This window comes from Aedes aegypti, chromosome 1, assembly GCF_002204515.2.
Source record: "Aedes aegypti strain LVP_AGWG chromosome 1, AaegL5.0 Primary Assembly, whole genome shotgun sequence".
NCBI classification, from domain to species: Eukaryota; Metazoa; Arthropoda; class Insecta; order Diptera; family Culicidae; genus Aedes; species Aedes aegypti.
The window spans coordinates 159,118,914-159,407,271 of record NC_035107.1 but is presented as its reverse complement, the minus strand read 5'-3'; the positions used below and the strand labels follow the sequence as shown (position 1 = coordinate 159,407,271).

Below are 288,358 nucleotides of genomic sequence, written 5' to 3'. Positions count from 1 at the left end.
TTTTAACAACAATTCTCGAAAACTTATTCAAATAGTCTCAAGTCAGAAAAGTGAATAAACTTACTCTATTGATCCTACGTGTTTCGCAGACGAAATTCCATATGTTCCGCTCCTACCCAACTAGATTTTTCGCTTTTAGAACGTTTAATATCCGGATTTACAAAACGACGAAAGTAAGATTTTCAACTTTTGCAACCTAACCACTACTTTCGCCGCCCGCTGTATAGAGAGACAAAATGACTTAACCACGAATCAAAACAAAACACTACTTGAGCCGATTTTACACTGGTAGAAAAACGTCGAAAGTAACTGTATGAAACGGCTAATCATTTTGTTATAATTATTTTTGTTGAAAATATTAGAAACTACCTAGATTTTGAACGCGATCTGATTGTATGCAAAATTTGAGCGATGTACACGGCAAAAAAGTTTTAAAAAGGTGATTCATTTTAAAACAGTTTTAGAAGACAGGTTGTGATTCTTCTCAATTAGTTTTCTCAAAACCGTATGAAAGTTACTTACGTCGATTTGAAAAAGTAATCGAGAATTTTTAATTTTTTTCATCAATTTCGAAAATTTCCATAAAATAAAGTCTCAGCCGTCGCCTCTCAATTTCCCAATTGAGGGTCAATTTGAGGTCTATACTAAAGATCTGAGAGGGTTTCGTCAAAATTTTATCGTGCAGTTTTTGCCAAACGACGAATAAAGATGGCAATTTTTAACAACCATATTTAATTTTTTTCATCAATTTTGAAAATTTCCATAAAATAAAGTCTCAGCCGTCGCCTCTCAATTTCCCAATTGAGGGTCAATTTGAGGTCTATACTAAAGATCTGAGAGGGTTTCGTCAAAATTTTATCGTGCAATTTTTGCCAAACGACGAATAAAGATGGTTATTATTAACAACCATTTTTAATTTTTTTCATCAATTTCGAAAATTTCCATAAAATAAAGTCTCAGCCGTCGCCTCTTAATTTCCCAATTGAGGGTCAATTTGAGGTCTATACTAAAGATCTGAGAGGGTTTCGTCAAAATTTTATCGTGCAATTTTTGCCAAACGACGAATAAAGATGGCAATTTTTAACAACAATTTTTATTTTTTTTCATCAATTTCGAAAATTTCCATAAAATAAAGTCTCAGCCGTCGCCTCTCAATTTCCCAATTGAGGGTCAATATACTAAAGATCTGAGAGGGTTTCGTCAAAATTTTATCGTGCAATTTTTGCCAAACGACGAATAAAGATGGCAATTTTTAACAACAATTTTTATTTTTTTTCATCAATTTCGAAAATTTCCATAAAATAAAGTCTCAACCGTCGCCTCTCAATTTCCCAATTGAGGGTCAATTTGAGGTCTATACTAAAGATCTGAGAGGGTTTCGTCAAAATTTTATCGTGCAGTTTTTGCCAAACGACGAATAAAGATGGTTATTTCAGATACTCCGGATTGAAAACGACAATCCGAAATGGCTATACTGTTTTACCCTTATGCTATCTTTTCCATGTATCGCGCCTAATCTTACCTGTTCGCCAATAAAAATAACTTTATAACATTTTTTCCCATTGGAAAATGTTATTCTGTACAAAGTCACTCCATTTTTTAGCACCGGTACAAAAACTGGGTGTTAGATTCCCACCAACACGGAAAATAAAAAAAAGGTGATGTAAAATGGGTGTTAGATTCACTGAACGGAATCCCCCGCCTTGAACTGAATGATTTTCGACTCATCCGAGCCCCATGCCTATTTTCAGACACATTCAGGATGATTTTCATCTCTGTTGGAATCATCTGTTTACAAATCACGCCGAATGAAAATCATCCGATTTTGGAACTATTTTCTCCTTTCAAAAAGATGTTCGAATTTGAATGATAATCATTCATGGATGTAAACAAACCACATTGCATGCTTGGTAATAAAACATCACAATAATTCCAATGGGATAAAAAATAACCAGACGTTGATAGTTCAATGCACTTCATTATTTATTTCCATTATTCACAAATATGAGTTTATCTCATGTCCACAGGCCCGTTGTGACTCCACCAAATCCTCGTCCAAAAACCTTAATTGCACAAAAATACATTATTGCACGAACTGTGTATAAACGGTCTCGATATATCCCTGAAAGTAAAACAGACGGTACTAGTTGCAACCTTGGTTGATGCCAATAAAGATTATTTAGGAGAATTCATTTTAAAATAACAATTACCTACAAAATCCATGATGGAAAAGTCAATACACCATGCTGCTGCCACCATATTTTTACAATGTTTTCAAGCATGATTTGACAGTTGGGATCATTAATTTGCTGTATGATATTTTAGATGGTAATTGAATGATTTTCGAATTAGGACATGGAAGGAAATAAAATCCTTCAGAAACTGTAGGTTATTCATTTGTGTTGACTTCATTCAATTATCTACTTATTGTCATACGGCTATATACAGCAAATCATTACTAAAATGGATGATTTTCGTTCTGTAGTCGGTGGAAGCATCATCTTCTTTCGTAGTCATTCAAAATAAGGAAAATGAAGTTTTGCGGCCATGTGAATTACGAATCATTCAATATAAAGAAGGTGCTTTCGTTCAGTGTTCACAGTAGTCAGAAAACATCGCATCTGAAAGTTTTTCAATGTTTTGCTAGATTTACTAGCTAATCCATATATTTTTCATTGGGTAAGGGTTCCACACGGAGAATCTTACATAACAAATGTTGCGGTTGAAATTACTATAGGGTCCTAAAGCCCTGTCCTAATTTTAGTGCCAAAAGCCTGATTCGCTGCTGACAAGTAATTTCTTGGCCTATCTTGATGCATGGGAAATTCCTGCAAGGAATCGATCAAGGAAGCGCTTTTTTCTTATCGCAGTACGCAGTTGAAAAAAGATGTCAGTTCAAACGGGAGTCGCTGTAGAAAATTTCTGCAAGGAATCGGCGAGAAATTTCTTTAGCGCGTCCTGTTCAGCAGCAAATCAGGCTAAACGCTTTAGTTTAGGCCAAAAACCAGGCCCATGTCACGGGACGAATTCTAGCGTAGTCAACATCTCCATGTGTTTACCCATTTTCTGGTAAATTGAATTGAGAGTGCAATCAGGATGCGAAGTTTTGTTTAATGTTTATGATCCGTAATCGAGCAAGTGTCGCAATAAAATAACTGATTGCTTGCTTGGAGGCTTGCAGGATGCCTTTCAATGTTTTCTCTCCTTCCAAAGCCATCGAAATGTTGAATGTGCTTCAACTTTTTGGCACATTATTAGCTGATTTAACAATTTCAAAAATTGATAATCAAACCATAACAAACAATTAAACAAAACAATGGTCTTTATTTTCACAGTTCTTACAACTGACAGTGGGCGATATTCACTTATCGCCCGGGACATTCTGGCTACGAAGAACACTGTGTATCGATATATGGTTGTCAGGGGCCTGCCAAAAACACATGTTTACTCAATTTTTCAATGTTTTTCGTTTGTTAAAACTATTGACTTCGCAGCACCAATCTGGAGTTCGCCGGTTGGACTTCCGAAGCGAAGTTTTGAACGAACTAACTGTCATTGCTCTGCCGGCTCGGCTTTTATCTCGACTGTTTTAAAAAACTGTCCAACATCACGTCGACGGAAGAAGTTTCACCACAACGGAGGATTTGTCAGTTCGAGCGCGCCAAAATATCCTTCCGATTGAAAATGTGTTGGCGGTGCTTAAGGTGCAACTGTTTGCTATCCATAAATGATGATCGATTTTGTAGTTTTGGGGATGTGATATCGGTTCTACCGGACATAGATGAACTGAAAGTGTATCAACATGCCTGTTGTTAGCAAGCATATGATCCGGATAGATCACCGAATGATCGATATGATATACACCAGAAATATTTTCTTTTCAACGATAGTTTGAACATAGATTGTTCATGGATGCCACGATGAGTCTATCGTGTGTTACCTTAAGTTCGTTGATAAAGAAGAGGAAAATGAGCGAAGTTCTTTTTCTGAATTTTATCGGGATGCACAATAAAAGCCCTGTGGTGCTTTTGTCGACTAAGCGAACGTCAAACATGATCAAAAGTGTCAAGGTTCATTAATGGACCAAAATTTTAAATTAAAGTTCAAATATGATATAACCGATATTTGAGCGGGAAAAATTGCTAAAGTAGTTGCAGTAACATGCTCTTTCGAGTTATTAAATATAAACAAGATTTTATTAAACATTTTAAGACCCTATTGTAGGGTAAATTATGTATTTTGAACAGGCTAAGGATATGTCTGGAAACGACGATTGATTAGCTGCATTAGATACTAATAATTTATTACGTAATGTTATTGCGCAGTTCCCACCTTATTGGACCCCGCACTTCAGAAGTGCGGGCGGGTTCATAAGTGCGGAAACGTCAAACCCTTTGTTTTCGCCGTTGGCGGGCAAGAAAAGGCAGTGAATCGGTTTCGCGCCAACTAAAATTGTTTATGTTTTATCAAAAGCATGTGCTCTCAGCAGGGTTGCTAGTTTGTTTGTTTCATTTGTTTCACGAAAACTTGCTTGTAAAACATTTGTGAAAGCATGTCTGCCATTTGAAATAGGCTTGTTCGATTATAATTAATTGTGACAATGATGCAGTCAAGTGCAAATCTGCATTTGGATAAAAAAAACCGTCGCGTAAATGTACATTTGAAGAACTTTGGGTATGGATCCATTTGCTAAAAAACATATTGGAACCACTGCTTGGTGACCTTCGAAGTGCGATACACAACTTTCCCAATAATCCATTTATCAAAGCAAAGCACAATACTTATATGGGCTTATTCACAAATTTCATAACGCTCAAGGGGGTGGGTGGATGTCCTCACGATGTTACGGCTCATACAAAATTTGTAGAATATTCATACAAAAAGCGTTACGAAGGGGTGGGTGGGTGTCTAAAATGGCCATTTTCAGCGTTATGAAATAAATGAATGAGCCCTATGCTTAATGTCACACTTTACTTTGAGTTTCTGGGAAGAAAAAGCTTACAAACTGTGGTATCAGTTTCCAAAATAGCGTTTTTTGGTGGCGTGTCTGTTATACATTTCGGACACCATTTATACATTTTGGACACCCTCATGTGAATACAATTTGGACAGGGGCGTTATCTCAAAATCCATACAATGGTTTCTTAAAGAGACGATCATATCATAAAACTTTAAGAGTTTGCATGTGCCTTATGCATTTTTTCGTTTATTGGATGTGTACATTAGTGATAATCAATAATTTCATTGAATGCAAGCAAATATCATCAGATCCACGAAAAACGCCTGCAAGTATGCATGCATGCGACATTCCAGTGTGTTTCATCAGATGGCCAAATTATATCAACTGGACAAAAACCATAATCTATTTTGGACATCACCTGATTTATGCCTAATATACTCTTGTTAAGATTTTAAATGAACTTAGCTGAAATTTTAGACATATTTTATCGTGTTGCCACTTTTAAACTTTTTATGAATATCAATTCTGAGCGCTATTATTGCATGTAATGTATGATCTTGAAATGCACATCCTCTTGCATTCGTAGGTTTCACAGATGTTCTGTTGATACAATTTACAATTTTGATATTTTTGAAGCCAATTTGTAATTGTTATGAAATTGGTCATCAATAATAAATAGCTTAGTGTATTAATAATGCAATACATAATTCCCCGTACATATATTCCTCACCATCTCATTGGAAATGAGCATAGAACTACCAGCCTGTCCAAATTATATGCATGTCCAAATTATATACGTTACCCTAGTCCTCTCCATCCGACATCTCACGCCCGTTCTCGTCGACTATATTCGAAAGACTACCACGAGTTTTCCGTCTGCTTTTGTCAAGACCCTTTTACCTCTCACTCGAGAGAAACTCTCCACAACGAGCATTTTTTTTTCTAAAATTTCGCTTCCCTAATATTCCGTTATAAAACCTATCATTTCAAAAGGTACTATTTATAAATGATGACATTATTAACGCTCCGTTAATATTGTGATTTTCACGAATGATTAGACTTTCATGACGAAATTGAGAAGCTTCCAATAATGTACTCATAGTACATTTTCAAACACCATTTACCTTTCGTCGTTGATTTCAGTCGCTACCAGCTGGATTTGACACGAGAACACAACCAGCTGGTTCATGAGAACAATGACGATGACTGTAAACATCGGAGGACCAGCTGGTTTTGTTGTGTAAACAAAGAGAAAATGGTGAACACTGAGCCGGCCGGAGAAAACTGTCATGAACATCAGGATAATTGCATGGGTGGCGGTGATCGAAAAGGGGCAACGAAATCGAAGGCGAAATCTGAGAAAGACGAAATTCAGATCACTAAAGTCTAAAGCCTGATTCGCTGCTGACAAGTAATTTCTCGGCCTATCGGCATGGGAAATTTCTGCAAGGAATCGATCAAGAATGCGCTTTTTTCTGATCGCAGTACGCAGTTGAAGAGAACTGTCACTTCAAATGGGAGTCGCTGTAGAAAATTTCTGCAAGGAATCGGCGAGAAATTTCTTTAGCGATTCCTTTTCAGTAGCAAATCAGGCTTAAAGCCTGATTCGCTGCTGACAAGTAATTTCTTGGCCTATCTTGATGCATGGGAAATTCCTGCAAAGAATCGTTCAAGGAAGCGCTTTTTTCTGATCGCAGTACGCAATTGAAAAGAGATGTCAGTTCAAACGAGAGTCGCTGTAGAAAATTTCTGCAAGGAATCGGCGAGAAATTTCCTTAGCGCTTCCTGTTCAGCAGCAAATCAGGCTTAAGTGGTGAAAAAAATCGCAACATACACACTCAGTTTTGATTAACGAAGTCGGTAATTTTTTACTGGGTTTTTGAACAGCAGAGTTAACTCGGTAATCTCTTTTAATACCGAACACTCCGCAAATGCAAAAGCTCCTGTCAATTTCAAAATGCCGATTTAGTCAGTAATCCTTATTTTCTCGTTTACTCGGTAATTTAAGTTTTTGTTTACTTTCGATTTACTGATCTTTTCAGTACTAGTAAAGATTCGGTTACTCCCTTATTATTGTTTCATAACCCCTACATATTCATACATATCTATCATTTTCCTTCAGTCCTTTTCCCATATCCATCATTTTCGATAATTGCATTTTGAATGTTTGGTGTGTTGTTGTCTTTAAAGGAAAGTTGAATATCTTTGACGCATTTTCTGTTCTCAGCCTTTTCAACTTGCACAGTAGGATCGGTCACCAATGTTGTTGTACTTGCTGTAGCTCCCCGAAAATCCGCAACATCAAGTGCATTTCCAACCTCCATCTGCTGTAGAAACCGCATCTCAACACAAAACAGCAGGTCGATCAAATTCCACAATATCTAAACCAGGAATTGTTCGTCGGAGGAAATACTTACTTATCAGCAACCGAAACGCAATTATTGAAAATGAAAAACGGATATTTTCTTCCAAATCACCATCTTTATGAAGGTCGAATGAAGAATATTTTCGTTTGACAGTTGACTCAATGCTTCTATCATGTTTTCTGGAAATCTCAGTAAAATATATTTATTACCGAAGATTCGGTGCTTAAGCGAAGTATGCACTTCTACAGAAAAGTAATCGCCTATCTCGATGCGTGGAAAATTTCTTGCAAGAAATGCTCAAGAAAAGCATTTTTCTTTGATCGCAGTACGCAGTTGAAAAGAAATGTCAATTCGAATGGAGCTCACTGTAGAAAATTTCTTGAAAATTTCTTCAGCAGAAATTTTTACTTTTCTTGAGCTGAACAGCATACTAAGCTTTACTCTTTACTGACTTTTAATTATTACTGAACTTTTAACGTAAATTTCAAATTTTGCAGTAAATCAGTACTTTCAATTACCGACTTCAGTTCAAACAAGACAACCATAATTGAACATCAGTAGTTTCGAATAAGTTAACTGAAATATCGGTATTTTTTGTTAGTTTGCGGTGTGAACTCCGTAATAAAAATTACCGAACAGAGAAACCGCGATTAAGTGTGTAGCTCAACATATTATAATGTTTTATTCATAATATAAGATAGGTATCTTTATTTGAAATATTTGCAGCTCGGGACTGGCTCATCTATCTTTAATTGATCATAATGCTGATTACTTTGCTTCTATACCACGCAGTAGAAAATTTCTGCAAGGAATCGGCAAAAATTTGTCTTTTGCAATTCCTTTCCAGCAGCAAATAGTGCTTAAAAATGCAGCGCCACACTAAAAAAACTGATTTCAAAATACGGCGAGTTGAAGAGCGGTGCGACAATATGGGCCTGTTCACAAATTTCATAACGCTTAATGGGAAGTATGCACTTCAACAGTAAAGTGAACGCCTCTCTCGATGCGTGGAAAATTTCTTTCAAGAAATGCTAAAAAAAAAGCATTTTTCTTTGATCGCATTACGCAGTTGAAAATAAATGTCAATTCAAATGGAGCTCACCCTAGAGGGCTCATTCATTTATTTCATAACGCTAAAATTGACCATTTTGGACACCCACCCACCCCCTTGTAACGCTTTTTGTATGAACATTATTCAGTTTTTGTATGGGCCGTAACATCCTTGGGACACCCACCCACCCCCTATAGCGTTATAAAATTTGTGAATGGGCCCTAGAAAATTTCTTGACCACTTCTTCCGCAGAATATTTTACTTTTTTTAAGCGGAACAGCATACTTATCTTAAGGGCTTATTCACAAATTTCATAACGCTGAAGGGGGTGGGTGGGTGTTCTGCTGGAGTTACGGCTCATACAAAATTTGTAGAATATTCATACAAAAAGCGTTACTAGCGGGGTGGGTGGGTATCAAAAATGTCAAATTCTAGCGTTATGAAATATGAGAATGAACCCTAAGGGCACAGACAAACAGACGTAACACTGACGAAATTTCCATCGACCACTCATTTAACGATCATTTCGAATTAGCTATGTTACAAATCTCACAACCAGAGGCGCGCGCATCGTTTTACTTCGCGTTTGACGTTTCACACTACCACCATCTGTCGGTCTTGTTGCACGAAACATCTTTTCGTGCAACATGCTCACCAGATGTTGATGGTGTAAACTGGGCGATGGATTTTGAAGATATTTGTTCAAAGTGTTACGTCTGTTTGTCTGTGCTAAGGGGGTGGGTGGGTGTCCTTAAAATGTTACAACTCATACAAAATTTATAAAACACTCGCACAAAAAGCGTTACAAGGGGGTGGGTGGGTATCAAAAATGCCCATTTTTGGTGTTATGAAATTTGTGAATGAACCCTACACGGTCGTTTGCGTTTACCCTTTAATGGGTAAAAATTCACCCATTTCCGCTAGAAGTTCCTCTCCACATTTAATGAGTAAATACGGTTTACTCTTTAAAGAGTAAAAGCGGTTTCTGTCAATGGATGGGTATTTTTTTACCCCTTGTAAAGATGTCGAAAGTTTTACAAAATGGGTAAAAATTTACCCTTTTTATCAAAAATATTTTGCTGGGCGTTTCAGTATAATGCAAACAAGGGAATTTCATCGTGTAAATTAAAAATATCAATAATAAACATTAATTCATTCCATTTTTATTATCATCTACCTTTGGTTACACATTTATTATTGTGAATGCTGCGTCCTGCTTTTTTTCAAGTTCGTAATTTTTTTTCGGTCGTAGATCTGGAAAAATGAAAGAAATTAGAAGTAATAAACATACAATTTCAATGTTTCTATATGAATATGGTATTCTCCAACAATATTGTACTTACTTGCGGGTACTTGGCGTCCTGAAAGATGATGATATTAATAATAATTTCAACTGATCAACAAGCGGCTCTTCCGTCAACTGATGGTGGTCGCGCAGGATTGATTTTTCGATTGCAACTAATTTTTCACCCATTAATGAGTAAAAATTTACCCGTTTTTACACTGTGTGCAAGTTTAAAAAAAGAGTATATTTTTACTCTTTTCATGATTGTGAAATTACCCATTTTATGACAGAAATGGTTGGTATTTGAAAATGGGTATTTTTTTACCCAAAGGGTATTCGCAAACCACCGTGTATGTAAATTAAAAGGCAGTTTTTACCGCACAACTTTTCAGCAAATAATTTAGAACCCTATTCATGAATGGATTCCGTTCAGAAACGAGCGAGAATCGAATCGTTTTTGCTCTGGGCCCATTTATTACCAACATGAGAAAACGAGAAATGCTGTCACACCGATGACAGTGCTTATTTCGCTGAAAAGTTTTGCAAACACGGCAGAGGCACAAGCTGAAATTGCAGTTATCAATTTTCGGTAAAATCCCAATTCTTATTTCTATTGTGTGCAAAATTGACATATTTCATCAAATTTTTCTAGATAAATAAGTTGCTTACCACAGTGTGAAAATGCCGATCGAAAACCTTGAGGAGCAGGGCTTGGAGAAGAACCCAAAATTGGAACTGGCACAAATCAAATTTTTGCTGAGTCTTCCGGAACATAACCAGGATAAAGCCCTATCGGAGAAGCTGATGACGGCTATCAAGGCGGACAATATGGCATCCTGGTACGAGATTGTGTGCAAGGATTTGAACTGGATGGTCGATCAGAAACTGCTGGCCGATATGAAGGAGGTCAATCAGAAAAAGCTACAGGAATTGGATGACGTGATTGACGATGCGGAGAAAAATCTTGGCGAAATGGAAGTAAGAGAGGCCAATTTGAAGAAGTCGGAGTTTTTGTGCCGCATTGGTGATAAGGAGGGAGCGATTTCCGCTTTCCGGAAGACGTACGATAAGACTGTTTCGTTGGGACATCGGCTCGATATTGTGTTCCACAACATTCGGATTGGGTTGTTCTATTTGGACCACGATTTGATTACCCGGAACATCGAAAAGGCCAAGACCCTAATTGAGGAAGGCGGAGATTGGGACCGGCGCAATCGGCTTAAGGTATATCAAGGAGCCTATTGTGTGGCGATTCGCGATTTCAAGGCTGCCGCAAACTTCTTTCTGGATACTGTAAGCACCTTCACAAGCTACGAATTGATGGATTACGCGTCTTTTGTTCGCTACACCGTTTATGTGAGCATGATAAGCCTTCCTCGGAACGAGCTTCGCGACAAAGTGGTCAAAGGCTCAGAAATTCAGGAAGTTTTGCATCAACTACCGGATGTTAAAGATTATCTATTTTCCCTATACAATTGTCATTATTCGGATTTCTTCAAAAATCTCGCACAAGTTGAATCTTTCCTCCGGCAAGATGTTCTGTTCCATCCTCATTACCGTTTCTACGTTCGAGAGATGAGAATTCAGGCCTATACTCAGTTGCTGGAGTCGTACCGCTCCCTCACCCTGCAGTACATGGCGGACGCTTTCGGAGTCTCTGTGGATTACATCGATTCCGAACTGTCCAGATTCATTGCCGCTGGTCGTCTCCATTGCAAGGTGGATCGCGTGGGAGGAATCGTGGAAACCAACCGTCCGGATAGCAAGAACTGGCAGTATCAAGCCACCATCAAACAGGGAGACATCCTGCTGAATCGTGTGCAGAAACTAAGCAGAGTCATCAACATTTAGAGTTGGCTACCATACATACATAGTAACAGATTGATTTGCGTATGCTTCACATTCAACAACATTTGAAATAAATATCATGTATTTGTCAGAAAAGGCTTTCATTTGTAGTGCTGCTAGCAGGTTTCTTCTTATAGACTTGGTCACTATATTAACGCATGTCTATGATGTCTGTGAGATTTTTTTTAGAGAAACAATACAAAAATCCATACGCCTGTTTTTCGATTAATATTCTTTCAGAATTTTCCGAGTGTTTGATACGTTGAACCCTGGGAGGGAGGCACCGATATTACATACGAAATATGACACAAAGTTATTTTGAATTGCAAGAAAACTCCAGCTTGCCAACGACAATCAAGGCAGACTTGATGAAAATCGCTAGTTTTCTTTTGTTGTGTTCCTTCGATCGTTCTGGACAAACATGGAAAAAGGGCCAAAGTTTTCTGAGCATTTAATTTTCGTTTTTATTGGAAAAAGTAAAATAATGCGTATTTGAACACTTTATATTCAATCAGGATAAAAGGTGCTATTGTGACATTACTTTTGAATAAGCATGAATAGCTTTTCAATCGATTTTTTGTCACATTTGATAAAATGCAAAAATTAGTTTTAATCAATTACGCGCTTTTATCATGTTTGTCCATTGTTTTAGATCTGGGCTCACAGTGACAGTTCGTGACAGCAGAATCTCGGCTCACCTTGACGTACATAAATTTCGTATTGGTTTCTCCCTCCCAGGTTGAACCTATTGTATGATCCTTTCGAGCGAGCATCAGTATCGTGTCCGGTTTGCGTAGTAAACGCACTATCAGTGTCGGTCATTCATGTATATGCTCACGTATTCATTTCGAATTATATATTTATCGTTTACCAAAACGAATCCTTTCCCATATCCAAACTCCCAGTGTTCTCTTGTGGAAGTGCAGAGGACTCCTCGGCTTCTGTAAAGCAAGTAACACGTCAACATTTCCCTCCCATTCCCAAATTGACATGCATTCGGACGCAGCCGGCGCCGGTATTGTTTATTATAATAATGAGAGCACCAGTACTTACACATTGATGATGCTACTGATCCCGAGTAGTGTCTGTTGGTTCCCTGTGTAAGTACAGCTGTTCTTGCAATAACGGAGTACCTAGCAACTGCGGGCGGTCAATCATGCTCATGCTCATATTCTTTCAGAATTTTCCATATGGATTACTTCAATTTTTCCGTGGTTTTTCCCAGGAATTGCTTCAAAAAATCTTCCAATAAATATTCGAAGGAAATCTATTATGATCTCCTTCAAGAATTATCGATTCATTTCATTCAAAACTTCCCACTATTTCATCCATGAATAACTTCTGCAGATTTTCCGAACGTTTCTCTAGTAGTTCCCCAAGCAACATCTTCATTGTTTCCAGTGCATTCAAGGTTTTAAACTGGTTTCTGTTCGATGTTCTTCAAAGAATTGCTTTAAAAAGTTTTGATTTAAATACATTTGACATTATGCAACGTGTTTGGCGTTCACTTAGTCGACATAAACGCGACAGGGGCTTTACTTTCCAACACTGGACTTAAATCAACGAAGAACATTTAAAAATTGAGTAAACATGTGTTTCTGACGGGTTTGGGGCATTTGGCATAACGCCGTTTAGTAGAAAGGACATTTGGCATAGACAAATTTCATCAAGAACAGGCATCCTGAGAAAGCCCTGGAGGTAAATGATGAAATAACTGGGTGATGTCTTGGAGAGGCTCTTTATGGAAGTCCTTGAAAAATCGAAGCATCATGACATGAATGCCTGGAGCTCTTAGGACTTTCATGCAAAAACAAATCTGAAAGAATCTTTGGAGGTGGAATCTCTGAGGCGATTATACTTGCAGGTTGAATTCTTGAAGATATCGGGAGCAACATTCTTGGAGTAATCAATCAATAAACTAAAGAAATCTTGGAGGCATATCTGATGTAGTTTCTGTTCAAGGCGAGAGAGATATTTTTTGCAATAAATTGAAAAAAAAAACAAATTATGTTTTGCAAGCTTAGCTTTTGAGAAATAAACAGAAAAATTAGAAGTTAAAGCATCTCCTACGTATTTTCCAACCATTTGAAAATTACTTCTTGCATTGCACCGTAAGTATATCACATGTTTCAGTTCTGGAATGAGTTATGGACACATGAGTAAAACTCTTGTCAGAATGGCCTGCAATTGATATTGAATAATCGCAATTAAATGCGCGAGCAACTGCGCGAGCAAGTTGTGCCGCTGCATTGCGCGAGCAAAATATTTATTTACAGCGCAAAATAGTTTCCTAAAATACCGTGCCGCTGGATTGTGTGAGCAAAACATGTAGTAGTCACGCTAAAAACTATATGTTCAGGCAATTAATAATGTCTTATTGAATTAATATGAATATTATTGATATTATGAAATAAGGTCGTTCATTATTAACGTCACGCATTAAAGCTTTTAGATGGACTCTAAAAGCAAGTTTTAAAAATATATAAATCATATTTTATGCGTTATTTCATGCAGAACATTCCACTTGTGATTTTTTCGATGATTATTTCAACTGGTTAGTTGAGAATTCACAATAAAAACGTCTTTCTACGACATTAACATCGTGACATCGAATGCGCACGGACGGTCATGTCACCTCTTTCAAACTACGAAGAAGTTAATATAAAAACAAATTTTGTGTTTCAAAAATTTAACATTTTAAATATGTAATATGTGAGAAAACCATTTTTTTTTATTTGTGTTACATATTGTGTTGAATATGTGATATATAAGAAAACCATTATTTTTTCTTAAATTGGTTCGTTTACACTAGGTAACTGTTTCATGGAATTTTGTTAGCGTACACGGGAGTGTATAGAAGCACTCACTTTGTACCGCTGTAATAGCATATTGAATGAGCATTAGCATAGCATACATTTCGGCGAAAATCCTTTTATTTCCTAATTATCTCAAATCTGCGCTAGCAAAAGCATTTTTTGCTCGGCAATAAAGATTTTTCAAAACTGGTTGTATGTTATGTAGTTTTAATTAATTTAGTAATCAAATATTGAAAAATGTTTAATAATTCGAATAATTTTAGGTCTAAAAAACGCCTACCACTGTCGCGACTTAGTTTTGCTCCAATATATGGGAATTTTCCCTACTATTGCTATTTCGAAAAAAAAAATGTTCGGCGAGTGAAAACTTACTATCGTCAAATTTTTCATAATGCTTCATTAGACATTGGGAAAGTACCCTGCGTACTTGGTTTTCCCCCTAGGCCGGCAATGTTTCTCGCTTCAATGTGTTAATTTTGATATTATGAATGATTAAAAATTATGTCAATCCGCCCACTCAGTGACATTCCAATTTACAGCTCGTCTCGAAGTAAAATTTGCCGAGGGTTGATTCAAAATTGACTTCCATACTAATTTTGAACATAAATTAAAAATAGTCACAGGTAACGGAAAATTGTAAAAATTTTTATTCTAATTCAATTTTAAACGTAGATTCAGAACATGTAAGAAACTGGATACTTCTAAAGAAGCCAATTGTAGGAGCCTATTAATAATATAGATATATAATAAACTTAATTATTAAAAGCGTAAGTTTCAACTCATTCTCATTTACAGTGCATTTTGAAAGATGGTTTGTTGAGCTCTAAGTAGACAGTAGACTCAAGCGTTACGGCTCTTACAAAAAAAAAAATACATTTTTAGTACAAAAAGCGTTACGGACGGGGAAGGGGGTCAACAAATTTAAATTTAAGCGTTGCGTAAATAATGGACGCTGCCTAACTGCAACATTCTAAAAAAAGGGTTTTGATCTTCTGCTCGAAAATATTGCATTTAAAGTACGATAATTTTCCGTTCTAAAAAAGGAAAGGTCACCCAATGCTATGATTATATTTTTGAGATCCTTCGTAAGTGCTTAGGAACTCACTTAGACCGAGAGAATTGCGCCAAAACAGAAAATTGTCAGGTCTAGTGCCACTGTGTAGGTTTGTGAATAACCTTTAAAGGGTAAGAAAGTACCCGTTTTAATAAAGCATGAAGCTCTGTCAGAAAACGGGTAAATTCAAAAATTTAAAATGAGTAAATAAATACCCATTTTAGTAAAGCAATTAAAGATCAAAAATGGGTACACCTCAACCTCTTTTTACGACCGTTATCGGGGGGTCGGAAAATAAATCGGCCGTAAAAAAATCAGGGTTATAAATATGTTTTTAAAAAATGCAACTTCTAGATGCGGGAATACTGATCCGAGATATTCGGCAAAGTTGAAGCATGGATTAAGAACTTTCCAAAATGGCCGTTCAAGTTTTCATATTTTGGTAAAAGATGGCAACAGTGCTCGATTGGTATCAAAAGAGACAATTTTATGGGGGTGTGATATGCAAATACCAAAAAATTTTAAAGATAACGATACCGAATGTTCACCAAAGTTGAAGGAAGTATTGCGTGCCATACAATCGGCCGAATCAAAAATGTTCATGTGGCTGGCAACACTGTTTAAGGAGAATACAGGGTGATTACTAATTCCTGTCAGTAAAGTAACTGATCGTAGATTAAAGATGTATGTATGAATTTTAATTTCCAGTGTACATCCTGTTTTGTACATCTATAAAGTTTGTATTGACAAATTAAAGATTAAATCATTTTTCATTTACCTTTGTTTTCAGTCATATGTGTTGTTTTAAAGGCATTTTACCTGGCACGCACGTCTTCCACAGACATGTATTTTTGACTAAATCCCGCTGAAAATTTGCCTGATTAAAACAGTATGTAACCGCAATCTTTCAGACTTACTAGGGAATAGAATAAGACTGATTATGGAAAATCTTAGAGAAAAAGATATATATTTTTTGGTTAAAATATCTGCTTTGTATAATGTGCGTGTTAACTGTAATGCTTCTGAAACAACGCATGTGGCTGGAAATTAAGGTAAAAAAATAAATATGTTATCTATGTACAGTGAAGACAAATGTTAAAGATGTCCAAAACTGGGTATGCACTGAGAATTGAAATTCATACAATCATCTTTTTTCTATGATTCCTTATTTTACTGACAGGAAATAGTAATCACCCTGTAAAGAAAAGATCAAAACCATAAAACTTGAGCGGAACAGAAAAATAGAATGCTTAGCAACATAGCAATACTCTTCAACTGTAATCCAGTTTTTCGTGAAGGGTTCAAAATTTTGTCGTAGCTGGCAACACTGTTTAAGTGAAATTGCGCCACCAGGCAGTACAAGTGTGCATGCAACTTTTGTTTTTTGGATATCTCAGGATCCTGATCACTTAGAAAGATGGCGTCTTCGGCAAAGTTGTTCAGTAGCTCAAGGACTATCATTATTCTAGCCAAGAGATTCGAGATTTTGCCACCAGGCGGTGCTAGTGAGCATGGAATTTTTGTTTTGCGAATAGCTCAGGCTCCTGACCACTTAGAAAAATAACGCCTTCGGCAAAGTTGTTCGGTAACTCAAGGGCTTTCATTATTCTAGTCAAGAGATACAAGGTTTTTCCACCAGGCAGCGCTAGTGAGCACGCTTTTTTTGTTTTGCGGATAGCTCAGGATCCTGACCACTTAGAAAGATGGGGTCTTCGGCGAAGCTGTTCGGTAGCTCAAGGGTTATTATTATTGTAATCAAAAGAATCGAGGTTTTTCCACCAGGCGGCGCTAGTGAACATGAAACTTTTGTTTTACGTATATCTTAGGATCCTGGCCACTTAGAAAGATGGCGTCCTCAGCAAAGTTGTTCAGTAGCTCAAGCGCTATCACTATAAAAGCTATGCGATTCAAAAATTTTCCACCAGGCGGCGCTAGTGAGAATGAAACTTTTGTTTTGCGGATATCTCAGGATTCTGACTACATAGAGATGGCGTCTTGGGCAAAGTTGAGCTACTCAACAAGTTTACCGAAGACGCCATCTTTCTTAGTGGTCAGGATCCGAAGCTAACCGCAAAACAAAAGTCCTATGCTCACTAACGCCGCCTGATGACAAAATAGTCGAATCTCATAGCTTTTATAATGATAGCGCTTGAGCTACCGAACAACTTTGCCGCAGGCGCCATCTTTCTAAGTGGCCAGAATCCTAAGATAACCGCAAATCAAATGTTTCATGCTCACTAGCGCCGCCTAGTGGCAACATTTTGAATCTCATAGCTTTTATAATGATAGCGCTTGAGCTAATGAACAACTTTGCCGAAGACGCCACATTCTAAACATCATTCTAAGTGGTCAGGATCCTGAGATATCCACAAAACAAAATTTCGATGCTGAAAATATAGTTTGCAATCATTTCGTAATCATCGAGTGCAGCTGTGCGCAGTTCTCAAGTCTTAACATTAATTAAAAATATTTCTATAGGTTTAACGCCTTTTTTGTTCAATTTATAGTCAAGTACATAGAAGCGGTGAATTGGCAACTCCAATACCATTATTCACATAAACTGATAATAATGGCAAAATATTTGGAATTTCCAGGTTGTCTTGTTCCTGCCACAGACATCTTTAGTGCCAACGACAGTCAAAATAAAGAAGCGATTTGTTGTAGGAAAAATATAAAAGTGAGCATAAAATATCTTTTTGCAATTCCGTTATATATTGGCCTACTTTTCATCAAGAAGATAGACTACATAACGGCTTACTTTTCTTAATCAAAGAAACAGTGCTGAAAAGTGCTACTTTTCAGCACTGTTATCGGTGCTGAAAAGTAGCACTTTTCAGTACTGTTTTGGTAATCCTCAACTAAATATCTAAGTGTCCGTGAAAACCATTCATCGAATTGCTCTGTTTTGTTCAACGATTGACATTTTATTTTACATCCGTTGAACGATCCAAATCCAACTCAAGTGACCGTTTCTGATTCGGAATAGGATCGTCTAGCAAAAGTAGATGAGGCAATTAATTAAGCTATTTTACCCCTAAAAAGTCCGGCGCTTATTGCGTCTAAACCAAAGCTTCCCAAACACGGTTTTCGTGGTGCACCAGTCGTTCGGAGGATCGCTTTTTCGCGCCGCAAAAACCGAGTTTGGGAAGCGCGGGTCTACATGGTTCAGGATACAGGTGTAAGCAATTTGGCAAATTAAGAATAACTTTATAATTTATCCGATATCTTACCTGGCTTCTCTCGAAGTTTTGGTCATTTTAGCTTCGATGGTGAAAATTTGTGACAGTCATGTAGAATGCATGAATCACAGCCTACCTGATTGGAAAATATTGAGTCTATACTATGCATGTACGTCCACATGGGTTTTCTTGAAGCATGTTTGTGATCCTATATTCAATCCGAATGAAACGGTATTTTTTCGTAATAGCAAAAAATGTTGTATGCAACTCGTTGCAAAACTCGATTTTTTCAGCACTCGTCGTATTTATCCAACTCGGCGAGCCTCGTTGGATAAATGTACAACTCGTGCTGAAAAAATCATCCTTTTGCACCTTGTTGCATAAATAACTATTATAGTGCATATGAGTCAATAAAACAATAAATGTCTGACTATAAACGTTTTTCATTCGTAACTTTCATTTTAAAGTTATGATTTGTTTTAAGGTTATAATTATCGATAAAAACCATTCGAAAAATGGGTAAATTTTTACCCTTTTATGTCGCGAGCGAGATTTACGAAATGGGTAAAAAATACCCATTTATTGACAGAAACCGCTTTTACCCTTTAAAGAGAAAACAGTGTTTACTTATTGAATGTGGAGAGGCACATTGATTCAGATAGAACTCCGTATCACACTTATTAATCTTGGTGGTTTTGTGTTTCAAAAATTTAACATTTTAAATATGTAATATGTGAGAAAACCATTTTTTTTTATTTGTGTTACATATTGTGTTGAATATGTGATATATAAGAAAACCATTATTTTTTCTTAAATTGGTTCGTTTACACTAGGTAACTGTTTCATGGAATTTTGTTAGCGTACACGGGAGTGTATAGAAGCACTCACTTTGTACCGCTGTAATAGCATATTGAATGAGCATTAGCATAGCATACATTTCGGCGAAAATCCTTTTATTTCCTAATTATCTCAAATCTGCGCTAGCAAAAGCATTTTTTGCTCGGCAATAAAGATTTTTCAAAACTGGTTGTATGTTATGTAGTTTTAATTAATTTAGTAATCAAATATTGAAAAATGTTTAATAATTCGAATAATTTTAGGTCTAAAAAACGCCTACCACTGTCGCGACTTAGTTTTGCTCCAATATATGGGAATTTTCCCTACTATTGCTATTTCGAAAAAAAAAATGTTCGGCGAGTGAAAACTTACTATCGTCAAATTTTTCATAATGCTTCATTAGACATTGGGAAAGTACCCTGCGTACTTGGTTTTCCCCCTAGGCCGGCAATGTTTCTCGCTTCAATGTGTTAATTTTGATATTATGAATGATTAAAAATTATGTCAATCCGCCCACTCAGTGACATTCCAATTTACAGCTCGTCTCGAAGTAAAATTTGCCGAGGGTTGATTCAAAATTGACTTCCATACTAATTTTGAACATAAATTAAAAATAGTCACAGGTAACGGAAAATTGTAAAAATTTTTATTCTAATTCAATTTTAAACGTAGATTCAGAACATGTAAGAAACTGGATACTTCTAAAGAAGCCAATTGTAGGAGCCTATTAATAATATAGATATATAATAAACTTAATTATTAAAAGCGTAAGTTTCAACTCATTCTCATTTACAGTGCATTTTGAAAGATGGTTTGTTGAGCTCTAAGTAGACAGTAGACTCAAGCGTTACGGCTCTTACAAAAAAAAAAATACATTTTTAGTACAAAAAGCGTTACGGACGGGGAAGGGGGTCAACAAATTTAAATTTAAGCGTTGCGTAAATAATGGACGCTGCCTAACTGCAACATTCTAAAAAAAGGGTTTTGATCTTCTGCTCGAAAATATTGCATTTAAAGTACGATAATTTTCCGTTCTAAAAAAGGAAAGGTCACCCAATGCTATGATTATATTTTTGAGATCCTTCGTAAGTGCTTAGGAACTCACTTAGACCGAGAGAATTGCGCCAAAACAGAAAATTGTCAGGTCTAGTGCCACTGTGTAGGTTTGTGAATAACCTTTAAAGGGTAAGAAAGTACCCGTTTTAATAAAGCATGAAGCTCTGTCAGAAAACGGGTAAATTCAAAAATTTAAAATGAGTAAATAAATACCCATTTTAGTAAAGCAATTAAAGATCAAAAATGGGTACACCTCAACCTCTTTTTACGACCGTTATCGGGGGGTCGGAAAATAAATCGGCCGTAAAAAAATCAGGGTTATAAATATGTTTTTAAAAAATGCAACTTCTAGATGCGGGAATACTGATCCGAGATATTCGGCAAAGTTGAAGCATGGATTAAGAACTTTCCAAAATGGCCGTTCAAGTTTTCATATTTTGGTAAAAGATGGCAACAGTGCTCGATTGGTATCAAAAGAGACAATTTTATGGGGGTGTGATATGCAAATACCAAAAAATTTTAAAGATAACGATACCGAATGTTCACCAAAGTTGAAGGAAGTATTGCGTGCCATACAATCGGCCGAATCAAAAATGTTCATGTGGCTGGCAACACTGTTTAAGGAGAATACAGGGTGATTACTAATTCCTGTCAGTAAAGTAACTGATCGTAGATTAAAGATGTATGTATGAATTTTAATTTCCAGTGTACATCCTGTTTTGTACATCTATAAAGTTTGTATTGACAAATTAAAGATTAAATCATTTTTCATTTACCTTTGTTTTCAGTCATATGTGTTGTTTTAAAGGCATTTTACCTGGCACGCACGTCTTCCACAGACATGTATTTTTGACTAAATCCCGCTGAAAATTTGCCTGATTAAAACAGTATGTAACCGCAATCTTTCAGACTTACTAGGGAATAGAATAAGACTGATTATGGAAAATCTTAGAGAAAAAGATATATATTTTTTGGTTAAAATATCTGCTTTGTATAATGTGCGTGTTAACTGTAATGCTTCTGAAACAACGCATGTGGCTGGAAATTAAGGTAAAAAAATAAATATGTTATCTATGTACAGTGAAGACAAATGTTAAAGATGTCCAAAACTGGGTATGCACTGAGAATTGAAATTCATACAATCATCTTTTTTCTATGATTCCTTATTTTACTGACAGGAAATAGTAATCACCCTGTAAAGAAAAGATCAAAACCATAAAACTTGAGCGGAACAGAAAAATAGAATGCTTAGCAACATAGCAATACTCTTCAACTGTAATCCAGTTTTTCGTGAAGGGTTCAAAATTTTGTCGTAGCTGGCAACACTGTTTAAGTGAAATTGCGCCACCAGGCAGTACAAGTGTGCATGCAACTTTTGTTTTTTGGATATCTCAGGATCCTGATCACTTAGAAAGATGGCGTCTTCGGCAAAGTTGTTCAGTAGCTCAAGGACTATCATTATTCTAGCCAAGAGATTCGAGATTTTGCCACCAGGCGGTGCTAGTGAGCATGGAATTTTTGTTTTGCGAATAGCTCAGGCTCCTGACCACTTAGAAAAATAACGCCTTCGGCAAAGTTGTTCGGTAACTCAAGGGCTTTCATTATTCTAGTCAAGAGATACAAGGTTTTTCCACCAGGCAGCGCTAGTGAGCACGCTTTTTTTGTTTTGCGGATAGCTCAGGATCCTGACCACTTAGAAAGATGGGGTCTTCGGCGAAGCTGTTCGGTAGCTCAAGGGTTATTATTATTGTAATCAAAAGAATCGAGGTTTTTCCACCAGGCGGCGCTAGTGAACATGAAACTTTTGTTTTACGTATATCTTAGGATCCTGGCCACTTAGAAAGATGGCGTCCTCAGCAAAGTTGTTCAGTAGCTCAAGCGCTATCACTATAAAAGCTATGCGATTCAAAAATTTTCCACCAGGCGGCGCTAGTGAGAATGAAACTTTTGTTTTGCGGATATCTCAGGATTCTGACTACATAGAGATGGCGTCTTGGGCAAAGTTGAGCTACTCAACAAGTTTACCGAAGACGCCATCTTTCTTAGTGGTCAGGATCCGAAGCTAACCGCAAAACAAAAGTCCTATGCTCACTAACGCCGCCTGATGACAAAATAGTCGAATCTCATAGCTTTTATAATGATAGCGCTTGAGCTACCGAACAACTTTGCCGCAGGCGCCATCTTTCTAAGTGGCCAGAATCCTAAGATAACCGCAAATCAAATGTTTCATGCTCACTAGCGCCGCCTAGTGGCAACATTTTGAATCTCATAGCTTTTATAATGATAGCGCTTGAGCTAATGAACAACTTTGCCGAAGACGCCACATTCTAAACATCATTCTAAGTGGTCAGGATCCTGAGATATCCACAAAACAAAATTTCGATGCTGAAAATATAGTTTGCAATCATTTCGTAATCATCGAGTGCAGCTGTGCGCAGTTCTCAAGTCTTAACATTAATTAAAAATATTTCTATAGGTTTAACGCCTTTTTTGTTCAATTTATAGTCAAGTACATAGAAGCGGTGAATTGGCAACTCCAATACCATTATTCACATAAACTGATAATAATGGCAAAATATTTGGAATTTCCAGGTTGTCTTGTTCCTGCCACAGACATCTTTAGTGCCAACGACAGTCAAAATAAAGAAGCGATTTGTTGTAGGAAAAATATAAAAGTGAGCATAAAATATCTTTTTGCAATTCCGTTATATATTGGCCTACTTTTCATCAAGAAGATAGACTACATAACGGCTTACTTTTCTTAATCAAAGAAACAGTGCTGAAAAGTGCTACTTTTCAGCACTGTTATCGGTGCTGAAAAGTAGCACTTTTCAGTACTGTTTTGGTAATCCTCAACTAAATATCTAAGTGTCCGTGAAAACCATTCATCGAATTGCTCTGTTTTGTTCAACGATTGACATTTTATTTTACATCCGTTGAACGATCCAAATCCAACTCAAGTGACCGTTTCTGATTCGGAATAGGATCGTCTAGCAAAAGTAGATGAGGCAATTAATTAAGCTATTTTACCCCTAAAAAGTCCGGCGCTTATTGCGTCTAAACCAAAGCTTCCCAAACACGGTTTTCGTGGTGCACCAGTCGTTCGGAGGATCGCTTTTTCGCGCCGCAAAAACCGAGTTTGGGAAGCGCGGGTCTACATGGTTCAGGATACAGGTGTAAGCAATTTGGCAAATTAAGAATAACTTTATAATTTATCCGATATCTTACCTGGCTTCTCTCGAAGTTTTGGTCATTTTAGCTTCGATGGTGAAAATTTGTGACAGTCATGTAGAATGCATGAATCACAGCCTACCTGATTGGAAAATATTGAGTCTATACTATGCATGTACGTCCACATGGGTTTTCTTGAAGCATGTTTGTGATCCTATATTCAATCCGAATGAAACGGTATTTTTTCGTAATAGCAAAAAATGTTGTATGCAACTCGTTGCAAAACTCGATTTTTTCAGCACTCGTCGTATTTATCCAACTCGGCGAGCCTCGTTGGATAAATGTACAACTCGTGCTGAAAAAATCATCCTTTTGCACCTTGTTGCATAAATAACTATTATAGTGCATATGAGTCAATAAAACAATAAATGTCTGACTATAAACGTTTTTCATTCGTAACTTTCATTTTAAAGTTATGATTTGTTTTAAGGTTATAATTATCGATAAAAACCATTCGAAAAATGGGTAAATTTTTACCCTTTTATGTCGCGAGCGAGATTTACGAAATGGGTAAAAAATACCCATTTATTGACAGAAACCGCTTTTACCCTTTAAAGAGAAAACAGTGTTTACTTATTGAATGTGGAGAGGCACATTGATTCAGATAGAACTCCGTATCACACTTATTAATCTTGGTGGTTTTCATCCTTTTGGGGACTTGCAGTTGCCACATTTTGATCCTCGTTTTATGTTGATGAAATTCCTCATTTTGCGTCCCGAACCTGCGACACCCGTATTGTTGAGTTGTTGAAATCCTGATCCTTTGCACCTTCGGCCACATAAGATCAATAGTATTGGAACGAAAAGTGACCAATTTAAACCATCACTTTTCCCCGTCATAAAAACTGCAAATGTAGTAGTGCGAAGATTTATGTTTGACTATCTCTTACCACTGTATGCAAACACAAAGCACGTGGTATATCTGTCAAAACACTGGATGGCATTTGAACATGCCCTGTATGCGAATTAAGAGCCAGTGCTTATTTAATGTCTGTATGTATCAGGCTTAGGGGCTGTCCATTAATTACGTAAGGGTTGACGGGGGGAGGGGGGTTTCAGATTTCTTACGCGTCATACAATTATTTTTTTATTTTCATACAAAAAATCTTACCATGGGGGGAGGGGGGGTTGAAAAATCGCGAAAATTGTCTTACGTAATTAATGGATCGCCCCTTAGAAGCATTAATGATGTAGTAATAGGGTTTCTATGCAGCGGAAGTGCATTTGTAGTGCTATTATAATGCATGTGCGCATCTATGATGCTGATTAAGGGCTTATTATTAGTGCTTATGGTTACTTGGGTAAAACAGGTGCGGCAAAATAAAATATTAATTTTTGAACATGATGACAATAAGTGTTAGTAGGTTTTTCGTTCCATAAAGTTTGTTTCATTTGTAAGCACAATGTTTCTGTAGTAAAATTTTTGATTTTTACGAAATTTTATATTTAATGTAACCCCAACTTGCCCGAAATTTAATTGAAAAACTGTTTTGAGAATTGCTCCGAATAGATAAATCCTTCTAAATACGGATCGACGTGCACGATGGAATTCTTCTAAAATTTAATAGAACTAATCCAATTTTAGAAGCATAAAGATGGGGTTCATGGCTTAGTAAATTGTTTTCTTTATTTTTTTTTCAAATCAAAATGAATTTCAGTATATTATTAGTATAACTTCGTTGAACCTATGTCCTACATTTACAATTCTGAAACTAATCCCTCCCTCTCCCATTTTTTCATGGTTTCCATAGTGGAAATGAAAAAAAACACACATAGAACTGACGCATCTATGCAGAACATACATAAACCCTTAACTATTTAGAAAATTTATGTTTTGTTTCCCTAATTTCTGGAGAATAATTTGATCAAATTTCCATTGTGGGGAATAAATTGAAGAATTTGTAAAACAATTTGTAGTTATCAGAACCACTACTATAAATGTTTTTGCAATTTCTCATCGTAATAGGCTGTTTTTCATCACGCCAATCTGTCAAGAAACGATGGTATTTTGGAGATTTATTTTTTGCATTTTTCGTGACATTACCACAAGTGTTACTTTTCGTATTACTGTATGCATTTTGTCATGATTTTCACTAGGAATTTCATCTGAATATAAATAAAATTTCCCAGTCCTTCTTCAGAGGATGTCGAGGAGTAACCGTAGGAGTGATTTTAAAGTAAACTTTGATAAAACTTTTGTTAATTCTAAGTAAACGTTATAATATTTGTATAAAGATTACTGAAAGTACTCCCATTTTATTATATTTATTGCTGGAGACATTCCAATTTTGTGGAGAAATTTCTGTAGACAAGATTCAAAAAGTTTTTTTTTTAATAATCTTTGGTGAAATTTATGGAGCAATCCCTAGGATTGTTTTTTTTTTCAGAAATTCGAATCAGGGTGCCTCGAAAAATAACAGAAATATTTGTAGTCGTAAAAATTTGTTCGAATTCCTTAACGAAATATTTGACATTTTACATCGTCCCTAGCTAAAGCAGGCTGCACAAACTGAACCATCGCTAACATGATGATTTTTTCGTTTGACGATATGTCTAAACGATTGATGATGCTAACCGAATGGCCACGAAGCCTCCTGTTTTTAACCCTACGGTATGAACCTTTGTGGATTTTCTTAGAAAAGTTCCTACAAGAGTTGGGATTTAGAAAGTAACTACTAGGAAATCCAGTGGAATAATTAGTGAAATCGTTTCTGAGAAAATTTTCAGAGCAATATTCATGGACATTCCTGGAGGTACATACTAGCATCGAGGTCAATGTTGGAGAGCTCAAAGCTTGGAGCAAATTTACAAGAAATTCATCTAAGTATTTTCAATATATCATTGAAAGAGTTTCTGGGAGAATTTGTAGATAAATGTCTTGAATATTTTTTGTTTTAGAGCAGGTACATCACACACCCTGCAGTGGAGATGGCTATGGTTAAGAATTGTAGGAGTAACGCTTAGCGAGTAAGATTGTAAATAATATTGTGATTGTAATAATATTGTTAGAGCAGAAGCCTTGTTGTTGTGTAGTTTTTATTTCCATTTTTTTTTTGCAAGAATCTCTATTGTTCCAGTTGAAATATTTGGAGATATTACAAGTATAATAACTGAAGAAAATCATCTGAATGATTTTTTTAAGTCTTTTAAATTTTTTCCACAGGCTCACAGTAAGCAAACTAAACTTAAAAGGGACAAAGAGATCATTTGCAGATCATTAAACTAAAGACTTTGTGACCTTCCATTAAAGACTATTTGGAGAACTGAATTAACATAAGGACTAAGTCTCTAAAAATAGAACAGCTGCCAGCCTTGCGTGACATACACACACCATTCCATTTTTGTGCATATGGAATACATTATATTATATATATATATAATATACGTACATGGAATACATTGTATCTATAATACAATGATATCTATAATACCAAGAGAATTTTAAAGGAATGTTTGTAAAACAATTAAGAAAAGCAAACATTTTGCCAGAATTTCCAGATGAATTTATTTTAAGTATTTATATCATTTGTAACACAAGAAATTCTTGAGTATCAACAGGACTAGTGCTGACTGATTTGGCAAGACAGCTGGAGAAATCTGCAAGGAAAATCCCTAAGGAAATGTTGGATAAATTTATAGAATTGAGTCCTTTAAGAATTCGTTTAAAGAATATCAATAAAAAAAATAGGGAACATGGATATTTTTTCAAAGGGCCTTCGTTAATGTTATGTATTACGCATTCCTTTCATCACAGGACTATCGTAGAAGTTTTTACAAGTGTGGTAACGTTAATAAAAGTGCGCAACTGCATCAAATCGGGTAGGTGTCTTCGGGGGACTTATTCTTCGCAAATCCAAGAAAAAGTGCTCTGAAACACCATTCCTATGCAATCCCGCATCTTTATTGACACTTTCGCAATTACGAGACCGCACTTTGCAGTACGATGGTGAAATAAATTCACAATATTACTCAAAAATTTCACATCATGCATTGACGACTTTAAAACAATTGCAGGAGGAATTCCACCAGGGACTCTTTTAAGAATTCTACCAGAGATGCTACCAACAGGATTTTTTTTTGGGATTTCTCCCATAATTTCACCATTATTCATTCACAAAGATTCCTTCTAAACCTATTTTTTAATTATATTAAGAACGCTTTCAGAGATTCCTCCATGCATTGTAAAAGGATTTGTTCCAGATATTTCTTTAGGATTTATTTAGGAATTTTCTCTCAGCCTCCTTCAGGATTTATTACAGAAATATTCCTCACGGAATTCCTTTGAAAGAATTCTCACATGGTTTCCTTCAGAGGATTCTCTAGAAATTCCCATGAGATTGTGTGAAACTTCGAAGGAGTCCTCATAAAACCTCTCCAGAGATGCCTTCATGAATTCTTCAAGAAATTTCTTTTGGAAATATTCCAGGGATTTTTCCAGATTTTGCTTCAGATATTCTTAGAAGATTTTTTTTTTTCAATTATTTCCTTTCCGATATTTATTCAGAAAGTCTGCCAAAGATTCCTCTGTTCTTTTAGGACGTACTCCAACAATTTCTTCAAGAAATCCTTGGATTATTACCCTGGTTGAAATCGGAGAAGAACTGAAGGAATTCTTCCAGGAATCCTAATAGGATTTTGGGGGAATCCCTTGAACAATTCCTAAAAAAATCAGGAGGAATCTGTAGACAACTCCTGGTAGAATTCTTGAAGAATTTTATGGCAAATACTGCAGGTGCACATATAGGACGTCATGTACGGATTCATGAGGGTTTTCTAGTAGAGTGATCCACATGAATCCTAGAAGGAAGTGATAGAGAAATATTTGGATTTTTTTTTAAATCGCTGGAGATTTATTCGACAATATTTTTTGTTTTGTTTTTTTTTTTTACTTTTTGAAAAATACCTGCAGGAGTCATGGAATTTATAAAAGTGGTATTACTGTAGAAACTCCTGGAGGAATCCCCACGAAAATTCCTAATTGATTGCCTGAAATGAAATTCAGGGCAATCTCTACCAACTTCCTGGATGAATTCCAAGATTCCTTTGAAGAAATGTTTGGATGAATCAATTTCGGAAGGAATCCATGAAGGAGTTTCTGAAGCAACCCCAAAAAAAAATGCTGGAATCTTAAATTTTCGTTTCATATTAAATTTCTAGAGACATCTACAGGGATAACACAGCTATAAATATTCCTGGATATCTCTATGGAAAAATCTTCGCAGTTTGATTCTGGAGCAGTTTTTGGATTTATCCATGGAGAAATCCATACAAGTATAATAAGCTAGGAATTCGTGTATAAATTGACGGGAGAATCATAAAATATTGGTTAAAAATTCTGGAGCAATTTCTGTAGCTCTATCTGTACGGATTCCATGAAACTAGTTATTAGTCGCAGGTTTTACGTATTTTTACTATTGGATAAAAAAATATAAATTTCGTTCTATCTTTGTGTTTTGTCATAAAATGAATGATTCGGATATAACCTATTTAATATTTGCTCTATGGTATGATGACCTTCTGAATGTGGATAAAAATCATAGATTTTGAGCTGTCGAATGATGGAACAAGAATATGATGCTCAGAAAATGTCCACACAAAGATCTATCAGAACCGATATCCCATGGTCAAAACCAATCGTCCATGACTTGATGCTCTTGTGAATCCGAATGAAAATATGAGCCATACACGCTTATGAAATTCTGACCATAGGTGTATACTTGCTTGTGTACAACATGACCAATTTTACAAAAAACTGTTCAGAACTCCATTCTAGAATCTCATACCTTTTCATTGGAGCGAAAAAAACTAAATTCGATTCAAAAATGGATTTTTGAGAGCGTTTAGAAGCATTTAGACCAGAGCAATCGAAGTTGCACAGGGATTTAGTGAATGGGGCTTGGGATTAGCTTACCATTCTTCAATGTGCACAAATCGAGAGCTCAAACTTTAGAAGTCAATAAGGGCGCCGGCCACGGACTTTTGCAGCATGGATTTGTTCATTCCTAAAGTAAGGAAATTTCAGAACTATCTCTTTTCAGTGGCAATGGCCAAAAATTAGCCTGAACTACAAAGGAAGCAAAAAAAATCTATCAGAATTTTTGATAAATTCATTGTGGGAGAATTTCAAAAAAGACCAAGAAAACGCTATAAGTGGAGGTAGGAATCTTTCCAGAGGTGAATAAAGAAAATTCAGCAGAACATTTTACGCTTCCCGCTGTCTAGTACAAAACATGGAAAGGTAATAAAAATTTGTAGCGTAGGCAATGAGATAATGACCACGGCCAATTAATTGAAAGTTTTTCAATTTGCTTATCATTCTGATACCTTTTTGAGATAAATAGTAAGATGATCAAAACATCGTTAATTTTTGTATAACACGTTACAAAACTATGCAGCGTGACTGTAATGAGGTTACATTTCATTACGAAACAATTCGACGTGGTGTTGTTTTTTTTTAATTTAACCGAACACATTATGTCTCGTCTCGTTAATGTAGCTGAAAGATCATAGGTATATGAAAAATCGTATAAACTGAAATTTGATATAAAAAAGCAGATGGAACTGACTTGCGATTCACGGTAGTAGAGGCCTATAGGACTGAGTTTATCACCGATGATCTTGGAAAACGACAAATGTAAATGTGTAAATGCACAGATAATATCAAAATGAATAACTGCTAGATCTATGAGCATATCCGTGATTTTATGATTGTTTGTGCAATAAAACAGTGTTTTTACAGGAAAACATCACCCGTAGTTTGAATTAGACTTTTTTTTTTGTCAAAAATCGACAAATAATCGAGTTTAGTTAATCGATTATCTCGATTACTGATTGAGCCAGGTATCGATGAAAAATTAATCGATTGATGAGTCGATTAATTTATTAATCGAAATAATCGATTAGTTTTGCGACAACCCTAGTACCACCAACTTACAAGGTAGCCGTGTTATTTTAGTGTTGCTGTTCATTGTCTTAACTATTTCGTTTAAATTGATTATTTATTTATTTTTTCTTGAATTTGGTGATCAGCTTATTGACCGATACCCAAGGGTAAGTACATTATTGTGTAAAATATAAAATCCAAAAACTTATTAAACTTATCCGAAAAATTGAAAAAACATGTTCGAGTAATTTTTTAGAACGTCTAATTATTCAAATTTTGTAAATGGCGTATCCAACGATGCACATTGTTAACGGAACGAAATTAAGTGGAAAAATTGAAAATACAAAAGACATTGTTTTGGTGTTTTCTGAATATTTGGTCGTCTGGTTAAGACACGTTATGTGCAAAAGTGTCCTAAGCGCCAAATTTCTTAGTTTTCGCAATTCATCATAAAACTTTTTTATTTTCAAAAGATAGCACAAATAAATGTTCTACAATATTGTAGATGATTGAAATGTTGAAAACTTTTTACAACATCATTTGTTTTCTATATCTAATAGTTTGGGAAATAAAGGTCACTTAAGAGTTTGATGGTCAAGAATCGTTTTCTATGCAAAATCTTAGTAAAAATTATGAAAAAAAAAATTTTAAACAAGTTTTTTCATACAATTTTGTGTACATTCTATTTAAAAATTGGTAACTCTTACAAGATTTTTTAAAAATTTCTTCTACGAAGTTGTTTAAACATCTTTAAAACGCGTGTTTTTTGCTGAACATCGTACCTCTTTTTCTATTAGAGGAAAATAATTATCGGTCGAAGTAGTTTTAAAAAGGCTTATAAGAGTTGCCTGCGCCATTTTGCGCCGAAGGCAGTTATGGAGACCCAAACTACCCCTCGAGAAAAGAGTAATTCAAAAATAACTTTGTTACTTCAAAAGATAGCGTGATGATAGGTTCAGCTAAAACATGGGGTTTCCATGACACTCAACTTTGTAGAAAACATTAAAAAATGTTAAAAAATCTTGGTAGAGAGTTATAAGATATGTCATAATATCTGGAAATGATATCTAAAATTAACAAAATTGTCATGCCATATCCAGCTTTTTACGCTAGCATGCTATAGATTTTGAATCACCCCTTTCTGGCATTTCTTGCTCACACTATATTTTTTTTATATCTGAATCAAAGTAAGCTTTGTTGAAAAAAAAAACCGTTATGTTGACATTGAAACGTGGAAAGTTTTCACTTTTTTGTTTTGGAAACGATCACAATTGAAAACCTATTTCCTATTTCATTCTAATTATTTGCTCTTCTAGGGTGATCAAAGTATTTTGGACAGACCGCTACGCGAATATAACTTGGCCATTTACGGCAAAATCAAATGGAGGTGGCCAAATAATATACGCGTAACGCTCTGTCCAAAATACATAAAACACCCTATATAGATGATATGCGAATATCAACGGAATAAAGGATCGGCATTGGATACGAATTAATAGGAATTATATTCAGTGCGCATCGTACCTTCGTGCTGTGCGTACACGAATTCTCTCTGCTCTTGGAAGTTTTCTTAAAAACTACCTAAAGCAATAAATCAGTACTTTTCAGTGCTACATAAACAGTACTTTTCAGTGCTAAAATTAAAAACGGTACTTTTCAGTGCTACTAAAACAGTACTTTTCAGTACTATTTTTTCTACTATTGATCCCTTTACGATCCTTGTTTGGACCCGTGCCTTCGATTTTTCGTTGGACCCGTTGGCGAAAGCTAGCGGTGGTAATCCTTCTTGGACACCGTCTTGGGAAAAAACCTTTCGTAGGTCACGTCTTCTTTCGTTTATTAATTAAACATGGTATCAACAACAAACAAACGGAAGGGTGAATCTCTGAATTCACTACTTCCTTCCAAAAAAGTGGGTTTTAAAACTGTCACTACACGTGGCAAGAATGGAAGAAAGGTCGCTTCCCCGGAATGCGAACTTTCTTCCAAGGGTGAAATGAATAATTGTATCGAAATGAGCAATCAGTTCGATGCTCTAGACAAATTTTCCGAACACCAAATCGAAGCAGCCTCTAGCCCAGGCTCTTTGATTCAAGTGAGGAAGCAAAGAGTGCCGCCTATCGTGGTCAGTTGTTCCGAATTTGGGGGATTTAGGCAGGAGATCTTGAACTCCATTAGGGGAATCAAGGTTTCCTTCCAAATCGCAAAGAAAGGAGACTGTCGCGTTTTGCCGGAAACTCTTAAAGATCGTGAGCTTCTTCTCAAACATCTTGAAGAGAAGAAGCACAAATTTTTTACTTATGACGACAAAACTGAACGTTTGTTCAAAGTTGTCTTGAAAGGTCTCTCAAGTGACTATAAATCACCTGAAGAGATCAAAAATGGAATAAATGATTTACTTGGATTTTCCCCAGTCCAAGTAATCATTATGAAAAAGAGAACCCAATCTGGCATTGTTCGGAAAGGGCTTTCTCAAGAATTTTATTTAGTTCACTTTAACAAAAAAGAACTAAATAATATTAAAGCTTTAGAAAAAGCAAAACTTTTGTTTGATGTCCGTGTGACATGGGAACATTTCCAGAAATCTGGAGGAAATTACCAGAACCCCACTCAGTGCCGTCGGTGCCAAAAGTGGGGTCATGGTACAAAAAATTGTCGCATGGATGCTAAATGCATGATTTGCGTAGGTTCTTCTCACGCCAAAGACGTCTGTCCAGTGAAGGAAGATACCACCAAATTCATATGTTGTAATTGCGGGGCTAACCATAAGTCCAATTTTTGGAATTGTCCTTCACGCAAAAAGGTCATTGAGGCTCGTGCCAGGCAGATGAAAGATAATATCCGTTACGACAACGGTCGTTTCCGGAATTTGCCTGGTAGAGTATCGAACAATGCTCATTTTTCAGTTAACGATCGCTTGATCATGAATCATACCCATCAGGAAGATCATAATCATGCTCATTCACAAACTAATTTTAATCCGTCGGGTAGCCATTCGAATCTTTCAATTTCGAATGTATCTACCCACGGTAAATCCTTTGCCGATATCGTAGCAGGAAATTTTAACTCCTCCCCTGTTCGATCCATGGGTACCCATTCTACTTGTTTCAAATCAAATGGAAAAAACCCTACCGCCACAGGTAACTCCGCTTCTTCGTCTACCGGAAATTCCAATGGGAAATCACATGACATGTCTGCCTCTGATTTCAATTTTCTAACTGAACAATTGAATCTAATGATTGATGCAATGTTCAAAGCCACCACTATGACTGAAGCAGTCCAAGTAGGTGTAAAATTTACAAATCAAATTGTTATTGGATTACGTTTTTCTAATGGATCCAAATAATAATTTAAATATTTTAAATTGGAATGCTCGTTCTTGAATGGTAAAGAGGACGAGCTGTTTAATTTTCTTACGGTTAATAACGTGCATATAGCAGTTATTACCGAAACGTATTTAAAACCTGGATCTAAACTCAAAAGAGATCCTAACTTTTTTGTTTATCGTAATGATCGACTTGATGGGGCATGTGGGGGAGTTGCAATCATCATTCATAGGCGTATAAAACATCAACTGTTTTCATCATTTGAAACTAAAGTTTTTGAAACTTTAGGTGTTTCTGTTGAAACACAGTTTGGTAAATATACTTTCATAGCTGCCTATTTGCCTTTTCAATGCTCTGGGCAGCAAGTTAATTTGCTCCAAACTGACTTGCGTAAATTGACTCGCAATAAGTCAAAATTTTTTGTCATTGGTGACTTTAATGCCAAACATCGGTCATGGAATAATTCTCAAAGTAATTCCAACGGCAGAATTTTATTTGATGAGTGCTCTTCAGGATATTTCTCAATTCAATACCCTGATAGCCCCACATGTTTTTCCTCTTCTAGAAATCCATCTACGATTGATTTGGTCTTAACCGACTCTAGTCATCTTTGTAGCCAACTGATTACTCATGCTGATTTTGATTCTGATCATGTCCCTGTTACATTTCAAATATCCCAAGAAGCGATTCTCAATCCTATCAGCTCCACTTTCAATTATTTACGAGCCGACTGGAATATATATAAAACGTATGTTGACTCCAATCTTGATGTTAACATTTCTTTAGAAACTAAACTTGATATTGACAATGCTCTTGAAACTTTAACAAATTCCATTGTTGAAGCCCGGAGCATTGCAATTCCAAAATGTGAAGTAAAATTTGAATCCGTGATTATAGACGATGATCTTAAACTCTTGATCCGTCTTAAAAACGTGAGGAGAAGGCAATTTCAACGCACTCGCGATCCTGCTATGAAAATTATATGGCAGGATTTGCAGAAAGAAATCAAGAAACGTTTTGCTCAATTAAGAAACAAAAATTTTGAAAATAAAATTTCTCAATTGGACCCTGGCTCTAAGCCCTTTTGGAAATTATCGAAAATCTTGAAAAAACCTCAGAAGCCAATACCGGCATTGAAAGAGGAAAACAAATTATTACTAACTAATTGCGAAAAAGCTCAAAAACTTGCTATGCAGTTTGAAAGTGCGCACAATTTTAATTTAGGACTTACTAGTCCAATTGAAAATGAAGTTACTCAGGAGTTCGAAAATATTCTCAATCAAGAGAACGTTTTCGAAAATGCCTGGGAGACTGATTTGGAAGAAGTGAGAACTATTATTAAAAAATTCAAAAATATGAAAGCTCCTGGCGATGATGGAATTTTCTACATCCTCATCAAGAAACTTCCAGAAAGTAGCTTATCATTTTTAGTTGATATATTTAACAAATGTTTTCAATTAGCATATTTTCCTGACAAATGGAAAAATGCTAAGGTTGTTCCAATTTTAAAACCAGACAAAAATCCTGCAGAAGCTTCTAGCTATCGTCCAATCAGTTTGCTTTCCTCCATCAGTAAACTTTTTGAAAAGGTTATTTTGAACAGAATGATGGCCCACATCAACGAAAATTCAATTTTTGCCAATGAACAGTTCGGATTCCGCCATGGACATTCGACCACTCATCAACTTTTACGTGTAACAAATTTGATCCGTTCCAACAAATCTGAAGGCTATTCTACTGGTCTTGCTCTTCTAGACATAGAAAAAGCATTCGACAGTGTTTGGCATGAAGGTTTGATTGTAAAATTAAAAAACTTTAATTTTCCAACATACATTGTTAGAATAATTCAAAGTTATCTGTCAAATCGTACACTTCAGGTTAATTATCAGAACTCCAGATCTGAAAGACTTCCTGTAAGAGCTGGTGTTCCTCAAGGCAGCATTTTGGGTCCAATATTATACAATATTTTCACATCTGACTTACCTGAGCTACCTCAGAGATGTCAAAAATCTTTGTTTGCGGATGACACAGGCCTCTCCGCCAAAGGACGAAGCCTGCGTGTCATCTGTAGTCGATTGCAAAAAAGTTTAGATATTTTTTCTTCATACTTGCAAAAATGGAAGATTTCTCCTAATGCTTCCAAAACTCAACTAATAATATTCCCACATAAACCAAAAGCTCTTTATTTGAAACCTTCAAGTAGACATGTTGTCACGATGAGAGGGGTTCCAATAAATTGGTCAGATGAAGTTAAGTATCTAGGGCTCATGCTAGATAAGAATTTAACTTTCAAAAATCACATTGAGGGTATTCAAGCCAAATGTAATAAATATGTAAAATGTCTCTATCCCCTTATTAATCGAAAATCGAAACTTTGTCTTAAGAACAAACTTTTGATATTCAAACAAATTTTCAGGCCAGCCATGTTGTATGCTGTACCAATATGGACTAGCTGTTGTAATACCAGGAAGAAAGCTCTGCAGAGAATTCAAAATAAAATTTTGAAAATGATTCTGAGGCTTTCTCCCTGGTATAGTACCAATGAGTTACATAGAATATCCAATGTTGAAACATTGGAACAAATGTCAAATACAATCATTAATAATTTCAGGCAAAAATCGTTACAATCTTCTATTGCCACGATTAATGCGTTATATGTTTAGGTTAAGTTAGGTTAAGTATATTAAAAACATTTTTTTTTCTCTTATAAGCAGGTGAAATCAACTCACCTGTAAAAAAACTGAACTGCTACGGCAAATGAAATGTAATATGTTGTTAACAAAATGTTAATAAAATCTTAAATTTGTTTTACCAAATTAGGATGATAGTGTTGTCAAATAACACAGAACACCTATCATGGTTGGAGACATACAAACATAATCCTGAAAAAATTGAATAGCAGAAGGAGGTGAACTTTTTCCGAGTGGTAGATTGTATTCAGAAATCTTATGTTGCCTGTGAGCTGCTATTTCCAATATATTTCCCGCTTGAATCCCTACTATATGGCTATTTTTGATAACTTCTTGTTAAATTGAACATGTGAACCAATCGTTTACCAATGGTTGCGCATTTTCTCTGTACTCAACATATGCACAGCACCATTTCTGTGCAACGCAACTAAAGGAAAAGCCCATGCCCGAAAACCCCCTAATTTGACATGGTAAAAGACACGTCGTATGAGGATAACCAATATGTGTCGCTGCTTACATTATAGGTGTGAATTGAACTGGACCAGCTTTGACCACACAATTGTGTATTTAGTGATTTTTCTATAGATTTTTTTACAATTCAATAACCTAATCTTCTTAATAATGCAATGGTTCCACCTGAGCCAATATTCTGGTTTGTATGCGACTTTTCAAAATTTATCGAGACAGCTGTCCGTTGAAGCAAATACTGTTGTTTAGTGGGGTTTTCTTTTGGTAAAATATTGTGCTTTTGCCTCTGCCATATTGATTCTTTCCACGAGCTTCGGGATGTTCTATGATGCCTAAAATTGTATAATAAAAGTAATTAATAAATATAAGGTGAATTTTTATGATTTTAAGTTCGAAGAAAACTGCTGCAAAACAAATGCTGTGGAAACACGAGTGAAAATTATTGACAGTTGAATCAACAGTCTGAATTTACAGTCTACTTTGATCAAACTATAAAATCAGAAGGCAGCAAATGTCAAACTCGATTAACCCCCTGTCGTTTTATAGCTATCGTAAAAAGCTGGATATAAGATATGACCAATGCGAGCTATTTATTAGATCTGCGAACATCAAATTTTTCATAGGTCCAGAAGTTCCAGGAACAATATTTTGATATTGTATTCAGATCTTATATCTCTTATGCCAATCAAGTCAATAACACGCTTTGTTTGTAAGTTTTTCGCTCCTACTTCGAATACTTGGCTGATTTTTTTTCCAAAATAATCCGATATTTCTGAAGGCTGACTATGTTTATTTTCTGAACAGCTATTTAAAAAGTTTTGAGAAAGCATAAGTTATGAGCTTTGGAATGCATACGGAACTCAACAAGAAGTTTGGATATTTTGTCCATTTTATGAAATTTAGCTATAGTGTGATCTCTTTTGCAAGGCTTATTTATTGCTGAACAATGTGTTTGTTAGTCGTTATTTTGGCCTCAATTGGATCAACTGTTCTTATAATATACTGAAGCTGAATTAGGGTTTCATAAAATACTTATTCAGCTCTTAATCATGTTTATGTTCAACATGAGGAAATAGCTGAAGTGCGAAGCAAATAAAACGTTAGTTCGTCTTCTGAATATCCCTTTATACGTATACATTTGTTTGGTGGAATACTGGCTTTTTAATTGGGGAAAACATGTCTTGTTCAGCTCATTAGTAAAAAAATCTTGACTAGTCGAATGAGAATCTTTGGAAACGTTTAATAAGTGGTGATTCAACTTTTGTTCCTTTCAATGCATAACGCTGAACAATGACCTAAGTTTGTATTTGAAAAGCATCTTCTCAGCTTGCTATAGGGCAACATTTTTATTCAACTGTCATTACCATTATTAAACAATAATTAAACATGCATACTTATTTGTGGCACTGAATTGTTAGTTGGGTATGGGCCCATTCACAAATTTCATAACGCTAGAGGGGGTGAGTGGGTGTCCTAGCGATGTTACGGCCCATACAAAAATTGAATAACATTCATACAAGGAAATCTGATGTTTAGTAGGTCAACTTGCTTGGATTTTACTTAAAATACCGATTTATCCACCTATTTAGTAGGATTGCGTCGGCCCACCCTATTAAATCGGGTGATATTCGGTTGATCCATGTGTTAATCTTCCATAAGCGTCGGTGCAACAATCTACCGTTTTTTCAACCAATTTAGTCGGCTATTGAACTGTCAAATGTTTAATGGGGCGGCTACAAAGCAAAGCCATGCTGTAGGTGTCTGTGTTCGATTCTCGGTCGATCCAGGATCTTTTCGTAATGGAAATTTCCTTGACTTCCCTGGGCATAGAGTATCATCGTACCTGCCACACGATATACGAATGCGAAAAATGGCAACTTTGGCAAAGGAAGCTTTCAGGTAATAACTATGGAAGTGCACAGAAGAACACTTAACTGAGAAGCAGGCTCTGTCCCAGTGAGGACGTCATACCAAAGAAGAAGAAGAATCCAGCTTTTTAAAAACGCGAACGGCTGCCGCTAATTAAGGGGCCTTCCTTAGCCGAGTGGTTAGAGTCCGCGACTACAAAGCAAAGCTATGCTGAAGGTGTCTGGGTTCGAATCCCAGTTGTTCCAGGATCTTTTCGTAATGGAAATAGGGTCCCAAAATGTTTAATGAAATCTTGTTTTCATTTCATAACACCAAAGAGCATGTTACTGCAACTAATTTAGCATTTTTCCCGCTCATATAACGGATATATCATATTAAAACTTTAATTTAAAAATTGGATACATAAATGAACCTTGACACTTGAGATCATGTTTGACGTTCGCTTAGTCGACAAAAATACCACAGGGGTTTTAGTTTTAACACTGGGGTTGTTCCTATCTGACATTTTGGAAGGGACATGGAAAACAAAATACACCCAAAATTTGAGTTTAAACCAAGGGGTGTGACAAAATCTATAAAAACTTTAAAAATTGTTTTTTTGTACTTAAACAAATGAAAAGCATTAAAAAATTGAGTAAACATGGGTTTTTGGCCAAAACTTAAGCGTTTGGTACTTAAATTGGGACAGGGCTTTAGGACCCTATGGGTTTATTCACATATTTCATAACGCTAAAAATGGTCATTTTTGACACCCACCCACCCCCTCGTAACACTTTTTGTATGGATGTTCTAAAAAATTTGTATGAGCCGTAACATCATGAGGACACCCACCCACCCCCTTCAGCGTTATGAAATTTGTGAATGAACCCTATTTCCTTGACTTCCCTGGGCATAGAGTATCATCGTACCTGCCACACGATATACGAAAGCGAAAATGGCAACTTTGGCAAAGAAAGCTCTCAGTTAATAATTCTCGAAAACTTGTTCATATAGACTCAAGTCAAAAAGTATACAAACTTACTTCATCGATCCTACGTGTTTCGCAGACGAAATTCTACACGTTTCGCTCTGAACCAACTCGATTTTCCACTCTTAGTACGTTTAATTTCCGAATTCACAAAACGACGAAAGTAAGATTTTCCACTTTTGCAACCTAAGGGCATATTCACAAATTTCATAACGCTAAAGGGGGTGGGTGGGTATCCTGAAAATGTTACAGCTCATACAAAATTTGAAAAATATTCATACAAAATGCGTTACGAGGGGGTGGGTGGATGTCGAAAATTACCATTTTTGGCGTTGTGAATTTGATGAATAAACCCTAACCACTACTTTCGCCGCCCCGCTGTATGGAGAGACAAAGTGACTTAACCACAAATCAAAACAAAACACAACTTGAGTCGATTTTACACTGGTGGAAAAACGTCGCAAGTAACTGAATAAAACGGCTTATCATTTTGTCATAAAATTCTTGTGTGAAATAATAGGAACTCCATAGGGTTCATTCATATATTTCATAACGCTAAAATGGTCATTTTTGATACCCACCCACCCCACGTTTTGTATGGATATTTTTAAAATTTTGTATGAGCTGTAACATCTCAAGGACACCCACCCACCCCTTTCAGCGTTATGAAATTTGTGAATGGGCCCATAGTTTTTGAACGCGAGCTCATTGTATGCAAAATTTAAGCAAAGTACACGTCGAAAACATGTTAAACAGGTGATTCATTTTAAAGCAGTTTTAGAAGACAGGTTGAGATTCTTCTGAATTAATTTTCTCAAAACCGTATGGAAGTTACTTACGTCTTTTTGAAAAAGTAATCGAGAATTGTGGAAGTGGTCATAAGAACACTACGCTGAGTAGCCGACTCTGTCCCAGTGGGGACGTTAATGCCAAGAAGAAGAAGAAGATGAGCGTATGGGCATTTTTATCTCGCAGAGGAAGTTTTTCTCTACAATAGGGTCCTAAAGCCCTGTCCTAATTTTAGTACCAAACGCTTAAGTTTAGGCCAAAAACACATGTTTACTCAATTTTTTAATGCTTTTCATTTGTTGAAGTACAAAAAAAAATTAAAGTTTTTATAGATTTTGTCACACCCCTCGGTTTAAACTCAAATGTTGGGTGTATTTTGATTTCCGTGTCCCTTCCGAAATGTCAGATAGGAACAACCCCAGTGTTAAAACTAAAACCCCTGTGGTATTTTTGTCGACTAAGCGAACGTCAAACATGATCTCAAGTGTCAAGGTTCATTTATGTATCCAATTTTTAAATTAAAGTTTTAATATGATATATCCGTTATTTGAGCGGGAAAAAATGCTAAAGTAGTTGCAGTAACATGCTCTTTGGTGTTATGAAATGAAAACAAGATTTCATTAAACATTTTAGGACCCTATTTTGCATGTTCCTTGACTTCCAAACTAACATTTAGTGCAAATATAAACATTCTCTTAGCTATCTTTATACGGTTTTATGCTGAGTAAAGGCGCTGTACATACGAACGAAAGCTTCTATGGGCCCATTCACAAATTTCATAACGCTAGAGGGGGTGAGTGGGTGTCCTAGCGATGTTACGGCCCATACAAAAATTGAATAACATTCATACAAAAAGCGTTACAAGGGGGTGGGTGGATGCCCGAAATGAGCAATTTCAGCGTTATGAAATAAATTAATGAACCCTATGCAATTTGGCGAATCTACTCAGCGGTGCGACAATTATGAGCCTGTTCAAAAATTTCATAACGCTTAATGGGAAGTATGCATCAGTAAAGTGAACGCCTCTCTCGATGCGTGGAAAATTTCTTTCAAGAAATGCTTAAGAAAAGCATTTTTCTTTGATCGCAGTACGCAGTTGAAAAGAAATGTCAATTCAAATGGAGCTCACTCTAGAAAATTTCTTGATCACTTCTTCCGCAGAATTTTTTACTTGTTTTGAGCGGAACAGCGGTTGGTTGGTGTCCTTAAAATGTTACAGCTCATACAAAATTTATAAAACATTCCCACAAAAAGCGTTACAAGGGGATGAGTGGGTATCAAAAATGCCCATTTTTGGCGTTAAGCCAAGTACGGACCTGAAACGTAAATCACTCAAGTAAAATTTCTCCTTTTTACCAAAGTAATTTTGACAACTGATTCAATATGAGCGAAATGTCACTTTTACTTGCGGAATAATTGAGCGGCACATTTTTCCGTTCGGAAAAGTGACAGCTCCCTTTGATTTGTACGGCAGGCGTTACCGACGTTATGAAATCAGCTCTACTTCTCAGCTGCGTACAGCTCAAGTAATTTCGGTAGCGGAATCATTCCTTGACCGTTTCTTGTCCTATCCTTTTGCACAGTACTTATGATCAGCGTACCGGCCATTATGAAATTTGTGAATGAATCCTTATGTAAATTAAATGGTAGTTTTTACCGCACAAATTTTCATCAGATAATTTAGGACCCTATTCATGGATGGATTCCGTTCAGAACCGAGAGAGAATCGAATCGTTTTTGCTCTGGGCCCATTTGTTACCAACATGAGAAAACGAGAAATGCTGTCACACCGATGACAGTGCTTATTTCGCTGAAAAGTTTTGCAAACACGGCAGAGGCACAAGCTGAAATTGCAGTTATCAATTTTCGGTAAAATACCAATTCTTATTTCTATTGTGTGCAAAATTGACATATTTCATCAAATTTTTCTAGATAAATAAGTTGCTTACCACAGTGTGAAAATGCCGATCGAAAACCTTGAGGAGCAGGGCTTGGAGAAGAACCCAAAATTGGAACTGGCACAAATCAAATTTTTGCTGAGTCTTCCGGAACATAACCAGGATAAAGCCCTATCGGAGAAGCTGATGACGGCTATCAAGGCGGACAATATGGCATCCTGGTACGAGATTGTGTGCAAGGATTTGAACTGGATGGTCGATCAGAAACTGCTGGCCGATATGAAGGAGGTCAATCAGAAAAAGCTACAGGAATTGGATGACGTGATTGACGATGCGGAGAAAAATCTTGGCGAAATGGAAGTAAGAGAGGCCAATTTGAAGAAGTCGGAGTTTTTGTGCCGCATTGGTGATAAGGAGGGAGCGATTTCCGCTTTCCGGAAGACGTACGATAAGACTGTTTCGTTGGGACATCGGCTCGATATTGTGTTCCACAACATTCGGATTGGGTTGTTCTATTTGGACCACGATTTGATTACCCGGAACATCGAAAAGGCCAAGACCCTAATTGAGGAAGGCGGAGATTGGGACCGGCGCAATCGGCTTAAGGTATATCAAGGAGCCTATTGTGTGGCGATTCGCGATTTCAAGGCTGCCGCAAACTTCTTTCTGGATACTGTAAGCACCTTCACAAGCTACGAATTGATGGATTACGCGTCTTTTGTTCGCTACACCGTTTATGTGAGCATGATAAGCCTTCCTCGGAACGAGCTTCGCGACAAAGTGGTCAAAGGCTCAGAAATTCAGGAAGTTTTGCATCAACTACCGGATGTTAAAGATTATCTATTTTCCCTATACAATTGTCATTATTCGGATTTCTTCAAAAATCTCGCACAAGTTGAATCTTTCCTCCGGCAAGATGTTCTGTTCCATCCTCATTACCGTTTCTACGTTCGAGAGATGAGAATTCAGGCCTATACTCAGTTGCTGGAGTCGTACCGCTCCCTCACCCTGCAGTACATGGCGGACGCTTTCGGAGTCTCTGTGGATTACATCGATTCCGAACTGTCCAGATTCATTGCCGCTGGTCGTCTCCATTGCAAGGTGGATCGCGTGGGAGGAATCGTGGAAACCAACCGTCCGGATAGCAAGAACTGGCAGTATCAAGCCACCATCAAACAGGGAGACATCCTGCTGAATCGTGTGCAGAAACTAAGCAGAGTCATCAACATTTAGAGTTGGCTACCATACATACTTAGTAACAGATTGATTTGCGTATGCTTCACATTCAACAACATTTGAAATAAATATCATGTATTTGTCAGAAAAGGCTTTCATTTGTAGTGCTGCTAGCAGGTTTCTTCTTATAGACTTGGTCACTATATTAACGCATGTCTATGATGTCTGTGAGATTTTTTTTAGAGAAACAATACAAAAATCCATACGCCTGTTTTTCGATTAATATTCTTTCAGAATTTTCCGAGTGTTTGATACGTTGAACCTATTGTATGATCCTTTCGAGCGAGCATCAGTATCGTGTCCGGTTTGCGTAGTAAACGCACTATCAGTGTCGGTCATTCATGTATATGCTCACGTATTCATTTCGAATTATATATTTATCGTTTACCAAAACGAATCCTTTCCCATATCCAAACTCCCAGTGTTCTCTTGTGGAAGTGCAGAGGACTCCTCGGCTTCTGTAAAGCAAGTAACACGTCAACATTTCCCTCTCATTCCCAAATTGACATGCATTCGGACGCAGCCGGCGCCGGTATTGTTTATTATAATAATGAGAGCACCAGTACTTACACATTGAGGATGCTACTGATCCCGAGTAGTGTCTGTTGGTTCCCTGTGTAAGTACAGCTGTTCTTGCAATAACGGAGTACCTAGCAACTGCGGGCGGTCAATCATGCTCATGCTCATATTCTTTCAGAATTTTCCATATGGATTACTTCAATTTTTCCGTGGTTTTTCCCAGGAATTGCTTCAAAAAATCTTCCAATAAATATTCGAAGGAAATCTATTATGATCTCCTTCAAGAATTATCGATTCATTTCATTCAAAACTTCCCACTATTTCATCCATGAATAACTTCTGCAGATTTTCCGAACGTTTCTCTAGTAGTTCCCCAAGCAACATCTTCATTGTTTCCAGTGCATTCAAGGTTTTAAACTGGTTTCTGTTCGATGTTCTTCAAAGAATTGCTTTAAAAAGTTTTGATTTAAATACATTTGACATTATGCAACGTGTTTTAGTTCCCCAAGCAACATCTTCATTGTTTCCAGTTCATTCAAGGTTTCAAACTGGTTTCCGTTCGATGTCCTTCGAATAATTGCTTTAAAAAGTTTCGGTTTAGATACATTTGACACTATGCAATGTGTTTGGCGTTCACTTAGTCGACATAAACGCGTCAGGGGCTTTACTTTTCAACACTGGACTTAAATCAACGAAGAACATTTAAAAATTTAGTAAACATGTGTTTCTGACGGGTCTGGGGCATTTGGCATAACGCCGTTTGGTAGAAAGGACATTTGGCATAGACAAATTTCATCAAGAACAGGCATCCTGAGAAAGCCCTGGGGGTAAATGATGAAATAACTGGGTGATGTCTTGGAGAGGCTCTTTATGGAAGTCCTTGAAAAATCGAAGCATCATGACATGAATGCCTGGAGCTCTTAGGACTTTCATGCAAAAACAAATCTGAAAGAATCTTTGGAGGTGGAATCTCTGAGGCGATTATAATTGCAGGTTGAATTCTTGAAGATATCGGGAGCAACATTCTTGGAGTAATCAATCAATAAACTAAAGAAATCTTGGAGGCATATCTGATGTAGTTTCTGTTCAAGGTGAGAGAGATATTTTTTGCAATAAATTGAAAAAAAAAAACAAATTATGTTTTGCAAGCTTAGCTTTTGAGAAATGAGAAACAGAAAGTTTAGAAGTTAAAGCATCTCCTACGTATTTTCCAACCCTTTGAAAATTACTTCTTGCATTGCACCGTAAGTATATCACATTTTTCAGTTCTGGAATGAGTTTAGACACATGAGAAATTGTCAGAATGGCCTGTACATTTTTTGCTGCAATTGATGATTGAATAGCAATTGCTGGTTTGCAACAACTAAGATTGATTTGATATTATTTGCCATCCAAGCTGTCCATATGTCGCTCGCAGACTGAAAACTCGGCAGTATTAAATTGATGCCAAGAATGATTTGTATAAAAACCACCAGGATATCGATGTGTAATAAATTAGTATAAATATTCGGTTATATTTTATTAGATTTCAACTTTACATGCTAATTTACTTCTTGCACTTGTCCTTAATAGTATATTTATCATAGACTTTTGTGGGATCGTATGGTTCCCAGCGAGATGCAGGGAAAATGTGCTTATTTCTTTCGTACCATGAACGCAACAACACCTTTCCGGCATGGGTTTCTTCTTTCTCGACACTGGCATCGCTGATCATACGAATGTCATCTTTGCTGCAAATTAAAAAAAGACCAGAGTAACAGCATCATTAGTGTTAGAATAATATAAACATTTTACACAAGAATCATAATTTTCTCTTAATATTACTTGAAACATCAATGATTGATCAATGCGAGACGTTTTCCGGGATCTAGTGGGGTAGTTTGACAACCATTAGGAGAAAAATGATAAAAATGCTGAAAATATTATGGAATGTTCCATTTTTTGCATTACTTCCAACAATACTCAGAATAAAACACTAGAAACACATGATTTCAGTTGTGTTAGGGGTCGTCCATAAATGACGTAGCTTTCTAGGGGGGAGGGGGGTCTTCACAAATTTGTGACGATGTGTGACGAGGGGAAGGGAGGACTCCTAGCTAGTGGACGTAGCATTTTGAATCACGTCGGTAAAATAAGAGGCGCTGAAAAAATGACGTGCAATTATTTTTTTTATCAAATTCTTTTTTCTTTGTTTGACTTATAAAGTTGGGTTCTAAAATGATGATTCAGCTTCAAAACATTTATGTGACAAGATTGAAAAAAATCTTAGAAATTTTTAATTTTCTGTAGTGCAATCAAACAGATTTTTTCAATGCTTTAAATAATTATGTGTACAATATATTCATGTATTAATCAATTATTTATAAATATATAAATTGAAAGATAAATAAATTAATTAAAAATCAAGGCTTTAACGACATGGAAAACATTGTTTCAGTTTTATATATATTTTCTGTTAGAGCTTATTTCTTTAAAAAACATATGGTCGCTATGGCAAATATTACATTAAAACAAGATATTCATTCCGTGAATTATGCTCTCAATGTTGCAGAAGATCTCCACCCAATCAACTCATCGATTTTTTTGTATATATCAATGCTCTTGATGGAATAGCCTGCATAAAACTTGATGAAAAGCCTGGACAACAGATTGAGTGTTATCGGAATTGTTCTATCGTTCAATTTTCTCAATAACTCGGTAATTTGAAGAAAGATTATTTTTAGTATTTAAATGTTTCGTTATAGGTTGTGTAAGATTACTTCAGTATGGGGAACGATAATGAAATTAAGCTGAAATATTAAAGAAGTTGAATAACTTGAATAATAATCGATAAGATTTTCTGAACATTCCAAATATTACATGTGTAATCTTTTATACATCTGGCACCTGATTGCTAAATGGATTTGAATTTGGATAATAATGACGAATAAATTTTCATTGAAATCTGTTTCCTAACAACCAATAATTAAAAAACAATCCTCTAACATAACTAAATGCCTTATCAACATATTATAAAATCTATTGTACCCTAACTCGTTACTGTTCGCTTCATCAATCCAATCAAAGATTTTTCCTTTTTTCTATATTTCCAGCTGTAAACTATTTTTCCATGGTAACAACAGCAAAAGTAATACAATTTAGCCAACAACTTAAACAGGAAAAAGTTAATTTAAATTGTTTTCCAAATTACTATTGAGCGCTACTGCAAATCAAACATTTATTCGTTTGATTTGCGTACGGTTCAGTCAGCAAATTATATATCAAAATCTGTATTGAACTTCTGAATTCCAATTTTTTGTTTCAACCCAATTGTTAAGGAAAACAAATAAAAAATTGAAGAGGGGGGGGGGGGGGGGTTGCTTGATATGCTACGTATTTTCCAAGGGGGGGGGGGGGGGTATCAGCATTTGTGACGAAATGCTACGAGGGGGGAGGGGGGTGTAAAAAATCAGTGAAAAAATGCTACGTCATTTATGGACGGTCCCTTATATAAGTGCTAATTGTGCGCGATAGGGTAATGGCTGTTCACATCGTTCTTAACCCACCGACAGTCAGCCGAAAAACACGTTGAAAATCTCTTCAAATTGATCCGGGTGTTGGTCCTATTCCAAGAACTACTCTTCTTTTTGCTTGTACAGAAGATATTTTTTTTAAATCAACGAAAAGTATCCGAAAACATCGTCATTACGCGTGTACTCAGTACACCAGTGCGACCGCTCGTGTAACTTTTTTTACCGGGCCCGTCGCAGAGCATTTTGATTATGGCTATAAGCCTGATTTGCTACTGAAAAGGAATAGCTAAAGAAATTTCTCGCCGATTCCTTGCAAAAATTTTCTACAGCGACTCCCATTTGAACTGACATTTCTTTTCAACTGCGTACTGCGATCAGAAAAAAGCGCATTCTTGATCGATACCTTGCAGAAATTTTCCATGCATCAAGATAGGCCGAGAAATTACTTGTCAGCTGCGAATCAGGCTTATAAATCTAAAACTAGGCAAGATAGAATATTGATGCCATTAGGAAAATTCCTTGGGTTCAACGGTACCAATTGGTCAGTGGACAAATGAAACTTTGAAAGCATCCTCACCTTCCAGTGGCCATCGGATTGTTCCCCGGAGGAACCGATGGAGTGGACATTTCGCAATGCAACATCTCGAACACAAATATCTCAGGATCTAGATGTTTTAGCAAAATGGTGTCTTCGGCAAAGTTGTTCAGTAGGTCAAGGACTAACATGTGATAGACCGCTTGTTTCGGAATTTCGCCACCAGTTGGCGCTAGCGAGCCTGTAATTTTTCAAACACAGATATCTCAGGATTCTGATTACCTAGAAAGATGACGTCTTCAACAAAGTTGTTTAGTAGATCAAGGACTAACATATTATAGGCCACCTAACTTGAAATTCTTCCATCAGATGGCGCTAGTGAGTTGAGTTGTTCTCTTACAATCCCGAATATCTCAGGATCCCGATTTTTTAGAAAGATGGTGTTTTCGGCAAAGTTGTTTAGTAGTTCAAGGACTAATATGTGATGATCTATTTAATACGGAATTCTTTCACCAGATGGCGCTAGTGAGCATGCTGCATTCTGATCGCGACAATCTCAGAATAGCGATATCATAGCAAGATGGTGTTTTCAGCAAAGCTGTTTAGTAGATCAAGCACTAAACATGTGATGTGTCGTTTGATTAGAAATTCTTCCACAACACGGTTTATGCATTTTTTTCGAAAGCAAATATTCCAGCATCCTGATTAGGAAAATAAAAATAGATTAGAAAGATGATGTCTTTGATGAAGTTGTCCTGTATATCACGGGCCAACGTGTGACGGGTAAAATATGCTGCTGCAAGATGAAAAAAAAAATAAAAGAGGGTAAATTAGGGTAAAATAGATGCTGCTAGATTTCAAATACTTCCATCAGGCTACACTATATGTCCTGATTTAAATTTTTCTAGTACAGTTCCTGATTATTTTAAAACTTGACGTCTTCGCCAAAGTTATTCGGTAAGTTTGCTGTTCTTTGGAGCTGACATGTTGTGGGCAATTATATTTGGAATTATGTAGGTATCATTTGGGCTATCAGTGCACGTTTTGTCAAATATTTAAATATTTCGCCAGTGAATTAATAGGTAAGCACAACATAAAATGAGAGATATAAGGTTCATTTTCGTTCAAATTGATCAATGTTTTTTTTTATATTTAGCCCATTAAACGAACTTCTGATGATTACATTGATTATGTATGAGTGAACAGACTTCGTAGAACCTCCCTCTGGGTTTTCTGGGTACGCCACATCGCCCTATTATCGACTCGCTCCCATTGGATTAACATCAAAAGTAATCATAAACGGTTAATAAACAACTTAAGTCGATTAAAAGTGGGAATAGGCCTACGTAGAGCCGTATTGAAGTTATAATTTATACCATTATCTCAAAATTTGTGGGACCTTTTCTAACTTTGAATGTGCTCATACAAGCTACTTATACACCGTATATAGGTATGTCTGATACGATTTACCCAGGTTTTCCCCGATGAGTTTGAATTCCCGTCTTTTTCCCTGGTTCGGTGGTCACCCTGATAGAAGAAAACTGTAAATTACTCACACATCAAAACTGAACAGCGGACCACTTTTTCCGCGGGCCTTCGTAACGATGAAATCGTAGAACGTGTAATGATGGGGAAGGATCAAATCTTCCTTCACGTACATCAGTTGGTCCGCCATCACCGTCTTTAGTTCGCTGAATTCTTTCCGAAGCATTTCCAGACATTTCTGCAAAAACTGATAAATGGAATTGCCTTTCTTCATCGTAACGCACTTTCTGTGTCCGGATCCGTCCCAGTAACTGAATGTGATGGGAATTTCTTGATCCTTAAGCGTGGCCTGTTTCATGGCCCATTCTTGGCGCAGTTCCTCCCTTAGCTTATTGTCCATTTCTTCGCGCTCCCTGTCCGGTAAGAAAGAAGTGTCTACGTCTGGATTTTTCTTAATCTTCTTAATTCTTGGCTCTGTGCATTCTTCCGTTTGCCATTTATGAGGTTTAATCTCCAACGGTTCCTCTTCATCTTCGTCATCGAAAGATTCCTCGTCCTCTTCTGGATTGAATGAAAGTGCTTGGATCTGCTTCCGCTGTCTATCCTTTTCCGCCTGTTTGGCTTCTAGTGCTTTAAGCTTCTCCCGATCCTTTTCCTCTTTCTTCTGAGCCAATTTCTTCTCGCGTTCCCGGACAATGTCCTCTTGCTTTTGTTTCATCTCATCCAGAGTGACCAAACCGATGGTCGAGGTTTTGAGCTGTTGTTCTACGGCATCGTAATGAGTGGCAAACTTACTTTCGATGTTGCTTACTTTTAAGTCCTCCTCGATCTTTTTCTTGCGGAATTCGATTTCCTGCTGGGCAATTTCTCGCTTTTTCATCAATTGCATGGCCCTTCCGCCTTCGCTTGCAGCTCCTTTGTAGTAAGCCATCGTGAGTTATTCTAGGGAAATGTTCTGCACTGCAGGCGTATAAAGTTACAAGCTATTAGGCACATTATGATTATCATAAAGAAGTAATGACTTACCCAATCAAATTTAGTAAAAATGGATGAGTATCTTGAAGAACAAACTATTTTTGATTTTGGTTCACACTCAAAATATCTAGCCTGTGAGTAACCAAGACTAACAATTCAAAAGGCATCATCTCCAAAAAGTAAACAATGAGAAAAATGCAATGTTGTTTTGTCAAACAATAAATCAAATTTAAATTATGAATTTAAGCATTTTATGTTATTTTATCGTCCAGAAAGTCGATGGATAAACTGATTTATAGCTATGAATATTCATTACTATCATTTTAGCAAAAAATCCTGCTAAAAAAAACGAGTCAAAGGAAATGAGGCTTTTATTTCACCAAAAGCTGTGCAGCCCTTTTCATTTGTGGCCATAGACGCCGGCCGATGCTGATGAGGCCTGTGAGTTCACGCCTTTGTTTACTCTAAAATGTGTTGAGGCCTTCTAGATGTGGCTTGTTTTTTCAACATCTTCAGATGTGGCCTTTTGAAAATCATTCAAAATTCATGATAAAATACGATAATTGAAGTGTAGAAGAGTGTTACGTGGTAAAGCAAGGTACATGGGATCTCTGCAGCAAGAGGAGATTCGTGCGGTCGATTGAATATGTGATTTATTCAATCATCGTCATCGATAAACATAATGGATGTGCTGAGCGAGAGTGTCGCCGAGCAATTATATGGAAATATTTGTTCAAATGAAGTAATATTTCAATTGAACGTTATGTTTCATGCAATTGTAACGAAATCGTGTTGTTATCAATAAGTCGTGAAGTACAGACATGCTGACACAGGTTGTTGTTGTTGTTGTTGTTTGAGAGGGACTTTAACCCGAAGGTCATTCGTCCCTAGCTGACACAGGTATTATTAGGTAGTATGATACAAAATACATCACTCCACAGGAACCCGACGGAAAATTTGATTATGTTCGCCGTTGAGACTATCGCTGTGTAAAATAATACATGGAGCGGAGCGGCTGAAGTATAACTTGTATCTGCTTAGTAAATTTGAAACATTTTTTCGTAATTTTAGTTGCAATTTTGATGTTTGTTTAACAGGCCTCAACTCGGTTTCAAGTAAATATAGAAATGGGGCCTTTTTGGGAAAAGGCCGCATTTGCGATTAATATCCTAATTATCGGGAAATGAGATGGGGCCTTTTGGAAAAATGATATTTTTTCAGCTTTCATGCATATTTTTGCATGACTATTGTATGTTACAGTAAGAATAGGCTCTTATACACTGAAATCAGCAGAAACCCGATTTGTTTACATTTTGGACTTGAGGCCTTTTCAATTGTTGGTCTTGAAATAGCAAACAAAATAGCTGTGATGTTAAAGTCACCAAAATAGCTTTGGTGAGCGAATTTGACGGATAGCGCCAACAATTTTTGTCGCATAGGATTCATCGAATGTAGCGCGGTTGTTGCACCATGGCCAGATTCATTTCCCGAGCGCGTGCACGGAAAGAAATAACAATTGTGATTAAAAAAAACAGAAGCGGAAAATCAACTGATGATCATTGTCGTTCTACTATTATCAAACATTTTAATAAAAATAAAATGCTTTTAGAAGTGCGCAGCAATGCTAAATCGGTCTGATGTATTCTGCGCAGTTCATATGTATTTCCCACACGTTCTCCTATAATTGTTTTTAATCCACTTCGATACCGTCTATCCGCCCCCAAACTGGATGGCGTACACTCAGCTTAAGGTGATTATTAAACGAAGCCAAACAAGGGCACAAGACTGGAGAATCTGACAACAGTTTGCGTTGAAAACCAATCAATCTGCTTGCTTGCTGGTGGTGACTAATGGGATAAATTTTCAACGGTGAGAGCTGTTTGGTTCTCAAGTCTTGTGCTTTTGAAAATTTGAGGTGTGGCTTTGTTCTATAATCACCTTAACGCAATTTATAATTAAGTATTGAGTTGTAAATATTGGTATATATTAGTTGTGTTGCTAGAGGACATCTTGAAAATTCACTGAGATTCTTTCAGAAACCCTTCTAAAATTATTATATGTAGTTATTTCTTTGATCGCTCTGATTTTTCCAATAACCTCCTTGGGACTTACTATTGGACTATCCCAGAAACCCATCTTGGGTTATTATGGAAATCCTTTCAGGATTCTGCTGTAAAATTCTGGAATTCTGCCGTAAAATTCTGGAATTCTGCCGAAAATGATTTAATGATTGTTTTCCAGTGTAATGGAATCTATTTTAAAAATCTGGGTTCGGGGATTCTCACAAAATTTCTCGGGATTTTTTCTGGAAATCCAATCGAAATTATTATTTAAATTCTGATATTTTCCTCGTAATTCTTCAGTATTTCTTCCGTGAAACTCTTTGAAAGTTCTTCAAAATCCCTTTGAGATTCTTTCCGAAAAATGTCTTAGATTATACCTATTATTCTAGAATACTCTCGGAAAGACGCCTGAGACAAAATCAAATAAATCTATTATTTCACTTCACTTTCTTCCGTGCAAATTCTTGGGATTCTTTCGGAAATTCCTCTGGAATTCTTTTGTAAATCCCAATGGAATTCTCCCAGAAATCCCTGTGGAATACTTCCGAAAATCCTGCTAAGAATCTTCCAGATGACAGGGATTTTTTAAAATCTTTATTTATGGCAATCATCCGAAAATTCCTCTGTAATTGTTTGTAAATCCTCCATATATTCTTACAGAAATCCTTCTTATATTCTTACAGATTTATTGCTATTGATTTTATTGTTTCTACCTGAGATAATTTTGTATATCCAGGATTGTTCCGAAAATTCCTTCGTGATTCTTTAGAATTTTTTTCTAAGATTTTTTGAGAAAAAAAAAACTGTGATTCTTCTGGAAATTCATAAGGAAGTGTTTTTGATTTTTTTCGTGATTTATCATTGATTTTCCTTGAAAATTTTCTTAAATCCTTGGCAGAATTTTCTGAAAATCCCTCTTGACTTCAAATGGAAATCCTCCAAGAAAACTACCGGACAGTCACTGGGACTTTAAAAAAAATACCTATGAGATTCTTTGATTACTGATTTCTTTTTCTGAGCATCTTTTGAAAGTGACTTTTAAATGGTTCTGGAAATTCCATTTGGAATTATTCCGTAAATCTTTCTGGAGCTCTTCTGGACATCGTAATTATTCTGGAAAATATTCATGAAATCGTCTGGATGTCTGTGACTTTTCATTGAATCTTCAGGGGTTCTTGCGAAATAACTTCTGGGATTCTTTTGGATATCACTGTAAAAAAAACATTCAAAATCCATTCGAAATTCTCCTGAGATTGTTTCAGGAATTTACGAGAATCCTTAAAATAATTCCTTTAGAAATCTCCCTGATAATATTTTAGTGATTTCTCTGTGGTTCTTCTGTAAATCGACCTGGGATTCTTCCGGAAATCCTCCTTTAATTCCAAAGCAATTTCCAGAAGAATTTTCAGAAGGATATTTTTAAGAATCCTGTATATTTTTCCCTAAGAATCTCAATGTATTTAAATAAAATACCAGGACAATTTACGGTTGAATCCCACAAAAACTTCCGGTGGAATTCTTGAATGCTTATCATTCAAGCAGAATTCCAGTCGTATTTCCGGATGAATTTCGGCAGGTTTTACGGAAGAATCCCAGCCGAATTTCTTGAAAAATTCCAGTAAAATTTCTGGAAGAATCTTTGAAAGATGTTTTGAAGTCCTCCAGCAGGATAACAGAAAGAAATCTGGGGGTATTATAGAAGAATTTCCGAAAGAATCCTAGAGAGATAGTCGAAATAATAACAGTTTTCTTGAAAAATTCAGGAAAGTCCTAGAGTCTAGAGGTAATTCGGGAAGAATTTCTGCAAGAATCCTTAACAGAAGGATTTGAAGGATCCTCAGAAAGATTTTCGAAAGTATCCCAGAAGGCTTCCCGAAATAATGCTAGAAAGATATCTGGAAGATTTCCTACAGGATTTTTGGAAGAGTCCCAGACAAATTTCAAGAATATGGACGTAAAAATCTCAGTGGCATTTCTAGAATAATTTCAGAAAGATTTTCGGAAGCATCCTCGAAAGTATTCTAAAGGGATTCCGAAAGCATCTCAGGTGATTTCCGGAAGAATACCAGAGGTATTCTCATAATAATCCCAGAAGTATTTCCGGAAAAAGGCCAGAGTTATTTTCGGAGGAATTCTAGACGAATTTGTAGTAGAGTCGTAGTACATTTTTTGGCAAAATCCTCTAAAAATATCCAGAAGAATTGCATCAGGATTTTTGTTAGAATCTTCCATTGAATTTCCGAAAGAATCTTCGAGAATTTCGATTCGAATTTGATTTCCAGGATTTCAAAAGTAATCCTTAAGGAGATAAACGCAAACTCACATACAGATTTATGCAAATATTCCAATAAGATGTCCAGAAGAATCACAAAGGATATCCGAAAGAATCTCAGATATAGTACCGGAATGCTAACGATGTTTTTTAGATGAGTTCAAAAGCGATATCTGTAAGTATTCTGTGATTTCCAGAGGAACTTAGAGAAAAATCAGAAATAATCTTTAGATTTCCAGAACAATCCCAGAGAGGTTTTGAAGGATTCATAAGTGATTTAAGGAAGAATCCCAGGAGGGAAATTCCATAGAATTCTGGAGTGATTTCTGGACCAATGTCTTTTTATATGCTGTATCAATATTTACAAGTAATTATAATAAACAAGTATTTATGGAACAATAACAATTTTAATTTATCGCCATAATTGAACGACAATTTTAATTAGAATGTGCATCCACCACATCATCCCTCTCAGAAGGAATGTGATTCTAAATATTTTTTTTTTTGCGGTGATTCAGGATTGTAATTACATACTGGTTTAATTGTATGTGGTGTCATTCAATATTTAAAATAAGATTCGTTAAGCCGAACATGTTGATCCTTCGACATGAACCAACGAGCATTGCTTGAAATAATGAGATTTTTTCGATTACTTTGATGACTGATTTCTTTTTCTGAGGATCTTCTAAAAGTTACTTTCAAATGATTCCGAAAATCCCGTTTGAAATTATTCCATGAATCTTTCTGCAGTTCATCTGGACATCGGAATTATTCTGGAAAATATTCATGAAATCTTCTGGATGTCTGTGAATATCCTTTAAATCTTTCAGGGATTCTGGCGAAATAACTTCTGGGATTCTTTTGAATACCACTGTAATTTGGATTTAGAATTCTCATGGAATTATTTCAGATATTAACGATAATCCTTCATACAGAAGTGATGTTTCTGTGAATCGCCTTGGAATTCTTCTGGAAATCCTTCTATAATCCCAAAACAATTCTCAGAAAATTTTTCAGAAGGATATTTTTAAGAATCTCAATGGAATTTCTGAAAAATACCAGAACGATTTACGGTTGAATCTCACGAAAACTTCCGGTGGAATTCTTGAATGATATCCGGAAGAATGACAGTCGTATTTTTGGATGAATCTTAGCAGGTTTTACAGCACAATCCCAGCAAAATTTATTGAAAAATTTAGAATAGAAAGATATCCGAAAAAAAAACTCCAACAGGATTTTTGTAAGAGTCCCAGGAGTATTTCAAAGATATTGTCGTAAAAATCTCAGTGGAATTTCTTGAAGAATTTCAGAAAGATTTCCGAAAGCATCTCAAGTCATTTTTGGAAGAATACCAGAGGCATTCTCATAAGAATACCAGAAGTATTTCCGGATAAAAATCTAGAGTTATTTTCGGAGGAATTCTCGAAGAATTTCTAGTAGAGTCGTACATTTTTTGATAAAATCCTCTTTAAATATCCAAATGGATTGCATCAGGATTTATGGTAAAATCTTCCATAGTATTTCGAAAACAATTTTCAAGAATTTCAAAGAATTTAATTTCCTGGATTTCAAAAGTAGGATACACGCAAAATCACATACAGAGTTCTGCAAAAAAATCCAAAAAGATGTCCAGAATAATCGCAATGGGATATCCGAAAGAATCTCAGAAGTAATACCGGAATGGTAACGTTATTTTTGGATGAATCCCAAAGCGATATCTGGAAGAAAATTCAGAAATAATCTCAAGATTTTCAGCAGAACAATCCCAGAGAGGATTTGAAGGATTCATGAATGATTTAAGGAAGAATCCCGGGAGACGCTCCCAAAGAATTCTAGAGTACTTTCTGGAACATTTTTTTTTCATATGATTTATGTATAAAAATACTTTGATTCAAATATATTTCTTGTGTAGCATTAAGTTTAACTACAGACATAGCTCGTAACATCAATAACAAATTAAATTTATAAATCTTTTAAACACATCCAAATTAAATAACAGTTCAAAGAGTAAAATACCATTCTCATGAGTTTTTGAGAATCATATGGTCGGTGTTTAGACAGACCAGACTAGATGAATTTTGGAGCTCTAAGGATACGTAAAGAACTCCATCAATTTTAAATCTTCCATGTTATTTTGATACAAATGTATCATCAAATAGATAAGTTCCATTATTACAGTAAATATCTATAATATTTTGATGTTTCACATGTTTGGGGTACATTTTTCTTACTCGATTGAAAAAAACACTTGGTTCAGTCTGTCTGAACACCGACCATATCTATGTTTGCTATTTGATATTTAAATACTTGAATTGTGCTGTATCAATATTTACAGGTAATTATAATAAATAAGTATGTATAGAACAATAACAATTTTAATTTATCCCCATAATTGAACGACAATATTAATTAGAATGAGCCTCCCCCACATCATCCCTCTCAGGAGAATTTTGATTCCCAATATTTTTTTTTGCGGTGGTTCAGAATTGAAAATATCAAAAGTCTATTGTAATCACATCCTTTTTGTTCAATTGCATGTGGTGTTATTCGATATTTAAAATAAGATTCGTTAAGCCGAACATGTTGATCCTTCCACAAGAACCAACAACAAGCATTGCTTATGTTAAGAGATTTTATCGTAATGCACAACCAGCCTAAACGTTCTTCCCCTTTTGTATATGTACTAATTATAATTTCAAATTATTTTAATTAAATCAGTTGTGTTGTCTACTATTGTACACGGCAATATGTTTCAAAATAAGTGGAGCTGCTTTTAAAACAAACTTTAACATCGATCAACCAAACCATAGAATATCCAATAGCGAAAAAATAATAATAATAACCGATCATTGCAAATCGAGCCGAACTGGCGCTCTTTCCGTGCGCACGCGCTCTTTCCGTGCGCACGCGCTCTGTCCGTGCGCACGCGCTTTCTGCAGAGCTGTCAAACAGACTTTTGTGCCTTCCTTCTTTCGCTCTCCTTCAACTCAACAACTCAGCACGATCCACCTCGCGGTGGATTGGTGAGCTGTCTGGTTGTTGCAGATGAACACTTATCGTGTAGCGTGACATCATCATTGACAGTAAGCGTGCAACTCACCAGACAAACGATAGGTGTAATTAACAACTGGACTAATGTTTGCATGTCAAAAATCGTGCGCGATCGCGAAACGTCTTACACGCTCGTTCAGATCTACTCAAAAGTGAGTAGATTTCGACTCACTTCGGAACAAAGTGGAACTGCTCAAAAGTGAGTAACACCATCGTTAAGCTATCAGTACACACTTTGCCAAATGTGCAAATATTTGCCAAATTTTGACAAATTTATTTGTCATATGTGTACTGACCAAATATATTTGCACAAACATTGATGTGCAAATATTTGTCTAACTTTGTAATAGCCAATACTTGAAGATATGAGGAAATATATATTGCAAAAGTATGCCAAAACAAGTTTTATTTGGTTAACTTTGCAACTCCGTTCAGTTCTCGAGTGGCAAACATGGACAAATAAGAGTTTGTCAAATGTTTGTCCACCGTGTACTGACCTTTGGCAAACAATAGGCAAACGGCAAACGTTAGGCAAACGTCTGAAACGTCAAATAGCCAAATATTTGCACACTTGACAAAGTGTGTACTGATCAACGTATTTTGACAGCTACTAAAGGTACGCTGCATTTTTGTTTATCTTACACGAAAATACTCACACAGATAAAATAGTTATGAAAATCCGCAAGATTTGTACTGAAATCGAAATATAAATTCAATTTATTCAATTGGCTTGTTTAGGGGTATCAAGTTTTTTACATATCATGATTTTACGTTAAAAGTTGAGCCAGAATCTAAAGTTTCATAGTTTTCCGTGCCCTGGAACTATTTTTAAAACACATTTGAAGTTAGTATGGGAATCGCTTTTGAAACATTGCTCGGCAAATGTTACTACGGGACGAGCTGTCATTATATAAATTGAAATGTCATTGAGTCTAAAGATTTAAATCTTCATTAATCATTTAATTATAATATTAAATTTATAACAAAATTAAGATATTGCAGCGCTATCAAATTGTATTATACTTAGAAAAATGTACTCTATCGATCAAGTAACGTAAACTTCTTCAGTGCCAGTTTTCACCGATTTGGAACTAGAAGAGTGCTTAAATTTCACCATCAGAATGTCGTGTCATGTTCCGACATGCTGGAGCAAATTATTTTCGAAGAAACCCTAAAACAGAAACATGTGAACCGGTTACGTTCCATAGTTTCCCAACGATCAATGTGCAGAGAAACCGATGGCTAACATTTTTGGTCTAAAACTTGAAAACAAATACCACGAATCTCCTAAGCACTTCCGAGAATCAGATAGCAGGACCATAGCGGAAGAAAATATAGAAAATCCTAATGTAAGTTTTGAACTGAACAATAAACAACAAGCAAATGCACCTTGTGTTATTTATTTTATTATACATACCTATCTAAAATATCGAAAGAGTCGATCGAAAATCTTCCAAAAACACTGTTGAAAAGCTTCAACATTATACTTAACTCAAAACCGACCTAATTGTCACTCTCACTCCTTGGTATGTGGGCCCCTCATGTGATCTAGACATTCAGTCAAATTTCCTGAATTATATCAGGTTCAATTCCTGCATTCCATACAATAAGGCTTTTTTATGTGCATATAGTGAATATATTCCTGTATATAAAATAAAACACAACTTGCACGGCTAGTTATTTCTGAGGGAGGTAATGCGTTGTGATGAGAAACATGAAAAATACTCCTCATAAATGCAACAAATGCATTAAATGACCTCCCAATCGGATACGTAACAAATTATTCTGCTAAAATATCGATATTTTGTTATCCTAAACACCTAAATTTACTTGAATTGCATTAAAATATAGCAAATGCCATATAAATCCGGAAAAAGTTCATAACTATCTACTAATACTAATGCACAGTCGTGAATAGCATACCTTCTATAGCTGTCAATATACTTAGTGTACTGATAGCTTTACTCACTTTAGAGTAACATTGTCAAATGTCAACATGGGAGTAACACTTACTCACTTCGTTTAATCTGAAATTTGCGAAAGTGAGTAGATGTCACTCACTTCAGGAAATAATATTTTTGGAAATAAATGTATTATGTTATTCATAAAATCAGAAGAAATATACAAAGAGCATAACATTTATTCATGATCTCTTACATAACTATATGAATATTACATGATAACAAGTAAAAAAAATGATAATTGTGTTGAAATTTTCGCTGCTCTGGAATGGATCCCCGGATGTTATAAATCTCTGGGGGATTGATGAAAGTCATGGAGGATGTAGTTTGACCGAGCCTTCCCACCCGCATAGAAAAATACATTTTGGCTTACATTGAAAACAGTACATTTCTTCTAACTGGTAAGGTTACTGTATCTCAAACCGTCACTTATATGTTGCACAATATAAAGCAAAAAGCTTTAGACTATGAAAAACGGTTTCACCAACTCATGTCAAATAGTGACAGTATGCCGTAATACTTAAATACTGTTTAATGATACAGGGATGAAAACCTGGAAGAAATGGTGGAAATATAACGCCACATTTTGTCAAATTGTTTGATAGTTGACATTTTTGCTACCTAACACACACATTGACATTTTACTATATGTTACATTTAATGAACTGTTCGGCAAAATGTTGAATGCATTGGTAGTTGTAAGCTATTTGCTTACCCATCGTATTCATGCACACGCATGAAAAAAGTGAAAAACTAGCTGTGCAAGTTCGATTTAAAAATCGATAATATCGCTCAATCGTTATTTTCCTCGTAGACTTGTACTCATGCATTTCATCAAAAAAGTAGACAAAACAAAACCAAAACCTCAAAAAAGTAGACAAAACAAAACCAAAAACCTCGATTTTCTTTGACCGATATGTGACTATACCAGGAAATAAACAAAAAAAAGTTTGTCTACCGCTGACTTTAAGCCCTGCAAAACCATGGTATTTTTTTTTAGTGTGCATATTGTTTATTTTGTGATAGCTCCTCTTGTGGAAAAATGTAGACGCAGTGCAAAACGAAAAAAAAAACCGTGCATCTGCCGCTGATTCTCAGTGGATCCCCCGGATGTATCTTCGAGGCATCGGTTGGAATCTTCGAGCATCGGCAACGCTGAAACTTCCCCCCAAGAATTCATCCATAGTACCCGAACGACAGATTTTGACCACCGATCAGATTTCAATTCAACCTGATGATGTCATCCGCGGGATAGTGCTGCTGTTGCTCGCGGTACAGCGGTACCAGACAAGGCAGGCATAGGAGGAGATTGCCTAACGGTGAGTGCATCAGGATCAGGATACATCGCTCTGGAAAAAGTGTTTTCCCGGAATGAATATCGCGTCTCCAGTTCAATGCTGGAATGATCGACACGCGAAAACCGATGTTTTTCTAATTCTATGCGTCCAACCTAACGTCGGTCATACTGCGCTGGACAGCTGATTTGGTGTGCTACACCGCGCACGTTGCCCGACATAACTCCAACGCATGGATTTGAGGATAATTTGTGTTTCGCGGGTCGAAAATTGCGAGTTTCAACTGTGTGACTGAAAATCTTTTGTATTATTCGAAAGTTATGCAACTAATTTTTAATGTATTTTTAATGATAACTAAAAATGTTGAAGTTTATGCGATTCATATAATAAAAGTGTTTTAGTGCATTAAAAAATAAATGTTTGTTCTGGATTTATCGTGTTTGAAAGAAAAACATGGAATCATTTTTGGGTCTATTTAAAAAAAAAAATCATATGGTATGAACACAACAAAACAATAAAGCAAAGCGTTAAAATACCATTAGGCAAAATAAAACAATAGTTCTACATACAGTGGACATTTTTATTTCTCAGTTATTGTTAAACAGTTTTTGAACTGTTCGCATTATAGTGAATTGGGAGAAAAATGGATAGTATATTGACCAAATAGCAAATTGTAAGTCGCAGAATTTGTTCGGGAAAATCGCCAAATTTGAATGGTTACATAACTTAACCGCCTATTCCCCACATTGTAATTTGTTCAATTAACGTTTACCAAACTGTAAAAACAGTTTGTGGTACAGCAGACATATTGTTATTTTTTACGTTGCACGAAATCATTTCAATATTGTCATAAATGGTTGTGGATGGTATATGGAACAGTACTAGTATGGTTCGTATTTATGCGGGCAGTTAGACTGTAAAGAATTGATAATTAGTCCAATAAAAAGTACGGCGGTAAAACTTACTGTTTATATTTTATTTTTGCGGTTGTTCGATCAAAACCAGGACTTGGTCATTTTCACTCCAACCTCACTTCACTTGATATCAGGATTATTGACTTCGCAGCACTAATCTGGAATTCGCCGGTTGGACTTGCGAACAATGTTGCCACATTTATATCTGTACCGAAGGCTCAAAAATCTTTTTTATCTGTTCCAGAGATTCTGTAAATCTGTAACCAAAATCTGTACCACATCCAACATAAATTGATGAAAAAACCCTTCAAATCCTAATTAATATGGATATTTACCATGGTTTTTATTGTAATAATTTCTTTTATAACATAAAAAATATTATTAAATTCTATGAAAACAGTATTTTTCAATAATAATTTTGTATGGTTAAAGCGTCTATAATTAAAAAATATATATATAATTTTGTGGGAATTTTCCGCATCCTTTAGATTTTGTGTTACAAAAATCGCCATTTCCAAAAATCTGTACCAATCTGTACTTTTTCGTGAAAATCTGTAATCTGTACCGTACAGAATCTGTACCAAAATTTATCAGAAAATCTGTACCTTTTCAGATAAATCTGTACTTGTGGCAACACTGCTTGCGAAGCGAAGTTTCAAGCAAACTAACTGTCATTGCTCTGCCGGCTAGGCTTTCGTCTCGATTGTTTTTGAAAACAGACCGACATCACCGACGGAAGAAATTTCACCACAACGGAGGATTTGTCAGTTCGAGCGCGCGAAATTTTCACACACGCTCGTTCAGATCTACTCAAAAGTGAGTAGATTTCGACTCACTTCGGAACAAAGTGGAACTGCTCAAATGTGAGTAACACCATCGTTACTCACTTTAGAGTAACATTGTCAAATGTCAATTTGCGAGTAACACTTACTCACTTCGTTTAATCTGAAATTTGCGAAAGTGAGTAGATGTCACTCACTTCAGGAAATAATATATTTGGAAATAAATGTATTATGTTATTCATAAAATCAGAAGAAATATACAAAGAGCATAACATTTATTCATTATCTCTTACATAACTATATGAATAATACATGATAACAAGTAAAAAAAATGATGTTTATTTGTGTTGAAATTTCCGCTGCTCTGGAATGGATCCCCGGATGTTATAAATCTCTGGGGGATTGATGAAAGTCATGGAGGATGTAGTTTGACCGGGCCAGTAGCCTTCCCAGTTAAGCCTGATTCGCTGCTGACAAGTAATTTCTTGGCCTATCTTGATGCATGGAAAATTCCTGCAAGGAATCGATCAAGGAAGCGTTTTTTTCTGATCGCAGTACGCAGTTGAAAAGAGATGTCAGTTCAAACGGGAGTCGCTGTAGAAAATTTCTGCAAGGAATCGGTGAGAAATTTCTTTAGAGATTTCCTGTTCAGCAGCAAATCAGGCTTTAGACTGTAAAGAATTGATAATTAGTCCAATGAAAAGTACGACGGTAAAACCTAGGGTAAAACTTACTGTTTATATTTTTTTTCTTGCGTTTGTTCGATCAAAACCAGGACTTGGTCATTTTCACTCCGACTTCGCTTCACTTGATATCAGGATTATTGACTTCGCAGCACTAATCTGGAATCCGCCGGTTGGGCTTCCGAAGTGAAGTTTCAAGCAAACTAACTGTCATTACTCTGCCGGCTCGGCTTTTGTCTCGACTGTTTTTGAAAACAGTCCGACATCACGTCGACGGAAGAAATTTCACCACAACGGAGGATTTGTCAGTTCGAGCGCGCGAAATTTTCACATGTCTTTGACGTTTACAAAGTGAGTCAAATATGTTTGTGTTTACTCAAAAGTGAGTAAGGTCGTTTTCTTTCATGGTTGAGTAAAAAGTTACTCACTTTGATAAAAAAAAGTTACTCACTTTTGACAGCTAACTTGAAACTTCGAAAGTGAGTCAAAGTTACTCTCTTTTGAGTAGATTTGAACGAGCGTGCAAGTCTTTGACGTTTACAAAGTGAGTCAAATATGTTTGTGTTTACTCAAAAGTGAGTAAGGTCGTTTTCTTTCATGGTTGAGTAAAAAGTACCTCACTTTGACAAAATGAAGTTACTCACTTTTGACAGCTAACTTGAAAGTTCATAAGTGAGTCAAAGTTACTCTCTTTTGAGTAGATTTGAACGAGCGTGTTCATCCCAGTGGGTTTGTAAGTAGTCGATTGAACCTTGAACTACGTATACACAGAAAACATATTCCAGTCAACATTTGAGTTTTAATTTTTAAAGGTGTAACAACGATGATTATTGTAATAAATAAATATCAATGGATCATTAAAATAACCAAAACGGCCGCTATGAAAAGCATAGATAGCGCTACCGTAGCCTTGTGTGTTTGACAGAACAGCAATGCTGTCACAATGTTAAATCCCATATACAGTGGCGCCTTTGTTTTGATGCGGTGAGCACTGGCAAAAACTACCTTTAATGATCCATTAATATATTGCGGGGAAATTTAAAAATTTGGATTGCTTCACTCAAAATAATCCAAACGTCATTGTTACGTGGAAACATACGTGGTTTTTTTCCATCGCACTTTCCACGTAGCTATTACGGGGATCGTAGGTGACGATGAATGAATCATGAATGAATGAATGAACCAAAGAACTTGTTTCACTTCATCGGAGAACCGCGTAATAGCTACGTGTTTTTGTTCGTATATTTCACCAAATAGCTTGATGGAACTCAAGGTGCATTTCCAGTGAATTTTACTAGGATTCGGTATAGCTGCAAATAGTTTTGCTTGTATTTTTGGTATTCTTTTCAATTTAATGATATAAAATAAATAATGACTTTTGTTCAACCGTCATTGTCATTGTATTTATTCAACATTAGATACCGACACAATTTAATTTAAGTTGTTAACGAAATCGCCTGGTTCTAATATAATTCGGGCTCGAATCTTCCGCCAAGTGGTCGCAGACGATGCTCCTGTGCCAGAGGGAGAATGTCACAAATATGACTATTTTTTCACCATATAATAAGTTTACTTACGCTCAATTTTCATTAAAAGAAGAACAGTTTGGCCAGCACCGTCTCTTCCGGAACCGTTTGCAAATCTGATTCACATTGCAAACTCTATTTGATGCCCCGTTTGACGCCTTCCAAAAATATGGTCCAATGATTGTTTTAATAATAGAATTCAAATTAATATGAGAAAAACTTAATAAAAATATACTTTTGAATTTAGCAGATAAACGAACAAAATCAATCTACTAACTCTTAAAGTTTATTTACAACCGACGCCATCTTTGAATTGATCACAACACAAAATGAATCATGAAGTGAACACGGTCGAAATGAAGTGGAGCGTGTACGTTGTTTTCACGTAAGAGCGATAGGTTGATACTGTGAAAATGACCAGAGCAACATATTGTGTTTATCTATGGCTCGGTAACTGTTACCTTAGTCAGGTAAAGTCAGAAAAAGTTCATTATTTAGGATCTACGTGATTTTTCACGTAGTAATGACGTTGGGATTATTTTGAGTGTTCGCGGAAATTACGCGCAGCGAGCAATCTCCGCATAGAACAAATGAAGGTGAAGATGAATCGAAGCCAAACCTCAAATTTTCAAGAGCACGGATCTGGAGAACCGAACACCCGTTTGAGCTGAAAACTTTATCGATTGGTCACCACCAGCGAGTGACCAATCGATTAAGTTTTCAGCTTAAACGTATGTTTGGTTCTACAGATCCGTGCTCTTGAAAATTTGAGGTTTGGCGTCGATTAATCTTCACCTTAAACGAAAGATAAGAATAACGCAGCGGCATTAAAAAACTATTGTCATGCTGCTTACTGTCATCAAATTCAATCCACTCTCCTATTACTGAGTTGCAGTTCTTGCTTTGGTTCAGGTAAAGATGAATCGAAGCCAAACCTCAAATTTTCAAGAGCACGGATCTGGAGAACCAAACATACGTTTAAGCTGAAAACTTAATCGATTGGTCACTCGCTGGTGGTGACCAATCGATTAAGTTTTCAGCTCAAACGGGTGTTCGGTTCTCCAGATCCGTGCTCTTGAAAATTTGTGGTTTGGCTTCGATTCATCTTCACCTTGTTACTGTTTCTTAAATGGGGTATGATGTGACAATCAGCAGATAAACCTAATCAGTCCATGACTTTTCAAAGCCAAAGACTTAGAAAATAGACCTTGCAATCCGACGATGTGGTCACGAACCGTTTAATTGATACATCATTGAAGTGCATAAGCGACCCGGGCTCTTTTGCTAGCTATCGAGAAACGGAACACTCATTGAGCATTTTCTTCTACGATTCAGAGAGGAATACATAAATTGCTCCTTCCCTAACCTATCAATGATGGGCCACTTGATTCATTCAAAAGCTCCGGATTAGAGAATCTAAATACACAGGTTCTCTAACTCAGAACACTGGCTATCTCTAATCAGAATTATCATATAAAAATCAACATAATCCATTTGGTGTAGCGGTTCATAGCTCAATATTTGAGGTCGCGGGTGACTATGATTAATATGGTAGAAAATTTTCCAACAGATTTTTCTTGCAACGCGTAATAGTAGGAAATTAAAATATAATAAATAAATAAATAAATAAATAAATAAATAAATAAATAAATAAATAAATAAATAAATAAATAAATAAATAAATAAATAAATAAATAAATAAATAAATAAATAAATAAATAAATAAATAAATAAATAAATAAATAAATAAATAAATAAATAAATAAATAAATAAATAAATAAATAAATAAATAAATAAATAAATAAATAAATAAATAAATAAATAAATAAATAAATAAATAAATAAATAAATAAATAAATAAATAAATAAATAAATAAATAAATAAATAAATAAATAAATAAATAAATAAATAAATAAATAAATAAATAAATAAATAAATAAATAAATAAATAAATAAATAAATAAATAAATAAATAAATAAATAAATAAATAAATAAATAAATAAATAAATAAATAAATAAATAAATAAATAAATAAATAAATAAATAAATAAATAAATAAATAAATAAATAAATAAATAAATAAATAAATAAATAAATAAATAAATAAATAAATAAATAAATAAATAAATAAATAAATAAATAAATAAATAAATAAATAAATAAATAAATAAATAAATAAATAAATAAATAAATAAATAAATAAATAAATAAATAAATAAATAAATAAATAATAAATAAATAAATAAATAAATAAATAAATAAATAAATAAATAAATAAATAAATAAATAAATAAATAAATAAATAATAAATAAATAAATAAATAAATAAATAAATAAATAAATTAATAAATTAATAAATTAATAAATTAATAAATAAATAAATAAATAAATAAATAAATAAATAAATAAATAAATAAATAAAAGTCATACCTTCTCTCTCACACCTTCATAAAATTAGTAAACAACAAGACCAGTAAACGATAAACTGCCATACTAAATCATATCAGTGCAGAGCCCCATTAGTATCTTTTCAAACATTACATTCATTTCTTATATCTAGGTGTTCTGTGTTATTAAACAACACTATCATCCTAATTTGGTAAAACAAATCTAAGATTTTATTAACATTTAGTTAACAACATATTACATTTCATTTGCCGTAGCAGTTCAGATTTTTTACATGTGAGTTGATTCCACCTGCTTATTAGAGAAAAAAACGCTTTGGATGTACTTAACCTAACTTAACCTAAACATATAACGCATTAATCGTGGCAATAGAAGATTGTAACGATTTTTGCCTGAAATTATTAATTATTTTATTTGACATTTGTTCCAATGTTTCAATGTTGGATATTCTATGTAACTCATTGGTACTATACCAGAGAGGAGCCTTCAGAATCATTTTCAAAATTTTATTTTGAATTCTCTGCAGAGCTTTCTTCCTGGTATTACAACAGCTAGTCCATATTGGTACAGAATACAACATGACTGGCCTGAAAATTTGTTTGAATATCAAAAGCTTGTTCTTAAGACAAAGTTTTGATTTTCTATTAATAAGGGGATAGAGACATTTTACATATTTATTACATTTGGCTTGAATGCCCTAAATGTGATTCTTGAAAGTTAAATTCTTATCTAGCATGAGCCCTAGATACTTAACTTCATCTGACCAATTTATTGGAACCCCTTTCATCGTGACAACATGTCTACTTGAAGGTTTCAAATGAAGAGCGTTTGGTTTATGTGGGAATATTATTAGTTGAGTTTTGGAAGCATTAGGAGAAATCTTCCATTTTTGCAAGTATGAAAAAAAAAAATATCCAAACTTTTTTGCAATCGACTACAGATGACACGCAGGCTTCGTCCTTTGGCGGAGAGGCCTGTGTCATCCGCAAACAAGGATTTTTGACATCCCTGAGGTAACTCAGGTAAGTCAGATGTGAAAATATTGTATAATATTGGTCCCAAAATGCTGCCTTGAGGAACACCAGCTCTTACAGGAAGTCTTTCAGATCTGGAGTTCTGATAATTAACCTGAAGTGTACGATTTGACAGATAACTTTGAATTATTCTAACAATGTATGTTTCAAAATTAAAGTTTTTTAATTTTACGATCAAACCTTTATGCTAAACACTGTCGAATGCTTTTTCTATGTCTAGAAGAGCAAGACCAGTAGAATAGCCTTCAGATTTGTTGGAACGGATCAAATTTGTTACACGTAAAAGTTGAGGAGTGGCACGCTATGTCTGAACCAGACGATTATAAAAATCGAATGTACATCGGATTTTTTCTCGCTAGAGATCAGTATTTGGTCTATATTTTCATAATCGGAAGGTTTTAAAATACTCTATCGGTGAAATTTTTTCCATACATTTTGTATGGGCTGAAATGCGTCGAAAAACGGGATTTTCATGGGTTTTCGTATGAAAAATAGCTAAAAAGTGGAAAAAAATCAAAATTTCACCGATGGAATATTATTAAACTTTACGATTTTGAAAATAAAACCTAAATACTTAACCCTAGTGAGAAAAAACCCGATGTACATTCAATTTTTATAATCATCTGGTCCAGACATAGCGTGAGTGGTCGAATGGCGAAGTCCATGGCGAAATCCGAATTGTTCATTGGTAAAAATTGAATTTTCGTTGATGTGGGCCATCATTCTGTTCAAAATGACCTTTTCAAACTTTTCAAAAAGTTTACTGATGAAGGAAAGCAAACTGATTGGACGATAGCTAGAAGCTTCTGCAGGATTTTTGTCTGGTTTTAATATTGAAACAACATTAGCATTTTTCCATTTGTCAGGAAAATATGCTAATTGAAAACATTTGTTAAATATATCAACTAAAAAGATAAGCTACTTTCTGGAAGTTTCTTGATGAGGATGTAGAAAATTCCATCATCGCCAGGAGCTTTCATATTTTTGATTTTTTTTAATAATAGTTCTCACTTCTTCCAAATCAGTCTCACAGCCATTTTCGAAAACATTCTCTTAATTTAGAATATTTTCGAAGTCCTGAGTAACTTCATTTTCAATTGGACTAGTAAGTCGTAAATTAAAATTGTGCGAACTTTCAAACTGCATAGCAAGTTTTTGAGCTTTTTCACAATTAGTAATAATTTGTTTTCCTCTTTCAATGCCGGTATTGGCTTCTGAGGTTTTTTCAAAATTTTAGATAATTTCCAAAAGGGCTTAGAGCCAGGGTCCAATTGAGAAATCTTATATTCAAAATTTTTGTTTCTTAATTGTGCAAAACGTTTCTTGATTTCTTTTTGCAAATCCTGCCATATAATTTCAAGAATGTAAATTTCCCTTAGGAAATTGCCTACCTTTAGGCGTATTCCGTGGTTTGAGGTGTTTTTAATTTTAAAATAACTCAAAAAGTAACTGACTTGTAAATGTTTGGAGTTCATATTCGGCTTCAGGGGCCATGATTCAAGTAAGTAACGACATTTTCAATATTACCGAACGTTGTTTACATAAGTGATCAATGTTACCCCATATCAGTTAAATAAAAAAATCACTTAAAACATTTGTTTAAATATGCTTAAATCTTCCATAAAACAAAATACAGTATATAGTCACGAGCTATGGGTGGCAGTACTAGTTTTAAAAATAAAAAAATTGCAACATTTTCATTTGCAAACGAAATATTTAAGAAATTTTCAAAAAAAAAAAAAGATCAATGTTACCCCGGATTACGGTACCCTGGAAAATTGTCATATTATCAACAATAGGTCCCTTGAGGGGCCTTCCTTAGCCGAGTGGTTAGAGTCCGCGGTTACAAAGCAAAGCCATGCTGAAGGTGTCTGGGTTCGATTCCCGGTCGGTCCAGGATCTTTTCGTAACGGAAATTTCTTTGACTTCCCTGGACATAGAGTATCATCGTACCTGCCACACGATATACGAATGCGAAAATGGCAACTTTGGCAAAGAATGCTCTCAGTTAATAACTGTGGTAGTGCTAATGAGAACACTAAGCTGAGAAGTAGGCTCTGTACCAGTGAGGACGTAAATGCCAAGCAAGAAGAAGAAGGTCCCTTGAGCCTATGCTTAACTTGGCAGAAGGGGTGATTCCCTTATCGTTGCAGCAAAGTTATGCACCATTCATATAAAAAAGAAAAAAAATGTGATTCACTGTAGAATTTATAAATACTGGTAATTTTGATTACGGACATGCCAATCGCAAGAATCGGCCAATGGCCAATGTAACAAAAAATATGCTGGTGATGATAGACCAAATAATCACAAATTCAGATAGACAGCTTCTGCAAGCTTCCCACTACTGCGAGCATTTCCTTTTCTTTTCGGCCATGGAATTCCTATAGATTTTGACTTAATGATTATGATTGGACATCTGGTGAATATTACACGAATCATTCTTTCACCAACTGTATCGGAGGATATGCTTTTGTGGCTTGACGAAGATTGCGCGCCTTTCGTTAGACTATTTTGGTAGAAGAATAAATAAAATTCATAACCTTCAACATTATGCTGAATGCATAAGGCAAAACGGTAGTGCAAAGCAGTTTAATTACCTGCCATTTGAGCAAAAAAAAAACTAACCTGGAAATAAATCAAGCTTCAGTATGTCGAAATTTTAAAAACATGGCCAAGTAAAAGGTAGGCTAGACGGCAATACTTTGCAATGGAAATTGATTTGCTGGAGATAAATAAAACCGAATTGAGCACTAAACTATTTAATTCTACTATAGTTTGTATCCTTTGACAGCTACGCGTATCTCGACCTCAAGCCGTCTTCATTGTCATGTTGGGTGCTTTATGTATTTTGGACAGAGCATTACGCGTATTCAACCCAAGATCGGTCGCATGCGTGTACTGAGTACACATGATGATTGTCATTGTGCTGTGAGAGGTCTTCTGAAAATGAAGCATTTGTTTTTTTTTTACTGTGCTTATAATACGACGTGAAGACTTAAAAAGCAAATCTATGAAGGCGTAGGTTATTTTTCATATTAATACTATATTATTATTTCCATTAGGATGTACTTTATGTCTTAAAATTCTACTCATATAAATTCCATTTAAATTCAAAATATTTTTCTCTAAAAAAATCAATAAAAATGATTTTTGCCCCTGAGGGCAGTTTTCATGTCCATGGAAGCGAAAATTTGTAAAACTGAATTTGGGGGGCGAAAAAGCCAGAAACGGGGGTGAAAGTGCTAATATATGAGAAATTGAAAACAATAACTCAAAACATTTGAAGAAGACACTTATTTTAATGGATGATTATACTCCTATGCATTTGAAGAAATAAAAATTACACACCTGTCTTTGCTTATACCTCTCAGCATGTCCTTTTTCAAATCATTTTAGACAAAACTTGACGATTGCCACAAAAAAAATATCTGTGTAATGCATTCATTTTATTTTTAGTACCTAATATGAATTTTAAAGCATGAATCAGCAACTCAATCTAAACCTTAAGGCAAAGAAGAGCTGAATATGTTTTTGTCACAGAAATTTTTGCAATGTTAAAATTATATGCTGAACAAAACGAAATATTATATATTTCCTTGACTTCCCTCGGCATTGAGTATCATTTTACCTGCCACACGATACACGAATGCGAAAATGGCAACTTTGGAAAAGACAGCTCTAAGTGTGGGAATGCTCATAAGAACAATACGCTGAGAAGCAGGCACTGTCCCAGTGAGGACGCAAATGCCAAGAAGAAGAGGAAAATAAATATTTCGATGAATTTCTTGTAGGGACATTTTAGGATTATGCAACTGATGCTTTTATTATTAGAATACGGTTTTTCGTACAATTTTATCAACAGTACTGATTTTGTTTTTTTTTTTTTAAGGTGAAGATGAATCGAAGCCAAACCTCAAATTTTCAAGAGCACAAATCTAGAGAACCGACCATCCGTTTAAGCTGAAAATTTAATCGATTGGTCACCACCAGCTAGTGACAAATCGATTAACTTTTTAGCTTGAACGAATGTTTGGTTATCCAGATTCGTGCTCTTGAAAATTTTGGGTTTGGCTTCGATTCATCTTCACTTTAAGGAAGGAAAAATATTAGTTCTTCTGAATTTTTGAAAAGTATTAGCTTTGCAATGTTGCAGTGAAATAGAAGTGAAAAATAAGTTTTGGAATAGATGAAAAAACGTCTTCAGGATCGTCAAACGTATATTCAAAATTTGTGGATTTTTTCTATCAACGATTTCAGAAATAACAAGTGTTTTAAAATGAAACTTGAACGAATCAATATAAGGAACAAAAGTCAGTTAAGACATGGGCACAGTTGTGTAAAAACTGATACAGAAACCATAAATGAACACAATTCAATTGAACATTTGCAATTATAAGTTATTAACCAGTTTATCATTTTAATAATGATCGATTATTGTCATTTGAAAAGATATAAAGATAATAAAGTTTTCTTGATGATAGGAAACAAATAAAAACGATTTTTGGTAATACTGAGAAGTTATTCCATGACTGTTTTATGGACGCTAGACCGGACTAAGTGTTTCTTGATGATTTCAGGAAAACGTACTCTAGGCATTCATAACCAGAAGATAATTGCATTACTTCCTGTTGAATTCGAACTCACCTATTTGATAACACATCTGTATCACATAAGCCTCAAAAGATCAGAATTTATGGAGTACTTACCTTATTTTTACAAGGCCAAAATACCACCTAGTCTAATCTGTCTGAACACTGACCATATATGCTTGACAAACAACAAAAATTTCTGTGACAAAAACATATTCAGCTCTTCTTTGCCTTGAGGTTTAGATTGAGTTGCTGATTCATACTTTAAAATTCACATTAGGTGGGGTCGATGTACCAATAGCCGCATAGTTAGTAAACACATATTGATTTCTCATTGAATTATATAATTATATGACAAATTATCACTTTTTAAATGATTTTTCTCACTACGTTATCTTTCATTACAAATCGGAAAATTTAAAACTCCGTGCAAAATTTCATTAAAAATATTGATATCGTCACGTGTCTTTGTGCCTACAGTAGCACTAATGTTCCTATAGTCGCACTAATGTGTTCCTATAGTAGCACTAGTCGACGTACTTCAAATTTATTTAAATTACCGTCAATAAAATATTAAGGTACAAGTGATATTCGATTCTTCTTCTTCTTTTTAGCATTACGTCCTCACTGGGACAGAGCATGCTTCTCAACTTAGTGTGCACTGCCACAATGCAATGAGCATTTCCACAGTTCTTCTTCTTCTTTTTTCTGGCGTTACGTCCCCACTGGGACAGAGCCGAGAAGCAGTTTAGTGTTCTAATGAGCACTTCCACAGTTATTAACTGAGAGCTTACTATGCCAATGACCATTTTTGCATGTGTATATCGTGTGGCAGGTACGAAGATACTCTATGCCCTGGGAAGTCGAGAAAATTTCCAACCCGAAAAGATCCTCGACCGGTGGGATTCGAACCCACGACCCTCAGCTTGGTCTTGCTGAATAGCTGCGCGTTTACCGCTGCGGCTATCTGGGCCCCAACGGACCTGGGGAGACCCTTATTATGGATATGGATCAATTCGACTCATATTGTGGATCAGAACACTATAACAGCAATTTATCTGCGAGGTGAATGAAAGGTGTGTTAATGAAAGCATGCGTTTTGGCGTTTTTTTTTCGGAATAGTCTTACATACCGTAAAACGGGGTAACTTTGATAGTTTTTTCGAAGAAAACTTGAATAGTTGCGCATGCTGTTTCGAAGATTTTTGATTTTTATTTTTAAAACAAGTACTGGCATCCTAGCTATCGATTGCAGTTGATAGATTGCCGAAAGATTTATTTTGAATGGATGTATAATTTTTCATAAAATCGAAAGTCGGTTTTCTGTTTTGGGGTAACTTTGATAATGGAGCATAAATCAAACAAAATTGAATGAATTACGAACATTTATAGGGCGTTGCATACCTCTAGGCGTTTAACGTTATATGGAAATTTCTGGCTTAGAATACAAAAATGGTCCCAGTTTGTAAAAATGCTATTCGCTAAGAGATATGATACCATATTCAAGTTCTATGATAACTAGGCTGTCAAAGATAAGTGACCAACTATTCAAAACTACATCAAATAGTGATCGTAGAACAGATTGTTTGTAGGCATTTCGAAAATGCTAAAATCGTAGTAATTTTGAATATTCATATAAAAAGCCTCAAATATTCTCGATACAAATGAAAACAGCTCTTACATGTAGTGTCATAATAATATTTTTTAGTTTTGCATTCGTTTTGCTTAACCGATTAACAGAATTTATGATATTTCGTTAAGTATGTGGTGGGTAACGCACTATCAAAGTTACCCGCATTATCAAAGTTACCCCGTTTTACGGTACCTTTGATTCTTAACTGTGGTATGGTTTTCAACGCGCCACAATAATGAATCAAGGATGATGTTTTATTTCCTAAGCCTAATGTTTTCTGCACATTCTGATGAAATATTCTCGATCAATCCAAATCTGGTCCATATCTGTGTGCTATCCGTAACTGTGGGGCGAATGTATTTATCGATTTATGTGACTAATGTACATGACGAAAAGTTCAACAATTAGCATTTATTGTAACACAAAATAATCGAAATAATTTCCTCTAATAGTCACGGCGAATGAAACCCCTTTCGTATAGCTTTGATTTCCTTTGAATTTGTGGATTTATACCATCAAAAGATCGTAACTTCAAAAATGACTTAACGATTTTTTTTAAATTGTTGTAGCTTAACCGAAGAAAACGATTGGTGAGCACAGATTTAATGGAGATTTTTTTCTGATAATAATATGCATATTGTAAACCTAATATTTTCCAGATGCATATTGAATATTTCAGCCGACAGTGTAACACAGTGACAAAATTCTGTCTGTGGGCATACGCTATTGCTCACTAGAGACAAAAATATAGCCAAAAGCCAAAGTACACTAAGGCAGCTCAGTAATAGGCTATGGCTCTGTGGTTATTATTGCCTGTAAAGGTGTTCAGCATCAGGCCACAACTTCTCAGACTCAGTCTCACCGCTGCGTTCGTTACAATCAGGTGTGCTTTTCCCATCAGCTCGCGTTTCAGTTGCCTTTGGTTGCATTTGTTGCTTAGTTACACGTTCCTTGCAAAGCGCGCGTGCTACGCTTACTTGGATTCGTTGGCGTAAGGCTGCAGTTTGAATCTTGTGTGCTGCCATCATCATTTTGTGGGTGCCAGTACTGGACTGTGGACCGTAAGAAGAAAAATATTACTAACGGTCGCGATTGGTGGTATTTATTGACGAAATCAAACAGTTTTCAAAATATTTTTATTAGTGATTGCAAAACGTGGTGAAGAGTAGCAATCTTGAAAAATGTGCACATGAACGGTTTATGTTGAGCGGATTATTATGAAGAAAAAAAGTGTTGATCGTAAAACTCATTATTTTTGAACCAACGAGCCCAACGTGCTAAATTGATATTTTATTTTATCGTAAGATCAATTACATAATAATTGTTCAATTTATAAGAAATTGTGTTAGTGGTGTGAAACTGCAAAAGTGAGAAAACGTATTTGTCAATCAAGCTTTAGTTTCTGTGACTTGATTAGATACCTTTTAGACAGGCACACATACTGAAAATTTGAAGAGCTAGTGTTGGTTGCACAGCATTTTGGATACACCCATTTAGCACCTTGGTTTACACCATCACCGTTGTCGCCGTTAGGGAATTTGTTCCACTCAGCACATTTGGTTCCTTTTGTGAATTGCACTCGACGACAGGCCTCATAAAGTAGAACCACCGCCAATTAGTAAGTTATTATATTACAATTCTTGATATCTACCATATGGTTGGGGTCTTGTTGAGATGACTAATCTAGCAATAAGTAGATATGCGTGTGAAAGGTGAATGAATCCAATCATGTTGCCCCAACTCTTTTACATGTTCTCGGAGTCTACTATGACTGTGGCCTGCTATGACTGCTGATCCGAAACTGGACGGCCTTGCGATGTGATGCAACAGCAGTCAGCAGCCAAGCAGACACACCGCAGTAGGCGAATAAGGTTGGAAGATAAAATGAAGTTTTCTGAAAGTGTTGTTCAAGGTGGAATTTCGAAGATGTAAGAGAGACAATCGAGAAGGAATAGAGAAAAAACGGTTTTGCTTTTGTTTGATGGCCCAAGGAGTAAACTTCGTAGATTGCAGCAAACAAAAACTAGTTTTGGCGAGAGTCTTTGGCGATTTGGAGACAAACGAAAATATTGCGCTCCGCGTTGCGAAAAGGAAAAGGGGGGCACATTCTTTATGCTCTGTGTTGCAGTTGAGTTGTGTAAAGGTCAGCCAACTGTTTTTGTGTTCTGCAAAGTTGTACTTGTTAAAGCTCTTTTTTAATTTGCGCTACCGTGACAAATTGCCTGGCACGAGTTTTGAATGCGCTTTGGTAGATGTCTGGTTCTACAAACTTTTTTTTTTACTCGGTGGGCTACCAGGTTTTAATAGTAGCAATTATTTTATTTAGGGTAACATGTATTTTCGATGACTATGTTCTGTTCATCATGGGAGGTTTTCTGAAATGTAGTAGATAGATGTAATAATGCATAACAGTCAGCTTTAATCTTATACGAACATTTCAAAGCTCAATCTAATGGAGTACTAATAATCAACAAAAGATTATTTTTTTAAGTATAGGTGCTTACTAGCAAGAGATCGGCTTCGTTGAGTTAAATAACTTTTTTTCATATTAGTGTCCTTGAAAATTTATGTTGGTGTACACGTTTGCCTTTGTAGCTCTTTTTCACGATGTCTTCATTGTTTAGCACTGTTTCATGTAGTTTATTTTATTTGCCATTTTTCGTGCCTACATGTAGCAATGCAAAAGTTTATTGCAGTTTAAAATCTTACTTTTCACTGACATATGTGTACATGGGCGTAAATAGAATGCAGACTTTGTGAGGACTAAAACCCTGGCCTAATGGAGATACAGTTGACTCTCCACATCTCGATGTTCTACATCTCGATTTATCTCCCTATGTCGATGATTTCCTCGGTCCCTTCATTCTGCATACATTTTCACTTTCCACATCTCGATATCCTCGTTAGGGATAGTACACAAATTATGTCACGCTAAATTTCGATTTTTTAGACCCCCTTCCCCCCCTTTGTCACGTTTTTTTTGTATAAGTCCTTCGAAAATTTTGTAAGGCTTGTCACGCTTGGCTTGACCCCCTCCCCCCCTTGGAGCGTGACGTAGTTTGTGCATGACCCCTTATCTCAATATCTCTCTATCTCGATGTGATTTACGTTCTTGATTTTCTTTCGTGGGCCTTCCTTAGCCGAGTGGTTAGAGTCCGCGGCTACAAAGCAAATCCATGCTGAAGGTGTCTGGGTTCGAATCCCGGTCGGTCCAGGATCTTTTCGTAAAGGAATTTTCCTTGACTTCACTGGGCATAATCGTACCTGCCACACGATATACGAATGCGAAAATGGCAACTTTGGAAAAGAAAGCTCTCAGTTAATAACTGTGGAAGTGCTCATAGGAACACTAAGCTGAGAAGCAGGCTCTGTCCCAGTGAGGACGTTAATGCCAAGTAGAAGAAGAAGATTTACTCTCCGTATGTCATTATCAAAAGTTACTAGACTCGAGTCCATGGATTCAGAACAGTAAGGTAACTCGAATTGACGTCTGTTTGTTTATTATTTTCCTGGCAACAGAGTGGTTTTCAATCTAGTATTCAATAAGAATGTGTTCTTTCTCTCGATCTCTCCCTATCTCGATAGTCCCTTCAATACCGAGATGTGGAGAGTCAACACTCTTATAGGACTAACATAAGTTTTCTGCAAGGACGGGATGTTGCTTTTATTTGTGACATGTATCAAATAATGATATTGATTATAATATTATAATATTAGTTGATCCATTAATGTTAGTTTTCAAAAATATATTATATTTTTATCCAGTGAAGTTGAGCAGTTGTGAGTTGAAAGACTATCACATCAAAGATGTTCATTACTCCCTGATAGTTTTTTTGTCTCAGTACTGCGGCTACAAGATACTCGCCCAGCTTTTGACAGCAAAATTGTATTTTTGTTACCCTTGATCATAACTTTGATATTTGTGAACTCGCCTAAGGTGAAAAGCTACTAGAATAACAATATTCATTATATTTTGAACTCCCAACATCTGCTCGGACATGGTTCAAGTTCAAAGAAAATCAAAACTCCAAAACTTCTCTATAAATACACTCGGAAAAACATTTCTTTGAGAGTTTCGAGGAACCTTTTTTGGCCTTTTTTTTTTAATTTCTAGACAAGAACTCAAGGAAAGCCTTGTTTTTTCAATAAGAATAGATTCAAAGTTAAATATAGTCTATAGATATCTTGTTCTTGAGTTTTCGTTAGGGTAGAGTAAAATAGCTGAAAAGCTTCTGAACAAACTTCAATTGCATTTTACTACCATTTCTTTACAAAAAAAAAACGGAAAAATAAATGTGAAATGTTTACAAAGCAGCCACAATCATATGCTACTTTTAAGGTAGCTTATACTTTGAAATACAAGTTTGTTGAATATTAACTTTGAATGATATTGCCATGAAAAATAGGTAAATTATGATAAGCAGTGAAAGTTCGTAATTTTCGTTACCATTATCTAAACAATTCCTACTTGAGAATCACATGAGGTTCAATAATAAAAACTACAACGTTTATTAAACTTTTGAAGAAGATTTTCAAGACAGATATTTGCACGTCTGTTGCAAATCGAATTGCAGTTCAACGAACTGTGTTTCATTTTAAACCGTCAAAGAACAATATTTGGAAGCAAAATGATGGATTTTTGGATTTAACAGTTTGCGAAAAATGTATAACAAGCTGAACCATTTCAACGAAAAGTCTGAATCTAATTACTTCTTCCTTCATAGACTAAAACATGCATGAATTACCGTTTATCCGATATTCAAAATTTAAGCTCATTTCGATGACAGGCCCTTGAAGGGCTTGAAGTTTGCATGGGAATTACTACGTTATAACCAAGTAATTCATTTAATCTGTCATAATTTTTGCCCATTGATATTGCTGATACTGTTAGGATTCATTAATCAGCAACAACGCTGTCGAAGACCATTTTCACATCGTTTGGCTCAGTAATTAGATATTAATTCTTATCTGAATTGAACATCTTTGGCTAGAATAATTAAGCTACTTGACTAGCTTCATTAGATATATGCAGAGAAACGTAGTGTGTAATATTTTTCGCTCCAGATGTAACAATGTTGCATGTTTGGAGAATGAATTAACACTGTTGAAAGTTTTCCGTCCTGGTAGAATCGTTAACTAATTAAGTAAATGTCCGATTTGAAAACCGTCTTTGGCAGAGTTTTATCTGATAAGTGTATCTAATAGTACCAGCATAGTATTACCTATGCCCGGTTGTATTTATAACTTGAATTTTCTATATTTATTTAATATTCATATAAACCAGTTTCCATACAAAATGAACTCAAATATAGGGAGTACACTGAGAATCTAATTTAGAACTGAATTAGCGGTGTGGAGCGAAAACAGTTTTTCGAACCACCTTATGTAATACAGCAATCGTTTATATCTTCCAAGGCATTGTGCTTGTTACAATATACTCTTCTGGAGAAATGATTAGTTTACAAAGAAAACTCCCAGTTAATAGCTGTGGAAGTGCTCACAGAATACTAAGCTGTGAAGTAGGCTGAATGTTGTAGAAATATTTCTTGAAGTATTATTTTTGTGAATGACGTCTGTGGTGGAAAACATTATTCAAAAATATGTCCTTTTTGGCATAAAGATTTCATCCTGGAGTATCAGAGGAAATAGGACAGACCTAGGGGTTCATTCAAATACTACGTAACTCAAAATTTGTCAATTTTAGACCCCCTCCCACCCCCACATAACAGCTTTTGTATGGATAATTTTGAATTTTTGTATGGACCGTAACACTATGTAAGACCCCCTCCCTCCCCCTGTTGCGTTACGTAATATTTGAACGGCCCCTAGGGGGTGCGGAATAGAACATTTAGATTTTCAAATTGAACACAAACTTTTCCACGAGTGCTAACCATTGTTTGTTTGGTTGTCTAGCAGGAAACGACAGTTAAAGGGCACCCTTAAATACTTCACACAAATCTTCAACATTTCGGTGTAGGCAATTAATCCAATAAATATACTAAATCAGAAAGTTGCCAGCCGTATGTTAGTTAGAAACATATTTTAGAAAAGTTGGAAAATACTCATGCATAATTTAGACCAAGTACAACTTTTCTTAACAGTTGGTGGTATTTGTGTTATATATATTAGGTATATAACATTTTTTAGCATGACGAAATCATGACCGTGCATTTCTAGGCACACTCAGATCATTTTTACGAAAATTTAAGATTGACAGCAGCCTGGCTGCTTGTTGATTTCCAATTTGCATCCCCCAGGGACAGACAAAAACATAATACTGTAGCCTTCGAATGCACGATCTTATCTTAGATATTTAATAATAATTAATCTATGATCATATGTAACACAGTCCGTAAACGTCACGTGAATTATTGATATATAATGTACATATAAGAGCAGTTTGTTTCATGAATTATAAGAATCATAACGTCTTTTGGGTAATACTAAACCAGGTTTCACTTTTAGATCAACACATAGTGGTAATATTTTGATTAATATCTCATTTTGACATAAGCTCTATATTTGCACTCCCGTACACAAGTTTGAATTCTCCCCATAAAACATATGGGAACTGGGGGTAATTTGCCCATAGGGGACAAAACGCGCCATCCTCGATTTGGAAGAACGATGTGTTTTAGAATGTTTTTTTTTCATCCTAGGGTACAGAAATTGCATAAAAATGCGTCTCTTAATATATGTTTATGTTTTTTTCTCAAGAAAATCGTAAAAAACGTATGATAACGTTTTCCGCTGTTTTCGTTGCAATTTTGTGCGATTTTCAAGGCCATTTAAAATATGGGTGCTAAATATGTAAGTAATGCTTTGTCCTTGAAACCTTGTCAAAACTTAGAAAAATGAATTTATAATTAGTATGTTTCCCTTTCTTTGGAAAATTTCCGTTTATAGACAATGGTTATGTTCTCAAAAATTTGAAATTCAATTCAATTTCTTCCTTTCTTGCTAAAAACCTGCTATATCCCAATGATCCCGATTTCACATTCTACCTTATCTGAGCTATAGCCTATATATTTTTACGATAGGCCAGAGGGATTAGCTCCAAATTTGATTGTGAAGTAATTTGCGCAAAAAAAAAATCACAGACGTTCAATGCTTTCTAGTAGTTTTCAAAAAAGTTACCTTTGCCAATAATGTTTGTAAGCTTGCGTACTAACTATGAGGATTTTTTTTTTCTATCTTTATTAACGAGATTTTTAGCCCTGGGCTAGTTCATCTCGGGACCAACGGCTTTACTTCCCTTCCGAAGGAAGTCGTCACTGAAATTTTCAGTGACTATCTCGGGGATGGGATTCGATCCCAGGTCCTCGGCGTGAGAGGCGTGTGTTCTAACCCCTACACCAGGTCCGTCCCCAACTATGAGGATTTCAAATTTAAAAGTTGAAGCTTAAGAAACATCGATTTTTGTGTTCATCACTTGCGTCCATAGATGTTGAATTACATTGCGGTAATAATGTGATTATGTGGTTATTATGTGATCGATCGTTGTTTCATATATCATTACAATTGTTTGAACGTAATTTTACACCTCATTCACAGCGTGAGTGATATACAATACGCAACATATGGGATTGTCACAGGAAGTGGCATATTTCAAGAAATATCGTGCAGCGTTGTGCGATATTAGGTAAAATTGCATTCCAACTTTTGTATTAATATATATGAAACGACACAAACCAACCAAACACTTAATAATTATTATTTGCACAGGTTTAATAGAGGCTTTCACACACAAAAAATGTTGCGGCTAAAATTTTCATATCAAGGCATTAAATTAACTACGGTATACGTAGTATATCCGTAGAATATGAAACGAGATAACTGTAGTACAAAATATGTGTTTATTTTGTCGGTCTGGAAACCAATCACAGAAAACAATCAACCGAACGAAAGTCTGGAAATACTTCCCGAATAAAATACTGGGAATCTCTTATATAGTGTAGGAAAACTATAAACACATTATATACCTACGAAATCGATTTTTATACATGTACTTGTTCAAACATCGTGAAAAAAGTTGCTTATTTTTTTTTGTGCGCTGAGAACGAACAACAATTGCCAGAACCGCCATGTTTGATAGCAACACGCTCTATGGCATGAACATTAGTACTGCCAGCAATGTTACATAATGTCACAGTTCATGCAAATAATCCCAAGTAACCAAATAGCACTATAATTCGCCCTGCGTGACAATATAGGGCTAATACAGCAAGCATGCCCTATATTAGCCGTATAATGGCCCTATAAGGCCAAAAAGGCGAATTAGTGGGCTAGTGGTTACTTGGGATATTTCTCTCCATGTGGTAATATCTCAACAAATTTCATCGTTTTAAACAGAATGATACGTCTGAAAGAGCGTAATTTGATGTGTATTCTTTGAAATTGATTTTGATTCAATTGAATGTGTGTTGGCATGTAATAAAACATGTGCTAACGCATCAAGTTGATGTTATTTTGCGATAGTATTACAAGGAAATATTGAGCATCTTTCGAAAAAAATCGTTAGGGCATATTAAGTTGTTTTTTTTTGCTGTGTGATTTAAAATTTTTTGTTTTGTATTTTTTAAACAAGCACTGATATCTTAGTTATCAATTTCAATTGAAAGATTGCGTAATGATTCATTTTGAATTCACCTACAATTTTTCATACATCGAAATAGTTGTTTATACAACAAGTTGCAAAATGATGATTTTTTCAGCAGGATTCTTACATTTATCCAACGAGGCTCGCCGACAAGTGCTGACAAAACGAGTTTTACAACGAGTTGCATACAACATTTTTTGCAATAATGAAGAAAAGTTGGATTAGTTTTTGGAGATATTTCAAGAAATCCACATGGACATCCATGCGTAGCAGCAACACAGTATTTCTCAATCAAGTAGGCTGTGGAAAGACTGTCACAAATTTTCACACAGTCATTGCTGATTATTCTTTCAAAGACAGACCAAGTAAGACGCCATAAACGATAGGAAATTGCTAGTTTCTACCATATTGTAAGTTATTCATGTACTAAATTGCCTACACATAAGTAAGCACTAATAGACTGATGCTCCCGTTTTTTTTATGTTAGTGAACTCACAAATTCTACTGCTGCCTCTACATCCGCACGACTCAGAATCCGGTCGGTAAACTAGTTTCTGATTCTCCGATCCGAATCCGACTTGATTCGGTTCGTCAAATAAATGTAGAATCAGAATTACGTTAACTAACTCATTGAGAAATTCTGAGCACTTCAATAAATGACGTACGGAGGTAATCTGACGTCGATTCGATAGCTCCCAAAACAGAACTGAAAAGTGCTACTTTTCGATACTGTTATTAGTGCTGAAAAGTAACACTAGAAGTATCGGTAGAAAAAGTAGGCCTTTATGTTGGTCATTTCCCTAATTAAAAGTAGGCCGACACTTGGAAATTCACCGTCTATGGAAATATGTATTTAATTTTTGTATAGACATCGATTGATTATCATGTTAGTACAATAGTTACAGTACAATCACCTAAACAAATGTTTTAAGTTGAAACAAATATAGCCAATACCGGCTATAAAAATATTGTATTTCTGTAAAGAAATAAAAATGTAAAAATGCTCTTCGCTTAGAGATTTAAGACTGAATTTAAGTTCTACTATAACTAGACTGTCAAAGGTAAGTGACGAACTCTTTAAAACATCTTCAAATTGTGATCGTAGAACAGATTGTTTGTAAGCGTTTCCAAATTGCTGAAGACTTATCGAAGTTCTCATTTCATCGAATATAGCTCTGAAATGAAGTGCGATAATAATACTCTTTACCTTTGCATTAGTTTTGCTGAACTGATTAACAGAAATTATGTTATTTTGTTATTATGTTATTTATTTTCGTTAAGTTCCTTGTTGATCCTACAGTATCAAAGTTACCCGCAGTGAATTCGATTTCAGCTCAATAATCACGTGGTCTTTTTTCGCAAAGTGCACCTCTTTCGGAAGAATTAGATGCCCATCCAAACACAACGCTTTCTATTCATATCCAATGCCTAGCCCGAGAGCGCATTATTTTTTAGGTATGGAAATAGCACACTACACTAGCCAGCAACTGTGCTGGCCGAGGTTTTTATTGTGTGTGCTTCCAATGGGTCGCGACGTTCTCAAACGCCCGGTTACGGAATATAAGTCCGTTGCTCGATAAATACTTGTTTTTAGTTATGAATCGTAGGTTACGGCTAACCAGCCGAGTGGAAGTTTAACAACTACCGAAAAGCTAAACATTACATATAAATCAGGTTAACTTCTGCGTTCATGAGTCCTCTCATGGCGTAACGCGCCCCAACTAGAGATCAGGGAGTCGTGAGTTCGATTTTCACTGAGAAGACGTGTAACTTTTTCGCAAATCTTCACATCAATTTGTCCATCTGATCCAATTGCAAATTATATGTAATGTTTAGCTTTTCGGAAGTTGTTAAACTTCCACTCGGCTGGTTAGCCGTAAACTACGATTCATAATTAAAAACAAGTAGCAATATAATTTAATAAATTTTATTTTCCTAGCTTATATTGTTTGCTGAACTCATGTGAAACATGAATCCATAACCCATAATTATCGAAATCATTGTTTCAAAAAGTTGACAAATATTCTCATGAACTAAACGCAATTTTTGTAAAAACATTATGAACTCAAAACTCATGAATATGAGAAAAAGAAGTACCATTCATGCTTTGAAAATAATCCATCTATAAATGCTGATTCGATCTTTTTACGAAATAAAAAGAAAAAATATATAAATAATTCCGATCAATGTTACCCCCGCTGATCAATGCTTCACCGGATTACGGTACTGTACTAAACTTCTGAACAAAAATAGTCAGTTAAAATTTGCCAGTATAACACGCTTGGGATTACCGTAAACATGATAAGGAGAGCGTTAAAATTAATTTAAGACATATTGACAGTAACGCTAGTAATGTTACTAGAAAAATGTTGTTTTTACGGAACAAAACCACCATTTACAGCACTGCAAAAATTTGTGAATATTAAGCAGCACGCAATTTGGACATTGACGGACAATTGTGGCAGACATTTGAAAATTACAAGCGTTAGCCAACAGCTGAAGCAAATATGACCATCTGTCAACCAATCAGGGCCCTTCCAACTATATTTCAGTTAAATCCGCTAGAAATTTACATGAATCTGCCACAAAACAAACCCAGCCACGCTCAACAATCACGCGACCGTGAGAATGCTCCGCATTGTTGACTGCTCTTTCAATCACTTCTCGATAAAACCGCCAACCGTCGAAGCGATTCTGTAACTCATTTTACGCAGAAGCTGTTCAACTTTCGTCAACCACCTTCTAAGAAGGTGAGACAGCCGAGAAAGCTCCGGCGTGTAGCTGTCGCTCCAGAGGTCGCGAGTTCAGATCCCGTTTAGGACTTTTTTTTTGTATATACTACTAGTTTGGTAGCTAATTATAGCTCATTTTCAAACCAGCAGCAATGTAATTTTAAGATCGCACATAAATATCTATCATATATGATGGAGTCCTTTTGTTACATCCGACTCGCTATAATTTTACAGGTTTCGTTCGTACTGTGAGGGGATAGGCAAAATGATTGAGCTAGGCAGAATTTTGCCCAAATTCAAATGCTTATAACTTTATGAAAAATGGATGAAATTGGATGCATCTGGAAGCAGTCGACGGCAAATTTGGTCCAGTTTTGAGAACTTCCTTGGCCATGCATATTGGCCACTGGACACCGGAGATGTTCCGGATTTTCTGAGGTCATGTCCAAATGTCATTTTTTCTGTCGCTTGTATTTTTGTGCGGTGTAAAGTTAGATAGATGTTTGCAATTTTCTTAGAAACTAGAACTAATAGGAAGTTGAATGCCACCGGACGCATTAAGATTGGTTGGAAATCTTCAGAAATATGACCATTTCCGTAAAACTGGTTCCGAAAAGCATTATCAGTCATGTTTGTATTTCCAATCATGTAAATATTATCCGGAGCTATATCCAAGTGGACATCAACCTTAAAAATGATGTTTCCTGCAGCGTATTCAAAACTATTAGATGCACAGACCAGTCTATAGAAGGTTCCAGGTGCCCTGGGGGAAGTGGTCAATTAGGAACATATCCGGAACCATATCAATATGGGCATGAAACTTCATAATTTTCAAAGGTTATGTTTTCCGAAGCATTTCCAGCATCACCGGCTGCCATGACCACTTTATAGTAGATTCCAGGTGCCCCGGCCAATATGCATGGCCAAGGATGTTCCTAAAACTGGACCAAATTTGCCGTCGACTGCTTCCAGATGCATCCAATTTCATCCATTTTTCATAAAGTTATAAGCATTTGAATTTGGGCAAAATTTTGCCTATCTCAATCATTTTGCCTATCCCCTGTATATAACTACAAAATACAGTAAGAATTTGAAAGGGAGCATATTATTCATATCTACAATTTGTTTCATCTGAATAAATATATTTTTATTCTTAGCATAATGAAGCAAAGTAAATTTGAACACTGTTTTCCATCCATATGCACCTTTCGATCAATTTCTGTGTAGATATTCATATACGATTTCCAGCAAATATGGCTACCTCAGTTGGCACCAAGATAAGGGTTCGTTCAAATATTACGTAACGCAGCAGAGGGAGGGAGGGGGTCTGCCATAGTGTTACGGTCCATACAAAATTTTTAAATTTGCCATACAAAAGCTGTTACGTGGGGGAGGGAGGGGGTCTTAAAATGACAAAATTTGCGTTACGTAATATTTGAATAATTCCTAACACCCCTACTTTTGATAGTGGAAGTGTACTCTAATAATAACTAATTAGGCGCTAATTTTTCCCTAACCCATTGGCGATCATATTGTTCGTTTTCTCGCTTCTACAGGCAAGTAGGTATACTAATTTATTATTGCAAATCAACATCACCAGAAGTAAGAGAAAACATTCCTTTGTATGAGAATGTCTTATCTACATTCACATCTATGGATGTGACGAATCTTGCCTTAAATTACCATGACCATTACCAAGTAACTTTCCGCGAGAGTTAGAGAGAAAGATCGATTAAGGCTAAGTTCGCCGTAGTCCAACTAAACGTTCCAAAACGAGCTTAAATTTCGTCAATCCCATGCGTCTGCGTGGTTGGTTCACATACCCTCGGGGGTTGAGAAAAAAAAATGCGCCAGTACTGACGAATAATTGCCGGGGGAGTTGTCGCGAGCACTGGACCACCATGATGATGACTTTGGAAAGATCATTTGAGTCTGATCTCGATTGCGTCTCCGGTACGCAGAGCAAGTTTTGCAGTTGCGACCTTGGCGATTCGAATGATTGGAATAATTTGTGAAACACATCTATGTACAAATAAAACTAGTTTTATTTCTGTCTGATGCCGCTTTTTTTCTTTTTCGTCATGTTTGTCTAATGATTATCCGATGGAATTAAATTGATGTTCGGTCAGCTTCATGTGCGAAGTTTTTTTTTAAGTAGGTACGTTGCTAATGGTTGGTGGCGCATATGCGTATCACGCATATAGGCGTGCACATACATCATTATCTGAGGGACAAGAGACTTGATCTGTTTCCCAGATATTTAGCATTAATAATCAGATCTAGTATGTATCTAAATATCTAGTATCTAGAATGCGTTCAATAAAAGCAAACCAACAATTTATTTCCCCATAGAGATAAAATATATTAATACTGACACAGACAAACAGATGTAGCTCTCAGTGGAAATCCATAGGAAGTATATACACATATTATAACTTTAAGTGAAACACTGTAATCAGTGCAGTGTGCAATATCATCTAGTTGCAGAAATGTGCGAAACACTATCGCCCACTATGAATTTTGAGCAAACGTTAAGGTGAAACAGTTTGGAATCAACTTATAACATTGCACTTAAACTTCAAAGGCACAAATCTCACGAAGATAGCATCCAACAACAGTGTACTTTTTATTTTGGCTTTGTGCACTAGCAGGAAGCCTAAAGTAAGAAGATCAGAAACGTTTGCCAACCATTTCTCCAGTTTACTGCCTTTTAAAAACGCGAATAGGGTCACAAGTCGCCCATTTTTGGATTTAGATATGTTTCACCTTAAGGGGCCTCTGCAATGCATTTACAAACCCCAGACGGACCCATACCCGATTTATTTAATTCTTTCAACCCTGGACCCGACAAAAACCCGCAAAAATTTTGATGTTCAAACCCGAACATTATATGTAACAAAAAACCGAGTTTCTGATAAATAAAGAAGCTTTCAGATTGTTGCTCTGATCACAATATTTACGAAACTCGACCCAAGCCTAATTGAACCCGGCTTTTTTCAAACCCGAACCTGTCGGAGCTTGTCATTGATCATTAACCCGAGATATCTAGGAACCGCTTGGATTCTATGGAGCAACCACCTACTGAGAGCGCTCTTGGCTCAGACATGAGGTTATTGGCCATAGACCACTGATTTCATCGACGAAGCCAACAATATTACCACCCATCAGAACGGACAGCCGTAGTATCGAACATCTCATTCCGTAACACCGGGCCCAGGATTGATCCTTGAGAGACTTCTGCGGCAATTCGAATGCTTTTCTGCATTTCCTAGATGTCTTGTAAAAATAGAGCTAGAAAACTATAGAGGACGAATGTCGCTGGTGTTCCCTTTGTTCTCGCTCAGTGTCAAACTGCATACATTTTCGCGTTGACATTATATCCCCGCCTATCTCCGTCAGCGAAACATGTTTCAACAGCGACGCCAGCGACATTCTTCTTCTATGGTTTATTATTTCTATTCTTGTAAATAATAGAATCCTATTATGAAGAAGCCAGTGCTGTAAACATTCGACACTTTTCGCGACGTTCGTCTCGTTGCCATGGTCAGCAGCCACAACACGAGCGTTAGAATGAACGTCGACAAACCCAAAAAAGTGACAATTGAATGTCGTCCGACACAATGACATTTTCATAAGTCATAAGATTTGCATAGAATTCAGACATCCGATCATAAACAACATGAATAGTTTGATCTTGTCTGTTATGTTGAATGTGACGCACATACAGTGAAAGCAGAACAGAAACAAATAAAACCGTAACGTTTCCTAGCAAAGCTATCGTGGTCAGTGGCATTCAATTGACATTTTTCTTTCCGACATCCGTTTGATCGCTCGTGTTGTGAATGTTTAAGGGAAGCGTTGCTGAATATCAGCGAAAACGTGTCGACTACCATGAATGCTTACAACACTGGAAGAAGCTTTTTATAAGCTAACACTACTGTAACGGAGAGGAGTGTGTCGCATATCGCCCCCAGCTTGCGGTGTTGTACACATTCTTGACATCCAGTATGACAATCGTTTCTTTTATGCTAGATTGCCTCCTCGGCTGCTTGAACGACAGACTGAATGATCTTTACTGTCCACACTTTCTGTATACGCAAATGTTGTATATTAATATAGACAAATAGATTGGTGTTTTCTTCCGCCTTGGGTAACAGCACCAATTTCTGCCGCTTCCATATATCTGACCAGATTTCCCAATCTACTGCATCGTAATTCTTAAAAAAAAATCAGACACCATTCGGAATACCATCGAGCCCCGGTGCGTTATTTAACGTGAATAATCTTACCACCTCGTAGGCTTCATCTCACAAACTCGTATTGATACTCTGGCATAGGCTGTCGAAGAATGCTCGATTGATTGATTTCCTTTTCGAGAGCTAGCTTTGTATATTATGTTCTTTTTTTGTACTTCAGTGCTTGCCCTTTGCAATTTACGCAAAGCACTGAGGCGGCAAATCACTCATAGATTTAAGACTTAGACTTATTTGACACCACCAGCACTTCCCATGACCGATAACAATGTTTCTGATATCTAACCGTATGTTAACCTATAGGTAACATATACACAGTTAAACCAAATCACCAAATTCGGTAATCTCATTAGCGAAATCTCAATAACTGAACGATTGGTAATCAATTCGGTAAACGATTAGATTACTGACCTTTCGGTAATTTGCGTATCGCACCTCAGCTATCAAAACTACAAACCAAATTTTCAGTTTGTCTTCCAGCAATTTCGTTTGCTGAAACCAATTCAGCAATACATCATTTTAATGATTTGCAGCACTTCTGAAATTGTTTAGTGAAATTCAGCAATCTGACTTGCTCAATAGTTAATTAGTGTTAATCAACACAATCAGATTTACTGATTTTCAGTAACTTGTCATGACAGATAACCAGCAATAGATTTGAAATTTTGCCGTAAACCAGTAAACATAATTACTGAACTCCAGCAAAAGTTGTACTTGTCAACCGAGAAACTTAAAACGAGAAAAATTTTCTCCCACCATTTTCCAGCTTGGAGGTTTATGGGAAATGTAACCTGTTAGTCGTACTATATGAGTCGAATATATGAGTAAGTACTGTATTAAGTGGAATACCTAATATTAAAACATAATTCTAGTGTTTATTTCTAGGATGGTAACAAATCCACAACGGCAAATGGTGCTTTCCCCTACAAGTGCAGAAAACATTGTTTGATTTGTTATTATGAAAATAAATGTTTATGTCATGAAATGGAGTAGCATTTTTATAATTTTCTTGACGACTTTTACCTAAACTTTTCATCAACCAGGACCTGGTGACCCAATATTGCTGAAAAGCAGCAAAAAATCCCATTAGAGGAATAAATAACCAAGTAATGATTATTCAGCAAGTGGAAATGTACTTTGCTGCATGGTCAATAAATCAGCTGTCATTTATATGCGAATTTGCTATGCTGAATGATCCAGCAAATTTCATATTGCTGGATCCATTGCTGAATTTACAGCACAAAAAAAAATCATCAAAAATTTGCTGGTTTACAACAATAAAATTTTGGTGTGACCGAGTTTTCGGTAAACGTTTACCGAAGATCTGTAAATACGGCACACGGGTTTGTTCTTCCGGATAACTAAATTCTTATTAGTAAATAGTAAAACGTAAACGTATACTTCACATTTTCCACCTATACTTTACACATGATTGGATAACCAAATATCTACCTGCATAAATCTATCCATGAATCAATTTTGCGAAGACCGGAGAATAGCGGAAAAGCAGCGGTCGTTGCAATCCTGCCATAAATAATACCATATGTCTATATAAAACCATGTGTAAGCTATTTTTACTCACCTCTATCGTATTTCAGTATTGAATAACTCTTTAGAATAAACTTTAAATTGATAGATCTTGGGCAAGCAAAAAATTTCACCACGACGTGACGACGAAAAATTTGCCGAATTACCGATTTCGGTGATCTATCCCTTAGTCTACCGAAACTTCAGTAAAATATTTTACCGGTGGTTCGGTGATTTTTTTGACAGCTCAACAGTAGATTACCGGAGATCGTTAATTTCACTTCTGACATACTGTCAAAAACTCACCGATTACCGAAGCTTCGGTATTTCGGTGAATTATAGATATGTTTCGGTAAATTTATTTACCGAACTCTCAAACTCTATTCACACTAACCTCAAATCACCGAAGTCGGTAATTCGTTTACCGAAATCTCAACAGCTGAACGGTCGGTAATCAGTTCGGAAAATGAACCGATTACCGAAATTTCGGTAATTTGTTTTTTCAGCGCAGCTGTTAAAACTACCGAATGTTCGGTATTTTTTACCGAAAAAATCTAGTAAAAAGTAATCCACGACCGCCAGTTGTTTTTTACCCCCGGAAGCTCACCAGCAACATAAAAATAGATAAAAAAAAACACATAATCATTTTCATATTTTTTATTTCATCGTCATGGTTTTTCAATTGTATATGTTCGTTCGGGTTTAAGCTTCATTACGACACGGATAAGTAAAGAAACAAGCCAGTCTGAAGATGTGGCCGTCGTTGTTTTTAAGGAAAGCTACCTGCGTTGATACCAATATGAGACGAACAAAACGGCTAGAAGCCGTACTGCAAATAATTTTGATTGTTACTTTATAAAACATTTGAAAACTATTATGCCTCCCTTCATCGTAATAGTTTTTACACGAAATGTTTACAGCTTCCAAAGACTCACCAGAAAAAAACAAACAAACATGACAGCATAGCGTCGATTTCGGTAAACTAACAAATTGATTACCGAAACATCGGTTGAACATTTCACCGTTATCGGTAATGCTGGCAAATTACAGACGCCTCAGTAAAAATGATGATAGATTCACGTCAATGTATCGAAACTTAGTAGTTTTGTTGTCAAAAACTGCTTGATTACCGAAACATCTGTAGTTTAGTAAGTTATAAATCAGATTCGGTGATTTTATTTACCGAACTCTCACACTCTATTTGAGTGTGTATACAGGTATCCATCCAGCACACAAACAAAACTCAAAATGATGAGTTTTCACCATTTTTGGCACATTGCTTCTGTTTTAAATCCACTGGAATCGTATGGATGGCTAGTTGCATTGGATTGGAGATTCATGCCAATTAGTTTGGTAAATGTGACAAAAAAGAGGTTAGGATAATTTACTTGATCTGTTCCAATTACCCAATGGAATAAATGTGACCGGAACCATTTTCAAAAATCCCAAAAAAGGTCCTAATCATAGATATCCACAGGATTGCACGGAGCTGAAAAAGGCAGAAAATTATCAAAATATCGGCATTTTGAATTTTTGTTTGTTTGTTGGGTGCATATCTACGGCTTAGTGGTAACATCCGTGACTACCAAACCGGTCAAAGATGCATTTTTAATCGCCAATATCTTAATAGCCTGACGTGGTATGTTAGTACTTCAGACAAAAAAATGTTCCGCGGTTTTTTAGACGAAAGCTCTAGAAACATACGATAGACGGGGTTGGTGGTCTAATGGCTACCAATTCTGCTTCAATCCCAGGCCCGTCCCTTCCCACGAACTTTGTAGTTGTATCTTTCACTTGCTTCTATCTACCTCTCTTAATATATCACAGTTGATGTATCTATCACAGTTCATAGCATTTGTTAGAACCCGAGACGGACAGAAATAAACCGTTTCCCTACGCTTCCATTCGTTCATCATTATTGCCTTCCTTTACGCCTGATGCATAGGCAGTCTGCTAACCAAACCAGCAAGCCTCTCTGCCATAAAAATTACCCCACCCTTTCACCCTTCCTGCATGAACTGGCGTTGACGCAGTGGTATATACGGCCAATGCATCATCAATTCCTTCCCCTTCCTCTCATTGGTCTGCATTCTGACGTGGCAGGCACCATTGTTGCCTAAAAATAGAAGATCACCAGCACTTATACACTGAGGGTGCCTGTTAATCCCAAGCAGTCATCTGGTTGTTTCCTTGTGTAAGTGTAGCTGATCTGGCAATACTGGAGTAGCAACCACGGGCGGCCAATCAAGCTCAAGCTCAAGAGAGCTCTAGAAACATGCGATAATTTATTAATCTTCAACATCAGTCGTGCCCCTCCTCATGCACGCCAATGCTAAAACAAACTACAAAGCGAAGCAGCATCAAAAGACGGTTCGATGACAAGAGAGCGTAGCAGCATGGGAGCTGGCCGTACCTTTACCAGCTACCATATGGGAACAACCAATCAAAAGCCCAAACCAAACCACTTGGCGCGAGGAGAGCATTGGAAAACCGGCTGCATCGGCGTCGTGTTGAAGTTTGAATCCAATGTTGTTAACCTACTTTTACTGTGTCATGAACTAGCGACTAAAATCGAGTCACTTGACCTTCAAAAAATGCATAGCAAATTATTCCGTGAGGAATGCGTTAAAGGAACAGCGGCGCTCGTTCGCCAGTTATATTAGGAGCATGAAAACGGAGAGGAAATCTTGGTTAGCTTGTTTCTATTACTTCTGAGCAAAATCCATATAAAAATTTTAAATGCAAAATCAGACTGGCTCTATTTTATTCCATAAATGAATTTTAAAACAATTAAACAATCTGTCTTCAATTCCAGATCATAGTTTAGAGCATCATCTTTCATTTGATCCTTCTGTAAATGACTGATTTTTTTTCTGGATGTAAAGTACTATCATTGATAAAGTAAGCTTTTAATTAATAATGCGAGGCTGTTGCTCCATTTCTGACTTCTCCAAATTGTTCCTCTCTTTTTCTAATAACTTCGCCAAAACAAATCGATCAGCGATGTTTCTTACTTTCGAAACCAGATTTGATGATCCTTTGTTGTGCAACACTAAAATAAGTTTCGAAAAGTGTATCAGTAGTGTGTATTAATGCTAAAATAGCAATGGTGGAGAAAAATCGATCATTATAAAATATCATTGTCGAATTGTAAAAGTGTTCCTAGAATACTTACTGAGATACAAGATTTGTGCCATTGGGGATCCCGCATAAAAAATTACAGTTAGTTTAATAGTAGAACTTATTCAAACTCCAAACGACCTATGATGTACAATAGAGGTATGATTTATTTATTATTAAGTGTTTCAGCAAGGTTGAAAGATTTATTGTTTTTGTTTATAATTCAAAATAGTTTTCATTGTATAAATGTATTATATTATAATAACCTATAAGTAGATTTGGTGTAGTACTAAATTCGGTTTTTTCATCTACGTATTTTATTATGTTTATAATGTTTTTCAGAACTTTTCATTTTTTCGGTGGAACTACAGTTAACTTAGAATATAATACAATATAGGTAATTGCGTTTACTCCATACATCGCGATGTGTCCATCCATAAAAAAGTGTTTCTAACAAAAACCTTTCCTTGTCTTAAATATGTTTTTAAGCGTTTCATTTTCAAACAAATCTAAACAAGCGAAAATCACAATCATCTCAGAATTCAACGAAGCTCTATAAGCGAGTCAATTTAGTCTAATTAGTTGACTTTAAATTATGGAGAATTTCATATGAAATGGTCTTATTCGTGGCCTACACTAAAAAAAATATTTTAAAAATTTCAAAGAAATCGAAAACAAACATTCAAACAAAGTCTATTTAAAACATATATTTTTTTATTTGGATGAAATTTTGTCTCAAGATAAGTACCGTAATCCGGGAACAAATTGATCACTTTTTCAAAACTTTTTGTTATGTCATCCTTTGGTATTCAAATATTATTAAATTACTTTCGACATTGATGAAATTTTTTTTTTCTCCCACATATTATAACATTTTCTATCGGTACTAGACAAAATAATGAAGAAATAATATTTTCGATAAGGTCTCGTATCCAGTTTTGTTTTGTATTTATTCTAAGAGTGTGCTGCCTATTCGGAATATGGCTATCCATTAATCAAGTAAGAGAATATTGATATTTTTGGACCCTTTTATTTTGTATATTTTGTATGAAAATTTCAAATAATTGGTGCGTAATAAACCACAAACCCCTACTTCCCCTAACCCTTACGTGATTAATGGACAATGTGGTGAGAACGCGCCATGAGCCCTTTTTATATAGAATTCTTGATAATTTAAAGTTAACTCATTAGACAAAGTTGACTTGCATATTGAGCTTCATTAAATTCAGAGATTATTGTGACTTTCACTTGTTTAGTTTTGTTTGCAAATGACACGTTAAAAATTTTATTAAAGGCAAGAAACAGTTGTTGTTGGATTTTTTTTTGCATATCTCGCAATGTATCGTCGGTTGGTAGTAAACACAATTACCTATCTTGCAAAAAATTTCATCCAAATAAATCGACTTAAAATTTTGAAAACCATTTTTGCCGGTGTAGACCACAGGTAAGATTTTGTCAGTATGTTTATTATAAAATTTAGACAATTATCTACAACTCATCCGAACAACACTTGTTTGTAGGAGTTGCCATTTTTCGATTACATTATTTAAAAAAACGGATTGAAAAAGTTTGGCCAGATGGGTCTATGGAATTGTTGGAATAAAGCGTATTGTATTTGATAGTGTTGTAATAAACGATATGATCTATTGAGTACAAAAAGTCACTGTTTGGTAATTGGTTCATATACCAGAAAAATATATGAAAAATGAAATATGTGTATAACGTTTAGCTTACACATTTTAGAATGTTTCAGAACATTTGAATGCTACTACACGCCCTGCTGATTTTTATTATCACATTCTCATCGTAGTGAATCCATTAGATGGAACGATCACGATAAAGGCAATGAGCCGGCCCAATGGTCCCAAATTCTGCACATGAACCATGAAGTCAGTATCAACGAAGCCCGTCGGGAGTTGATTACTTAATTATAGCTAATGGTGATGCGAGGGCCGGGTTAAGCCGCAGTTTTTGGTGACAGCGACCAAAGCAAAGTCTAGTTAATTGGCCATAGACCGCATTGCGTGGTTCCTCGATTGCGATGGCCCTGAAAATGAAACTTCAATTGCGTATACGTGCATCTTATATAAGGTGTCGTGATTGCAAACAACAAATCTCAAACGATTGGATTCGAAAGATATACGTGAGTATGCGGGATAGCAAATGCGATTCATAGGCTATCAGATACTTGAGACGTTAATTGAAAGATGTGCGACCATGTAATGTCAATGGTTTCAGAATAGGAAGCACACATAGCCGCTAGACGAAAAAAACGAATGTCTTCTATGATCATGTTAAATATAGAATGATCTCGTATTGGAGATGAGAACTGTCGTGTCCCTGAAATTTATTGAGGTTTTTTGTGCGAATAAATGGAAAATTAATTATTTCACATAAATTAAAAACATGTTAACTTTATGCTGTTGTTGTATAAGTCCTCCAATTACTTAATATGTACCCGGAATTCCTCAATTGCTCCATCCGATCCATACTAGTTGTCCTATGAAGCAACCTTTTTCAACTAGATACGTGTAATGGTGGAACATCTAGCTTGAAAGATTACGAAAATTCACTCGTAAGCTTTTCAATAAAGCGAAACATTGCTCAGATTGTGCTAAATACAGGTAAGTTGTTACTGAATATAACAAAGAAAAAAGAAATGCTAAAAGAAGATTGATTCCGTCTTTTATAAAATGTTTTGTATGTATTGCGAATATTTTCCAAAGTTTTATTTTCGTCGAGTTAATTGCACGCCGGTCAGTTACGCGCAGCCTGGTTCCATTGTGTGTGGTCAATGAAAATTTGGACAAATGTCAAAACTGGTCTACCAGTTGGTTGTAGTTTGTATGCTACCGTTAAAGGCAGATTTGCTCTGTCCATGACAAAAGATTCATCCTGACGCATAACTGATTGACAGTCACAGAAAAGTGAAAAACTAAAATATATCTCAAAAAGCGTAATAATAGACGATCTTCTTAAAAGCGGAAGAAAATGGTTTCAAGTTTGTAAATTTTGCGGTTAATATACAATCCCGCGCAAAAGTTGGAATCACCCCCTAAATAACGAACAAAGGTTTTGCTCGTATCTCAGTGATTATACGTCCAATTAAAACTGTATATGTCTCATTTTTAATAGTTTTCGTAATTTTTCCGTCATATTGTTGCAATTGTTCAACAATGACCATTAGATTACGGTTCTAATGCCGTACTGGTTTGAAATTTTGATCGATTAAATTCTGAGAAAATTAGCCATGGTTTAATAGTGAAATTTTGAAAAATGTTACAACTTCTAGTAAAAATCTGTTAAAAAACTAAAATATTGTCAAAATATTTACGAAGTAAGTTTAAGTCATTGACTTTCGAATGATCGATAGAAAGTTTCAATATAGGCAAACAATTTTGTATATTTTTAGAGGTAGATCCCACACTTTTGCACGGGAGTGTAGTCATTATTGTGAGAAAAAAGCTTGACACTATTATTTAAGAATGAATGCAACTGCTCCTAAATTTTACCAAAAAAAGGTCTTAAAATAAATCCTTCAGAAGTTTTTCCATTAGAAAACGAAAACTTTTAAGCTTGAAGTGGTCAAAAGCAAAACAATCCGCAGCAAACCGTAAATATCAGAACTAGTTGCCATTCATTTACTAAGCTTTATGAATTTGCACATTTAGAAGCAAAGAAGAGCCTAACCCAGGCCTGCCCAACCTTTTTGACTCTTTTTCGACATAAATTGTTGGTGCGTTCGCAAGAATAGACCGATATGAACAAAATTAGTCTCAAATGAAAGCTTGGTAGTATATCTGTCTAATCCATACTGAAAATTTAAAATTTATATCATACTCTTCGTTAGTCATGCAAGCAAAGGTAAAAATCAGTCCGGCCCGCGGGCCGGATCATTTTTTGTACTTGATTGCGTCGGTAGCGAAGAGGTTGATACAAATTTTAAATTTTCAGCATGGATTACTCAAATATACTTGCTTTCATTTGAGACTAATTTTGTTCATATCGGTCTATTCTTGCGAACACACCAACCATTTATGTCCAAAAAGAGCCAAAAAGGTTGGGCAGGCCTGGCCTGGCCTGATCAAATGAGATGACCTTCTTGGACACTTGAATACAACACATTCTATGTTGGCCAGTTATGACTATGCATGAGGATTGAATGAAAACTTCGGACAACTGCTTCTTGTAACCCTTACCATATATGCAACACGACACGTGCGGATTGGAATTTCGCAGGTCCCAATGTTTCGGGGCCTGTGTTCGGAATATGATCCTATTTGGGTTTCGCGATAAAACGGTATGTTTATTATGTTTGCCCCAATCAGAGATATTTATTCACTATCAAAGTATGCTTGTTTTTCAAGTAAAACATCTCTGCACAAAAATCTCCCTTTGTCTTTCACTCTTAAGCTCTCAGTACCGTAATCCGGGGTAACATTGATCATGTTTTGGGGTATTTCTAAAAATTTTCATTTGAAAATGCAAATGTCGCAATTTTTATATTTTTAAAACAAGTACTGGCACCCACCGCTCGTGACTATATACTGTATTTTGGTTTTCAACAAATTTAAGTATGTTTAAACAAATGTTTCAAGTGATTTTTTGATTTAGCTGATATGGGGTAACATTGATCACCCATGTAAACAATGTTCGATAATACAAGCCATTTTACGAGACAGTCGGTTGACGTTTTCTGGCGGGCCGCTCATTGTTATTGTTTCAAAAACTAGCATGATATGTGAATGGCGCTGGTAACGTTTTTGTTGGTGATGACATTTTCGTCTTTTTCTGGCTATTTTTCTACGCGGTTAGGGATCGTTCAAATATTACTTAACGCAACAGGGGGAGGGAGGGAGTCTCACATAGTGTTACGGTCCATACAAAAAATTTAAATTTTCCATACAAAAGCTGTTACGTAGGGGAGGGAGGGGGTCTAAAATTGCCAAATTTTGCGTTACGTAATATTTGAATGAACCCTTACATGTCTGATGTTACCAGTAAGGGTTCATTCAAATATTACGTAACGAAAAATTTGTCAATTTTAAACCCCCTCCCACCCCCACGTAACAGCTTTTGTATGCACAATTTTAATCTTTTGTATGGACCGTATCACTACGTAAGACCCCCTCCCTCCCCCTGTTGCGTTATGTAATATTTGAACGGTCGCTAAATAAAATAAATTCTTCCCTGCCTGCTGATTTAAATTTTACTGGGGAAGATTGAAAAGCTCGTTTCGCGCCATTAATGAATGAGCTCCTCCCAAATGTGGCGCTAGAAGAAACGTAAATAAATGGGCCCGCCAGCAAGTTTCAAAGCTGGTAAACAAGCAAAAAACATATGATTCGAAACGTCTCATAAAATGGCTTACTGTAAATGTCGTTACTAACTTAATTCATGACTCCTGAAGCCGAATATGAAGACCAAAGTCTTGCAAGTCATTTACTTTTCGAGTTATTTGAAAAATAAAAACCCGAATTTAGTACTATACCATTTAATTCCACTAGAGTTTGTATCCTTTGACAGATACGCGTATTTCGACCTCAACTGTAAGGCCGTCTTCAGTGTCGACTTGTTGTCGAGTCTAGTACACGACACTGAAGACGGTCTTACAGTTGAGGTCGAAATACGCGTATCTGTCAAAGGATACAAACTCTAGCGGAATTAAATGGTATAGTACTAAATTCGCTTTTTCATCTACTTATAAGTATTCTACTAAACAGCTCGAAGATTTATTATAATAAAAACCCTTTGAACCGCGGATTACGCCTCAAGGTAGGCAATTTCCTAAGGAAATTCTGTATTCTTGATAGTAGTTCGTTAAGGCTGCTTAATTTAATAAACTTGTGAAAGATTTGACAAAGGAATCGTTTTTGACGATGCCATTTTTAGCAATAAACACATTTTCCTTGCTCTTACAATTTGCAGAACTCATGTGAGCCATGAATCTTTGGTAGTGTCATCCATAATGATGAAAATCATTAATCCAAAAAGTTGATAAATTTAGGCATGAACCAAATTCAATTTTCACACAAACCTCAATTTTTATTAGCTAATGCATGTAAGATAGAGCGACATCATTTATGCTTTGTAAATGTTCCATCAATAAATGGTGATTCCAACTTTTTACGAGAAGGGTCATACCGATCAATCTTGCTCCGCTGATCAATGTTACCCCGGATTACGGTACACATTTTGCCATATAAGAAAATGACGAACTGTAATTCTGGGGCAAATTGATCACTTTTTATTGAAAAAGTAAAATAATTTGAAATTTAGTTGTTTTTCTTTCAAAAACATTTTTAAAACATGTACTGATACGTATTTGACAAAACCTAGACATTTTTTTTCAAAATTCAAGTACAGGTCGGACTCGATTATCCGGAGACTCGATTATCCGGTGACTCGATTATCCGGGATTCGATTATCCGGAATTTCAGACTCGTTAATCCGGAATTTGTTTTTAGATGTTCTTGTTTTTCAATTTTTATGCATAAATCTGAGATAATTTGGTATTGCAATATATAATATGAATGGTTTTTTCAGTTTTGAACTTATTTAAGAAAAAGAAGGTTTGAAAAAGTGATTTTTTGTGTATGCTGATCAGTTTTTTTTTCTTGTAAAGACCCCTACTGTTCCTTGAAATATTTTCTGTCTACGTCACCACATCATATAAATAAAACAACGAAAAAAGATAATATTTAATTTCTTTTATCGACGATTTCAATTTTTTCTTAGTGATTCGATTATCCGGAGTGAAAAAAAATCGATACTCCGGATAATCGAGTCCGACCTGTATACGTTATTAGCTAACTATTTTTGAATAATAATCTTGAATAATAACATTGGGGTGAAATTGATCAATAGAATATTTGATATAAAACGTCTGTTGTAGTCATATTTTTTGCTATCCAGAACACTGTAGAGCGTTTAAAAATTACAGAACGATGCATAGCTGGGATGAACCTTATCAGGCGCCGTCCATAAATTACGTAACGCTTTAGAAGGAGAGAGAAGTAGGCTCAAGTTTTACGACTTGTCAATAAATTTGAAAATTTTCATACAAGAAGCGTTACAAGGGGGGGGGGTGAGGTGCACAAGCTGTCAAAAATTATAAATATAAACGTTACGTAATAAATGGACACTGCCTAAGACGCGCTTATGATATTGTGCAAGACGAAAATAAACCTCGGGTGTCGTACTCCACATCAGCGTAATTGTTGGTAAATCGTGCGACAGCTGGAATGTTATTTTACCTTGATGCTAAAAATATAGGGATGATTTTAATATTTTCCATGGTCATTTTTGTGAAAATAAAACGAATAAGTAGCATTCAGTCATTTTTTTTATTTATCCAATTCCATGTTTTTAGAAAAAAAAACGAAATGAATCAATTAACTTTGTGTTTTCGCTTACAAAGCAAATTCATGAGATATTTGAAGCGTAACTTTCAAACAAAATATAAAAAGGTTCAACAACAATATGAATCAATTAACGAATGGGCTTCTTGCGATTCATAACTTTGCCCGATTTGCAAACTCTCTTCGACGCTTTACACTTGTTATGATTGTCCCCCTTTTCAACTGCCTTGTTCTTCTCTTTTTCATTTCTCGCGAGCACCTTCTTTTTCTCTTCTTTTGTGACCTTCTTTTTCTTTCCGGGGGCGGTGTTCTCCGTGTTCTCATGATCATTATCAGCGGGATCCATTTTCTCAATCCTCGACGATATCTTTGCCACGTAGCTGTAACGCTCTTACCTGGTTGAATGTCTACCAGCCGTCTTCTTTTCGGTATAACGCGTTCAGTTTGAGATCCAAACCGCTCTTCCTTAAGTAGCGTGACCAGTTGCTCCGAAAATGAGTTTCCTTGCTTCACATGTGTCTTTGATTTTGAATCTTCTGGAGAATGCAACAGGGCACCTCCTGGCATTTTCTTCGAAACCGAATATGTATTCAGGGGACAAATTCCTGAGGTCCTGAAGCTAGACATCATATTCTTGGAGATCTGGGGATCAATGCAAATCAAAGGCTTCTTAAGGTTTCATGTTCCACGTGCTTTTGGCCTTATTTTACAATTATTTTTGTAGACTCGGGGTCATCGGTGAAATTGGTCTCATCGTAGCTGGAATGCCGTCAACTGTTACAGACAGTTTGTTGAAAAAAGTTTTCAAGTCTTCGGGGCTAACTTTCGCACAGTTTCGTTTGATGTTCTGGGACATCCGTGGAGCATGTCGTGAATGCATTCTGGCCATAAATCCGTTCATCCTGTCTTCGCCGGGATAGTTGTTGACGAATCTGGTGTTCAATTTTTTGTCGTCTAAATGAGCCTATTCATGCTATGAAACGTTTGACTTTTACTGTGCGCTCTGTTTTCAAGTTGCCCGTGAGAGAGAGCGAGACAGCACCAACACACGGTGCACAGTAAAAGTCAAAAGAACAAAAGAATTTATGGCACGTACAGAGGCTCATAGCAGTAGAAGCATTAGCCTTAGAATGCTAATGTCGCGACTGTTCGTGTGACCAACATCTAGTATGCCTATTTCAGAAGTGGTACTCAAAGTGTCAAATTTTCTTCATTTCAATGATAGTAACTTTGTTTTCAAAACCAAAATATCATTCTGTCACAGTTGTTGTTATCGCAAATGAAATTCTCTGTTCTTCTGAAACACCAAATCGGTGTTGCCAAACAGGTAATTATTAATATTAATGCACAATACACGAAACATGATCGAATTGATTTTAATTCCAGGTTCACATAGATTGAGTGGGTCATCGATGGCGACCCAAGTAACCACGAAGCTATATATGAATACTTTATGTTTGCTCTATAGTGTGCTATCAGATTTTGTTTTAAAGTGACATAACCTTTAAGAGCTTTATAAAGCATAATTAAAGTGGGAAAGGGCCCCACAACAACCAAATTAATGCAATACTTGGTAAAGCAGTTTTAATGCACAAGCCCTACTAAAGCTTAAAATAATGTATGTTTAGGGCTTGCGTTAAAAATAAACAAAACAATGAATCCATTGACTACCTTTCAATGGTTTTCTTTACCAGATTTTTTTTTGTTGGAATCAGGATTCGAACCCACAATTAGGATGATGGTGTGCTGGATGCCTGGCGCGTTGGTGTCCTGTGCTAAAGCTGCTGATGTAATAAGGTAAGATAAAAGTTCCTTATAAACGAAGCCACCGTGTGTGTTAACATTACTATTCGCCCAGTTATTACGAATAGAAAGAATTCTCTTCGGCGATTGATTTCCTTTCCTCACCAAATGAAAAATCAATAGAAAGAATTTGATCACCATTCTTTCTCGTAGAGGAAATAACTGAACTTATCCCACTAAACAAAGCCCTAGCGCATTAAATAGATTTCAGGGGAGAGAAATTGATCGATATTTCCTCTCGCTTCTTATGAATAAAAGAGTCTCATAGATAAAATACAAAAAAAAATGAATGAATACATATATCCTTAGATCATGAAATGGGGGTTCGAGATGAAAGAAAGTTATTTCATTATTCTTCCATATCCCACAAAACGCAATAAGCGAGTGCGAACGTGCTCGATCGTCTTACTTATTAATTACAGATTCGAGTGCGTTTAATGAGGTTATGTGATCTTGTATGACAGCATAACTGTATATTCACTCTAAACGCTTAGTATAATGCTATATTAAAATAATGCTACAAAGCATTTACAATTTTAATCAAATGCATCATTGCTGGACAGTTATTGAATAAATGCATGATAACATTATTAATGCAAAAAATGTTGACTTTCGACCAAATTAATGCAATGGTATAATGCTTGTGGTTACTTGGGGATAAGCTGTTTGCTGCCCGCTCTTTGCATCTGCTGCTAGAAAAAAGATTCTTACTGTCACTATTTGACCACTTGTGAAGAACTAATGCGTGTACCAAAAGAAATGGATTAAACTTATTATTTTTTGATTGGCTTCCGAATGTTTAAGCAGTTCCCGTTTAGGTTTTTTCCTCACGTAATGATACCAAAACTACAAAACAAAACAATCGATTTGACACTTTGAGTACCAGTGCATTTTGTGCATGGAAATTCAAGGCCACTGTGGTTAATTCATTCCCATCACAACCATTGTATGGATGTAACAGCGCCTCTAGCGTTCTAATTCTAATATTTCTATTCTCATAGCCCTTGATCAACTGCTTTATGTTGGATGCCTTCAACGGGAATCCCCACTCACCAGTGAACTGTACGATGGCACAAAGTTCGTCTTCTTCCGACGGACTCAAGACTGTTTGGCCACCGTTGTTGCGGGTGTCTTATCCGTTCATTTTGTTGCAAAGAGTGCCGTATGGAACACGGAACCAGTGAGCTGCTTCTCAGATTGAAATTCCATTATCTCGAATAGCCAGCACTGCCTCACGTACTGTTTCGGAAGTGTAGTTGATATAGGTTCTTGAACCTAACTCTTTTTTGTACTTACGCACCGTTTTGCTGAGATTTTAGAAGCAATTTACGCTAAATACACTATTTTTTCTAATTCACGAACTGGGTCAAATGAAAATAAACAACGTGACCATGACGACAAATGATGGTTGAGCTGAATCTGAGTAGTCTTGATCGAGATTTAGGTTGTCTTGTCCAATGTGTTAATAAAAGTTTTACTCGCCCGTTTTCATATTTTTTTACGTTTTTCATATTTTAGCGCATATTTTACAAAGAAATCATTTGTATTTTTCAGTTAAGTAATATAGACGAGTATTTGGATAAAATCTAAACGTGATTAAAAAGTGTTTGTTTGTAGACTACAGAAGTAGAGTTATATATGAATCAACAGGAAATTAAATTATTTTCTTCGTTTAAATCGCATTTTTGGTATAAGTAATACTCCAAACACCACTGAAAGTATTGTCCGAGCTACTACTGTGCAATAATGATATAAATATATTGATAAATTCAATTAAAATACGATTACATTATCGGTACTCCATTTGATCAATTTCACACCGGTGATCAATTTGCCCCCGGATGACGGGGGCCGATTATTTATTTATTTATCTCGTCAAACATATGTAGGCTACATACAATAATTACAATAATTTCTCACATACAATGGATTGCTTCTATTGTCCTTTAGTTGTTTTTTAAGCTGCTCTTTGGACATAGTAATGCCAATGCATTCGAAATGCGCATTATATTGACGCATCATACGGTTAATTGGTCCGTTTTGAGCATAATTCGTTCTGTAAGATTTTTCTGCAAATAATTTTCTTGTTCTTAAATGTCGAGAGGGTGTGTAGAAGTTTAATTGAGAAAGAAGTGTACGTGAGTCTACACGGTTCGACATAATGTTGTTGATGAAGAGAATCATTGCGTATTCCCGGCTTTGCTTAAGTGCTTCCAAGTTGATGAGCATGCAGCGTGCTTCATATGACGGAAGTGGCAGTACAGTTCGATTAAATTTCCGAAGGGCGTATAAAAGGAATTGCTTCGGTACTGATTCTATGCGTTCTTCGTGTACGACATGGTACGGGTTCCATACTATGTGACGGTATTCCAGAATTGGTCTTACATATGTAATATACAATAGTTTAATGCTATATTTGCCTTGAAAATTGTAACTGAACCTCTTAATGAAGCCAAGCATGCTGTTTTCTTTGTTTATTATGGAATTATAATGTTCGCCCAAATTCCTAACAATTTTACGCTTCTGTACTACTTGATTTTCGAAAAAAACTTCAATTGGATGTGCCGCATGTTTTTGACTAAATGCTATTGAATTACATTTTTAACATTGAGTTGGAGTAGACTTTTCCTGCACCAAGTGAAGAATAAGTTAATTTCACTCTGGAATTCTTCTGCTTCGCTAGAATTACTTACTTCCATGAAGAGCTTCATGTCGTCTGCATATATAAGAAATTTTATTTTTCTAAGTATGAAGGAAACGTCGTTTACATACACAATAAAAATAAATGGGCCTAATTGAGAATCTTGGGGTACTCCAGACGTTACAGAAATGTTTGACAGTTTGAAGATCAATAATGGTATGTCGATTCGAACGAATGGCTTACTGAAGTCATTATAGAGGGCTTCTACGTGCTTGCCCTTGTCCATTGCGTTTAGAATGAACGATACAAATTCTAGCAGATTGGAGGTTATCGAGCGGCCTTTAAAAAGCCATGCTGTGTTAGTAATTTGGCTTTTTACTTGCTGGAAAATTTTGTCGTTCACGAGAGATTCGAACCTAACCACTCAGCTAAGGAAGGCATCTACTCAGTGAACATATTTTTATCGAATAATTTTTAGTTTGGAGCGGAAAAACTTCTTTTGAAGTTTCGATGATGACGATGACGGAGCGTTGAACGTTAACGTCAAAATTGAATACAAATTCAAAACAGTGCAGAGCCGTGTTACTCCCAAACGGAAATAGATAACTAGTTCCTTAATACGTGAAGTTTTTTTTTAAAGCTCTAAAAGTAATTTATATACGACTTCGATAAGATACTAACATTGAAAACGCTGGAGCCAAACAACCAGTTTTCTATGAAATACCCTATAACTGCAGATGCACCGAAGCCAAATTTCAAATTTTCAAGAGCACAAATGTAGAGAACCAGATGTCGTTGTTTTGGGCCTGAAATCATGATGGATTGGTCACCACCAGTGAGTTGAAAAGTCGATCAATCTTAACCTTAACATTAGAAAAAAGCTCTTAATCGGTTAATTCATAAACTACAAAAAAAAAACTTTTTCGGCAATGTTTTTTATAATTTAATGCTCTACGTCATACAAAAAAAAAGTTGATTATTAAATTTCTTTGAAAATGTGGGCCAACCAAATTTTGAAAAACACCAAGCAAACCTATCTAATACAAACAACTTTGTATAAGACAGTTTTTGCCCAAAGTTGCATTGAAAATTTTAAATGTATCTCTCCGCGTAAATCAAATAGCCGACAAGCCGATGAAGCCTTGTGTCATACATATCTAGGTCATGATATCAAGCCAAGCCATAATACACGAATTCAATTGTGAAACTTTTGACTAAACATATTCCAGTTAATAACAGTGGGGGTGTTCATAGTACATGCTGAGAAGCAGGATTTATAACAGTGAGACGGAATGTCAACAAAAATAAGAATAGTCCCTTCCCCTCTCCACTCGAGCTTAACTTAATTTATACAGTAATGGCAGTGAATATTCAGTTTCGCCATTGTTCATAGGCTTACTCTACCTATAAGCCAGTAGTCTCCAGATTGCTTGAATATGCGGGCCACATCAATGCCTTGGAAACATAGCGTGTTTCGCAAAACATGTAATGATTCGTTATACCGGCTTACAATGTGAACACGGAGATGAGATTTTCGGGTCATTCAGGTCAACAAAAATAGGAAGCTCTACACAGGTTAAATATATTGATTAACATAAATTTCAGAGGAATTAAGGAATTTTCAATGTTGTTAAAAGTAAAAGTAACAAAATCAAAAAATAGAACGTGTGGAAAAATTTCGCCTGTCTTTTGTACATGATCCGGTAATCTGCTTTTATTCTAAGCCAGACCGGGATATCTACATGTATTTTAAAAAGGCAAAAGCCATCATTAATTCGAATATTCAAATTTATTCTTATAAAAATGTGGCCATCATATTTTCGTTTTAGCTTGAAACACACAGAATATATTTTTATCATAACATTTTTGCATAGAAAATTTCATCATAATCGCTAATGGAAAGGTTGTTGTGCAAGTTTGTGCAAATTGTGCAATTTTTTGCATTATTATTGGATTCCAGAAATCTACGCCTTTGGTTGCACCAACAAATAAATATAACCGTCATCACAAAATTACAACTTGCGTCGGATCGGCGGACTACAGTTTGGCAATCACTGCTATAAGTAATTGTACTGATTGATACCTCAGAATCTTGTTTAGCTGCTGTTTTGAATTTTCCCGCCTGCATTGGCATATCGTATCACAAAACTCGCTGGGCAAAAGATGTAATCTGGTTAAAGTCATTAGCTTACAAAATGTACGTGATTCACGCACTGAGGAAATATATGTAGGAAGTTGGCAGGGTGGTGTGTACCGTGAAATGAAGTATGTTTTGTAATGCGCGTAACTGTGTTGTTCGCATACCAGATTTGCGCGTGAGATTGAGTGATTGATCACAAGCAGAATAATATGGCAAATGTGTGGTATATTTTATTATTAGATTAGAGTATTAGAATGCTATAGAATGCTCTCCATCTGTAAAATCGTACACTTCATGCTGTACATAACTAAAATATCTAAGCTTAAAATCTGAGAGACTTCCTGTAAGAGCTAGTGTTACTCAATGAAACCATATGGGGCTAATATTGTACCGTTTTCGCACATCTGTCTTACCTGAATCACCTCAGGTATCTTTTTTTATTTGCTATGTCGTCCGTTTTGCGCACGGCTCGTTCCTATACAGATAGATCTCAGGGATATTATTACGTTAAAAAGGATTCCAAAAAATTTGTCTGATGTAGTTAAGTATCAAAAACTCATGGTGGATTAAAATTTAACTTTCGAAAATCATATGGATGCCATTATAGTTAAATGTAACAAATATATAAAATGTATATATCCCCTTATTAATTCAGATTTCCTCCGAGGATTCTGGGATATACTGGATTCATTGAAGCATTTCTCTCAAAATTCATTCAGAGCCACTTATAAAAACCTTCTAAAAATATTTAAAATTCTTAATTTTTATCTAGTACACAACATCCAAATCATCCGACAAAAAATAAAATAAAAATCTGTTGGAAATTTTATGGGGCAATTCATAAAATAAATAACTAAGAATTTTCGAAGGAAACTTTGTGGAAATTGTCTTCGTCTATACGAAAGACAATGTCAGCTCTGGAGATCATTCAGATGGTAAGGTATGGCCCACTTAGAATTGGAACAAACCTCTTTGGTTCTTGTAAAGACTCTAGTGGTCCAATTTAGAAGCTGAACCGTCCATGTATGCTCTATAAAAATAATACCATCACATATTTTTATTCGCAGCTTAATTCGAACGCACTTCTGAGAAATTCAACGTGGAAGAAGAGAGAAGGGAAATCATTGCAAAAAAAAATTGAAAAAAAAAAACGTCTTGATCAGGATCAGACATTGCAAAAGTGTTAGGTTTTTAAATGAATACTGTGTGGCTCGTAATGAATAAGTACGAAGTAACTATTTTGACAGATCGCAGGCCACAAAGGAAGCGTCGGGTAGTTTCTGTGCACCGTCAGCTGTGGAGCAAAATCAGGACCATTGATTCAAATCCAAACATTTTAAACCGCGATTTGGCTAAAAAGCTCGGTGCTGCCGTGCAGTACCGTGTAATGGTTTCGACTTCGGGTATTGAAGCCTCCGATCATACCATGCCTGCAGACAACCAAATAGGGAACAAAATTTTAGAAATGTGGCCAAATTCCGTACCATGAAGTTGTTTGATCAAGTGTTGACGGAATTTTAGGATTTTTTCATGATAGTTGATACCCACCTAATTGACTCCAACGCAGCCCAATTAAGAGATTTTGGGCTATTATGAAGCGGAAGCTAAGAGCGAATGAAAGTATCGATAAAACATCGACGAGCTGTGAACTATATGGGATGAACTTGTAAAAAATGTGGATGAAAATAGTGTGCGCAAATAAATTAACCGTATTCCGGGAAAAGTCCGACAATTTCTTGTAAAAGGGGATGAATATTTTTTTTAATATTTTTTCTTTGAAGGTTACAAGCAATGCAACATTTGAGTTAAAATAGAATTCATTTTTGTTGAATTATATCCAAATTATTCCGATTTGTGTATGTTCCAATTCTAAATGGGCCACACCTTATATAGAATAAAGTTTTAGGAACAATTTTTTAGAATTAACTCAAATTAAATTCAACAGAGATCTTAAGGGATTAATTTTCCCAAATTCAAAAAATGTATTTACTAGCATACTTTGGCCTTTCTCATATTTTTGAATGGGCCCCCTTAAATTTCAAAAGAATATATATATTTTTCCGATTTCAGTTACTCTTACATTGGCACACGTGTTTTAAGGAGAGTCAAGTGTCACCATACTTTTTTTTCTTTATTAGTATCATTCCAAACATTACATTCATTTCTTATATCTAGGTGTTCTGTGTTATTAGACAACACTATCATCCTAATTTGGTAAAACAAATTTAAGATTTTATTAACATTTTGTTAACAACATATTACATTTCATTTGCCGTAGCAGTTCAGATTTTTTACAGGTGAGTTGATTTCACCTGCTTATAAGAGAAAAAAACGCTTTAAATATACTTAACCTAACTTAACCTAAACATATAACGCATTAATCGTGGCAATAGAAGATTGTAACGATTTTTGCCTGAAATTATTGATTATTTTTTTTTACATTTGTTCTAATGTTTCAACATTGGATATTCTATGTAACTCATTGGTACTATACCAGGGAGGAAGCCTCAGAATCATTTTCAAAATTTTATTTTGAATTCTCTGCAGAGCTTTCTTTCTGGTATTACAACAGCTAGTCCATATTGGTACAGCATACAACATGGCTGGCCTGAAAATTTGTTTGAATATCAAAAGCTTGTTCTTAAGACAAAGTTTTGATTTTCTATTAATAAGGGGATAAAGACATTTTACATATTTATTACATTTGGCTTGAATGCCCTCAATGTGATTTTTGAAAGTTAAATTCTTATCTAGCATGAGCCCTAGATACTTAACATCATCTGACCAATTTATTGGAATCCCTCTCATCGTGACAACATGTCTACTTGAAGGTTTCAAATAAAGAGCTTTTGGTTTATGTGGGAATATTATTAGTTGAGTTTTTGAAGCATTAGGAGAAATCTTCCATTTTTGCAAGTATGAAGAAAAAATATCCAAACTTTTTTGCAATCGACTACAGATGACACGCAGGCTTCGACCTTTGGCGGAGAGGCCTGTGTCATCCGCAAACAAAGATTTTTGACATCCCTGAGGTAACTCAGGTAAGTCAGATGTGAAAATATTATATAATATTGGTCTCAAAATGCTGCCTTGAGGAACACCAGCTCTTACAGGAAGTCTTTCAGATCTGGAGTTCTGATAATTAACCTGAAGTGTACGATTTGACAGATAACTTTGAATTATTCTAACAATGTATGTTGGAAAATTAAAGTTTTTCAATTTTACGATCAAACCTTCATGCCAAACACTGTCGAATGCTTTTTCTATGTCTAGAAGAGCAAGACCAGTAGAATAGCCTTCAGTTTTGTTGGAACGGATCAAATTTGTTACACGTAAGAGTTGATGAGTGGTCGAATGTCCATGGCGGAATCAACTAAAAATGATAAGCTACTTTCTGGAAGTTTCTTGATGAGCTTTCATATTTTTGAATTTTTTAATAATAGTTCTCACTTCTTCCAAATCAGTGTCCCAGGCATTTTGGAAAACGTTCTCCTGATTGAGAATATTTTTGAAGTCCTGAGTAACTTGATTTTCAATTGGACTAGTAAGTCCTAAATTAAAATTGTGCGCACTTTCAAACTGCATAGCAAGTTTTTGAGCTTTTTCGCAAATAGTTAGTAATAATTTGTTTTCCTCTTTCAATGCCGGTATAGGCTTCTGAGGTTTTTTCAAGATTTTAGATAATTTCCAAAAGGGCTTAGAGCCAGGGTCCAATTGAGAAATTTTTGTTTCTTAATTGAGCAAAACGCTTTTTGATTTCTTTCTGCAAATCCTGCCATATAATTTTTATAGCAGGATCGCGAGTGCGTTAAAATTGCCTTCTCCTCACGTTTTTAAGACGGATCTAGAGTTTAAGATCATCGTCTATAATCACGGATTCAAATTTTACTTCACATTTTGGAATTGCAATGCTTCTGGCTTCAACAATGGAATTTGTTAAAGTTTCAAGAGCATTGTCAATATCAAGTTTAGTTTCTAAAGAAATGTTAACATCAAGATTAGAGTCAACATACGTTTCATATATATTCCAGTCGGCTCGTAAATAATTGAAAGTGGAGCTGATAGGATTTAGAATCGCTTCTTGAGATATATGAAACGTAACAGGGACATGATCAGAATCAAAATCAGCATGAGTAACTAATTGGCTACAAAGATGACTAGAGCTTGAGCTTGAGCTTGAGCTTGATTGGCCGCCCGTGGATGCTACTCCAGTATCGACAGATCAGCTGCACTTACACAAGGAACCAACCGAATGACTGCTTGGGACTAACAGGCATCCTCAGTGTATAAGTGCTGGTGATCTTCTATTTTTAGCGACAATGGTGCCTGCCACGTCAGAATGCAGACCAATGAGGGGAAGGGGGAGGAATTGATGATGCATTGAACTGGCTCCCACGTAGACCGTATATACCACTGCATCCACGCCAGTTCATGCGGGAGTGTATGGATTGGGGGAAAGGCATGGCAGAAAGGTTTGCTTTTGTGGTTAGCAGACTGCCTATGTATCAGGCGTGAGAAAGGCGTGCGCGTGGAAGTAAGAAGCGTTAGGGAAACGGTTTCTTGTCCGTCTCTGGTTCTAGCGTTTGCTATGAACGAATAGTTTGAGTGTGATAGATTAAGAATGAATAGAAGCAAGTGAGAGATATACAACTATGAAGTACGAGGAAAGGGACGGGCCTGGGATTGAACCCATGACCTTCTGCATATGAAGCAGAAGCGGTAGCCATCAGACCACCAACCCCGGCAATTGGCTACAAAGATGACTAGAGTCGAGACCAAGTCAATCGTAGATGGGTTTCTAGAAGAGGAAAAACATGTAGGGCTATCAGGGTATTGAATTGAGAAATATCCTGAAGAGCTTTATAATAAAATTCTGCCGTTGGAATTACTTTGAGAATTATTCCATGACCGATGTTTGGCATTAAAGTCACCAATGACAAAAATTTTTGACTTATTGCGAGTCAATTTTCGCAAGTCAGTTTGGAGCAAATTAACTTGCTGTCCAGAGCATTGAAAAGGCAAATAGGCAGCTTTGAAAGTATATTTACCAAACTGTGTTTCAACAGAAACACCTAAAGTTTCAAAAACTTTAGTTTCAAATGACGAAAACAGTTGATGTTTTATACGCCTATGAATGATGATTGCAACTCCCCCACATGCCCCATCAAGTCGATCATTACGATAAACAAAAAAGTTAGAATCTCTTTTGAGTTTAGATCCAGGTTTTAAATACGTTTCGGTAATAACTGCTATATGCACGTTATTAACCGTAAGAAAATTAAACAGCTCGTCCTCTTTACCATTCAGAGAACGAGCATTCCAATTCAAAATATTTAAATTATTATTTGGATCCATTAGAAAAACGTAATCCAATAACAATTTGATTTGTAAATTTCACACCTACTTGGACTGCTTCAGTCATAGTGGTGGCTTTGAACATTGCATCAATCATTAGATTCAATTGTTCAGTTAGAAAATTAAAATCAGAGGCAGACATGACATGTGATTTCCCATTAGAATTTCCGGTAGACGAAGAAGCGGAATTACCTGTGGCGGTAGGGTTTTTTTTCCATTTGATTTGAAACAAGTAGAATGGGTATCCATGGATCGAACAGGGGAGGAGTTCAAATTTCCTGCTACGATATCGGCAAAGGATTTACCGTGGGTAGATACATTCGAAATTGAAAGATTCGAACGGCTAACCGACGGATTAAAATTAGTTTGTGAATGAGCATGATTATGATCTTCCTGATGGGTATGATTCATGATCAAGCGATCGTTAACTGAAAAATGAGCACTGTTCGATACTCTACCAGGCAAATTGCGGAAACGACCGTTATCGTAATGGATATTATCTTTCATCTGCCTGGCACGAGCCTCAATGACCCTTTTTCGTGAAGGGCATTCCCAAAAGTTAGCTTTATGAGGGTCCTTGCAATTGGCGCATTCAAACTTTCTGGTATCTTCTTTCACAGGACAGACTTCCTTAGCGTGAGAAGAACCTCCGCAAATCATGCATTTAGCATCCATGCGACAATTTTTTGTACCATGACCCCACTTTTGGCACCGACGGCACTGAGTGGGGTTCTGGTAATTTCCTCCAGGTTTCTGAAAATGTTCCCATGTCACACGGACATCGAACATAAGTCTTGCTTTTTCTAAAGCTTTAATATTATTTAGTTCTTTTTTGTTAAAGTGAACTAAATAATATTCTTGAGAAAGCCCTTTCCGAACAATGCCAGATTGGGTTCTCTTTTTCATAATGATTACTTGGACTGGGGAAAATCCAAGTAAATCATTTATTCCATTTTTGATCTCCTCAGGTGACTTATAGTCACTTGAGAGACCTTTCAAGACAACTTTGAACAAACGTTCAGTTTTGTCGTCATAAGTAAAAAATTTGTGCTTCTTCTCTTCAAGATGTCTGAGAAGAAGTTCACAATCTTTAAGAGTTTCCGGCAAAACGCGACAGTCTCCTTTCTTTGCGATTTGGAAGGAAACCTTGATTCCCCTAATGGAGTTCAAGATCTCCTGCCTAAATCCCCCAAATTCGGAACAACTGACCACGATAGGCGGCACTCTTTGCTTCCTCGCTTGAATCAAAGAGCCTGGGCTAGAGGCTGCTTCGATTTGGTGTTCGGAAAATTTGTCTAGAGCATCGAACTGATTGCTCATTTCGATACAATTATTCATTTCACCCTTGGAAGAAAGTTCGCATTCCGGGGAAGCGTCCTTTCTTCCATTCTTGCCACGTGTAGTGACAGTTTTAAAACCCACTTTTTTGGAAGGAAGTAGTGAATTCAGAGATTCACCCTTCCTTTTGTTAGTTGTTGATACCATGTTTAGTTAATAAACGAAAGTAGACGTGACCTTCGAGAGGTTTTTTTCCCAAGACGGTGTCCAAGAAGGATTACCACCGCTAGCTTTCGCCAACGGGTCCAACGAAAAATCGAAGGCACGGGTCCAAACAAGGATCGTAAAGGGATCAATAGTAGAAAAAAATAGTACTGAAAAGTACTGTTTTAGTAGCACTGAAAAGTACCGTTTTTAATTTTAGCACTGAAAAGTACTGTTTATGTAGCACTGAAAAGTACTGATTTATTGCTTCAGGTAGTTTTTAAGAAAACTTCCAAGAGCAGAGAGAATTCGTGTACGCACATCACGAAGGTACGATGCGCACTGTGTGTCACCATACTTTTTAAAAGCTTCATAAGGCAGTTTACATTAAATAGATGTCTCAATATTGAAATAACTTCATTTTGAGCAGTTTTGAACTATTTCATAATGTATGTTCTTGAAAAACACGTTTAAGTCTGAGAATTGAGCCCAAAAATTGACAGTTGATCAAAATAAATTCATTGACTAATTAGAAACTATGTAATAAATAAATTAAAAAAATATTAACTAGAGCAGAATATGGTACTTTTGATAATAATTAAAAAGTGGATTAGTTAAAAGGAGTGCGTCGAGAAGCCCGAGAAGACGTCAGATTTTTTCCCTCTCGGGTTTGCTGGTGGAAGCTCAAGCATTCGTGTTTTTGTTTTGTGCCATCAGAGCGATTTTTTGCATGAAAAGCAAAAGTGTTGTTTTTCTTGCGTTCTCTGAGTTATTTCTTTCTCAGTTGGTATGTATGCGTTAAATGAAGATGAGCACTATAAGTGTAGATTTGCAAAAGGTTCACTTTATTCTACAAACTTTAAATGGTTCGCCACTGTAAGTGTCGTCATAAGAGTGTTCCATTTGTTTGTTTATTTGGAGCAGGGAAAAGTCCATTTGACCCAGTAATATTGAGCTCTTTCTCAAATAGGCACAAAACCTCCTCTTCTTTTCTGTTCTGTGATGGTCCAGCCAATCAATTTTTTTTCTTCTTTTTATGAATAAAGCCTGTTTGCTGTTCAAAAGGAATTTCTAAAGAAAATTCTTACCGATTCCTTGCAGAAATTTTCTACAGCGACTTCCGTCTGAATTTACATTACTTTTTAACTGCGTACTGCGATAAACGATTTCTTGATCGATTCCTTGCAGAAATTTCCCATGCATCAAAATCGGCCAAGAAATTACTTATCAGCAGCGAATCAGACTTAAAATATGATACCAAGGGAAAAGCACTAATTTTCGACCTACAAAAGGACCTAAAAAGTAGGACAAAAACGTATGAATGGGTCGAAAATTAGTGCTGAATCGAAAATTGTGCGTTTCCCCCACATGGTTCCGTCCTGACAGCTGTAGGAATGTTGCGTTTAGCTATTTGTTTTACAAACTTTGAATGGTTCGTCACTTCAAGTTTCGACATTTTTTTATTCTACTTGGAAATTTCTCATATCATTTGAATATATTATATTTACCGTTTTGATTCATATTACGGACACTTAAGGCCTCAGTGAAGTAAAACTCATCATAAAGCATATAAAATAAATTATTCTGTAAGATTCCTCCGCGTTATCGAGCCTTCGAAACACTTAACTTTCGATTGGTGGGTGACGATTTTGATTCCGCAACATGAATAATTTAAAATAAATAGAAATGTGTGGACTTTTCATGATTCTTATTCCGAACGTCACCTCACTTTTGACTTATATTCCGTACACTTTGATTCGAATTCCAGACAGCTCAAATAAAACATATATAGAAAAGCCAAATGATCAATTGAACTCCTCAAACCACTAAAGAGTGTCTAAGGCAGTTGGGCATTATAAATTTCAATAGATATGGAAAATGCTTATTAAAACATGCCTTGAAAGTCAGAACTTTTGATCGGTAAAAATTGAAACATTTCGTGTGAAATGTTTCCCATACAAAGTAGAGTGTCCGGAATTTGAAGGTGTCCGTAATATGAATCAAAACGGTATAAACATGTTTATATCTCATAAATAATTATTTATCATGATCTAATCTTTGATCAAAGTGAATCCTGTGACCCAACGATCTTCCACCATTAGACTGGCCCAGCTGAGTAAGGGAGAAAAATAAGGTTGTATGAATCCACGGGGCACTCCCCCCCAGGGTTATTCCTTGTGAAGTATTTCTGAAAAAAAAAATCAGCTCAATTGATCGTTCCATGAGCTAGCGCATTTGAAATGAAGTTAATATGGAATTTTCAGCTCAAACATATGAGATACAGTACATCATCTACTGTTTGTATCAGGAAAATTGTTGATCGCGTTCAATTGGACCCAGAATCTCAAAAACAATACTTGATATAATTGCGAACAATATTGTACAAGGTTGTATTATTATTAAAATTGATAAAGTTGGTGTTTTAACCATCTGAAGTAGATCTAAGCGCATCATAGCCACCTATACCACTGGGCGAGCTGCTGCACAAGGCGCATGCATATAAATAATTACACGCGAGTAATTAAAATGAGATTAAATTTAGATACAATATTCTGGAATTATTTGCATTAGGATATCAACTAGTGTATTTGTCATTCTGGGCTCAATTGAACACGATCAACTAGTATAAGGAACGAAAAAGTGACATAAGCAAAAAGGGTTAAGCAAAAATAATACAAACTTCAAATTGAATGCGCCAGCTGGTGGAGCAACCAATTGAGTTGAAATTTCGAGAGAGGATTTTTCTTACCCTAAGGCTCATATCTAGGGGGTGTCCCGTTGAGTTTTACAACTTCTTTGTTTAAGGGCCAGTCTACTCCCCATTAACAATCATACCTCCCAGTAACCTTTGTAGAGATGCAAAGGTAAACACGGTCTCCAAATAGCAAAGGTTGCTAACATTCCTTCCCCTAATCCCACCTGACTGCAAGAACATGGCAGGCGCCGTTATTGACATTGTATAAATAAAGGCACTGAATTATGCACACTGAAGAAGATGATGGCCAATCCCAGCCAAACTTCTAGTTGATTATTTGTGCATCTACCGAAGTTAGGCCGAAGTTAGGTCAATCACGGAATAGCAACCATTGATATGCGTAGTCTGTCTAAGCTAAGCTAATCTAATTAATAAGTGGATTAGTTAAACGTATCTATTTAAATCCCACTTTGCGAAAACAATATTTTGACTGATAGATGAAGTTAACAAACAAAAAAAAAAGCTCAAGTCAGTGTGATTATAAATAACTAAGAACCGATGAATAATATAAAATATCTTGATAATAGTTACACGTTTACAATTTTGGTCTATTTACATAAACATATGATCGTTTATACGCAAAGCAAACCACAGGGAATATGCTTTTTTTGTCTTTGGCTTGACTGTATACCGAAATATTTAAATTAATTCTCGTCGTTTTTTATCGTTACGTCCGTACTGGGGCAGAGACTACTTTTCAGCTTTTGTTCTTATAAACACTTCCACAGAGTTATTAACTGAAGGTTTTCTTTGCCAATTGAACATTTCTGATTGTGCATATCGTGTTGCAAACAGAAAGATACTATATGCACTGAGAAATCGAGGAAGTTTTCAACCCAAAAAGATCCTCGACAGGCGAGTTTCGAACCCTTCAGCATAGTTTTACAGAATAGCTGTGCATTGATCGCTACGGAAACACGTTTCAAAACACCGCATCCTAAGAAATATGTGGGAATGTAATAATAATGATGTTTATGGATTATTAGGGGCCTTCCTGAGCCGAGCGGTTGGAGTCCGCGGCTACAAAGCAAAGCCATGCTGAAGGTGTCTGGGTTCGATTCCCGGTCGGTCCAGGATTTTTTCGTAATGAAAATTTCCTTGACTTTCTTGTTCATAAAGTATCATCGTAAATGATACTTTATGAACAAGAAAATGGTAGCTTTGGCAAAGAAAGCTCTCAGTTAATAACTGTAGAAGTGCTCAAAACAACACTAAACTGAGAAGCAGGCTCTATCCCAGTGAGGATGTAATGCCAAGAAGTAGAAGATTTTGGATTATGGAGCGCTTGTCATTATATTCAGTATTTGGCACTGCTTTCAAATATCTTGAATTAGTTTTACTGACCCTGATTTACAAAGTTTCAATTGACCTCCAGAATTACTTCAATACGACCGTTTTAATTGTTTTAAACAATTTAGCTTATATAGACCATGATATTATAAAACACTTAACCATACTTTAACCCCTCAACCAGCGGCTTCAATTTTTTATCATAAAAGATTGTTCAAATCGCTATAACTTTTTTGTTTCTCAATATTTTTGCACCATTTTTCCACAAGTTCTCAAAAAACTCTTCTATTTTAATAATCTGCGTCGATATTGATCATTGGTCATCTGCGTTTGAAAATATTTCGATGTTCCTTGGGGACCGACATTCCCCATTTAAAGTTTATATGGTCGCCATTTTGTTTTTAGTCAATTCATGAAAAAATAGCCCATGTTGCCCATAATGCAAGGTAATAAAGAGTTTCTCAAAAAAAAAAAAAAATCATACCATTCGGTTGAGTTATCTCCGATGAATCTTAAAATTACAATATGATGTTTTTTTTAAGCTTTCAAGATCCTCCTACAGTTAGAGTGGAACCACAAACATACATGCTCATATCTCAAAAACGGTTGCACCAAATCGCTTCATTTTTTCACAACACAACAGACTCTCATTAAAGTATTGTTTCGAAGTGAATAACCGAACATGAGAAAAAATCTGTAGCCTGAGAAATTTGCGTGGGTTGTGGCAACGCGTAGGTCCCCCAAAGAATTTCGGAATATCCAGACGACCGATGAATCAAATCGAAACAGATTTTAAAAGTAGAAGAGTTGGAAATCTTGTGAAAAAATGGTGCAAAAACATTGAAAAACCAAAAATTTATCGCGATGTAAATATTTATTGTTGTAAACAGATGATGGTGCTAGTAGTTGAGAGTTAAGCAAAAAATCATATATTTATCATATTAGGGATGTTTAAAATAAAAAAAAATATATTTGAAAATCCAATCTGCCATATCTTATCATCCTTACCCAAAAAATAGGCTTCTGTGCAATTTTCAGCTTTCTAAGTGGTGATTTAAAGGTGACCCAAAGACGATCTAGGTTTATATGGAAATTACTATAAACAAATTTTGAAAAATGTCCCAAACACGTTAGTACTGTTATGCAAATAAAAAATTATCATCCCATAATGAAAACTTATTCTTTAAACTTCAATGAAAGATGTTGCTGCAGAAACAAATCGTTTATGAGATAATTTTGTTTGTGATTTTTGTAGATGTTTGCAGGGCTATTAACCCATATGAAGCTAAATAATAGCAAACACACTCATGAATATCTCTTCACCTATACGTCTGATTGAAGTGCTCTTCAATCAGACGTATAGGTGAAGAGATATTAATGAGTGTGTTTGCTATTATTTCTTTATTATTGTTTGAAGAATGAGTTTTCACTATGGGATGATAAATTTGTACTTACATTCCAATACTAACGTGTTTGGAACATTTTTCAAAACTTCTCCATAGTAATTTCCTTTGGGCCACCTTCAAATCACCACCTAGAAAGCTGAACATTTTACAGCACACTATTTTTATGATAAGGATGGTAAGGAAGATATGGGAGATTGGATTTTCAAACTTTTCCATGTTATTATATATATCATAATATATTTATCGTTGGTTTGAACTTACTAAGCTTATTAGTTTTAAAAGATGCTTATAACAAACATTATTTTCACTCATAAACGTGAATTTTTACCTTAGAAATCTTCAACTTCAATATCCAATCGACAATGTCTTTGGAGGTAAAGATTAAAGTAAATATTTTAATGGCAAAAGGGTGTAAGTAACACGAACAAAAAAAAATTGGATGTGCAAAGAAGGTTATTTTTAATGCGCATTTACAAGGAGTTATAATTTAGCTTTGTAAGCGGATGGTCGTGGGTTCGAATCCCAGCCCCCCACAAAAACTTCGGCCAGCCACCAAAAGAAACCGCAAGGAGGACTGTGCATTGAAGAGTACATCCACCCACCCTTCGTCAGTATCGGATGGTAGCTGAGCAGGGTTACCAGTACATTTTGGAAAATGTTTCGCCAGACATTTTCCAAAGTGTACTGGCGAAACAAAATAATAATACAATATACTAACATGCATTTATAGTTGATAATAAATCACTAAAATTGATGTTTTTAAATTCATCATGAAAATTATATAAAAGACAATTTACACCGTCTTCGGCACATATAGGCTGCACAGACTTAACGATCACTAACATTAGGCAACGGACAACACGAAACACCCAGCAGTCCAGTGACGATTTTTTCGTTCGACGAAAAGTTTTCATCGACTGAAGCGGGAATCGAACCCACACATCGTGGCACAATACGCCCAAGCGACTGACGCCACTAACCGCAAGTCCACGAAGCCAACAATGCCCATAATGCCCACAAATATAACTTCGTCTTGCCATTGCCATCAAGTAGGCTGTAGTAAAACGTCTGTTTTGTTTAGAATTTTAGTCTTCCAGATATCTGTAAACTCTGCTTTAAAATTCGCATAACTTCCAAAAACTATTCCAAGAAGGAGTTATTCCAATATCTACTATAAGTTTTCGTAGGATTCTCTAAAGGAGCTACTGGAAGTTTCCTTGCAGCAAAACCTGGAGGATACATTGTTACACTCTCCGAATATGGTTCGATTGGCTTATTCGGATCAAAATCCAAACACTGGTGACGAACTACAAATTACCTCAATTTTTGATAACTATTGAAAAAGTTGTGTGAAAACTATTGGTTTAAAAGTTACAGATAGGTTGAATTTTGACATAAAAAATGCACCAAGACGAACTATGCGTCGTATCCTTTCGGTGTCTTCAGCGCATTTGGTCCTTGTCACTCAATGAACAAATGCGCTGAAGACACCAAGATGCTACGACGCTTAGTTATTGTGCTACATCACTTTGAGTCTTGGTGAATTTTTATATCAAAATTTAACCTATCTTCTTCTTCTTTCTGGCGTTACGTCCCAACTGGGACAAAGTCTGCTTCTCAGTTAGTGTTCTTATGAGCACTTCCACAGTTATTAACTGAGAGCTTTCTTTGCCGATTGACCATTTTTGCATGCGTATATCGTTTGGCAGGTACGAAGATACTCTATGTCCAGGGAATCCAGAAAATTTCCTTTACGAAAAGATCCTCGACCAGCGGGATTCGAATTCACGACCCTCAGCATGGTCACGCTGAATAGCTGCGCGTTTACCGCTACGGCTATCTGGGCCCCTATCTGTAACTTTTGAATCAATAGTATTCACACAGCTTTTACAATACTTTTCGAAAATTGAGGTGATTTGTAGTTCGTCACAGAAAAATGAGAAGAGTCGGTTGAGAAACGGCAGAGATATAGTTCTCTGCAGTTGGCCATTTTGTATGGGAAAACGGCTTTGGTGCATTTTATATGTCCGATACTGTATTTGCAGTACATCTCGGACCTTCCATATATTTAACAAAAAATTTTAAAGGGCTGGCTAAAACCTGTGCCTCTACCCTAGTATAGTGCATAAATATGCCGACGAATAAGGGAAACATTTGGGGCTACAGTTGTGTTCAGAATAATAGTAGTGAAAGCCGATTTTCATACAAAATGCTAAACTTTGGCATGCTGTAACTTTGTTTTCATACGAGAAATCGGCATGAAATTTTGGCAGTGAACTACAAATATACTCAATTTCATTATCACAAAATTTTAAAATTTTCACACTACCGGCTGAAAAGTTAAACACCAGGTGAAATCGCTCAAAATAATAGTAGTTTTTCTTTTGTAAATTTTTGTTCAGCAACAATTTTGTAAAAAATTGGCTTGTTTATACATTTAAAGCTTGGGTGGAAATGGTTGAAACGATGAGTAAAGAAAAATTCAAATACTCAAAATACAGCAGGTATTTAAATTATTAAAGCTACTATTATTTTGAGCGATTTCACCTGGTGCTTAACTTATTAGCCGGTAGTGTGAAAATTTTCAAATCTTTTTATTATGAAATTGAGTATATTTGTAGTTCACTGCCAAAATTTCATGCCGATTGCCCATATGGAAACAAAGTTACAGCATGCCAAAGTTGAGCATTTTGTATGAAAATCGGCATTCACTACTATTATTCTGAACACAACTGTACATATGTTGCAATAGTGTCGTGTTCGCCCTTTGGTAAACCGTTAGGAATAATTTTGTTGTACAAGAAAAATCAACTTGTATTGCTACCATAATTGCGTTCGTTACTAATCAATCACGCATACCATTTTCTATCCTTCAACTGAATGCAGATTTCTGAATCTGAAATTGGCTTTCAAGGATTGGCACCAACAAATGCATTCGCGGTGCTTGTGCATGAACTATCAATGCACTCCTTAGCTGCAGAAACTAAGCGTCCTTCGAATGTCCACATATGATCTTGAAAAGTTCATTCGCATGATCAGGTTTATATCAATAGCGTGGCCACCACGTGAAAATGAATCTACTCAGAACAGTCTATATGTGAAAAGTTGTTTCCACTCTGATGAAAGAACCAAACAGCCTCAACTGAAGCCGGCCATACATTACGCTGATGCCAAATGGTATGAAATTGTTAGAGTTATACCTACCAACCACACTGCAGCAGATATTTCAGTGCGGGTTTGCACGATGTGACGCTCTGGCTATTTGACATTGGCAGCAAATATCAACTTTGCGAACGAATGCTAAACTGCATGCAGAGCCATAATTAGCCGTTCGCCGATGGAAACGTTATGGCTGTTTTCATTTCGCAATATTTTCCGCTGAAAGGCTCAGGTCAGTTTTCAACGCTAGACAAGAATCTTTTAAGTGCTGCCAATAAACTGTGCCGCAATATCCTTCCTTAGAAGTTAAAGCTGTTCGTTTGCTTCGAATGAAACTGCCAAGGCAAAAGTCAACAAACTGTGATATGTATATTGTTTTTAATTATTGAGAGATTGGTCATGCGATCGCATTCGATATTTAAAAATTTTCTCATTTGCATTGTTATGGAAACAAATGCCGGTTACAGAAATATCTTACCTTAGTACACTGATTGGTACCGTGAACCAGGGGCAAGTTGATCACTTTTTACAACTTTTCATTATATTATCCTTATAAATTCAAACATTGTCAAACTAGTTTCGATACAATTACCGTGGTGAATCAAAATCCGGACGGTACCAATATCCGGACACTCTCGTAATTTTCATCGATTAATGGTAAAATTCAATGAATACACGTTCATTTTAGTTTATATTTTCTACTATGAACATAACTGAACATTGTACATTCATTTGTAATCTAGTTGCAAAATAGGGAATAATAACGAAAACAGAAAATTGCTTCAGTCAAATTTCTTGTCTCTGCTGTGCAAGTGATTTTGAAGGTAGCGTCGACGAACGAACCACAACATGTAGTGAACGATAATATTTGATAATTTTACTAACAATGCTAATGTTTCTAACATATTTTGTTCACGAAGTGATAGTTAAACAGTTCCGTGGTATCATATTCCTGAAATATGCAGTAAATATCTGCCAAAATTAAAGAAAAGTGCTGTCCGGTTTTGGAGCCAAGTAGATTTAAATCCGGACATTGAATATAAACCATATATTTTAATGGTGTAAAAAAATTATCTACAATACAAACGAAAAGAAAACATCAAAAAACTATCAATATTTAGGGAATGAGTGTTCAGACCAATGCGATGCACCGTTTTGTGTAGAAAAATTGTAGAAATCAGTGATGGTTGCAACTCGAATCACAGGCGTTTCATTCAGGTAACCAAATCAAAAATTATTACTACATTTTAATAGCTTTAACTAATACAGGATAAATGCATTTCATAAACTTTAATACACAATTAAAATTCAAGAGAATTACGTGATTAATTTGAATAATTCCATGTTAATATGCAGCTGTCCGGATTCTTATTCAAAAGTGTCCGGATTTATAGACATGATTTGCTACAGGTGTCCGGATTTAAGGACAAGACAACTTTAATTGTTTTAAATATTTTCATGATAAAATCTCAACTTTTATTGGAAATGTTATCAATTGTACTTAGATCTGGCATAAAACCGTTCACTGAATAAAAAGATTTTAATTTAAAATGAAAAACACTTAGCAAAAACGGAGGTTGAAGATTTGTGCCTTCTTAAGCGTCCGGCTATTGATGCACCACGGTAGTACTTCGTTGATCTATGCCAGTCCTCATAATTGATTGTTTGTAAAACAGCATATAAAAACAGAAATAAAATATTCAAAAATTGTAATTTTAAATGACACTTTGCCAAATCAAGCCTCCCAAAAAGCCTATTTCTCTTAGCGCAGAACAAATAATCTGATTTAAGAATATTTTAGCCAGTGAATGACTTTGCCCAAAGGTTTTTAAGGTCAAAAGCTCTCATGAATGATTATATTGTTCAGAATAATCACCAATTAATCTTAAAAACCATCGCAGACAAGACCAGCATGATTTAATCGGACGATTCATAATTGCAATATGCGTGGAAAATTTCAATTTATGATAGAGATTAGCATGAAATCATTCTGAAAATGGAATAGAATAAAATACTAGGTAGGCAATTATGATGCCGTAATTGTGGCGGGTTGGGGTTAATCGAAAATTGTTCTGTCATTTCACAGTATTTTTATTGGCATGAATTTCACGCGATTGTAAGAATATTGATTGCCGCGCAAAAAAATGATTATTTTCATTTATCATTATGAGTGGGCACTGAGCAGACATCAAAAGATCACATATTACTAGTTTTACTCAATAAGACTATACATTAGCTCTTATGTATGTTTTATATTACACTAAAAGGGTGGATGTATACATACGATACAAACCTACGAAGTTTAGGAACGGTTCTAAGGTATTGTCTTAACAACTTCCTGTAGTGTGGGCCACTTCGGGTTTAATGGAGTTTATAATAGTTTGTAGTTAATGAAAATATTAAAAATAATACTTGGGGAGTTTTTGACAAAAAAAAAATCATATTTGTATCAGTCTAATGAAGAAAGTTTTGGTAAATTACCAGTGTTATCCTAATTGAAATATAAAGACAGTAATACAAAAAAAGAAGAAGAAAGAATTTTCCAAATATATACAGTGAGGCTTGTTTAAAAACTACACACTTATAATTTTTTTTCGGATTTTCGCAATTTCTTACTACTTTTTATCGAAACTGGATCCGCCAAGCTCCTAGATATACATTTTATGATGAGATCTTCAGAGCCGTAGCGTGGTCTCCTGGCGCCCTTGGCGGACCGTCATTTGAGCGCCCCTCATTAAAATTTTCTAGAACATTTTCTGTAAGTATTGTCCATCGAAATTTAAAAATAGTGTCATGATAAAGCTAAAGCAATACTAAAACATTAGACTTGTACAAGAAGGCATACAAACTGTTTCAAGCCTCCCTGAAGTTCTTGAAAATTAAAAAAAACTATAAGTAAAATTACTGTTTATATGGCCAGGGATGTATTCAAAGAAACTACTTGATTTACAATCCAGAACTTCGCGTCAAGTTTTATATCTGCTTTTGTTAAGATTTCTGATAAATTTATGCTCCTGGAAAGATTATTGTAGACATTGCTGGTTGATTCATTTCTCTATAATAGAGACTACGCACCTGGTCAACAAAATCATATTTTTTTGATCGCAGTACGCAGTTGAGAAGAAATATCATTTCAAATGGAGCACGCTGTAGAAAATTTCTTAACCATTTCTGTCAAAGAAATTATAACTTTTCTTGAGCGAAACGGCATACTTAGCTTAAGTTGTTAATACATTTGTCCAATTTAAAAAATCAGTAAATCTCGGTAATGCCATTCATTAGTCATATTTTGTTGACATACAAGCGAGCGTCAATTGCAGAACATATTCAAAGCATTTGTGAGCTTCGTAGCTGTGCGGTTAGTGTTACCAAGCATTTGGCCACATCGAGTCATGGAGTGTGGGTTCGATTCTCGCTTCAGTCCGGAAAACTTTTCGTCAGGAACGTATTTCGACTGTGCCACTGAGCGTTGCATGCTAGTCCGTTGTCCAGTGTGGTGCTTATATCAAAAAACGTCCACTGGAAGCATTGACATGTCGGTGTCTTTTTTAAAGCATTTCTCAATCCATTATTTAAATAATCGAGAATTTGTCAAATATATTTTTCTTGTTTTTAATTATGAATCGTGGTTTACGGCTAACCAGCCGAGTGGAAGTTTAACAACTACCGGAAAGCTAAACATTACATATAATTTGCAATTGGATTAAATGGACAAATTGATGTGAAGATTTGCGAAAATATTACACGTCTTCTCAGTGAGAATCGAACTCACGACTGATCTCTAGTTAGGGCGCGTTACCCCTACGCCATGAGACGACTCATGAACGCAGAAGTTAACCTGAATTCGATTTCAGCTCAATAATCACGTGGTCCTTTTTCGCAAAGTGCACCTCTTTCGGAAGAACCAAGAATATTTTTCTTGTATCATAGAAGCATCATTTTTAAGAATTTGAGGAAATGTAGCGCAATGAAAGCGTGCGAAATAGTTTGAAGTTTAGACAATGAATCTGTGTAAAAATGTTGAAGTTTTGTTGTCATAAAATAGTTAAAGATATATAAAGAAGATTTCTAAGGATATCTTACCAAATATCCTCTAGAAGTTTCATTAAAAAGCAATGACAAAAAAGAATTAAACAGCAAATGTTGTCAATCAATAAAATAATTGCTACGAAAAGTTCTGCATGTTTATCAGTCAGTTTAGAATATTGTTTTAGAGAAACTTTCTTTATTGCAGAATTAAACTTTGTAAATCTACATAAAACGCCTAAATGTATGCAATTTCCCTTGAAATAAGCACGTTAGTCGACAATAAACGGTTTTATGAGCAAAAAAAACTAATTTTGTAATGCTGTACGATTTCAAATGTGAGTTCAGCAGTTCACACTAGAACTTACACAACATTTTTAACACTCAAAGTTTACATGCTGGCTTAGCACCAACGGATTGTTTAGTACCGACATTTCCAACAGTATTGCTAACACCTTCAAAAACTGTGAATATTTCTATGCAAAACTGACCCTAATAAAAACGAAATAGCTTAAAATCATCATTAGACATCTATAAACTAGAAAACATGGAATGTCTGTGATGGCAACGAAGCATTAAGTATCCTTGAAAGGAAATGCTATTCGGTACCGACCTGATCAAATTCACCCCAGTGATCAATTTCCCCCCGGATTACGGTAATTCATTATAAGTCATAAGATTTTTTTTGTGAAAATTATGTTCTGAGTTGTGTGATAATCCTTTGAACACTTCTGTTGAATCCCACTATTTTAACTACCAGTTCATAGAATCTACATATTCGTTTTGTAGATGCTCTTACATAGGTACCGCGCATAAGCTGGTTTATCATTGCTATGGAGAACTATTTTTGTTATGATTGAATGAATTTTTATTGATAAGTCCGTACCTCAAGTGTTTTCTATCGACAATTATTTCAACACCTTTTTTGATGCTTCAAACATGTTTTGTTGAAATCGTTTCAGAAAAAGTTTAGTCTGCAATGTTTATTAATAGAGCTAATCAATTATATAGGAAGAAAAACACGACATTCGTCATGTGTAGTGTTTTATTGCTCTTAGTTTATGTCTATGATTGTTTTTTTTGGATATTATGACTTCAAAAACGCCCTTACTATCTCCAGCTCCCAAAAATTCCCGTTACTAAACATAAATCTCCAAAAATTTCCCATTTTGGCGCCCCCTGAAGCCTGGCGCCCTTGGCGGGTGCCAACCTGGCCAACCGCACGCTACGGCACTGGAGATCTTATCCGGCATTATGTTCATTTGCTGAGAAGTTTCAGAGGGTAGTTTACGAAAGATTTTGGATTCGACTGTTGAGTAATCATATATGTTGACTGTTGAGTAATCATGACACAGAACTCCTAGGTTTATTCTCTAAAAACTTTATAGACAGGTTACTAGAAATTCCAGAAAAAAGTCAACGGATTTTATGCGTATATTTCTTGCTAATTTACTGATGGAATTTCAAACAATGTTCCATATAAATCTCAAAAGTTTTATTCTGGTTGATTTATTGGCACAACAATTAAGTGTAGATTTTTGAATTATTTTTTTAGCGAAATGATTGATTTTATTTCAACGCTTGTTTAAGGTTTGGAAAATTTTTTGCTTGAAAAATTGAACGGTAGGTTTGTAGTTTTAGGTTTCAACACTTAACAATCAATTGAAAATATATTTCGACTGTATTGAGTAATGTTGTATGATTTAAAACACAACATTTTAAAAACCTAGTGTTTGCATCTGAGCTTAGTACATGCAAATTTTTAGTAATGATTTTTTAAGCAGTAAGGCATACATTTTTTCTGTTTGTTATGGTGAAAAATAAAGGACCGGTTTGAAACAAACATACACTCCCGTGCATAAGTTTGGGTTCACCCCTTAAAAAACATGCAAAAAAGTTCAGTCCATATCTCTGTGATTGCACGTCCAATTGAAACTCCCTAAGCCGCATTCGAAAAGCAAAGAGTTATTCTTACTTCGTATGTATTTTTCCAAAAACATTTTTTAAATTTTGTATACTAAATTTGTACTTAAAGTTGTGACATTTTTCAAAAAACACACTGAAAAAACATAGCTAATTTCCTCAGCATTGGATCGACCAAAATTTTAAAACAAGGTGTCTTTAGAATCGTAATCCTATATTCTTTGAAGAGCACTCATGATTTTTTTGTGGAAAAACCTGAAAAGTATTCAATATCAATGAAACAGTCATTCAAGTCATCGTGCAAAAGTTTGGGTTCACCCCTAAGTATAGTGTATCGTGCAAAAGTTTGGGTTCACCTGAACTTACTTAAATCTGTGAAATCTCAAACCAATCATGTACCGTTTTGACTCATATTCCGAACAGTTAAGGCCGACAGGGACTTCAAATGCATCTGATTGGCATAAATTAGCTGATATTTGTGTAAATTTTAATATCTTCGCAAAATCTTACTGTTAGCTGTTGGGTGTACCAATAATAATGTTGATTTTATTAGTTTCAGTATAGTTTTTACGTGAAAGTATGGAACAACATTTTGATTCAAATGCCGAACACTGTGTTCATTCTGTCTCATATTCCGAACGCCTTGATTCAAATTCCGAACAACACGAATAAATCGTATTCAAATAAATATTTTGGCAAATAAATTAATCTGAGCTTGTTCTACTGGTCTCAAACTAGAGAATCATCACTACTCCTGCGGTATAAATTATATTGGAGACGTTCAAATTGAATTGCAATTTTCTGCCATATCCTTGTTATTTGGTGACATATTTCAGCGAAACATTTCAACCCAATCGCCATACAAAAACCGAGTGTTCGGAATATGAGTCTGTTCGGAATTTGAGACAAAACGGTACGCGCCATTATTTGCGCTCAAATAAGCTTTAAACTATTAAAATCGGTTGGAAAATGACAGAGATATTGACAAAAATGATGTGCGTGCAGCTCAGGTGAACCCAAACTTTTGCAAGATTTGCATCATACTGAGGGGTGAACCCAAACTTTTGCACGATGACTTGACTGACTGTTTCATTGATTTTGAATACTTTCCAGATTTATCCGCCAAAATTTCGTGGGGTCTCTTCAAAGAATATAAGATTAGGATTCTAATGACACATTGATTTAAAATTTTGGTCGACCCAATGCTGAGGAAATTAGATATGATTTTTCACCGTGTTTTTTGAAAAATGTCACTACTTTAAGTAAAAATTTAGTATACAAAATTTATTTGTTTATTTGTTTATTTGGAGCAGGGAAAAAAAATTAAGAAGAATAACTCTTTGCCTTTCGAATGCGGCTTAAAGAGTTTCAATTGGACGTGTAATCACAGAGATATGGCCAGAACACTTTTGTATGTTTTTCAGGGGGTGAACTCAAACTTTTGCACGGGAGTGTATATATTTTAATTGAAGCAAACGTGTTTGATATTAGAAATAAAGTGCTTTTATAGGTTGCTTTCAGCTGCTTCTACTAGAAACAAGCATTAGTATTTTTGTCTCTGATAAAATTCTGTGAATGAAAGTATTTCTTTTGATTTTATTTTGCTTTTTTGTTTATAATACAGTGGATGTACTCAACTGCCACTGCGGGTTTCACTTGGTATTATAAGGACTGTCATTAATGTTGTTCTTCAAAAACGGAATAGATTTTGAGGAAAACGTTCAATTTTGGGTACACATTTATTGTCCTCCTGCACTTCGTATTTCTTATTTATATTTCGTCAGCACACCTTCGAACAACTTTCCAGTGGTGCATTAACAAACAATTGAACTTCTTTTTCTACATCTATAGTTTTTATTTTTACATCTTGTCCGTTTGAAGAATTAATCTTTCTTTTTTTGTTTTAAATGAACAGAATTTATATCCGGGTGTCGGTGTAGATGATTTTTTTTATGTTTATGACGTAAAACTAATACAACATTTTTATTTTTTTCATTTACAGACGACGCAGTGAAGTGTGTTCAACTACCATAGAGCAAAGTAATAAAAAAGCTTTCACCATGCTCGTTATCAACTATTAGCAGCACACTAGAGGAAAAATATAAATACCGGAAGTATTTTTCTAGCAACATATTGTAAGTACAACCTGATGGAAGAGCTATCCTCACTTTTATTTGACAGTTTTGAAAATTTGCATGTTTTTTTTTGATACTTTGGAAAATTTGTGTCTTTTACCATATTAGTAAAATAATTGACAACATTTATGCTGAAATACTAACCATATCGTTTCAAATGATATTTTAGCAACCCACGGTGGTACATTAAAAAAAATACAATTAAAATTGTTGTAATACAGTCAACTCCCCATAACTCGATATTGAAGGGACCATTGAGTTAGGGAGGTATCGAGTTACATCGAGTTACAGAACACAAAACTAGTGCAACTGCGCTCTAAGGGACCATCGAGGTGGCCATAAAAATTAACTTTTACTATAGTTCTCTTACTCGATATCGAGATACGAAATATCGAGGAAGGGAAAGTTGACTGTACTAGTTAAGGTGAAGATGAAACGAAGCCAAGCTTAAAATTTTTAAGAGCACTTAATCGATTGGTCACTAGCTGATGGTGGTGAAAATTTGAACTTTGGCTTCGATTCATCTTCACCTTAAATGTAATAAATAATGGTACTCTCATTGGTCTGAAAATTTCATTGAAATCCAGAAATTATGAACTTTAGAGTTTTTGCATATGGGGATTTTATTTTTTTGTTTTCCTCTGACACTACTTACTTTGAAAAATCATAACTCAAGAACGAAGCATCGTAGAAACAAAGTTTTTTTTTTATGAAAATGAAGCAAATTTTCTCAGGAATAAAAAAAAAATATTAACTGGAAAAAGTTTTCTACACAGTTTTCCACCGTTGAGAAAATTTGTAAAGAAAAGCCGGAAAAACTATGCTCCAACTCGTGGAAAATTTTCAAAAAAATGTTTTTGAGAAGATAATTTCATAAGCTTTAATCGCTGAAATTTTCGAAATGTATTTTTTTTCGTTTTTGAGTTATGGCCAATTTTGTAAAAAATGTGCAAATGTGCCATTTTGAGCCTTTTCATAACTCAAGAAAGAAGCATCCTAGAAACAAAGTTTTTTTTATGAAAATGAAAGCAAATTTTCTCAGGAGTAAAAAAATATATTAACTGGAAACAGTGTTCCACAAAAATTTCCACCGTTGAGAAAATTCGTAAAGAAAAGCCGGAAAAAATATGTTCCAATTAGTGGAAAACTTTCAAAAATATATTTTTGAGAAGGTAATTTCATAAGCTTTAATCGCTGAAATTTTTGAAATGTACTTTTTTTCGTTTTTAAGTTATGGCCAATTTTGTAAAAAATGTGCAAATGAGCCATTTTGAGCCTTTTCTTTGAAAAATCATAGCTCAAGAAAGAAGCATCGTAGAAACAAAGTTTTTTTTTATGAAAATGAAAGCAAATTAAAGCTTATGAAATTACCTTCTCAAAAATATTTTTTTTGAAAATTTTCCACGAGTTGGAGCATGGAAAAACTATGAACGATGTCCAACTCTCAGGTCCAAAACATATTATTGTTTTTGCCAACATTTTTACTGTATAACAGTTTTACGCTTTCGGAGAAGTTGTAGAGGAAATACAGTTTGATAAGGCAAACAAGTTTACAGAATTACATTTGGCAGTAGAACTGACTGTTTTTTCCAAATTAAACTAATACTTTTTTTTTTGCAAAATGAAAGATATGGGTTTTTTTTTTTAATTTCCGTACGGGTTTGGGCCGAAGGGTCTCAGATTTTCATGAAACTTTTTCCACAGGCAGGGCTCATCAATATATGAATAAAAAAATTGAGAAAAATTCAGGGTCGCCTATTTTCCCGGAAAACTCAGTTGGAATTTCTTTGTTTTCCTCTGACACTACTTACTTTGAAAAATCATAACTCAAGAACGAAGCATCGTAGAAACAAAGTTTTTTTTTATGAAAAATGAAAGCAAATTTTCTCAGGAATAAAAAAAAAATATTAACTGGAAAAAGTTTTCCACAAAATTTTCCACCGTTGAGAAAATTCGTAAAGAAAAGCCGGAAAAACTATGCTCCAACTCGTGGAAAATTTTCAAAAAAATATTTTTGAGAAGATAATTTCATAAGCTTCAATCGCTGAAATTTTTGAAATGTATTATTTTTTCGTTTCTAAGTTATGGCCAATTTTGTAAAAAATGTGCAAATGTGCCATTTTGAGCCTTTTCTTTGAAAAATCATAACTCAAGAAAGGAGCATCGTAGAAACAAAGTTTTTTATGAAAATGAAAGCAAATTTTCTCAGGAATAAAAAAAATATTAACTGGAAAAAGTTTTCCGTAAAATTTTCCACCGTTGAGAAAATTCGTAAAGAAAAGCCGGAAAAGCTATGTTCCAATTAGTGGAAAACTTTCAAAAATATATTTTTGAGAAGGTAATTTCATAAGCTTTAATCGCTGAAATTTTTGATATGTACTTCTTTTTCGTTTTTGAGTTATGGCCAATTTTGTGGAAAATTACCATATGAGCCTTTTCTTTGAAAACCCATATTTCAATCGAAACATCGGAAAAACAAAGATTTTTTATCAAAGCAATTGCCAATTTTCAAAACATCTGAAAAAAAGATATGGGATTGGTTTTAATGAAGTATAAGTCGGAATGGATGATATTTTCATGAATAATTACACCGCTAAGAATAACTGAAAAAAAACTGTTTCTGCTCAATTTTTCATTACACTGAAAAGGGATTCTTTCTTTTCTATGGAACAAATAAGATTATTAACATTTTTTTAATTTTATTTATTCAATTATTCAGTATATAACTTACATTTTCATCTTAATACTATCTATTTTTTCAACCGGGAAGATTGTCTTTGGTTGCTAACACCAGAAGATTTTCGTTTCTTTGTATTATGAAGAACAAAGCATGCTGTATTTTCTTGGTTTTCATGTGCATCTGAGAATTCACTAGCAAAAATGCTTCGTTCGTCTTTTGGTATAAATGAATGATATTTTTTTGTTCCAGGAATTGGAAATTTTTCAGCCTCTGAATAGTCATTTTCAGTTGCATAGATAAATTCCCAATCTTTTTTAAATTGGTCTTTCACCTTTTGCGACACAGACCAGTCGAAAAATTGTTTGGCGTTATTAATTTCTGCTGACTTTCTAATACTAGCATCTCTAGCCATTCGCTTAATGTTGCCACCGATACCATCACAAGGACCTTTTCCATGTGAGGTTGGGAAAAAGTGCCATTCTGCTTTAATTTCAAAATCATTTTCATGGTTGCATACATTTTTGAAATTTGATTTATTTTTGTATTGCTCTCCGCAACCATCAGAAAGATAAATGATTTTTTCAAGCTCGTTCAGATTTTGCAAGTTTTCAATCAAATCATTTACATTTTCCTCTTTGTTGATAATTTCACAACGAGGAGAAATAATCCAAAAACAATACTTAACTTCATCAACGTTATTTTCATCTAAACGATTGGCAACAAAATCTAATTTCTTTAATTTACAATCCTCACAGGACCTCAAGTAACAATCATCTGTACTGTTTGGACAAATAATTTGACTAGTCAAAAAGGTGTTAAGTTTCTTATCTGTATTATGAACTTCAAAGCAATTAGTTTTTTTCAATGCATCAACCATGAATTTCATATTCTCATGTAGCATGCAAACACATACATTCATGGCCGATGAATCCTTTGTATAAACACATTGTTTTGGTTTAAGTTTCCAGAAAGATGTGAATGAGACAGATTCCTGTTCACTCTTACAGGATTCCAAATATTGTTTATATAAAGTATCCAAAGGGTCAAGCAAAAGGCGTTTTTGGAAATTTTGGCGCACTCCGTTGGGTAACTTAACGGATATGGTATCTTTCAAGCCAGGAAATGGCCGACTGATATCATCCCTTAGGTAAAAATTTGAAACTTTATCTTGGACATTCGATCCATGCGAGGGTCGTCCTACTTTTGAAAGTGGTTGAATCCCTAAATTGTATTTTTTTGATTCAGTTATAACGTGTTGAGACACGTCAAAATAAGCTCTAACTTTGGCATATGACCAATTCCTAGGAAGTAATTTTAGAAGTTCAATTTGCTTTTCAGGTTCGGCTTTTGAAACAGCTGAGTTTACATTTAATAAAACGGAATTAAAATCCTCTGTAACATCGACAATATTAGGCGGAAACCAAGTCTTTATTTTACTCAAAATTTGATTGAACATTTCGTCCATGGTAGCATTGCGATAGTTACTACTAGAAGCATCTAATCGTGAAGATTTTACTTGAAAAGTAATTTCCAAGAATTTAGCAAGCTCTTGTATTTTTTGTATATTATATGTAGAACCTACTGACTCACCCAAGGAAGGAGTTTCCTTTGACGATGCCAACGAAGATAGTGGTGAAACTTGTTCCTCAAACACCATTCCTTCTGCAAGATCCGTTACGGGAGCCTTCTGGATTCATGCAGATTTTCATCTTTTCCGTAATCCACCGAACTCCATTCGAATGAAACTTGGTCATGAGACCATGGCTAATCGAGCGTAAATTTGTCCTTACTGATTTGTGGCCGTCCAGTCCGAAGGGATTACAGCATAGCGAATAGTATTCGTAGTATTGAACTTTGTCCATTTCAACAGCTTCGGTAATAACGAGTAATATACAGCTGACAACACTTGCACTTTCTCACTGCTCTTTGTTAGTTTTTTGGTAAACTTATGATTCTCAAGCCATTTCAACGTTTTAAACCAGAATTGGTAAATACCTAATTGCCATATTGTCTACCCATTGATTTAACTGTCAATTTTGTAGTTACCTAACAGGTAGCTGGAAAAAAATGCCTACATTATGATTGAAGAAATCTTTGTTTCTATGCTGTTTCGTTCTTAAGTAGTTTTGTTTATAAACTTATAAATTTGAAAATAAGCTTTATAAACTTATAAATGTATAAAATTGTAAACAGCTCATCTTGGCAATATTTGATCATGTTTTAGGAACGAAAAATGAGCGTATTTAAAAAAATGTTTAGGATTGGATCTTATTGATCGCTCTTTTCAAATATACTTTGTTTGTAAGCTGGAATAGCTAATCGGGTTATCATTACTTATTTTCCTCAACGGTGAAAAATGTCCTGGAAAACTTATTCCATTTCAAAAAATCTCAAAGTTTTGAGAAAATTTGATTCCGATTTGCCAAAAAAATGTTTCTGTGACGCTTTTATCTTCAGTTATAATTTTTGAACGAAAAGACTTGTACAAGAAATCTGGGCATTTTTCACAAAACTATGACCAAACGCAGGAATTAAAAAGAATACATCTTAAAAATTTCAGTGATTGAAATTTATAAAATTCTGTTCTCAAAAATATTTCTTTGAAAATCTTACACGAGTTGGAACATAGTTTTCCTGGCTTTTCTTTACGAATTTTCTCAACGGTGGAAAATTTTGTGGAAAACTTTTTCCAGTTAACATTTTTTCTATTCCTGAGAAAATTTGCTTTCATTTTCATAAAAAAAAACTTTGTTTCTATGATGCTTCTTTCTTGAGCTATGATTTTTCAAAGAAAAGGCTCAAAATGGCACATTTGCACATTTTTTACAAAATTGGCCATAACTCAAAAACGAAAAAAATACCATTTCAAAAATTTCAGCGATTAAAGCTTATGAAATTACCTTCTCAAAACTATTTTTATGAAAATTTTCCACGAGTTGGAGCATAGTTTTTCCGGCTTTTCTTTACGAATTTTCTCAACGGTGAAAAATTTTGTGGAAAACTTTTTCCAGTTATTTTTTTTTATTGCTGAGAAAATTTGCTTTCATTTTTATAAAAAAAACTTTGTTTCTATGATGCTTCGTTCTTGAGTTATGATTTTTCAAAGTAAGTAGTGCCAGGGGAAAACAAAAAATTTCCTACTAAGTTTTCAGGGAAAATAGGCGACCCTGAATTTTTCTCATTTTTTTGGAAAAAGTTTCATGAAAATCTTAAACCTTTCGGCCCAAACCCGTACGGAAATAAAAAAAAAATCCCAGTTGCGAGATATGGGTGCCAGTACTTGTTTTAAACAAATAAAACTTGCAACATTCGCATTTTCGAATGAAATTTTTAAGAAATATCGAAAATTAACTTATCAATATTACCCTCAATTACGGTACTCTGATCTGAAATATATTCTAAGAACAGTACAATGAGAAGTTTGTTATCAGGAAAGTGCAAACTAGTTTGTGGTATGCTTGTACGCCGCTAAGACAAGATGTAACAACTGAATTCTTTCTATAGCACTATAGTTTTCTTCTACTTTTTTATGATCTTTGTGAAGCTATAAATCTAATATGCATAGATGAAAATTGAAAAGGAAAACAGAACACAGATGGTTCAGATGTTAAGTAACATATTAAATATTATAATTTATAATTGTAATAAGTATTCATTGCTGGCAACGCCATTTTGCGGACCAATCAGGGGTTGACCCGATTTGGCTTCGAAATGTAAACATATTATCGAGTCTGTCTCAGGTACGCTGTAAATATATTCATAATAACACAGCGTTACAAAAATGACATTTTTGCGTGTCTTAAGGATCAAATTATGTGTTTCTAGTAGAGCTTCTGTATCTGATGCCGTTTCTAGTAGCCTTCTGTATCTGATGGCGTTCTTAGAAATGTTAAAGCACGTCACAATTTTTAGCCACAGGTCACCAAAGTTGTACAAAACACTGTTTTCATTGATGTTTACATGAAATTTAAGGTATGATTTATCAAACTTTGTTGTGATCTAATCAGCTTTGCATGCAAAATATGGTTTGAACATACATTTCAGATATAATTTGGTTGAAAATATACGATTAAATTTAGGTAAAATCGATTTTCCTAACATGCTTGCAGTCTTCATACAAAATACTTCATTTCTCTTATATGGCAAAAGACGATACTTTTCGAAACCATCAAAAAATAACTTTTACGCATCGAAGATGTTATGAACTCTGTTGATAATAATTGTTGTACACATAAAGTTTGAATGTTGTGGCAAATTAAGCGAATAAATTGTCATGCAAACTGGCAAACATGTAATTTGCTCATCAGACTTTCCATTCCAGGTTTTCATTAAGATTATCGGACAATACTTTTGAAGCAGTTAAGCTTTCGTTTCGTTAATAATTAATTACACGCACTGCTACAGCGCTACCTCCTAGCTCAATGCGAACATACCTACTTATCAAAAGACTTGAATGGGCCTGCAGCGATGAGTCTCGAACAAGCTTCCGGAGAGCAACACAGGGGCGGCCCGGAGGGGCCCAGATAGCCGTAGCGGTAAACGCGCAGCTATTCAGCATGACCATGCTGAGGGTTGTGGGTTCGAATCCCACTGGTTGAGGATCTTTTCGTAATGGAAATTTTCTCGATTCCCAGGGCATAGAGTATCATCGTACCTGCCACACGATATACACATGCAAAAATGGTCAATCGGCAAAGAAAGCTCTCAGTTAATAACAGTGGAAGTGCTCATAAGAACACTAATCTGAGAAGCAGGCTTTGTCCCAGTTGGGACGTAACGCCAGAAAGAAGAAGAAGAAGAAGAGCAACACAGAAACTTGCAATGGGTAGATCAGATATGTACATACTTGTCGCTGAGAGTGGCGAGCCAGAACCTTGGACGCATCGAAGAAGAATAGCTATGAAAGTTTAAGGCCATCTTCTATTGAGATGGACAGTATAAGAGAAAAAGAATTACTTTGACACGAAGATAATGACAAACTGTGATGAATCACTGCTTCACGATTTTCATTTATGATTATGCGTAGAGGAAGTTAGTCAACCGGAAGATAGTCTTTGTGTAGTGATGTTTTTATATAGGTATAGGTATATAACCAAGAATGATAAGCTACTTTCTGTCAGTTTCTTGATGAGGATGTAAAAATGCCTTCATTGCAAGATGCTTTCATATTTTTGATTTTACCCAAAATCCGTACCAAAAACATCGCTCATGGGGGTGAATAGTTTTTGAACATGATATGGTAATAGAATGGTAATTATTATTTGTCCGATTCGAATTGTAGAATTTTGAATCAATATATCGAGAATTACATAACTATTACAATACAGGTTTGTTTGGTGCGACTTTGAAAGTTGATTTGAAGCTTTCGCGCGGATATGAACTGTTAAATTTCAATCAGATTATCCAAATTATAATCAATAATTCGAATAACTAAACAGTTTTAATTGATTATGTAGAACATATGTTATGTCTAACAAGAATAGTATTCGTTTTCCTTCAAGCGTCGGATGCCTTTCGAATTTCATAGGCAAGGATATAGTGGTTTGGTAGAGAATTAGAAAAAGGGTTTCGTTGATTACTAAATTCTTTAATATATTTTAAATAGTGGTGAACGCAAACAGGACTTCGATTATTGGGGAATCTAATGAATACATTTCGAGATAGATCATTTTTTTAGCTTTTAACTGTCTATCACGTTTAAAATATTAAATGTTATTTTTAAAGTACGGAGCGCTTATTGATTCTCGGCAGAAGACCTAACTCAATACTTTGTAAACAACAGCTAAAACCATGCTCATTTTATTATTTAAAATAAAGAACTTGCTTTGAGTTTGATAAAATAGATTTCGTTGTAATCCTTTTATCAATAAACTTTTTATTTGTAAGTCATTTATTTAATCCTACTAGAAATATAACAAGTTTATGTTTTATTAGAGCTGGTTTACTGCAAAAAAGTGATCGCTTGTCTCGATGCGTGTGAAATTTCTTGGAAATCAAGGAAATGATTTATCTTTAATCGCAGTACGTAGTTGAGCAGAAATATAATTTGAAATGGAGCTCTTTGTTGGAAATATCATGATCCTTTCGGTCAAGTATTTGTTTACTTTTCTTGAACGTAGCATCGCACTTCCCTTTGAACTACTTTGAAGTTAACAATAAAGCAATTGTATGATTTTTGTGCCTCTTCCAGTAGGTCCAACTGCATACTTATTGTTCCGTAATATTTGTTTTACATATATTAGTCCATGCCTAAAGTCTAATTTGCAACTAAAAAAACGCTATGAGATCTCTCTTCGATTTCTGGCAGAAATTTTCTACAGCGAATCCCTTTCGGATTTACCATTATGTTTTCTTTTGCGTACAGAAAAATCGTTTTGAAATCACTCACAACACTTCTGCCTCAATTTCCCACAAATAAAAATAGGCCAATAGATTACTTTGAGGCGGGAAACCGAGCCTAAACATATTGTTCTACTTTCTAAAATAACAAAAATATAAGATTTGTTAATTAAAAAGCAAAAAAAAAAAAATGCTGTTTTGAGCTTATTTCATTTTACGTGACAACTCTTCACCACCGCAAACGGCGGTGTAAAGTTTCCACTTCAAGTAGAGTGTCCATCCCGGGACATCCCGACAAAAAATCCCGGGATTTGATAAGTTTCGGGATATCCCGTTAACCGGGATTTTTGTTCTGACATCCCGGGAATCCCGGGATTCCCGAAATGTACGTATAGTTTGATGAAAACCACGAATTTTCAATGAAAAACAATAACATTTTCCCTCACTATCAAGCCTTATTTCATAAAATAGAAAAGCATTATGAAAAGAGAATAAACGAGTACCTAATTATTTTCATGAAAACACCCATTCACCAAGTAAAAAACACATTTTTTTTGTCTAGTTGCAAAGTTTCAATGCTTTTCTTTTCAACATTAGCCAGGGTTATAAGCCTCAAGCAAATTTGAAAATACACCTCAACTTCATCAAATAATTGTCAGTAATTAACATTTTGTATGATCTTCTACAATATCTTCAATGATCTGTAATCGATTCATTATTATTTCTCAATCACTTTATTCTAAAATCATAATATTAAATCAATTTGCTTCAAACATTTCGAAAGTCATCAAATGTTTGAAGCAAATTGATTTAATATTATGACTAAAATTTATACCATACTTTCATGCATAAGTGTTGTAGAGAATTTGAAAAATATCTTGCGAACCCGTTATTCGTCAAGCTAAGTTTTGATTTTTGTCAAGTTACTTCATCAGAATACATTAAATGTGATTTGTTATAATTAACACATTATCTTGGAAAGTTACATTATCTTTTTTTCTAACATTAAAAAAAGTTTTTATTGTCGAATTTGTACTTTTACTACAACCAAAATACTAGTTTTATTGAAAATTTGAGGAATTTCCCGAGATAAGCGCAGATTTTTGTCCCGAATCCCGGGACGAGCAGAATGGCCGGGAAATGGACACTCTAACTTCAAGTGATTGCTTTTCTCGATCTTCGCCGGGTAGCGTGCCATTCGTAATAGCTCGTGTTCATGCGCGCGATCGCTTGCGATGAACTTCTCCACATTTTCTCACTTAGGTGATATCTGTAATAGGAAAGTGATCACTTCACCGTTTTGTCACCGTGAGTGAAATCCGTAATAGGGCCCTTGATAAAGCCCAAGCAACAGGTGAAGCTGCATCGAAGCCAAGCCTCAAATTTTCGGGAGCACAAGTTTGGAGAGCCGGACAGCGGATCGGTCTGAGAGTTTGATCAAATGGTCAATCGCTGGTGACCAATCGATCAGATTTTCAGCTTGAGCTATCACTAGTTTCAGTTATCTGGTACTCTAGATCTGTGCTCTTGAGAGTTTGATTTTCGACTTCGTTTCATCTTCACCAGGAAAATCGTTTTTTTTGGCATCGTCGCATTGTCGAAGTTTTTTTTCTCGTTTTAGTTCGCACGCGTTCTAGTGCAATCGAGTTCAGGTTTTCGCGTCGCCGTAGTGATATTTGATAGTGTCGACATAGACTCGTACATTGACATTAAAATCCCATACCTTTCTTTTTACCTGAATTATATCATTATAAAAAATTACCTTTGAATGGTTCGACGCTAAAAGTGTCGATTAATCATATGTTGACGTTGTCTTTAGAGTACTAATAGGTGATTTTATGAGCGAAGGTTGCATGAATCGAATCATTTACCAAGGTGAATCCTGATCATGCAGCTATTATCCCTCATCACTAACGAAACTCTTTCCCTTGACAACCATTATCAGGTATCAGAAGGCCTCTGGAGCCAGCCCCCCGCCATTTGGGAGATTTGTGCCATCGCCATATTTAGCCTATTTCATCATCTACCCGATGGGAGAGGAAAAGGAGGGGAAAGATGGGAGGAAATAGGAGTGGGATCCCTTGAAGAGGGAAAATCGCTTAAGTGAAATGAGAGCATGTAGCTCCATATCACAATGGGTTCGAACAGCGTCCTTAAAAGGGCACTGCAAAACGCATGAGCGTAAAGAGAGCCTGTAGGACATTACCACAGCGGGTTAAGAATTACAGGAGGACCTGAATATTCAGGTGTCTGAAATCAGTTTCACTTAATAAGTGTTTACCAAGTATTTGGAATCGCAATTACGTGAAAACTGGACAGTTACATATCAGGTGATAAGAAGTTCCATAATCGGAGTCACAACTATCACACACAAATGTATCAGCACGCTGAATATTTGCAATGTGATAGTTGAGTCGGCAGTGGCCAGTCAAGTTTGTAGCCAAGAGACTGCAATTCTGCTTTGACAGATTTGTTAAATACTTAGCCACCTTTGGGGATGGCTCAGTAATGTCCAATTTTGATTGACGACATGACTCAAAATTATTCCAATATTACTTGTGCTAAGTTGCCGCCCAAGAATTTCTGAAGCTTCACCCAGCACTTCGAAATTGGAATAGCTGGCTCAGGACCAATGAATTCATGCGATGCTCCATTGCGAGCTAATTCATTCCCAGCAATGGAAGAATAGTCAGGTATCCGTACAAGGTTTACGGAATTCACTGAATTCAGTTCCTCAAATTGAGTTTGACATGCGATAACAAGCTTAGACCCTGAGTTGACAGAAGTAAGAGCTTTTAAAGCAGGCTGATTATCAGACATAATCCTTTACAAATAGCCAGATGTCCACTCTTCACGTGAAGGGAGTTATTCGGCAAATTTGCTATAAGGAAATTGATAAGCAACTGTGAGTTCACTCGGAGTAAGAGCAATTGTGTCCCAATTCACCAGAAGTGGAAACATCCAAATCACGAGGATTTCCAATGGACGGAGAGAATCCATGGAATTTGGTCACAATCAATTCTCAGTTTGTGGAGTATGAAAATATGCAAAGTCTACGAATTTAGATTCATATGTTCATAGAAGATGTAGAGATGATCAGATAATGATTCATCATCTGATACATGCCAATTCGACAAATCGTGGCTGATTCTGTTCGAGCAGCCGTTGGGGATGGTTCATCATGTGGTAAATACACCACAAAACGAAAGACGTATTACCTATTTAGACACCAATAGAAATATCCTGGGAGGGAGGCACCGATACTACACACAAAATTTGAAACATTTTTTTTTTTCAAACTGCAAGATAACTCCAGTTTGCTAACGACAATCAAGGCAGGCTTGGGGAAAATCGCTAATTTTCATTTGCTGTGTGCCTTCGATCTTTCTGGACAAACATTGAAAAAGGGCCACAGTTTTCCATGCGTTCAATTTTCAGTTTTATTGAAAACAGTAAAAAGAGCCTCATTCCAATACGTTATATTTAATTAGAATAAACGGTGCTCTCGTGACGTTACTTTTGAATGTGCATGAATTGATTCTAATTCGATTTTTGCTACTTTTGATTAAATGCAAAAATATGCATTGGCTAATTACGCGCTTTTTTCATGTTTGTCCATTGTTTAAGATCCGGGCTCACAGTGACAGTTCGTGACAGCAAAATCTCGGCTCACTGTGACGTAGAGAAATTTTGTATTGGTTTCTCCCTCCCAGGAAATATCAATTGTGACAGCACATACATCTCTTGTTGTTAACTAGAAATGAGTGTAGCAACGATAGCGCTAGTCAGTGCGCATCGTACCCTCGTGCTGTGCGTACACGAATTCTCTCTGCTCTTGGAAGTTTTTTTAAAAACTACCTAAAGCAATAAAACAGTAATTTTCAGTGCTACAAAAACAGTACTTTTCAGTGCTAAAATTAAAAACGGTACTTTTCAGTGCTACTAGAACAGTACTTTTCAGTACTATTTTTTCTACTACAGTGGGATTCCGTTTTTGGCAACAAAGTCGAAATTTTCAGTTGCCAAAAACGGAACCGTGCTAAAATCGGAACCCAATTTTTAAATTTTATTTTTGATTTTAAAAACATCATGAGAATGTTATTACAGCATCCTTATGGAACCATATGACATCCAGACTTCGGAACAGTCCACTTTGAAGCAGATTCCTTTAGGATTGGACTCTGCTATGAAGCTATAGCCACGTATTGTTAATTGTGACATACGTTCTACATACTTTTAATCGTTTTAATGTCTTCAATAATTGTTTATAAGTTTAATGTACACTGTTTATAGTTGTGGGCCATGTGAAATAAATAAACGCATAAGTGACCTTTATCCATATTAAAAAAAAAAACAAATTTATTACTGTATTTTTTACGTCTTTGTAAGAATAAAAATTAACTGGATATTACAAAACTGTATGAGTGTTCATTAAGATAAAAATCAGTTTGAGTTTTAGGCGTAAAATTTAAAAAAAATCTACAAGTTAAGAATGACTCCTGTAATTTATCTTTCTGACAAAGTAAAGCATCTCATAACAAATAATTAACTGCAATCAATAGGGCAAACTTGAACAACTACAACATGCTATCCTTTTTACGTAGAATAAGTAAACGTGCTTCTTATCAAACGTGTGAGATAGTTGATGTGTTGTAACCAACGATAAGTTCCGGCCCATGTGATTCGGATGACGGGATTCCGCATCTGCGACAACAATTTTGCAGATGTTGCAGGCAAATTGGTGAGTTTGTTCCGTTTTACAATGGCAAAAGTTCCGCAGATCGTTTTTTCGTGTTTTTCGATTACGGAATGCATTTAAATGGTCGAAATTCATTTTTATTCGATTTAAACGCGTTTCAGCTGGACGGTTGAAAAACTTCGGTGGTGTGCAATGTCATTCGATTATGTTGCTCGCTCTTACGGGAGGGCGAGAGCCGGAATCGTGATCAATCGTGTTCGTTTTTTTTTGCGTTGTATGGTTACGAAAAAGCATGTAATGTTTATCACTTTATTCTGTTGCTTGCCCCTAAGGGGACGGGAGACGGATTCAATGATCAATCAGTCGTTTGTCGCAAAGTTGGCCATGCGTAGTGGTATTTTTTTTCTCGGTTTATGCGTCGTGGACAGTCTCTCGTTTCGTGTAGTGCAGACAGCATTTTTCTTTTCTTTTTTTGTAAGCATTAAACCGATGACCCTGGAGGGATCGGATCTGCTTTTTCGGAGCAGAATGTCACTTCCGTCGAACGCGCGACCATTCCCTTTTTTTCACGGGAAACAATATTGTTCATACTATAAATAAAGCATTGTTCCATTCTTTTGAATGCCGGCATTCAAAAGATTAAATTTAAAACAACTAAACATCAAACGCTCTGTGTCTATCGCCATCTTCTCAGGTGAATCCTGACCAAATACCTTTCCCAACCCCCAACTCCGTAGCACTTATGAGGGCGTCGCTGAGTCGGTGGCCTCTCATTAAATAAGTGTTACATCAACATTTCCTCTCCCTTTCCCAAGTTACGGTAAAGATGGGCGTGGCCGGGAATAGCGATATTCATGGTTTTGGTTTTCTTGTTAAGGATTGGATCAAGGTTCACTCCCTAGCCCTGCTCCTGAAAGCAATCTAGATGAGATTATCAAAATAAAAAAACATGAATGTTGCTAGTATTCAATCTACGAAGTATACCGTAACTACGCTAACGCTAATAAGCAAATGAGCTTCTTATCGTTTTTATTCGAAATGAGCTTCAGTTGTGTTTTCGAAGTTGAGCTCGATATATGTTATAAACCTATGAAAATTTACAGGACTCTAAGTTATTGCTAGGAATCTACAAGTCTCGCTTAGGATTCTGGTAGAATTTGACATCTTAATATTCGACTGCGATTATGCTGAAAATTGTCAAGTCTCCGATGAACATTTTCATATATTTATTATTTCAAGGCTACCACTAAAACTCAACAAAATTCACTGAAAATCTTTTAAAAATCCCCAAGATTTTGCCAGAAATACTCAAAATACCACAAGAAATCTACATTATCACGCTTGGAATTTACAGGATGCCGTAGAAGTTCTAAGAGTTTATTAGGAGTCACCAGATTTCGCACAGCATTCTCAATAACCAATTACACAATCATTACAGTATCCACTAGGAATCTCCAGACATACTACAGAATCCTTTGAAATTTCTAAAAAAAACCCGTAAAATCTATGAAACCCCTGAGGGTTCTCCAAGAAACACATAGACTCAGCTAGTAAGGAACATTTTGATAATTTTATGGGACCCGTATCTTTGATTACAAATTTTGTATAGAATGTAGGATCATCTAAAAAAAAATACGATTGTCGTACAGAACACAATAAATTGCGTTTGTGAACTGCATAATCATTAAAGCAATTTATTTTATGAAATTCTTTAAGATACACGATGTTTTGCTTTATGTATAATTCTTTAAAAAATAAGAACATCGAGCTAAAAAAGTGGGTCATAATTGATTGAAACTCTGTGTGAGTCATGCACTTTTTGTTGATCTTGTGTCAGGGCTTGTGCTTTGTTAAAACGAGCAGTTTCCAAATCTGAAGGAAAGTGGTTATTATTAAATACTGGCAGACTCAAGTGGGCTGGTTACATAGTATGAATGCCTGAAAAAGAAGTTGGTCTCTGGTTAAGATCTGGAGAATAATGAACCCATGACACGTTTCGAATGCCTGTCTAATGATTCCGAAGTAAATAAGCGCGTATGCGAGTCCGTAGTAGTTGATGGGATTTGAGAATATCGGAAAGGAAGGAGTTCTGGAACATAGTCGATTTGTAGCTGACTTGTTCTTTAAATGACTTAAGCATAATACACGATAATACTTACAAAAAATTACATATATTAGTGCTATTCAAAAATGTTGCCAAAAACGGATCCATTTTGTTGCCAAAATCGGGGGGTGCCAAAAACGGAGCATGCCAAAAATGGAGCATGCCAAAAACGGAATCCCACTGTATTGATCCCTTTACGATCTTTGTTTGGACCCGTGCCTTCGATTTTTCGTTGGACTCTTTGGCGAAAGCTAGCGGTGCTAATCCTTCTTAGACACCGTCTTGGGAAAAAACCTCTCGAAGGTCACGTCTTCTTATTCACTAAATATGATTACAACAACACATAAAAGGAAGGGTGAATCTCTGAATTCACAACTTCCTTCCAAAAAAGTGGGATTTAAAACTGTCACTAAACGTGGCAAGAATGGAAGAAAGAACGTTTCTCCGGAATGCAAACTTTCTTCCAAGGGTGAAATGAATAATAATGATAATTGTATCGAAATGAGCAATCAGTTCGATGCTCTAGACAAATTTTCCGAACACCAAATCGAAGCAGCCTCTAACCCAGGCTCTTTGATTCAAGTGAGAAGCAAAGAGTGCCACCAATCGTGGTCAGTTGTTCCGAATTTGGGGGATTTAGGCAGGAGACTCCATTAGGGGAATCAAGGTTTCCTCCAAAATCGCAAGAAAGGAGACTGTCGCGTTTTGCCGGAAACTCTTAAAGATCGTGAACTTCTTCTCAAACATCTTGAAGAGAAGAAGCACAATTTTTTTACTTATGACGTCAAAACTGAACGTTAGTTCAAAGTTGTCTTGAAAAGTCTCTCAAGTGACTATAAGTCATCTGAAGAGATCAAAAATGGAATAAATGATTTACTTGGATTTTCCCCAGTCCAAGTAATCATTATGAAAAAGAGAACCCAATCTGGCATTGTTCGGAAAGCTCAAGGCTTTCTCAAGAATTTTATTTAGTTCACTATAGCAAAAAAGAACTAAATAATATTAAAGCTTTAGAAAAAGCAAAACTTATGTTCGATGTCCGTGTGACGTGGGAACATTTCCAGAATCCTGGAGGAAATTACCAGAACCCCTTTCAGTGCCGTCGGTGCCAAAAGTGGGGTCATGGTACAAAAAATTGTCGCATGGATGCTAAATGCATGATTTGCGGAGGTTCTTCTCACGCCAAGGACGTCTGTCCAGTGAAGGAAGATACCACCAAGTTTATATGCTCTAATTGCGGGAACAATCATAAGTCCAATTTTTGGAATAGCCCTTCACGCAAGAGAGTCATTGAGGCTCGTGCCAGGCAGATGAAAGATAATATCCGTTACGATAACGGTCGTTTCCGGAATTTGCCTGGTAGAGTATCGAACAATGCTCATTTTTCAGTTAACGATCGCTTGATCATGAATCATACCCATCAGGAAGATCATAATCATGCTCATTCACAAACTAATTTCAATCCGTCGGGTAGCCGTTCGAATCCTTCAATTTCGAATGCATCTACCCACGGTAAATCCTTTGCCGATATCGTAGCAGGTAATTTGAACTCCTCCCCTATTCATACTATGAGTACCCATTCTACTTGTTTCAAATGAAATGAAAAAAAACCCTACCGCCACAGGTAACTCCTACTCCACTTCTTCGTCTACCGAAAATTCTAATGGGAAATTATCAGATAATGTACCCACTTCAAGTAATATGTCTGCCTCTGATTTTATTTTTTTAACTGAACAATTGAATCTAATGATTGATGCAATGTTCAAAGCCACCACTATGACTGAAGCTGTCCAAGTTGGTGTAAAATTTACAAATCAAATTGTTATTGGATTACGTTTTTCTAATGGATCCAAATAATAATTTAAATATTTTAAATTGGAATGCTCGTTCTTTGAATGGTAAAGAGGACGAGCTGTTTCATTTTCTTATAGTTAATAACGTGCATATATCACTTATTACCGAAACGTATTTAAAACCTGGATCTAAACTCAAAAGAAATCCTAACTTTTTTGAAACTAAAGTTTTTAAAACTTTAGGTGTTCCAGTTGAAACACAACTTGGCAAATATACTTTCATAGCTACCTATTTGTCTTTTCAATGCTCTGGACAGCAAGTTAATTTGCTCCAAACTGACTTGCGAAAATTGGTTCGCAATAATTCATTTTTTTTGTCATTGGTGACTTTAATGCCAAACATCGGTCATGGAATAATTCTCAAAGTAATTCCAACGGCAGAATTTTATTTGATGAGTGCTCTTCAGGATATTTCTCAATTAAATACCCTGATAGCCCTACATGTTTTTCCTCTTCTAGAAATCCATCTACGATTGATTTGGTCTTAACCGACTCTAGTCATCTTTGTAGCCAATTAGTTACTCATGCTGATTTTGATTCTGATCATGTCCCTGTTACATTTCAAATATCACATGAAGCGATTCTCAATCCTATCAGCTCCACTTTCAATTATTTACGAGCCGACTGGAATATATATGAAACGTATATTGACTCTAATCTTGATGTTAATATTTCATTACAAACTAAACTTGATATTGACAATGCTCTTGAAACTTTAACAAATTCCATTGTTGAAGCCAGGAGCATTTCAATTCCAAAATGTGAAGTAAAATTTGAATCCGTGATTATAGACGATGATCTTAAACTCTTGATCCGTCTTAAAAACGTGAGGAGAAGGCAATTTTAACGCACTCGCGATCCTGCTATGAAAAAAGGAATTGCAAAAAGAAATCAAGAAACGTTTTGCACAATTAAGAAACAAAAATTTTGAAAATAAGATTTCTCAATTGGACATTGGCTCTAAGCCCTTTTGGAAATTATCTAAAATTTTGAAAAACCCTCTGAAGCCAATACCGGCATTGAAAGAGGAAAACAAATTATTACTAACTAATTGCGAAAAAGCTCAAAAACTAGCTATGCAGTTTGAAAGCGCGCACAATTTTAATTTAGGACTTACTAGTCCAATTGAAAATCAAGTTACTCAGGACTTCAAAAATATTCTCAATCAAGAGAACGTTTTCGAAAATGCCTGTGAGACTGATTTGGAAGAAGTGAGAACTATAATTAAACAATTCAAAATTATGAAAGCTCCTGGCGATGATGGAATTTTCTACATCCCCATCAAGAAACTTCCAGAAAGTAGCTTATCATTTTTAATTGACATATTTAACAAATGTTTCCAATTAGCATATTTTTCTGACAAATGAAAAAATGCTAAGGTTGTTCCAATTTTAAAACCAGAAAAAAATCCTGCAGAAACTTCTAGCTATCATCCAATCAGTTTGCTTTCCTCCATCAGTAAGCTTTTTGAAAAGGTCATTTTGAACAGAATGATGGTCCACATCAACGAAAATTCAATTTTTGCCAATGAACAGTTCGGATTACGCCATGGACATTCGACCACTCATCAACTTTTACGTGTAACAAATTTGATCCGTTCCAGCAAATCTGAAGGCTATTCTACTGGTCTTGCTCTTCTATACATAGAAAAAGCATTCGACAGTGTTTGGCATGAAAGTTTGATTGTAAAATTAAAAAACTTTAATTTTCCAACATACATTGTTAGAATAATTCAAAGTTATCTGTCAAATCGTACACTTCAGGTTAATTATCAGAACTCCAGATCTAAAAGACTTCCTGTAAGAGCTGGTGTTCCTCAAGGCAGCATTTTGGGACCAATATTATACAATATTTTCACATTGGACTTACCTGAGTTACCTCAGAGATGTCAAAAATCTTTGTTTGCGGATGACACAGGCCTCTCCGCCAAAGGACGAAGCCTGCGTGTCATCTGTAGCCGATTGCAAAAAAATTGATTATTTTTTCTTTATACTTGCAAAAATTGAAGATTTCTCCTAATGCTTCCAAAACTCAACTCATAATTTTCCCACATAAACCAAAAGCTCTTTATTTGAAACCTTCATGTAGACATGTTGTCACGATGAGAGGGGTTCCAATAAATTGGTCAGATGAAGTTAAGTATCTAGGGCTCATGCTAGATAAGAATTTAACTTTCAAAATCAAATTGAGGGCATTCAAGCCAAATGTAATAAATATGTAAAATGTCTCTATCCCCTTATTAATAGAAAATCAAAACTTTGTCTTAACAACAAGCTTTTGATATTCAAACAAATTTTCTGGCCAGTCATGTTGTATGCTGTACCAATATGGACTAGCTGTTGTAATACCAGGAAAAAAGCTCTGCAGAGAATTCAAAATAAAATTTTGAAAATGATTCTGAGGCTTACTCCCTGGTATAGTACCAATGAATTACATAGAATATCCAATGTTGAAACATTGGAACAAATGTTAAATAAAATCATTAATAATTTCTGGAAAAAATCGTTGCAATCTTCTATTGCCATGATTAATGCGTTATATGTTTAGGTTAAGTTAGGTTTTTTTTCCTCTTATAAGCAGGTGAAATCAACTCACCTGTAAAAAATATGAACTGCTACGGCAAATGAAATGTAATATGTTGTTAACAAAATGTTAATAAAATCTTAAATTTGTTTTACCAAATTAGGATGATAGTGTTTTCTAATATCACAGAACACCTAGATATAGGAAATGAATGTAATGTTTGAAATGATACTAATAAAGAAATTAAAAAAAAAAAACTATAGCGCTATTTACGAGCACGCATGCACGAAGCCTGGCACGCAAGTTTGCCTAGATAGAAGTTTACGAAAGTTTTTGAACTAACGCCACTTGAGCTGTACCATTGCTGATCGTTGCTGATCTGTTATGCTGCATATTGATCTAAGCTATAAACCTAACCGTAGCCTCTACCCAAACTAGGCAGGATTAGGCCTTTTGCAATTTCAGCACGAAAAAGACCAGCAGCGAAAAAAAACAGATCGGTATCTATTGAAAGTCGCTAAAGACAAAAAGCACAAAATACACTGTGTAAAACGCATAATGCGAAACTATAGAGGTGAAAATTTAAACAAAATAACAACGTATTAATAATCCCACCCTTATTTAGCCTCAGGCTTGAGACTGAAGAAGGGCAGCCGATTATCTCGGAGAAACACAAGGTCACCTGTACCATTGCTCCGGGTAGCACAGAAAGGACATAATACTGTAGAGGGCGTCCTGGTACTCCACAGTAGACTGGCCCAGCTCACTATGGGAGAAAAATAAAGTTGTATAATTCCACGGTGCACCCCTTAGAATTATTCTTTAGGGTTAGAGGAAGACTCCCTGGAATTTCCAATTCATTCTGTCGTTCCATGAGCTGGCGCAATTGAATTGAAATTCATATGGGATTTTCAGCTCAAACATATGAGAAACAGCACATCATTTCCTGTTTTGGTCAGGAAAATTGTAGATCGCGTTCAATTGAACCCATAATGTCAAAAACACTACTTGATACCATAGCGAACAATATTCTAGAAGGTTGTATGACGATTAAAATGGAGAAAGTTGGTGTTGTAGTGGATTTGCAATACTGCTTAGTATTTCTTCAACATAGATGAATGGTAGCCACTAAGCGCATCATAGCCACCTATGACGCTGGGCGAGCTGCGATACAAGGTACATGCATATATGTGATTGTACGGAAGTGCTGATCTAAGCCTAACTTTCAACAAAAGTTAATGAAAACGAGCTTGAATCCAGATACAACCTTCTGCAACTATGTTCATTAGGGTATCAACTAGTGAATATGTCATTCTGGGCCCAATTGAACGCGAATTACTAGTATACGGAACGAAACAGTGACGAAGGGTCAATTTCAATATATTTGAAACGAATATTCCATGCAAATTTCGAATTGAATGCGCCAGCTGGGGAAGCATCCAAATGAGTTGAAATTTGGAGAGAGCTTTCTAGGGGGTGCCCCGTTGAGTCTTACAACTTTTTTGTTTAAGGGCCAGTCTACTCCACAGGCTTCGTTTGTGATTAGGTTTTATTTAAACCCCCTAACCATTCATTCTTAGGCACGGTAAGCTCAAAGCCGCATGAATTAGGGGTCGCCTGTGAGGTGGACTATTACCACCGGAACAGGCAGTCCGTTGTGTTATTTCTTAGCCAATTGAAACAACTGCTACCGACACTACGCGACTATCTAGGCTGTTCGGGAAAAGGAAGTTAACATTGATGATTAACTCCTGACGTGTCCAAACAGCCCCAAAGTTCGAGTTCAGGTTTTCGCGTCGCCGGAGTGATATTTGATAGTGTCGACATAGACTCGTGTACATTGACATTAAAAATCCCATACCTTTCTTTTTACCTGATTTTTATCATTATAAAAAATAACCTTTAAATGGTTCGACACTAATAGTGTCGACTTACCATATGTTCACGTTGTCTTTAGAGGTGATTTTTTGAGCGAAAGTAGCATGAATCGCATCACTTACCAAGGTGAATCCTGATCATGCAGCTATCACTAACAAAACTCCTTCCCATGGACCATGGACCATGGAGATGCAAAGGTGATCTCGGTCTCTGATAACAATGAATGTCACACTAACGTCATTTATTGCTTCCTTTCCCGATGACCGTAAGGACGTGGCCGGCACCGTTATTGACTTTTTAATGTTAATGTCTATAGGAGTTATCGATTTGTGCACATTGAAGATGGCAAGCTACTACCAAGCTGCATTTCTTGGTTCCTTGTGCAACTTCGATTACTCTGGTCAATCACGGAGTAGCAACTACGAATTGTACAGTCATAAATGCTTATGCTTATGCTTATGCAACTGCAGTCGATAGCTAGTACTTGATTTAAATGTATAAAATAAAAATCTTTGAAACAGAGAACAAAAGAGTTACAAAAGATCAATAACATTTTAATCTAACTCAAAACATTTTTTAATATGTTTCTGACCTTCAAAATGCAACTTTGTTTAGTAACAGTTTTTGTGAATCTGCAGTTGTTTGAAAAATATTAGACTTGCAATATTTCCTTCAAGGAATAAAATATTTTTCTCAGTATCAATATCAGATCAATGTTTCATCTGAAAAAAATGTAACATTTTAACTTTACTTTTTAAACAATTTATGATATTTTTTAAAATTTATTGATTCCTTATATGGCTTAAACTTGAGCATCGAACCCAATCAAATGTAAGAAAACGTCACACAATTTGACTCAGCGTGATGGTTCATGCGTAAGAAAAAAATAAACTTTTTGTTATGGTCTTAGAAAAAAATAATTAGTTCAAAATTAGGATGATAGTGTTGTCTAACACAGAACACCTAGATATAAGAAATGGATGTAATGTTTGTAATAATTTAGTAGAGAATTAAAAAAATAGAAATCTTGATGGTGTATTAGAAGAAAAGGAACGTATTGTGGAGAGTAATGTTTTCGTAAATAGAATAACACATCCTTGAAACATACATGCCTTAAAAAAAGTTGAAATGTTTGAAAATCGTTAAAATGTTCACGTTTCGCCCTTAAGTTTCAGCATTTTCAACGAGTTGGCTAAGTCACTTATGACATAACATGTAACCTTTCACAGAAGGTTCCAATAATTGTACCCGTCGATCAACCAATAGAATTCACTTCTTTTGTAAAGAGTTTTTTTGTAAATAGTTTTTGTATATACCTTTTTTAATTTGTTAGTTGTTAGAATCCCTTTTGTTGAAATATATTGAATTTGTGGTCATGAAATAAAATAAAGAATATAAATAAAATGAATTAGAAAATGAAATAAATAAATCTAGTGTAAAATTCCCTATCCTTTCCTACCCCTTTTTCCTTGGTGTCAGATGCCCTTTACAACCCTATTTTAATTTGAATTCAAAAACCAAATCCAATATCCCCCCTGACACCAAAGACCGTGTGCACCAACCATATTGTACGTTGTAACCATATTGTACACGTCATCGCAATATGAATCCCAGATCCAGAACATCATCTGGAATAAAAACCCCATGCATCGATGGATCGATCTCTTATTCGGTAACAAAATTTCAAAGATCAAGTAGTCCGTGATTTTATTCCGGTTTTAATTTCATCTCACAGTGTAACAGACAGTTTAGTAAAGCTAGTGAGTGCTATACGAACCAACCCAGCATTGAAGCCCTATGAGCCCGTCAGTGAAGTGCCGAGTTAGCTCAACGTTTGTGCCACGTCTAACCCAGTCGACAAAGTTAGTGGGTGCGATTACCGAAGGCATCGAGCGAGCGTCCCGACGACAACCCGTTGAGTGCGTCGTAGTCGACAGGCGGCAGAAATTGCGCCAACCGGAGCCCGCATCCAACATTGAGGCTCGGCGTCGTATCTTCAACGAGCGCCGAAGATCGCCGTTACCCGAACAAAAAGGTGTGTTAATTCCAATTTCCTAATTACATCCGTCCTATTTGAATTAAAAGACTGAATTAAAAGACATTGTTGAATTAGAATATATAATATTATTTTATGACCACATTCTCCCTTTTCCGCCATCTTCAACTCATTGTTCGACTGGTGCAAAAAGCTTGGGAAGTGAGTCCGCTTAAACTTCAATTTCTCCCGGATAGACCCTGAGGAGCAAGTGGCAAAGTAATAGAATAACCAATTTAAAATCTCTAGAATAAACTAATTAAATTCCCCAAAATCAAACAATAAACTAACAATTGGCGCCCAACGATAAAAGTAAAAAAAAAATGTTTCTAATTTAAAAATTAAATTAGAACCATTTTTAGATGTGCTCCGGGAGGAATTGAAATTTGTAAAAATTCAATTAAATTAATTCTTTTCAATCACATTTCTGAATTTCCGCTTTCCATTATCCTGTATATATTTCCTTTTCTTTAGGTTCTAAGTTATTTAAATTAAGAAGTGATAGTGAAGTGCTATATTATGGTGAATTTGATGGTAATTAATAGTGCAAAGTAATTTCTTTTCGGGTGATGATAAGCAGTTCTTACGCTTTTGTCAACCGCGTGTTAAGGTAAATTAGGATCTTTTGTTAATTAAAACAATACATCAAACTTAGGCTCTTTATCAAATTTCTTCGTCGTTTTCTCAACGCTTTGTTTCAACTAGAATAATAAATTTTGTGACCGCGTGGATTCCTTTGACGATGGCGCAATCGAAAATCAACTTCGATCAAGCCGTCGGAATGATGCTAGGGTGGTACCACCACATGCGCGTGGATCACTTATCGGAAGATGAGCTCCTTTTTGAATTGGAAATGCGATCAATTGTCATTCGTGACGATCCAACGTTTTCTCGAAGGCGAAGAAGCTTGAGAGAACATTTGAAAGTAGAAAGAGATGAAAAGAAAGTTTTAGAAGTTCCATTAGATGCCGAAAAAGTTGAGGAGATTGAGCTATGCGACCGGAAATATGAGCAGATTTGTGAAATTTTAAGGCGAGGTGAAATTAGTTCGAAGGACAAATGTAAGGCTAGGTTATTGCATCTTAGTCACAGATTATTCCAAATGGAGAAAAATTGTGACAAAACTGTCGAGCTGGCTGAAAAATTGCGTACTCCAATGGTGAAATGTGTCGTTTTATTGCAAGATTGGTTTTACACCCAGTCTAGTGCACCTGCTGAGGGAGACGAGGAAATAGCTTTCCCCTCATTGGGAGATCTTTTTGCGATCAAACCCGCACAGCTTCAAATCGATGGCTTGCAAAACGAACGAGGTGATAATTTTAACAATGCCAAAAATGACAATGCAAACGATCGAGAAATGATGCTCGCTTTGCATGCACGTATACGACGGCTTGAAGATGAGTTGGCTTTGCGAGATAGTCAAAAAGAAATGTTTGCGCAAGCTGCTCCCGTAGGCGACGGTGTACAAAGCAATCGAGAAGCATTTGTACCTCAGGTGGGGGGAAATGAAATTGTTAACGAGCAAACCACAAGCTCAAAATCGCACGGTGCGCTTAACAGTGGTGTCCCAAATTTAGCAAACCCTTTCCCCGCATACACATCGCAACTCGGTTCATTTAATCATCTTCATCCTCAAGTAAACGGTGTGTTTAATGCTTTCCAAAATTCTACTCAACCTACGCCAAGCTGGCAACACCCAATGCTACAAAACTTTCCACCTTTGGGTATTAATTACTCATTACCGAATGCCGCTTTTTCGTCTGTTAATCCTGGCAATTTGAACCCTGGACCTGCTCCCAACCCTCTTCGAACTCCCTTCAATTCGGGCCAATCTTCACATCGCACTTTGGCAGTGTCCCGATGGACTTTGACAAAATATGATGGAGAAGATCAGGGCCTAAAATTGAACGAATTCTTAGAGGTTGTGCAAGCATTGTCCTTAGCAGAACATGTGTCTGAAGCTGAACTTTTTGAATCAGCCGTTCATCTTTTCACTGGCCATGCACTCAAATGGTATATGACTATGCGTACAACGGGACGACTACTAAATTGGCAACATTTAGTAATGGAACTCAGACGCACTTTTATGCATCCTGATTTGGATCCATTAATTAAAATGAAAATTTACCAGCGACGGCAACAGCGAAACGAATCATTTAATGAATTTTATTATGAAATGGAGCGTTTATTTCGCACCATGAGTAATCAAATTCCCGATTATGAAAAGATGCAAATATTGATGCAAAATATGCGCATCGACTATAAAAAGCAGCTTACTTTTCTGCCTATCACCGATTTAGCTACACTCGTGGCTGCGGGACAAAAGGTAGACGCATTAAATTTCTCCGCATACAATAAAGTTTTCGGATCGGAGAAACAAGCAAACGCCGTCACTGTTAGCGAATCAAATCCCAAAGCCAAGAAAACAGAACAGCAAAGTAATCAAACCCAACTATCCCTACCGAACAATAGGGGACGGAACAAAACCCAAACGCAATGCTCTGCACCATTTGCGCCTAACGCAACGCGCGCGCAACACCAGGCAGCAGCTTCATTCAACAACCAAACGAATCGCCTACCTACTCTAACAGCTTTGATTGATTCTTATCGCCCGCCACCGCCTAACTATTGCTTCAATTGTGGCATGCATGGGCATGGCATGAATGCATGCAGGCTGCCCAGAGGTGTACTATGCGAAAACTGTGGCTTCCGCGGGTATCCTACCAATAATTGCCCATATTGTATAAAAAACGCGATGTCAGCGAGCGAAAACCGCGGCTCGCTGCACCATTAAACGCGTACAATTCAAAGCAAAACTTCACGACATTCTTCGAACCGGCCAGTAATGAAATTTACACACCCGCACCAACCACATGCTTAGTGTCATACCCATATCCAAACGATAATCGACCGTACACAACAGTGAGTTTGTACGGACATAAATTAAGGGCTTTATTAGACAGTGGTAGTAATTTAACTTTAATTAGCGACTCAATTTACGCTAAAATCAAACCACGTAAACTCTCTACCGTTCGTAGTTCAATTGTATTGCGTACGGCCAGCGGGGAGCAGTTAGATGTTTTAGGTCAATTATATTTACCCTTCTGCTTTAATGGTGTAGTGAAAATCATTCCCACGTTAGTTGTTCCAAAATTAGCAATTGACTGCATATGCTGTATGGATTTTTGGAGAAAATTCCACATCCAACCGACAATCCAGCAATGTGCTACAATCGAAGACTCTAACATGGAATTGTTTAGTAGCCAACCATCGTCGTCTTCCTCTGTATCAGCTGAGGAACGACAAATTCTCGACCAGATCAAACAGCTGTTCCTTCCCGCTCGCCCAGGGCAATTAACATTAACTCCGCTCGCGGTTCATAGAATTGAGATTCAGGAAGAATGGAAGCACAAGGCCCCGGTGAGACAGTTTCCATATGTAATGTCCCCAAAAACCCAAGGATTGGTTGCCGTGGAATTACAACGGTTGCTGGACACCGGTATTATTGAGCCTAGCAATTCAGACTGGTCTCTAAATTGTGTCCGCACTGTACGTGATGCATACCCCTTGCCGCACCCTTGCAGAATCCTTGGTCAGCTTCCAAAGGCCAAATATTTGTCTACTATCGACCTTTCGGAAGCATTTTTACAAATTCCATTAGATCCCTCTTCCAGGAAATACACTGCATTCTGTGTGCAAGGCAAGGGGTTGTTCCAATACACCCGGATGCCATTTGGCCTCGTAAATAGTCCAGCCACACTGGCCCGTCTGATGGACAAGGTACTTGGCCACGGTGTATTGGAACCCTATGTCTTCGTGTACCTCGACGACATCGTCGTGGTCACGGAGACATTCGAGCAGCACGTACAGTTGCTTCGCGAAATTGCGCGCCGACTGCTCGAAGCCAACTTGAGTATCAATCTCGAGAAATCCAAGTTTGGAGTATCCGAGATTCCGTTCTTAGGGTACCTTTTAAACACGGATGATCTTCGTACCAACCCCGAGAAAATTCGGCCCATTATAGACTACGAAAGGCCAACCACTGTTACCAAACTTAGGAGGTTCTTGGGGATGGCTAACTATTATCGTCGGTTCATCCCCAATTTCAGTGGAATCACTGCAGGCCTCACAGACCTCCTCAAAACCAAAACGAAAGTAATTCGTTGGACCGATGAAGCAGAGAAGTCCTTCTGCGATATAAAGGAGCGTCTAATATCTTCTCCAATTTTGGGAAGTCCCGACTTCTCCAAAGAATTCACCATTCAAACTGATGCCAGTGATGTGGCTGTTGCTGGCATCTTAACACAGCAACAAGAAGAAGGAGAGAAGATAATTTCATACTACAGCCACAAATTAACCACCCCTCAAAAAAATTACCACGCGGCCGAAAAAGAAGCCCTGGCAGCCCTTATGGCCATAGATGCATTCCGTGGTTACATAGAGGGATACCATTTTACTCTAATCACAGACTCATCTGCCCTGACCCACATTTTACACACCAAGTGGAAGGTAGGCTCTCGTTGCAGCAGATGGAGCTTGGACCTACAGCAGTACGACATGACCGTCGTACACCGAAAGGGCCGGGACAATGTTATTCCTGACGCCTTGTCACGAAGTACTGCTATGGTCCAAGGAACTTCAACTGCAACCTGGCATTCATCCCTGATGCAGAAAGTGTTGGACAAGCCAGATGAATATGTAGATTTTAAGGTGGATGATGGCAAGCTCTTCAAATTTGTGACTGCAAGGAACGATCCTTTCCATAGTCGTTTCGAATGGAAACGAGTTCCTCAGTCTGAAGAAATTCCCGAAATTTTGAAGGAGAACCATGACGACTGTTTCCATTTAGGCTACGATAAAACGTTGGCCCGCATCCGCAAACGTTTTTATTGGCCTAAGATGGGACCTGACATACGCAAATATGTCCAATCCTGCCAAACGTGCAAAGAGGTGAAAGCCCCTTTTGTACCGGTGGTCCCTGAAATGGGAAAAATGCGTATAGCTACTCGACCGTGGCAGATAATCTCTATAGATTTCGTGGGACCCCTCCCACGAAGTCGAAAGGGCAACCAACACATACTGGTCATCGCCGATCTGTTTTCAAAGTGGGTCATGATCCACCCTGTGAGAAAACTGGACAGCTCAGCAATGTGTAAGATCCTTAAAGATCAGTGGTTCTACAGGAACTCCGTTCCCGAAGTAGTAATTTCCGACAACGGTAGCACTTTTACTTCGAAGGAATTCAAGAACCTACTCGATCAATTCGGAGTTACACATTGGCTAAACTCCCGGTACCACTCACAGGCCAACCCGGTCGAACGCGTGAACCGTACCATTAATGCGGCCATACGCACATATGCGAAAGATGATCAGCGATCTTGGGACCTCAAAATCCCCGACATCGAGGTCATACTTAACACCACCATCCATTCATCCACCGGGTTTACACCCTACTACATCACACATGGTCAAGAATTGTCTGAAAAGGGTTCCGATCACCATCTCTATCGGCATGATGAATCTCTGTCTGAAGCTGAGCAAGTGGAACGACGTAAGCAAAGATTCGTCAAAATTTACGAAATCGTACAGCAGAATCTGTCCAAAGCACACGAAGCCTCCCAAAAACACTACAATTTGCGCCACCGTCGATTTGCAAAATCATTCACTACGGGACAGCTTGTGTACCGCCGGAACATGAAACCGTCAAGTGCGGCAGACCACTATAACGCAAAATATGCCTCTCAATATCTCCCCTGCAAAGTCAAAGCGAAAGTCGGCACTTCATCCTACGATCTGGAAGATTTGTCCGGAAAACCCCTCGGTATTTGGCCGGCATCGCATTTGAAACCAGGGTAAAGTAATAACATCACTTCGGTATATATTTCCTTTATTTTCCATTTGAATTACATTGGATTCCGTCGTCGTAAGATCTAATCGTCCTTCGTAATTCACCAACCTGAAAAGAAAACAAAAACAAACAGCAGAAAAAAAAAAACAACAAAAATAGACACATTTACCCACCTTTTCAGCCGACGCCGATATTGTTTTGTTCCAGCCCATTCTGATTAATTGATTGACCTTGTCCTTGATCGATGATGTGATCGCGAAAGCTATTTTTAGCAGTGTCTTCCATCCGATCACTAGCTCGTCGTCCTTACACTAAGCGTAATAAGTAAACAATGTTGACATTTCTCGCGGTTTGACAGTCGACATTCAGCCCTGTGGTGATGTCGGTCGTGAACCGACAGCCCAGGTGGTTGATTTCCTAGGTATTTAACAAATTTAGAATAACTTTTCAAAAGATCCCCTCGCTGCTATTCGGTTGAATATGCTTCGGAGAAATCGTTTTTGAATCAACATGTTTCAATAAATCGAACCCAGCCGCTCTCTGGATTAGAGCTGTCTAGGTGTTCGAGGAAACAACTTTAGTAATAGGGCGCCCTAGCATAATAAATCAAATGGATCTGAGTTGGAAAACCAACGTGTTACAAATTAGGATATACAATTAAATTTAATGAAAGCGGTTGAGATAAAGATGTAGAAATTCTAGTCTTTCTTATTCTCAAGTTTAGGTAAATTTTCAAATTATACATTTGGTCAATCAAAGTTGACGATGAAATAATCAATTAAATTCTAGTTTGTCTTGGTATACGTGAGGAAGACAAAATGTAAAAAGGACAAAATGCGACTTATTCTGACGAAAAATGATATTACACCAATAGCACCCTACCATCAAATACGTAATTATCCCTTCAACTATCACAAAGCGTGTAAATTTGAATAATTTAGACTCTAAATGCTGTTCAGATTGGCTGGATCGGAAACCGAAGATCATGGATTCCCAGGCTCACTCTTCCAAATCCACGTGATTTGGTGGAAAAGATTCCCTCGGAAAGTAATCATTCCACTAAATCAAATTGGATTTCGAAGAGAAGAGTGGTTTCGATGATCAACCTTTGAGATTCAGAAAACAATCTGAACTAGTACTTAATCCTTTCAAGCATCCTCTATTAACATTTACCGTATTATGATTGAGTGAATCAAGAAGATCCAGGCTCACTTATTTAAATCCATGTAATTTACCGGAAAAGATTCCCATGGGAAGTAATCATTCCGTTAAATTTATCAGGATTTCGATAAGAAGAGTGATCTTTCCGATACGCCTTTCACTCGCGGTAAAATGTTAATACGACGATCTTATGACCTTCGAGACAAGGTAGTTAAGAATACCGTGATCACTAAAACCCAGGCTCACTTTTCCAAACTCAAGTGATCTTGCGAGAAAGATTCCCTCGGGAAGTAATCATCTCTCAAAATCAAAACTGAGTTTCGAAAAGCAGAGTGGTTTTACTGATTATTACTTCCTACTTACTTTGTATCTCAACTTCCAAATCAAACCAACTTAGATTGAATTATAAGTTGAAGAAGATTCGACAGTTAGGGGATCCTAGGTTCACTCTTCTAAATTCACATAATTTGATGAGAAAGATTCCCTCGGGAAGTAATCATTTCATCAAATTAGATTGAATTTGCAAGAGAAGAAAGTTCTTAACTAGTTGATCCTTCTAAATTTATTAATTTCAAGTCCTTCCCAATCCTAAAATCTTCCATGAAGAATGGTTGGAGACGATCACCGTAGACCGGTATGTTCCAGGTTCACTCTTTTAAATTCACGTGATTTGGTGGGAAAGATTCCCTCGGGAAGTAATCATTCCACTAAATCAAATTGAATTTGAAAGAGAAGAATGCTCTCATCAGTCAATTAGGTTGTTTTCAAACGTATTTGTGTAGAAAGATTTACCCATCCTGCGGAAAGTCAATATACTTATTTACTGGCTCTAGAAAGCTAAACAAACCAGGGGCCAGGTTCACTCTCCCTAATTCAAGTAAATTCGTGGAAAAGATTCCCTCGGGAAGTAATCATTCCACTAATTTGAAATGAATTACGAAGAGAAGAAGGCACTGGATAAGTTTGTCATTCAGAATCAGTAAATGTGTATAATTGTCTTTCGTGTCACAGAAACTTGAGAAAAAAAATTAATTTCATTAATTTTTTTATCCGGACCCCGGGATAATTGTAACCTTTCACAGAAGGTTCCAATAATTGTACCCGTCGATCAACCAATAGAATTCACTTCTTTTGTAAAGAGTTTTTTTGTAAATAGTTTTTGTATATACCTTTTTTAATTTGTTAGTTGTTAGAATCCCTTTTGTTGAAATATATTGAATTTGTGGTCATGAAATAAAATAAAGAATATAAATAAAATGAATTAGAAAATGAAATAAATAAATCTAGTGTAAAATTCCCTATCCTTTCCTACCCCTTTTTCCTTGGTGTCAGATGCCCTTTACAACCCTATTTTAATTTGAATTCAAAAACCAAATCCAATATCCCCCCTGACACCAAAGACCGTGTGCACCAACCATATTGTACGTTGTAACCATATTGTACACGTCATCGCAATATGAATCCCAGATCCAGAACATCATCTGGAATAAAAACCCCATGCATCGATGGATCGATCTCTTATTCGGTAACAAAATTTCAAAGATCAAGTAGTCCGTGATTTTATTCCGGTTTTAATTTCATCTCACAGTGTAACAGACAGTTTAGTAAAGCTAGTGAGTGCTATACGAACCAACCCAGCATTGAAGCCCTATGAGCCCGTCAGTGAAGTGCCGAGTTAGCTCAACGTTTGTGCCACGTGTAACCCAGTCGACAAAGTTAGTGGGTGCGATTACCGAAGGCATCGAGCGAGCGTCCCGACGACAACCCGTTGAGTGCGTCGTAGTCGACAGGCGGCAGAAATTGCGCCAACCGGAGCCCGCATCCAACATTGAGGCTCGGCGTCGTATCTTCAACGAGCGCCGAAGATCGCCGTTACCCGAACAAAAAGGTGTGTTAATTCCAATTTCCTAATTACATCCGTCCTATTTGAATTAGAAGACTGAATTAAAAGACATTGTTGAATTAGAATATATAATATTATTTTATGACCACATTCTCCCTTTTCCGCCATCTTCAACTCATTGTTCGACTGGTGCAAAAAGCTTGGGAAGTGAGTCCGCTTAAACTTCAATTTCTCCCGGATAGACCCTGAGGAGCAAGTGGCAAAGTAATAGAATAACCAATTTAAAATCTCTAGAATAAACTAATTAATTTACCCAAAAATTATCATACCTTTCAAAAAAACTATCAAACAATCTTCTCTCTTTTTGCAGTGGCCGTGTACCAACCCTTCTTAGTTTCGTTTGCCATTTCCCAACTTAAAGTGAAGAACTACAGCTGCACATTTATTATTGACATGGAGGGGTTTGGCAGTACATTTGACTGAAACACACTTTTTTTTACGAAGAATCTTGTTAACTATTTCAATACTCATATCTTTTGGAAACCTCCCATGACGAAGTGAATCAAAAGATACGTCTCTCTAAATAGATTTATTTTGGGTCTATCACGCGTTGCAGTAGGCATGACTAACAGCACGCGCGCTCACGATGGGCAGTGTAGGGACTAATCTACTGGTCTAATAGTGAGCGGAATTCTCAGATCCCGTTATACAACTTGGGTTATTTCGTTTCGTTGATTCAGATGTGCAAGATGTTTCGAAACATTGCATCATGCATGCAGATGTTTTGGATTTCACGGAAGAGATGAAATCTGTAAGGGAGACAGCATAGAGTAGACCTCTTTTTTATTTTATAAACATGTCATATACTTTTATGCTATAATATTTTGAACTCTATAAGAAAGTAAGATTGAATAGTCCAAAAAGTTGTATTATTTACTTTCACAGTAAATGTTTACAGTAGTAATACATATTTACGCGATATAACAGGACAAATGAATTGTTTTGACCAATAATTCTCTATAATTACCGTAATCCGGGGTATCATTGATCAGCGGGGTAACATTGATCGGAATGACTCATCTCATCAGAAGTTCGTATTATCATCTATTGATGAAACATTTCCAAATCATGAATGGTGCTTGGCATTCTTATATTCATCAGCTAATAAAAGTTAATATTTTTGCGAAAATTGCGTTTACCTTATGTGTAAATTTGTTAATTTTTCGAAATAATGATTTTAATTGTTAAGGATGACACTACCGAAGATTCATGTCTCACACAAGTTCTGCAAACGATATAAGCAAGGAAAATGTGGTTCTTACTAAAAATAGCATCGCCGAAAACGATTCCGTTGTCAAAACTTTTATAAGTATGCTCAATTAGGCAACATTACCGAATTATGGTTAAGAATGTAAAATTCCCTTAGGAAATTGCCTACCTTTAGGCGTATTCCGTGGTTCGAAGTGTTTTTAATTTTGAAATAACTCAAAAAGTAAATTACTTGTAAGCGTTTGGCGTTCATATTCGGCTTCAGGGGCCATGATTTATGTAAGTAACGACATTTTCAATATTACCGAGCGTTGTTTACATAGGTGATCAATGTTACCCCGTATCAGCTAAATCAAAAAGTCACTTAAAACATTTTATTAAACATGCTTAAATATTTCAAAAAACAAAATACAGTATATAGTCACGAGCTATGGGTGGTAGTACTTGTTTTAAAAATACAAAATTTGCAACATTTGCATTTTCAAACGAAATATCAAGGAAACATTCAGAAAAATGATCAATGTTACCCCGGATTACGGTATACAAAATTGTTTTACCCGTTCAGTCGTCGCGCGGTTTGCCACCGTCAGAACCACCACGCTGATGCTGTGTACGATAAGCGAGGTTTTTAAACCACTGTTGTACAAAATACAACGGCGCGACGACTGAAGTGTTAAAACCGCTTTCAAAGGTTTTAGAGGCGGAAGCCATATGTTTTTGACGCATTAATGTTCAAGTAAATCATTGTAAGGTTTAAGGTTACTCTACGTAATTTTGAAACACTTTATACGGATACAATTTTTTTTCGACTGTGAGAAATGCATAATGTATATATAGATAAAATACACGTTGCATTATATATTATTATTATTATTATTGTGGCTAGAAGAATGAATTTTTACTATGGGATGATTAGTTCGTACTTACATTCCAGTACTAACGTGTTTGGAACATTTTTACAAATTTCTCCATAGTAATTTCCATATAAACCAACATCGTCTTTGGGCCTCCTTTAAACCACCACCTTAAAGCTGAAAATTTCTCAGAACACTATTTTTATGGTAAGAATGGTAAGGAAGATATGGGAGATCGGATTTTCATTTAAATGTTGTACCGCCCTAATGTACACACTCAGTTGAGCTAGACTAATTTTCATTCTTTTACCGAGATCCGCATAGCCGAGCGGACAGCAACTGATATGTTAGCAAAATATCAAGTTTGTTTTAGGTGCCGCTGAAGTCAAACGTCACTTTTGCTGAGATGTCAGCAAACGAACTTTAACCGAGAATTGCACAGCTGAGATCGGCATTTTGATTTAAGGGTGTTCCTCTTCAAAAATATGCCACTGTACATTTGGCCCCATAATCCCCTAATTGTCCATCTTTTTATCAAGTTCTCTGTAAAACAATGTTGAATGGACTAGGAATTATGAAATTCATGAAAATCATTCTCCACAATAAAACACACAAACACAAATAAACAAAACAACATGAAAATCTAGTCTTTCCAAGGAATCGGGGCAAACGGGCACTATAGCTTATCCCATAGCTGTCCCACGTACATGAAACTATCACCAATCAATTCCTAAGAAAATTTCCTTTCGAAAGAGCTATAAAACTTATTTTTAATCTTTCTGTTGTGAAAGTTATCAATTTTTTTCCACCTTTGATTGATCATCATATCACAATGCAGGTTTTATATTATATAATACTAAATGTGGCTCTCCTGAATCTAAAAATACTTCCTATCAAGATTGTCTCAAGTTGTATATTTGATCATTTTATTGCAAAATTGAATTTTGTAAATTTGCTTAATACGCCTAAATGTAGGCTATGTTTAGTATTGACGTTTCCAACAGTTCTGCTTACACCTTCAAAAACTGTAAATATATCTATGCAAAACAGACCTGAATGACGTATTAGTCCTCCATGGAATATTGGCATGTCTTCGGACCCATTGATTAAAATCGGCACAGATTTTGAAAGTAGAAGAGCTAGAGAACTTGCGAAAAATATTGTGCAAAACTATCAAAACATAAAAAACGGATCTAGTGGGTCACCGAATTCCGTGAAAATTTGCTATTTTGTTCCTTATCCGAAATAAGGATACACGTGTTTTTGGATTTTTTGATTAGGGTGACCATTTCCGAAATAGGGTGACCAGAAAAATCGCGATTTTGCTTAATTTTTATTTAAAAAAAAATATTACTTTTGAACCGTTCGACCGATTTTCAATCTTTTTAGACGAAATGAAAGCTAAAGATTTTGACTTTTCAGGAAAAATATTAAGTTTTACAAAAATTGTTTTTTTTTACATTAAAAAAAATCAATAAATTCCATTTTTTCGTGTTTTGAAGGCCTCGGGACCAAAGGGGCTATTGCTGTTCTCATTTTTTCTCGAGGAAAGGGAAGGGAAAGGGAAAAAAATCATTACTTTTGAACAGCTCAATCAATTTCCAAGCTTAAGATTTCAACTTTTCAGACAAAATTAAAAAATCTGAAAAAACAATTTTTTTTACATGAAAAATTTTAAAAATTTATTTTAATGTAAAAAAATATTTTCTCAAAGTTTTATATTTTTTCTGAAAAGTTGAATCGGTTGAGCTGTTCAAAACTTATGATTTAAAAAAAAATCTAATGCGCTGGGACCTACAGTGTGTGCCGATAAAAAATGACTGATATTTTATTTTCAAAAAAATATATCTAAAAAACTAAAAAACATACATCGCTGAAAATTTGACAGTGAACGTAACTTTTTTTGAATTTTTAAGAAAAAATGAGAACAGCAATAGCCCCTTTGGTCTCTAGGCCTTCAAAACACGAAACAACGGAAATTATGGTTTTTTTCATGTTAAAAAAAATTGTGGAATTCTATATTTGTCCCGAAAAGTCAAATTCTTTAGCTCTCATTTCGTCCAAAAAGATTGAAAATCGGTCGAACGGTTCAAAAGTTATAATTTTAAAAATAAAAATTAAGCAAAATCGCGGATTTTTCTGGACATCCTATTTCGGAAATGGTCACCCTAATCAAAAAATCCAAAAACACGTGTATCCTTATTTTGGATAAGGAACAAAATAGAAAATTTTCACGGATATCGGTGACCCACTAGATCGGTTTTTCATGGAATGGCTGAAAAATTAAAAAAAAATATATCGCGATTGTATTTTTCGTTGTTGAAAAAAACAAACGATGATGACAGTAGAAGAGTTAAATTAGTGTGACATCGCACACAAATTACGTAACGCATCTTGGGGTGGGGGAGTTATGCTTTCGTTTACTATTTTTTTTATAACAAGGGGGGGGGGAGTTATGTTCTATGATTGTCGTTACGTAATAAATTTTCTAGATTGAAAAACTCGATTTTTTGCGTTCGGTAGTTTGTGTGTCTTGAATAAACCTCAATTATCACACGTGTTGTATTGTTAAACCAAGAAAACCCCCTTATAACAACGATCCTGAAAGTATTCATGTGATAGGCTTTTCCACGCTGGGCGTGAACACGACACATGCATATAATAGCTCGAATTGGGTGTATTTCAACCTTAGCATAATTAGCTTGCCTCGCTATCAACCAATCTAGACATTTCATACAAACTTTCCATCACACGATAAAATGAACGGCACGTAGCAACATGGGATTCACTTTGAACATGATCATTGTGTTCAACCTCCTGGAAATGATTGGGACTATCCCGAAAGTCAAGGTCAGTCAATCTGTTCACGTTGGCGTGCCTTGGAAAGTACCGATCTGCTACGCATATTGCTTCATTCGTTCGCACCTTTTTGTTGTGCAAATGTTTACGGTAAACTTGAAGTCGCTCTATGATTCTGCTATTATTACTCATTTAGCTCTCTTGTTGGGGTGCAAACCTTACGGCAACAGACTGTGGGTAAACAGAGGTGGAAAAAATTGCGCTGACATAATGTAGATTTTCGCAAACTTGGCAATCATTTTAGAAGAAAAAATGACAATGACGAGCACACTGTGCTGACCTTATTTAGGCTCAGCTGAAGAGGTAAGATACACCAGAGAACTGGACATAAGAATGAATAGTACAACGTCAATCTGGTGTAGGATTGGTATAATGATTTGGGTTTCATTTAGTTAATGTGTTGGCTACATATTCGAGAACAGTCTGCACGAAATCGTCATTGTGTTGTTTCTGCTTGCATCGTTTGAGCATAAAAACATATTATCGTGGATCCATAAATTGACCGTCTTAATGATTTTGCATTTGATAAGGGAGCAGGGGGAGCCTCAAATTTTATTAAATTGTATTATTGGGGGAGAAACCTTCTCCTTTCTGGTGTTACGTTCCTACTGGGACAAAACCTGCTTCTCAGGTGGAAGTGGTCTTATGAGCACTTCCACAGTTATTAACTGAGAGTTTTCTTTGCCATCTCTGCTAATCTCTGATCACGTCTTCCTTCAGGAGGGAAACTTGTCCCATGTCCATGATTCACTTTGAAATTCGGAAGGAGGATGAAATTATATGCGAAGCTAAGAATTGAATCCCTTCTTTAGCCGAGTGGTTAGAGTCCGCCGCTACAAAGCAGAGCCATATGCTGAAGGTGTCTGGGTTCGATTCCCGGTCGGTCCAGGATCTCATCGTAATGGAAATTTCCTTGACTTACCTGTCATCGAACCTGCCACATTATATACGAATGCGAAAATGGCAACTATGGCATAGGAAACTCTCAGGAAATCGAGTAATATCGGGAATCCACGGCGTGATTATATCATGGATCGCATCAACATTATCACCATCTTATCCCTAACCAACCCAATATCTTTCCCATTACAACTATAGAGATGCAGAGGTATATTTGGTCTCTAGCAACATCTTGAATCCTTTTAGGTTCTCCAGAAAGTTCCAAGAATTTCTCCTTAATTGTATCCTAAAACCTAGATTCCTTCATAATTTTTAGCAATAATAATATGATAAATAATCAACAAATATTTTTGAAACATTTCAGGATACAAACTTAGCTCATTCATTTTATGTTTTTTTTTTAATTACTCAATAGTTAACTAGTTTGGTACTTGAATATACCGTGGTTTATTAAAATTCAACTGAGTTCAATGAGTTTTCAAAGGGAGCTATAAAAGTGTACCGTACTCCACTGATTTGTTCTGCTGTTGAATTCTCAATCTGAATCTGTAAAATAAGCATAGCGTGTAATTTGTTCCATTCATATCCATCAAGATATTTCTCAGATTCACTTTAGCAAATCTCTTAAGTATTCTTATTCTGCTGTTTCAGATATAAAAGAAAACAAGAAGGAAACTTTTCCAGACGATCATTGAATCATTTTTTGGATTTATCCAGGAATTTCCTCAAATACTCGTCCCTTACTCGTACTAAAAAGAACAGTGAAGTTTGTAAGTGAATTTTCCAAGGTTTTGTTTCCAGTTCCAATTCATAAAAAAGTATTTTACACACAAAGGTATCGACCGTGATGATTTTATTTTGAAATTGTTTATCGGCATATCGGTCTATTTTGCTCGAAGTAAGAGGGAGCATGGAGAAGAAAGCAATGAATACTAGATGGATAGGTACCGTAAGGGAACGGCGAGAGAAATTGGATTAGATGTTGAAGTGGGCATACCATATGAAACCGTATTACTTGAAACGTCACTTCCTTGTGGCTAACGTCCCCTATGGGAACGGCTTGGGTGTGTTTTGAGAATGACACTATCAAGACAGCCTATCTTGACAGGCTGTCTTGGTAGTGTCATTCTCAAAACACACCCAAGCCGTTCCCATAGGGGACGTTAGCCACAAGGAAGTGACGTTTCAAGTAATACTGTTTCATATGGTATGCCCTCTTCAACATCTAATCCAATTTCTCTCGCCGTTCCCTTACGGTACCTATCCATCTAGTATTCATTGCTTTCTTCTCCATGCTCCCTCTTACTTCGAGCAAAATAGACCGATATGCCGATAAACAATATCAAGATAAAAAAGTATTTTCTTATGAATTTACTAGTAAATTATACCCGCCAATGTCAAAGATTTTCTTCAGTAAAACTCGTTCTCAATGTTCTCAAACGACTTTTTCGCAAATCTTCACATCAATTTGTCCATCTAATTCAATTGCAAATTATATGTAATGTTTAGCTTTTCGGTAGTTGTTAAACTTCCACTCGGCTGGTTAGCCGTAAACCACGATTCATAATTAAAAACAAGTATTTATCGAGCAACGGACTCATGTTCCGTAACCGGTCGTTTGAGAACGTCGCGACCCATTGGAAGCCCACACTAGACCTGTGCGCCGCCGCGTCACGCCGCCGCGTCACGCCGCCGAGCCACGCCGCCGCCGCCGATACATTTTACGTCACGCCGACGCCGATTGACGTATCGGCGGCGCGCCATACGCCGATTAGCGTCCCGCCGCCGATTTTGTATTTTCACGCCGATCAATATTTCAGCTCGAAAAATATACAGTGGGGATTCGCTCGTTAGGGGTCCGCTATATGGAATGACTCGATGGTTGGATGTTCGCTGGTTGGAAAATATGCCAACTAAAAAGCACTCAAATGTCAACAGAAAATGTCAAACTGACTTTGACGTCTGAGTACCGTCGTATTGAAGTCTCCATATATAGAACAAATGCGTATGTATATGTGCGTTTCGTGACGATTTGCTCTCCAGATGCGTTAGTGTGGATCATTTTCAGCAGCTGTCAGTCGTTCCAACTAACGAGTCGGATTCGCTAGATGGAAGGCAGTCATGTTCCAACCAGCGAATCCCCGCTGTAATAGTATTTGTAAAATGCCTTAAGCCTGATTTGCTACTGAAAAGGAATCGCTAAAGAAATTTCTAGCCGATTCCTTGCAGAAATTTCCTACAGCGACTCCCATTTGAACTGACAGTTCTTTTCAACTGCGTACTGCGATCAGAAAAAAGCGCATTCTTGATCGATTCCTTTCAGAAATTTCCCATGCATCAAGATAGGCCGAGAAATTACTTGTCAGCAGCGAATCAGGCTTTAGGAAATATTAAGCAATGTGCACATTGAATATTAAGGCATTGCTTTAGGAATTTTTACAGGGCACTGTACATATAATGTGTCAAGGGATTTCTTCAAGAAGTTCTTAACACTTCAGTCGTCGCGCTGTTGTATTTTGTACAACACCGCTGAGAAAACCTCGCTTTTCGTTCACAACAGCAGCGTGGGGGTTCTGACGGTGGTAAACCGCGCGACGACTGGAAGGTTAAGGGAATTATTCATTGTGTTCTCCAGGAATTGTAATGCGGATAATACCTTTTGAGGTTTCTTGAGAAATTCTTCAATGGATGTGAATTTATTCAGAATTGCTTCCAGGATTTTATTCTATAGACTTTTTTTTAATTATAAAGTTAAGTTTATGTCCATAAACTTCTGTATAAGTTACACTAGGAATTCCTCCAAGAACACCTCCGAGTTTATATTCAGGAACTTATTTCAAGAAATCTCTTCAATGATTTTTCCGATATATTTTTTATTAATTCCTCCAGTGACTTCTAAGATTTTGAAGGATTCCACTGTGAATTTTTTAATGAACTCATTGAAGGATTGTTTCAAATTCTTCTGGACTACTAGCATTTTTTTTATTCGAAAATTCTTCAAGGATTATATTTGATATTCATGAATTATTTTGAAAACGTTCCAAAAAATATTCCTAGAATTTGTCCATGCATTTCACAAAAAAATATCTAAGCATTCTTCAAAAAACTTTCCAAAGATTTGTTGAGATTCAATATCGGACAAATAAAATTCACCAAAGCCGTTTTACCATACAAAATGGTCAACTCCCACCGTTTCTTCCGATTCTTTTCATTCAACCGATCCGATTCTTTTCGTTCAACCGATCTTTTCATTTTTTCTGTGACGAACTACAAATTACCTCAATTTTCGAAAACTATTGAAATAGCTGTGTGAAAAATATTGATAAAGTTACAGATAGGTTGAATTTTGACATAAAAAAATGCACCAAGGCTTAATCTTAATCTTGGTGTCTTAACGTTCAACGCTCCGTCATCGCAATCATCGTCATCATCGAAACTTCAAAAGCATTTTCCCGTTCAAAACCAAAAAGTATTCGATTCAAATGTGTTCACTGTGTTTCGGTTGGAGAATAGAATACAGTGAACATATTTTCCTGTAAATTTTCTTGATTTTGACCTTAAAAACTGCTTTTGAAATTTCCGAAATTGATTACGGATCCTGCCACCTTAAGCGTATTGGTTCATTGATCAATATGAACCAAATGCGCTGAAGACACCGAAAGGATTCGATGCATAGTCTGATGCACCACTTTTATCTTAGTGCATTTTTTATGTCGAAATTCAACCTATCTGGAACTTTTAAACCAATTGTTTTCACACAAACTTTGCAATTTTTATCGAAAATTGAGGTAATTTGTAGTTCCTCACAGAAAAAAATAAAATAATCGGTTGAGAAACGGCGGAGGTATAGCTTTCTGAAGTAGACCATTTTGTATGGGAAAACGGCTTTGGTGCATTTTATATGTCCGATACTGTATATCTTTTTAAATTTCTGCATGCAATCAACCAAAAACACATGCATTTAACTCCTAGATATCTTCTAACTATTACGCCATACGTGCCTCTAGTGATACATCTAAAATCAGTGATTCTGCCAAAAGTTTTCCATTGTTTTTTTTAATATTTTCTCAAGATATTCTTCCAAATATAACTTGAATGAAGGATGCTTTAATGTCTTCAAAGAATTTATGTGAAAATAAGATACCTCTTGGAGTCTTCAGAAAGTTAAAACAAATCATCCTGGAGTTTTTTAAAGGATTCTAACAAATATTTCTTCAGCAATTTCTATAAATAAAATGTTCAAGTATTCGTTTACAGATATCTCCTCGAATTCTATCTAGGATTCCTCATTGGCCCTCAAAGGTGGTTCCAGAATTGATTATTGGATCGCTCTAATGATTTCTTCATAAATAGTCTTAGAATTCCGCTGGTAATTTCTTCAGGGATTGTTTCGAGAAGCTACCCGATTTTTTTAAGAATATTATTATAAATTAGATTCCTCCAGAAATTTATTCAAATATCCGTTTTACCTACCAAATACGTGAGAAAATATCGTTTGTGGGCACCTGAAGTGAATCATCTTTGGATTTGGAGGGTAAGCACTTCAATGCAACGCATATTATAGCAAAATGTGTTCATAGGAGGTTTGATGCCGAAGTAAATCAAAAGTGTCAAGATTCTGTAAAATTGCCTAAAGATGAACATTGAACTTTGAGGACTCCTAAATTACTTCATATTGATTTTTTCAAAAAATTCTGAAAAATTTCTTCTATATACTTTTTATATTTTATATATTTCTATATATTTTTTAAATTCTCTAAGTAAGTCTCTAAAATATTTCTTGAGGAATCCTGCCAATGATTCTTTCTGGATTTTTTAAGAGATTAGTTCACGTATCACTTCAGGAATTCCTCATCAAATTCCCCTATGCGTTTTCCTATGGATATTTCAACACATTTCGGGGGTTCCATGCGGATTTTATTTTCGAACATTCCTGCAAGAACACATTTAGGGGTTCCAAAAAAATCTAAATTACCAGTTATTCCCTATGAAAATTCTTTAGTAAATCATTCAGGGGTTGCTTACCAGATTCCACCAAATATTCCAGTGATTATTTGTTCAGGTTTTTCCATGTATCTTTTCAGAAAATATTTCTAGACTTTATCCGGAGTTATCTAGAGTTTTTCCAAAGATTCATGCAAGAATTTCTCCGACAGACAATCCTTCAGCATAGTCTTCAGGCATCCTCCCAGAATAAAAAAAAATGCGACAGGCATTTTATCAGCAACTTTGCCGAATATTCTTTCAGAATTGGTTTTGAGATTTTATTTGGAAATCTCAATCAATTTCATCAGGGATTGATACAAATAAACAAATATAGGGCAACAATTTCAATTGCTCAATTTTTTGAAGAACACTCGCCCTACAGTTATTAAAAGCCCACAAATATGGAACAATGTTTGATGAAATACATAAATATTCATCATTTATTTTGAGGACTGGGCAAGATTCATAAATGCTTACTCATTTGTTTTTTTTTTTTTTCAAATAACGTTAAAAACATGTTTCTAAGTTATAATAAATTATTAGTTGTACCAACAAACATTCGTTTCTTTTTCTCGTTATCCGGCCCAGTAAAGTCAACATTACGTAGGAAAAATCATCCTGTCCTCTCGAAACTGTGATTCATAACTGGCATTATGAACGAATAAAAGATTTGGCGACTCTAAAAGAAACGCCAAATGCTATCTATAAAAAAAAATCCTGAAAACTTCTACCAAAACGAAAATCCTTAACATAATTTGCACAAAATATAATTATTCATTCAGCAGCTCTGCTCATAAAAGCTTGAGTATTAAGGGTAGCGTAATATTTTTTTTTCTTTAAATATAACATACCTAGCTGAAGATTCATTATAAAGAAGTTTTGAAGGCCACCATTGATTTCTTTCCAAAATGTCCGAAAATTTGAAAAACTCTATTTCATAAAGATATGGGAATGGATTTTTCAAAGTTTTTTTGTTCGACCCATATAATTTTTTTATGTTCATTTTCCCCCACGCCGATGTACGCCGCCGCCGCCGCCGAAAATGGTCAACGGCGTGACGCCGATGACGCCGCCGCCGCCGGTGCAAAAATGCCCTGACGCCGCCGCCGATTAAAAATATTTCGGCGCACAGGTCTAGCCCACACAATAGAAACCTCAGCCAGTACAGTTGCTGGCTAGTGTTGTGTGCTATTTCATTACCTAAAAATAATGCGCTCTCGGGCTAGGCATTGGATATAAATAGAAAGCGTTGTGTTTGGATGGGCATCTAATTCTTCCGAAAGAGGTGCACTTTGCGAAAAAGGACCACGTGATTATTGAGCTGAAATCGAATTCAGGTTAACTTCTGCGTTCATGAGTCCTCTCATGGCGTAGGGGTAACGCGCCCTAACTAGAGATCAGGGAGTCGTGAGTTCGATTATCACTGAGAAGACGTGTAATTTTATCGCAAATCTTCACATCAATTTGTCCATCTAATCCAATTGCAAATTATATGTAATATTTAGCTTTTCGGTAGTTGTTAAACTTCCACTCGGCTGGTTAGCCGTAAACCACGATTCATAATTAAAACAAGTGTTTAATTTTAGTCTTTTTTTTGTTTGTAGATTCCCTACAAAGATAAAAATATTTAAATTTCAATGTAGCGTAAGCAGAAGAGTATAGTAAAAGTAAACCAAATTCATAAATTGTTACAGCATCACGTTTAATTTTCAACTAAAGATGCTTGAATGTTACAGTGTCATGTAAATTTGAAGTGCATTTTAGATTAAAAAATAAGCGATTTGTCGTTGACATTTCAGTTTATTTTGATGCTCCAAATATGTGCATGAAAATAAACTGAAATTTACAACATATTTTTAGCTGTGTATACATTATTGTTTGATCGTACACAAAATTCTTGATTTAATTATCAATAAACCAAATGTCTCATTGACAAAAAAGTGATAATTAGAATAGACAAAATTGAATTCATATCAAATGTATTTAACCCCTCTACCGGCAGCTTAATTTTTACCGCCAAAAAAATATTCAAATCGCCATAACTTATTTGTTTCTCGATATGTTTGCACCATTTTTTCACAAGATCTCAAAAAACTCTTCTAGTTTGAGAATCCGTGTCGATATTAATAATTGGTTGTCTGGTTTTGAAGATATTCCGATGTTCCTTGGGGGATTTGAATGTTTTATTAGCGGTAAAAAATGAAGCTTCCGGCAGAGGGGTTAATGATATTAAATCATATCAAAATTTCTGATCATTAAATTTATACCTAAAAATATAGAGAATATTAGAGGAATACCTAGAGGCAGATCAATAGCTAATACAAGTTTAGACAGGATTCTCAAAAAATATCACAGCATTATTCTCACAAAATTGTCACAGAATCCGAGGTAGAATTTCACACAATCCTTATCATCACCGAATATGAGACACTGTCATGGAAGCGGTTTGCACACCAACTATAAAGAGTTTCATACGGGGCAAACTTCTATTGGATTTTGAAATAAGTCTTGGTTGGGTTCTAACAGAATCCTGAGGACAAGTTTGAAAAAATCCTGCGCATAATTCTCCGGGACTTAATTCTAAGAAAACCCTGGAAATGGTTTCTAAAAAAAATACTACAGTCGCCTCTCCACATCTCGATATCGAAGGGACCATCGAGATAGGGAGAGATCGAGACAAAGAACAAATTTTTGATGAATACTAGATTGAAAAACACCCCGTTGCCAAGAAAATAACACACACGTTCCCAATTTGTTTTCAATCCCAAAATTTTGGTCTAGTAACCTTCGATATTGGTCATATCGACATACGGAGAGAAATTTGAGAACGAAAAATCAACAGAAACACATCGAGACATGGAGATATCGAGATAAGGAGGATATCGAGATATGGAGAGTGAAAATGTATGCAGACTGAAGGGACTTATGAAATCATCGACATAGGGAGAGATATCGAGATGTAGAACATCGAGATGTGGAGAGTCGACTGTAGAAGTGATTTTGACAAAAACGTATGAAAATTATCGACAGAATGAAATGGCTAAGAAATGGCAATCATGGACAACTTACTCACAGGGTTTTTGGGAGAATTTATAAAAGAATCCAAAATCTGAATTCTTACTAACTTATGAGCAAAATTTACACAAAAGATTATAAGTTTAAAAGAGAAGTAAATATCTATTGTCAAACCCTCCAAAAGAGTTTTGTTTATCGAATTCATTGAATTTTACCCAAAATTGCTATACTAAAATAAATGGCCTGACACATAATATTGTATCTGAGTTTCGGCCCATGATCGATAAAGGTTGGCAAGTCTGCCCCCTAAGGAATTACAGGGATCTTCTTATTCCCCACGAAGATTTTTTAGAACTCCTTGGAAGAAATATTTTTTTCAGGATTAATCAATTTTTATGGACCATTCTTTAAAAATTCTCTCTGAATGTCAGAAACTGCTCCAGCTATTCCTCGATGAATTTCTATAAATTTAATTCATGATATTTCTTATAGAAGTTCTGCTGAAAATCTCACAAGATTTTTTTGTCACGTTTACTTCGGTTCTACTTAAAAATGTTTCGTTCTGGGTGCTTGATTTTTACCTGTATCTGCTGGTGGTTTAGGTCGGTACTACGCCATCCGGTCAGTGTTTTTTTTTTCGTATGTGATAAGTGTGATTCCGCATTCTGGCATTTCCCAGTTCAGCTTGTGCTTTGGAACGATTCATACACAGTTCGAACGAAACGTGTAAATTTCTGAGACATATAATGCACATAACTGGAGCGTGGAATATCATGGATATTTACATGATATGTCATGTAAACTTCAATTATATGTCATGTAATCAAGCAGGATCCTGTGAGATTACATGACATATAACACATTACTACATGATTTCAGCCTTAAATTTACATGACATCATGTTTACATGGCATAAATGAAGTTAACATGACGTGTAATGTTCATTATTTTTAACAGTGTAGTTAGTAAAATTATACGAAAAAATCGGTAGTTAGTAATCACATAGTGTAAAATATGTGCATCGGAAAAAGTTGAAAAAATGTCCTGACAATACCTGACGTGACGTGTTGTCGGTTGTGACCATTTCCCGCATAACTAAAAGGGGATGACGGAAACGCAGTAGAAGCTTACATGCTGATGACAGCACCACGGCCGCCTTCTAGGAACTTGGTGAGATTGTTCTGATTCTTTTTATTTTTTAAAGTTAGGGGCGGTGCATTTATTACGTAAGGCAATTTTTGGGATTTTCAATCCCCCTCTCCCCATGATAAGATTTTTTATATGGAAATAAAAAATAAATTTAATGACGCGTAAGAAATCTCAACAATAATGGAACGGTTGTTATGGTAGTCCCGTTTCTTCCATCACAATATTTAAAACTCTCCCGTCTATCATGTTATTAATCCGTGAATAATCTGATCGTCGGATTTTTTTGAATTATCTTCAAAATCCAAGTCTGCACAGTGGACCTAGCCTGTTTGATGTTTGTATCAAATCATTAATACTTACTTACTTACTTGATGGGCTACAATCCGCTATGTTGAATCTACGCCGAATGGATAATTCTTCTCCACTGGGCTCGGTCCTGATCCAATCGCTTCCAGTCACCCTGAACGTTAAGTGCCCTTAAGTCCTCCTCAACTGCAAAAAGCCAGCGTGTGCGCGGCCTACCACGAAGCCGACGGCCTCGTCCGGGTTCTCTACATTTTTGCTTGTCGTTCTTCCGGCATTCGTACCACGTGACCAGCCCAACGCAGCCTGCCGTGTTTTATGAGCTTGATAATATCCACTTCTTTATATACTTGGTACAACTCATGATTCATGCGACGCCGCCAGATGCCATTTTCTTGTTTACCGCCGAGTATTGTTCGCAGCACTTTACGCTCAAAAACTCCAAACGCTTTCCGGTCGACCTCTTTTAACGTCCAGGATTCATGGCCGTATAGAGCAACCGGAAGAATAAGTGTCTTATATAGCGCGAATTTTGTTTTCGTCTGCAGGCTACGGGACTTAAGCTGGTTACGGAGCCCGTAAAAAGCCCTATTCGCAGCTGCAAGACGCCTTTTCACCTCGCGGGTAACATCATTATCGCACGTCACTAAAGTACCAAGATACACAAATTCTTCCACTACTTCAAATTTTTCACTACCCAGCACCACTTTACTACCAACGTTACGATTGGAACCACGCTGTCTACCAGCGATCATGTACTTCGTTTTGCTGGTGTTGACGGTAAGTCCAATCCTCGCTGTCTCCCTTTGAAAAGGCACGAATGCCTCTTCTACGGCTCGACGATCAATTCCGATTATATCGATATCGTCCGCAAAACCCAGGAGCATATGCGACCGAGTGACGATGGTACCGCTTCTTTGCACGCCCGCTCTCCTTATAGCTCCTTCGAGAGCAATGTTGAACAAAAGGTTCGAAAGCGCATCTCCTTGCTTCAATCCATCTAAGGTTACGAGGGAGGTTGAAGTCTCATCCGCAACCCGAACACTTGATTTCGACCTATCCAACGTTGCACGAATCAGTCTAATCAGTTTCGCCGGAAAACCGTGTTCTACCATTATCTGCCATAACTCATTTCTCTTTACTGAATCGTACGCCGCCTTGAAATCAATGAACAGATGGTGAGTCTGCAAGTTGTATTCCCGGAACTTATCAAGGAAACATTTGATCCGTCGTTGATCGGCCCTCACGAAAACCAGCTTGGTATTCGCCGACGAAGGACTCCTCCAGCGGTCTCAATCTGTTGAACAGAACACGCGACATTATTTTGTACGCCGAATTGAGGAGCGTTATTCCTCGGTAATTGGTGCACTCCAATCTGTGGCCCTTCTTATACAGAGAGCAGATGAGGCCCTCCAGCCAGCTAGCAGGCAATTCTTCTTCCTCCCATATCCTCAACAGAGTACGGTGCAGTATTTCGTACAGCTGCTCACTACCGTGCTTGAAAAGTTCGGCCGGGAGCTCGTCTTTTCCAGCAGCCTTACAGTTCTTCAACTCCTTTATCGCTCTTCTAACCTCATCTAGCGTCGGGGGCTCCACAGCTTGTCCATCGTTGCTGATAATTAATCTGTTCTCAGACGCGCTCGTGTTCTCTCCATTCAACAATTGCTCGAAGTGTTCTTTCCACCTGGCAGCCACCAAGATCTTGTCTGTCAGCAAGTTACCTTCGCGGTCATTGCACATGACGGGAGACGGCGCAGTTTTTCTCCATACGCCATTGACAGTTTCGTAAAATCTCCGCATATCGTTTTGTTCGATGCTGTTTTGCGCCTCAGTAATGATGTCTTCTTCATACTGCCTTTTCTTGCTGCGGTGAATTCGTTTCTCGGCTGCTCTAGCTTCCTTGTACCGCTCTCTATTCTGCCGGGTACCAGACACTAACATCCGGCTTCTGGCAACATTCTTCTCATCCGTCACATTCTGGCACTCCTCATCAAACCAGCCGTTTCTGGGTCGTCTCTGAGCAGTACCTATCACCTCTCGCGTTGCTGTGCTCATCGCACCGTGGATAGACTCCCACAGATTGTTGAGGTTGTCGCCTACGTTGTGTCCCCTTATCCGCTCATCAAGCTTCCGGCGGTACTCGTCTGCTACACCTTCTGTTGATAAGCGCTGGATATTGAAACGCAACGGTCGCTGTGTTCTTGTGTTCGCTACGGTAGACAACCGTGCACGAATTTTACAAACAACGAGATAGTGATCAGAGTCGATGTTTGGGCCTCTAAAGGTCCTCACATCGATGACATCCGAGAAATGCCGACCGTCCACCAAAACGTGGTCTATTTGGTTGCAGAGCTCGCCATTTGGGTGCATCCAGGTGTGCTTTCGGATGTCTTTGCGTGCAAAGTAGGTGCTGCTGATGGCCATCCCTCTAGCTGCAGCAAAAGTTATTAGCCTTAGGCCTTTGTCATTGGTGGCGGAGTGAAGGCTCTCCGTACCAATTATTGGGCGGAAAAAATCCTCTCTTCCGACCTGAGCGTTGGCATCCCCGATAACAACTTTTACGTCATGTTTTGGGCACTCTCCGTAGGTCTTGTCGTGACAATCATAAAACGCATCCTTCGTGTCGTCGGGTTTCTCGTTTGTTGGCGCATAGATGTTGATCAGACTGTAGTTGAAGAATTTGCCCCGTATCCTCAATACGCAGATTCGTTCATTAATCGGTTTCCACCTCATAACACGCTTCATCTGCTTCCCGATCACTATGAATCCGACACCATGCTCTGCCTTATCGCTGCCACTATGGTAGATGTTGTATTTGAAAGCTATGTTGGCGACGGGATCCACCGCCCTGAATTCACGTTCTCCAGTTCTAGGCCATCTTACTTCCTGAATAGCAGCCACGCTCACTCCAACCTTCTGCAATTCACGAGCCAAAAGGCTCACTCGTCCGGGTTCATTTAACGTCCTGACATTCCAGGTACCGAGTTTCCAATCATAGTCCTTATTTCGTTGCCAGGTCGGTTGCCGAAAATATCGTTCGTTATTTCTCCTTTCTCCATTTTTCGTGGTAGGTAAGAAATTCGGTATGCTACCTTACCAGGGTCGCGATACCTACATCAGGATGGTGGGGCTGCCACCTTAGGTGTAGCTGACGTGATACAGCATTTCATACTCAGCCGCTGGATGCCAGAACAGACGCTGTTTGAGCCGCACCTCCTTGGTGGACAGACGCTCGAGACGCACCTCCTCACTCTAGCTGATGTCAGAAGGACAACAGTGCCCAGGCTGCACTACCAGCTAAGTAAGCAACCCTTAGCTGGCGGTCTTTGTCATCATTTGACCCGTGGAAGCGTGAGGTAGGGACTTGTGAGGACCAGAGCTATGTTGGACGCTCCTTCCTAGTTGTCGGCTCACCATTTCACAGCCCCAAATCATTAATATGCTGCAAATATTAATGCTGACAAGAAAAAAAAAACTGGAAGAAATTTCGGTATTTCCTGGATGCTGTTCAATATTGGCTGTGCAATAGAATAGAATAGAAAAAATCTCACAAAAAAGTCTCACAAAAGTTCCAAACTTTCATAAATTTCTCCAAATGTTATCCGAATTGTAGTTATACTTATTCCTCCATTTTTTTGGTTTTCTTCATGAATCAAAAGTTCCCTAATTCTAATAATAATTAATCCCTCATTACCTGTAAAAACTTCTATCTCGATATTCTCTGAGGATTATCGCTATAGTTCCCATTGTTAAATTTAGAATCTTTCCATGGAAAAGTACATTCTGTAAAATACGCACTTAATCTTGTCATGGAATTTATCTTGAGATACTTTTACGGAAATTCCTATAGATTTCCTTCCTTTTCAATTTCCTACCACATTATTTCCGGGGATTCCCTGGAGGATTCACCCAGAAGATTTTTCCAAAGTCATTTTTTGGGACATATTTAAGATTATATTTGGCTGATTATTTTTTGAGCAACTATTTTTTTTAAGTATGACTACAAATTTCGTGGAATTTCTTTAATTCTTTTAAAAGTTTTTTCAAGTATTTTTCCAGAGATTGACTTACAACAGAAATAATTCTTCCAGATTATTTTATTTATTTACTCTTTCAGAATGTTTTTCGGAGTTTTCAGAGAAATTGAATGTAGGGTGAAATTTTGAAGTCATATTATTGGTAATTTCTTGATCCACCCAAGATTCAATATTTCACTGGATAAAACTGGGGAAATCTTGAAATAAAATTGATTGTTTAAAAAATCTCATAAGTATTGTCAATAGAAATCGTAGTAATGAACTCAGAAAATTCTTGAGGTACCTAAAAAGAAATAAATGTAAATATACATGTGGGGCCCAGATAGCCGTAGCGGTAAACGCGCAGCTATTCAGCAAGACCAAGCTGAGGGTCGTGGGTTCGAATCCCACCAGTCGAGGATCTTTTCGGGTTGGAAATTTTCTCGACTTCCCAGGGCATAGAGTATCTTCGTACCTGCTTCACGATATACACATGCAAAAATGGTCATTGGCATAGTAAGCTATCAATTAATAACTGTGGAAGTATTCATTAGAACACTAAGCTGAGAAGCAGGCTCTGTCCCAGTGGGACGTAACGCCAGAAAGAAGAAGATACATGGAAGAATTCATCAAGAATTCTGTACACGAGTTTCAAAAAGAATGTATGAACAATTTCAGTAGGTATCCTTGAAGCCATTTCTATACTCATTTTTTGAAGAAATATTGAGCTATCTCAAGAATCGCTCAATAGATATTCTTGAGATAATTACTGAAGGAATTTATACAGCAATTTATGCAGACGACTTCCTTCGGAAGGGAAGTGAAGCCATTGGTACCAAGATGAACTAGCCCAGGTCTAAAAATCTCGTTAATAAAGATAGAAAAAAAAGAGAAAAATTGATCATAGATTTTGATGGATTCACACCCAGTAATTAGGTCACGAATCCCTCAATAGATAACTCCACATATTTTTGTTCAAAAAATGAGTATAAGAATTATTATGAGTATAAATCTCTTTTGTTATATTTAAATATGGATATTTTTAGTGCGAAGTATTTGCATGACGTTAAGTGTCTGAGTGTTGGCCAGGAAGAAGGGTATGGCCGTTCTTCGCATTTTTGTCCCGCGGTCCATAAAGTTTTCATAGAACATGGGGCAAGTAGGCGTAGTACGGCAGTGCAGTTGATAGCACTTGATGTACCTATTTTTTTTTCTTTATTTTCAAATATGGTAAGTGATCCATTAGTTGTGGGTGTTCCTATAGTTGCTCTACCACTATACCGGCAGCTTCAGTTTTTACCGCAAAATAAAATTATTCAAATCTTGATAACTTTTTCGTTTCTCAATATTTTTACCCCATTTTTCCACAATTTTTCAAAAAACTCTTCTAGTTTAAGAATCTATGTCGATATCTGCCATTTATGATCTGGTTTAAAAGATATTCTGATGTTCCTTGGGGGACCGACATTCTCCATACAAAATGTCTTTGGTGGCCATTTTGTTTTATGTCTTTTTATCCAATAAAACAAAATGTGGGATACACAAAGGAGCTAATTTGTGGGCTAGGCGATAAAGAGCTACTCTGAAAAAATCATTCAAATCGGTTAAGTATTCTAGGAGATATCTGAAAGTTACGATATGATGTTTTTTTGAAGTTTTTAAGATCTTAATTGGGCAGTGTGTCTGTCATGAATGCCCATTACTCAAAGATGGCAGCACCAAATTGCTTCCTGTGTTGTCTAATCAATATTTCCATAAAACAATAGCAGTTGAGAAGAAATAAATACCACACAGTGGAACTTCAACACATTAATTTTCATCAAAAAATTGCCCAAAATAGGGTTAATTGTAATATACCGAAAAATGGCAGTTTTACGCAAAACCGCAAATAGAAAATGTGAAATTTTGGTGACTTTTTTCGCACGATCAGGCAACTCACTATAAATTTATGTGATTTGTGCTAACGTAAGAACAACACGACATTCACGAAAACGCAACGTGAGACTAGACATAACACTTATAGTTCTTACTATCGTCAAAAAAGCTTAAAAATTACCGGACATTGTCCCGTAGATGGGCTACATCGCGCCCGAAACCGGTCGACAGAAAGGTAATTTTTAAGCTTTTTTGACTATAGTAAGAACTATAAGTGTTATGTCTTGTCTCACGTCGCGTTTTCGTGAATGTCGATCAGGCAAATTTTGCTAAATTTGAAGATAATATGTGGATTTGGGGCAATTTGTATTGTATTCTGCGTATATTGTATATGGGTCGAACTTTTACCCCGATGATTCGAACTTTTGTCCCACTATGGGCCGAAAATTGATTCAAAGCATTTATGTAAAAACTAATACACCTCAAAACATCCTTATGATAAGCCTAGAAACGCCCTTGCATAAAAAAATCGAATAAGATTTTATCTTCATTTCATTCTATGGAATGAAACTTTGACCAAAAATTACAATTTTATCGTCAAATAACAACAAATATTCAAATCTCAATCGATTCATATGATATTTGGAGTGAAAGTATCTTACTTGAATGGCATTTGAGTCACCATGGCATTTATAAGTTTTGTTTTGAATTGAGCTAGAAATCTTAAAAAGAAACTCTTGCCTCACTCGAACTTTTGCCCCACTGCTAATATGTACATTCATTGCGCTGCTTGAATTTTGAGGGGTTAAATGAAGTTGAGCCGTGCTTAGTACCTACACTATTAGAACAATTATCCTATATGAGAGTTACTTTTCAGTCAATTTCTATAGGTATTGATTTTTCTTACGTAATTTCTTCTGCTTCATCACTTCAAGAATGTTCCGGGTTGTTTCGGGGACCAAATCTGACCACGTGAATCTGGATTTCCGATAAGCAATCCTTACTACGTAGCTGTTTTATTGTTATCGCTACATGAGCCACTTACTTTGGACACTTTTGGTATCGTAATCCGGGGTAACATTGATCAGTTTTATGGGTATTTCTTAAATATTGCAAATTTTGTGTTTTTAAAACAAGTACAACCACCCATAGCTCATATTTATATACTGTATTTTGTTTCTTGAAAGATTTAAGCGTGTTTAAAAAAAATGATTTAATATTGAAAATGTCGTTACTTACTTAAATCATGGCTTCTGAAGGCGATTATGAAGGCCAAACGCTTACAAGTCATTTACTTTTTGAATTATTTTAAAATTAAAAACACCTCGAACCGCGGAATACGCCTAAAGGTAGGTAATTTACTAAGAAAATTCTAGATTCTTATCAGAAATTCGTTAATGTTGCCTAATTGAAAATTCTTACGAAAGTTTTGACAGCGGAATCGTACTCGGCGATACAATTTTTTGTAAGAACCACATGTTCCTTGCTCATATCGCTTGCAAAACTTATGCGAGACATGAATTTTCGGTAGTGTTATCCTTAACCATTGAAATCGTTGCTTCGAAAAGTTGACAAGTTTACGAATGAAGTAAACGTAATTTTCGCAAAAATCTTAATTTTCATTAGCTCATGAATATAAGAAACAGAAGCGCAATTCATGCTTTGGTAATGTTCAATCAATAAATGATGATACGAACTTTTTACGAGATGAGTCATTCCGATCCGATCAATGTTGCCCCGCTGATCAATGATACCCCGGATTACGGTATCAAGTTTTTCATATTTCAACGGGAAATCAGCTTAATGCTAGTCCACATATTGACCAGGTTTCAGTTTACTAGAACAATTTTCTGTACAAAGTTAGCATTATTGAGTTAGCTTTTGTTGGCTGCTGCTCCAATGCACATTAAATTTTATGGGATAAATCAACTATCGCGATATTTTTTCTTCCAGTTCAGTTTTACGGATGTTCCGCGTTGATTATAAAACCATGTTTGGCCACATAATGATGGTTCCGGGGCTTCAACTTGCCAGGGTGAAGTCTCTGGTCAACGGAACCGCTACAATTCGGTTCAGTAGGCTTTTCTCGATCTGGAATGGTCCAAACCCTTAACTGATTCCGTTACCCAGCCAAGATATTCTGTTTTGTCGCGTTTTGGATCCCGTTTTGCTTATATACCTACAACAAACGCAGATTGTAATACTCTATAGTTCAACAAATATTTTTCAACATCTGTTCTAAGTCATAAAAAAATATGGGCAGGACGATCGTACGGCTGTCCTAACCAGATATTTATGTACATTAGATATGTCTTAGGTACCTGTCCTACCCACTTCTCGCGCCACTGGTTAACTTCTGACGGTTCACAATAGTTTAAAGCTATGTATTTCGAAAATGTTAGCATAGTGAGCCATCATGCACTTTTATTCTTTCGAAAGAGATTGGAATTTCGAACGTGTGTTGCAAAATGATATCGATTTAAGCATGGAAAACTTCAATGTTGTTAGGGAGAGAAACTTTTGTCCGAAAGTGTATGCCAAAACATGCCGAAATTTTCAATGTCACTTACGTCAGTCTATGGCAGTATTTAAATTTCAGTAAATTTTATAAAAAATAATTTATTCAAACATGGTGAACTGTAGGAATTAGTTAACAGACAATAACATTATCGATAACTGCAATGATATGCATATATTAGCTGCCTCAAGCCTGTTCCGTTCCGACCACGCATTCCATCACCGGCTTCAGACGTCCGACGCTTGAACTTTGAGAGGCATTGAAGTTGTTTGTTTTGTTTACTCTCTTGGTTTACACACACGTTCGCTCTTTTATGTGTTTCTATGACTGTCTGCATCAAGCAGACGCGGTCAAGCAGCGGTCGTTGTAACACTTTCTTTGAATGTCTTCCAGCATATGTAAGGCATTGGGTACGTTAACACCGGAGTGGTACACTTTTGCTTTTTTGTTGGGATATTATCTCACTCGTACCGCACCGGGTAAATAACGTTATTCAATTTTATCTTTACCACCTTCGGCTTTCGTTTTCGCAAGGCTATGGATAAAGTGCGGTGGAGTATAGAAACAACTGGACGATCACGCCGGTTTGCATGAGTCATCCATACACAGACGAGACGTTTGCGAATTTAAGAGCTATGAGATGGGATGTTGTAAACAGAAAAGTAATTAGATGTTGCAACATTCTGTTGGTAATTTTGTTAAAACACTCATTGGCGTTTGTTGCTTTTCATGACTCAATAAAGATCGAATTGTGCACATGCTTCATCCGTTATGGATTTTGTTGTCTGTAGTTACAGTTCTCCACACTTTATGAGAGACGTTTCAAATCAGCTGATCGTCTTTTCTTTGACATTTTCAGAGGATTGGACTAATATATGCATCTTGCATATTAAGCGTTCTTACAAATGGAGTCTTTCTTAGTCGAGTGGTTAGTGTCCGCGGCTACCAAGCAAAGCCATGCTGAAGGTGTCTGTGTTCGATTCCCGGTCGGTGCAGGATCTTTTCGTAATGAAAATTTCCTTGACTTCTATGAACATAGAGTATCATCGTTCTTGCCAAAATGTAGTAGAAGCATTAACCTAAGAATGCTAATGTCGCTACTGTTCGTGTGACCAACATCTAGTTTGCTGCGATGTGACAGCGTGAGCACCGGGCCTCAAAGGGTCAAATGTCAAAACAAATCAACTTCTATTGCGTGGGATCGATCAAATAATGAAAAATATAAATTGAAGGTAACGATAAGTTATAATTGTAATAACATGTAGATATATATGGAAATTATTATGGAGATATTTTGAAAAATGTTCCAAACACGTTAGTACTGGAATGCAAATACAAGCTTATCATTCAATAGTGAAAAATCATTCTTCAAACCATAATAGAGAAATTTGCTAAAGAGAGCAATTCATTCCGACGGATAGGAGAAGAGATATTCATGAGTTTGTTTGCTATTATTCAGTTTCATATGGGATTCTTCTTCTTCTTCTTGGCATTATGTCCTTACTGGGACTAGGGTTACCAGATGTACTCTGTTACTCTGTTTTCACGAGATCCGGACAACTTGTTTGCTTCGCGGACGACATGGATATTATTGGGAGAAAATTTGAAACGGTGGCAGATTTGTTCACCCGCCTTAAACGCGAAGCAACAAGAGTCGGGCTAATGATGAATGCGTCGAAAACAAAGTACATACTGGTAGGCGGAACTGAGCGCGACAGGGCCCGCCTAGGAAGCAGTGTCACGATAGACGGGGATACCTTCGAGGTGGTGGACGAGTTCGTCTACTTCGGATCCTTGTTGACGGCTTACAACAATGTTAGTCGGGAAATACGAAGGCGCATAATCAGCGGAAGTCGTGCCTATTATGGGCTACAGAAGAAACTGCGGTCAAGAAAGATTTACCCCCGCACCAAATGTACGATGTACAAAACGCTCATAAGACCGGTAGTCCTCTACGGGCATGAGGCGTGGACTATGCTCGAGAAGGACTTGCAAGCTCTGGTGGCTTTCGAACGCTGAGTGCTAAGGACGATCTTCGGCGGCGTGCAGGAGAACGGCGTGTGGCGGCGAAGGATGAACCACGAGCTCGCTCAACTCTACGGCGAATCCAGTATCGTGAAGGTAGCTAAAGCTGGAAGGATACGCTGGGCAGGGCATGTTGCAAGAATGCCGGACAACAACCCTGTGAAGATGGTGTTCGCTACGAATTCGGTCGCAACAAGAAAGCATGGGGCGCAGCGAGCTAGCTGGATTGACCAGGTGCACCAGGACCTGGAGAGCGTGGGTCGCAGTCGAGGAAAACATTGTCTTGGTGGTTCAATGGTTGAACAAAGCTGTGGGAATTGCAGGGTTTTACTTTAAAATGTTGAAACAAGAAATAGAATAGATTCGGATTTCTACTCCCGCATAGTACCCGAACGGGGAATTCGTTTTATGCTGTTGGACAAATGTTGCCTATGCTGTGGGCAAACGATAAAACGGAACACAGCTAATCCTTGAAAAAAGCACAATACATGTGTCCGAAACGTCGGATGTAAGCAAAAATCCGTTTTTGAGTTTTATTTAAGACTGAAAGGGATTTGTTTCTTCAGCAACATCTTCATTAAGGTCTGAATAACGAGTTTTTACTATGGGGTGATAAGTTTGTACTTACATTACAGTACTAATGTGTTTGGTACATTTTTCCAAATTTCTCCATAGTAATTTTCATAGAAACCTAGGGTACAGTGCTACTTGGGCACTTCCATGATTTACTTTGGCATGGGGGATTTATCTTGGCCGAATTGTCTGAAACTTTGCAATAAGAATCACTTTAATACGACGCATATTGTGGCCGAATGTAAGCTCAGAAGCGTTCAAAAACCCCACTGCCGAAGTGAATCTAAAGTGCCAAGAAAAGGTATGGTATGAAATATCATAAAACTACATTGTGTAAAGGCCGGGCATGACCAGATGTAAAATGAGTCATTACACGCAGTAACCTCGCTAAACGGGTATCAGTAAGTCAACCATTGCAATAATAGGATTGATAAATCGTAGATTTTTAATTTTGAGTACATATCTTAAAGGATCAACCACGAAGTAACTAACGCTTTAGGAAGAAAACGTACATTTAATAGTTTGTCACATTGTCACATCACACCTAATATTAACTGAAAACTGCTCACTAAAAGCGTAAAAAGAAATAACACATTGTAATATATCAATTATAAGTTTTTAATTAAAAAGTAGTACGTAAAATTTCAAAAATTTACGAAATTGTAAATATGTTCTGATAGCGGGATGGGCATATAGTCACTTAATGGAATGGAATTACTAAATTCGGTAGAAATAACAAATAAAAGTTCAATAAAAATAAAAAAGTTATCATTCTCGTGATGCATTTCAAATTTCATCTCTGTCTTTGTTCAATTCAATAACCAAAACCTCAAAAATGTCCCATATCGATTGATCAACATGTATAGTGAACCGTAAAATGGGGTGTTAAGAGATAGAAATGTTAAAATTAATTTTCGAGCCATTTTAATTAATTTTCTAAATAAAACTATATTTAATCAACATCAAAAGATTATCTTTTTGGCTAATAACATTTACAACGAAATACATTCAATTTTATAGGTTTTGTTCAATCTAAAGCAATCTAAAGCAAATTATACTTCACTAGACGGGATTGGTGGTCTGATGGCTACCGCTTCTGCTTCATAAGCAGAAGGTCATGGGTTCAATCCCAGGCCCGTCCCTTTCATCGTACTTTGTAGTTGTATATCCCTCACTTGCTTCTATCTTCCATTCTAAATCTATCACACTCAAACTATTCGTTCATAGCAATACGCTAGAACCAGAAACGGACAAGAAACCGTTTCCCTAACGCTTCCATTCTTCCACGCGCATGCCTTTCCTTACGCTTGATTCATAGGCAGTCTGCTAACCACAAAAGCAAACCTCTCTGCCATGCCTTTCCCTCAATCCATACACTCCCGCATGAACTGGCGTAGATGCAGTGGTATATACGGTCTACGTGGGAGCCAGTATAATGCATCATCAATTCCTCCCCCTTCCCCACATTAGTCTGCATTCTGACGTGGTAGGCACTATGGTCGCCTAAAAATAGAAGATCACCAGCACTTATACACTGAGGATGCCTGTTAGTCCCAAGCAGTCATTTGGTTGGTTCCTTGTGTAAGTGCAGCTGATCTGGCGATACTGGAGTAGCATCCACGGGCGGCCAATCAAGCTCAAGCTCAAAGCAAATTATACTTCACTATCATTGCAGTTGAAATTGCAGCAAAGGTATTATTAAGAAACTGTATTATTTTTACTATTTAATTGTTCATATAAATATATGTATTCATTGAACACATGGCCACAAAGTTTGAAAGTTTAGAAAAAATGGTCAGCAATGACAAAACAATACCATTTTTAATCTAGATAGTGATTCAAAGGTTCAGTATAGCTCCAAAAGTAATCATTCAAAAATAAGATAATTATTTCAAAACATTTCAACATTTTATTCATTTATTTATTTTATCGAACGCATTTCGATCCCCATACTATGGGGCCCTATTCACATCAATACGATTTCATCTAGATTTTTCTATTAGGGTATAAAATTAGTCATTTTTAGTTATATTCTGTGACTCACGAAACAGATCCCTTAACTTTTATACGGAATAAGCCAAAAGTATATTGAAATTATTGACGTCATAGACTCAATGAGTTTAGAAGCTTTGAAAAGTAGCAAGGATAATCCCTTCACATCTTACCAAAACAAAGAAGCTTTTTTGCTTAAAAATTATCAAAAATCAAGATGAAATTTTCATTTTTTTTGTCTGCATCATGAACCTTTTTTAAATTACTTTTCTGCTACGTGAACCATATATGTCTCTCAAATTTGTTTCCTATTTTTGTAATTAAATGTTTTGAGCCCATAAAATACGAACAAAAATATGTTGAAACGTTTTCAATGTCTAGAACCCAAAATATCGCGTCTCCAGTTGAATGCCGGAATCATCGACACGAGAAAACCGAAATTGTAAAACGTGCTTCGGTGAATTTCATCATCTCTAGACACGAATGACAAAAAGGGTTTGGCAGAAAGTAGTAGGTATGAAAACTTTTAAAACTACATATTGCCATTGCATGTCAAACAATGATTATACAGATAAAATATATATTCAGCATGCAGTTTAATAATCTCATCATTCATTTTTCAAAAAAAATATTGAGGGGGGCCAAACCCAAGTTTGACCCCCACCTATTTACTCCAATGAGTAAATGGAGGTTTCAGTGTAATCATTGAGTATGGGTAAAAAACGTATCCTATCCGCTTTTTACCCACCACAATATCTCGGCGTAACTGTCTGTAATATGATAGTTCAAAATATTCATACATACATGTATATGTATTCATACATACATGTATATGATAGATCCCTAAAGTAAAATTTAGTTAATCTTCATAAAGTTATAGAAAAGGTAAAGTATTATATTCCTAAAATGTAATCGACTCAAGCTATCGACATTACCTTAATCAGAAAAGAAAAGTGCCATTAGACATGTTGATTCGGGCCCTCTGTCGTCATACACCCGTGTCGATAGCCTGAATCGCCTAGACGAGCAACTCAGGATATTGCAAAATTGCGCCCCATAAATTTCTGAGTACACCTATGCTTTACAGCATAAAGTCAGTGCTCTTTAATGGCAGCAAACGAGAGACTGAAGAAGAAGGCAATCAACGAACACCACTGACCAACTGCCACCGCGGTTTGCGTGCACAGGTCGTTGATAGACTTGCAGCATCACCACCTGGGAATTACAGTGATTGTGAAGCCGGTGGCTCGTGGACCATATGTGTACCTTCATTCGAACCGTAGCTAGTTAACAACTGAGTCTGTGGCTGTTTCAACATTCGGTCTTAATTCATTGTTTCCACATTAAACGTCTAACGTTGCATTCGGAACGCAAACAAGCAAATAAACATCGTATAACCTGTTGATTGTTGTAGATCTTGCTCTGTCGCACTAATGAAAAATCTCTTTGTGTTGGCGATGCAAATCTCTTTGAATGAGAAGTCAAAAATAAACTATGAAAGAGACTGATCAACTGAATTCAGAGGAAAGAAGAATGAAACGACTTACCGTTAGTTTTATTTTTGTCTGGCCTCTGACAGAATATTGGTTCTTATACGTTGAAAAAAAAAATGAATTTTAATGCTTATAAGCTTTGTCAAATTTGTCGGCAACGCTGACCACAGTCACTTTATCCATATATAGTGATTCTTAAGCAGACTGGTCCACTATGGGCAGTTTTAATACAGTTTATCGGCCAAAATTGATTTACTTTTCAATTTATTTTGAGTTTTAACGTTTTAAGCTAGTTACGCATTTAAATTTGCATGATGTTTGTAAATCGTTTAAAAACAACTTAAACTAATAAAAGGAAGGTATATTTGTATCTGCAGTTTGAGTTTCTGATTTTTCTAAATTTAACGTCTTTTTTTCAACGGGATTATATTGAAGAAAGTTAATGGATCATAATTTTCAATCGATTTGGACACTTTTGAGGTTTTGTCCGATCTTTGTATCAAGGCGCGCCACAGTGCGGTGTATAAGTATGGAATGATGAACAAGAAAACACAATTCAGAGTAGGGTAACTCGGTGTAATACGCCCCAACGGGGCAATACGCCCCTCTTCATTTTCACAGGATTGAGGCTTCTTTCACACGTAAATATGATTACATATCTTAAATATTCGCGAAAAAATGATGTTGCGCATATATGTTCTTTGAAAAGTATGAATAATCAATAGAAATTCTAAAAAATATCGAAAATCAGTTTTTGGTTTAAAATTTTGCTTTTGATAAGCAAGCCTCAGGGTGAATGAAGTCCATTCTTTACAATTGTACTTAACATAAAAACTTTTACCGGAAGACGATTGCTAATGGACCCTTTTAAGATTAGCAGGTGGTAGAATTCTCCTTGGAAACACTTTTACACCGCTGTGGACCTTTTTTCTATGAGAGGGGCATATTGCCCGGGTTGTTTTGAAATGTAAACATTGGAACCTTAAGTCATTTTTATGATCTCTAACCACTTGATTGCCCATAGTGTAGTCTCTTGTGCTTCTAACGGCGTAAACTCGTTTCAAGAAAAAGAGCATCATAATAATAACAAAAAGTTATAAATAGATAGTTAGAAGCTTTCGGGAGGGCATTATTGAATAAATTGATTTTCTTGTATGTTTCTCTTTTGAGGTGATTTACATATATATTTTGTTTGGTTGGAGAGATCCATAATATTTACTGAAACGAATTATTCTTATGGCAGGAAACGTATTTTATTTCCGGCACGCACACTTTTTACCTTGGTGTACACAATTTTATTGGGAAAAACTTGTATGCCAAATTGAATCATTAGGTGCCTGAGTAACTCCGTACTCTACGGCCATAAGTTCTCAAACTTTTTAGGACCTAGTAATTCTCCAGAAAATACACGGTATACCAAAATGAAGAAACTGAAGGTAATGGGTTTTCTTGAATATTGAAAATTTGTATTGTTGTATTGTTCATTCCTCCATCCATTGCTATTACATTGTTATTACAATAAAACCGTGCCAACAATTCCACGCCATACAACTCGGTTCGCAGCTGCCTCCCTGCAGCTTCGGCTGCGGCCACACTCGCCAGATCTTTCAGCACCTGGTCAGCTCACCGTGTGCCCGCTGTGCTCCTCGCCTTCTTGTACCTGCTGGATTGAAAGCGAACACCATTATGCAGGGTTGTTGTCCGGCATTCTTACAACATGCCCTGCCCAACGCATTCTTCCAGCTTTTGCTACCTTCAGGATTCTAGGTTCGCCGTAGAGTACAGCGAGCTCGTGGTTCATCCTTCGCCGCCACATACCGTTCTCCAGCACACCGCCAAAGATCGTCCTAAGCACCCAACGTTCGAAGACTCTGAGTGCTTGCTGGTCCTCCTCGAGCATCGTCCACGTTTCATGCCTGTAAAGGACCAGACCGGTGGTCTTTCACGGTCATGAAACGTGAACGATGCTCCAGGAGGACCAGCAAGCACTCGGAGTCTTCAAACGTTGGGTGCTTAGTACTTATGACACACTTGTGGTATACGTACCATGGTACAATTATCTTGAAATGGGTTCCTAACTGATAATTGTCTTCATTCAAGATAGCCTTGGAATAATTTTCTTGACAACTTGTACGATGGTATATGTATCAGATGTCTGTCCAAGGTATAGGACGATCTTTGGCGGTGTGCTGGAGAACGGTGTGTGGGGGCGAAGGATGAACCACGAGCTCACTGTACTCTACGGCGAACCAAGCATCCTGAAGGTAACAAAAGGCAGCGTTCTGTACATGGTACATTTGATCGCCGTGGCCGTTCACGAAACTGGCTTGATAACTTCCCACAAACTCATTTGCTATTGGTGATAGACGACGGAAGATGAACTGGGATAATACTGCAGCTTGTCGCCCTTTCTGTAGATAGCGCATATAATCCCTTGATTACACTCCTCCCATAGCTGTGCTGTCTCCCAGATTCTGATTATCAACCGATGCAGACAAGCGACCAACTTCTCTGAGTCCATCTTAATGAGTTCAGCTCTGATACCATCCTTCCCAGCTGCCTTGTCCAACATTCTGACGCAGTCATTTATTTCGCTGCCTTGAACCTCTGTGCCTGTGCTCTCAGCGCCATTCAAGTGTTCGTTGTAGCGCTGCTTACACCTTTCGATCACCACGCGTCCGTCTGACAAAACGTTCCCTTCTTCATTCCTGCATATTTCGGCTCGCAGCACGAAGCGTCTGCGAGATGCGTTGAGTTTTTCTAGGAGACAGCTAAATCAAAGCCGTTCCCGTTTGTCAGCCAGTTGGCGCTGAAATTTCCAATCGTCGGTCTGAACTCCTCCTCCTGGCCAACCTGAGCGTTCAAATCTCCTATGATGATTTTGATGCCGTGGCTTGGACAGCGATCATATTCACGTTCAAGCTACGCGTAAAATGCATCTTCATCATCATCAGTGCTTCCAAAGAGTGAGCTGTGTACGTTGATTATGCTAATGTTGAAGAATTGGCCTCTGATCTTCAATCAGCTTATTCTTTCATTGATCGGCCACCACCCGATCACGCGCTTTTGCATATCGCCCATCACGATGCAAGCTGTTCCCAGCTCGTGTGCGTTGCCGTAGCTCTGGTGGATGGTACGATTACCTCTAAATGTTCACACCAATGAACCCTTCCAACAAACCTCCTGCAGCGCTACGATGTCGAACTTGCGGTCCGTGAAGTACCAATGGCATGCCATGCCCAGCTTTTACCAACCAATAGATAACCTTGTCCAACCTAATTCACAAAGTGCAAACAATAAAAATTATTTTTGTACTAATTTCATGCGATGATTTGATGAATCCAAACAAGCAGAATGAAAAAGAGGAATAAAATAGTAATTAAAGCATAAACTTTAATAATTCGGTGACTATTTATATTTCTGAGTGTACGAGTCTATTACAGGACGCTGAAGACGTGTAAGGCCGTTGAGGTAAAATACGCATATCTGCCAAAGGATACAAACTCTAGTGGAATTAAATGATAAAGTACTAAATTCATTTTTCATTTATATTATTTTTTATATTTTAAGATTTTTATATGTGAAAACAGAAAAACATAAATTTCCAGTGATAACAGAAACATAAATTTCCATCGCCATTGGTTGCACCAATTTGTTTCATATTTTCACATCAAATACTCACAAATGTATACTTAAGTAGGCAGTGAACTAATTGGATGTTTCATGTAGGCTATGAATAGCAGAATATATTCAATTCTCAGGATTCAATTTATTAAAAAACAGACGATGACAAAGGAGTTAAATTATTTGACGGAGATACAGTTAACTCTCCCTTACTCGATATTCCGTATCTCGATATCAAGTTAGAGAACCATAGTAAAAGTTGGTTTTCATGGCTAACTCGATGGTCCCATAGACCGCAGTTGCATTGCTTCTATGTTCTGTAACTCGATACCTCCCTAACTCGATGGTCCCTTCAATATCGAGTAAGAGAGAATTGACTGTACCTTTTACTATATCTCTTTTAAAAGTCTACTGATAAAAATATTAACTTCTAAGTTTTAAAACTTTGTAAACCTTCTTATTTTTTTCATTCGTTGAACGTGATTCAATGCAATGGCAAGTTTCCACAATTACTAGTAATTTTGATTGGGTACTTCCTTATTTGTATGTATTAATTTAAAAAAAAATGTATTATTTACATAATTTTGTTAAGAACATCGAATGCTCATATATAACATATGTATTTATTTATATTTTCTTTTACAGCTTATTCCTGGCAGTACCAACACAATTGTTGCAAGATGACTGCAGTCGAGGTTCATTCGGGCTACAAATATTATGGGAAGGCTAAAGATCCCAACAAAAAGATAGTGTTGAACCACCTGAATATGAGTGTAACTAGAGGATCGATGTAAGTATTACTTAAACATTTCAAACTCCTACAGTTCAGCAGTTTATATGAAAATAGTTTTCCTTAAAGTTCGCTATTTCTCAACCACATCTAAAATAAACCAACCTTAAAAACTTTTGTGTTCCAGAAAGAATAGTTGCCAAATTCCCAAGTTTATCATTTTTAAATTTTCAAGATAGTTGTGCGCGATGACAGCTATTTATCATTAAGGTGAAGATAAATCGAAGCCAAACATCAAATTGTCAAGAGCACAAATCTGGAGAACCGATGTTTGGTTCTCCAGATTCGTGCTCTTGAAAATTTGAGGTTTGGCTTCGATTCATCTTTACTTTAAATAATTCACCTAATAGGCCAAGAAAAGTAGCATTTCTGGGAGTGGCTTCAACGAGTTTGTGACAGTGTGTGACGAAGGAGATGGAGGGGTCCCTAATTAGTAAATGCCTCTAAATACATATGAGTAATATGTAGAAAAATCTACAGGATTGCAATAGTGTTCCAAATATTACAATTGTTACTTCGGATCTGGCCACAGAGAGTAGGTTTGAACTGGAATTCATTTGAAACTCGTAATAATGATGAGCAGTCAATTCACGTTAAGATATTTTGTTGAAAAATTCGACTGCAATATGATCCATAACTATAAATAATTTAGAACACGAATGAATCAACTAAATTTAAACAAAAATGTATTCCATAAATCAGAAACAAACATTCCATCAATCAGAAATAAACATTGAATCTAAAATTAATCGTTGTTGTTATTTTAGCTGAAAATTGATCCTAGCTATCCTAACCATTCTCACCTAGTCATTGTGCAAATTAGAATAGATAAATCTTTTCACACCACAAAATACAGCAGCCAATGAACTGGATTGGTATCAATTGAAAGACACCAAAAGGAAGAAAGCCCGTATTCCTGTGTGAAACTGCCAATAAATTAAGATTTATTAAGTTATAGCCCGACCAAAAATAACTAAGACTTTACTAGTGGTCATTAGCGTAGCCAGGGTGGGAGAGGTCGTTGCCTCCTGTTGAATCAACTTGTTTGCTACGAAGGTCAATGAAGGAATTTTTCAAAACTTGTCTTCAGCAACCATACTTATTTAAAAATGCGCCGTGATAAACTTTTTGTTTAATTCTTGGAGTCCAATTAAAAAGTAGACTTCTGCCAAATAAATCATTCAAACAATTTGGCATTGCTTCGCTGAACTCTCAGAAATCCAAAAAAAAAAATGTTCATGAAAAACTCTGAAGAACTACTCCAGAGATTCTTTTGAGGATTCCACTTATTTCCCTTCTGAAATTTATACAAAATTTACACCAATTTCAATTCGATTAGGAATTATCAACAAGCAACATATAAAGCATTGACTTAGGCGTGATTTCTCCAAGAAAATAGCTTTAAATAGTTTAAGAATACTATTTAAGATTTTTTTTCGGGAATACCTTTTGAGTTTACAGAATGCCTCCGAGAATAGTGATTTGTTTTGAAATTTCCCATGTGAATGTTTTTGAACATTCTTTCCCGATGTATTCTAAGAATAACTCCAGGTTTAACATAATCATGTACTATAGGACAGTGATTCCCAAAGTAGGCGAATTCGTCCCCTTGGGGCCGATTTTCAGGCTCAAGGGGCGAAAATTTGTGAAACAGAATTTGGGGGGCGAAAAATCTAGAAAGGGGGCGAAAACGCAAACACGGGAGTCGCTGAAAATAATTACTCATAACCTTTGGAAGACACACATTTGAAAGTTAATCAATTCCAAACTTATCTGATTCCAGAGCTATTTTATCTTAGATCGTTTCATCTCCAATTATGGTCATTTTAAAGCAATGATAGCTAACAGTTAAAGATTTTCAAACACAAAATGTTAGTGTTATGCATTCATGTTTTTTTTAACATTATGTGAGTTTTAAGAATGGTCGATACTTGAGATTTTCACAAGTTCGGACTTATTAGTCACTGATAACAATTAAAACAAGCAATATATTTTGGATGTACAAAACATTACTTACTTTACTTTTGCTGGCGCTACGTCCTTCAAGACATGACCTGCGCCACAATGTTACGCCAACTAACTCGGTCCATGGCTGCTAGCCTCGTCTTCAATCCAGCCTGGTATACTGTTCAGCAACCACCTGGAACGTTCTTCCGACAATGTCCACGTCGTCAGCGAAACAAATGAACTGGCTGGATTTATTGAAGATCGTGCCCCGCATGTTGAAGCTCGCCCGTTTCATAACACCTTCTAGCGCAATATTGAACAGGAGACAGGAAAGACCATCGCCTTGTCGAAGTCCTTTGCGTGTTTCAAACGGGTCCGATAAAGCACCCGATATCTTCACACAGCACTGTACACTATCCATCGTTGCTTTGATCAGTCTAGTTAGTTTCCCGGGAAAACCATTCTCGTCCATAATCTTCCATAGCTCTTCGCGGTCGATGGTATCATAGGCCGCTTTGAAATCGATGAATAGGTGGTGCGTAGGGACTTGATATTCGCGACACTTTTGGAGGATCTGCCGCAACATAAAGATTTGGTCTGTCGTCGATCGCCCGTCCACAAATCCGGCTTGATAACTTCCCACAATTCTGCTTGCCAGTGGCGATAGACGGCGGAAGATGATCTGGGAAAGCACTTTATAGGCTGCATTAAGAATAGGGATCGCTCGATAGTTCTCACATTCTAACTTGTCACCCTTTTTGTATATTGGGTATATTATTCCCTCCTTCCACTCCTCCGGTAGCTGTTCTGTATCCCAGATCCTGGCTATCAATCGGTGCAGACAAGTGGCCAACCTGTCCGGGCCCATTTTAATAAGTTCCGCTCCAATACCATCCTTTCCAGCTGCTTTGTTGTTCTTGAGCTGTTTGATAGCATCCTTAACTTCGCCTATTGTGGGAGTTGGCACGTCTCCCTCATCCGCCGTACTGATGAAGCCATTCCTCCTGCTGTCCTGATCTTCCTCCTCCGCGCCGTTTAGGTGTTCATCGTAGTGCTGCTTCCACCTTTCGATCACCTCACGTTCGTCCGTCAAGATACCTCCATCCTTATCCCGGCACATTTCGGCTCGCGGCACAAAGCCTTTGCGGGATGCATTGAGTTTCTTGTAGAACTTGCGTGTTTCTTGGGAACGATACAGCTGCTCCATCTCTTCGCACTCCAACTCTTCCAGGCGGCGCTTTTTATCCCGGAATAGATGGGTTTGCTGTCTTCGCTTCTGTTTGTATCGTTCCACGTTTTGACGGGTGCCTTGCTGCAGCATCATCGCCCGCGCTGCATTCTTCTCGTCCAAAATCGTCTGACACTCCTCGTCGAACCAACCGTTCCGTCGATTTCCTTCCACGAACCCAATGGCACCTTATTATTATTTTATTTATTTAGTTAACATCTACACAGATAACACTGAATCAACAATTTCACGCCACAATACTCGGTTCGTGGCCGCATCTCTCCATCCTCGGTTCTGCCCCACGCTCGCCAAATCGATACGCACTTGATCCGCCCACCTAGCTCGCTGCGCTCCACGCCTTCTTGTACCAACCGGATCCGAAGCGAACACCATCTTTGCAGGGTTGCTGTCCGGCATTCTTGCAACATGCCCTGCCCATCGTATCCTTCCAGCTTTGGCCACCTTCTGGATACTGGGTTCGCCGTAGAGTTGGGCGAGCTCGTGGTTCATCCTTCGCCGCAACACACCGTTCTCCTGCACACCGCCGAAGATCGTCCTAAGCACCCGACGTTCGAAGACTCCAAGTGCTTGCAGGTCCTCCTCGAGCATCGTCCACGTTTCATGCCCGTAGAGGACTACCGGCCTTATGAGCGTTTTGTACATGGTACATTTGGTGCGGGCGTGAATCTTTTTTGACCGCAGCTTCTTCTGGAGGCCATAGTAGGCCCGACTTCCACTGATGATGCGCCTCCGTATTTCACGGCTAACGTTATTGTCAGCCGTCAGCAAGGATCCAAGGTAGACGAACTCGTCGACCACCTCGAACGTATCCCCGTCTATCGTAACACTGCTACCTAGGCGAGCCCTGTCGCGCTCGGCCCCACCAGCTAGCATGTACTTTGTCTTCGCCGCATTCACCACCAGTCCAACTTTTGCTGCCTCGCGTTTCAGGCGGGTGTACAGGTCTGCCACCTTTTCAAATGTTCGGCCGACGATGTCCATATCATCCGCGAAGCAAACAAATTGACTGGATCTCGTAAAAATCGTACCCCGGCTGTTAAGCCCGGCTCTCCGCATAACACCTTCTAGCGCAATATTGAACAACAGGCACGAAAGTCCATCACCTTGTCGTAGTCCCCGGTGGGATCCAAACGAACTGGAGTGTTCGCCTGAAACCTTCACACAATTTTGCACACCTTCCATCGTCGCTCTTATCAGTCTCGTGAGCTTCCCGGGAAAGCTGTTCTCGTCCATGATTTTCCATAGCTCTACGCGGTCGATACTGTCGTATGCCGCCTTGAAATCGATGAAAAGGTGATGCGTTGGGACCTGGTATTCACGACATTTTTGGAGGATTTGCCGTACAGTAAAGATCTGGTCCGTTGTCGATCGGCCGTCAACGAAGCCGGCTTGATAACTTCCCACGAACTCGTTTACTACGGGTGACAAACGACGGAAGATGATCTGGGATAATACTTTGTAGGCCGCATTTAGAATGGTGATCGCTCGAAAGTTCTCACAGTCTAACTTGTCGCCTTTCTTGTAGATGGGGCAGATTACCCCTTCCTTCCACTCCTCCGGTAGCTGTTCTGTTTCCCAGATTGTGCCTATCAGCCGGTGCAGACAAATGGCCAGCCTTTCCGGACCCATCTTTATGAGTTCAGCTCCGATACCATCCTTACCAGCAGCTTTATTGTTCTTGAGCTGGTGAATGGCATCCTTAACCTCCCTCAAAGTGGGGGCTGGTTGGTTTCCATCTTCCGCAGTACTGACGAAGGCATTTCCTCCGTTGTCCCGTCCTTCATTGCCTGTGCTCTCAGCACCATTCAGGTGCTCGTCGAAGTGCTGCTTCCACCTTTCGATCACCTCACGCTCGTCCGTCAGAATGCTCCCATCCTTATCCCTGCACATCTCGGCTCGCGGCACGAAGCCGTTGCGGGATGCGTTGAGCTTCTGATAGAACCTACGCGTTTCCTGAGACCGGCACAGCTGTTCCATCTCCTCGCACTCCGTCTCCTCCAGGCGGCGTTTTTTCTCCCGAAAGAGGCGGGTCTGCTGTTGCCGTTTCTGTTTATAGCGTTCCACGTTCTGCCGGGTCCCTTGCTGCAGCATGACCGCCCGCGCTGCATTCTTCTCCTTCAAAACCTCCTGGCACTCCTCGTCGAACCAATCGTTCCGTCGACTCCGTCCCACGTACCCGACGTTGCTCTCAGCTGCATCGTTGATGGCTGCTTTTACTGTTCTCCAGCAGTCCTCAAAAGGGGCTTCGTCCAGCTCACCCTCTTCCTGTAATGCAGCCTCGAGTTGCTGCGCGTATGCCGCTGCGACATCCGGTTGCTTGAGCCGCTCTAGGTCATACCGGGGCGGACGTCGGTACCGTACGTTGTTAACGACGGAGAGTTTTGGGCGCAGTTTGACCATCACCAGATAGTGGTCAGAGTCGATGTTAGCGCCACGATAGGTCCTGACGTCGATTATGTCGGAGAAGTGCCGACCATCAATCAGAACGTGGTCGATTTGCGATTCTGTCTGCTGTGGTGATCTCCAGGTGTATCGGTACGGAAGGCTGTGCTGGAAGTAGGTGCTACGAATGGCCATATTCTTGGAGGCGGCAAAATCAATTAGTCGTAGGCCGTTTTCGTTCGTCAGCCGGTGGGCGCTGAACTTTCCAATCGTCGGTCTGAATTCCTCCTCCTGGCCAACCTGAGCGTTTAGATCTCCTATGATGATTTTGACGTCATGGCTTGGGCAACTGTCGTACTCGCGTTCAAGCTGCGCGTAAAAAGCGTCTTTATCATCATCAGTGCTTCCGGAGTGAGGGCTGTGCACGTTTATTATGCTGAAGTTGAAGAACCGGCCTTTGATCCTCAACTTGCACATTCTCTCATTGATCGGCCACCACCCGATCACGCGCCTCTGCATATCACCCATCACTATAAAAGCTGTTCCCAGCTCATGTGTATTGCCGCAGCTCTGGTAGATGGTATGGTTACCTCTAAACGTTCGCACCATTGATCCCTTCCAACACACTTCCTGCAACGCTACGATGCCGAATCCACGGTCCTTCAGCACGTCGGCGAGTATGCGTGTGCTCCCGATGAAGTTGAGAGATTTACAGTTCCACGTACCGAGCTTCCAATCGCTAGTCCCTTTACGTCGCTGTGGTCTTCGCCGATTGTCCCGGTTCGTATTCTCTCGTTGATTATTCGTTGCTTGATTTTTTTACGGCTGGCTTGCAGGGCCTGACACCAACCCCCTAGATTTTCGGAGGACCATTCCCCCTAAATGTTCGGAGGACCATAGTGCGCAGTTTAGCTTAGAGTCCTTCTCTGGCACTCGGACGATGATCAGCCGCCCCTGACATGGGGAACAGACGCTGTTGTGAGCCGCTCCTAACATGGAGTACAGACGCTCAAGGTTTGCAGAAGCAAAAGCAAAAGCAAACCCCCCCTTCCCTGTCAGCATACGACCAAAGTTCCCACCGGGGGTTGGTTACCCGATCTTCCCTAAGGTTACTCGTACCCCGGCCAGTACCGCGAGGAGGTAGGGATAGGAGTTGCTGGGCAAGAGGCTAAGGACCGCACAAAGGGGTCTATTTTATTCCTTCAGGTACGCGAGGTACCAATGGTACGCCATGCCCAGCCATTTACCAACCCAAAATGGCACCTTACGCTGCGTTGTTAATGGCTGCTTTGAGACTACTCCAGCAGTCCTCAAGAGGGGCTTCGGTGAGCTCTCCCTCTCCCGGCAACGCTGCCTCAAGGCTTTGCGCGTATTCAGTTGCGACTTCGGGTAGCTTGAGTCGTTCCAGATTGTACCGTGGCGGGCGTCGGTACCGAATGTTGTTCACAACGGAGAGTCGTTGGCGCACTTTAACCGTCACTAGGTAGTGGTCCGAATCGATGTTTGCGCCGCGATAAGTTCTGACGTCGATAATGTCCGAGAAGTGTCGTCCATCAATCAAAACGTGGTCGATTTGCGATTCAGTTTGTTGGGGTGATCTCCAGGTGTACCGATACGGGAGGCTGTGCTGGAAGTAGGTACTACGTATGGCCATGTTTTTGGAGGCGGCGAAATCAATCAGTCTAAGGCCGTTTTCGTTCGTAAGCTGGTAAGCGCTGAACTTCCCTATAATCGGTCTAAATTCCTCCTCCTGGCCAACCTGAGCGTTGAGATCTCCGATAACGATTTTGACATCATGGCTTGGGCAGCCGTCGTATTCACGTTCCAGCTGCGCGTAGAAAGCGTCCTTATCGTCATCGTCACTTGCTAGGTGAGGGCTGTGCACGTTGATTATGCTGATATTGAAGAAACGGCCTTTGATCCTCAACTTGCACATTCTGTTGTCGATTGGCCACCACCCAATCACGCGCCTCTGCATTTCGCCCATCACGATAAAAGCTGTGCCCAGCTCATGTCTATTGCCGCAGCTCTGGTAGATGGTATAACCATCCCTATACGTATGTACCGTCGACCCTTTCCAGCAAACCTCCTGCAGCGCTACGATGTCGAACTTGCGGGCCCTCAATAATTCGGAAAGAATGCGGGTACTTCCCAAAAAATTGAGAGACTTACAGTTCCATGATCCGAGTTTCCAATCGTTAGTCCGTTTTCGATGCCTGGGTCTATGCCGATTGTTCCGGTCCGAATTTACATTGTATGCTTCCTGTACTGATGATTTTTACGGCTGGCTTGTAAGGCCTGCACCAACCCCCTGTCTCGCCGGAGGATCATCGTGCACAGCACTGTTTAGAGTCCCACGCTGGCACTAGGACGATGATCAGCCGCTCCTAACATGGAGAACAGACGCTGTTTTGAGCCGCCCCTAACATGGAGAACAGACGCTCTGATAAGCTACACCCTCAGAAGAGAGGAGCCCCCCTTCCCTGTCAGCATACGACCAAGGTTCCACCAGGGTTGGTTACCCGATCTTCCCTACGGTTACTCTATCCCAGGCGGCACCACGGGGAGGTAGGGATAGGAGTTACTGGACAAGAGGCTAAGGACCACAAATGGGGTCTATTTTATACCTGCAGGTACGCGAAGTACCAATGGTACGCATTGTCCAGTCATTTACCACTGTACAAAACATGTATCTGAGAATTTTAGCAAATATCCAATATTTTATAAAAGGATCTTTTGTATGAGAACTTTGAGGTTAGGAAGCTAATTTCTCTTATTGGCAAGTTCTTATCATTTCTTATGGTACAATTCATATTATAAACAAAATGCGTCGGATTTGAACGTCCAGAAAAATCTAAGTTTTTCTTGGTGTTGAAAAAAATATGAAATCACCATTAAAGTATGAAATCATGTATGAAACCACAATTATCGAATTTAACACATATACGCGCCAACTGGTGTCATATTTGGGAGGACGAGACCTTCCAAGAACGCACAATTATCAAGAAAATCAATGCATTTCATCCAAATATGTCTTATTCATGTGAGATGTGCGTTTACTCGGAAAACATTGCATATGGTTCAATTTTGGAGAGCTTTGCCCCAAGTTCGTCACATTTGGCGTGTATGTATACATTATATTTTAATAATCAAAACTGGGTCGAACTTGTATCAAAAACTGATTCAGTAGCCTGTAATGCACGCAAGATATTGTTAAAATTGCGATTATAAATGACTGTCGAGTAAATCATTCCCACAACTGTGGGTTATCGATATTCAAATGTACATAGTAGTTATTGTATTACGATTCTATGGATATGCAAGTCGAAGACATTTTTTGGCGTACAGCGCTTAAATAAAAATTTTAAATCACATATCAGAGGGCGATTCCAGATAAAAATTGGCCTCAAGGGGGCGAAAGTTAAAAAAGTTTGGGAAGCACTGCTATAGGATATAGGATAGATTGCAAATCATTGCACACCACCCAATTATTGCACACTTGCTAATTTTTGGAGAATATTACACTGATCCAATTAATTGAAACCCTAATATTAATGCTGAACACTAAGGAATACTGCATTCCAGGTACCAGCAGTTTATTTCTTATTAAAAAGTTCAAAATCATGTACTTAAAGCGAAACGACCGTGTACCACGAAATTCAAGTAGCACCCAAATTGTTACGTCATGAGCCAAATATTTCCCGCAATAAAATAGCTTCTACTGAAGCTCTAAGTGGACTTCCATTTTTTCTAAACGAAAATAGTGATTTATGTTATGGTTTCATAATGCGAGGTAAACTTATTAGAAAAACTTAGTTTGTGGAAAAATGTCAATCAAATCAATTAAAAACCCCAAACATCGATAGGAAATCTGATTGCCGAATACTGTGCTGCATCAATAACCGGACACCTAAGGTGATACAGATGTTCAAATGCCTGTACACAATTGGCTAATTGGTATTTTATAACTTATCACTATGACATGTTAACAGTTAGGCCAGAACTTGCTGATAACCATGAAATTAGCAATGGATTTTATGAAAATATAGCGAAAATTGTGTTAATTCTGCACCACATCGTGTTCACAAATCCGGACATTTGAATCAAAATCCGGACATTGATGCATCAAATTCCGGACGTTCATATCACCACAGCTGTATTTCATATAAAACCTAAAAAAATCAAACATACCTTGGTATAACGATACTTCAACTCATGGTTTTGTGGAAAATAATGTTACTCTTTTGCTATTGTTTCCTAAAACAGCTAGAAACCTATTTTAGACTTCAGAAGATAATGTGGTGTGCGCAGCGTTTGTTCACAACAATCACAGAAATTGTTGTGATGTTGTTTAAAAAGATACAGGTTTTTTAATCAGCTTTGCTGGTTTTTCCTGTCACAAAAGAAAACGAATACAACAAATAAATAAATAAATTTACACTTATTTGTAGTTAATAATATTCGGAATCTCAAAAATATCACTTTTGAACATTCATTTTAGGTTCACCAACAATTATAGTTAAACATTTGTTGTTCAAACATGTAGAACTTGTTGCTCAACCACTGTGTCCAGATTCAACACCACGCGTATCAGTATCCGGAAAATCTTTTTTTACCACAGAAACATATGTACTCTCATTAGTTTTGCGAAACTGTTGAACTCAACTGGAAGAAACGAACTCAAACAAATCACAGCAAAATGTGTTTCACATAAAATGAATACGTAATAAACGCGTAATGCACCACCGAATTGCGGTAGGGAAAAAGCACCAATTTTCGACCCTGTGCTAATTTTCGACCCATTCATACGATTTTGGCCTACTTTGTATGAAAATCCGAAAATTGGCACAGAATTCTTGTAGGTCGAAAATTAGTGCTTTTCCCCTATCACAGTGCGTAGAATTCCTTCGATTTTTAGCAATATTCGAAATAAACGCGTCCGAGTAAAACTGACTTTTGTTTATGTATTTAACAATGTTTTACAAGGCTAACTTGATGTTATTTCACGTTACAATGACCAATGGTAATTAAAATTGTTTGCGGCAACAATATTCTTATGTTCAGAAGGATTTTTATCATTAAAATTAATGAATTTCACCATAGCGTTCGGATATTGGTCCCGTCCGGATTTTAATTCATCACGGTATATTTGCTAGTTTTGAGCGAAATTCCGTTTGAGTTTAAGGGATTCTAACATATTTGACAGCTAAATTACTGACGCTGCTTCCTCAACCGTGCAATAATTGGCAATTTTCCCTATGACGATTCTTTGGGATTCCATCAGGTTTTTTTTTCTGATAAAGGTTAATGTTCAAATTATGTCACGCTCTAAGGTACCCCTCCTGGCAGTGATGCATTTTAAACTGAACGCGAGCCAAAAATGAACTGAACGCGTTCTAATTTTGCACGTGAACGCAGTAAACATTGAACTCTCGTGCAAGTTTCTGCCGCTGCTCACGAACGGCCCGTTCACTTTAAATGCACACTGAAGCACAAAACTTAAAAAGTACTACTTTGAACTGCACTGAGTTCGTATCCCGCACAATGTATGGAATCTTTCATGTTCCTTGACATCTCTAGTAAATATTTCTGCTGTTAAATTTGTTTTAATCTGCCATGAAAACAATTTTCCTTTCGCGTTCATTTTTCTGCTCTTTTGCGTTCAAATTTTTGAACTGCTCAATGTTCAAGCCTACTTGATCTTTCGTTCAAAAATTTGAACTGGAACGCGAACTGAACGCGTTCAAATGCAACACTGCCTCCTGGGCCAAGGCAAGTGTAACAAGCGTTACAAAATTTTCGGAGGACTCATACAAAAAACGTGACAGATGTGTAGGTTGTAGAGTGGTTCTAAAAATCGTTTTTGCTCCACACCGCTCATTCGATTTTAAATCAAATTCTGAGTGTCCACCCAAAATTTGGGCTCATTCGGATGAAAACTGAGACTGCACTAGGCCTTTAAAGTTTATATGGGAATAACTATGGGAAAAACAAGCAATTCATTCAATCGGTCATAGTGTTTGCCCATATGATCTTGGAGATTAGAGCTATGTTGATACTGTGAGATACAATAATCAGCTACAACTTTGCCGAAGACCGTTTTTAATTCGAACGCATCAGTAATAAGTTATTGATTTTTGTATGAGTTGTAAAAGTAAATAATTGCGCTGTTATGCAGGCATCACTGGATATATTGATATGCAGTAAAACATAGTAGCCATAATGTGCGTGCTATCTTTCGCGCCAGATGCAGCAATGTTGCCTGTTCAGAAGTTTAATGAGCACTGTTGAAGAATTTGTGACTGGATATAAATCAATAACTAATTACGATTGTGCGATATTTGCCAGAAAACTATTCGCCAGAATTACATCCGCCAGAAAGTCCCATATGCCAGAAAATCATTTGCCAGAAAGTACCATTCGCCAGAAAACCATTCGCCAGAATGTACCATTCTCCAGAATGGACCACTCCCTAGATTTTTTTTCAGGTAAATTAAGTTTATAGTTGTAGGAGAAATAATTGAGCCAAAGCGTTAAAAAAAATTGTGATATTTTTTTTTTAAATTATGTACTTAAAAAGGTACAAGAGTTTTTTGGACACCATGTCCAGTTGACTTAAAAAGCCAACTGACGGATTTCACGCCAACTCGACACGCGATTGGCAGCACCCCTTCAGAATTCAATGAAACTTTCTGGATGTCTAAAGTATGTAAAACTAAGATACTTTGCAAATTTTGTTTTTTTCAAAATCGATCTAGACTAACATTTGGAAAGGGTCGAAGTTTTTATACTTTTTTCTATAAACCCGTATAACTCGAAAACGGTAAGACCTACAAAAAGTGTTGTATGGGGGACTGTCGTGGAATTTCCTGAAGTTTTAGAAAAAATATATTGAAAAAATAAAAAAAAACATTTTCTACACAGAAAAAAAAATGATTCAAAACTTTAAAGTCGATTTAAAAAAAAAGATTCGTAATTAAATTTACTAAAAGTCGTCCATACATTGCAAATTGGGCATATGTGAAAAGTGGCACAAGTCGAATATTGTGACGGCCATCTTTGGATTCCGAGATATTTTACCATGCATTAATTGATCAAAATCGACAGGAAAAATAATTCTGGGGAATGGTACATTCTGGCGAATGGGTTTTCTGGCAGATGTCTTTCTGGTGAATAGTTTTCTGGCGAATAGTTTTCTGGCAAATATCGCACAGTCACTAATTACTGCGACGTCTGATTTAAAAACGATCTTCGGCAAAGTTTTAGCTGATGAATGTATTGCACAGTATCACCGTAACTCTAATTCTCAAGAGCATATGACAAACACTATGACCATATGTCAGAAAATCATTTGCCATAAAGTACCATTCGCCAGAAAACTATTCGCCAGAAAACTATTCGCCAGAATGTACCATTCCCCAGATTTTTTTTCAGGTAAATCAAGTTTATAATTGTAGGAGAAATAATCAAGCCAGAGCGTTAAAAAAATTGTGATATAATTTTTTTTAATTACTTAAAAAGGTACAGGGTCTTTTGGACACCATGTCCAGTTGACTTAAAGAGCCAGCTGACGGATTTCAGATTTTGATCATCCTTAAGCAAAAAGTTTCGTAACTAAATTTACTTAAAGTCGTCCATACATTGCAAATTGGGCATATGTGAAAAGTGGCATAAATTTTTTCTAACATCGAATTTTTAAAGTCCAAAATGAATTTTTTATTTTATTTTTATTTCGCTTTAAATAGTTAAGTATAATCATATTTTCAAGTGATAAATGAGTTTTAATCACAAAATAGATTATATTTGTTTTATTGGGAGTAGTTAAAAGAAATAAAACGGAATTATACAGAGTTTTTTTTATAAATTAAATATAATTGATCTCGCACCAAACCGCTTATGAGAAAATCAACTCCGTCTAACAATCCGATGGGTTTTTTTTATGGTTTGAAAGATATCACAATAATATTTCATTTCTTATTTGGTCAAAGCTAACCTTAATAGGTGTCTGGAAAGGGTCAATATTATGCTTAAGAAAAAAAATAGTGGTTTGTTTTTATCATGCACATGAATATTTTGGGCTTTACTGAATAAATTGAATATTTTTGGTTCATTCTCTGAATTGGTATACCGTTTGGCTGCGATTGGTGTATCACTAATAGGCATAAAACAATGATATTTTTGGGTACCAGGGACAGTTTTAACCTTATCAAACAATTCCACCAATTCCTCTGACATTTTAACATATTTTTCATTAGATATATAACAGAAATTTAATTTGGTGATACATGTATCAGTTTGTTTCACTGCCCAGTCGAATGGTTCTCTTTTTCCATAGTCTTTTGAAAGACTTGCTCTTTTTGCCATTCGTTTGAGAGTGCCACCAGTAGCGTAACAGGGGCCTTTGCCGTGGGATGTGGCAAAAAAGTGCCACATGCCAAATCCATGCATTTTCTTGAAATTACATAAGCTGGCAATTTTTTTTTATTATTTTTATAATGAGCTGCAAGGAGCATAAAAATAACTTTTGAGAAATTAATTTTTTGTTTAACAAAATTTATCAATTTTGAAATAAATGCTGAACTGCTAATGTGTCATGGGTCAACACTTCTGATATTATAATAAAACTAACGTTTTCCAATTTATTATCTTTTTATGGTAAATCTCGAATGGGTGTATCGTTGCTTGGGAATTATTCCAGTGATATCCTTGAGCAGCGTTTTGTATGATAAAACTATAATTTTCAGAAAAGTCGTTAATTACCAGTATTTCACCTTGTTTTAAGGAGTATTTTTGTTTAGTAGAAAAGAAGACTGTTCTTTGCAAATAAAATCATGAGTTATGAGCTTATCAACTTTCTCCACGAAATGCGTAAAAAAATCTTCAACAGGCTTTATTATAGTTTCTAAGTTACAGCGATCGGTGGTGAGCCATTGCTGAAAAACTACATCTTCTTTGTCCCTTTCCTCTAAAAGCGAGATTAGTTCTCCTGTAATATAAAAATCCGTCTGATTGTTAGTCGGAGTTGATTTTCTCATAGGCAGAGGCAAAGTCCATTGGTTGCCTTCATTTAGAAAACATAATTACTGTATAATTCCGTTTTTTAACTATTCTTAATAAAAATACAATCTATTTTTTGATTCAAACTCATTTATTACTTGAAAACACGATCATACTTGACGGTTTAGAACAAAATCTTAGAAAAAAAAAAATTGGACTTGAAAAATTCGTTGTTAGAAAAACTTTTTTCCCTTAAATATGCCCAATTTGCAATGTATGGACGACTTTTAGTAAACTTAATCGCGAACTTTTTTGCCTAAGAACGATCAAAATCTGAAATGGCCGTTTTTTTTAAATCGACTTTAAAGTTTTGAATCATTTTTTTTCAGTGTAAAAAATGTTTTCTTATTTTTTCTAAAACTTCAGAAAATTTCACGACAGTCCCCATACAACACTTTTTTGTAGGTCTTACCGTTTTCGAGTTTTACGGGTTTATAAAAACAGTAAAAAAACTTTGACCCTTTCCAAATGTTAGTCTAGATCGATTTTGAAAAAAAAAAACAAGGTATGTAAAGTATCTTAGTTTCACATAGTCTTCACACCCAGAAAGTTTCATTGAATTCTGAAGGGGTGCTGCCAATCCCTTTGTCGAGTTGGCGTGAAATCCGTCAGCTTTGAATATCCGTTTTGGGTATTGTGGTTCTAGTATTCTAATTGTTGGCCTAGGTACACATGACTTCCTTACGGTTCAATACAATTTTTTTAAGCATTTAACGATCAACATTTTAAGCTTCATAAATATGAATTGAAAAGACAGCACTTAATTCGGAAGGACCGTGGAACTGGAAAAAAGAAAACATACTATAGAATCACAATTTTATTCATTAGAAGCTGTTCCACTATGCATGAAAAATACTGCTTACTGATGTAAAGATGCCTTCTTTTCTTCATAAGCTGTTCTCTAAAGTTTTGTTGCTACTTATTGGATATTTACAAGATTTAGATATACGTTGCAACTATTTGTGCCGTCTGTTCTATGAAGTAATTAATGCCTCCACTCGCAAACCAAAATTACATTTACTATAACAACTTTCAGGAACATTCTGATAAATAAGACAGTTGTAAAATTAATAAGAACATCCTATATATGAAGAATGGAGAATTTTTATTTGCCCCAAACCATATCAAGTAGCGATAGGCAATGACTCCTTTTGAATACTTTTTCATGTACTGAAATTTAGGTGACCATTATCACTAAAAATCTGTTGGTCTATTTTTATTAGAATGTTGTACCCTCGAATATCATTTCCCCGAACGCCAGTTACCCGAATGACATTTTCCCCCGCAGTCCATTCTCCCGAATGACCCAAAATTTGTATGGACTGTGGTATTAGGATAGAACCATTCCTTTCTACAACCCCCTCCCCCCCTGAACGATCACGTGGTTTATGGACGACCCCAAAATAGATGCCAGTTAAAAAAAAAGAAACAATCTTCAGAGACAGAGTGGTGAACTAGAAAGAACGATAAAGAAAATAAGAAAAAATGCTGAGTTCAGAGAAACTTTAAAGAACCACTGATCAAAAAAGAAGGGGCATATGATATGAACCGTTCATCACCCTGAAATATACAATAGGTTAAAGTGACCAGACGTCCCGGATTATCCGGGACAAAGCAATTTTCAACTTGGCAGAGTAGTGTCAATACTTTTTATTTCAGTTAACTTAGTATATAGTACATGTCTTGGATTGAATATGAATGTAAATTGCACATCAAATATAGGCAGCGCTTCTTTGCGGATGAGATCTCATGAGCGTCCCGGATTTTTTCCGGGACACATCTGGTCACATTACAATAGGTTATGGTAATTATGAGTGCCAATACATTTTCGAGGAAACAGACCATTTGAGAAAACAGGGCATTCAGGGAACTGGCATTTACGGAACTGATGATCGGGGAAAGGACATTCGAGGTATCGATATTCGGGAGAAAGTAGCACAGCCCCAATAAACTGCCCATTGAAAAGCAAACATTATCTGATAGTTGTACAAGAAATTCTGTACAATGATTCTGATGAAGAATAGCTTGCGGTGAAATGAGATACAATTTTCTCGAAGTTAAAACTAGGTAAAACAGGTTAGATTATTGTATCAAAATCTCAGAAGCAAAAATTTGGCACGAGATATAGAATAACAGTGTTATATTGTATCCACTCTGTGCACTGGCAGAAACTTTAAAATGAGAAAAACGAGATTGCTACCGTACTATTAGAACGAGATTTTTACCGTACTATCAATTTAGTGCTCTTGAAGATGTGAAAAGTGGCACAAGTCGAATATTGTGACGGCCATCTTTGGATTCCGAGATATTTCACCATGCATAAATTGATCAAAATCGACAGGAAAAATAATTCTGGGAAATGGTACATTCTGGCGAACGGATTATCTGGCAGATGTCATTCTGGCGAATAGTTTTCTGGCGAATAGTTTCTGGCGAATAGTTTTCTGGCGAATGGTTTTCTGGCAAATATCGCACAGTCACTAATTACTGCGACGTCAGATTTAAAAACGGTCTTCGGCAAAGTTTTAGCCGATGAATGTATTGCACACCTCTAAGAGGTGAACCAGCGTTCGGCTGAAAGCCTCTTAAATAAAGACAAAAAAAATGTATTGCACAGTATCACCGTAATTCTAATTCCCAAGAGCACATGACACACACTATGACCGGTTGAATGAATTGCTTGCTTTTCCCATAGTAATTCCCATATAAACTATGAAGGGCTTGTGCAGTCTCAGTTTTCATCCGAATGGGCTCAAATTTTAGGAGGACACTCAGAATTTGATTGAGAATCGAATAAGTGGTGTGGAGCAATAACGATTTTTTGAACCACTCTAGTAGGTAGTCAAAAAAATTGAAATTCAGCGTGACATAATTTGTGTACCATCCCTAACTTAATCTAACAATTTTCCAGAGGACTTTTTAAATAGTTCGAAGAAATTTCGGAAACTTTTCCTCCTTTTTACTAAGAGTTCCTTCAGAAAAAAAAATAATTCAAAAACCTTACCAGAAGTATCTTAAGTGAGGTTATTTGAATTCTTACAGCAATACATCTAATTATGTGTTATTAATTTGCCAACTGTTATTATTCTTAGATTTTTTATTTCTCAGGATTTCTGAAAATATTTCCAAAAGATGTAACGTTTTGATTCATATTACGGACACTTATGGCCTCAATGAACTACTCTTACTTACTCAGGAAGCATATAAAATAAATCAATCTGCATGATTCCTCGGTGCTATCGAGCCTTCAAAACACTTAACTTTTGAATGGTGGGCAAACATTTTGATTTCGCTACATGAATAATTTTAAATAAATAGAAATGTGTGGACTTTTCATGATTCTTATTCCGGACGCTTCCTTACTTTTGCCTCATATTCCGGTCACTTTGATTCAAATTCCGGACAGCTCATGAAAATCATAAAAAGAAATGTCAAATCATTATTTGAAATTGACAAACCACTAAAGCGGCGTATAAGGCAGTTGAGTATTTGTGTGTGAGTTTTTGAACGGTAAAAATTGAGTGTCCGGAATGAAAAGCTGTCTGTAATATGAATCAAAACGGTATTAAGAATCGTTTAGGATTTTTTCTTTAAGGTGAAACATCTCGGAATCCAAAGATGGCCGGCACAATGGCCGACATCTCCCCCTACTCACGTTTTCAAAGGCAAAAAACTGGAGAAATAGTTGGCAAACGATCCTGATCTTCTTATTTTAAGCTTTCTACTAGTGCACAAAGCCAAAATAAAAAGCGCACTGTTGTCGGATGCTTTCTTCGCGAGATTTGTGCGTTTGAAGTGCTAGTGCAATCTTTGAAGGTGATTCCAAACTGTTTCACCTTAAATTCTATCTAATATTTCCTTCAAGTTATACTATCATTCATATATGAACACCTAAAATTCATCTACAGAATTCAAACGAATTTGTTATTACTATCTTTGGGAATCTTTGGATATATTCTTATAAGAAACAAATTCTTAGGTTCTTGGTAGAATTCTTGTGAATAATGTTACAAGAATCCCAGAAAGAATGTCACGCAAATTCGTAAATAAAACTAAAAGAATTCTAGAGCTTTCTTTGAAATAATTTTGAAAGAACTTTTGATAAAATTCGAGTATTAAATTCATTGATAATCTCTAAAGAGAAATTTGTCCGGAATATGGAAAAATCATTGTTGGCATTCATGGAAAATTTATGGCAGAGTCCCAGAAAAAATCCGGGTGTAATGGTTAAAGAAATATCTTGGAGATACAGTCAACTCTCCCTTACTCGATATTGAAGGGACCATCGAGTTAGGGAGGTATCGAGTTACAGAACACAAAACCAATGCAACTGCGATCCAAGGGACCATCGAGTTAGCCATGAAATCCAACTTTTACTATGGTTCTCTAACTCAATATCGAGTAAGAGAGAGTTAACTGTATTTCAATAAAAGTCGGATAAAATTGTAAGGAATTCCTCGAAAAATTCTTGAATTGATTCCTGAAAATACAATACCAAATGTTAGGGGAAGCTGGTCCAATTCGGACCCTGTTCTAATTCGGACCATCAATCATTTCTCAATACTGGCGTTACTGTAAAGATCGTGTGTACCGTTTTTCTACCCACCGTCTGGCTAGGATCTAACACAATACGTTTGACGCCTTTCAGTTAATTCGTTTGATTTTTATATTAGTTTGTTGTTTTGAAGTGCTCTAGTGTGCTATCGGTTAGCATTATTTCCAAGCTTCAGCAATTGACAATAATTCTCCAATTTTTCTGTGTTATTTTCTATTCCCTAAGCCTAAGCTTCTGACAATATGGTTTTGATATGCCTATGCAGTGTTTGTGCTCAACTAGTTTGAACATCTCAAAATGTGTGTTGGTCCAATCTGGACCTTTTGATATGGTTCAATACGGACCTCTTGATTTTCAACGAGCTTTCAGTCTATTTAATAAGCTCCACCCGAGAAAGTATTCTGGAATTGCCAGAAAATCACAGCAGTTGTAATACTGATGGATGGTTGCTTTTGTTTCTGTTGCGGTCAAGTAAAAGTCTTCGAAAACAATCAAAGAAATACGTAAAACCGCAAAAAAGGAATCAATAAACCAGCTATTTGAAAAGCATCTCCATTAATACCACAGCCTATTTTGGATACAGCTTTCCAAGTTTTATTTGGCAATTCGATACAAAAAAAAAAATTACGTATACGGGTGCTGAGAACAATACAGTCAACTTTCCCTTACCCGATATAATGTTTTCTTACCAGCAATTTGAACTTTGGCTTTATTTTATAATCATTTCAATACATTTTAGCGTACTTTGACCCTAAAATGTATGTCGATTCGATACTTCTCACACTTGATGTCCTGAGACTCATTGCTTTATCATTCAGTTTCCCGAACAAGTTCACCTTTTAAACCCGATATTTCCATGCCATGTTTCAATATGTTGAACTTTTATTATATTTTAAGCAGAAATGGCTTTTTCCAATGTATTTTGTCAAAATAACAAAAGCTCCAAAATTTAAAAAAATCAGTTTAAATCAGTTTAAAATCAAGTTAGGGAAAGTTCGCTGTACTCAATTTTGAACTAAGAAAAGTGTACCAGTTATGGACATGGTGGTTCCCTATTTGGCCATATGGGAAATTTTGTCAACTTTCACATTTTAAATCTTTTTGAATGTTTTAACATCAAGATATTTCTTAAATCTAACTTCTACAATACACAAACATTTTTTAAATTTGAAGCCATTAAGGTAATCACGTATGGCGAAATAGGGAACCACTATGTCCATAGTTTCGGATTTCACCCATGTTTTTTTAACGAAATTCACATTCTACTTGAGCTAGCTCTGACTCGAACTTAATTGAAATTTTTCACGCATTGAGTTTATTTGTTATGCTTGCGCTTATAGAAGAAGTTCAACAAGCTTTGATGCCAAACAAATCGGAGTTATATTTTATATCTACCATAGCAAAAAACGATAGAATATAGGGTGGTCCGAATTAGAACATGGGGGGTCCGAATTGGAACAGGGTTGGTCCAATTCGGATCTTTCGGAGAATTTTGTTCAAACATGTCTAGTCATGTCCTGGTAGAAGATATCACAAAAGTCTCTGAGAGAAAAGTGCGCGCGCTAAAACAGGCTTTCAAGAAAACATAATACTTTTCATACCGTCCATCGTGCTGAATATATATGGCCAAAAAACTGTTACTAGGTCCGAATTGGACCATGTTCCCCTATATATGAAGGAATTCAAGTGAATCTTTTTGAAGGCATCTATTAAGAAACTGGGTGACCAAACAAATTCCTGAAACTAGACCAAATTTGCCATCGAATGCTTCCGGATGCATCCATTTTTCGAAATGTTATAAGCATTTGAATTTAGGAAAATTTTAGCTTTAGACTGGATTCAGGTTCTACTATAACTGGGCTGTCAGCGATAAGCGACGAACCCTTTAAAATTTCATCAAATAATAATCTTAGAACAGATTGTTTGTAAGGGTTTCAAAAATGCTAAAATCGCATCTATTTTTAATATTCGAATATGAAGCTTCACATGTTATCGCTTCTAACAAAAATAGTTCTGACATGAAGCATCACACTAATACTATTTAGTTCTGCATTCGTTTTGCTTAACTGGTTAACACAACTTTTATTATTTCGTGTAGTACCTTGTGTGTCCCCTACTATTAAAGTTCAATCAATCAAAGTTACCCCATTTTACAGTACCGTAATCCGGAGGTTAATTGATCACTATGTTACAACTTTTTATAATGTTATCATTTGGAATTCAAGAATTGTCAAATTAATTTCGTCAAAATCAATACTTCATTAATCTTTATCAGTTTATGTAATCGATTTTTAGTGAAGTAACATTTCACATTTCATAAAATTAGTTTTAATATTAAAAATTGTAAATGAAACACTGGGTTGCAGAGCATGTTAGAGAAAAAAATCCTTATCTACTAATTTTGGGTCTCCTGAATCTGAAAATAATTTTAAAAATTCTTACAAGTCGTGAATTCAACATTGTAAATCTGCATAATACGCCTAAATGTTTACAATTTCCTTTGAAATAGTAATTCGAAAATGAACGGATTTATGAGCAAAAAAAACTATGCTCTTAATGGTGTATGATTTCAAAAATGACTTTAGGCGAAGTAGGCCGTCATTGAAATTTGTACGCGTCGTTGATGATTGTTGCTAATCCATCTCATGATTTCGAGTCAAAGAAAATCAGTTGTTTTTGCACTGACACAGCTGAAAAAGTATCAGCATACTTTATACATGTTAGCGCGTACAGTGATATGTTTTCAAGTCAATTCAAACTATCAAGACTGAGTTTTGTCACTTTGAAATGCAAGCTGAAAAGTCATCATTGTTGCCAAAACGAATGACGGGCTACTTAGCCTTAAGCTTATGCAATATTTTCAATACTTAAAGTTAGCATGTAGGCTTAGTACCAGCGGATCGTTGAGCACGGACGTATTCATCAGTACTGCTTACTCTTCAAAAACTGTGAATGTTTCTATACAACACTGACCTTAATAAAAATGAAAAAGGTCAAAATTATCATTAGACATTTATAAACTGGACAATAGTAATAACTATCCAATTAAAATAATATAACTGATGCTAATGCTATGACTATAAAAATATAACTATAATAATAAAATGGAATTTCTGTGATGCCTACGAAACATTTTACATGCTTTGAAGGAAATGCTGTTTGGTACCAACCTGATCAATTTGCCCCCGAAATACGGTATGTTATTCGTAAAGTTTTCAAAATTTAACATACTAATAGAACGTATGTAAAATGTAACGTGAATTTTATTCTGATGGAAGCATATGAAAATTGACATCAGTCTACAGCAATTTGCAATTCATTTGAATGCACCCAGAAAACAATTGACAGTTGCTATCCTCCTGTTACACAGACCAGACGTGCGTTGTTGTTTTACTCCACCCGTTTCTTTTTTTCATATTGCGATCATGCCGGTATCGAGGAAAAAATGTATCGTGTTGGATATATCTATTCTCCCAAATCGGCCAAGCATTCTGGACATAAAAAAGTTTCTCGATGAGGATCTTAAAATAGACATGTCAGCAGTGAAAAGTTTGCAGCTGCATAACGTTAAGAACGTTGTGTATCTTACGATGCTGTGAGGAAGCTGCATCTAGCTTTGCATCGAAGCATCATTTGCAGCATTGTATGGAGTGCGACGGGATAAGGCGGAAGATCCCGGTGCCTATTTACGTCGACAGCACAGCCGTGGATGTCCGTGTGAATGATCTCCCGGAAGAAATCGACAACCTGGCCATCATTAACCATATGAGTCAGTATGGTAATGTGTTTAGCATTCGGAATGAGGTCTGGAAACATTATTTTCCAGGCCTCAGCAACGGCGTACGCGTGGTGCGAATGCAAATCAACAAACCCATTCCATCATACGTAACCATTGGAGAAGAAGTCACTTCTGTTTCTCATTTTTCGCAAGTTCGTACTTGCAAAAACTGCGGTGGTAAATCGCACCCAAAACTACGATGCTCAGAAGCCACCAAAAAACCAACAACGCAAACGAACTTTACCAGCCCACCACTTCAGCGCCATCGACCAACAGAAGCAACATCTGCACAACAGCAAAACAAAACACCAAGCACTGATGAACAATGGCCTCCTCTTTCGAAGCCGGCGGCCGTCGGTGGCAAAGCAACAGCACCAAAATTCAGCAAAGCAGAAACAAAACGTCAAAGATCGACCGACTCGGACACAGAGCACAATCAAATAACAAAAAAACCCACATCGTCTGAATCCACTTCAAGCGATAGCAGCGTTATGGTAATAGCTGATGTTACTCCTGCTCGACCACGGGCGAGACGAGTTTCGTACTCCTGGATCGAGGATGCAGAATTGCGAAAGCAGTACATTGAAGACGACGAGAGAAGAATTAATGAATTGATTGCACAAGGTTGTAAAATTTAGTACTTTGTAATCAATTTGTACGGATTTCGGCTCCGTTATGCTTAATTGCGAATGAGCCTATTAAATAAACGATTAAGAAAAAAAAAAACAATTGAATTGTTTCCGCGACAAAGAAACTCCTGCGAAAAAGGAAATCGTAAGAAACCACTGCTATGTATAACAGTGATGACGTGATGGAGATAACCTTTTTTACCGATAGTGTGGTAGGTAGGTACCGCGTATGTGTACCATGAATGCCAATGCCTCTGAAAAAATAATGAAAGCGAAAACGGCCTTGACATTGAAAACGGCAGTACAGTATGATGGGGAAAATGATTTTTTTTACGAAGTGATAAACATAACGAACTGACAACACACGGTCTGACATGCCTTGTGACTGACCTACAATCAACGTTGACGTACGTAGCAGCAAATTCGATAAAACAGTTGTAAACATACATACTATTCGGCCCTTTTCCCAATATTACTTTTGTAAAAGAGGCAATTTTGCACAAAACAATAAAGTTTGTTTTTTTTTTTCATTGTGTTTCCATAACTTTTATTTTAGTTTAATTTACATTCTACGTTAAATTAATTGAAAACGATTGTAGATGTTCACAGTTACTTAAAATCTGATTGATGATTTCTGTTCGATTGCCCAAGTAAGCACGATTACCCACGGTGTAGATAAGGCTAGCATTACTGTAGGTACAGTATGGCCCATAAAAAAATGCGAAAATTGTTTGAACGTGAATATAGCATCCACAAGCGATATTTTCATTGTTTTTGATAGTGAATGTAATTTCTGATTATTGTAGTATATTCTGACACAACTTCGCTATCCAGGACAATTTTTGTCATATTTTTCTCACTGTTCTAATTAATGTAATAGAGCAAATAAGTTCAAAGGGTTTTTTCGCCCAAAGCTAGAAACAGCGTCTGATTGTCGTATACTCTGGTGATAAACTTTCCATCTTCAAAAATCACACTTTATTGTTGAAAATTTTAGTTTGTTTGGTATCAGAGGATGGAGGAGTTCTTAGAGAACGTGTTCTTCATGATCACAATCAAATATTTTACCAGTAGACCTGTTCACTTTTTCTAAGGTACCTTTGCCACATCAAATTCCGAACTTATTTATCAAAACAAGTTATCTATCCAAAAATGAGCCAATTTGGTAAAGATTTAGAGGTGTATCAAATCGATTTTGTGGTTTTTTGGACTTTTTCGCTGAAGTACGCACCTGAAACCCAAAAATATAATTGAAAATGATTCGAAAATACCACTAGCCTTTTGCTAACACAATTGTCTATCACTTTGCCGAAGACACTAAGGTGTTCTGACCGCTTTTTCATCATGCTTTTAACGTATTTAGTCAAAAAATCTCGAAAAAATCAATATATTTTTCCAGTTTGACATATAAATTTCGATAAAAATCTTACTATATTTTGTATCCAATTCAACTATTTATTTAACCTGAGTGTTATGAACATTACGTTCATACATCATTTTCATGTGGGAATTGATTTTCACTGTCAAATAATTAAAAGTGTATCACTCTATACCCTAAAATCTCATAGGGTTGCCAACACGAATGCACTCTATGAAAACCACAGTTACCCATGATTTAATGTCATATCTTTGAACCCTTTGAACCCATCTTCATCGACTCAAAGTAGAGTTGATGGTAAGGTCTAGGCCTGAGGATCAGAAGATCCACGGTTCAAGTACAATAATGTTTTTTTTGTGCATAATCAATAGTAATCGTAGCTCATTATCACCAATAAGTGAAGGAACATTTTCACTGGTATTTTGGTATTTTGAGTAATACATGCCGAACATAAAGATTGTTTGAACAATGTGTGGGTGCTGGCACCCACTCAAACCCTCAGTATCAGCCTTGAGAACTAGAGCTCACCCCAAGACGACCAGCAACGAGGAAGCATTTATTGAGTACTAACTACGTAACGACTTCCAGTCTTTGAGGAATAAACCAGCATCGTACTGAAAAGCTTAAAAGAGCTAATATTTATAATCCATCAAGCATCGCACAAATGACCAATTACCGAATTGCACGGGCTTATTCACAAATTTCATAACGCTGAAAACGGTGGCTTACACAAAACTTGTAGAATATGCATACAGAAATTATTACGAGGGGCCAACACCCACACATTGTTCAAACAATCTTTATGTTTGGCATGTATTACTCAAAATACCAATATACCAAAATACCAGTGATAATGTTCCTTCACTCATTGGTGATAATGAGCTACGATTACTGTTGATTATGCACAAAAAAATATTATTGTGCTTGAACCGTGGATCTTCTGATCCTCAGGCCTAAACCTTACCATCAACTCTACTTTGAGTCGATGAAGATGGCTTCAAAGGGTTCAAAGATATGACATCTAAATCATGGGTAACTGTGGTTTTCATAGAGTGCATTCGTGTTAGCAACCCTATGAGATTTTAGGGTATAGAGTGATACACTTTTAATTATTTGACAGTGAAAATCAATTCCCACATGAAAATGATGTATGAACGATACGTTCGTAACACTCAGATTAAATAGATAGTTGAATTGGATACAAAATATAGTAAGATTTTTATCGGAATTTATATGTCAAACTGGAAAAATATATTGATTTTTTCGAGATTTTTTTACTAAATACGTTAAAAGCATGATGAAAAATCGGTCAGAACACCTTAGTGTCTTCGGCAAAGTGATAGACAATTGTGTTAGCAAAAGGCTAGTGGTATTTTCGAATCATTTTCAATTATATTTTTGGGTTTCAGGTGCGTACTTCAGCGAAAAAGTCCAAAAAACCACAAAATCGATTTGATACACCTCTAAATCTTTACCAAATTGGCTCATTTTTGGATAGATAACTTGTTTTGATAAATAAGTTCGGAATTTGATGTGGCAAAGGTACCTTAGAAAAAGTGAACAGGTCTAGTATATAGGGACATCGTGAAAATTCATCTAGAGTTTCCCGGGAAAATAGACCACTATGGAGCAATGCAAGAGTTCACTAATTTGACGTTTGAGCGGTGCCGAATTCGCTGATTTCCATGGTTACATAAATAACACGGCACCGCTAAAACGTCAAATAATGAACCCGTGCATAGGTCCATATTTTTTTGAATTTCACTTTTGGTCATGTATCATCGAGCTCTACCTCTGGTGAAAATTTCATGCAAATCAGAGAACCTCCGGCCCAAACCTATCCGATAATTAAAAAAATGCCCTAATATCATCCTTCCCCGTGGAAAAAGTGATCGGAAAATGTTTTTGCTGATGATTTTTTCTGAATTGCTAGCGGTTGGCAATGTTTGCTGTTGCTATATTTCGCTTGGGAGGGTGCTAGAAGCATTTTAAACTTTGACATTTAACTGCACTGCTCTGGTGTACATCTAGAGAAGTTTAAAATTTGATTATTGATGTAAAAGCATTCATCCAAAACAAAAAGAAAATAACTACAGCGTAGCACATTTTTTTTTTTTTTTGAAGGGCGGTCAACAACCACTAAATACTCGAGTTTGCTATTTGTTGAAATCAATGGAAAATGAAAATCATGTAGAAGTTTTGCACACCGATTTTAGAAAGCATTTGACCGTTTTGACGATGCTTGCGATATAATACTGAAATTCAAAAGAAAAAAAAAATAACTTGAATGCCACTTCAGAGGATTCACATATGGAATAGTTTTTATTTGTACTGTTTGCGAAAGAAATAATACTCTTGTACATTAACCAAAAATTAAAAATTCCATCATCGTCAGAGGCTTTTATATTTTTGTTTTTTTTTACTCTAAGAAATGTCTCACGCGTATCTTGAAGGAGAATGCTGTAGAAATCCCGAGCATTATTATATAAATAATAATTAGCGCGATCTAAATAATAATTAACTGCATAGAACATCTTTGAGCTTTTTCGATATTGGGTAATAATATTTAATTTTCCTCTTTCAATGCCGGAATGGGTTTTTGGAGCTTTTTTAAAATGTTAGATAAAAAACTTAAGGCAGATTTACCGGTATTTGACATACTACCAGTATTCGCCACCCGGGGTATTTATTGTATGACGGCTCAAATAAATGTAAAACGCCTAATGCTCATAAGATTGAAATAGTGTGGTAACAATTTCAGAAACCTCAAAATTAGTTAGGAAGAAGAAGGAAAAACAACATTTTTTTTCTTTATTTGCTTTATTAGTATCATTCCAAACATTACATTCATTTCTTCTATTTAGGTGTTCTGTGTTATTAGGTAACACTATCATCCTAATGTGGTAAATCAAATTTAAGATTTTATTAACATTTTGTTAACAACATTATTACATTTCATTTGCCGTAGCAGTTCAGAATTTTTACTGGTGACTTGATTTCACCTGATTATAAGAGAAAAAAAAAACATGTTTTCAATTTACTTAACCTAACTTAACCTAAACATATAACGCATTAATTGTGGCAAGAGAAGATTGTAACGATTTTTGCTTGAAATTATTAATTATTTTATTTGACATTTGTTCCAATGTTTCAACATTGGATATTCTATGTAACTCATTGGTACTATACCTGGGAAAATGTTTGGATTTGAATCAATGGTCCTAATTTTAATCCACAGCTGAAGGTGCACAGTAACGGCCCGACGCTTCCTTTGTGGCTTGCGATCTGTCAAAATAGTTACTTTGTACTTATTCAGTTTGAGCCACCCAGGATTTATTGAAAAACCTAACACTTTTGCAATTTATTTTCCTGATCAAGACGGTTTTTTTCAAATTTTTGCGCGCAATTATTTCCCTGCTCTCTTCTTCCATGTTAAATTTCTCAGAAGTGCGTTCGAATCAAGCGGCGAAAAATATCATGTGATGTTTTTATTGTTATAGAGCACACATGGACGGTTTAGCTTCTGAATTGGACCTCTAGTGGAACCAAAGATGTTTGTTCCAATTCTAAGTGGGCCACACCTTAGTTGAGTTTTGGAAGCATTAGGAGAAATCTTCCATTTTTGCAAGTATGAAGAAAAAATATTCAGACTTTTTTGCAATCGACTACAGATGACACGCAGACTTCGTCCTTTTGCAGAGAGTGTTATCCGCAAACAAAGATTTTTGACATCCCTGAGGTAACTCAGGTAAGTCAGATGTGAAAATATTGTATAACATTGGTCCCAAAATGCTGCCTTGAGGAACACCAGCTCTTACAGGAAGTCTTTCAGATCTGGAGTTCTGATAATTAACCTGAAGTGTACGATTTGACAGATAACTTTGAATTATTCTAATAATGTAGGCTGGAAAATTAAAGTTTTTAAATTTTGCAATCAAGCCTGCATGCCAAACACTGTCGAATGCTTTTTCTATGTCTAGAAGAGCAAGACCAGAAGAATAGCCTTCAGATTTGTGTGAACGGATCAAATTTGTTACACGTATAAGTGTATGAGTGGTCGAATGTCCGTGGCGGAATTCGAACTGTTCATTGGCAAAACTTGAATTTTCGTTGATGTGGACCATCATTCTGTTCAAAAGGACCTTTTTCAAAAAGTTTACTGATTGAGGAAAGCAAACGGATTGGACGATAGCTAGAAGCTTCTGCAGGATTTTTGTCTGGTTTCAAAATTGGTACAAGTTTGGCATTTTTCCATTTGACAGGAAAATATGCCAAATGTAAACATTTGTAAAATATATCAACCAAAAATGATTAGCTACAGGGGATAGGCTAAATGAATGAGACAGGCAAAATTTTGCCTAAATTCAAATGCTTATAACTTTATGAAAAATTTATGAAATTGGATGCGTCTAGAAGCAGTCGACGGAAAATTTGGTCTACTTTAAGGTACTTGCTGGGCCAAGAATATTGGCCGCCGGACTCCGGAAATGTTTCGGATGTCCAAATGGCATTTTTTTCTGTCGCTTGTATTTTTGTGTGGTGTGAAGTTGTATTGATGTTTACAATTTTCATATAAACTAGAACTAATAGGAAGTTGAATGCCGGCGAAAGCAATCAGATTCGTTAAAAATCTTCAGAAACATGGCCATTTCCGTGAAACTGGTTCTGAAAAATAGGGTCAGTCACGTTTGTATTTTCAATCATATATATTATCCGGAACCATATCCAAGTGGGCATTAAACTTCACAAAGATACTTGCGGGAAAATATTCATGCTCATGCATGCCATTAGATGCTCTGACCATTCTATAGCAGTTTCCAGGTGCCCTGGAGTAAGTGGCCAATTATGAACATGTATGGAACCATATAAATATGGGCATCAAACTTCAAGATTTTTAAAGTTGATGTTTCCCGAAGTATTTTTAGCACCACCAACTGCCATGACCACTTTGTAGTAGGTGACAAGTGCCCCGTGGGATGTTGCCAACTTAAAACATGGCCAGAATTACATCAATATGGGTTTCGATTGTTAAAATTTTAGAATGTGTTGCTTCCGAAAGCGCTTCCAGAACCACCGGCTACCATGACTACTGTATAATAGGTTCGAGGTACCTCGATGGAAGTGGCCAATTTCGCACATGTACGGAATCAAATCAATATGGGTAACAAACATTGATATTTTTGAAATTCGTGCTTCCGGAAGCAGTTTTAGAATCAGCGTCTACCATCAACGCTATAAGTCGCTCCCATGTGGCTTGAAGGATGTTTAGCATTTTCAGAACTACAAAATGTAATAACCACTATAGTAGTAGTAGATTCCAGGGCCCTTAGAAAAATGGCCGATTCGGAATACGACCACATCCCCCCGAAGAATTTGGAACTCGCTACATAGTGATTATGGCAACCGGTGGTTCTGGAAATGTTCCCGGGAGCATCACCTTTAAAAATCTTGAAGTTTGGTACACATATCGATATGGTTCCAGACAGATCTCTAACTGTCCGCTTTCCCCAGGGCATCTGGAACCCACTATTCAGAGGTCATAGAAATTAGTTTCCAGAAGCATATCCTTCAAGAGTCTTGATATTTTTAACCTATATTGTTGGGTTTTCGGACATGTTTTGAATTGACCACATCCCCCGGGGCACCTGGCCCCACTATAGAGTGGTAATGGCAGTTGGTGGTGCGGAAAATGTTCGGCAAACATCAACTTTGAAAATCTTGAAGTTTGATGCCCATATTGATATGGTTTCAGATTAGCGATGGGCGATTTTGAATCGATGTTCCGAAAATCGATTTTTTCGTTCCTGGTAAAACGATCATTTTTATAGAAACTCAATCAAACTGTAAACAATTGATTCTTCCAGGTTAACACTGGTTCCTACCTACCAAAATGGAAACGGAAATTCACATGGATAATCACCATGCGAATACTGGTAGTTTGTCTGAATGGATAAAATAGATGGAATGCAGCAGGATCCGCAAATCAAACCAACTATTTTGAGTGCGGTAATTTTTTATGTGGTGAGAATCATGATGTGGATTTAGGATTAGACTCTCCAGAAATCTACAAAAAAAAAAATCAAAGTGATCTTCGGTTAAAAAATTTTATTAATGTGAAAATGTGTGTCATATTATGCTCTCAGGTGGTACGTACAATAAATAATGATTTCGACTCACAATATGTTTTTTTCTTAAATTTTTAGTGTAGTATAAAACTGATAAGTATTCTTATTTACACCATACCGATAATTGTTCAACGCTATCTTTGCTTTTTCACTTGAACAAAAATCCTGGACTAGAAGCTGCTCTGATTTGATGTTCGAAAAAATGTGTAGAGCATAGAACTGATTGCTAATTTCGATGCAATTATCAGCATTAATCATTTCACCCTTGGAAGCAAGTTCGCATTCCGGAGAAACGTCCTTTCATCCATTATTTCCACGTTTAGTGACAGTATTAAATCCCACTTTTTTTTTAAGGAACTTGTGAATTCAGAGATTCACCCTTCCTTTTCTTCGTGGTTGCAATCATGTTCAGTGAATAAACGAAAAAAGAAATGACCTTCTGTAGCATCCACCCTAGCTACACCACTGGCTGTCTGGTACAGCAGTGGAGATCGTATCAATAAACGAATCAGTTTATCTACTGACTGCACACCCGAACGGACGCGCGTTTATTATCATACTGTTTACCGTATCACGGTCTCGGTCATAATTAACTAATTAACAGTTAAGAACCCAATCTCCCACGTTATATTACAGTGGCGACGAGGTGGAGATTTGTTTTCGCGTCCCGGGAAGTGAAGTGAAGTGAAAGTTTTCCGGTTTCCCAGTGATCTTTTGGCGTTTTTCACCGGGGAGAAACAGTTTGCGAGCGAGCCATTCATCCCGTTGGGCTGCGTTTTTGCCGACGGATTAGAGCAACAGTTTGTGCGCAGTACCTACACTGCAGGAGTTGGTTTGTTTCGATCACTTAACACAGGTTTGCTGCAAAAACCGTAAGTTTTTCTCGAAAAGTGGAAATAAACGGAGAAAAAGTGTTTCAATTTGCATGCGTAAAGTGTTAAAAGTGAGTTTTATGAGCCATTTTCTTCTGCCTAGCAAGCAAAGGATTTGTGTTTCATTTTGTTTTCCCGTACTGTGATCCGGCTTTGTGTAACCATAATAAAAAGTAAATCAATCACAGCCGAAGTGTACGAGGAGTTTGTTTCGCCAACATTGTAGTGTGTTGCGCCTAAGTTTGTTTACAACAAAGTTTGTATCGCGAGAAATTGGTTTGTAGCGAGAGATTGTTGCACTTGTTTATGCTCATGTTTGATAGCAACTGAAGTTTATGCTAGTGTTGAGCAACAAAATTGTTTGGTTTGTTTGTGTTTCACGTTTCGTTGATAAAGTTTGTCGTTGCATGTTGCATACGATCGTTTCGATACAGTTGAAAAGTGTTTAGTTTGACACAGTAGCAGTTTATGTTTTGCACTGTGGGACAAATTGTTTCAAAATTGGACAAAAAAAGTTTTTAAATTTTTGCGTTTGTTTAGTCAACTGTTTGTTTTGATCAAGTGTATTCGATTGTTAAACTGAAAGAAATTTGTAGGTAAATTTCGTGTAATAGTTTGTCGAATCGTTTTCAGTTTTTCGTCGTTTTTCATCGCTGTCAGTATGCCGTTGGTGAATCATATCGAGCCGTATGTACCCGGCACGATTCCGTTTAGCCAATACTTGGAGCAGATGGAATGGGTGTTCATCGACAACAAGATGGCTGATGCGAATGAACAGAAAGCATCGTTTCTGGCGGCATGCGGAAAGGAGGTGTACAGCGAGTTGAAGCTTCTGTTTCCTGGAAAGGACTTGAAGACGGTGTCGTTCAAGGAGATCACCGATTCGTTGAAGAAGCGATACGACAAGACTGAAAGCGACATGATCCAACGTTTCAAGTTTTATCAACGAGTTCAAGGCCCTACTGAAAATGCGGAGGATTTCATTCTAGCTGTGAAGCTGCAAGCGGAGTTGTGTGAGTTTGGCGAGTTTAAGGACATCGCAATCCGCGACAAGCTTGTGTGTGGTATTCGTGATCCGGATGTGCAACAGCGTTTGTTTGATGAGGAAGCTTTGACACTTGCGAAAGCGGAGAAGATCATCATCAACAGGGAGCTAGCTGGAGCGAACCGAAAGCTAGTTTCTCGTGAATCCGGTCGAGTGAGTGTGTTGAACAGGCTTGGTAAGAGGCAAGAGCCAACAGTTTCACGTGCGAGATCCCGTGGTAGGAGTCGCGGAGCAAGTAATCGGTACAGGAGCCGTAGCCGATCAGTTTCGTTTGACCGTAGAAATCGTTCTTCATCACGATCACGGAAGTTTCGCTGCAATTTCTGTGGCAGAGATGATCACACGCGTCGTTTCTGCTACGATTTGAAGAGTAAAGAGAAGAAATCCGTAAAGTTTGTCGATTCTCCAGCAGCAAAGCCGAAGATGACGGAAGTACCAGAAAAGTTTGCGTCGTGGGTTAAACAGATCTGTCTCGGATGACGAGGATATGGAGTGTTTGTTGATCTCTTCCATCGGAAAAATCAATGAACCGTGTTTTCGATCCGTTTTGATCGAGGGTATCCGTGTCGAAATGGAGATAGACTGTGGAGCTGCAGTTTCTGTCGTCAGCAAGGAGACGTACGAGGGAGAATTCGGCGATATACCGTTGCAGAAGTGTACAAGGAAGTTAGCGGTGATCAACGGAAGTCGTTTGGTGGTTGAAGGACAGATTCCAGTGCAGGTGGAGTTGAACGGAAGACGAAAATCCGTTAAACTAGTTGTTTTGCGCTGCGGAAGTTCGTTTACACCGTTGCTTGGACGTGATTGGCTGGATATCTTTTTCCCTGAATGGAGGAATGCGTTTGGCAGTGGTACAAACCTGAACCAGCTGTCGTTGCCGACTTCAGAGGAACGTGTCGTGAATGATATTCAAAGTAAGTTTGCCAATGTTTTTGATAAGTCTTTGTTTACTCCGATAAAAGGTTTTGAGGCAGATCTAGTGTTGAAAAAAGGAGCAGCACCGGTTTTCAAGCGTGCGTATGACGTTCCATTGCGTTTAAAGGACAAAGTTGTTGAACATTTGGAAAGTTTGGAAAAAGATGGCGTCATAACACCGATAGATGCGAGTGAGTGGGCATCACCGGTGATTGTTGTAGTGAAGAAAGACGGCGGAATCAGGATGGTGATCGACTGCAAGGTTTCGATCAACAAGGTGATCATCCCGAATACCTATCCGTTGCCGTTAGCACAAGACATGTTTGCTTCACTAGCTGGTGCTAAAGTGTTTTGTTCCCTAGATCTGACCGGAGCGTATACACAGTTGTTGTTGTCTAAAAGGTCAAGGAAAATCATGACAATTAATACGATCAAAGGTTTGTTTTCGTATAATCGTTTGCCACAAGGTGCTTCTTCAAGTGCTGCTATTTTTCAACGTGTAATGGATCAAGTTTTGAAAGGCATTGATGGTGTTTATTGCTACTTAGACGATGTTTTAATAGCGGGTGAGGATTATGAGGATTGTTTGAGAAAGCTTTATTTGGTTTTGGAGCGACTTTCTAATGCCAACATTAAAGTGAGTTTGCAAAAATGCAAGTGGTTTGTGACAAGTTTGCCATTTCTGAGTCATGTGTTGACTGATAAAGGTTTATTGCCGTGTCCAGAGAAGGTCGAGACGATTCGTAGAGCCAAGGTTCCGAACAACGTCACCGAGCTCAAGGCATTTTTGGGTTTGATAAATTACTACGGTAAGTTTATCCCTAATTTATCCTCACGTTTAAGCTGTTTGTATCGTTTACTCAAAAAAGACGTTAAGTTTGTCTGGACCGATGAGTGTCGTCGTGTGTTTGATCAAAGTAAGCAATCGTTGTTGTCTTCAAAACTTTTAGTGTTTTTCGATCCAAAAAAGCCTGTCGTTGTTGTGACAGATGCTAGCAGTTACGGGTTAGGTGGCGTGATAGCTCATGAAATCAATGGAGAAGAGAGGCCCATTAGTTTTACCTCCTTCAGTTTAACTAAAGCACAAAAATCCTACCCAATTTTACACTTGGAAGCGTTGGCCGTTGTAAGCACTATCAAAAAGTTTCACAAGTTTTTGTTTGGACAGAAGTTTACTGTGTATACCGACCATAAGCCGTTGATAGGCATATTTGGCAAAGAAGGCAAAAATTCGTTGTTTGTGACGCGTCTGCAGAGATATGTAATGGAACTGAACATCTACGATTTCGACATTGTTTACAGACCGTCATCAAAAATGGGCAATGCTGATTTTTGCTCAAGGTTTCCTTTACCAGTTGAAGTGCCAGTTTCGTTGCAACAGGAGTTTATCAAAAGTTTGAATGTTTACGATGAGTTTCCTTTGGACCATGTTTTCATTGCAAAAGAGTCAGAACAAGACGAGTTTATCCAAAGAGTTGTTTCATACATGAGGCATGGTTGGCCAAAAAAGTTGGAACGTTGTTTGTTGGACGTTTATGCACAACATCAAGATCTCGAACTGGTCGATGGTTGTTTATTGTACCAGGATCGTGTGTTTATTCCTGCTAGTTTGCAAAAGCAGTTGATGAAGTTGTTGCATCGGAATCACTCAGGAATCACCAAAATCAAGCAAATGGCAAGAAGGACAGTTTACTGGTATGGCATGAACAGTGACATTGAAAGTTTCGTCAAATCATGTAGTGTGTGTTGCCAGATGAATGCAGTTGCAAAGCCAGTTTCAAATACCAGTTGGATTCCTACAACAAAACCGTTTACCCGTATTCATGCAGACTTCTTCTACTTCGACAAGAAGGTTTTCCTGGTCATTGTGGACAGTTTTTCAAAATGGATTGAAGTTGAGTATATGAAGTTTGGAACAGATGCCAGGAAAGTCATTTCAAAGTTTATGAGCGTTTTCGCTAGGTTTGGGTTACCTGACGTAGTTGTTACTGATGGCGGACCACCGTTTAGCTCGAAAGAGTTCATCGTTTTCTTCGAGAAACATGGAGTGAAGGTGATGAAGAGTCCACCGTACAACCCATCGAGCAACGGTCAAGCGGAGCGCATGGTCAGAGTAGTGAAGGAAGGTTTAAAAAAGTTTCTTTTGGATCCGGATATGATTGGTTTGAGTACTGAAGACATGGTTTCGTACTTCTTGTTTGGTTACCGGAATACTTGTTTGGAAGATGGACATTCGTTTCCGTCCGAGAGATTGTTTAGTTTTAAGCCTAAGACGCTGTTGGATTTAATCCATCCAAAGAATAGTTTTAAACATCATTCGACGAAGCCTAAGGAAGTGGATAAGCGTGTTGTATATAGTCCTAGTCGTAAGAAACATGACTGGATTGACAAGTTGCGTCCTGGAGATACTGTTTATTATAAAAATTTCAGACCTACAGATATAAGACGATGGTTAGAAGCCAAATTTCTCAGACGTATCTCATCAAATGTTTTTCAGGTTTCCGTTGGAGGGAGAGTCTACTCCGCTCACCGAAATCAGCTCAAGCTGATTGGCACCCCAAAGCGCCGAGGTATGTTCTTGGGGAGGAGCGAGAGGAACCAACGCAGAAAACGAAGTAGAGAGGACGATGACGATAGGTTTAGCGACGACGACGAAGAGGACTTTTACGGTTTTCCTTCGGATTCTTTCATCTAAAGTGACGGGGGCGGTCGTAACGGTATTTCAAGCCGTAGTCCTGAGGCGGAGGTTGATGCTCCGCGCCGTCGAAGTGTGTCACGCGAAGAGGAAGGTCTACGAAGATCGTCGAGTTTGCCGGTTGAAGAGGTCGAGCCGCAGGCTGGTCCGTCACATCGAGCTGTGTGCCAGTCGTCACCATCGAAGAATCGACAAGAAAATGTCAGGCGTTCTAAGCGACCTAAGCGGCTGAAGAAAGATGTCGAATATGTGTATTATTGAACAGTTGTGTTTGTTTTACGCCAAGGAGGCGTTCTAATGAACTAGTTTATCGGTAGTTATGTTTTGCCGAGTTCAAAAGTTTTCGGTAGTTCAGTTTTACCGTTCGTTTTAAATGTAGACGGCAGTGAAGTTTAGCCGTAGTTTTGTTGGAAGTTTCCGGCAGTCGAGTTTTGCCGAGAGTCAGTAGATTGCGGCAGTCAGGTTTTGCTGCATTATCAATTGTAAATATGTTTTGAACTAAAAGGGGGAGAACTGTAGCATCCACCCTAGCTACACCACTGGCTGTCTGGTACAGCAGTGGAGATCGTATCAATAAACGAATCAGTTTATCTACTGACTGCACACCCGAACGGACGCGCGTTTATTATCATACTGTTTACCGTATCACGGTCTCGGTCATAATTAACTAATTAACAATTAAGAACCCAATCTCCCAAGTTATATTACACCTTCTAGGAGAACGTCGCGACCCATTGGAAGCCCACACAATAGAAACCTCAGCCAGCGCAGTTGCTGGCTAGTGTAGTGTGCTATTCCTATATCTAAAAAACAATGCGCTCTCGGGCTAGGCATTGGATATATATAGAAAGCGTTGTGTTTGGATGGGCATCTAATTCTTCCGAAAGAGGTGCACTTTGCGAAAGAGGACCACGTGATTATTGAGCCGAAATCGAATTCAGGTTAACTTCTGCGTTCATGAGTCCTCTCATGGCGTAGTGGTTAACGCGCCCCAACTAGAGATCGGGGAGTCGTGAGTTCGATTCTCACTGAGAAGACGTGTAACTTTTTCGCAAATCTTCACATCAATTTGTCCATCTAATCCAATTGCAAATTATATGTAATGTTTAGCTTTTCGGTAGTTGTTCTAAGAGGTATTTTCTCAAGACGGTGGCCAAGAAAGATTACCATCGCTAGCTTTCACTAACGGGTCCATCGAAAAATCGAAGGCACGGGTCCAAACAAGAATCGTAAAGAGACCAATAGTAGAAAAAATAGTACTGAAAAGTACCGTTCTTTATTTTAGCACTGAAAAGTACTGTTTTTGTAGCTCTACTGTACTGTTTTATTGCTTAAAAAACTTTCACGAGCAGAGAGAATTCGTGTGCGCACAGCACGAAGGTACGATGCGCACTTTGCCCCAAGTCCCCCTACCATGAACTTTTAACAATAAATTCCCTTGATTTCAAAGTAAATTGTACTTCAAAATGTCATAAAACTATCAAGTTATTACGTTTTGAGCAAAATATGATCGTCCTGAGTATTACGGGTTATATTGAGTTTTAAAGATATTCTGGTCTAATAGATTTTTTTTCTTTTTCAGATATGGATTACTAGGAGCGTCAGGATGCGGTAAAACAACCTTGCTGTCGTGTATAGTGGGACGAAAATTTTTAAACAGTGGCGAAATCAGTGTATTGGGAGGTACACCAGGCACACCCGGATCTGGCGTGCCGGGCCCAAGAATTGGATACATGCCACAAGACATTGCACTAGTAGAAGAATTTTCAATCAAAGAAACGATTTATTATTTTGGTCGAATATATGGCATGTCAACGGAGAAAATACGCGAGCGATACAAATTACTCAAAGAGCTACTAGAACTGCCATGTGATGATCGGTAAAATATGAATAAATAACCCAAATGATATTATCGGGTCGTGACAAAGATGAGAGCAGTCGATACTCATCAAACACGTTCTCCATAATCTTGTTTCAGACACGTCGGCAATTGCAGTGGAGGTCAACAGAGACGAGTGTCATTCGCAGCTGCCATGGTCCATGAACCAGAACTGCTGATCTTGGACGAACCGACAGTGGGTCTTGACCCGCTGTTACGGGAAAGAATATGGCACTATTTAGTCGATACAACAAGTACAAGCAAATTGGCTGTGATTATAACTACACATTATATCGAGGAAGCAAGACAGGCTTCTTGTGTAAGATTACGGAAAAATGTGAAACTCTGTTTCATATATGGGTTCTACGACACCTTGTTGCTAGGCATTTGATCGAATTGGATTATTTTTCGTGAAATGGACGTATTGTTGGATCCTATAGTTTCAGTATAAACATGTTTAATTCATATTATTCATTTAGGGAAATGCATAAAAAAGTCGGTGCGAAATCTGAAACTGTTAACGTACAGCTATCAAGCAAGACCATGCTGAGAGAGCTAGGTTTAAATACCGGTTCGATCAAATTTCTTTTTGGGTTAGAAGTTTAAAAACTATGGGATATATGTCTATTTATCCAAAACGTCAGTACAAAGCCATAGAATTTGGAATCCTTTTTTGTTTAATATACGCTTGTCTTTTGATCATAAATTTTAGGATAACTGTGATCAAATATCTAATACGTATCTGGCATTTGATTGTTTTCCATAATACTTCCAAATAATTCGAAGATACCTATAGATATGATCAAAGATGTATTATAAGCAAATGAATACTTCAAAAATCTCAGACACGTTCATCACATAAACTCCTAAAGAATGCAAGAAATCATTCCAAAAATTTATATTATGTTAACTGGAGAATCTTCAAAGAATTTCCTACAAAAATCTTTTGCGAAATGCACCTTTATCTTACCAAGAATTTTTTAAATACTTTGTTAGATTTTTTTTCAAGGACTCAAATAACAACGAGAACTTACTATTAATCTGAATAGTATTTTTAATATCGCCGAAAAACCAACATATGTTTTGTATCAATTCCGACAGAAATCTATCCAGGTCAAGGGCAAATGAAGCATCTGTAACAAACACTAATGAAGATGGAAGTGGTAGTCGAAATACGTATATCTGTGCAAGGATAAGGGACTATTCATTAATTGTGTAAGACAAATTTCGGGTTGTTTTTAACTCCCATCCCCCATGATAAGATTTTTTATATGAAAATAAAAAAAAATAATTGTATGACGCGTAAGAAATCTCAAAAACAGGTTTCAAAATATTATCAATCTAGTTTTTGAGGGGTATTGAGATTATTTGACTTACCGAATCCTCATTGGGAATGAGATCCAAGACTTAATTTCTGATAAATTTTGTGCCCGGAACTAACTACTAAAAACGTATTTGAATATTTTGGAATTCTGCCAAACTACGAATCAGAATAAAACGTTCATCCATGTTCGTCCAGAAAAAATAGTGTTCATCCTCGCAACATGGCCTTCCTTGCATTTTGTTCACAAACTGTGCGTGATAATCCATAACCACAAATTTGTAGCAAAAGCCAGCTGTCATCATGTTATTTGTCTTTTAAGGAGTGAAATATCTATGTTGATGATTTTTATTGATTTTTCATCATTTAGATGTAAAAAAATATATTGTTGCACACAGAAAACGTAAAGCTACCAACTTTTGACAAGTTTTGGAAAGTTGAAAAACCGAATTGAAGTTTATTGTCAAATTGGAGAAAAAAAACAAAAAAAAAATAATAGGGCGGACCTGGTGTAGTGGTTAGAACACACGCCTCTCACGCCGAGGACCTGGGATCGAATCCCATCCCCGAGATAGTCACTAAAAATTTCAGTGACGTCTTCCTTCGGAAGGGAAGTAAAGCCGTTGGTCCCGAGATGAACTAGCCCAGGGCTAAAAATCTCGTTAATAAAGACAGAAAAAAAAAGAAAAAAAATTCAGCTTCAAGTTTATATTTCATTATTTCGCATCTGAGCATCTGAGCTCACACACATGTTATTCTAAGCACCGATTTTTTTAATGTGTTCCCTCAATCAATAATGTTTTTATTAATTCATGAACGTATTATACTTGAGATTGGGTGACCTAGAGATTGACTGAAATTCATTTATCCTCACCATAAAAAAAAATCATGAAATACCCAATACGACTAAATGCTTCGAATGGCCATCATATTCAATTAGTAAGAAACTTTAACTTTTAAATGATAATATTTTCCAGATTGGTTTGATGCGGAATGGAATTCTGCTGGCAGAAGACACACCCATCAACATCATGGAGCGTTTTAATTGTACAAATCTGGAAGATGCTTTCCTTACCCTTTGCCAAAAACATGGTCCCTCTGAGGAGGCTGATCGGACAACACACGAGTCACATACCATACGTAGTATAAAATCAATAGACACAATAGAGGATGTTGGATCCGACATCAAGAAGTCTATTCCGCCACTATCGTCTTCACATAATGAAAAGAAAGATATGAGTAAAAGCTTGTACGAAGAAAGCGGAAAACCAATAACGAGAACCATAAAAGAGGTTTTAAGCTTTACGACGAAACGAAGAATGAACGCATTGCTATCGAAAAACTTCCTACAAATGATCCGGCAGCCTGCGTAAGTATGTCTTTTCGAGTAGTGATTTCAATTGCTATGGTAGTTTGATGAAACATATCTGTTAGCTGTTCATTAACTCGACTACTGAACTTGAACCATTGAAAAGTGACGGTCCATAAGGCACAAGGTACATTACTGAACCATATTATCCATTATACTAGGGCAGAGTGACACAGCGTGGTCTAGTTTAGTTGAACACTAAACCTAATATAATTAACTTATGCGCTTAACATTTTCACAAATGTAAACATCCTAGCATTTCATAGGGGCTATGCGTGAGTCACGCAGCCTAAATCTCGTCTTCTCGTAGACAGTGTTGTGAAAAACTCAATTTCTCACAACTCATGCTTGAGATTTTTCATGCGTGAGTTGTCAATCATGCAACTCAGCAGTCAAAATATCATGGATGAGTTGGCTCAGCTTTTTAACTCATTGTCTCGCATTTCCACAGTTTACTCACACACGGCAATAATTTCTTGTTAGTCTGCTAAAGTTATGTTAATCCTTTCTAACGTAAACAACAACATTCGTGTTTCACGAGTTTTTGCCGGATTTTGCGACTGAATCATTTTTTAAGGGTTGAGTTGATTGAGTTGATTTTGCATCAAAATCTCAAGCGTGAGATTTGCGAAGCAGATCTCTAATGAGTTTGCTCTCACGGGAGAGCGTATTGATTGAGATTTTGAGTGTGAGTCTATCAACACTGCTCGTAGACATTTGATCCTATCAATGAAAAATTGCATGGATCGTTAACAAACGTGGTTTTCTATTCTGTTCTATTTTGTGTGTGTAAGTGCTTTCACAACCAATATTGAAAAACATCCTGGAAATACCGGAATTTCTTAGAGTATTTTCTTGTCAGCATTAATATTTGCAGCATAGCTGCATATCTTGTTTTCCACTATCATCAACCGAAATGGTATTTTACGTGTGATTAAAAAAAAAAAATCTTTTCCACCAATCCCTTTGTGATCATATTAATTGAACTGTAACTGCAGCGTTAGATATAATTGTAAAAACATTGGATATGTCCGTTAAAACGCTGTTCTTGCACCAGCCGATTTACGACTTCATCAGCCGAATTGAAATAATACGCGGAGACGAGAAGAATCGTGGCAGCTGGTTTGAAACACTTCCACTCTCACCGATCGTTAACAAACGTAGTTTTATTTTAAAACCAATACAACGTTTACTTGAAGTTTACCTATTCATATCCAAGGAAAGATGACATCCAAATAGTGTAATTGTAAAAATGTAGTAAACCTCGTGCGGAACCATTTACGAACAGAAAGTTAAACTTCTTAGTTTATTACTAAAATCGCCGTAAATTGAAGGTTCTCACACAGGCCTTATTCATTGGCGTAACTAATTTTCCAGATTTGGGGTAAGGCACCCAAAATGTCACGTTCCAATGGGGGTTGAGAGGGGGTCGAGCTAAGCGTGACAAGTGGTACGAAATGCTCAGAGCACTCATACAAAAAGCGTGACAAAGCGGTGGAAAAAGTTAATATTTTACGTGACATAATTTGTGTACCCTCCCTTTGGATAAATAATTCAAAACCCTCTGTCCACATCCCGCAGACTCAACAATAGAAACAAATTTTAATTTTAAACAGGACTACACTGCCGTGAATCGCAAGTCAGTCCCATCTGCATTTTCGTCAAAATTGAGTTGAGTTCAGTTTTCAACATCTATTCCAATGCTTTTTAAACTGCACTAATGAAATAATATGATTTGTTCGGAAAAAATAGGAAAAAACAGCAAGTCGAATTGTCTCATAATGAAAAGTAATCGCATATCAGTCTCACTACAGACTTTCGCACCGTGTAACACAAATATGTAAAATGTTCTGATCATCTTTATATTTTTCTCAAAAAGATATCGTAGTGAAAAGCACGTTGTGAAAGTTTCATTAGGATTGGAACATGTACCAATACTATGGAATTTTTTGAATATTCGTATGGAAAAGGAGTTTGAAAACTTCACAGCCCATTTTCTCAATGCCCACTTTTTACAGATGGGACTGACTTGCGATTCATGGCAGTACACCCCCGACCCACTAAACCATTCCCATTGCCGACAAACCCTTCGTCTCTCCGGGACCACCAAGAAGGCATTGCTTCAGAGAGGGGCTATTGGACATCGCAACCTCCAGGTTAGCTGCGTAGCCATGCAGCAACGAACATCGATGGCACGCTTAGGGGGGTCCACCAAGGTAGCATGCTGGCGCCTTACCAGCTTCCCAGGTGGTCCTTACCTCCCATTGTCCGCTGAAGGTGGGCAGGGTCGACCACAACGCCCGCGCCCAGCTGCACCGCAGGTATCAAGAACTGATACTGCGGGCTTCGCAATTTGACCTACTGAAGGCTCAGGCCCTATCAGCTAGCACCAGCTGGGATTGCTGACGAAGGGGCCTCCACCTGCCCCGAACAACCAGAGGCTCGTATCCAACCCAGTAGGCCGGCGCCACGACAGCAACGCTACCAAGATGTTCTCCCCGCGGCCACTTAATCGCTGTAAGGGTCGATTTCGACCGTAGGGCACCGGTATGACCTACGTAGCCGACTGCGAACCCTTGGACCACTTGTTGTTTAGCGTCTGCACTAGCCACTCCTCGAGTCCACTCGCCACCTCCTTTGTAGTTCCAAGACGATGTGGGTAATAGCCGATGAAACGGCATTCCAGCCAAAGCCGTCTTCACACATCCTCTGAACCAGATTGTCCGGAGTCGTGTCCCCACCGCATGTGGCAAACATGCGGTCACGCATTGTGCGGAAACGCGGGCACACGAACAAAACGTGTTCCGCCGTTTCCTCTAAACCTGCACAAACTGGACATTTGGGAGAACCCGCAGGACCGAAACGGTGTAGATACTGTCTAAAGCAACCATGGCCCGAAAGGACCTGTGTCAGGTGGAATGTTAGTTCCCCATGGCGCCTATTGACCCAGATATCTAACCTCGGAATCAACCTGCGAGTATACTCTCCCTTGGTGGAACTGTCCCACGCACGCTGCCATTTGACCATAGAGGCCAGTCTGGCAGTCCTGCGTATGCCTCTTGTGCCGCGCCTTTCCGATGATGACGCAGAGTGCATCGTGTGATACGGTACGGTACGCGCTCGCAACCCTCAGGCATATTAGCCTATATGTACTCTCTAGCTTGCTACGGTAGCTGTTGGTACTTAAAGCCGTGCCCCAAGTCGGGCCACCATACCTCAGTATGGACGAGGCGACACTGGTCAGAAGCTTACGCTTACTGGCGTACACCGCAGAGCTATTGGACATCATCCAGGACAGTGTCACAATAGCTGTAGAGGCTCTCTTGCAGGCATCAAAGATATTCAGCAGATTGAGGGCCATCTGGAGGTGAAAAACCTAATTGAGAAATAAACCGCTAGGTGGCGCTACTAACAAATTTTCTTCAATTGTATGTATCTTAATATCCTTATCAGCTAGATGTCTAGTGTCTTCGGTAAAGCTGATCAGTAGATCAAGGGCTATCTGGCAGTGAAAAGTCTGACTGGGAATCTAATTTGGGTCTGAATGGGTCTTCGTCAATATTCAGCAGGTTGAGGGCTATCTGGAGGTGAGGAATATTGGCGATCAGAAATTATGAAAAAAGTTTTCAAACAGTTATGAAGTGTGCCATAGCTTATAGCTGACTACCTAAAAATGCTGATAAAATTTGTAATGGCTTCAAAACCTGATTGGGCACATGATCGCAGCAAATCAACAACAAACAGACGACCAAAATTTACGTATAACGAAATCACCTGGAGGCTTTGTATCTGCAAAATTTGAAAGGGCCTTCTGCGTACCAAAGTGGAGGCGATATACGTGCATATATTATGTAATGAATAATGAACCAATGCACGAGTTCATTATTTGACGTTTTAGCGGTGCCGTGTTATTTATGTGACCATGGAAACCAATGAATTCCGGACCGCTCAAACGTCAAATAAGTGAACTCGTGCATTGGTCCATAGCATACAATGCGAGTGTATAAATATGCTACTGAACTAAAATGTAATCTTATGCGACTTAACTTATGATAACAAGTGTTGATTTGACAGCTGCTACGGATTGCTTCGACTTACTTTGTACAAGTGTACGGGACAAAACAAAATGTATAAGTGAACTCCGAAAAAAATGTGTTATGCGAGGAAACTCATCAATCTGACGATTTTATCCACAGTATTTTGTGGGTTTGATGTAATTTATATGAATTAACGAGTTATTACGTGAACTTTGATGCGACTTCTGGTTGTTTGAGGATCCTTTTCAGGCAGAAAGTTGGAGTCTTCGGTAAAGGTGGTGATTGGAAATTCATCATCTAGGTGGCGCCAGTAAAAAAATCAATCTTTTCAACAGATAAAGGGCTATCTTGTGATGGGAAACCTGAATAGAAACACATTCACTAGGTGGGGATATGTAATAACAAATTTTCTTCATTCTTTTATATCTCAAGATCCTTATCAGCTGATCTAGGGTTATCTGTCCATGAAAAGTCTGATTGAGGATTCAACCGCTAGGTAACGCTGGTAACAGATTTTCCTCAATCTCCAGTATCTCGATATACTGGAAAAATAAAATTCGTATCTAATGGTTAAGGGATGGTACACAAATGATGTCACGCTAAATTTCAACTTTTTCAACCCCCTCCCCCCCCCCTTTGTCACACTTTTTGTATGAGTCCTCCGAAAATTTTGTAAGCCTTGTCACGCTTGGCTCGACCCCCTCCCCCCCCCCCTTGGAGCGTGACGTAATTTGTGCATGATCCCTAAGGATAATTTAAGGATATTTTGAAAGATGGCGCTACAGTCATCTCTCCATAACTTCGTATTCATAATCTTTTTATTGAGTTACAGAACCATATTAAAAGATGGTTGATTTTGTGTTTTAGTATATATGTGGTACACGTCACAACTAATTCAGTAACGTATTGGTAATAATGCATTGGTGAAAATATTTTTTCACCTCCAGATAGCCCTCAATCTGCTGAATATCCAAAGACACCAGCATTATTATTATTATTATAAGCAGCTTCATTTTTGCACCACGAAAAAATATTCTAATTGTTTGTATTGTTTATTTTTTCATCGAGTTTGATTTAAATGTGTATGAAGAGTGAATAATTAGAAAGGACTTTATATGAAAAATATCGTCAAAATATATGCAAATATTGAATTATTCAAATAGCTCTAACTTGAAAATCAGCAAATTTCTGCAAAAAAAAAGAACTCTAAGGATGCTTTTCGATGCGCACTACTCGAAATGGCGGCGACAAAAATTTTTTTTCATGTTAAAAAAATTCAAAATTACTGAAGTGTAATATTGTATGGTATACTAAAGTTTCAACTAAATATTTTTTTTTCATCGTCATGCTTGATAAACGTGTTGAACCTTAAGCATAAAAATCTCAACATCATTTTTGATAGTTTGGTCTGCCTCTTTATATAAAGCCCGAACATTGTGTAACGTCTATAATATTTTGCCGCCTGGTCCTTTCATAAAGCATGACTTGACTGGGGGCAATTGCTAATAACAAATTTTGTTACAATTCAGTTATATTTGATTTGAAGCATGAGTTACATTTTTGTTTAAATTATAACATATTTTGTTTAATGTAAACTGTAGAGGGAATTGTGTATTAATTTTTGTTATTTTAACGACGAAGTCAAAATTATAACATTGTTACGAAAAACGTGCTGAGTGAGTTACAAAAACTGTTACAAATCTGTTGTAATCCACTGATCGTTTTATGCTCCAAAATCTGTTCGCAAACATCGTCGAATCAATCGTTCGGCTCCCACGTACTGAACATTGAATTCTATTACTACTGCACGAGTAATTTTGATCAATTATTACCTGATTTGGAATTTTCAAGTCACTAACGAAAGAAATACGTCGACTCTTTTTCTAGATTTTTACACACCATTTTCAATATAGTTGAGTGCTTCCTTAGACTTCATGGATTCCGCCCAAACTTTCACAGTAGTTTCTGGGGTCCAAATAAATACATTTGAGGACTATAACTTACAATTAGTACGGTCTATTATTTTTAATATGAAAACGGGCCACTTTAGAGTCTTAACGCTGGTTTGCTACTGACAAGAAAGGAATCGTCTATCTCGATGCGTGGGAAATTTCTTCCCAAAAATGGTCCAGATAATCACATTTTTCTGATCGCAGTATGCAGTTGAGAAGAGATGTGATTTCGAAGCAGGCTCTCTGTAGTAAATTTCTTGATCCATTCAGTCAAGGAATTTCTTTACTTTTCATGAGCGAAACAGCATACCTAGCTTTAGCTAAAAGATTCCCGAAATATAGTCATAATCGTACAGAGGGAAAATCCAAACCCAAAAATTAAAAACAACTAGGCTGAAAAATACGAAGGATAAGGAGCGATTTTTGGGATATGCAAAAATCACACTTATTATGTGTTGGTCCAGAAGAACCAATTTTGTGTGAGTTGTGCTCAATTCTGTATAACCTTGTTTAAGCGTGATCATCAGAAGCTGTGAAAATGGTTGAAGCAACACTAATATGGAGACAGGCCACGTTGCTATTTCACTAATAACCGAAAGATTATATAATACAGATATCGTAATACTGGAAATTTTCCATTCTCTAGAGCGTCATGTATCATACATCCTTTCGACTCAAAGGATTCGTAGATATTTCCAAGCAGACATGTAACGTACGTTGACACGATGGCAGACGAAAGGTAATGAACTTTGACGGATGACTGACATCGCATAACAATACTACATTCATCTGTATCCGGCTACCTGATTCCATACCAGCAGATAACAACACCTCTTCTTTTTATGTAGATTCTCATATCGTTGGAAAATCCATTGTAACGACTTTTTTCATTATCATTGTAAATTAAACAACACTTGATCTGCTGTATCCGATAAAATACAAACACAAAATTATCTATTTTTCTGCCAATTATTCTTGCAGTGGAATGGTGTTTCTGTTCCTTTACCCCATATTTCAGTTGGTAAGTTTTTACATAGCAATAGGTGGAGATCCAAAGGACCTTCGATTAGGTGTCGTAAACGACGAGGTGAACAACATACAGGAATGCTTCAACAGATCTCTTATCACCACATACTATCATGATGAATATGACTGCGATTTGTACAAAATTTCCTGTCGGTTTCTCGATCAGCTAAATAGGAGCGTTGCGATACAGGTTTGGATTTGAATATATTGTGTATAAACGCGAAGCAATGCAGATTCAATACCCGCTACTTAGAAGCATGCTTCGCGTTCATATTGCGCTTGCAAACCTTATAAAGATGCAAGAGTGGTTTTACCAAAGCGATAATTACTTTCTTTCAACAGGAACATTACGAGTCATTTGACGATGCTTACAAAGCAGCCAAAACTGGGAAAATATGGGGTTTCATTTATTTTTCTGATAATTTCACTGAGTCCCTCCAAGATGTAAGAGATAATGTTCGAGACGCCAACCCTGGATCTTTCCATACTTCGGAAATAAAGGTCTATTTGGATAAATCTGACCAGCAAGTAACATTTTTTCTCGAGAAAAAGCTGATAGAGACGTACAAGGAATTCGCTGAAAGAGTAATGTCGGATTGTCACCTACCGAAGCAGTTGGCAAATATTCCAATCACATTTGAAGACCCTGTCTACGGATCATTTCAAGATGAATTCACCGACTTTATGGCTCCAGGAGTTGTCATGACGTAAGTATCTCTTGATTATTACCAAACGTACAAAATCACCACTTGATGTTTACGATGAAAACTATCTCTCCAGAATGATCTTTTTTCTGGCTACGCTCATCACGGCAACGATATTCATTACTGACCGGCTCGAAGGTGTTTGGGACAGAACGTTAGTAGCAGGTAAGTGAATTATTGTTAAACCAGATTTCGTGTGCACGACGCGCTTGCAGTAGGGTGGTTCATTGCGTGAATAATACAATTATTACAAGAAGGAATAGTTTATATTCACTTAACATAGATATAAAAATTCATTTTTTATTTGTTCATGGCCTCAACCTACAAGAAAACTTTTGGGTAAAACAAAATAATGTACAGGAAAAACCATAAAATTAGTATGTTTCAACTTTTTTTTTAGAAAACAGTCCTTCTTGGTAATCTATGAGAATCCGGGGTAAGTGGGACCTTCCGTCATAGCTCATTTGAAGAAAATTTTTTCAAAGGAGTATTTTTCTAGAAAGTTGAAGATACAATAATAAGGAATGTATTTAGTACAAAAATATTGTTATTTTTAATACCATGTGCTCCATGTAACAGTTGTCAATTCAGCGCCATTTTCAACTTGCATGATAAATTGTGACGCGTTTCAAATCCAACATTCGCTAGCAAATAAATAATTATGTTATAAATTGAATTACGATCACCTAGCTACAATTTTAAGTATTATTACGAGCTGCTGACGATAAACCGGTATTTTGTTTTAATTTCATAAGAAAAAATCTGGACTCTAACTTACCTCAAAATATCTTAAAACCCAGGGTAAGTAGGACCTATAAAAATAAGCACAAGAATCAAAACTTTTCCCACACGTTTCAAACATTTTCCTAGACACAAAAATATTCAAACAATTGATTTTGATAAAAAATAATTTCAAATTACGCAATTGTTCAAAAGGAAGCGATATGTCTAATTTTTCTATATATTTTTTTTTTGTTTCTTATTTTTGAAATAATAATCTAAAATTGAGCAAAGATGGAGATAAAAATTAAAATGCATCATGAGAACGATTATTTTTCAATTTTTATTTGACTTTATTTGCTGTTAATACTAAATTTAATAGTTGTGGAAAACAGTTCCATCCCATTAAGCGGTTTTCTGGCATGCGTAACAATAATAACAGATTATATTTAAAATTTCATCAATTCACAATGGGTGGGCTCCATATAAAGGAGCGGCCAAAACTACCGAAACACTTTTTTGAGATTTTTATCGTTTTAAAATATACCTCATGTATTATATTATTATGATTCTTAATTGAAATTGAACTAAAATTTAAATTTCTTTGACTTTTATGACGTCAAACTGACTGAAGTCAAAAAATTGAAAAATGTAACAATAAAATAAGGTACAAAATTCATATTTAATGAATGCAATATTTTCCCAAAGTTACGCACTATCTGAAAGCTTATGGTTCAACACTTTTATCGAGCATGAGGATGAAAAAAACTATTTGGTTGAAGCTTTAATACTGTTCAATATTACACTTTAGTAATTTTGATGATTTTGAACATGAAAAACAACTCGTGTCGCGTCATGTCGCCGCCATTTCGAATATTGCACTTTAAAATACATCCTTAGATCTTACAAAAAACGTTTAAATTTTTTGCAGAAATTTGCTGATTTGCAAGTTAGAGCTATTTGAATAATTCAATATTTTCATACATTTTGAAGATATTTTTCATACAAAGTTGATATAAAAAATTTATTAAACCACTCTTCATACGTATTTTGATCAAACTCGTTAAAATACAAATAAAATTTGTGCCTTTAGCCAAATTTAATTGCATTTTAATAAAAAAAACCTAAAAAATTAAGTTACGTAATATGTGAATAACCCCTTCTGAAACAATAAAAACGCCAAATAACATATTCATATTACATATTTCATCGATTGAGGCGATAAAACTAGTTTTGGCCAAACTTCGTTTTTTTCCGACCATTGTGCAATTATTGAAAGTTTACGTGCTAATTTTAATTAATAACTTATAAATGATATACTTTGAACATGTTTTGTCCCGTTTTATGGCACATTAAACAATCCACGAACATCCGGTAGCAGTAGTGCCCCCTGATTTGGAGCCTGTTTAGATGGATTTTAACATGCACTGCTATCCTCCCGATCTAATCAGAGCTGTAGCAGTTTACGATAAACAGGCTTTCATGATGTGCTGCAAATCATGATTGTTACAGAGAGCGATAAGTGAGAGATTCTCTTAATTCTCTCAGGAATCAATCCCTGACCATGACCCATGTTCAGCACAACAATCGCATCGAATATGTAATGTTTTCCAAATCTATGAATCATTTGAAGTGTATCATTCTCACGTACTCTTTAGTATAATGAATAATAAGAAACGAATTGCCTCTCATATAATAATATATCAAAAATAGTAGGCCGATCTCCTGTACTAAATCAGAAACGATTATATCTTTAAAGGTAACAAATTCAGCTTTCCTGATAAGTGAACCACCCTACTGCGCCGGCAATAAGAATAAAGACAAGTTCTTTACACATTCTATAAATTTCTTTTCCATCACCATATGCACGTCACACCAACAATACCATCAACGACAGGTATCACGGCCCTCGAGTTACTGCTAGCACATATAATTACACAAACGTCGATTATGCTGCTGCAATGTGTGGAAATTATTCTTCTCGCCACTTTCATATTTGATGCACAGAATCAAGGCAGTAACATCACCGTGGTCGGTCTACTGATGCTGCTGGGCTTCGCTGGAATGTTATATGGTAAGTTGTCGACATTAAGAGCACAGACAAACAGACGTCACACTCTCATCATTGTCCATCGACCACCTTTTTAACGATCGATTCAAATATATAGGGCTGTGCACTGTTTTGATTTTGTATGAGATTTTGACGTTTACTGGTCTTGTTGTTTACTATTTTCATGAATGAGTAAAAGAGAGGGGCTGATTTTTGTGCAGAGCCCCATTGTAGGTGGTCAATCCACCGCCCGCTGCGCTCGCATCGTTTTTGTTCGCGTTTGACATTTACACACTACCGCCATCTGTTGGTCCATCGGCCAAACACAACAATTTTAGCATTGGGCGTACATGTTTTCTCGACTATGATTTTGATCGCGATTTGTTCGAAGTGTTACGTCTGTTTCTCTGTGTTAAGAGTTTCACAGGTTTAAAAAATACTGATGATTGAATTTAGATAGGGTTGATGTACCAACATTCGATCAGCTAAGAACAAATATTTGTATTGAATCGAATCTTACGGACAGCGTTTTTTTACGTCATGTGAAAGCTTTCTATCTTAGTTTTGTAAGAAAACTACGAAAACTCATATTTTTGTAAGTAATATCGCTCAAGCCACTATAGAAAAATATGGTCCCATGGTAGCACTATTTTTGTTTATTTATGTTTCTATAGTAGCATAAGCTTCACAGCGCAGGCAAAACAATAATTAAAATCGTAGTTTTACAAAACTTTTACATAGGGGCAGATCCCTTAGTACCGCACACTTAAGCCACTAAACTGCCGTGAATCGCAAATCAGTCCCATCTGTAAAAAAAGGCATTGAAAAAATGGGTTGGGAAGTTTACAAACTTGTTTTCCATACGAATATTCAAAAAATTCCAGAGGATTGGAAAATGTTCAAAACTCAATGAAACTTTCACAATTTGCTTAGCACTATAATATAATTACGAATGAATGAATGAATGAATTTTCTTTATTAAAGAGACTTTCAGCCCTTGGCTGGTTCGTCTCTTTGATAATTACGAGAAAAATATACTGCTTCGCGACTAAAAATGGGTGAACCAACGTGCGAAGTTCAATTTTTGACCAACTTCGCCGCTTCTACTTTATCAAAAAGGCATTCATAGAATGTGTTATTCAACGCAAACATTACTTTCCATAATAGCTTTCTTTTCTTCTGATACACCATCTTGATAGGACCCTGATTTCTTCACTTTGTCGACATTATCCGGTATTGGGTGCTATCCGGTACTGGGGGATCTCCTCCTATTACCTATGAAGCACAGATCAAAAGCTTTCGATTGATGTAAACAAGTTTTTAATTCTTCCTTTATTTTGTTTGAAAAAAAAATATTTTAGTGGTGCTACTGCTTAAATTTTAATCGAAATTATTTATCTCGACCAAACCAAATACAGCTGTGAATCAATGGTTCATGGATAAAAAGCTCCTGATTTTCAATTCGAAAAATATTTTGCAACGATTTATGGCAAAACGCCCGTAAAAATCCACTATTGCGATAGGAGACTGTCTATTGAAGACACACCGACCCTATGACATAAAAAGGAAAACTTTCTTAAAATTGTTAATTTTACTGGATGCAAATAAAAATCAAAATCATGATTATGAGTCATCATTTTACGAATAAAGTCTGTTCCACTTAGAATTTGGCCTCACAATATGAGTGATTGCTCCAAAAGGGAAAATACCTGTAAAAATTTTAGCGCGTTATCAAATGAGCTCCAAAGGAAAAATATTAGAAAAAAATCCCGGCTTTCCAGTAGAGTTTTTTGTTTTCAACTTTTCGCTGACTTATGAATTTTTACATAGTAGGTGAACATTATGCCACTTTTTTTTCAATAAAATTTCTGAACCAGGCAGCGCTTTAATAATTCCGACCTGTTTCTTCGATTTATGCTTGGTCATTGCCCAATTTTTTTTATCATACAAACGATCGCGCTATGTCTGAAGCAGGAATTTATTAAAATCAAATACACATCGATATTTTTCTCGCTGAAGATCAGTATTTGGTCCATATTTTCGTAATCAAAAGGTTTCAAAAAAACTATATTAATGTTTTTTTTTTCATTGCACTGGTTTGACTCGTTACCTCCCTAACTCAACGATCCCTTCAATTTCAAGTTAGGGAGAGTTGACTGATCTCCAGCCAGAAAAAAAAACCTAATGTACATTTGATTTTGATAGTGTTTAGTAAAAATAAGAATGATTTCAGTACCTTTCTGTAATTAAAGTAAAGAGCGTAATTTTATTCTCTCCAAGAGAATTCTTTTCGTTCGGGTGCGAAGATGGCGTCGAAACAGCAAGCACTCGCGTGTTGTACGGTTTTAAGAAACGCCGTACGTGCAGAATGAAAGGAGCTCGACCAACTTGCGCCAGTGCCGTCTCATAGAGGATTTTTCGGCTTCCTCAGTGCCCTAGAGTACAAAAATAATTGGCGGGCCAATAATCCGAAGCAGTTGACCACGAGGATCCGGAAGATGGACGTCAGTGCAGTCCAGCGCTCTTGTGAGAGCATCGCGACTAAGTTGCGTCGTACGGCTGACCAAGGCCCCTTCCCCAATATTAATTGACGTTTTTGTTTTTTATTGTATGACTGGAAAAAAAATCTCATTTTTTGTTAATGTCAGCTGACTAAATCGGTTCAGAACCTCACGGGACCTTTGTTTTATTGAATGAATGGAAAGAATCTATTCTAAACACATTTTTCTTAGCAAACTTGTCCATTTTGTGCCAGTGATAAAACCAGTGATGTGTTTCTTACATAGCAGTAGATGACGTATTTCGCGCTAACTCGAACATATGTTGACAAAAAAAGCCACTTTGCATACTTAGTTTTTCCAAAATATAGCTGAACTCTCATTTGAAAAGGGCCATTCTTTTATTACATATTTTTTTAATCATGTAATTATTTTAAGGATGACTGGTTGCCTAACTTTTTGAATAAAAATACTTAAAAAAATCCATTTATGGCCTACACATTTAAAGTCGAATTACAATAAATGGTCATTTTTTAATTTAATGAAATTCTGTCTTAAGACACGTAATTATGTTTACTATCAACCGTCCATGCATCGCGAGATGGGCACTTTCAAAGAAAGAAGTTTATCTAATAATAACTTTTTCTTGTCCTCAATGAAATATTTTAGCGGCTTGTCAAAGACAAACCAGCCTTGTTATTTGTGTGTCATTTTCAAATAGAACTGAATAAGTTGAGGTCACAATCATCTCAGAATTCAATTTGGTATTATCAGTTTTATTTAAATGATCGAGAATTTCATATAAAAATTGTTTCATTTGTGGCCTACACTGATAAAATTTTCAAAAATATAAAGTTGATTTGAAAATGGCAATTATTGTTTGGTGATTATGTTTACTGTTTACATTCATTTTAAGCATAAGCATAAGCATTGATGACCGTACAGTTCGTAGTTGCTACTCCGTGATTGACCAAAATAATCGAAGTTGCACAAGGAACCAAGAGACGTAGATTGGGAGTAGCTTTCCATCTTGAATGCACACTTTCGAGAACTCAAAACATTAAAAGTCAATAACGGCCACGTCCTTATGGTCATCGGGGAAGGGAAGGAATGTTAGTGTGACATTCATTGTTACTAGAGACCGAGATCACCTCTGCATCTTCATGGTTGTCGTGGGAAGGAGTTTTGTTAGTGGGGAGGAATCATAGCTGCGTGATCAGGATTCACCTTGGTAAGAGATGCGATTCATGCAACCTCAGTTCAAAAAAAAAAAACTTATTAGTACTCTGAAGACAACGTTAAGAAAAATTAAAATTAATATAAAAGCATGAAACAAGCTCAACAAATTGATCATCCATCCTTGATTGAGCAGCTATAATCAGCATGCATCAGTAAAATATCACTCCAGCGGCGAGCTTTCAGCCCGATCCGGGGTCTAAAAATCTCGAAAAACGATGGACGTCATATTTGGATGGTCCCTAAGTCCGAAAGGACATGGATTTGCGAAAAGAGATGTGTACATAGTTAGTACTCGGATTCAGTTTGGCTTTCTATTCCGCAGAATCATAAGGTGTTCTGTAGCTTAGTTGGTTAAAGCGCCGATCTAGCGTACACGGAGTCGTGAGTTCGAGTCTCACTAGAACGCGTATTTTTTCGCAAATTCATGTCTCAATTTGTCAAACAAACACACTGTGTCTTCTGATTTCAAGTTCCCAAAACTCAATCAGCTCACTTTTTAAGTAATTAACCGAACTTCATGTAAAAAGTTGGTTTAGGTTTCTAAGTTTACCTTCAAGTAAGAAAGAATTTCAATTCAAATTTGTACTGAATTTTCTAGTTGTTAACAAGTTCACGAGTCACTCTTTCGAGAATCAAGTTCCGTGTGTTCTCTTAATCAGCGAAAAAGTTTCACTGAAACTAGATTTACACCAAAAGTGATCTTTGGAGTTCGCTGCTTAAGTGCAATCCGAACTATGTCGTTGCTTGTGCATTTTTGCGCCAAGAAATGCAAATTAGTAGTTTTATTACAGAGTTAATCAAGCCATCAAACCGTCTGATTTGGCAGAATTATAATCACCTATCTTAATACAATTTTGAAAATTTATTTTTTTCCAGTGTGGATCACAATTTTTTTAATAATTTTATTACAAAATATAGACAATTACCTACCTATGGATGACTATACAACACTTACTATTACATCCACACATTTTACGATTACATGATTTTGAAAAAAATCGGGTGAAAAAGTTTGGACCTTTTCAAATGATAGTCCAGATGAATTTTGGAAAAACTTGCATACTTTTATTTATTTTTTTTTCTCAAGGTCTACACATCCAGAAAATTTCATGAAATCTGAGAGGGTGCTGCAAGCTCTGAATACGACTAATATATCTATTAATAATGACTATCTTGCATTTTTTTTTTTGTAATTTTACAATAATTCAAAAATTTTACTGGTAGGGGTAAAATGGTCAAGTTATAGAGTCGTGAAAAGAACAATGGAAAGTTCCTTTGAGAATTAGACTTGAACATTGTAAATGTTGTCCCTTTACGTAAGGAAACCCAACTGACTGTTTCCAACGAAGTAAAAATTAATCCTTTTATTACCATTGTTGATCACCTAACCCCCACGAGAAAAAATAGCAACTTGTTTGTATGAAAACAGTCATTATAATCTGGGTGAGAGAAACCGATACAAAATTTGTGTACGTCAAGGTGAGCCGAGATTCTGCTGTCATGATCTTTTTTCCCAAGCCTGCCTTAATTGCCGTTGGTGAGCAGGAGTTATCTAGCAATTTGGAAGATATGCTTATTTTTCATATTTTGTTTGTAGTATCTGTGCCTCCCTCACATATTATAGTCTATCACTTTGTTTCATTTTCGCATCGATTCATCCCAATCTATAAATCCATATAATATATATTTTAAGTTCAGCACAAATTGCTTATTTCCGTTTATTATTATCTTTTAGGTTTGCTGATATCCATATTCTGCGATGCACATTCAACGGCAAACTTTATGGCAACCGGAAGCTTTTATCCCATGATAATCATGTGCGGTGAGTCAGAGCAAAGCTTATAAAATAAAACTGTTCCCGCTCAAATCGTATATTATCTTTTTAGGAATTTTGTGGCCCCTGGAAGGTATGCCCCAATATTTGCAGTACTTGGCGTACTGTTTTCCCTTTACGGTGCCTTCGATGGCGGTGCGCAACGTGCTTTCCAAAGGATGGAGTATCACAAACTCCCAGGTGTATATGGGCTACGGTGCTGTTGGTATCTGGATAATAAGTCTTTTGTTATTATGTTTGATCGGTTTGAAGATAAAGAAATAGGGATATATTTAAATGATGAAAGTACAGTTTCAACCAAGCTCACTGAATAGCAATTTAATTTTACTTTTGGTTAGCTCTGTACATATTAGCCGTTATCCGATTGGTTGTTCAATCGATAGAAGCTACGGAAAGATGAATAAAATTTGCTTACCATAGATTTGGATGGAGCTCAATTAGAATTATAAATGGTATTAGTGCACTAAGTAAAAAATCCAACATAAGAGTACTGCAACTTTTTTCCATCTCTCTGAAGTTTGGTGTAGCAAAGCAATATATGCTGTCACCTATGTGATAGCATCTACGTAAGGTATATTCCAAAAGTCTGTTATTTATAATTCTGAAATTGTTTAATTGTATTTTACAATAAAGAATGCGTGTGAAAAGCGGTTTTGTATTGAGACGAGAGTAATTTATTTTTTTATCAATCATTTTTTACCAACAGAGCTAAATAAAGGAGCAGAACAATAGTATCAGTAGATTTAATAGCATGAAACACTTATGCATTTGGGACACAATATAACGTCATCGGATCTTTGACATACTATTTGTGGTCAAGAAAATGCATTCGAGAAAAATTATGCCAGGGTAAATATGGGAAAGAACTTTAAATAAATACCATCAGGTTCATGAAAATTCAAAAAAACTTCTATCACTCACACTAGAAAGCCCTAAAATTTGTCGTTTTGTGTATTCTGGAAATTTAGGTACAATGACGAATTATAACTGTCCTTCGCTAACTACCGAAAAACTAAACATTACATATATTTTGCAATTGGTTTATATGGACAAATTGATGTGAAATTTGCGAAAAAGTTTCACATCTTCTCGGCGAGAATCGAACTCACGACTCCCTGTTGGACCCCGTGAGTTCGATTCTCACCGAGAAGACGTAAAACTTTTTCGCAAATTTCACATTAATTTGTCCATTTAATCCAATTGCAAAATTATGTAATGTTTAGTTTTTCAGTAATTGTTAAACTTTCACTCGGCTGGTTAGCCGTAAACCACGAATCATAATTAATTAAACAAGTTTCTATATGGGGTTGTCGCAAATTAATCGATTATTTCGATTAATCGATTAATCGACTCACTAATCGATTAATTTTTCATCGATACCTGGCTCACTCAATAATCGAGATAATCGATTAACTGACGTCGATTATTGCCAACAAATTTTGCCAAAATGTCCAATTCAAATTACGTTGATGTTTTCCTGTAAAAGATTTTGTTGTGTAAGGTTGTGATGTAAACGAAAATTTATCGCACAGACAATCATAAAACCACTAATATGTTAAAAGATCTAGCAGTTATTCATTTTGATATTCTCTGTTCATTAACCCCAAATTGTCGTGTTCCAAGATCTTCGGCGTGAGATTTTTTTTTCGATAAACACAGTCCTATAGTCCTATACTGCCGTGAATTGCAAGTCAGTCCCATCTGCATTTTTGTCAAATTTGAGTTTATACAAGTTTTAAACATATTTTTTTTTTTTTTTTTTTTTTTTTTTTTTTTTTTTTTTTTTTTTTTTTTTTTTTTTTTTTTTTTTTTTAAGTTTCTTTATTAGTATCATTCCAAACATTACATTCATTTCTTATATCTAGGTGTTCTGTGTTATTTGACAACACTATCATCCTAATTTGGTAAAACAAATTCAAGATTTAATTAACATTTTGTTAACAACATATTACATTTCATTTGCCGTAGCAGTTCAGTTTTTTTTTACAGGTGAGTTGATTTCACCTGCTTATAAGAGAAAAAAAAACGTTTTTAATATACTTAACCTAACTTAACCTAAACATATAACGCATTAATCGTGGCAATAGAAGATTGTAACGATTTTTGCCTGAAATTATTAATGATTGTATTTGACATTTGTTCCAATGTTTCAACATTGGATATTCTATGTAACTCATTGGTACTATACCAGGGAGGAAGCCTCAGAATCATTTTCAAAAATTTTATTTTGAATTCTCTGCAGAGCTTTCTTCCTGGTATTACAACAGCTAGTCCATATTGGTACAGCATACAACATGGCTGGCCTGAAAATTTGTTTGAATATCAACAGTTTGTTCTTAAGACAAAGTTTTGATTTTCTATTAATAAGGGGATAGAGACATTTTACATATTTATTACATTTGGCTTGAATGCCCTCAATGTGATTTTTGAAAGTTAAATTCTTATCTAGCATGAGCCCTAGATACTTAACTTCATCTGACCAATTTATTGGAACCCCTCTCATCGTGACAACATGTCTACTTGAAGGTTTCAAATAAAGAGCTTTTGGTTTATGTGGGAATATTATTAGTTGAGTTTTGGAAGCATTAGGAGAAATCTTCCATTTTTGCAAGTATGAAGAAAAAATATCCAAACTTTTTTGCAATCGACTACAGATGACACGCAGGCTTCGTCCTTTGGCGGAGAGGCCTGTGTCATCCGCAAATAAAGATTTTTGACATCCCTGAGGTAACTCAGGTAAGTCAGATGTGAAAATATTGTATAATATTGGTCCCAAAATGCTGCCTTGAGGAACACCAGCTCTTACAGGAAGTCTTTCAGATCTGGAGTTTTGATAATTAACCTGAAGTGTACGATTTGACAGATAACTTTGAATTATTCTAACAATGTATGTTGGAAAATTAAAGTTTTTTAATTTTACAATCAAACCTTCATGCCAAACACTGTCGAATGCTTTTTCTATGTCTAGAAGAGCAAGACCAGTAGAATAGCCTTCAGATTTGTTGGAACGGATCAAATTTGTTACACGTAAAAGTTGATGAGTGGTCGAATGTCCTTGGCGGAATCCGAACTGTTCATTGGCAAAAATTGAATTTTCGTTGATGTGGGCCATCATTCTGTTCAAAATAACCTTTTCAAAAAGTTTACTGATGGAGGAAAGCAAACTGATTGGACGATAGCTAGAAGCTTCTGCAGGATTTTTGTCTGGTTTTAAAATTGGAACAACCTTAGCATTTTTCCATTTGTCAGGAAAATATGCTAATTGAAAACATTTGTTAAATATATCAACTAAAAATGATAAGCTACTTTCTGGAAGTTTCTTGATGAGGATGTAGAAAATTCCATCATCGCCAGGAGCTTTCATGTTTTTGAATTTTTTAATAATAGTTCTCACTTCTTCCAAATCAGTCTCCCAGGCATTATCGAAAACGTTCTCTTGATTGAGAATATTTTCGAACTCCTGAGTAACTTCATTTTCAATTGGACTAGTAAGTCCTAAATTAAAATTGTGCGCACTTTCAAACTGCATAGCAAGTTTTTGAGCTTTTTCGCAATTAGTTAGTAATAATTTGTTTTCCTCTTTCAATGCCGGTATTGGCTTCTGAGGTTTTTTCAAGATTTTCGATAATTTCCAAAAGGGCTTAGAGCCAGGGTCCAATTGAGAAATTTTATTTTCAAAATTTTTGTTTCTTAATTGAGCAAAACGTTTCTTGATTTCTTTCTGCAAATCCTGCCATATAATTTTCATAACAGGATCGCGAGTGCGTTGAAATTGCCTTCTCCTCACGTTTTTAAGACGGATCAAGAGTTTAAGATCATCGTCTATAATCACGGATTCAAATTTTACTTCACATTTTGGAATTGCAATGCTCCGGGCTTCAACAATGGAATTTGTTAAAGTTTCAAGAGCATTGTCAATATCAAGTTTAGTTTCTAAAGAAATGTTAACATCAAGATTGGAGTCAACATACGTTTTATATATATTCCAGTCGGCTCGTAAATAATTGAAAGTGGAGCTGATAGGATTGAGAATCGCTTCTTGGGATATTTGAAATGTAACAGGGACATGATCAGAATCAAAATCAGCATGAGTAATCAGTTGGCTACAAAGATGACTAGAGTCGGTTAAGACCAAATCAATCGTAGATGGATTTCTAGAAGAGGAAAAACATGTGGGGCTATCAGGGTATTGAATTGAGAAATATCCTGAAGAGCACTCATCAAATAAAATTCTGCCGTTGGAATTACTTTGAGAATTATTCCATGACCGATGTTTGGCATTAAAGTCACCAATGACAAAAAATTTGACTTATTGCGAGTCAATTTACGCAAGTCAGTTTGGAGCAAATTAACTTGCTGTCCAGTGCATTGAAAAGGCAAATAGGCAGCTATGAAAGTATATTTACCAAACTGTGTTTCAACAGAAACACCTAAAGTTTCAAAAACTTTAGTTTCAAATGATGAAAACAGTTGATGTTTTATACGCCTATGAATGATGATTGTTTTAAACATATATTCTATGATCTTTCAGCTACACCTACGAGACTACATAATTTTTTCGGTAAAATTTGAACACCATGTCGAATTGTCCAATAATGAAATGTAACCTAATTACATTCCCACGGATTCTACCCCACTACCCCGAAATCCGTTATTCTGAATGATTCTGTTTTTTTACACTGCCGTGCAAAAAAAGTTCCCATACATCCCATACACCCATCGGGTGTACTCCGAATGTACCATTACCCCAAATGCTATTTCCCCGAATGTGTACAAATACCTTGAATGACATTGCCTCGTGATATTGCGTTTCGGGGTACCTATTTTTTTGCTTTCTTTGTACATTGGGGTAATTTTGGCCATCGGCAACCGAAAAGAGATAGTTCCTAAATTCCCTTACTATGGAAAACTAACTTTAGAAACCGAATATATCCATGCTGCGAAAATCTTTCAGTGACCTCGGGTAGCGGCGCTACAATGCTTTAGTTTTTTTTTTCGCTCTAGGTTAGTAGTGTTTGATCTTTTTGATCGTATCGCTTGCTCTTGCGGGGGCGAACGATGAACACTTGTTCGGCGTACAATCCATTTATCGGATTATATCGCGAATCCGGTTAGGCGTGAATACACAGATAGGCAAAATAAAGTGCTCACCTTACCATTTTTCGAATTTCTCTCATTGATTTGATTGAAATTAAAGTTAACACACTTAAATCTTTTTTGATATTTTATTTTTGATATTCTTTCAAAGTTGCACTTACGAAATTTTGATAAAAAAAGAATTTTACTCAAAGAAAAAGAAAATCAATTTGTATTGACAAAAAAAGTAGTGACAAAATAAAGTGCCCACTTCCTTCTTGGCCCCAGAAAAGATGATTTATGAAAAATAATAAGCAATTTAATAGTTAATGTGTCCTCCTTTGGCCTTAAGGACTTGCTGGAGGCGCTTCGGCATGCTTTCACCAGGTTTTGTAGGTGTTGTGGATTTAGTTCTTCCCAGGCGCGCTCCAAGGCTTCAAAATAATTATTTTGTTGGTAACACCAGTTTTGTCAACCTTGGCATCGAGAATCGCCCACAAATTCTCGATGGGGTTGAGGTCTGGGCTTTGTGGAGGCCATTCCAGCGGTTTAATCCGGCAAAAACCGGAAGAAAGACTTGGTCTTCTTGGCAGTATGCTTCGGGTCGTTGCTCTACTGAAATATGAATTTCTCTTCAAGGCCCGTCTGGATCAGCGAAACCTCCAGATTTTCCCGCAAGATGTTGATGTAGGAATCTGCCGTCATTATTCCGTCCATTTTCACGAGGCTTCCTACTCCACTCCATGAAACACACCCCAGACCATCACATTTCATCACATCACACCTCCATGCGTCACCGTTCCTTGGATGTGGCGCTCCTGAAGCTCGAGCTGTTTAACCGAAAGCGACGGGCTCGTGTGTGGTGATGAGCGCCACATCCAAGGAACGGTGAAGCATAGAGGAGGAAATGTGATGGTCTGGGGGTGTTTTTCATGGGATGGAGTGTGAAGCCTTTCGAAAATCGACGGAATAATGACGGCAGATTCCTACATCAACATCTAGCGGGAAAATCTGGAGATTTCTCTGATCCAGACGGGCCTTGAAGAGAAATTCATATTTCAGTAGAGCAACGACCCGAAGCATACTGCCAAGAAGACCAAGTCTTTCTTCCGGTTTTGCCGGATTAAACCGCTGGAATGGCCTCCACAAAGCCCACACCTCAACCCCATCGAGAATTTGTGGGCGATTTTCGATGCCAGGGTTGACAAAACTGGTGTTACCAACAAAATAATTATTTTGAAGCCTTGGAGCGCGCCTGGGAAGAACTAAATCCACAACACCTACAAAACCTGGTGAAAAGCATGCCGAAGCGCCTCCAGTAAGTCCTTAAGGCCAAAGGAGGACACATTAACTATTAAATTGCTTATTATTTTTCATAAATCATCTTTTCTGGGGCCAAGAAGGAAGTGGGCACTTTATTTTGTCACTACTTTTTTTGTCAATACAAATTGATTTTCTTTTTCTTTGAGTAAAATTCTTTTTTTATCAAAATTTCGTAAGTGCAACTTTAAAAGAATATCAAAAATAAAATATCAAAAAAGATTTAAGTGCGTTAACTTTAATTTGAACCAAATCAATGAGAGAAATTCGAAAAATGGTAAGGTGGGCACTTTATTTTGCCTATCAGTGTATATCATGGATCACATCACCAACTAAAGGTGACTCCCAGATCTGTACCTAACCCAATATCCTTTTCAAGACAACTGTGGAGATGCAGAAGATTCAAAGGTTGTTTAACTAACATTCCTTCCCCAATGACCGTAAGGACGTGGTCAGCTCCGTTCTTGGCTTTTGAAGTTTGAGCTATCGATTTGTGCACATTGAGAGTGGTAAGCTAATCGCAAGCCCCATTCACTAAATCTCTGTGCAGCTTCTATTGGTCTGGTGAATTACGGAGTAGCACTACGAATTGTACGGTCAAATATGGTCATGCTCATGCTCGAATTTAGTTTTTTTTGTTTCGCTCTAATGAAAAGGTAGGACACCCTAGTATAGAGTTCTGAACAGTTTTTGTAAAATTAGTCAAGCTGTACACAAGGAAGTGGTATACACCTATGGTTAGAATTCCATAGGCGTGTATGGCTCATTTTTTATTCTGATTCACAAGAGCATCAAATCATGGACGATTGGTTTTGGTCATGTGATATCGGTTGTGGTAGATCTTTGTGTAAGCATTTTCTGAACATCATGTTGTACCATCATTCGACAGCTTAAAATCTATTCAGAAATTCGTCTTATCATAAAGCAAATATATTTAATAGGTTATATCCGAGTCCTTCGTTCTATGACAAAACACAAATGTAGAACTAATTTTTATTTTTTTATCCAAGAGTTAAAATAAGTAAAACCAGCGACCAATGACAAGGCTCATGGAATCGGTACAGATAGAACGAATGAAAATTTCTCTAGAATTTTTAACAAATATCGCATGAAGAATTTCCAGAGTGATTCTCGCGGTAATTTATCCAGGCATTCCTCCATAGATATATCCAAAGACTGCTCCAGGAATCACACTGCGAAGATTTTACCATAGAGATCTCCTGGAATAATTATAGCTGTGTAATACCTGAAGATGTCTTCAGGAATTCAATATGAAGCTCAAATATGAGATTCTTTCATTTTTTCAGGAATTGCTTCAGAAATTCTTTCATGGATTCCTTCCCAAATTACTTCTTAATTCATCCAAGCATTTCTTCGAAGAATTCTTGGAATTCATCCAGGAAGTTGGTAGAGATTGACCCGAATTCGATTTCAAGCATTCAATTAGGAATTTTTGTGGAGGTTCGTTCAGGAGTTCCTACAGTAGAACCGCTTTTATAAATTCCAAGACTCCTCCAGGCATTTTCCAAAAAGAAAAAAAATCCTGTCGAATACATCTCCAGCGAGAATAAAAAAAATCCAAAATATTTCTCTGTCACTTCATTCTACGATTCCTATGGAACATTCTACAAGAAAACCCTCATGAACCCGTACACGACGTCCTCTATGTGCACCTGCAGTATTGGCCCTGAGAATCCTTACAGAGTCGTCCACAGATTACTCCTGATTTTTTCTAGGAATTGTTCAAAGGATTCCCCTAAAAATCCTATTAGAATTCCTTCAGAATTTCCTTCAGACGTTACTAAGAGATTTCTTCCACGATTTCAACCTGGGTATCTAATAAAAACTTTTTCTCGGATTTCTTTGGATTTAATTCTTGGAATATTTCCTGAAAGCATTCCAGGAAAAAAATCTGGAAGAAATTTTCGTATAAAAGACAGAAGAAATTCCGAAAGAAAAACAAACTGACAATTTCAGGAGAAATTTTCAGATGTGTTAATGTTTGGATGAGTTTTTACAAATATTCTTAAAAGAATTTCAGAAGTAATTCTGATTGTTTTTTTTACTAAAGAACCCTGGAAGGAATTTCGGGATGATTTGTTGAGGAATTATTGGTATACTTCAAGATAACCTTATGAGAACAAATAAGGCAATCCTGAAATAAAAACATCAGGAAATTCTGGCCGATTTTAAGAGGAATGGCTGTAAAAAACAGGTAGAGTCCCTTGAAAAATTTCTGGAACAATTCCTAGAATAAGGCGTAGAGGAATCACTGGATAAATTTATAAAGGAAAAAAGGAATTCTTGAGGAACCTTTGAGTGATTTTTTTTGGGTAACTCTTGAAGAAATTCCTAGAGAACTCTTGAAAGAACCACAGGAAAATATTTTGGAGAATCCAAGTGATGTTTGTGGACATTGGTTGGAGAAATCCCTAAACAAATTTCAAACAAAATACTTGCAGTCATCACTGAAGAAATTTCAGAAGGATGCCCATAAGTGATCCCTAAAAGTTCTACTGGAGCAATTTATGAAGCAATCCTTGGATGAATAATTTGAATACTTGCAGGATTTTTTAGAGGAATCCCAAAACAAATTCATTGTAAAATCTGAAGAAGAAAAACTTTGGCAGACTCTCTGAAAAAAAAAATCGCAAAGGAAATAGCTGAAATAATCTCCTGAGAATTTCTGATGTAAAATCTGGAATAATCTCTGGAGAAATCCCTGGAATATTTCCAAAAGAAATTTCTTGAAGAATTCATGGAGGCATCTCTGGAGAGGTTTCATGAGGACTCCTTAGAAATTTTAATGGAGAAATCTCATGAGAATTTCTTGAGAACTCTCTGAAAAAATCCTTGTGATTTTTTTTCAGTGAAGAAATCTTGAATTCCGTGAGGAATCTTGAGAGAATTTCAGGGAGAAATCTCTGTAAAAAATTCTGAAGGAGCCTAGGAGAAAATTCCTGAATAATCCATGAAGAAATATCTGGATCACAATGATGTAGAATGCATGGAAGAATCTCTGAAAGCGTTCTTGAAATAATTTAAAAATATGTTCAGAAGGAATATTCGGTGCAATTAAGGGTGAAATCTCCAATAAAATTCCTGTCGGTAGCATCCCTGGTAGAATTCCTGCTGCAATTGTTTCAAAGTCATTGGCCATTTTCGCCCTCAAAGCATGATGTGAATTTTTTGTTTAATACATAACCATAAAAAAATTATTCTGTTTTCCTGAGAAAAAAGAGGAAATATTCAGGTCCTACTCCTACGATGAAGCTCTTACTTCTACGATGAATTCTACCAGAAGTATCCATAAATATTCTCCTTTTTTAATTCGTTAAATGAATTCTTAAAGGATTCAATTCTAGAAATTTATCCAACATTTCCTGAGGGATTTTCACGGGTCAAAAGTCTTCAAAAGTATCAAGGAATTTGTGATGCATAACAAAAAAATACTCAAAAATTGTGTTTACAAATGTCATGTTAAGAAATATACGAAAACCCGAATTTAGTACTATACCCTTTAATTCGGCTAGACTCGACTTCGAGTCTAGTACACGACACTGAAGATGGCCTTACAGTTGAGGTCAAAATACGCGTATCTGTCAAAGGATACAAACTCTAGTTGAATTAGATGGTATAGTACTCAATTCGGGTTTTCATTTACTCAAACGAATAGATCAATAGTGAAATTCTATAATTCTTTGCCGTTTTCCTGCTTGCATAATTGTGAAAAAAATGTTCCAGAGGTAGAAAACTCTGAAGTTATCTTACCTGAGAAAATTTAATATTGCCGAAGTTAGCTAAGAATTCCCGATCCAATCTAAACAATTATCCAAAAGTTCATTCAGCAATCGTGCAGAAACTCATTTCAGAATATCCCTAGAATTTTGTCAACAATGCCGTAAACATATTTAGTGGTTCTGACTAATACGATTTTTTTAGAAATTCTTCAAATTATTCCCTACAAATCACAATGAATCATAATACAAAATATCAATGGAAATCCGATCAAATCATTCTCCAGGAATTAGGGAATCAAAACAGATATACAAAACTGGTGATTCATGTATGATCTGCATAAATGGGTTAGTTCTATGTCTTTTTTCATTTCCATTATAGAAATCATGAAAATGGGAGAGGAAGAGATTAGTTTCAGAATTATAGATGTAAGCCATAGGTTCAACGTTATGTGCTGATAACATACTGAAATGCATCTTGATTAAAAAAAAAATAACTTAAAGAAACAATTTTCTAAGCCATGAACCTCATCTTCATGCTTTGAACATTGGATTAGTTCTATAAAATTTTAGAAGAATTTCATCGTACAAGTCGATCCGTATTTACAAGAATTTATCGATGGGAACAATTCTCAAAACTGTTTTTCAATTAAATTTCGAGCAAGTTGAAACGGCTGGGGTTACATGAAATGTTAAATTTCGTAATAATGAAGATTTGACTACAGGAACATTGTGCTAACAAATTAAATAAACTTTAAGGAACGAAAAACCTGCAAATACTTATTATCATAATGTTCAAACATAGTATTTAATTTTTCTCCACCCGTTTTAGCTTACTCCGGTGTACCTTATAGCCTTAAGAACTCATATTTACAGAAAAATATGTCGATTAGTTCGATTAATCGAAAGATACTGGTCGATTAATCGTTATCGATAATCGGCATTCTTGAACTGTAATCGATTATCAAATAATCGATTAATTGAGATTTTGCGACAGCCCTAGTTTCTATTACTGTTGAATGGTATTTCCGGGAGTGCTTAGGGTGTTCCAGGGGATTATCATGAGTTTTTAGAAGCTCTTGTAGAGTTCTCAAGTATGCAATGCAAAAAAAAAAACAAGTATGCAAGAAGTTTCAAGGATGCATTCAATTAATAAGCATAAGCATAAGCATTGATGACCGTACAATTCGTAGTTGCTACTCCATGATTGACCGGAATAATCAAAACTGTACAGAGAACCAACAGTTGTAGCTTGGGAGTAGCATACCATCTTCAATGTACAATTTCGAGGACTCCAAACTCAGTAATGTCAATAACGGCGCCGGCCACGTCCTTACGGTCATCGGGGAATGGAAGGAATGGTAATGTGAACTCCATTGCTACTAGAGACCGAGATCACCTCTGCATCTCCATGGTTTTCACAGGAAGGAGTTTTATGGGAGGGATCAAAAGCTACATGATCAGGATTCACATTGGTAAGTGATGGGATTCATGTAGCCTCAAGCTAAAATAAAATATCTATCAGTGAGTCGACAATTTTAATGTCAAACTAATCAAAGGTTATTTTATGGTAATTGCAACAAATAAATAAAAGAATATGTATATGCAGCTCATTTTTTAGAAAACATTAATAAGCGCGTATGCCGACACTTACAGTGACGAATCATACATAGTTTGTTTAACAAATTAATGAATCATTGCCACGATACAAATTTGTGTTTTCAAAAGCATGATACGAACTCACCAGTTGGTAATCCATCCTCAACTGAAGGCACAATTTCGGCATCAACTCGCAAAAGCTGGGAACCACAACATAAAATAGATGATCCAGGAATCGATGCTAATCGCCGCTGACAGCAAATCCGCTAAATTGAATTCCACAGCAAATCGTCTCAGAAACGTCGTTTACAGAAATCTTCAACAAATCATATTGAACGATCTAAATTCGACGATTCTTGAAATCCTCAAAAATTTTCTCTCTTGAGAAAAAACTATCAGACGCAGGAAAAACAGCTTCTTGCCTTATCAAGGCCTACTACCATTTCAAGGATGCATTCAATTGGTTATGAATTACTATTTCAAGAGTAAAAACATTCGTTGATGTACAAATTTACAAAAATCGAGTTATTTCTTGATTGTGTCCGGTATTGAGAGCGCCCTTTTGTGAATGGCCATTTTGGTACTAGAACACACCATCAAGGTGTAATGTAAAAATTCATAATTATATTTTCAATTTTATTTCCATACGCTACAACAATGATAATATTGATCTTAAATGAATCACAGGAACTTATATTTATTAATTATAAGTTTAGTTGCTTAAGTTTCCGGTACTGGTGGCTCTTCCCCTGAGCATAACTAAAATATATGTTTTTTTTTTACAAAACAATATTGAAGATAAATCTTCAGGGATTTCTCCAGTTTTTTATGATTTATGCAGGATTTTTCCCATGCAGTTCTCCAAGAACCACTCCATAGAGAAATTCTGGAAGTGATTCTTTGGTAACTGCACCTTCGAGATATGATGTGGTTATCATACATCATCTGACATAAACTCTTTAATAAAAAAAATGCATGAAAGATGTGAGAAATGGGATTTTTTAACTAGATTGATATTTGAACAAAAAACTACAAAAAAAATCTTGATTTTCGATTACACTGACAAACGTTTATTCATTGTGAATCAATTTAGTTAGCTGAGCATACAAAGCATGAAAATTAATAGAAATCGCAATACGGTCGATCCATGGCTGTATTCAAGGAGAAATTGCGGAACATTCCACACTGATAGAGATGTCCGGTGAATTTATGCGACTTTGGAAAGTATCTGTAGGCAGCCAATGAGAATAAAAAATGTAAAAATGTTTGTCAGTTTCATTCAGTAAGCTCAAATATCACACAGGGTACTCACTTGTGAGGGACAGTATGCGGACATGGAGGATAAAACCCGTAATCCGAATTAGACGTACGATAGACTGGATAATTGTTATCCCTCTGACTCCCGTAGCCTTTGAAAAAATCTAGAATAGTTGAAATAGGAACGTTATCTAAATTTTAAAGATTGCGAATGTAACGCATTAAAAAACTTACACGGGCTCTCGAATCGTTTTGGAACACTTAAATCTTTGTAAATATCAGACTGGTTGATTTCATGCTGGCTAATCTTTTGATTTTCACTATCCATCTCCCACCACATTAAATGTTCCGTCCCTTCGGAGCTCAGAGAGTCACCGTCTTCTTACTTGTATCAAGCGTGCTTATCGTTCCGAATTCTAGACTAGACTGAGGGTAGAAATGTTTGGAACGTTCTTCGGTCTAGTTTCTATAAATAAACAAATAATTCAATGAAATCCATGGTAACAGTATGTTGCCTTAGCATAGGTACTTATGGTCGTTATGGGAAATGGAAACATAAGGTTATAAGGAAAATAACCATCATCGTGTAAGGCAGATAATAAGGCCGGAACAAATCTTAAAATCTTCTTTTGTCACTTTCCATCAAAGTGTGTTGAGGGGGGGGACAAAAAATAATAAAATGGAAATTTAGGTAAATTTATAATTTTTTATTCTCATATGCTGCAAAACCATGTTTTTGCAACGTATACACTATTATCACGTATTTTTTTCATAATCATGAATTACAATTTTCATAATTAGAATTTTCATAACAACAATTCTTAGGTTTTTCACCCATAATCTTGAGTTTTTGTGAGAGAAAATACCAAATTAATAAAATCAACAACAACAACTTTTAAATTGTGTTCCAACTAGTTACAATTTTAAGAACACTGCAGAAATGTTGCAGTTAAAACTTGAAATTAAACTTAAATTGTTCTAATTTTATATAACATGTACGTATATTATATCCTTCTGGTTGTAAAAATATTTCACAAGATTTGAATATAGTGCCCTTCTATGCCCACTTATGCCATGTTCTTTGCAAATATTAGCGACTGTGAGATAATGTGTCCTCAAAGTAAGCTTTGATGCCAATTATTCTACGTTCAGTTTTATATTTATGGAGCAAAATTTTCCCCATAAATACGATTTTATCCCTTCTCAAAAAAAAAAACAAATTCATAACGTTTATACAGGGTGTTTGGTTCCGGACTTTAAGAATTTTGAGGGTAGATAGATCTCCACGAGTTATGAAAAAGTGCCTAAGGAACATAGGGTCGCAAGTCACTGCTAAGTGAATTAATCACAATTTAAAGTTTTTCAATTTTCTCATCTTTGACGCTCCATATCTAAATAACTATTAGTCGTACATTCAATCTCTGCGCACGAATCGAAAGCTTATGACCTCATCTTTGTTAGCTTTTTTGACATGAATTTTGTAGAAAATGGTTAACATGCATAAGTAATGAAAAGTTTGCAAAAAGTGACGAAAAAATCAGCATTTTTTCAGGTATTTTCATGAAATTTAATATGATAATGAAACTTCCTTTAAAAAAGTTCTTCTACAAAATATGCATTATCTTGTTAGCTGCCAAAGTTTCTTTGGGAGCAACATTGTATGTTTTGTAGATTCGTCACAATATCACTTTTAATGTTGTGCACCAAACAGTAATAAATCAATCAATTAATTGCCGGTTTACCCTATTCGTTCGTATGTTCGTTGATTGCTGCCTTCGCGTGGGAATGAAGTGGACGGTGACGACGGATGTTGGTCGTGCCGAAGCGGAAGGAAAATGAATTCGCTTTGCAATTTGCGCTATGTCATCTTCGCTGCGGCGTTTGGTTTGTAAACAGTTGCACATACAGATTCAATGCGTGCGCCGCATGACTGTCGTAGTAGCGAATGTGTGTTCATAACGACCGACCGCTTTAAATTCTTCGCACTAGTAGCTGAGCTACGGTGCAGAGCGGATGGGGGGTGTGCGTGCGCGTGCAGCGAGAACTCAATTTGTGCATTTCTCGTGTATGACGTTGCACTTTTAATGCATTATTATGCTATTATAAGTCCTTTATACTTGAATTACATGTGGGATATAGGGATTAATAATCTTGACCCATATTGTAAGCGATACGTAAAGATGGGCGAGGGAGTCATACAGGGGGAGAGGTCGGTTTTTAAGGGGGAAGGGAGGTGTGGCCAATGAACATGGTACAAACAAATTGTATTTTATGTTTTTGTATAAATCACGTGATTCATGGATAACCTCTTTTCACGCACCCCGCGCGTCGTTGTAATGTTGTACTTGTAATGTAACCTCGTAAACCTCGCTCGTATTACACAGCACAAGCGAGGTCTTAGGTCAATTTCTCAATGCGGTGGAAATTAGAGAAAATGTATAACCCTAAACGACCTTCAATTGGCGGGATTCGAACCCACGATCAACAGCATGGTTCGCGGAATTACCGCTACGGCTGGCATATGATATGATATGTAGGAATACTATAATCGCGTACAACATAGTTTTGCATAATGTGCCTTAAAACGATTTTTTTTCCTCTAGATAAATTTCATATTTTTGAGAGATTTTTTTTTTCTAGTAATACGTTTCAACAGGAACCTGATCCTCAGCTAAATGCTAGTACTTCCACTGTTATCAACCGAGTGGTTTTCTTTCCAATTGATCATTATGTGCATTTCTAAGTCGTAAAAGTTCCTTTCAAAATCACAAGCAGCATTTCCAGAACTTTCAATAGAGATTGCTAAAGCAATTTTCTGCTCTTTTTCACGAAGAAAATTACAAGGAATTATACTGGAGATAACTCAAAACAGCAACATAGTAATTCGTTTGAGGATTGCTTCAGGAATGATTTCAAAAATTATTCAAGGAACTGCAACGAAGGTTTTTTCAAAAATTAATCTGGGAGTTTCTTGATCTTCCAATTTTTATTTCTGGAATGCTAGAGATAGTCGGGTCTCGGGTTTCCAACCCGACGGGTTCGCGTTTAAAAAATGAGTTCAGGTTCGGGTCGAGTATAAGAGATTTAGGTCGGGGTTCGGCTTGGAAAATGTTAGGTTTCGATCGGGTTTGAGTCGTCTTTGGTGATCATTATGAACAGAGCAACAATCGCCAACGAACATTTCTGCTAAATAAGAATTGAAAAGAACTCTCTCAAGCGTACTCCAACGTATGTCAGAAAAGTTTAATTTACTAGTAATTTCAAACAGGGCTTTTAGAAGGATTTTCTCAAAAATTGCTTCCAGAAAATTTGGGGTTTGAGTTTGGAAACAAATTATTATTTCGGGTTTGGGTCGGGCCTGGGTTATAAAAAAATAAAATATTTCTGGTGGGTTTGGGTTTATAAAATGTGAATTCCGACCAAACCTACTTTCTGGAGTTTCTCCAAAAGTTACATTTGAAATACCTCCAGGAAATTTGTCTGGAAATCTTCAACAAATAAAAAATATTTTTATTTCTGTAGAACACACTTTTATATTTTCCAAGGACTTGTTTAGGTATTTCCACATTAAGTGGTTCTGAAATTATTACAAAAGTTCTATTGAAAATGTTTCAGATAAGAGTTAAAGTGGTCGCACGTCTTTTCAGCAGCAAATGCAGCTTCAAGCTGTAATTGTATTAATTTTTGATTATAGTTCAATTCAGTGTTACCTTACATTGGACTTACATTTCGTGTCCTTCCTATGCTACCCCGAAACACTTCGTGAACCGTTCTGAACTAATTGTTGGAATCGCTTATCTAGGTTTAACAAATTTCAGTTTATAATATTTACGTACATTTTTAGGGTATAATGCATGACTTACGAACAGAGGTTTTAATTCGCGAACAAAGCAATTCAGTAGTTCAGCAACTCCGTACTATTACTTTTAGAATCTATAATAAGTTTAAATTAGCTACTAAGTTCCAAATTAGAATAATCAATTTACCTATTTAATTCAAGAAATTACTACTTGTTTCTCCAAATAAATGTTCGATAAATTGTGATGGTTTGCACAGCGAAAACTAGCATTCATGCCTATTTGTGAACACAATGACGAATTCTATTTTGACCCCTCCTTCGTTCTCTCAATCAACCTTCGTTCCCTCCCGTACGCGGTCCAATGCCAAATTCATGTCATCCGCATTGACAGGAACGGGTGATACGGAACTCACCACACATCGACTGCCCTGTTGGTTCTTTACATTCCCCCGCCCGTGTAGTTCCGGGGAACTTCCGCTTCCGTCTTCTTCCTGTTTGGGTGAACATCTAGCTTGACGGCCGGTCGTGACAATACTCCCTCACTGGTTTGTACAACTGCTCTCCGTACCTGGCCGTCTTTGCCGCTGAACACCTGAATGATTCGTCCTCTTAGCCACCCATTCCGCTTGTTGACGTCAACCACGAACACAACATCTCCTGGTTCCAAGGGCTTGGTGGGTTGGAACCACTTAGTGCGTCTGGTTAACGTAGGCAGATACTCTCGCACCCACCGCTTCCAAAATTGATCAGTGAGGTATTGTGCCTGCTTCCAACTATCGCGCAATGTCTCACCTTCCACAATAAACGAAGATCTTGGTTGAACAACTCCTCGCTCACCGTAGAGAAGAAAATGGTTCGGTGTAAGAGCTTGCTCTTCTGCGTTGTCTAGCGGAATATAAGTCAGCGGGCGTGAGTTGACAATGGCTTCCGCTTCTAATATCACGGTTTCCAATACCTCATCGCTTGAATGCCGAAGATGTTCTGCTAAAGCCGCCATGGCCACTTTGATGGAGCGGACCATCCGCTCCCAACATCCGCCCATATGAGGCGCAGATGGGGGTTGAAGTGCCAAGTAGTTCTAGCATTTGTAAAGGTCAACGCACAGTCCTCATGAATTGTCTGCAGTTGGTCTGCTAGAATATTGCTGGCCCCTTTAAAACATGTCCCATTGTCAGAATAAAAGGCTGCGGGTGCACCTCTTCGACTTATGAAGCGTCGTATGGCCATGACGCAGGATTGCGTTGACAAGCTGTGGACGACCTCTAAATGCACCGCCCGTATCGTCAGGCACGTGAACAGCGCCACCCAGCGCTTAACCAAACTGCGCCCCTGCTTCACTAAAATAGGTCCAAAATAATCAACACCAGTATAACTGAATGCCCGGACTTGAGAAGTAAGCCGAACTGCTGGAAGTGGAGCCATCATTGGTGCCTGCGGTACTGATTTTAAGATTTTGCAGCGTTGGCAGTCTCTGGCAACTCTTTTGATGACCGGACGTAACTGGTGAATTCTGAACCTTAGACGAACTTCGTTGAAAACAGTTTCATTTTGCCCGTGCAGAAATCGTCGGTGATAGCTATCTACCAGTAAACGTGTTAAGATGTGATCTTTTGGAAGGATAACTGGGTATTTAGTTTCAAAAGGTGCAGAAGGGGCACTTGAAATCCTGCTATTCATCCTTATTACCCCTGCGTCATCCATAAACGGAGATTCCTGAAACAACGGACTGCTCTTCTCTAGTTGCTTTGGTGTTCCATCCGGATTTTGAAGTTTGTGCTTTAACACACTGTATTCGTCTGGATAAGCGTGCATTTGAGCTTGACGCCATAGATAGTTTTCGGCCTGCAATAACTCATCGCTTGTCAGTTCTCTGTTAGTGCCTCGACCGCTGAACTTCTGCACCGCCCGATACACGTACGCTGCCGTTCGTAGTAAACGACTCCAATTGGAAAATCTGGTCACGTCGATAAGTGGTACTGGCAGTTCCTGATGGAAGTGAAAAACAGCGCGCAATTCTTCTTCCGTACTACTCGGCAACCTAACTTGTTGTGGCCATTCTGTCATTGGCTGAAACAGGAAGGATTCACCAATATACCAACGACCGCTCGGACTAAAACTCGGACCACTTCCCCATTTCGTGGCATCATCGGCCACGTGTAGTTTTGATGGGACGTGAAACCATTCATCTACGTTAGACGTGTTCAATATTTCGCCGACTCGGAATGCCACAAACGGATGAAACCGTCTGCTGTCGGATCTAATCCAGGCAAGTGCCGTTGCGGAGTCAGTCCAAAGGTAACGCCGTTCAATTGTCAATTTAAGTGACACGCAAATAGTTTCCATCAAGCGACATCCGAGCACACAAGCTTGCAGCTCAAGGCGAGGTATTGAAAGTGGCTTCAAGGGGGCAACCTTCGTTTTTGCTGCAACGATACCGCAATGGACAACTCCGGCCTGCACTATCCTCAAATAGGCACAACAAGCATATGCTAGTTCGCTCGCATCGACGAACACGTGCAGTTGTATAGTGGCGGGAACCTTACTGTTGGTTGCTCCAAAAAGGCAACGTGGAACTTGGACTTCTATCAACCGCTTCAGTAACTGAATCCAATCTCTCCACATGCAGTGTAACTCTATCGGTATTTCGTCGTCCCATTCTGTTCCGGTTCTCCAGATATGCTGCATTAAAACTCTTCCATGCACAATGAAGTGTGCGATTAATCCACAGGGATCGAACAGTGACATTACTAGTCGTAACACTTGACGTTTGGTTGGTACGACGTTCTGTTCCAGAAAATCCTTCAGGTCATCTTCTATTCTCACATCGAAGGTGAAGACATCTTCGGCAGGTTTCCACACCATACCAAGTACTCGCTCAACATGTTCCGAGCTATCTAGATCTAGAGACTTCGACGTTCTCTCTGCTTCACCCAGGCGTCGAAGAACTTCTGACGAATTCGACGAAAAATTCCGGATTTCAAACCCACCAAGCGCGTGCACATACTTGACCTCGTTGACCAGTTGTACTGCCTCCTCCACAGTGTCTACGCTATCAAGGTAATCGTCTACGTAGTGTGCGTTTATGATTGCTTCCGCAGCTTTCGGAAACTGGGACTCAAACTCTCTCGCGTTTTTGTTCTTCACGAACTGAGACGAGCAGGGAGAGCATGTCGCACCAAATGTTGCCACATCCATCACGTAAACTTGCGGGAGATCATCTTGGTGCTCACGGAACAAAAATCTCTGAGACTGCTTATCCTGGGGAATGATCCGAATTTGATGGAACATTTCACGGATGTCCCCACAAATTGCGATTGTTCTCTGCCTGAACCTCAGCAATACAGCGAATAGAGATGTCATCATATCTGGCCCTTTTAGCAGCATGTCGTTTAGAGACATTCTATGCACCTTTGCCGCAGCGTCCCAAATGAGGCGTATTTGTTCCGGTTTTTTCGGGTTTCTCACGACTCCTAGCGGTAAGTACCATGCGCGATCAGAATCGCTGGATGTCAACTCCTCCTGTGTGATTTTGTGCGCGTACCCTTTCGCTTCGTAATCACGAATGAGCAAAATTACTCTACTTCTTAGGGCTTGATCTTTGTCGAGTCGCTTCTCCAACGATAGCAGTCTTCGGAGTGCTAGAGGGTAGCTGTCTGGGAAAACTGGCCGGTCGTATTTCCAAAGCAAACCGGTTTCAAACCTCCCTTCAACTCTACGTGTAGTCTCTTCAAGAATCCGGCGTGCACGACTATCATCAGCGGACTCAATTGGGATTGCCACTGCTGCTTCCTCAACTGCAAAGTACTGCTTCATTAAATCGTGAAGTTCACGATTCCCGAAGCGACGCCCTTCCATATGTACATGCAGTCGTTCGACGGCAGGAGATTCTCCTGCTTGCTTCCCGTAAACGCACCATCCTAGTCTTGTCTTTACGGCCACTGGTTCGTTTGCTTTGCCCTCTCGCACCTTCAGTGAAGTCAGAAGTTGTGCGTGTTCTATGCCGATGATCAACCTGGGAACTGCGTCGACGTAGCTACGCAATGGAAGACCTCTTAGATGGGGATACATTTTCCGCAACTCCTCATACTCGAACGTTTGACCTTGCAGTTGAAGCTTTTGAACTGTACGCACGTTATTCAGCTGATACTGGCTTTTCAATCCGCTACCAGAGATATTCACTGTGACTCGTTGTGATCCCTTTTCCTCTCTCGAAATGTTTCCCGTCCACCCAAGCCAGAGGGATTCAGCTGGCCCTGCAACGTTTAAATCAGCCGCCAGTTCTGCATCCATGAGCGTTGTTTGGCAACCGTCATCCAAAAAGGCGAATGTTTCAATCTGTTTTCCGTTCACCTCAAGCGTCACGGGTAAGTAGCGGAAAAAGCAGAAGTTCATTGTGGAATGATGATTCTGACGAGAGATATTTTCTACGGGATTTTCCGGTCCTTTAACTCGATTGATTGCAAACTCGGCTACGACCCGCGAATGCAGCAAAGCGTGATGACGCAACCGACAACCGTCGACTCCACATTCCTTCTCTGAGCGACAAGGCCATTTTCTATGCGGTATCAAGCAGGTTCTGCATAAACTGTTAGATCGAATCGCTTTCCATCTTCCATCTACATCTAGGGCTCTAAACTGTGGACATTCAGCTACTTCATGTTTTTCGTTTGAGCAGTAGCAACAATACTTCTTCACTCCGTCAGGCCTAATTGAAAATTTGGAAAGGTCTGCAGTATTCTTCGGTGCTGCATGCTCATCTCTGGCCTCTACATGCACAAACAGCTTCTGCTTGTCTATTCCGGTCTGGCACGACGACTTCGACTGCTGACTTGAAGGATCCACTGGAAGCGTTACGTCCGACGCGGTATTGACTAACTATGTCATGAACTCCCCAAAAGTGGCTAAGTTGACTTCCACCTGCGATCGTTTGTACCATGACCACTGCATTTTCATCGATGACGGAAGTTTCTCAACCAGTTCGTGAAGCAGCATGGGATTGCGAAGATGATCCATCAGTTGAGCCACGAACATAATCAACTAAGTTCCGTACAGCCAGTCCAAACGTGATGACCGACTGCAGATTCTCCGTTCTCGGTGGTGGGACGATGCGAAGCCTTCGTAGGAGAGTATGGATAAGAACCTCCGGCCTTCCATATAGCTTGCGTAAAGTTTCCATCACATGAGGCACGGATTGAGGCATTAACAGACGGCTTTTCACTGAATCAAGAGCATGCCCTTTAAGACACTTCTGGAGTCTAGCTAGGTTTTCCGCGTCCGTGAACCCACAAGCTGCCGTAGAGTTGTAGAACGAGCTAGCAAATAATGGCCAGTCTTCCGGGTCCCCGGAAAAGCTAGGTAACTCGCGTGGCATTACTTGTCTTGCCGCTAACTGCGCACTACTAGGCACAAGTTGATCCGGTACTCCCATTCGCGATCCATTAAATTGTTGCACACCTTGATCCAACTCGGTTGAATTTGCCCCAAGGAATGGTTCTGCTGCGTTGGTCATTGATGCTCGTTGTTCAAAGCTTGGATGACAAGCGGCTGCAGATGACGATGAAACCGTCGCAAACACATTTGGCACTGTAACACTTGGTGGCACTAACGGAACCGCTGTTTGGACGCCAACGAACGGAGGAACGATCGTACTTCGCGGAACTGGTTGATTGACTGTTATTGTCTGATTATTTAGCACACTTTCACAGTGAGGACCGTACAAGTTTCGAAGTTTACCGGGTTCCAACTGAGGAATATACCCGGAAAAAGTAACCTTTGTTTCGACAACCGCCGATTTGGTATTGCAGTTTTCAAACATATCGCTAACTTGAGGAATTTGAGAGGAAGCATATGGAGGAAAATGCTGTCCAACCACGCCCATTGTAGCCAAATTAGGCTTTGATAGTCTACTATTGCCAAGATTGTTCCTAGTATAATTTGCAAAGGTATCGAAAGGCCCTGAATATTGCGATACGCTAGTCTGGGAAGCCTCTACTTGTACTAATTTAGTCGTTTTACCTGTCTGAGGTGTTGACGTCGATGTTGGAGCTGCTTCCTGCAGTCCCGACGTTGATGGTACTGAGCCCGGGATATGTGCTGTCGAGCCGAAATGTCCCGGCTGTAAAGCCTCTGCTTGTTGTGGGATGACTTTGTTAGTTGACGCACCGATCACTCCTGATGTACCACCATGATCATCGTGGAGCCATTCTTCTACCTTTTTACGGCTGGCCCGACTGCTCAGCTTACTACGCCGGCTTTCGTTGTCGTCTTCAAGAATTAGGTCCAGTTTTCGTTGAAGAAAGGCTTCATCCTCCTCAGCACGTTTTTTCCTAATCTCATCTTCCTCCGCGCGTTGTTTTAGTTGCAAGGCGCGTTGCTCTTCCAATTGTTGGAGAAGAAGCTCTCTCCGAGCTCTGCTACTCGCCGAACTCTTCATCGACCTATTGGCGTGCTGGCTACAAACCTCTCCGACATCGTCCTTCACACAATGGACGCACCTCCAGGTCCTATCTGGATTGAGGTTTGAATCTGACTCCCCTACACAAGCAGCGTGGAACCAGACGTCGCACATATCGCATCCGACCATCTGTCCGAGCAAGCCTCTCGTCGAGCATTTGCCGCACACCTTTTCGGACTGCATCGTATCAATTTCGTTGGCTGTTTACTACACAGGACTTCAGTAGCGGCCGTCTACTACACGGCGTATCCAGTACACGGTGTCGTGAGTAATGATCGGTTACCTACTTCGCGGTGTTGACTGATACCAGAAATCTTGAAGTTTGTTTCGGATAAGAGTTAAAGTGGTCGCACGTCTTTTCAGCAGCAAATGCAGCTTCAAGCTGTAATTGTATTAATTCTTGATTATAGTTCAATTCAGTGTTACCTTACATTGGACTTACATTTCGTGTCCTTCCTATGCTACCCCGAAACACTTCGTGAACCGTTCTGAACTAATTGTTGGAATCGCTTATCTAGGTTTAACAAATTTCAGTTTATAATATTTACGTACATTTTTAGGGTATAATGCATGACTTACGAACAGAGGTTTTAATTCGCGAACAAAGCAATTCAGTAGTTCAGCAACTCCGTACTATTACTTTTAGAATCTATAATAAGTTTAAATTAGCTACTAAGTTCCAAATTAGAATAATTAATTTACCTATTTAATTCAAGAAATTACTACTTGTTTCTCCAAATAAATGTTCGATAAATTGTGATGGTTTGCACAGCGAAAACTAGCATTCATGCCTATTTGTGAACACAATGACGAATTCTATTTTGACCCCTCCTTCGTTCTCTCAATCAACCTTCGTTCCCTCCCGTACGCGGTCCAATGCCAAATTCATGTCATCCGCATTGACAGGAACGGGTGATACGGAACTTACCACACATCGACTGCCCTGTTGGTTCTTTACAGAAAACTTTTCAAGTTGTTCCTTTTAGAATTCATGAAGAAGTTCATGATTTATTCAGGCATAATTTTTGGAAATTCTAGATGAGTTCTATCTGGAATTTCTTCCTCCAGAAGTGTACCTTCAGGAAGTTTTGAAGAACCTCCTGATCATAGTAATCCTGGAACTCTGCATGAAAACCTTCAGATATTCCAAGTGATACCTTTGGGGTTTTATGCAATATTCTTCTTGAAATTCCTTCACGGTAATTTGACTACGAATTGCTACAGAAATGCGTATAGAGATGCTCTCAGGAAATGATCCAGTGATTACTTCCAGGATTGCTTAAAATATTGCTTTAGAGACACCTCCCGGTGTTCCAGAAAGGATTCCTTTAAAATGTTTCTCCAGGATTTTCTAAGAAACACCCTTCTTTGATTTTTCATCTGTTCTCTCAAGAACATTAAACTTATTTTCATTATTTTTTTTCTACGGTTCATACGCAATAATAGAGGGACTTCAAACATTTGCAAAATGACTTGAATAACTATTTTAAAATTTTCAGTGGTTTTCAGGTTTTTCCTCCAAAATTTTGTAAGTACCCTTCCGGATTAAATTTCTAATGCCTCATTGATTCAAAATATTGGTCAATTCAATGCTGAGAAAATATGACTTGTTTTTTTCCAGTTTAGTTTTTGACATGTGTCACAAACTCAAGTATAAATTTGGTAAACAATATTCAAACAATTCCTACAAAGTAAGTTTTATTCATTCGACACGTCAACTGACCAAAAACTTATGTATGTTTTTGAACGCGAGTTTATATTAACTTAAACAAACTTAAACTTAAACTTAAACCACAAACGTAATCATAACGAACCAAACTATGTGTCTTTAAACTATAAACTTTATCATGAAATTGATTACCACCACAATTTTGCGGGATTAATATAGTTACTACTTTGTAGTACGAAATTCCTATAGTGGTTTTCCCAGGAAAGTATCACAGGCTTTTTTAGGTATTTTACTAGGAATTTATTTTAATTTTTGTTCATGAAGTTTTCAAAAATAATTATCCAAGAATTCTTCAAGCAATTTCCTGAAGTACCAGGAATCCTTTTGCTTTTAATCAGAACATTTTTAAACTTGCACCCCGCTAATCTGCACATTTTTCAAATTTAAAATGATTCAGTCGTTATTCAACTCATTAAATTATAAAGCGAATGAAAAATCATGAAACAATATGCAGAATCAAAACAAATAGCCAACCAGAAACAGGTGACCAGAAGTTCAAATTTAAAATGAACCCTGATGGTTGGTATTAGCTTTCGTTTAAATAACTAGAGGTACACAATACATCTTCATGAATTTTGTGGTGGAATTCCTGGTAAAATCCTTCAAGAATTTTTAGGTGGAACCCTAAAAGGGAACCTTGGAGGTAGAGCAGGGATACTTGGAGGCATTCTAGGAGAAATCTTTCGAGCCTCCATGAGTCGATATGAGGATGAAACCATCAATTCATGGAAATATCGAGTCATGGAACAGAAATTCTTAGGAAGCTGATTGAGGGGACCATCATAGTAACCATGAAATTTTGTTTTTGTATGGTTCAATGATTCGATATCGAGTACTGGAACATCGACTCATGGAGGATTAACCGTATTGCTATAGAAATTTTTGCAAGTATTTCTGACGGAGTTCATGGAGGTATTCTTGAAAAATCTCTGGAGGTATTATTCAAAGAATCCTTTGTAATATTACTGGAATAACCCTTAATGTATTCCTGCAGAATATCTTGGAGGTAACTGATGTCTAGAGATATTCCTGTGGAATACTACCAGGTTCTTATTGCTTGATCTATGGAAGAACTTCTGCAGGAATCACTAAAAGAGAAATTCCTGGAGAATGTCCCTACAAATCTCAGAATAAATGCCTTAAACAACCCTTAAAAGTCATCAAGGAGGAATTCAAAGAGAGATTGCTGTAGGAAAACTAAAAGTTAGTTTTGGGAAATCTAGCAGGTATTCCTGGAGGAATCCTTGAAGGTTTTCCTTGAAGAATCTTTGTAGTATAATTTAGAAGAAATCTCATGTTCCTAGAAGAATTCCTAGAGTTATGTTTGGTTTAATCCCGGGAAATTTGAAAACTCTAGTTATACACAATTTGACTGGGTTTCTATCGGGGTCGACAGGTGACTTCTGAAATAAGCATGCCTATTGTGTTCGACAGTTACTAACCGTTTCAATATTCTTTTCTGATAACACCGATGTCCCTTGATTGTCAAGAGTTCGCCCTTCGTGCAAAGATGTAATGTCAATGACAATACAATGACATGTAATGTCAAAAATTATACGCTTTCCGGAAGTGAAACATTATGGTCACAATTAATCCAGTAACGATTCAAGAGATAAAGCATGTGGATTATTTTTTTCAAATATTAAACAATCTTAGACAAACTTTTAATATTTTCCCCAATTTGATGATTGCGACACTAGTATAATATCAACAATTAACCTTTATGTTATAAAAAAATCCTTAGCCACAGCGAATCTAAAACATCAGCGTAATTTTGGAAATAAAGTAGAAATATTAGGAAAAAACACTTTCTTTTTTGAAAACAAAAGCTACTGGAACGTAGCAACTTTGTAGTCTTGAAGAAACTGAGAGCCGCATACGGCCCGCGAGCCGCAGTTTGATGACCACTGTCTTAATAATACTGCTAGAATCTCTTCCAGAAATACCTCAGATAATATCTTCAGAAATATCTCCAAGAATGCCATCAGGAAATTATCGAGGAATACCATCAAACATTCCTTCATGAATACCTTAGGGAATATTAGCACGTATACCACAAAAATGCCTCTAACGATTCCTCTAGGAGTACCTCCAAGGTTTCATACAGGAATACTTCCAGGGATTAAACCAAACATAAGTCTAGGAATTCTTCTAGGATTTTACTACAAAGATTCTTCAAGGAAAACCTTCAAGAATTCCTCCAGGAATACCTGCTAGATTTCCCATAAATAACTTTTAATTTTTCCAACAGCAATCTCTCTTAGAATTCCTCCTGGATGACTTTCTAGAGTTGGCATTTATTCTGAGATTTGTTGGGACATTCTCCAGGAATTTCTCTTTTAGTTATTCCTGAAGAAGTTCTTCTATAGATTACTCTAGCAATAAGAACCTGGTAGTATTCCACAGGAATATCTCTAGACATCAGTTACCTCCAAGATATTCTACAGGAATACATTGAGGGTTTTTCCAGTAATATTTCAAAGGATTCTTTGAATAATACCTCCAGAAATTTTTCAAGAATACCTCCATGAACTCCGTCAGAAATACTTACAAAAATTTCTATAGCAATACGGTTAATCCTCCATGAGTCGATGTTCCAGTACTCGATATCGAATCATGGAACCATACTAAAAACAAAATTTCATGGTTACTATGATGGTCCCCTCAATCAGATTCCTAAGCATTTCTGTTCCATGACTCGATATTTCCATGAATGGATGGTTTCATCCTGAGAGAGACTCGCGAAAAGAAAAAATATCAACGTCATATCGTCCCCTTAATGCTACAACTAGACAACTCGAAAATCAAAATTTTGGGATGAGTACATTTGAAAATATGACCGTTTTACAAGGTGATGGTTAATCGCAGAGAAAATGATTGAGAATGAAACTTTAACATGTGTATTTTGAATCACACGCTTATGAGCTGCGGATATTTTTCAGTCCAATTAAGAATAATGTTTTGGCATATTGAAGTCAAAAATTTCAAATTTCGAGTTATCTAGTTGTAGCGTCAAGGGGACGATATGCAGCCCACATTCCCCTCTTACGAACGTCAAATGCAGCCCACCGTTTTTATGGCTAAAAAAGTGAAAAGTATTGTGTTCAAAGTAAACTGTTATTAAAAACCTCAGTCGGCGAAACAGTTTTTTCCAAAGTTGCTGATAAATCTAACCAGAAGATTAATTATTTCTAATGTCTGCTACGTTTGCTGGCATGAAATTTCCCTCAAACGGCTATTTATGATTCGATGTGATGCAAACTCAAACATTTTTTGCTGAGAGGTTCATGTGAGGATTTGAACAGCATGCGCATAATTGGTATAAACACAAAGGTGAATAAGAAAAAAAACTCAGCAATCACAGAAAAAAAAAACCGAATTCGTGAGTCCCGTCTCAGGTTTTTTCCTCATATCGACTCATGGAGGCTCGAAAGATTTCTCCTAGAATGCCTCCAAGTATCCCTGCTCTACCTCCAAGGTTCCCTTTTAGGGTTCCACCTAAAAATTCTTGAAGGATTTTACCAGGAATTCCACCACAAAATTGAAGAATGTATTGTGTACCTCCAGTTATTTAAATGAAAGCTAATACCAACCATCAGGGTTCATTTTAAATTTGAACTTCTGGTCACCTGTTTCTGGTTGGCTATTTGTTTTGATTCTGCATATTGTTTCATGATTTTTCATTCGCTTTATTCCATTTAATGAGTTGAATAACGACTGAATCATTTTAAATTTGAAAAATGTGCAGATTAGCGGGGTGCAAGTTTAAAAATGTTCTGATTAAAAGCAAAAGGAGTCCTGGTACTTCAGGAAATTGCTTGAAGAATTCTTGGATGATTATTTTGAAAACTTCATGAACAAAAATTAAAATAAATTCCTAGTAAAATACCTAAAAAAGCCTGTGATACATTCCTGGGAAAACCACTATAGGAATTTCGTACTACAAAGTAGTAACTATATTAATTCCGCAAAATTGTGGTGGTAATCAATTTCATGATAAAGTTTATAGTTTAAAGACACATAGTTTGGTTCGTTATGATTACGTTTGTGGTTTAAGTTTAAGTTTAAGTTTGTTTACACACTTAGATTTTATCACAGATTTCTGTGAAATTTCACCGAAATCTCAACAGCAGATTTTTCGGTGATCCGTTCGGTGATTTATTATTTCACAGAACGATTTGTAAAACTTGATAAAGCTCATTTGTCAAAAGAACCGAAGTGTTCGGTGATTTTGTACAAACGTTCTGTGAATTTAATGTTTGTTTTTGAATGTTTCACCGAACAGTTCGGTACTGTTTTACAAATTTACGGTGGTTTATTGGCTATTCAATTTGCATTTCACCGGACGATTCGGTATACGTTTACAGAATTCCTGTTAAAAGAAAAAGTATTTTTGCTTCGTATATTCGAGGATCTGATTTTATTCAAATCATTTCGAAGAGGTGCTGCTTTTGAAATGATGAATGACGCAGATGTAGTTAGACGTTCAAACGCGATAAATGGAATTAACGGTGTTTGAAAATGAAAAAAACTTAATCTCTATTTTCCACTCTTCATGTTTATTCAAATTTAAAACAATGAAACTGATAACTACAGGACTACCAACCACTTCAGACTATTTTCAGAAGTTCTCTCCTAGGTTCTAAATACCTTACATTTAAAACTGCAACACTATTTATTCACTTTGTTTATCGTTTGATGAAACAAGTATCAATTCTGGATCAGCCCGTGGTTGTCAGTATAACCGACAATTGATTTCACAGATTTTTGGTGAAAGTAGTAAAATCTCCCATCTTCACCGAACTAAATGTGAATGTTCCACAGATTTTTGTGATTTTTCCGCCTCTACAGAACATTCGGTGAATTTTTGACAGTTCTGTTGAAAACATTTGTTTTTCACCGAAAAATCCGTGAAATCATATTTCACTGAACTGAATCTGTGGATGATTTTACAGAATTCTGTGTTTAATTCTAAGTGTGTAAGTTAATATAAACTCGCGTTCAAAAACATACATAAGTTTTTGGTCAGTTGACGTGTCGAATGAATAAAACTTACTTTGTAGGAATTGTTTGAATATTGTTTACCAAATTTATACTTGAGTTTGTGACACATGTCAAAAACTAAACTGGAAAAAACAAGTCATATTTTCTCAGCATTGAATTGACCAATATTTTGAATCAATGAGGCATTAGGCAATGAGGAAATTTAATCCAGAAGGGTACTTGCAAAATTTTGGAGGGAAAACCTGAAAACCACTGAAAATTTTAAAATAGTTATTGAAGTCATTTTGCAAATGTTTGAAGTACCCTCTATTATTGTGTATGAATCGTAAAAAAAAAATAATGAAAATAAGTTTAATGTTCTTCAGAGAACAGATGAAAAATCAAAGAAGGGTGTTTCTTAGAAAATCCTGGAGAAACATTTTTAAGGAATCCTTTCTGGAACACCGGGAGGTGTCTCTAAAGTAATATTTTAAGCAATCCTGGAAGTAATCACTGGATCATTTCCTGAGAGCATCTCTATACGCATTTCTGTATCAATTTGTAGTAAAATTACCGTGAAGGAATTTCAAGAAGAATATTGCATAAAACCCCAAAGGTATCACTTGGAATATCTGAAGGTTTTCATGCAGAGTTCCAGGATTACTATGATCAGGAGGTTCTTCAAAACTTCCTGAAGGTACACTTCTGGAGGAAGAAATTCCAGATAGAACTCATCTAGAATTTCCAAAAATTATGCCTGAATAAATCATGAACTTATTCATGAATTTTAAAAGGAACAACTTGAAAAGTTCTCAATAGAACTTTTATAATAATTTCAGAACCACTTAATGTGGAAATACCTAAACAAGTCCTTGGAAAATACAAAAGTGTGTTCTACAGAAATAAAAAAAAATTTAGTTGAAGATTTCCAGACAAATTTCCTGGAGGTATTTCAAATGTAACTTTTGGAGAAACTCCAGAAAGTGTAGGTTTGGTCGGAATTCAAATTTTATAAAACCAAACCCACCAGACATATTTTATTTTTTTAAAACCCGGGCCTGACCCAAACCCGAAATAATAATTTGTTTCCAAACTCAAACCCCAAATTTTCTGGAAGCAATTTTTGAGAAAATCCTTCTAAAAGTCCTGTTTGAAATTACTAGTAAATTAAACTTTTCTGACATACGT

General features: G+C 36.8%; 4 protein-coding genes and 2 long non-coding RNA genes across 8 annotated transcripts; 4 read left to right on the top strand and 2 right to left on the bottom strand.

The window, feature by feature from the left end:
* Window positions 1–1,962: 1,962 nt before the first annotated feature.
* Window positions 1,963–2,590, bottom strand: LOC110674539. Its single transcript, XR_002498965.1, has 2 exons — window positions 2,211–2,590; window positions 1,963–2,122 (listed from the first exon to the last, which is right to left on the bottom strand). It is a non-coding gene; the product is annotated as an uncharacterized LOC110674539 (long non-coding RNA).
* Window positions 2,591–10,092: 7,502 nt separating this feature from the next.
* LOC110678859 (26S proteasome non-ATPase regulatory subunit 6-like) lies at window positions 10,093–11,606 on the top strand. The gene is made up of 2 exons (XM_021852395.1): window positions 10,093–10,251; window positions 10,315–11,606. The coding sequence occupies exon 2, from the start codon at window positions 10,344–10,346 to the stop codon at window positions 11,511–11,513; it is 1,170 nt and encodes a 389-aa protein (XP_021708087.1). The 5' UTR covers window positions 10,093–10,251; window positions 10,315–10,343; the 3' UTR covers window positions 11,514–11,606.
* A 30,807-nt stretch (window positions 11,607–42,413) lies between these two features.
* Window positions 42,414–43,899, top strand: LOC5572778 (26S proteasome non-ATPase regulatory subunit 6). Its single transcript, XM_001654123.2, has 2 exons — window positions 42,414–42,544; window positions 42,608–43,899. The coding sequence occupies exon 2, from the start codon at window positions 42,637–42,639 to the stop codon at window positions 43,804–43,806; it is 1,170 nt and encodes a 389-aa protein (XP_001654173.2). The 5' UTR covers window positions 42,414–42,544; window positions 42,608–42,636; the 3' UTR covers window positions 43,807–43,899.
* A 1,916-nt stretch (window positions 43,900–45,815) lies between these two features.
* LOC5572774 (protein FAM50 homolog) lies at window positions 45,816–51,026 on the bottom strand. Its single transcript, XM_001654122.2, has 3 exons — window positions 50,887–51,026; window positions 49,932–50,820; window positions 45,816–46,058 (listed from the first exon to the last, which is right to left on the bottom strand). Exons 2-3 carry the CDS (start codon window positions 50,789–50,791, stop codon window positions 45,875–45,877), a joined length of 1,044 nt encoding a protein of 347 aa, XP_001654172.1. The 5' UTR covers window positions 50,792–50,820; window positions 50,887–51,026; the 3' UTR covers window positions 45,816–45,874.
* A 314-nt stretch (window positions 51,027–51,340) lies between these two features.
* Window positions 51,341–52,034, top strand: LOC110674538. The gene is made up of 2 exons (XR_002498964.1): window positions 51,341–51,668; window positions 51,736–52,034. It is a non-coding gene; the product is annotated as an uncharacterized LOC110674538 (long non-coding RNA).
* A 23,867-nt stretch (window positions 52,035–75,901) lies between these two features.
* LOC5564418 (ABC transporter G family member 20) lies at window positions 75,902–258,123 on the top strand. 3 transcript variants are annotated; one of them, XM_021852380.1, is made up of 12 exons: window positions 75,902–76,349; window positions 132,624–132,756; window positions 199,816–199,960; window positions 238,170–238,466; window positions 238,566–238,785; window positions 240,765–241,156; window positions 248,127–248,361; window positions 248,514–248,878; window positions 248,952–249,040; window positions 251,493–251,669; window positions 257,118–257,204; window positions 257,269–258,123. In XM_021852380.1, exons 3-12 carry the CDS (start codon window positions 199,851–199,853, stop codon window positions 257,478–257,480), a joined length of 2,184 nt encoding a protein of 727 aa, XP_021708072.1. In that variant the 5' UTR covers window positions 75,902–76,349; window positions 132,624–132,756; window positions 199,816–199,850; the 3' UTR covers window positions 257,481–258,123. The 3 variants fall into 3 exon arrangements, with proteins under 3 accessions (XP_021708072.1, XP_021708068.1, XP_021708064.1); XM_021852376.1 differs by having other exon boundaries at window positions 75,902–76,416; XM_021852372.1 differs by having other exon boundaries at window positions 75,902–76,667.
* The last annotated feature ends 30,235 nt before the right edge of the window (window positions 258,124–288,358 follow it).

Bases quoted from the DNA above. Each gene is read 5' to 3' on its own strand.
- LOC110678859 (XM_021852395.1), top strand. From the start codon at position 10,344: ATGCCGATCGAAAACCTTGAGGAGCAGGGCTTGGAGAAGAACCCAAAA.
- LOC5572778 (XM_001654123.2), top strand. From the start codon at position 42,637: ATGCCGATCGAAAACCTTGAGGAGCAGGGCTTGGAGAAGAACCCAAAA.
- LOC5572774 (XM_001654122.2), bottom strand. From the start codon at position 50,791: ATGGCTTACTACAAAGGAGCTGCAAGCGAAGGCGGAAGGGCCATGCAA. The intron at 46,059-49,931 runs GTGAGTAATTTA...TTTAATTTGCAG, and splicing joins CCGCTGTTCAGTTTTGATGT to CAAAGATGACATTCGTATGA.
- LOC5564418 (XM_021852380.1), top strand. From the start codon at position 199,851: ATGACTGCAGTCGAGGTTCATTCGGGCTACAAATATTATGGGAAGGCT. The intron at 241,157-248,126 runs GTAAGTATGTCT...TTATTCTTGCAG, and splicing joins CAAATGATCCGGCAGCCTGC to TGGAATGGTGTTTCTGTTCC. The intron at 248,362-248,513 runs GTTTGGATTTGA...TTCTTTCAACAG, and splicing joins ATAGGAGCGTTGCGATACAG to GAACATTACGAGTCATTTGA.